The 288358-nt window shown below is 38.9% G+C and overlaps 3 protein-coding genes across 10 annotated transcripts; 1 reads left to right on the top strand and 2 right to left on the bottom strand.

Moving 5' to 3' along the window:
- Positions 1-50921: 50921 nt before the first annotated feature.
- STXBP4 (syntaxin binding protein 4) lies at positions 50922-217928 on the bottom strand. 5 transcript variants are annotated; one of them, XM_059149748.1, is made up of 19 exons: positions 217796-217862; positions 212901-213038; positions 205989-206065; positions 205415-205536; positions 201367-201499; positions 188809-188915; positions 188230-188449; positions 187162-187240; positions 180737-180831; positions 173581-173677; positions 170798-170889; positions 158929-159018; positions 155242-155307; positions 130515-130691; positions 122926-123042; positions 122390-122439; positions 120008-120141; positions 75670-75727; positions 50922-51301 (listed from the first exon to the last, which is right to left on the bottom strand). In XM_059149748.1, the coding sequence occupies exons 4-19, from the start codon at positions 205459-205461 to the stop codon at positions 51154-51156; spliced, it is 1710 nt and encodes a 569-aa protein (XP_059005731.1). In that variant the 5' UTR covers positions 205462-205536; positions 205989-206065; positions 212901-213038; positions 217796-217862; the 3' UTR covers positions 50922-51153. The 5 variants fall into 5 exon arrangements, with proteins under 5 accessions (XP_059005731.1, XP_059005730.1, XP_059005732.1 ...); XM_059149747.1 differs by lacking the exon at positions 212901-213038 and having other exon boundaries at positions 217796-217928; XM_059149749.1 differs by lacking the exons at positions 50922-51301; positions 212901-213038 and adding an exon at positions 51599-57090 and having other exon boundaries at positions 217796-217918.
- Positions 217929-217959: 31 nt separating this feature from the next.
- On the top strand, positions 217960-226048 carry LOC131816775 (cytochrome c oxidase assembly protein COX11, mitochondrial). The gene is made up of 4 exons (XM_059149757.1): positions 217960-218322; positions 221555-221710; positions 223349-223474; positions 224113-226048. The coding sequence occupies exons 1-4, from the start codon at positions 217960-217962 to the stop codon at positions 224293-224295; spliced, it is 828 nt and encodes a 275-aa protein (XP_059005740.1). The 3' UTR covers positions 224296-226048.
- Positions 223819-279466, bottom strand: TOM1L1 (target of myb1 like 1 membrane trafficking protein). Of its 4 annotated transcripts, none has more exons than XM_059149754.1 (16): positions 279215-279465; positions 276737-276821; positions 274885-274963; positions 266780-266929; positions 266036-266161; positions 264551-264655; positions 263226-263342; positions 249600-249733; positions 244216-244276; positions 243722-243839; positions 242738-242834; positions 232648-232699; positions 230656-230758; positions 229905-229986; positions 226318-226382; positions 223819-225689 (listed from the first exon to the last, which is right to left on the bottom strand). In XM_059149754.1, exons 1-15 carry the CDS (start codon positions 279270-279272, stop codon positions 226319-226321), a joined length of 1431 nt encoding a protein of 476 aa, XP_059005737.1. In that variant the 5' UTR covers positions 279273-279465; the 3' UTR covers positions 223819-225689; position 226318. The 4 variants fall into 4 exon arrangements, with proteins under 4 accessions (XP_059005737.1, XP_059005736.1, XP_059005738.1 ...); XM_059149753.1 differs by having other exon boundaries at positions 223819-225744; positions 279215-279464; XM_059149755.1 differs by lacking the exon at positions 264551-264655 and having other exon boundaries at positions 223819-225744; positions 279215-279466.
- Positions 279467-288358: the final 8892 nt, after the last annotated feature.

The raw sequence follows: 288358 nt of genomic DNA, 5'->3' as shown, positions 1-288358 counted from the left end.
TGTGTCCAACCATATCTATATGTCTTACTCATATTAGACAAGTTAAAGATAAATGATTGCCATTGGCTCAACATGACACTGAAGAATGAGGACCAAGAGAAAAAGAGACACATCTTGCTTGAACAAGGTACATGCAATACTCCCTTCACATGGAGTGTTTACCATGTATGTTAATCATCCTGCAGCACAACAAAAACTCGGAACATTAGGACACATGCTTCAGATTAGGTTTGCTGCAAATCTCGTCTGGTGACAGCAGTCAGCAGCGTCTATGCAGACCCAGCCTTTCTGGGTTGCTGCTCTTGCAACATGGCTATCTGCTTAAAAGTTTAAAAGAGAAAGAAAAACTGCTGACAGAGCAAATACAGCAAGAGCAGGTCTCCTAGGGAGGCTTCTCTTGGTCCTCCCGGTCTTGGCTGTGAATTTTTCCTTCACTATGACCTTAGCAGTTACAACCCCATTGGTCTTCTTCTTGCCTGGAATATGTTCAAATTTCCTGGGCATGCTGAGAACAGAATTGGAAGTTGATGGTAATGAGAAATGCTATAATTATAAGGCATCTTAATATTGAAAAAGAAAATGGATCTTTACATTTATTTGCATTAATCACACAAGAGGCTGGCATCCCGGAATGTAGCTCTCCTCCCCTCTCCCCTCCTCTTCCTCTCCCGCCCTTCTTTCCTTGCCCCTCTCCCCTCCTTTTCTTTCCTTCTCTTTCTTAATTTTGATCTTTATTGTTTGAATGGAACACAGTAGTAATACACAATCATAATTTTAAAATGAACAGCCCCGTCATGATGTAGAAATAATAATAATAATAATAATAATAATAATAATAAAGTGTAGTTGCCTTTAAAAATTGCTTTTGTAATTACTGCTTTAAACACCAGTGTGACGGTGGGGGGAAGCTTATTTCTGCAGCCACGGCTTACACGCTGCCATGGTAACATCTGGGCTGTGAGTGAACAGTGAAGCTTGTCATAAAAATCAACTTTGGCATAGGGAAATGACAGTGAATGGAACAGTTTTAACTATGGGGGTACTTCCGTTAGACAAAGTATATGTACAACTGTCTCCAGAGAGGAAAGAAAAAATACCAGAGAGTCTCCTCCCTGGGACCATCCTTAATGAGACGGAGAGCAGTGGACTCTCCATCGACTTAGAGACACAGAGTGTGGCCTCTCTTTACTTAGCCCTTTCCACTATCTTTTAACAATGGTTTTGTTTTTGTTTTTAACATACGCATTATGTTTGTTAATTGCTAAAAGGGTATGCTGAAACTGCTCCTAGAAAATGGACTTTCGCCAGCACGTTAATTTTTAGCTGTACATTCAATCAAATTTGAAATCAAACTATATTTCTCCTTCAGGGTAGATTCCTCTGAAAATCATCTCCAGACTTTGGCAGGAGTAACTTGACTGCAAGACAGAGAGAAGAATGAAGCTGGGAGCGGGGTTGGAGGGAGGGAAGATCAGTAAATTAAGTACCTGTCAACTTCAGTTTGAGTTCTAGTTCTGTCCCTTATTAATTTGTGATCTTGGGCCACTAAGAAGATATATAAGTTCTGTGTTTCATTTTTCTTCTCTACTACAGAGAAGACAATAACGGTAAAAGGATAAGGAAGTGCTCTGTGAGTTACAAAGTGCTGTATAAATGGCAGTTATTACAGGAATTAAGTCCCCTTGAGTTTTAACTTACTCTTCACAGAGAAAGGCTCTTATTTAGGAAGACCTCCTAAGATAGTCTGACTAGCCATGACTGAGGAAAGAAAAATGTCCCTTCCACGGTAAAGCATGCTTTGGTCACATTGTTAATACATCAATTCACATTCATTCATTTATGAATTCAGACATTCACTCATTCATTCTTATAGATGTCTGACATTTATTCAGATTCTAGTAAATAAAAGGCACTGTGCTAGGCAGAGGAGATATGATGAACAAGAGTAACTTAAGCTCTGGCTTTTTGGATCTTTCCTTCCACTGAGAGATAAAGGCAAAAAAATAGTACACAAATAAAAAACTAAATTACAAACTATCATAAGTGCTACAAAGAAACAAAGAAGGAAATTAGAGAGATTTTATAATAGGAGGAGTGTGGGGCTAAATAGATATGATCAAAGGGCTATCACAGGAATTAATGTTATAAAGGACAGAGGTAGGGGAAGTATTCAGGAGAAACAGCACGTGCAAAGGCCCAGGGGTAGTGAAGAATTTGGCTTACTGAGAGAGCGAGAACTGAAATTAGGCCAGTAGGTCTGGGTTATGTACGCCAAGGGGAGACAGAGTCAAAATGAATGTGGAGACACAGCTAAAAGCTAAGTTATGCTGGGCCTTGGTAATTTTATTCTGTATGAGATGGAAAACCATTGAAAATGTTTTAAACAATGGAGGACACAAGTAGCTTCTTGGGCTACTCTACTGTGAGTCTTTTTGAGTTAGAATTCTAGTTATTTTGCCACATACCTTAGCATACTTGAACATACAAGTAAAAAACAAATTCTGGTTATCACCCGTTAAGGGAAATCTGAAGATTAGTCTGAGTTCATTTTCCTATTGCTTTAGACATTTAGGTTGAAAGCAGGAGTTGGTTTTATTAGTGGAAGGTAACTCCATCTTCCATTTGTAGTATGATGGCAAACTTACGATTTTGATGGTCTTTAGAACTGAGGAACAGGAAAGAACAGACTGAGGCTTTTCATCAGGAAGGCATGCATATAATGAACTGAAATTCTTTGAACTTAACTGCATCTAGGGAAAAAACACATCGCTGGAGGACTTTGTTAGCGTCCTATACATTTTTTTTTCCCCTAAGACATTCAAGAATTCACAGAGTACAATTTTCAGCAAGAATATGAATAAAAGTTTCTGTTCTGTTGTGCTTTCTCTTTTAAAATTTTTCTTCTGGGCAGAATCCTGTCACCGAGCAAGAAATGCTAATTGGACATTTGATTCATCTGGACAGCTGTGAATGGAATTTTTGCTAACCAGCAGCAGATGTAGACCTAAAACAGCATGGCAAATGGCCATTGGCATAGATGTGATGTTAGCTGCATGTGCCCATGCTCCAATCCACAAGCATCTCAAAGTCTTTTTTTTTTCCTTGAAAGACGTTTATTAAATATTTCTGTAAATTAATCTTTAGTGATTGTAAAGGGCCAGCCCAATTCATTGGCATGGGAAGAGAGAATCTGTCACAGTCTTTTTTGGTACTCCAAAGAGTGAATCGGTGGAGTTAGATGGGAAATACTTGCTTTCCAGTTGAAAACGCAGAACAGATGCTGGCATTATTAACAGAACATTGCCTACTTGCAGTTCATGTCCTGGATGGAGCTGTCTGCCACTTGGTCTCCAAGTAATACCCTTAAGTTTATTTAGGAATAAAAGTCTTTGGAAATGAACCACTGAAAACAGAAATTCAGTACATTCAAAAGATGATACTGATCTTTCTTTTTCTTTTTCTTTGGATACTGGTCTTTCTTGTTTGCTTTTAAGTCTGATGAACTGGTGAATTGATATTATATCAGACGTTGGTTTATTTAAAGTAGTCACAATTAACCAGGAGTGAATCCTGAAAATCACTCATGGAATTTATGATAAAGGAACAAAAAAACATGGGTTCTAGCTCCAGAGCTTTTGATTTCAAAATCCTCCTTGATGATTTTGATGTGCACTCATCACTGAGACTCTGATCAAAATAAGACTTTAAAAAAATTGCTTAAAATCTCTATCATTAGTTCAATGTAGTGTCGATGGACAGTCATACCACACTCATGTATCATATAGTTCCCATAACTAAAGAATGAGTCCAGAGGAAATCGGAGGGTTTGGCATTCCCAAATCCAGCTGGCCTGTCATCTTCCCTACACTGTCCTAGCTTGAATTTCTAAAAGAAATCAGTCAACTTTTCCAATGTAGGTTCCCTGGGCTTGGTTCCCACTGTGTGAAACTGTGCCCCACTCTCCCTCTCATTCTGTGTAAAATAGAAGATTTTTCATTGGTCACTTTCATTTTGGTGGGAAACCACATTTTCCTATGGCCACTTACATCTTCGGGAGTTTTCCCTCTGTGAAGAACTCCTGATCCTCTCCTAACCTACATGGAAGCACATTGGAAACCGTACAAAACAGGGGAGTTTTGTTTTGTCTCAAATCTTGCTCTTCTCTCCTACCTGCCAAGAGATTCTGGTTTAACTGGTTGGGCCTGAGGTGTTTAACAGTTTTAACATATTAATAGCTTTCCAGATGATTTTAATATGGCCAGATTTAAGAGCCACTGGTCCATAGCATCCTAGTTCAGTATCCACAGGTCTGAGGATCTGCCTCATTATTATGATTAAGAATCACCAATAAGAAAAAAAAAAAAAGAATCACCAATAAAGAAAATCATTGGCTGGATTTATAAACATGCTGGGATGCATGCACATTCTTCATTATAGCCTTATTGTGGCTTGGCTATTTATACATCAACATGCAGATCCAACTGAGTTGTCCAACATTTATAGAATGGGACATGTTGTAGGGAGTGGCACATGGTAGGCAAGGATTGGTCATGATGGGGCTTATCTGCCATCATTAAGGGTATGCATTTTGATCTATAGGCAATGGAGAACGATTGAAGGGGAGAAAGATGTAGACTCGTCATGTATCATCTTAAAAAAATGCAAGTCATCGTGACTGATCATCTGTCCATAAACACCAATCGCATCTCTCCTGAGCCAAACCATACTGAAGGGATTCAGGCAAGAGATAATCTATTTAAGAAAATGCAAACCATCCATTTATCCATTTATTCACTGAATAAACACTTATTGAACACCTACTATGTACTAAGCACTAGGGATACAGAAGGATTTCTCAACGATGGCACTATTGACCTTTTGGACAGACAGGATATTGTGGGCAGGGAGGGGGAAGCTGTCCTGTGCACTGCAGGATGTTTGACAGCATCCTTGTCCTCTATACACCAGATGCCAATAGCACCTTCTACCCTCTACCATGCTTAGCCCAAGCTGTTACAACTGAAATAAGCACTGGCCTACAGAGATGAATAAAGCATAAATCCTGTCCCTAAGGAGTTTATAATCTAATCTGGCAAAGAAAAATATGGGCATAAAAAAGCATAATTAAGGGTAAAAGTATCATGCAAACTGTTAAGAGAGCTAATATAGAAGGAAACAGTATCTCCATTTATGTTAAGCAAGAAAGCCTTCATGGAGCAGAAGAGGCTTTTGAACAGGCCTTTAAAGATGTTCTGGATGCATGAAGGTGAACTGGAAAAGCCGACACTCAGAAGAACCCCTCAGCTCCACAGTCCCATATAAGGCACTCTTTTTGTGTAAGTCACCATATGAGTATAAGCTGCTTTGGATCCCACTAATTGGACCAGGGTGGGCACCTAATCAATGTACAGGTTGACTAGTGAACCATAAGGTGGCTTGCCAGAAATGCTCTGATTGTGGGCTTTCCATAAGATTTTAACTTTTCTCATCCATTTTTCACCCAGCTTGATTTTAAGGTGGTATGCATAAGTATGAGTATTTAATGTTCAGGTCTCGTTTTGATTGGTTGATACTTGGATTGCACAGGTCATTACATATCATGAATATACTCCTGAACTCTCCACCCAAGGACATCATTCAGATTGTATTCTATGGGAATGGTGCCCTTAGAGTTGTGAAAGTCCCCCTGCTTCTACCCCGTCTCTCTCAGCAGCGTGTGAGGTGGATTAGAGGAGTGAAAGCCCGACATTTCTCCACCAGACAAGTCTCTTGTCTCTTGTTCTCTTGACCTCCAACCTGCCTAACCCTGTGATGGGTGCTTGTACCCGCTGTCTCTGTTTGCATCAGTAGAGTGAGTTAGTTCAGAGAGGGTAGTGGGAGAGCCCACAGCATTTCCATGAATAAAATGGACATTTCAATCTCTGCTTCTCCTTGTGTATATTCTTTAAAACCTAGAAGACCAGGGGCAAGTAATTAGATGCTTTGCACTGTGCTCATGTTCAGATTGGGTCTCCATGGAGCCATGTAGCAGCTTTAGAGTCGGCAACGTGGGACAAGGGATAGGTCACATAGGAGGAGCTCCAGATTCCTGACTGTCACTCTGTTCCCTTGACCTGGAATAGTTCAGCTATCTAACTATCTATCCATCATCTATCTGTCTCCTGAGTAAGGTGTAATTTGGAATAAATAAAATAATAATTTCTACTGTTTAAAAAGAGTTTCAAAAGTGCTGATGTAATGGTTTGATTGTATGGCCTCAACTTCTCATTCTGTCATCAAGACTAATCTTCTAAGAGCCAGCCTGCCTGGGCTCTGATCCCAGCTCTGTCACCTCTTGTGATGTGATTTGGGGCAAGTGTAACCTCTCTGTGCCTCATCCTTCATCTCTAGAGTGGAGGTCACAGTGTTAGTCTCATGGGATTTTTGTTAGGGTTCAATGCAGGCGTATGTGTAAGGCATTCAGGAGGGTGCCTGGCACATTGGGAGCATCATGCCGGTGGAAACCCTGATACAGCACCATTTCCCAAGAGCAGGGGGTCTCCCTTTTCTTTTAAATTCCTCCTCTGTTGGCTGCTTATGTCTGGATTTCTCTTTCTGGGAGAACTAAAAAATACCTTTCAATTGTCAATGTTTTTCTTTCTGAGAGTGGTGATGCCTTATTCCTTGCCTGTCATGCACATCTGCTGTAGGGATTCATTAGGCCCTTTCCTGAGATCAAATCTTGGTGGGTGAGGGAGGAGCCCCAGGAAGAAGAGAAGGGGGCTCCAAAGTCAAATTTCTATTTCTCCCACTTTTCCCAAGTGATAATTTCAAGTCCCCCAGCTTAGAAACTTGTTCTTTTCTCTCCATCCTTTTGGTCATTCATATCACCAAATTGCAGATGGCCTTAGTATGGCTCTAATAGCCACCTCTGCCTTCCCATTGGTCTTTCAGCAGCCACGTGCAGGTCCTCATCATCTTCCTTTTGGAGAGAGGTGCTCATCAGGCTCCCCACTGGGTTACTTAAATTTGGGCTTCTCTAAACCATGATGGACACCACTGACAGGTTCTACGGCTGGTGGTTCTCTCAAACTGTGCTCAAGAATCAGACAATCCATACTTTGTTGCCTAGCTTAAAATCCTCACAGTTGGGCTCATTTATTCAACATAATTTCTGACCCCAGACTTATGAATCCTATTCTGTATTCTGACTCCCAGGTGGCTCACATGCACATTATTACAGTTTGAGAAGCACTACCCTGGGGTATTTAGAGATCATTACAGGGAAGACTTAGCTTCTAATACTCCCTTCATTGCTCTCCAGCATGTGACATTATGTGAATAATGACTTATTCCTCCCGAGTCTCAGCTTCCTTACCTGTGTAGTGGGAAGGACATATCTGTACTCATTGTTTTTGACTTCTTGGACATAAAAAATGGAATTTGAATGTGCAGATACTCTGAAAACTGGAAAGGTCCCTGGAAATGGAAGCTCTCCAGTCACTTACTATATGTGGCTGGGGAGGGGACAATGACCTTCCTCCTGGCTATTACTTGTGAGTTTAACTTTACCACTGTATTCTTTTTTTCTAGCTCTGAGTGAACTCTACCGTGTGTGAAGATGTGAACAAGTCAGCAGATGATGCATTTATTTTTGAACACGTTAATTTCTTTATCAGCTCTATTTATTTTCTGAGGGCATCGCTGTATTACATTAATGCTTCAAGTTGTTAACAATACCACCTGGCACTGCAGGCATCACTTATATTCACAGCGCAAAAGCCCAGGGGGTAGCATGGAAATTGCCATCCAAACCCCAATGCTGGATTCCCTCCTTGGCATGCTTTCCACCTACTCTTGGGAGAGCAGGACCACCATTCCCTCCTGTTTTCAAAGCTTTCTATTTATGATAGGGTTTGGCTTCTCTGAAATTTATTTTGTTTTTCTCTAGTGGATTTTGAAGTCTTGGGGGAGCAGAGATCCTTAATAATTTCTTTCTTATCTCTGTTTCCTCAAGGCTTAGCACATAGTAGGAATGCAAGAAATACCTGTGTAATTTGCATGGTGGAGGAAAATACGAAACCTATTATTTTATCCTTATTCACTCATTTGCTCTCAGCATCAGCGGAACTTTCAGGTAAGCCATCGTTGCCAGTTTAGATTAGATCTTGTGCTCCCATAAGCTTTCATAGTACACTTCAAAATACTCATCACTCATATATGCATGCATCTTCAGTGAATGTCTCTCCTGACAGCTCGTGAACTCTCTGATAGCAGGGATTGTCACTTACTCTTCCCCATATCCTCAAAGGCCCAGAACAATATCACATACTAAGTGTTCAATAAATATCTGTAGAATTAATATGAGTGGTTTGACATAGATTCCAATCTCTGAAGATTTCTATTGCAATATTGTGATTTCTAAGACATACATATTTGGGGAGGAGAGGCAAAATAGCAGAGGTGTACCAGACTGAAATGAAATAATGTCACAGGAGTTCAGCTCGATAGTTATCAAACCATTCCAAACACCTACAAACCCAACTGGAAATCAAAGAGAAGAAGAACAGCAATTCTAGGAACAGAAAATCGACCACTTTCTGAAAGGTAGGACGTGTGGAGAAGTGAATCCGAAGCAACGGGGAGATAGACCGTGGGGGAAGGGGCTGGCTCCTGGCAAGCGGCAGTGCACAAAATCAGAACTTTTAGAAGTCTGCTCCACTGAGGGACATAGTTCCAGAGATTAAGCAGGGGTGGAGCCTTTGCAGGGACAGTGTGGTCTCAGAATCTGCGGGGCCACTGAAAGATCAGGGGTGTCTGAGTGTGGCAGAACTCTCAGGTATCAGAGCTGGGAAGCTGACTACAGAGATGGAGCTGAGGAGTGAGCTCTCAGTTCAGGGTTACCTTAAACCATGATCTGTGGCACAGTTGGGGCACTGCTCTTTGAGCAGGGAACCCACAAGGGGCAGATCCAGGAGGCTCACCTTCCTTCTCTGGAGGCAGGAATCTGCTGAGTTTGGAGACTCCAAACAGAGCTGTGCGCCAGAGACAGAAATGCTCTATCACAGGCCGGGTGAGCCCAGAGCATAGCCGGAGACCAGGGAGATGGGAGGGATTGATCCCTTTTCTCTGAGGGTGCACTGAGGAGTGGGGCCCCAGCTCTTGGCTCCTCAGGGCTGGAGACTAGGAGGATGCCATTTTCATTTCCGTCCTCCACAGCTCTACAGAAAGTATTCAGAGAACAAAAGCTACTGAGAGTGAACCCAAGCAGATTACTCAGCCTGGCCCCTGGCAAGGGCAGTGCAATTCTGCCTTGGGCGAAGACATTTGAGAATCACTACAATAGGCCCCTCCCCCAGAAGATCAGCAAGAACATCCAGCCAAGACCAAGCTCACTGATCAAGGAGAAGAGCAGAACTCCAGAGATAGGGGAAAGCAACGCATGGAATTCATGGCTTTCTCCCCATGATCCTTTAGTCTTACAAAGTTAAATTAAATTTTTAAAATTTGGGGTTTTTTCTTATTCTAATTTTTTAAACTTTTCCTCTTTCCTCTTTTAACATTTTTAAACTAGTTTATCTTAACAATACATTTCTTAAAAAAAATCTTTTTAAACCTTCATTATTATAATCATATTTTATCCTTCATTGTATTAACCTTATTTTTTGTATAGATACAGGGTTTCTTTTTTCCCCTAAAAAATTTTGGGATACAATTTCTTCTAATAGATCAAAATATACCCTAAATATAGCACAGGGCTTTGTTCTAGTCTCCAGCTTGAGCACATTCTGCTCTCCCGCCCCACCGTTTTTTTCTTCCTTCTTTTTCCCAACCAACTGATCTTATCAATTCCTTTTGTACAATTAAAAAAAAAAATTTCATCTTTACAGTCATATTCCATCTCTTCATTGTGTTTACCCTTACTTTTGTATATATATATGTTTTCCTTTCTTTAAAAATTTGGGAGGTGGTTTCTTCTAAGAGACCAAAATCAAGTAGGTGGCTCTGTTCTATTCACCAGTCTAAAATATATATATATATATATATATATATATATATATATATATATATAATTTTTTTTCCTTAAAATTTTTTTTTTCCCTTTCTTCTCCCCCCAGTTTGGGGGTCTCTTCTGATTTGGTTAGTGTACATTTTTCTGGGGTCTTTTTGACCCTTTTGGTATTTTATTCTCTCATTCATATATTCTTATCTGGATAAAATGACAAAGCAGAAAAACTCACCACCAAAAAAAAAAAAAAAAAAAAAAGAGAGAGAGAACAAGAGGCAGTCCTGATGGCTAGAGACCTAATACAGACATTGGTAATATGTCAGATCTAGAGTTCAGAATGACGATTCTTAAGGTGCTAGCTGGGCTCGAAAAAGGCATGGATATTAGAGAAATGCTGTCTAGGGAAATAAAAGAACTAAAATCTAACCAAACTGAAATTTTAAAAAAAGGAATTAATGAGGTGCAATCAAGAACGGAGGCTCTTACTGCTAGGATAAATGAGACAGAAGAGACAATTAGTGATATAGAAGACTAAATGACAAGGAATAAGGAAGCTGAGCAATAGAGAGACAAACAACTACTGGACCATGAGGGGAGAATTTGAGAGATAAGTGATACCATAAGATGAAACAATATTAGAATAATTGGGATTCTAGAAGAAGAAAAAAGAGAGAGAGGGGGGCAGAAGGTATATCAGAGCAAATTATAATAGAGAATTTCCCTAACATGGCAAAGGGAACAAGCATCAAAATACAGGAGGGACAGAGAACCCCCCTCAAAAATCAATAAAAATAGGTCCACACCCCAGCATCTAATAGTAACACTTACTAGTCTTAGTGACAAGGAGAAAATCCTGAAAGCAGCTTGGGACAAGAAGTCTGTAACATCCAATGTTATTAGATTGGCAGCAGACTTATCCGCAGAGACCTGGCAGGTCAGAAAGAACTGGCATGATATATTCAGAGCACTAAATGAGAAAAATATGCAGCCAAGAATACTATATCCAGCTAGGCTATCATTGAAAATAGAAGGAGAGATAAAACGCTTCCAGGACAGACAACTATAAACTTCCAAAATTGAACCAGGAAGAAATTGACAACCTGAATAGATCAATATCTAGTAACGAGATTGAAGCAGTGATCAAAAACCTCCCAAAAAACAAGAGCCCAGGACCTGATGGATTCCCTGGGGGATTCTACCAAACTTTCAAAAAGAAGTAATACCTATTCTCCTGAAGCTGTTTCAAAAAAATTGAAGCAGAAGGAAAACTTCCAGACTCTTTTTATGAAGCCAGCATTACCCTGATTCCCAAAACAGGCAAAGACCCCACCAAAAAGGAGAGTTTCAGACCAATATCCCTGATGAAAATGGATGCTAAGATTCTCAACAAGATCCTAGCAAATAGGATCCAATAGCACATTAAAAAGACTTTCCACCAAAGGGGCACCTGGGTGGCTCAGTGGGTTAAAGTCTCTGCCTTCAGCTCGGGTCGTGATCTTGGGGTCCTGAGGTCGAGCCCCACATTGGGCTCTCTGCTCAGCAGGGAGCCTCCTTCCCCATCTCTCTCTCTCTGCCTGGCTCTCTGCCTACTTGTGATGTCTGTATGTCAAATAAATAAATAAAATATTTCTTAAAAAAATTATCCACATAACAAATAGCATGGAGAACATGGGGAGATAGAGAGGAAAAGGGAGTTGGGGGAAATTGGAAGGGGAGGTGAACCATGAGAGACTATGGACTCTGAAAAACAATCTGAGGGTTTTGAAGGGGCGGGGGGTGGGAGGTCTGGGTACCAGGTGGTGGGTATTATAGAGGGCATGGATTGCATGGAGCACTGGGTGTGGTGCAAAAATAATGAATACTGTTATGCTGAAAATAAAAAATAAATTTAAAAAAATTATCCACCATGACCAGGTGGGATTCATCCCTGGGTTTCAAGGATGCTTCAATATTTTCAAACCAATCAATGTGATAGAATAAATCAATAAGAGAAAAGAGAGGAACCACCCGGTCCTCTCAATTGATGCAGAAAAAGCATTTGACAAAATCCAGCATCTGTTCCTGATTAAAATGCTTCAAAGTATAGGCATAGAGGGAACATTCCTGAACTTCATAAAATCTATCCATGAAAAACCCACAGCAAATATCATCCTCAATGGGAAAAAGCTCACAACCTTCCTGTTGAGATCAGGAACACAACAAGGATGCCCACTCTCACCATTCCTGTTCAACATAGTATTAGAAGTCCTAGCAAGAGCAATCAGACAACAAAGAGAAATAAAAGGTATCCAAATTGGCAATGAAGAAGTCAAATTCTCTCTCTTCACAGATGACATGATACTTTATATGTAAAACCCAAAAGATTCCACCCCCAAATTACTAGATCTCATACAGCAATTCAGTAATGTAGCACAATACAAAGTCAATGTACAGAAATCAGTTGCTTTCTTATATACTAACAATGAAAACACAGAAAGGGAAATTAGAGAATCAATTCCATTTACTATAGCACCAAGAACCATAAGATACCTGGGAATAAACCTAACCAAAGAGGTAAAGGATCTGTACTCAAGGAACTATAGAACACTCATGAAAGAAATCAAAGAAGACACAAAAAGATGGAAGACCATTCCATCCTCATGGATTGGAAGAATAAACATTGTTAAAATGTCTATACTACCTAGAGCAATCTATACTTTTAATGCCATCCCTATAAAAACTCCACCAGTATTTTTCAAAGACCTGGAGCAAACAATCCTAAAATTTGTATGGAATCAGAAGAGACCCTGAATTGCTAAGGAAATGTTCAAAAAGAAAAAACAAAACTGGCAGCATCACGTTGCCTGATTTCAAGCTTTACTACAAAGCTGTGATCACCAAGACAGCATGGCACTGGCATAAAAACAGACACATAGACCAGTAGAACAGAGTAGAGAGCCCAGATATGGACCTTCAACTCTATGGTCAAATAATCTTCGATAAAGCAGGAAAAAAATATACATTGGAAAAAAGACAGTCACTTCAATAAATGGTGCTGGGAAAATTGGACAGCTATATGTAGAAGAATGAAACTCGACCATTCTCTTACACCATACACAAAGATAAACTCGAAATGGATAAAAGACCTCAACGTGAGGCACGAATCCATCAGAATCAAAGAAGAGAACATAGGCAGTAACCTCTTTGATATCAGCCACAGCAACTTCTTCCAAGATATGCCTCCAAAGGCAAAGGAAACAAAAACAAATATGAAAAATTTGGGGGACTTCATCAAGACCAAAAGCTTCTGCACAGCAAAGGAAAGTCAACAAACCAAAGAGGCAACTCACGGAATGGGAGAAGCTATTTGCAAATGACAGTACAGACAAAAGGCTGATACCCCAGTCACTGAAATGGACAGATCATCCAAGCAAAAGATCAACAAGGAAATAAAGGCTTCAAATGACACACTGGACAAGATGGACAGCACAGGTACATTCAGAACACTCCATCTGAAAACAAAAGAATATACATTCTTCTCTAATGCATTATCCAGAATAGATCACATCCTGGGTTACAAAACAGGTTTCAACTGGTACCAAAAGATTGGGATCATTCCCTGCATATTTTCAGACCACAATGCTCTGAAGCTAGAACTCAATCAAGAGCAAAGTTGGAAAGAACTCAAATACATGGAGACCAAGGAGCATCCTACTAAAGAATGAATGGGTCAACCAGGAAATTAAAGAAGGTTTGAAAAAAATTCATGGAAACAAATGATAGCGAAAACAAAATTGTTCAAATCTGTGGGGCACAGCAAAGGCAGTCCTGAGAGGAAAGTACATAGCCATACAAGCCTTTCTCAAGAAACAAGAAAGGTCTCAAGTACACAACTTGACCCTATACCTAAAGGAGCTGGAGAAAGAACAGCAAAGAAAGCCTAAACCTAGCAGGAGAAGAGAAGTCCTAAAGATCAGAGCAGAAATCAATGAAATATAAACAAAAACAAACAAACAAACAAAAAAAATGGTAGAACAAATCAATGAAACTAGGAGCTGGCTCTTTGCAAGAATGAATAAGACTGATAAACCCTTGGCCAGACTTATCAAAAGGGAAAGAGAAAGGACCCAAATAAATAAAATCATGAACGATAGAGGAGAGATCACAACCAACACCAAATAAATACAAACAATTATAAGAACATACTATGAGCAACTATACGCCAGCAAATTTGACAATCTGGAAGAAATGAATGTAGTCCTAGAAACATATAAACTACCAAAACTGAACCAGGAAGAAACAGAAAACCTGAATAGACTCATAACCAGTAAGGAGATTGAAGCAATCATCAAAAATCTCCCAACAAACAAGAGCCCAGGGCCAGAGGGCTTCCCAGGGGAATTCTACCAAACATTTAAAGAAGAATTAATACCTATTCTCGTGAAATTGTTCCAAAAATAGAAATGGAAGGAAAACTTCCAAACTCATTTTATGAGGCCAGCATGACCTTGATCCCAAAACCAGACAAAGATCCCATCAAAAAAGACAATTATAGACCATTATCTTTGATGAACACAGATGCAAAAATTCTCACCAAAATACTAGCCAATAGGATTCAACAGTACATTAAAAAGATTATTCACCACGACCAAGTGAGATTTATTCCTGGGCTGCAAGTTTGGTTCAACATCCACAAAACAATCAATGTGATACAATAATTAATAAAATTATTTTTATTAAATTATAATTTAATAAAATTGTAATTTTATAATTATAAAAGGAACAAGAACCATATGATCCTATCAATAGATGCTGAAAAATCATCTGACAAAGTACAGCATCCTTTCTTGATCAAAAGTGTAGGAACAAAGGGTACATTCCTCAATATCATCAAAGCCATCTATGAAAAACCCACAGTGAGTATCATTCTCAATGGGGAAAAACTGAGAGCTTTTCTGCTAAGATCAGGAACACGGCAGGGAAGTCCACCATCATCACTGCTATTCAACTTAGTACTAGAAGTCCTCGGCTCAGCAATCAGACAACAAAAAGAAATTAAAGGCATCCAAATTGGCAAAGTAGAAGTCAAACTCTCATTCTTTGCAGATGATATGATGCTTTATGTGGAAAACCCAAAAGACTCCACTCCAAATCTGCTAGAACTTGTACAGGAATTCAGTAAAGTGTCAGGATATAAAATCAATGCACAGAAATCAGTTGCATTTTTATACACCAACAACAAGACAGAAGAGAGAGAAATTAAGGAGTCAATCCCATTTACAATGCACCCTAAACCATAAGATACCTAGGAATAAACCTAACAAAGAGACAAAGAATCTGTACTAAGAAAACTATAAAGTACTCATGAAAGAAATTGAGGAAGACACAAAGAAATGGAAAAACATTCATGCTCATGGATTGGAAGAACAAATATTGTGGAAATGTCTATGCTACCTAAAGCAATCTACACATTTAATGCAATCCCTATCAATTTTTCTCAAAGAAATGGAACAAATAATCCTAAAATTCATATGGAAACAGAAAAGGCCCCAAATAGCCAGAGGAATGTTGAAAAAGAAAGCTAAAGTTGGTGGTATCCCAATTCCTGACTTCAAGATCTATTATAAAGCCATCATCAAGACAGTATGGGACTGGCACAAAAACAGACAACATAGATCAATGGAACAGAATAGAGAGCCCAGAAACAGACCCTCAACTAATATTTAACAAAGCAGGAGAAAATGTCCAAAGGAAAAAAGTTTCTTCAACAAACAGTGTTGGGAAAATTGGACAGCCACATGCAGAAAAATGAAACTGGACCACTTTCCTTTTGCACCACACACAAAAATAGACTCAAAATGATGGAAAGACCTCAGTGTGATATAGGAATCCATCAAAATCCTTGAGGAGAATATAGGCAGCAACTTCTCAACCTCAGCCACAGCAACTTCTTCCTAGAAACATCACCAAAGGCAAGGGAAGCAAGGGCAAAAATGAACTATTGGGACTTCATCAAGATCAAAAGCTTTTGCACAGCAAAGGAAACAGTCAACAAAACCGAAGACAACCAAGAGAATGGGAGAAGATATTTGCATATGACATATTAGATGAAGGGCTAGCATCCAAAATCTATAAGGAACTTATCAAACTCAACACCCAAAGAACAAATAATCCAGTCAAGAAATGGGCAGAGGACATGAACAGACATTTCTGCAAAGAAGACATCCTGATCGCCAGCAGACACATGAAAAAATGCTCCATATCACTCTACATCAGGGAAATACAAATCAAAACCACAATGTAATACCACCTCACACCCGTCAAAATGGCTAAAATTAACAAGTCAGAAAACAATAGATGTTGGAGAGGATGTTGGTGGGAATGCAAGCTAGTGCAACCACTCTGGAAAACAGCATGGATGTTCCTCAAAAAGTTGAAAATAGAGCTACTCTATGACTCAACAATCACACTACTGTGTATTTACCCTAAAGATACAAATGTAATGATCTGAAGGGGCACGTGCACCCGAGTGTTTATAGCAGCAATGTCCACAATAGCCAAACTATGGCAAGAACCCCAGATGTCCATCCACAGATGAATGGCTAAAGAAGATGTGATATATATAATGGAATACTATGCAACCATCAAAAGAAATGAAATCTTGCCATTTGCAATGATGTGGATGGAACTAGAAGGTATTATGCTGAGGGAAATAAGTCAATCAGAGAAATACAGTTACCATATGATCTCCCTAATATGAGGAATTTGAAAGGCAGAGTGGGGGGCTTTGGGGGCTAGAGAAGGAAAAAATGAAACAAGATGGGATCAGGAGGAAGACAAACCACAAGAGACTCTTAATCTCACAAAACAAACTGAGGGTTGCCTGGGGATGGGAGGGTATCAGATGGGGGTTGGGTTATGGCCACTGGGGAGGGTATGTGGTATGGTGAATGCTCTGTGAAATGTGTAGGCCTGATGACTCACAGACATGTATCCCTGGGGCCAATAATACATTACATATTAATAAATATAATTAATAAAAAATAGATACAAAGTTGGTCATCTGAATAACCAAATATATATCTATTTTCTTGGCTGTTCTAATGTAGTAAGTAAAATGTTTCTCTGAGTTCTATGAGCCGCTCTAGCAAATTAATCAAACCCGAGGAGGGGGTTTTGGGAACATTTGATTTACAGCTAGTTGATCAGAAGCACAGATAATGACCTGAGCAGATGACTGACATCTAGAGTGTGAGGGGGATGTGGGACAGGGGCAGTTTTGTGGGACTGAGCCCTCAACCTGTGGAATCTGGTGCTATTTCTGGGTAGAGAGTGTTAGAATTGAGTTGAATTAGAAAACACCCAAGTGGTTTCCAGAGAACTACTTGGTGCTGTCTGGGAAAGCTTGCCCCACTTTCCACATTGGAATTGCGTCTAGAGCCCTAATTTACCTACATTTGCTGCTCCTTTCCACAACTAATTTCCCAGTTGGAAACTGGGCCAATTTCTTCCCAGTTTAAGAAGTTTTCCTATCAGTCACCCCCCGCCCCCATTGGCCAACTGCCTGGAGAGAAGGAAAGTAACATTAATGAATGTCTATTTGAAAAATATGTGACAAGTGTTAGTATCTCTACTTTTCTAGTGACAAAAAATGATGCCCAGAGGGTAAGTGCCATGACCAGGTCCCAGAGCTACTAAAAGGCAGGATTTCAACCCACATCTAACTGAATTTATAGTCATTCTTTTCACAGAATGACATCTGTCTGTGTAGGGGATGGAAGATTCTTACATATTTTCTCTCTGGCATCTGTTCTTCAAGGCCGCAACTTTGTCTGAATAGGGCCACAGAACTAACTGGTCAAAGTTGGAGAAGAGTGATATTCTGAATTTAACTCCTTGTATAGATTTATTTTAACATGAGTCACTTTGTAACGCAACCAACACTCTTCCACACCAAGCAATCTCTTTCCAACTGGGGCATGTAACTTGACCGTGGTTCATTCCATCTTTCTCAGATCTAGGGCAGTGATGGCCGGCTTGATTCTTGTAGATGCTTGCTGGTGATCCTTTTATTGGTGATAGGAATTGCATTAAGTTCAAAGTAAGTTCTGAGGCAAGTGTGTTTGGATTGTCAAAAAATATGTGTGTCCCTCTCTCCCAGCCTAGAACCTGTTAGGCTTCATAAAGTCTAAGGAAGAAATGGTCATCAGTATAATTATTGTTTGGCTATAGACCCATCAATAACCATTATTTAAACATACATATTCTCATAACTTATACTTCATCTACTACTTAATGTTGTACTTGATTTTTTGAAGCATTCTTTCAATATCCATTCACCAAATCCGTTTTCAATGCCCACCTTGCACCAGGCTCTTTATGAGGTACTGAGAATGACAGGGAGAGAAATCATGGGTCCTGGCCTCAAGTATAATTCATTCCTACAAAGAGTGCTCACATCTGCCTGATGGACTCCAGGGAGGTTTTCCAGAGGAGGAGGCTTTGATGGAGATTGGATAGAGGGCATGAACATGTCTGGAGGCAGTCAGGTGGTAACTGGGAAGAGGATGTTGTATGGTTATGGTAAGGTCACGGTACTTAAGAACAAACATAAAAAAACAACAAATTCTATAGTCCAATCATTTCTGCCCATGAACTACTATTCAATGGCTTTGAGAAAAAAAAAAAAAAGGATCCTTTTTTTTAAAGAAGAGAAAAGGAGCATCTGAAAACATTCAAGGTCACAGTTGTGCTCTGAGCATCTTCTGATTGGTTTTTCCTGTCCTTATGTGGTCATTTTGATGGAAAAGAACTCTGCCTTTCAATTGCCAAAAAAGAGCCATCAGGCTAAGCAAAGAGAGAAGCCCTTCATGGGGTCCTTTAAAATCCGGTGTGGCTGCAGTGCTCTTGATGGAGACAAATGGGACAATCTGGTAACTGACAGTGGAGTGGCAACTGTGATAAAGGGCCCTTCTGTTAATGGCAGTGTCCTCTCCAACCAAGCCACAGGGTGCTCTAGATAAACGCATGTGCTTTCCGGCCCTGTGCAAAATTTTTTCTCTTGAGAGAGAGAAACAATTTCATCATACAGCTAAGGGGACTTGGGTCAAAGTTATACTGGGGGCTCTGGTTAGACTAGATGACTAGATGGGCAGCTTATTTTAAATGGTGCTTCACCATATAACTCATTCATCATTGTCTCATAACCCAGAAAGCATCGAAACTCTTTTTAGAAAAATGCAACCCAGAATGGTTGAGCAATTTACCCAAAGTCACACAGCTGATTAGCACCAGGTCTCTATTAATCCAGCACTGACCTTATAATTAAGTACCGACCAGCCTTATTCAACATAAGTTATTTCATTAGTAATCATATACTGAATGCTTCCGGTATACTAAACACCTCATTAAGTCATGGGTTATTCTCAATGGAGAGGCAGCGTCTAGTTGTGAATCGATGCTCATTGCTTTTGGGTCTTGGGCTAATTCATAATCTCTCTAATCTTTCTAATTTTCTAATTTTCTCATAATAATCTCAATTTTCCCATCAGCAAAATGGAGGAGATAATAGTTCCTGTTGCAAGGACATCGTGAAGGTTAAATGAGGTAATGCATGTAGAGATCAACATGGTGTCTGGGTGACTTAATACTGGGGTCACTGTGATTTAATCCTTCTGGGCTCTTCCGCCAGAGCAAAAAAATCTTTACTCTAATGATTATTTCTGACTGCCCTAAAAGTGGTTATGGAAGGTTTATTTTCTTTGTGCTGCTTCCATTCTAAGCTCCTCTAAATCCCCGACTGACAACTCTGGAGGGCCAAAGCTTATCTCCTTCTCAGCCATCCCCTTCTCTAGATAGCTCCTTCCTCCTCTTCCAGGTTCTTGGCAGCCTCCAGGGGAGGCCACGTTCAGATGCGTTTTCTCAATACATCCTCATACCCTTGGTGGGGAGCTTTGTCAACGGTATGTCCCCATTTCCTGAATCCATTCTGAGAGGAATAGGGGCCAGGCCCCAGTGGCACATCATCCATCTCTGAGCCCAGCCAGGTTTGGGTTGGCTCACATGATATGGGATTTGTCTAGTCTCAGACATTCTACAAAAAGGGTTCCATAGAGCTCTGGACTTAAACAACAACAACAACAACAAAACAAGCTCCACATAATAAGCATTGCTGCCACTCAGCCCTTTGGGCAAGAATCAAGGGCAGAGCACAGTTCAGCACACACTTGTGCATACTCTTAACAACATAACTGAGTTTTCCTGGTTCCTATGGAAGCTCCATCACCTCTAATGTAACCAGTCATCTTCTCAGCAAGGTTTTTGCACGTGCATGAACACCCTGCTTCTCTGGTCTCCTTTTGCAAATCATCCTCCCTGAGAGTGAGCATGTAACCTACTTTCATGCACACCTAGTTGGAGGGAATGCTGGCCATCCCGGTGTGCATTAATGATGGCAATACGTTCCCTAGGGAGGCAGAAGCTTCAGTGGAGGTCTGGAATGGATTTGCAGAACACTCTATCTGCATAAGGCAGTGCTCATCCGTCAGTGAACTCCACTGACGTTGAGAGGCTCATTTCAACGGCTACCTTTTGTGGTTTCTTTGTCCCTTTTAATTTGAGGAATGAGCTTTTAATTTTAGATCTCATAAGGAAATTTTAGAGTATCTTGTCTTACTCTTTTTGTCATCTGGGAAAACGAGGATGTACCTTTCAAGTGGGGCAGGAGGAATGACTGCAGAAAAAGAGACTTTTTTTTGGTTGATGGGGGGACACTTACATCACATTCATTTGCCATTTTAAACTTCGTGACAACTGGTCCTCAGAGAGATTAACTGATCGGCAAAAGATCCCAAGGACCTTGTGTATTTCTCCCCAGGTTAGTCTCCCTCCAAAGACCATGCGCTACAACACAGATAAAATGATTTCATCATTTTATTACCTCTTCTCCAAGTCAGGAGTTCATTTTTTTTTAATCCTCAAATTAACCTTCCTTTCACACTTCTTTGTGTGTCCTTTTGATGTAAACATCATGCATCTTTTAGGATCTGGGACACAGCATATTTTTTCCCATTTGAATTCCAGTAAGGATATATTTTCCTTATATACTTGGCTTTTTTCCAACACTACATGGTTTGATTTACTAAACAAAACCACCCAAGTTCCTTCTAATTTGGTTTGTGTTGTAAGTATTAATATACAGTGGAACAATTAATTCTTAAAATCTCTTTTCCCTGTTGATGTTAGCTTGAAATATAGCTAGAACCTTCCTTTCCACATACTGTTTTTATCCTGAAAACCCCGATGCATGGCATTCAGTATCTAAAGGCATTTGTCCAAAACTACTTCTTTAATTCATATATTTGGTCATAAATTCATTTATGTTTTAGTGTCAGCAATAATTTGAGAGGCGCTTATAAATATGTACTTGTACAATAGCAACAGGACCTCTGTTTCATGGAGAATGTGTGCAATGGGGTTGGCTTATGTAATTTTCAGTTTGGGAAGCTGCAAATTGTTGTCCAGGGCTGGGGCTCAGGATTCATGGGTGGAGACAGCAGATGACAAAGCAGTCTGAAAGATAGGATGTTTCACCCCGAAGTATGATTTTTGCTGTGGAGTTTTTGTATAGGTGCTTTGTAATATTAAGAAAATTCCTTTCTACCTAGGGCTGTTGAGATTTTAAAATCATAGAATGGAGATGACTTCTGTTAAATGCTTTTTCTCCATTAAGATGAAAATGTGATAATTAGCCCTTATTTTGCTAATGTGGTGACTTAATTGTCCAAGCTTTTCAATATCAGACCAATCTTGCTTTCTCAGAATAAATCTTTCTTGCTCATAATACATTAAACCTTTTCAAACATTTCTGTAGTTTATTTCCCATTATGTTTATGATTTTTGCATCTTTGTGACTGAGGTGATCCTGTCCTGTTCACTTCTTGTAATCTCCATGTCAGATTTTGGCATAACGATTTTGTTGGCCTCATAAAGTAAGTTTGGGAGTTTTCCATTTGATGATGTTCTCTGAAACAGTTTGTATATAATTGGCTGTCTTCTTTAAACGTTGGTAAAATACACTAGTGAAGCCATTTGGCACTGAGTTTTCTTTGTGGAAAGTTTAAAATTATGTTTTCAATTTCTTTGATGTTAGAGGATGATTCATATATTCCATTTTTCCCATGTTAGTTTTAATAAATTATATTTTTAATGTTAATTTTTCTACTTTATCAAAGTTTAAAATTTAATGGCCTAAATTGTTTATAATATTCTCTTACCTTTTTTAGTAGCTATAAGATCTGTAATGATTTTTCCTTTTTTCTTACCTAACATGGGTTATTTTTCTTCTGTTTTTCTCTTGATTAGTCTTGCTAGATAGTTACTTTTATTATTAGATAGTCAATTTTATTACTCTTCAAAAGATCAACTTTGGTCTTTGCTGATTTTATTATAAGTTTGTTCTCCCCTTCCTTAATTTCTGCTTCTACTATTCTTCTCCTATTCCATTTTCTTTGGAAATTGCTCTTCTATTTCTAATTTCTTAAGAAGATTGCATGGCTCATCACTTTTTGTCTTTCTATTTTTATAATACATACATTTAAAGGTAGAGATTTCCTGTAAGATGCATCCTATAAGTATTTTTATACACTCTTTTCTTGATCTTTTACTTTAAAATATTTTCTAATTTTGATTTTGGGGCACCTGGGTGGCTCAGATGGCTAAGCATCTGCCTTTGGCTCAGGTCATGATCTCCAGGTCCTGGGATTGAGTCCCGCCTCAGGCTCCCTGCCTCTCCCTTTCCCTCTGCCTCTCTCCCTGCTCATGCTCTCTCTCTGTATCTCTCTGTCTCAAATGAATAAATAAAATCTTTATAAATAAGTAAATACTTAAATATTTATAAATACATATTTCTTTTGAACAATGAGTTATATAGAAGGATACAGAGAAAGAGGAACCCTCTTACACTGTTAGTGGGAATGCAAGTTGGTGCAGCCACTTTGGAAAACAGTGTGGAGATTCCTTAAGAAATTAAAAATAGAGCTTCCCTATGACCCTGCCATTGCACTACTGGGTATTTACCCCAAAGATACAGATGTCGTGAAAAGAAGGGCCATCTGTACCCCAATGTTTATAGCAGCAATGGCCACGGTCGCCAAACTGTGGAAAGAACCAAGATGCCCTTCAACGGATGAATGGATAAGGAAGATGTGGTCCATATATACAATGGAGTATTATGCCTCCATCGGAAAGGATGAATACCCAACTTTTGTAGCAACATGGATGGGACTAGAAGAGATTATGCTCAGTGAAATAAGTCAAGCAGAGAAGAGTCAATTATCATATGGTTTCACTTATTTGTGGAGCATAAGAAATAACATGGAGGACATGGGGAGATGGAGAGGAGAAGGGAGTTGGGGGAAATTGGAAGGGGAGGTGAATCATGAGAGACTATGGACTCTGAAAAACAATCTGAGGGTTTTAAAGGGGCAGAGGATGGGAGGTTGGGTGAGCCTGGTGGCGGGTATTATGGAGGGCACATACTGCATGGAGCACTGGGTGTGGAACATAAACAATAAATTCTGGTACACTGAAAAGAAATTAAAAATAAATAAATAAATAAGCCAGTTTAAAAAAATATATTGATTTCTTCTTTTGAACAATGAGTTATTTAGAAGGGCATCCCTTAATTTTCAAACACATGGGAATTTGTAGTTTTTTTGGTCATTCATTCTTAGCTTAATTGCACTATGGTCTAAAAATATATTCTGTATGATTTCATTTCTCTGACATTGGTTAAGACTTGTTTTATGAACAATGATACAGTTAACTTTTAACCACTTCATATGTATTTGGAAAGAATGTGTATACAACAATATTGAGTAGAATGTCCATAAGCTGTAAGTAGATTATCTTTACCAATGTGTTGTTTAGATGTCCATATCTTCACTGATAGTTTTTGACTACTTATACTGTTACTGAAAGAAGTAAGATTAAAAACTCCTAAGATATTAGACTAGTCTATTTCTCCTTTTAGTTCTATCAGTTGTTGCTTTATATATATATCTGGTCTACATTATCTGGTGCATAGAAATGTGTAACTACCACATCTACCTAGCAAATGAAAGCCTTTTTTTTATTATGAAGTTTATTATTTTATTTTTATTTTTTAAAGATTTTATTTTTATTTATTTGACAGAGAGAGACACAGTGAGAGAGGGAATACAAGCAGAGGGAGTGGGGGAGGGAGAAGCAGGCTTCCTGATGAGCGGAGCGCCAGATGCAGGGCTCAATCCCAGGACCCAATGACTGAGCCGCCCAGGCACCATCAAGTCATGATCTCTATGTGCTGGGATCCAGCCCCATATTATGCTGCTTTGCAGGGAGTCTGCTTCTCCCCCACACTCTCCCTCTGTACTCTCCCTCTCCCTCTCTCAAATAAGTAAAATCTTAAACAACAACAACAACAACAACAACAAAACACTTGGGTGTCTCAGTGGGTTAAGCCTCTGCCTTCCACTCAGGGCATGATCTCACGGTTTTGGGATTGAGCCCCGCACCAGGAATCTGCTTCCCTCTCACTCTCTGCATGCCTCTCGGCCTACTTGTGATCTCTCTTTGTCAAACAAATAAATAAAATCTTTAAAAAAAAAAACACTATTGAGGTACATGTACCCCTTCAAATTAGTATTTTTGTATTCCTTACATAAATAGCTAGCAGTGCAATTGCTGAATTGTAGGGTAGATCTATTTTTAACTTCTTGAGGACTTTCCATATTGTTTTCCAGAGTGGCTGCATCAGTTTGCTTTCCCAGCAGTGCAAGAGGGTTCCCCTTTCTTTGCATCTTCACCTACCCCTGTTGTTTCTTGTGTTGTGGGTTTTATAGTCTGACAGGTGTGAGATGGTATCTCATTGAGGTTTTTGATTTGTATTTCCCTGATGATGAATGATGCTGAGTATCTTTTCATGTGCCTGTTGGCCATCTGTATGTCTTCTTTGGAAAAATGTCCATTCATGTCTTCTGCCCATTTTTAATTGGATTATTTGTTTTTGGGGTGTTTCATAAGTTCTTTATATATTTTAGATACTAACCCTTTATCAGATATGTCATTTGCAAATATCTTCTTCCATTCTGTTGTCATTCTTTTTTTTTTTTTCTTTTAAAGGTTTTATTTATTTATTGGAGACAGACAGAGAGAGAGAGAGAGAGAGAGAGAGAGAACACATGAGATGGGAGAAGGTCAGAGGGAGAAGCGGATTCTCTGGGGAGCTGGGAGCTGGGAGCCTGATGTGGGACTCCATCCCAGGACTCTAGGATTATGACCTGAGTTGAAGGCAGTTGCTTAACCAACTGAGCCACAGGCACCATCTTTTCTTTTTATATCCTTTAACAATATCTCCATGTTTCAGATGACTCTTGAGAACAGTTGATAGTTGAGCTTTGTTTTGTTATAAAGCCTGGAAATCTTTGCTTTTAATTGTAATATTTGGTCCATTAACATTTAATTATCACTGATATCTTTGTTTTGAAGCTCTCATTTTACTGTAAGCTTTCTGTTTATGCTAACTGATATATATTCTTATATCCTATATTTCTTGTCTTCTTATATATTGATTGAGTTTTTTCATTGTTTCATTTTCCCTCTCTTTTACCTTGGTAGTTATATACTTGTACTAATCTTTTTGTGGTATCTTAGTCAGTTTTGGCTACTCTAACAAAATACCATAAACTAGATGGCTTATCTATAATAGAAATTTACTTCTCACAGTTCAGGAGGCAGAAAGACATAGATCATGGTGTCAGCATGGTTGGTTTCTGGTGAGAGACCTCTTCTGGGTTGCAAATGGCCCACTTCTCTCCATATCCATACGTGGTGGAAAGAGAGAGAGAGAAATCAACCTCTCTCATGATCCTTAGAAGGCACTGATCTCATTCATGATGGCGCTACTCGTCACCTCAGTTGATCCTAATTACCTCCTAAGATCCTAATTACCTCCTGATATAATCACATTGGGGAGTAAGGATTCAACATAAGAATTTGGGTGGACACATTTACCCTAGAGATTGGCTGCCCTAAATATTACAACATGCATTATAACCTAGCAAAGGCTAGTGTTATTTAATACTTATTACCTTCTTTCTGCACAGTGCAAGGACCTACAAATATTCAAACTATACCCTTTAATTCATATACTATTGTTGTTGCATATCAATAAGTTTAAAGATATTTTAAATTACCAGACACAATTATTATTGCTTAATGCAGCTAATATCCACTGAACTCTAACCATGTATTTACTCTTTTAATTGATCTGTATTCCTCCCTTCATCTCTCAGCTTCCACCTGGAATAATTTCTTTTCTCCTAAAAAACTTCATTTTTTTTTAATTTTTAAAAGATTTTATTTATTTATTTATTTGACAGAAAGACTGCAAGTAGGCAGAGAGGCAGGCAGAGAGAGAGAGAGGAAGAAGCAGGCTCCCTGCTGAGCAGAGAGCCCGATGTGGGGCTCGATCCCAGGACCCTGGGATCATGACCTGAGCTGAAGGCAGAGGCTTTAACCCACTGAGCCACCCAGGTGCCCAAAACTTCATTTGTTATGGATCTGTTGAATTCTATTTTTGTCTGAAGATATTTTAATTTCACCTTTATTCTCAAAGGCTATTATTGCTGGGTGTTCTAAAGTGGCAAGGTGTTTGTAGAAATAATTCTATTGTGTTCTGTCTTTCATTATTTCTGCTGAGACAGTAATAAGTCTCTCTCTCTCTGTCTTCTTCTTCTTCTTTTTTTTTTTTTTCTGGCTGCTTTTAATGTTTTCTTTTTGTCTTTGGTCATCAGCAATTTTACCATGATGTGTCTAGGTGTGGGTTTCTTTGTGTTTGTCTTGCTTGAAATTTTAAGAATTCTTGAATTTATGACTTAAGTCTTTTGTCAGTTTAAAAAAAAAAATCAACCAATATATCTTCAAATATTTTTTCTTCCACATTCTTTCTATATTCTCACTCAGAGACTCATTATACACATGTTAGCTCTTTTCAGTGTATTTCTTATTTTTTAAGTATTTGTTTATTTGAGAGAGAGAGAGCATAGGGGTGAGAGGAGCAGAGGGAGAGAGAGAGAGAGAAACTCAAGCAGGCTCTACACTGAGCATGAAGCCCAAAGTGTGGCTCATCTCATGACTCTGAGATCACAACCTGAGCCGAAACCAAGAGTTAGATGCTTAACCAACTGTGCCACTCTGGTACCCCTTAAGTGTATTTCATATGCCCTTAAGTCTCCTATATTTTTATCCTATTGTTCCTTCTTGCATAGTTCTGGATATTTTCTTCTATCTACATTGTGTCTAATGCTGTTAAATACACCCATGGAGTTCTTACTTTAAGGTTATTGTGTATATATATATATATATATATATATATATATGTTCTAAAATTTTCATTTGATTATTTTTTGTAGTTTCCAATTATTGGCCAAAATTCTGAATTCCATTTTTAAATTTCCTTTATAAGCATTGTTATCTTAAAGTCTATGACTAATAATTTTATTATCTAGAACTACCTGGATCTTTTTCTGTTTTCTCTGGTTCTTGTGTGTTTTGCCTTGTCTTCTCATAGTGCTTTGTTCCTTTTGATTATGTCCTAGAATTGTATGATGAAAATTAGGGGGAAAAGTCTTCTGATAATGTTTTCTTTGCCCAAAGAGGATGTATGTTTGCTTATGGAAGATAGCTAGGGCCACTATAAATCTGAGGTCATGTTAGTCCAATTTCAGGGACTGAAATGATTTGAATCTTGGCTTCAAGTTCTTTATGGGTTAATCTTCCATCTTATCCTTACTCATACCATGTTGAGCTTTTAGCATTTCAAAAGTTTATCAGTGCTTCTTTGGTGACTCTGTGGTCTAACTTTGGATCTCTCTAATTCTAATTAATCTGTTAAAATTTCTGTTCAGTAACTTGGACTCTCACCAATCCCTTCAGGAATTAGCAGACACTCTAAGAGCAGAGAAGTCCAATTGTTGAATTTATTTCTGTTGATTTCAATCTTTTTTCAAATATCAGTCTCATAATTTCTTATTGCTTTTAAAAAATTATTATGTTATTACTTTACTTTTTAGCTCTCTGGTGACTTTGAGCAGATAAAAATAAAATGTCCAGATTTTCTAGTTGTCCTTAGTAAGAGTGTTGGGTAGACTACTCAGTCTGCGATTTCAAAAGCTATTTAATTATTTTAATACAAAATTGTCCCCTCTCTGTGCTGCCTAAGGGAACCAAGGAGAAGAATTAGATCCCAAGCCTGTGTCCTGAGTTTTAAGGTGAATATAACATTCTTCAGGGTCTGGGCAAGATGGAGGCAAGGATTATTACACCATTCCAAAGGGAAGTAAAATTTAAGTAGGAAAAATTCAAGACCACTGCACTAATTTCTCATTTTATCATAGACACCTCTGTTTTTCCTATAATATAATATAATTCAACTTCAGGCTTTATTAAATATTTTTTCTACCTATAACCACAACTATATTTTAAGATGGGTGGTTATTGATAGCTTGAAGACTTTTTCAAACCCACTGAGCATGTGGATAGATTTGGATACTCAAGAAGGGGAGAAAAATGGAATAGCTCTACAAAATGAGAGGAGAATTTGGCGTTTTATGTGGCAACATTGATGGAAGAGGTGAGGAGAAATAAGGGAAAAGGTTAAGAAAGAGATGCCAGTATGATAGAGATTGTGAGCTCAGTGGTGTGACACTTGCATGCCTGCCCCCACCATCTACACCCCCCCAATCTTCAGTAAAATTGAATAAACTCAACTTTTCTAGCAGAAAACAAAACATGGATTATTTTTTGTCAGTTAACATGAGGTAGGGTGAAGTTCTGGAATAGAAAGAAACCCAGAAGAGAGGTTTGGACTTCCATAGGCTGCACGGCGCACCTTACGTATCCTATCATGATCTCTGGGTTACAAGAACTGCCTGTCCTGTTTGAAGTCTCTTTGTTAGAAACTCCCCTCAGTGTAAGTGTGGGCCAACCCTGTTTCTTTGTGACGATAGAGGCTTTCCTCTCATATCGCATTACCATTCCCACTCCAGCACACTGAGGTGGTACAGCGTAAAATGACAGAAAGCACAAGTGACCTAGGGGGCTCGTGTTCTGTCCCAAAGTGTTGTAGGACTGGTTGCCTTACCTTTGGAGTCTCTGTTTCCTCATCTCTAAAATGGAGTTGTGTTAGATCATGGCTTGCAATCATTCTCTGAGGAATCCTTTGTTAAAATGAAACCTTAATGGAAGCATGTGTACATAAAGTGAACAAAATGAATTCTAGTTGAAGTGGAGGAGTGGGCAGGGGTGGAAATCTCACCTGAACATCTCTTCTTCACTTTACAACCCGTAAAGAAGCTTAGTAAAGTAGGCTTGATGGTTGCTTTAGCTCTAGTTATCTCCTTATACAGAAAAGAAGGAATGCCATCTTTTTTTTTTTTTTTTAATTTTTTATAAACATATATTTTTATCCCCAGGGGTACAGGTCTGTGAATCACCAGGTTTACACACTTCACAGCACTCACCAAATCACATGCCCTCCCCAATGTCCATAATCCCAACCCCTTCTCCCAAACCCCCTCCCCCCGGCAACCCTCAGTTTGTTTTGTGAGATTAAGAGTCACTTATGGTTTGTCTCCCTCCCAATCCCATCTTGTTTCATTTATTCTTCTTCTACCCACTTAAGCCTCCATGTTGCATCACCACTTCCTCATATCAGGGAGATCATATGATAGTTGTCTTTCTCTGCTTGACTTATTTCGCTAAGCATGATACGCTCTAGTTCCATCCATGTTGTTGCAAATGGCAAGATTTCATTTCTTTTGATGGCTGCATAGTATTCCATTGTGTATATATACCACATCTTCTTGATCCATTCATCTGTTGATGGACATCTAGGTTCTTTCCATAGTTTGGCTATTGTGGACATTGCTGCTATAAACATTCGGGTGCATGTGCCCCTTTGGATCACTACATTTGTATCTTTAGGGTAAATACCCAATAGTGCAATTGCTGGGTCATAGGGCAGTTCTATTTTCAACATTTTGAGGAACCTCCATGCTGTTTTCCAGAGTGGCTGCACCAGCTTGCATTCCCACCAACAGTGTAGGAGGGTTCCCCTTTCTCCGCATCCTCGCCAGCATCTGTCATTTCCTGACTTGTTGATTTTAGCCATTCTGACTGGTGTGAGGTGATATCTCATTGTGGTTTTGATTTGTATTTCCCTGATGCCGAGTGATATGGAGCACTTTTTCATGTGTCTGTTCGCCATCTGGATGTCTTCTTTGCAGAAATGTCTGTTCATGTCCTCTGCCCATTTCTTGATTGGATTATTTGTTCTTTGGGTGTTGAGTTCGCTAAGTTCTTTATAGATTCTGGACACTAGTCCTTTATCTGATATGTCGTTTGCAAATATCTTCTCCCATTCTGTCAGTTGTCTTTTGATTTTGTTAACTGTTTCCTTTGCTGTGCAAAAGCTTTTGATCTTGATGAAATCCCAGTAGTTCATTTTTTCCCTTGCTTCCCTTGCCTTTTGCGTTGTTCCTAGGAAGATGTTGCTGCGGCAGAGGTCGAAGAGGTTGCTGCCCGTGTTCTCCTCAAGGATTTTGATGGATTCCTTTCGTACATTGAGGTCCTTCATCCATTTTGAGTCTATTTTTGTGTGTGGTGTAAGGAAATGGTCCAATTTCATTTTTCTGCATGTGGCTGTCCAATTTTCCCAGCACCATTTATTGAAAAGGCTGTCTTTTTTCCATTGGACATTCTTTCCTGCTTTGTCGAAGATTAGTTGACCATAGATTTGAGGGTCTATTTCTGGGCTCTCTATTCTGTTCCATTGATCTATGGGTCTGTTTTTGTGCCAGTACCATGCTGTCTTGATGATGACAGCTTTGTAATAGAGCTTGAAGTCCGGAATTGTGATGCCACCAACGTTGGCTTTCTTTTTCAATATCCCTTTGGCTATTCGAGGTCTTTTCTGGTTCCATATAAATTTTAGCATTATTTGTTCCATTTCTTTGAAAAAGATGGATGGTACTTTGATAGGAATTGCATTAAATGTGTAGATTGCTTTAGGTAGCATAGACATTTTCACAATATTTATTCTTCCAATCCAGGAGCATGGAACATTTTTCCATTTCTTTGTGTCTTCCTCAATTTCTTTCATGAGTACTTTATAGTTTTCTGAGTATAGATTCTGTGTCTCTTTGGTTAGGTTTATTCCTAGGTATCTTATGGTTTTGGATGCAATTGTAAATGGGATTGACTCCTTAATATCTCTTTCTTCTGTCTTGCTGTTGGTGTAGAGAAATGCAACTGATTTCTGTGCATTGATTTTATATCCTGACACTTTACTGAATTCCTGTATAAGTTCTAGCAGTTTTGGAGTGGAGTCTTTTGGGTTTTCCACATATAGTATCATATCATCTGCGAAGAGTGATAATTTGACTTCTTCTTTGCCGATTTGGATGCCTTTAATTTCCTTTTGTTGTCTGATTGCTGAGGCTAGAACCTCTAGTACGATGTTGAATAGCAGTGGTGATAATGGACATCCCTGCCGTGTTCCTGACCTTAGCGGAAAAGCTTTCAGTTTTTCTCCATTGAGAATGATATTTGCGGTGGGTTTTTCATAGATGGCTTTGATGATATTGAGGTATGTGCCCTCTATCCCTACACTTTGAAGAGTTTTGATCAGGAAGGGATGTTGTACTTTGTCAAATGCTTTTTCAGCATCTATTGAGAGTATCATATGGTTCTTGTTCTTTCTTTTATTGATGTGTTGTATCACATTGACTGATTTGCGGATGTTGAACCAACCTTGCAGCCCTGGAATAAATCCCACTTGGTCGTGGTGAATAATCTTTTTAATGTACTGTTGAATCCTATTGGCTAGTATTTTGTTGAGTATTTTCGCATCTGTGTTCATCAAGGATATCGGTCTATAGCTCTCTTTTTTGGTGGGATCCTTGTCTGGTTTTGGGATCAAGGTGATGCTGGCTTCATAAAATGAGTTTGGAAGTTTTCCTTCCATTTCTATTTTTTGGAACAGTTTCAGGAGAATAGGAATTAGTTCTTCTTTAAATGTTTGGTAGAATTCCCCCGGGAAGCCGTCTGGCCCTGGGCTTTTGTTTGTTTGGAGATTTTTAATGACTGTTTCAATCTCCTTACTGGTTATGGGTCTGTTCAGGCTTTCTATTTCTTCCTGGTTCAGTTGTGGTAGTTTATATGTTTCTAGGAATGCATCCATTTCTTCTAGATTGTCAAATTTATTGCCATAGAGTTGCTCATAGTATGTTCTTATAATAGTTTGTATTTCTTTGGTGTTAGTTGTGATCTCTCCTCTTTCATTCATGATTTTATTTATTTGGGTCCTTTCTCTTTTCTTTTTGATAAGTCGGGCCAGGGGTTTATCAATTTTATTAATTCTTTCAAAGAACCAGCTCCTAGTTTCGTTGATTTGTTCTATTGTTTTTTTGGTTTCTATTTCATTGATTTCTGCTCTGATCTTTATGATTTCTCTTCTCCTACTGGGCTTAGGGTTTCTTTCTTGTTCTTTCTCCAGCTCCTTTAGGTGTAGGGTTAGGTTGTGTACCTGAGACCTTTCTTGTTTCTTGAGAAAGGCTTGTACCGCTATATATTTTCCTCTCAGGACTGCCTTTGTTGTGTCCCACAGATTTTGAACCGTTGTATTTTCATTATCATTTGTTTCCATGATTTTTTTCAATTCTTCTTTAATTTCCCGGTTGACCCATTCATTCTTTAGAAGGATACTGTTTAGTCTCCATGTATTTGGGTTCTTTCCAAACTTCCTTTTGTGGTTGAGTTCTAGCTTTAGAGCATTGTGGTCTGAAAATATGCAGGGAATGATCCCAATCTTTTGATACCGGTTGAGTCCTGATTTAGGACCGAGGATGTGATCTATTCTGGAGAATGTTCCATGTGCACTAGAGAAGAATGTGTATTCTGTTGCTTTGGGATGAAATGCTCTGAATATATCTGTGATGTCCATCTGGTCCAGTGTGTCGTTTAAGGCCTTTATTTCCTTGCTGATCTTTTGCTTGGATGACCTGTCCATTTCAGTGAGGGGAGTGTTAAAGTCCCCTACTATTATTGTATTATTGTTGATGTGTTTCTTTGATTTTGTTATTAATTGGTTTATATAGTTGGCTGCTCCCACATTGGGGGCATAGATATTTAAAATTGTTAAATCTTCTTGTTGGACAGACCCTTTGAGTATGATATAGTGTCCTTCCTCATCTCTTATTATAGTCTTTGGCTTAAAATCTAATTGATCTGATATAAGGATTGCCACTCCTGCTTTCTTCTGATGTCCATTAGCATGGTAAATTCTTTTCCACCCCCTCACTTTAAATCTGGAGGTGTCTTCGGGCTTAAAATGTGTTTCTTGGAGGCAACATATAGATGGGTTTTGTTTTTTAATCCATTCTGATACCCTGTGTCTTTTGACAGGGGCATTTAGCCCATTCACATTCAGGGTAAGTATTGAGAGATATGAATTTAGTGCCATTGTATTGCCTGTAAGGTGACTGTTACTGTATATGGTCTCTGTTCCTTTCTGATCTACCACTTGTAGGCTCTCTCTTTGCTTAGAGGACCCCTTTCAATATTTTCTGTAGAGCTGGTTTGGTATTTGCAAATTCTTTCAGTTGTTGTTTGTCCTGGAAGCTTTTAATCTCTCCTTCTATTTTCAATGATAGCCTAGCTGGATATAGTATTCTTGGCTGCATGTTTTTCTCGTTTAGTGCTCTGAAAATATCATGCCAGCTCTTTCTGGCCTGCCAGGTCTCTGTGGATAAGTCAGCTGCCAATCTAATATTTTTACCATTGTATGTTACAGACTTCTTTTCCCGGGCTGCTTTCAGGATTTTCTCTTTGTCACTGAGACTTGTAAATTTTACTATTAGGTGACGGGGTGTGGGCCTATTCTTATTGATTTTGAGGGGCGTTCTCTGAACCTCCTGAATTTTGATGCTCGTTCCCTTTGCCATATTGGGGAAATTCTCCCCAATAATTCTCTCCAGTATACCTTCTGCTCCCCTCTCTCTTTCTTCTTCTTCTGGAATCCCAATTATTCTAATGTTGTTTCGTCTTATGGTGTCACTTATCTCTCGAATTCTCCCCTCGTGGTCCAGTAGCTGTTTGTCCCTCTTTTGCTCAGCTTCTTTATTCTCTGTCATTTGGTCTTCTATATCACTAATTCTTTCTTCTGCCTCATTTATCCTAGCAGTTAGAGCCTCCATTTTTGATTGCACCTCATTAATAGCTTTTTTGATTTCACCTTGGTTAGATTTTAGTTCTTTTATTTCTCCAGAAAGGGCTTTTATATCTCTCGAGAGGGTTTCTCTAATATCTTCCATGCCTTTTTCGAGCCCGGCTAGAACCTTGAGAATTGTCATTCTGAACTCTAGATCTGACATATTACCGATGTCTGTATTGATTAGGTCCCTAGCCTTCGGTACTGCCTCTTGTTCTTTTTTTTGTGTTGAATTTTTATGTCTTGCCATTTTGTCCAGATAAGAGTAAATGAAGGGGCAAGTAAAATGCTAAAAGGGTGGCAACAACCCCAGGAAAATATGCTTTAACCAAATTAGAAGAGATCCAAAATCGTGAGTGGGGAGAAAGGGGATAAAAAGAGGTTCAAAAAGGAAGAAAGAAAAAAAAAAAAACAAAAAGAAAAGAAAAAAAAGAAAAGAAAAGAAAAGAAAAGAATTTTTTAAAAAAGAAAACACCTAAGAAAAATGTAAAAAAGAAAAAATATATATATTAGATAAACTAGTAAAAAATCGTTAAAAAAGAAAAAGGTAACAGTTAAAAAAAAAATTTTACCCGAAGGCGAGAAAAAAAAAAAATGAAAAAGAAAAAATTAAATTAACTGCAAGACTAAAAAAAATCACAGGAAAAAAGCCATGAGTTCCGTGTTTGGCTTTCTCCTCCTCTGGAATTCTGCTGCTCTCCTTGGTATTGAAACCGCACTCCTTGGTAGGTGAACTTGATCTCGGCTGGATTTCTTGTTGATCTTCTGGGGGAGGGGCCTGGTGTAGTGATTCTCAAGTGTATTTGCCCCAGGCGGAATTACACCGCCCTAACCCGGGGCCGGGGTGAGTAATCTGCTCGGGTTTGCTTTCAGGAGCTTTTGTTACCTGAGCGCTTTCCGTAGAGTTCCGGAGGACGGGAATACAAATGGCGGCCTCCTGGTCTCCGGCCCGGAGGAGCCGAGAGCCCAGGGCCCCACTCCTCAGTGCGCCCTCAGAGAACAGCGCCCAGTTACTCCCGTCTGCCTGACCTCCGGCCGCGCTCCGAGCTCACCGAGCCTGCGACCAGTTCAAGGTAACACGGAGCTGCGAGCTTACTGTCGGCTCTGCCTCTGTAGCCGGCTTTCCCGTTCCAATACCCGCAAGCTCTGCGACACTCAGACACCCCCGATCCTTCTGTGACCCTGCGGGACCTGAGGCCACGCTGACCCCGCGTGGGCCCGGTTTAGCCTCTGGAGCGATGTCCCTCAGCGGAACAGACTTTTAAAAGTCCTGATTTTGTGCACGGTTGCTCCGCTGCTTGCCGGGAGCCGGCCCCTCCCCCCGGGGTCTATCTTCCCGTCGCTTTGGATTCACTTCTCCGCCGGTCCTACCTTTCAGAAAGTGGTTGTTTTTCTGTTTCCAGAATTGCTGTTCTTCTTCTCTTCGATCTGCCGATGGATTTTCAGGTGTTTGCAATCTTTAGATAAGCTATCTAGCTGATCTCCGGCTAGCTGAAGCAGTCTCAGCTTGCTACTTCTCCGCCATCTTGACTCAGTACCAGGAATGCCATCTTTTAGACAACTAAAAGCAATAGTAATTTAAGGAGAAATTACTTTTTGAGGTGAGAGATGGAGAATGGAAAGGAAGATCACGTTTATGGAGGCCTTATTAAGTGCCAGACATAAATCTAAGAATTTCCTGGGGCACCTGGGTGGCCCGGTTGGTTAAGCCTCTGTCTTGGCTCAGGTCATGATCTCAGGGTCCTGTATTGGGTTCCAGGGAATCTGCTTCTCCCTCTCCCTCTGCCCCTCTCCCTAGCTTGAGCTCTCAAGCTCTGTTTTCTCCTTCTCTCTCAAATAAATAAATAAAGTCTTCCAAAAACCCAAAACAGAACAAAAAGAACTTTCCTTAACTTTCCCAAGGGCTATGTGGAATTGGTTTTATGCCCAATGGAAGGAGCTCCTGAAGCTCAGAAATGAGTACCAGGCTCAAGGTAACATTGTTAGCACCTGGCAGGACTGCAGTCCAAGCTAAGCTCTTTCTGATCCCACCATCAGACATGAAGGTGGTGGGTGGCAGGCATCTTAGTAAGTGAAATACAGGTTTGAGTCCAGGAGAGTGCCATGGGACATTTTGGATGGATGGAGATAGATCTATCTATCGATTTATCTATATCTTTTTGCTTTCAGATTTGTTTTTCTTTTTTATTTAGTGTGATATGGGAGACTGATAAGATACTTCAGCTGAGGATGTGCTTTTTAATTCATGGTCTAAGCTTTTCCCCTGCTTGGTTACCTACACTCATAGCCCTAGCCTACAGGGCTGGCAAGACACTGATAATGAGGCCCCTCATTTTTTAGTACTCTAGGGATCAATATGTGGCATTGTCCAATTTCTGAATTACTTTCATTCATCCTCATCTTTCCCCAAGAGTTTTAGGGGAAATAGTCCCATTGGTTAGAACACTTAGCGTGAATTAAATGCACAAGATGTTACACAATTTTTGGAGGGAAGAAAAAATTACATGTGGCTTCTGATTTCGTTATCATTATGCTAATGATTGTCTTTGGTTTTGAGGCAATGTGATATAGTGGCTAGACAGACATAGAATGCCAGGTTCACAGCAATAACAATAGAACAATATTGCTAACAAAGCACCATTTAGTAAGTGCTACGGAAAATACCAGATTATATGTGCCAGCTTGACTGGACCATAGAGTGCTCAGCTATTTGGTTAAACATTTCTGGGTGTATCTGCAGGGGGATTTCTGGATGAAATTACCGTTTGAATTGTTAGGCTGAGTAAAACAAACCGACCTCTGCAATGTGGGTGGGTCCCATTCAAACTGTTGAAGACTTGCATAGAAGACAGGGCTGAGTAGGAAAGAAATTCTTCCCCTTTACCTGTTTCCAGCCAGCACGTTGGCTTTCTCTTGCACTTGGACTGAACCTGGCTCTCCTGGTTCTCAGATGTGTGGACTCAGACTGGAATACACGTTCGGCTCCCCTGAGTTTCCAACTTGCAGATGGCAAGACTTCTCAGCCTCCACAACTGCTTGAGCCAGTTTCTTATAATTAATCATATACATGCAAATATGTGATACACATGTATCTCTTATTTGTTTCTCTGGAGAACCCTAATACAGTGAGTGATGATGGCATTGCAGGAACTGCACTAATGTGCTGTGCATAACATCATGTTCAGTACGAGCCTCAGCAATTTTATAAATTTGGTCTGGTTATTTCCGTTCTGCAGATGAGGCTTACAGCAGTTCAGTAACTTCCACAAGGCCATACAGCCGAAGGGGGCGGGCAGTGAATTTATCTGAATTTATGTGTGAAGTGGGGATATTGATGCCCACCTTGAAAGACTGTCAGGGGCATTCAGTGAGGGATAGGTGTGAATTATTTGGAACAGGGTAGAATGCATGGTAGGCACTCAGAAAACAGCAGCTTTAGCTATTTCATTTTTATTGTGTTACACAATTCAGAGGATTTGCAGCTCGTGAAATAGATGTAATTCCTCCGATGTAATATATCAGTAACATCTGAATTTGATCATTTGTTCATCTCCATTAAGCTCCAATGATATTTCATGTTATTCTGGAGAAAGATGTGATTACTGTGACATTTAAAATTCTGCACAGCCCAGGGAGAGGGAGGAGGCACACTCCTGGAAACAAGGGAAAATCCTGGTTAGGCTGTCGTTAGACAACTCCAGGCTGCCCAACTTGAGGAAGCTGAACAGCTGCAAAGGTCACCAGGAGGTGCTTTGTTTCCCAAAAGGTGTTTGGTATTTACTTTCACTCAAGCATGTTCCTTCTGCTCTGATAACCACTGTCATCTTCCATTACAATAAAAGATGTCAGAGGGATTTTTACAGGCATATGGCATTAATTTAGATTTCCCTCTGTGGTCATAAGAGGGTTTGCAAAAATGAAAACAAAACAAAACAAAGCCCCGCGCAGCCATTCATCAATTCCGATTTATTGGGCAGGGATCATGTGCCACACAGCCAGGAGGGCAAGATCCCCATTCCGAAACCCATGGAATGTGCACGCGCTTTTCAGGGTGCTGCTGGCTCCGGTGGCGCTTCATTCTCAATTTCCTCTCTGGTCTTTGGGAAACGGGTCAGAGGACTGCGCAGAATTCCTTGGAAAATGTAACCGTATCACCCACATTTTCTTTTCATCCTAACACTGCTTGGGACTTTGACAGCGCTTTCGAGCTCCCAGAACCTGTTCATGTCCATCCACGGCTTGCCACGATCCAGTGAGGTAGGCTGGGCAGGTTCGACTGTTTCTTTGCCATGAGGGGTGAGGGAAGAGAAGCTCAGAGGTTTGGAGACAGCTGGCCAGAGGCTCAGCCAGAGAAGGGGCCAGTCTGTGAAAACTCCTCCGTTCTTATTCCTTGCCCATCTGTCCTTCACACCTTGGAGAGCCTTAAAACAATCTGATGATGCTGTTACTTTGCTTATAATCTTTCCATTCCTCACCCTTGTTTTTAGGATCATGTCCAAACTTCTTAACATGCTTCTAAGGTCTTTTGAGATCTGGCCAAGCTCACTTCTTTAGACTTATTTCAGGCCATTCCCATTGCCCCTACCTTGGGGCTGCCTACTCCCTTTTGCCCCCTGCAAACTATGCTCTGACTATATTGAACCCCACTATATCACACTCTCTACTCATCTCCCTGCCCTTACTTAGGAAGCTCTCTTCCCTTCCTGCTCACTCACATACCTGGCTAATACTTCCAAATTATCTAAATCTCCTTTTAGACATAACTTCCTCCAAGAAGCCCCCCTTGATCTCTCTTACCTGTGTTAGACGCCTCTGCTATGTATACCTGTCACACCCTCTTCCTTCCTTCTGCTGAGTCTAGTCATCTGCCTCTCCTGCTGGGCTGTAAGCTCTGCGAGAGTGAGGACTGTGCACATCCCATCGATACGCAGTACCTGTGCCCCTAGAAGGCAGGCAGGCAAGGATTCTCCACCAAGGAACAAATGCTTTGTTTACTCATTGTGATGATACTTTCCAGAGAGCAGATCTCCTCTTGCAGACAAATCAGGAATCCCTGGATTACTCCTTATGCTGCTTATCCTCCACCTGCTCCCTCAGTCCCGGGAAGAAGAGGAGCCCAGTGGAATGCCTCCTGGGGCTCTCCAGCTGGGTGTTTTGGGCTGGCTTCCTTCCAGCAATGGGAAGCACCCCCAGTAGAAGGGAGGATGGGGAGAGAGCAGGGTCAGGACAAACCCTCTTCCTTTCTGCCCCTTCTTGCTGTGATACCATGTTCCGACAGTAGCTGCATCCCTGTACAACTACAGCTCCAGCAGGGAGCCTTCTCCCTAGTCCATTTCTCAGTAGTCTCTGGCAATACGTTGTCTGACCTTATCCCTCAGCCCTAACGATGGAAATGGCTTCCAGCTACTGTTGGGTGCTGGGTGCTTCACCATCACGTGCTTGTTTCCTGAACCCTCACCAAACATCTCTGAGAAGTGCCTTCAGGTGGGCTATCTGTGGTGGCTTCTACGTCCTGTCAGGTTTCTGACTGATCAAGAATTCTCCCTGGTACAGGTAAGATTATGATTTTCAAATTCTCTGGGATGGTTTCTGGCAACTTCAGATTTTTGGAGAGAAGTCTCAAGACAGCTCCAAATTACTGTTCTTATTTATACAGACACAGAAAGGAAATTTCCAGAAGGTCTGCAATAAAATTTCCCATCACTGCCAAACTTTCAGCATGTCCTCAATGAGCATCCGCAAGCATCTTTAGATCTCAGAAGTCATATTGTTCCAAGCAAATTTGGTGTCTGTATATCTATACAACTCAGTGATATGGGAAATCTCTCCACTCTGTTAGGAATGGCTCTGCAGTGTTCCCAAAATTCACTGTCACTTCTGGTCGTTTGACTTGGGTAATGCTTCTCTTGTGAAGGCTACATCCAAATTCACACAATGTTGGTTAGACTATAGGGGGACTGGTATGAAAGAGGTTGTAGATGTCATGGTTTAAGCATCAGTGTTTTTCTTTAAGATCCTGTGCTCTCATAACAACCTTTTTTTTTTTTTTTTTTTTTTTTTTTTTTTTTTTTTTAATAGAGCAGAAGTTGTATTCTCTAAGAGGAATGTACGAATGGACTAAATTGTCATTTGGGGATATCTGGGATCTACTGGAAGTAGGAGAAGGCAGAACCGTTTTCGGATATGACTTACCCTGGCTTAGAACACAAAACTAAATCACTCTGTAGTCTAGGCCAACCTTAACAGAAGCTGAGGTGCAGGAAAACTATATGTATACAACTGTTATCTAGGTGAAATGTACAAAACTGGACATAGGCAAGAGAATATTTGAAAATGACATGTCTGATAAAGGACTTGCCTCCAGAATACATAAAGAACTCCCAAAACTCAGTAGCAAGAGAATAAATAACCCAATTTTTAAAATGGGCAAGAGACTTGAACAGACATTTCATCAAAGAGGATATACAGACGGAAGATAAGCACATGAAATATGGTTCAACATTATTTGCCATGAGGGGCATGCAGATTTAAACCATGATAAGATACTACTACACACCCAGGAGAAGGGCTAAAATAAAACAATCATGACAACACCAAGTGCTAATAAGGACACGGAGCAACTGGAACTCTCACACAGCACATGCAAATGTAAAATGGTATAGCCATCCTTGAAAATAGCTTGGAAGTTTCTTAAAAAGACGGGTAGACAGGAAAATGTCGCCCAAAAGGTGCTCATGCCCTATTTCCCAGATCCTATGACAGCACTACTTTCAAAGGCAAAGGGGACTTCGCAATGTGATTAGGGCAGGGACTCTGAAATGGTGATGCTATCCCGGAATATCTGGGTAGGCCCACTCTAATCACAAGTACTTGAAAGCACTGAATTTCTTGCTGGGTCAGAGGGAGGTGCGATGTAGATGGGACACAACTGGCTGTTGCTGGCTTTGGATGTGGAGAAATGGGACCTCAAGCCAAGGAAGGATCTAGGGCTCTCAGTTCTTCAACCACAAGAAACTGAATTCTGACGATAATGGAATGAACAAGGAAAGGGGTTCTTTTTTTCTCTTTTTAAGAAGATTTATCTATTTGGGGGGGGGGAGACGGAGAAGGGGGAGGAGTAGAGGGAGAGAATCGTCAAGCAGATTCCCTGCTGAGCACAGAGTCTGATGTGGGGCTCGATCTCGCGACCCTGAGATCATGACCTGAGCCGAAACCGAGAGTCAGACTTTTAACCCCTGAGCTACCCAGGCCTCCCAAGGAGTTCTTTTCTAGAGCTTCCAGAAAGGAATGCAGCCCTGCTGACAGCTTGGATGTCCCCACTAGATGTGGCCCACTAAGGCCCATATTAGGCTTCTGACCTATAGAATTGTGAGATAATAATACATTATGGTACTGTTTAAGCCATTAAGTTTGTGGTGATTTGTTACGGCAGCAATAGAAAACTAATACATCATATGGTCAAGCAATGCTGCTTTGGGGCATCTCTAGAGAAGTGGACCCTTATATTGACACAAAAAATCCGAGATGCAAATTTTAATATCACGGGTTTTCCTTTTTAACCACAATTGCAAAACAAACACCAATGCATGAGTATTTACAGCAGCTCTATTTGAAATAGAGCTGCTGTAAACAACCCAGATGTCTTTGAATGGGTGGATAAAGAAACAGTGGTATGTCCATATAGCAGAATGCTCCTTGATAATGAAAGTGACCAAACTACTGATGTACACAACAGCTTGGTTGATTGACTCTCAAAGGTATTACGATGAGTGAAAGAAGCCCGTCTCAGAAGGTAACACACTCTGTGGCTCTTTTATGTATTCTTGAAAGAAAAAACTGTGGTTATGGAGAATGGAGCAGTGACTGACCAAATTTGTGGTGTGTCTATGAGAGGATGACAGGAGGGAGTTGTGATAAAAACTTGGTTATTTCGAATTCGACTGAATTTGAAAAAAATTTGGTCATTAGGATGATGCTCAAATGTATATACACGTGTGTTAAAGATTCATAGAATTGCACTCCAGAAAGTCAAATCTCTGCAGGATTATTTTAAAAATATTGAAGAAACCCAAACCATAACAACCTAACAACAACAAAACAGAAGCAAAAACTGAGACAAAACTCAATGGCTGACAAAGCTCTCTGCTCCGTGATACAGGTACTTCCAGTCTGAGGGGATGTACAATGAACTTGGCTTTCTTTATGTCCTGGGCGCTCCTTAACGTCCAAGAATGGAAGGAGTCCCAGTGGGAGTTCTGGAGACCGACCCAAGATTTTCTCCCCTCTACAAAAGGAGGGGTTGGCTTACGAAAGCTTGGCAGTCTTTCAGAGCAGTGGACTCACCTCGGCCCCCTGCTACTGGTACACCTTGACCTACCACCCTGGCTTGCCCAAGACGGAGGAGAGGTTCCCAGTTTGTGGGACCTCCAGTTTTAAAACTGGGAAAGTCCTAGGGTAAATTGGGATAAGTTGGTAATCCTCACATGACTTGGGAAAGTCACTTCATTTATCTGAGCCTCTGTTTGTTCATATGCAAAATAGAAAGAATGAGTACCCTGACTTCTCTACCAGGTTATTGTGAGATGCTAACTTTAAATTGTAACTTCTATATAAATGTGAGTTTGGGGACATTATTATTAACAACGATGATGAGGACGACGAGAAAAGCCAGGTGGTGGGAATTATGGAGGGCACGTATTGCATGCAGCACTGGGTGTGGTACATAAACAATGAATTCTGTTACACTAAAAAGAAATTAAATTTTAAAAATATTTAAAAAATTCGTGAAAAGGCTCAGTGCTATCAAAGGAAATCATGCAGTTGGAGGATGTGTATGTGCGTCTGATTGCACACATTGTTAAGATTGCGGTTTCAATTTTGTGACAATAAAAATATAGGCACCTAAGAATGTAATTTTTGTCTTTGGCAGCCTGTTCCCTGGGAAGTTTTAGTTACCTGGATCCCATGAGAGGCTAGGGGAATGATTCTCAACCTTGTTATACTCTGGAATCACCAGGAGATCTTTAAGACAGAGGTGCCTGGATCCCACTCCCAGAGATCCAGACTTAATGGATGTGGGTTTTGGCTAGGCTTTGTAATTTTAAAAATCTCCCTGAGTGATTCTAATATGCAACTGTGGGCCTTTGTTATATGAGGGCTGGACATCATGCCCATGGGGCAGTGGGAGATTTGTTCATTTGTACTCACAGTCTAATGAGCTCACTCCACAAGGGGAGAATCAGGTATGCCTCCAAGGCAGCTGACTTCTGATCTCCACAGGACAAGAACTCACATCTACAAAGAATGATCAACCAGTCACTCAAGGTAGTTAATACTGTGATTATTACTGTTTTTCTAATTTAAAGGGGTCAATTCTGGATTAGGGCGGGGGGTTGTATTTGTTTGCAAGGACTGCTGGAACCAAGTACCACAAACTGAGTGGCTTAAACAACAGAAACTTACCGGCTCATGGTGATGGTGACTAGAGGCAAGTGACTGAGGTGTTGGCACTAGGGAAGGTTTTGTTCCAGGCCGCTCTCCTAGCTTCAGGTAGCTCCTTGGCTTGTGGTCATATAACTCCAATTTCCACATGGTATTCTCCCTGTGTATGTGTGTCTATCTCCAAATTTCCTCTTAATAAGGATATGAGTGATATTGGATTAAGGCCCACTCTTGTGACCTCATTTTAACTCGATTACCTTTATAAAGAACCTATCTCCAAATAAGGTCACATTCTGAGGACGGGGAGCTTGGAGAAACTAAGAATTTGGGGAGGACACCATTCACCTCCTAACATGAGAGAGAGTCACAGTTTCAATGTGGGTGATGCCATTCACATGGGCTATAAAACTCCATGGTGGGATGTGGTCAAAGGGACAGGTGTCCAGTCTGGTCTGGTGGGAAGGCAGTCCCTGGTGGGGCAAAGGAAATGCATGTAAGGAGGCCTATTCACAGATGATTTCTTATTGATAAATCAGTATCTTGGTCGAACGTTGTAAGAGACGAGATTAAAAAAAAAAAATCTTTAGGCAAAAGAAGAATTTTTAAAAGGAGTTATTAACTTCCTTCTTGATAGGAGTATCCCAGCAAAGCCCTAAATAGGTTTTGGTTAGGAATGCTCTAAAAGGATCCTTTTCTTTGAAAGATGGCTGGACTGGAAGGGTTTGTAAGCTCATATTGACTCTAAGGTTTTGTGCTTCCTGTGAAGTCGCCAGAGGCTCACCTGATGTTTTGGGGCGATGTCCTGCACCAGGCACTAGGTCCAAAGGAAGAATCCTACAGATCTGGCTGTAGGTACAAAGAGTTAATGTGAAAAACCCAATGAGGCATTTGCTCCGCTAGAGTCCCTCGCCATTTTCACTGCACAAATGTTTTCAATGGAGAGAAATGAGACTCAGGATCTTTGACGATGGCACCGTATAGATGGCAAATTCCAGCACCCTGTAGGACGCCTCACTCAACGACACTGTTGGGCAATAATGAAGTTGACATCCAGTATGGCAGTGAAGGCCTCAGGCTGCTCTACCATCCAACCTGACCCTCCCCAGAGGATGGAAAAGGAAATATCCATCTGTGACAACTCTAGTTTTTTGGTAAGACAAAAATCCTGAAAGAGCACCCTGTAGAGTGACTCTGCCCCCATAAGTGGTGGAGACAACAGATACTAAATACGTCCTTTTTGTTGTTGTTGTTTCCACAATAATCAATATAATCATGAGTAGACAGCTCAGTTTTCATTCATACCATAGACCAAGGATTCATTTTTCCGGCCCCGATAACAATCCAAATTTTCACTAGGTTGTATACAGAGTTTTAAAACAAAAATTTCCTAGAAAATGTTAAGGAAAATACATATAATCAAAGCAGATATACTTTTTTCCATACATATATATATACACATAAAATTACTACATTTATTCTTTCTTATAAAAGACATGCTTACTATAGAGAACTTCTGACATGCAAAAAAAATGAATAAAATAAATATCACTAATAATGTCATCTAATATTTTCCTCAGGTTCTTTTATGGTATTTATATATTAAATACCATTGGTATCAGGCTGCATACAGAATTCTGTTTTATTTTCATTTAATGTTATATCGGGATACTTCCTCTGGGTCATCAAATATTATTAAATATTTTCCATCATGTTAGGAACCATATTTTGTTTAGACATTCTTCTAGTTTGAGGCACATAGGCATTTATTACTATTTTAAATAATGCTTCAGGAAACCTTTCAGTGCAGGATTTTTTGTCTAAAATTGTGATCATTTGTATGGATAAATTCACAGTAGTAGAATCACAGGGTCAAAAATATGAATATTTTTAAGGTTTTCAGCGGATATCCAAAAAATGCTTCCCAGGAAGTTTATAGTGATTTGTATAGTGATTGATCGACCCTGAGAATACTTGAGAATATTAATGTCATGTATCCTCACTAACATAGAGTATTATTGTGTATTAAAATACTTTTTTTTTAAAAAAATCATATCTTAGGTGCCTGGGTGGGTCAGTCGTTAAGCGTCTGCCTTCAGCTCAGGTCATGATCCCAGGGTCTTGGGATAGAGCCCCGCATTGGGCTCCCTGCTCAGCAGGCAGCCTGCTTCTCCCTCGCCTACTCCCCCTACTTATATTCCCTCTCTCACTTTGTCTTTCTCTGTCAATTAAGTGAATAAAATCTTTTTAAAAATCCTGTTAAAATTTTTTTAAAAAATCCTATCTTAGATAAGTTCTCAAGTAATCAGTAAATCTAAGGAAGACTTGTATCACAGGTTGGGAAGTTTGTTTCCAATTTCTTTGAAATTGGCAGGAAAGAAAGCACTGGAAAAAATTATTGAAGGAGTCTGGGTTGTCTGCAGCCTTAAAGATTCACTTCACAGAGTGAATAATACAGAATGATCTACCCTGGATCATTTAGACATTTGACTCCCGTTAATGTGGGGGTACAAATAACTTGATCTCCTTCAAGTATTTTCCGTTAGCATTTTTAGGAATAGCTTTTAAAATCATTCTGATTGAACGAAATAATTTTTCCAAAAGGGCATTTTGTTTTAATTTGCTAAGGCATTTCATCTTTAACTCAATTTTTAGGTTGGGATGATCCAGGGACAAGGAAATTTGATCCTTAACTTATGCCATATTTCATTGATTCTAAGACACCCATTTTTCATTTAAATGTCTTTGAAACTGGGATGTGTAACAGACGTTGTCGGTGCTCTCAGATCCCTCTACCACTCTTGTGAACATTAGCCCTGTGGGCTTTCACTCCTGACTCCCAGCACCTGCATCCTTTGTTGGAGATGCAGGAAATGACTTTTTCTACACAAAGCTAGAAGTGCCTGGAAATGTACATCTCCCTCTAGGCTTCCTGTGCTTAACCAATGACTAATGGTGCAGGGGTATAAGTACTGTGCACTCCCTGGCCTCTGGCTTGTACAACTGAGACAGGAGAGCTTCCCTGTGGGGCCGAGCCCAAGGGCCCTCCAAACCCTCATACTGGGTTTTGCTTGACATCACACCCTGACATGGGTTTCCCTCTCTCCTTTTGTGTTCATCCTATTTCTCTATTTCCCTACTGTTTTTTCCCCCCTAATTCACAGAAATCCTCATCTCTGGGGAACCGAACATATTACAAGATGTATCTTATGATTAATGATGTCTTGCAGTTTCGGCTGGCCACACAACCATAATGATATAGTCATCTTTGCCCATGCACGCATGAGCTTGTTTCGCCTACAGCATGGATGAACCACTACACTTTCGCTTTTCAGTGAATAAAGCATTTAAGGACTATTTGAGGAAGGAATGTGCGTCTTAATTGCTGTCTAAAAATCTTCTATTAAATCCTTTTAAAAAGATAAAAAAAGAAAAATGCCAACACCAAAACAGCAGAATAGATGTCAAAGACTAGGGAGAAAAATCCTAGAGACAGAAGTGGACCATTCCTTCAAGAAATGCTTCATTTTGATGGCAGAAGATGTACTGTGAAAACATGTGGATACAAAAAGAGACTCAGAAGAGTTCCATTCTGAATATCCAGAAGTTTTAGGAAAATCACAATTTATTTGTGTTTCATTTTCCTTTTTATGTATATATACTTGATAAAAATCTATGTTCAAACGGCTCTTAGATTTACTTTAAGGGGCCATAAGACAGAAATTCAAAGTACTCTGTCATATTTTAAATGCCTTTTTTCATTTTTAGTGATATATAGTATAATGGAAAGTCTTATAATGGATAGAGATAAGTTGGACGAAATACTCGTGAAGAATATACTACCCAAAGAAACAGAAGGAATATAATCAATGAACAATCTTGACAACATTGAGAAAACAGATTATTTCACAGATGTCTCATCTATAGTTCACAGCAGGAGATCCACTGGTGAGGGAGGACCACCTGTTTGGTCATATTCCTGAAATTTTGCAGACTTTAATCTATTAAGCATTTTATACTCCTCCAAAGTGTGTATATGTGTGTAGATGTGGTACATGTATGCACACACACACACCTTATTTCTTTCAGATTTTCCTTAAATGGAATACTTTTACCATTGAGAGAAGTAATCAATGCATTCATTTAATTTGGTGCCAGCCTTTTACTTACTTTTTGTGAGGATCACAAAACTATGTATAACACATGCGATCCCCCCACAAAAATAAAACAGCTGGCATTTAGATTAAAGGCATTGATTACGTCCCTGAATGGTGAAAGTGTTCAGCGTATAGAAATACGGGGCCCCTGGTTGGCTCAGTCGGTTAAAGCCTCTGCCTTTGGCTCAGGTCATGATCCCAGGGTCGTGGGATCGAGCTCGGCAGGGAGCCTGCTTCCCCCTCTCTCTGCCTACTTGTGATCTCTGTCTGTCAAATTAAAAAAAAAAAAAAAAAAAAAAAAAAAAAAACTAAAGAAATAGGATCTGCGCACCAACATCATTTCATATTCCATTTCAGGGAAATACTTGATCTGGATTGTCTATATGCCAAGGTAATAAGTCTATTATCCACCCAATTTGTTCTGTCTTCCTGTTTTCCCGTCCTATATTTTTGCTGATGAAAGATGGATTTCTCCATTGTGAAACAGCAACAGTCGAGCGATTCCGGTGGGCTTAGTTATAGATGGCATAATTTCTGCACTTTCAGAGTACTGTGGCAACACACAGCTCCCTTGTGCTGAATCAATTCTTCAGCAACATGATTAATTAACCTGTGTTCGAACGCTGTTGCCTTGAAATGCCCTAATCTTGTATTTTGCTTTTAGGCTTTTTCTACCCTTCCATGCCAAAAATCATTTTGTGTTTTTTTTTCAAAACCTTGGGCAAATGAACAATGTTTGAGTACACGCTTTATAATCCTTTCACTGCAATCATACTGTGAGTTTTATGGCCAAATATAGGCAGTATACACTTTCTTCTTCAGCAAAATACATTATGTTGTTCTAACATTAGTAGTACTACCTAGGGTAGACAGGTTTAAACTCCCACCTCATTTTCTTTTTCATTCACTTTTTCTCTACTAGAAGCAGGAAACAGCTAAAACAGTTTTAGAGAGCAATAAACTGCCTTAAAAAAATTTCTTTTTTGTTTATTTTAGAAAAAGAGAGACAATCTCCAGTAGACTCACCACTAAGCATGGAGCCTGACACAATGCTTGATCCCATCCATGATCCTGGGATCATGACCTGGCCAAAATCAAGAGTCAGCCCCTTAACCAACTGAGCCATCCATGTGCCCCAATAGTAAATTACTTTAAAAATGTATTCTGTAATCATTTGTGAATTACCGTACCATGCCTTGTGTGAGGGATAAAAAAAGATATATATATATATATATATGGACTTTGACTTACAGGGCTCCAAGTCTAGTGGAGAGATACATGCTTCTGTTTGCTGGCCAAATTACTTGCCAATACAGTGTAATAAAGGCTTTATTAAAAGGTTCGCAGCTAGAGGGGGATGGTGTGGGATTTTAGAGTGTGACTCCTCCTAGCTAACATTTTCACTCTCCAGGGTTCTATATAAAAACACCCAGTGCACCAGAGAGACAAAGAAGAAATAACAGACTCTTTGAGCCAGTTTTATGTCTTCTCCTTTCCCTCCCAATGATATCCCATTGATCCCCCTAACTGCTGATGTTGGGTGCGATAGCCACAGTGAGAGAGACTAGTTGGCTTTAACCAGACTTTGGATTTTTGTTACCCCATGGAGAGAGGAAGCCCAAGAACGTCGGTAGGACCCGGTTTCAAGCCTTTAAGATGCAGTAACTCAGCACACTGGGTAAAAATAAATTGGTAAATAAATGTAGTAACCCAGTGTGCATCTGGACAGACAGGCCAGCAACTTGTCTTGGGGTGGAAGTTCTAGGTTCAACCCTCCCGAGTGGGAAGAGGGGCCAGATGCACATGGAAAACATGCAGAAGTGGCTTTTGTAGAGCAGCGGTGCTGGGCATGGGTGGGGGCAGAAGGTGAGGAAGAGGTGAAGAGAAAATGCATCTTGAAGGCTAGGAAGGGTTAGATGAGGAAATGAGGCTGGAGAGAAAGTGGAAAGGGTGCTAGGGAACTACTGAAGAGTAGCAAGGGGGCAACAGACTCAAATATGGGCTTCAGAAAGATAATTCTGACCGATGTGTGGTTGGCTTATTAATGGGGACAGGTGTGCCAGAGAGGCAGGAAGGCATGGTGCCTTCATTGCCATTATCCGGGTAATAAATGCGAAAGGCCTGAAAAACAGGCAGTGTTTGCATGGAACACAGGATTTAAGAAATGTCCTAGAAACAGTACCTGCCTTACCCTTTGTTCCAAACTCACCAAGCATAGAAGTCATTGCCCGAGGGGGGCAGAGGCAGAGGAAGGCCAAGAGTGTTACTCTAAAGGAGCTTTCTCCACGTAGGGGTAGGGATTAATGACCTTGAACCACACTAATCTCTGCCAATATGCAGTTCCCTCTGTTCTTTGGAGTCACTGCTATACTCCAGGAGGTTTATCTAGTGCCAAGGCACTCTGGGTTTGGATGGCTGATGTCACTGTCCAAACCGAGTTTCACTGGGAGGCCATGTGGATTGAATGGAAAAAATCCTCACTTACGTCCTGTGGGGTTTCTGTTACTCTTCACAGAAACCAATTTGATCTTCCACACTGGACCACACACACGGGCTGGAGGAAGCTCAACGACGTGGTCCAAGGCCCCATCTGCCTAGACACACAACGCAGTCATTTCCATCCTAGGGACAATGAGGAATGGGTCTCCTCTGCTCTCACAGCTAATATAATTGGAGTTTTGCTGCTCCCGGAAAGTGGCCCAGGATGGGGGGCCCAGGCCTCTTTCTCAAGAGTCCCCACCAACATTTTTGTTCTTTCTTCCCACCCACAGCCACAGGAGTTATTTCCTAGATGGAGAGTAGGAAAGCCTTGCTTTTCCTCCTCAGGAAATACGTGATAAAGAAGCAGGAGAAAGAGGGGTGCCTGGGTGGCTCAGTGGGTTAAGCCTCTGCCTTTGGGCTCAGGTCATGATCTCAGGGTCCTGGAATCGAGTCCCGCATCAGGCTCTCTGCTAGGTGGGGAGCCTGCTTCCCTCCCACCCCACCCCCGCCTCCCTCTCTGCCTACTTGTGATCTCTGTCAAATAAATAAATAAAATCTTAAAAAAAAAAAAAAAAAGAAGAGGGAGAAAGAAAACAAATGAGAAAAGCTTTGGTTAATTTCAGTTGCACTTCCTTTATATAAACCATATTCACGTGGGGGCTAGGATCATGTCTGTTTTGCGTCGCCGTCTCTAGTAGTTAGCCAAGTATCTGGCGTCTAGTAGCACATGTTGGGTGTTTAAGTGAATAAATGAATGCAAATGCATGAGAGTTAAATTGGGGACTGAGCCTTGGTAATGGTTAGTACATTACCCATTCAACTTGGCAAGTATGTATCAAACACCTACTATGTGACAGGCAATGTAGGAGATCCTCCTTGATGGTGCTAGATCCTTCCTGCAGTGTGAACAAGACGAATAAATCCCAGCCTTCGTGGAGCTTACTCCCACTGTTAATAGGGAAGACAATAAACAAACAGATCATTACCAACTGGTAAGTAATGGAAAAGAAACAGCGAAGGAATAGAGAATAATTTAGTGACATGGGAATGGGGGGTAAGGGGGTGCAGTGAGAGCTCGAAATCTGATTGCGCTTTCCCTCAAACTATCCCAACCCCCAAACGTAAAAATGAAACTTAAAAGAAGTTACAAAAGTAGTGTTAGTTAAACATAAAGTCACATGAAGAAAGTGCCTACAGAATTTCATGTAACATTTAGGTGATCACCATTCAGGCACACGTGGATAGTTGTGTTTAAAACAGCTTGAGTATTTTATTTTTATTTATTTTATTTCTCGAGTTAAGTTTCCATGGGCATATTCTGTTAACAGTTCATTTCCTCAAAAGCTACATGCAGTAGAGTATGTAAATTGTTTTAATGGTAGTTCAGTTCTTTCTGTTCTGTAGATGGCAAAATTTGTTTGTGGGCCCCTGAAAAAGTTGCATTTCACTTTAGCAGAGAAAATAAAAATGTCCATTTCCCCCAGAAAAAGGATTATATTTTCTAATTTTGCAAACACTTTATGGAGGTATCATTTGATTCTGTATTTTTACAGCTGCCTAGCATTTATTATTGGAGAGCCCCTTCTCACAGTGTGTTTCTCTTTCATTTCTAGTCAGGGGGTGTTAATATTATTTTGGAATTATTCGAATTTGAGAGAGTGATAAAGGGCCTCTCTTGAGGGGTTCTTACTAAACAAACCCCTGACTTCTTAATCCTTTAAAGAAAAATAAGGAAAAAAAAAAAGGAAAGAAAGGAAAAAAGGTTTTAGATTATGAGTTTCTTGGTTTGGGAATCAGAACTATTTGGTGTGTTAACTTTAACACCTTGCATCTTGTCACATTTGGCAGGTGCTCGGGAAATGGTCGATAAGTTGAACTGATTTGGGAAGATTCAGGGGATTACCCTCCTCCATATACAGATGGGGAAACGGAGGCTCAAAGAATTTGTAGATGTGTTTGCATTGTGTTTTGTACTTTACCAAGGGCTCTCACTCAAGTTAGCTCATTAAGAGTGGGTTTTCACCACCATTATATATAAAGTAAGAAATGACAGTAAAAAGAGGAGAGTAATGATGTGTTCAACAGACAGTAAATTAGTCATTGCCAGACTCCTCTATAGATAGCAAAGCATTCTCTGCTGCTAAGGGACAACTAAAACCTAATGATGAAAAAAATTCAGGTCCTCAGACAATGATAAAAAGAAGATTACTCTTCTAAGGACAAAAACAATCAGAAAAGTTATTGGCAATCTTTGCACTAAAAAAAGTCATATAATACATAGAAAACAAACTCTCCTACACTATTGGTGGTGGTGTAAATTGGTCCTATTTTAATGGAGAATTTTTGAATAGCTACCAAAAACTAAAATGAACAAACCTTTGACAGAGCAATTTGCTTTTATGAATGTATTCCCGCTACAGACCTACTGGCACAAGAGGCCATGCGTATATGAAGAAAAGGATTTAGTGAATGTAAGAATGTTCACTATGACATTGTAACAGAACAATATGTAACAGCTTAAGGGTTCAGGAACAGACTGATGGCTGCCAAAACTATGAGTTATCTGGGTAGTGTTATTTTACATAGACATTTGAAGTAGAACAATCTATATATTGACATCAAAAAGTGACCCCAATAAATTATGTCAAAAGCAAGCTGCTGAACCGTTAACTGTTAATCAACAGTTAACTTTTGATTAACTTTGAGTAAAAAACACTCATCAAGGTATTTGTGATGACTATCTCTGAAAAGTGAGATGAACTATTTTATTCACTTTATACAATTCCATACTACTTGATTTTTCAATGGAAATAAGTTAATTTTCACATCCAGATGTTCAAGAGAAGCTGTTCCAACTCTGGCCACCTGAGATTTTTACTTTTTAGCCAAGAATAAGAGGACGCAGGAAATGGATCCTTTTGTTCTACTTTGCTATAGTGCCTCAAACTGTGTCTGGCACACTGAGGGTGCTCAGTAAGTACCTGGGGAATAAAGAAGTAAGGATGACTAATCCTGGTCACTTTTTCATGAGGTGAGGTGGAAGAACATAAGAACATTTTCTAACCCTAGAATCTGAGCTAGTTGTCAATGGAGAAGCCTATCACATCAATAGGGTTGACTTATGTTAAAGACTGACTGACTAGATAAACGTTTATCAACTCACCAAAAAATTATCTGGGGGTTCTACTTGCATTAGATAAGGATTCTTAATGAGTCTCCACCATGTTTGAGTGTCTCTTGAGGGTATTTGTCTGTTGGGTTTGGAGGTCACAGAATCATAACGAGGAAGAAACCCCAGGCATGCCAATTCACATCCTGAACCTTCTTGGTACCACTCTTATAAGGCATCCAGATTGAGCACTTCTGGAACAGTGCTTTCACCTGCTCTGGGGGAATTCTTTCCTGGTGAGCCCTAAATCCCAGAATGTTCTTGACTGCACAGAACTGGAATCTGTCACTTTGAAAAACTGACCCCCAGACCCAACTCTACCCCCAGAGTCACACACAATGGATCTAAGCAGCTCTGCAGAGTAGTTTGAGAGAACGGGCTGTGCCACACCTGCCCTGAACTCTACCTTCCACGTGTAGGTGACCTGTGACCCTTAGGCAAAGATTAGCAACTCTCTCTAATCCTAAATTTCTTCTTTACAAAATGGGGATGATTATAGTTTCTACCCTATGGGGTTGTTTTAAGAAGATAATAAAGTAACCTATGCAGGCTGCCCATCCCAATGTATGTCACAAAATGACCAACAAAGACTATCACTACAATTTTCATAGGCCTCTTCCATGAGGTATTCCATGAAGCAGGCAGGCAGGAAGAGGCACAAAATAGCAAAGTGAACATATGAGGTGTCTGTTGGTAAAATGCATGCCTGAGGACCTTGATTTCAAGTGACTCTGGCATCTCCTCTGTGTTTTCTTCACTTAGAAACAAATTAGAAAAACACTCCCAGTAGGGAGAGGGAAATTTCAGACCATTAATTTAGCAAAAACAAAAAGTCTGCACTTTCACAATTAGAGACACTAACTTATAAAAGTAACTCCGGATGTTTGAGAATCTCACTCACCTCCGGGGGACACAAGGAAAGAGCTCCCTCAGGGACTTCTCTCAAAAATTGCCTCCCTGAAGCTGGCTAATATTCACGTAGCTGTCAGGAGAGGCACGAGTTTTCTTCAGCCATTCTGAAACTTTTCTCAGGGCTAATGACTGCCTATCAGCCTGGATTTGACTTTATGCTATTATTGAGGATGTAAATTGTAAGTCCTATATATAGTCAGGCGTGAATGGGGGGAACACAACATAGACCTATATTTACGATACAGATCCGTATTACGTGCCATATGAAACTTAACAGACTAGGAGACTTTAGGATTTAGGACTCATTTTTGACCTGGCCGCTAACTCAGTCTGTCATCTCTTAGGATCTCAGCTGACTCATCTATAAAATGGTCACAACTGAGAATTCTTATATTCTAAGGAGCTCTAGGTTTGCACAGCTGTGCTGGGGGCTGCTTTAACTGGGCTCTCAGGTTTCTCTCTCAAGTACAGCAGCAATATTAACAACAACAACAAAAAAAAAACACAAAAAAATCCTGTTACATATATTAGGATTCTACCTAAGAATTCATTTTAAAAATGAGTCTTTTTCTCCAAAAGATGTTTGAACATCACTGAATCCCAAGATCCTCAAGCTTGGGGTCCCTTTTCTTGTCACTGTTTTTCAGAGGTGGGGAGCGAGTGACGAGAACGAGGAGGAGGAGGAGGGAGGGAGTGGTGAGAAGAGACCATGGTGACAAACAGTAACTTCTGGGTCTTACCAGCCATGGTCTGGGAACAGGGTATTCCGATTAAGTAATGATTATTACTCACTTTCTTCCTAAGTATGTTACCTAACAAGATCATAATAGTGGATATGAATAAATCCCTTTATACCATTCAGTGTGTACCTAACTAATGCCCAGGACATGTAAACTGACGTCCTGCCCACTCCACCCCAGTGGCCGACCCCAGGTTTAAATCCTTAACGGAGAGAAAATCTGTAGCCCTCCAAGTCAACGGCTCCTTCCTTCCAGGAACTGTCGAGTGGCATCCTTACAACAAAATAGCTTAAGATGGAAAGTAATCAGTTTGGAGGGTGGTATCAGCAATCACTGAGACCAGTCTTGAACTCACAGCAGGGGAGTTCACGGAGGAGTCCCGACAGCAGAAGAGGTTCCAGATGCTCCTCTTCCCATCAGGGACCCACACATGTTCCTTCTGGCAAGGTCAGTTTATACAGAGCAGACCCCTAACGGGAGCCGGTCCCTTTACTGGAGAAAAATGCGAAGCTGCTCAAGGAAGACTGTTGGAAGGGCATTATGGAGCCGCCCTGACCTGGTGAAGGTTTGGGGGAGGAGGAAGCATTTATAGGAAAACAGTGGGGTTATGTGGGGGCTCTGTCTGAGGGAAGAAGGAGCCTCCTGGATCTCAGCGGCGGCTGGAGAGCACAACTGCGGAGCTCAGCTGTGTCAACAGAACCACGGCGGCCTGCGTGTTGGGCTGCGACCTCCATCTGCAGGGACGTTGGGGAGCAGTGGAAAGGGGGCCGGACGCAGAATCACAAGACAGGTGTGACTTTCAGCCCCGGGACATGGTGCTTCATTTCTCTGAACTACTATTTCCCTAACTGAAAAACAAGAATAAAAATACCCACAGGATTGCCTGTGTTTTAGGCACGTTGTGTGGTTTAAATAAAAGAGGGTCTGAGAAGCTTTTGGTAAATGAGAAAGCCCCATATACATGTAAATTATATTCCATGGCCCATGACACAGTTGCCCAAATGTGATCCTTAAGAAACCTCCCAAAGCTTGCTCAGATCACTTTCCTAAGGTACTAATATAAAAGGCCAGTGACTTATCAAATAAATGAAGTGCTTCACAGTGTTCACATAATTTCCCAGTAAGTCTTCATTACAAAAACTATGGTATCTGATATTCTATAAAGAACTATATATAAAATTATAAATCTAATGGTATATGAAAAAATATACATATTATAAAATCCAATTATATGTGATTTCAAAAAACGCAACTAGATGATTCTTAACTCCTCTAGTGGCAGTTGATCTTATAAAATGCATACACTTGTATCAAAAAGTTTTACCATACCATATGCTCTCACTCATACGTGGAATTTAAGAAACAAACCAAACGAACAAAGAAAAAAAAGAGACAAAACAAAAAAAAACAGACTCTCAAATACGGAGAACAAGAGGGTGGTTGCCAGAAGGGAGGTGGGGGGGTGGACGAAACAGATAAAGGGGATTAAGAGTACGCTTCTGTGATGAGCACTGAGTAGTGTATAGAATTGCTGAATCACGATATTGTACACCTGAAACTAATATGACACTATATGTTGCTGACACTTCGATAAAAGAAAAAAATTCTCATCATAAGCCAAAAAAAAAAAAAAAATTTTTTTTTTTTTAAACAAAAGTAGCTTAAATCCAGAGTCTCTATTTCACAACTTCAGTAAGTAGGGTCTGTTTTGCTCCTGTTTTAGACCGCTGCATGTTGGGGGTCATCCACGTAGAATGAGACGTTAGAAGACCATGGAGCTCAGCTTCCTACAGAAGACCATCAGCTCTTATGATCGGGGAAGTTCTCTGGAACAATCCTCTTCATTCTCCTCTGAGCAGGATAGGTTCAGTGCACTAATCACGGGATGGATCCAGGATGTTGTCTGTGTTACATGACTTGAGAAGAACAAGGAATGCAATTACAATCTCAAAGACTGCCTGTTCTTCCACCCGTCCACGTACGTCCTGATCCCAGGGACACTGCTTCCTCCCTACGACAGCCCCTTGGGACAGGAAGCAACTGGAACGCCATCCACTAGTTTTAAAAATTCTTGGGCTAAGATTTAAGGTTCAACCATGCCCACTTCTTTCTTTCTTCTTTGGTAAAAAGGAATGTGGGAGAATGTGTCATCTTTCACTCCTTCCTTACCCGAAATTCAGTCAGCAAGTTCTGGGACTGTCTTCCTGAAATCTCTGTGGGGTTTTCTGACCTCCTCCCCTCTTCCAGTGCTATAGCCTGGGTCACTCAAATTGCTTGTCTCTCTCTCTGTTCTGGTTCTTTGTGAATTCAATCTCTACTCCAGCCAAGAGAACAAATCATCTATTGTGGCTCACCTGCTAAAAATTCAGTACCAACCCATGCCTTCTGGATCAAATACACACTCCACAGTAGGAAATACCTTGATTTTTTTCTTACCTGCCTCAACAATACTTTCTTCTCAGCCACAGTCTTTTCCTCCCTCCCACTTTGTTTATCTAGTTAACTCCTACTAATTCCAAAGAACCGTCTCCCTCAAAATTCCTCCAATCTGTGCGCCTGACCTTCTCTCTTGCTACACTCCTAATATTATAAGTGCTTGTTTATCTTCAGTAAAGAAGTAAGAAGTTACGGCATAAGAAGCTCCTTGAGGGCAGGAATTGTGTTTCTTGTCTGAATTTATGGGGCTTCCCATGTGTTCAGAATCGATGATGAGGCATTTCGGGGAAGAACAGAAGCAGAGGGAAGGAAGGATACACCACGGGTACAGGGCCTGTTCAGGGAGTGCTGAAACATCACAACCGGGGCCCCTACCTGGTGCACGCTGTTTCTCTGACTTATCCACCCCTCAGTCCAGCTGAATGAATCTCCTCAATCCACCACTATCTGCCCAGCTCCCGACTGTTGGACAGGTGGCTGCCAGAATTAGGATGAGTTGTTTCTTCTTCCTGGATACTCTTTTTTCCCCTGGCTTACCCCACTGCCCTCATCCATTTAGATCAGTTTCCCCCAAGGGTATCTTATCCAAACGCAACCATGGAAAGTAGTATCGTGTCTTAGATTGAGTCTGTCTGAGGGTTGGCACTTAGGAGGATCGAATACGATTGGGGGGGGTGTGTGTCTAAAAGTTTCTCCTAAATCACAGAATATTTACAAAATATGTTTTTAAAGGGTTTTTAGTAACTTTTATGTAAATTAGATAATTCTATGATCAAACAAGTTTGAGATACACTAGGTTAAATAGAGCTAAACGGGTATTTTTACTGCAGGATTCCCCTAAGCCTTAACTGTATTAACATGTTCTATGACTCTCCATGGGTACGCGGTGTTATTCAAACTAACATGCCCCTGGTAGCACACATGGGACTAGCATTCCACAGACCACAATTGGGGAACTATCACAAAATGCACTTACTTTATTGGCTGTTGATGACAATAACTGAAAATGTTGGACTTCGTACAAATGGGCAGTTTTACCGTCAATGGTGATTTGGTTTGTTTTTGACCCTCTATCCCAAATTCAATGCATACTCCCCATACAAATTGTTCAACTCCTGCATTTAAATATTAAAATTTATCTTTCCATGGAAGATCACTGATAGCTTCATACTGGGGTAAACGGATTCAAGGTGTTTTAAGATGGCAAGGCCCAAACATCTTTGTAATTTTAAAAGCACAGAGTGTGGTTAAGTGGTACAAAGAATCATTCTTCTCTTGACAGTAATCCACATTACTATTATCTCTTTAAAATGGTTTATGGTTTAATGGAATTTCTTATTACGGAGGCGAAACTTACGAAAGCACTGGATTCTGCCCAGGTTAACTTCATTTCAAGGTCTTGGGGGCTGGGGGTAGGGAAAGCTGGAAGTCTGCCTAAATTTAAAGTGGTTTTAAAGAAATACTAATGAGTGTACCATAAGAGGGCCAGGAGGCCGCTGCAAGGTGAAATGAGGACACATCGTTCTGCAATGAAGCACCTGCTTAAAACTAAAAGGAAAAACTCGATGAGACGGTTTTGCTAATTTTAAAATCTTGGTACATTTACTTTGATGTTTACCAGCACATTTATAATATCTTAGTCCAAAGAAGAGACTTCAAAACTGTTAAAGTCTCCCTCACCACCCATGTCCCCTAATTAGGAAGTTGGGAAGGAAGGGGAAGGGGAATAACCACCTGAGGGGCAAGTTCAGCTGCACACTTTCCTAGCAGACTTTTTGAAAAACAGTATTCTTATGCTTAAACGAGTGTAACTGCCTCGATATGGACATTCCATTAAATTTATAATGTAAACGAAGCCAAAGCAAAATGTCTAAGGAAAAAAATGTAGTTATTGACTCTGAACAATGACTATGAGAAAGTTCCCCGAGAAGGTTATCCTTGCCAAGAAACTTCATTAGCGCTTTTTTTTTTTTTAATCAACAAATCTACATATGATCTTTTCCCAAATTTAAAAGTAACACCATAAAATATTAATTGATTAAGCTTATGTTCAAAGTATACTTCTTGGTATCTGTTTAAAAAACACACACCCAAACACTAAATGTGCAATTACAACAATTACTTACTAGGAAACAAAATAAACAAACAACAACAACAAAAAACAACTAACAAAGGGAAACTAAACAAAGGTTTTTATGCTTCAAGTACAGATTTCATACTTAGGTCTTTTGTACAAACAAAACCCGAAGCTGCTAAAACTCAGGTGAAGTGCCTGGCAACGAGTACATATTCAGTAAGTGATTATGGCTGTTTTTTTTTTTTTTTTTAATTTAATAATTAGAACTTTGTGATTATTGCAAGAAAAATTTGGAATTCTTCCTTTGATGCTGGAACAGGGCCAGCTGGGTGTATACCACTCAATTTTATGTCCTGGTGAGCATGGTGCCTAAAGAGCTTTGACATAATCGGTATGATGAGATAATCACAGCTTTACTGGCTTGGAGAACATTCTAGTATTAGAGATATTTTCTCTCTGATTTCTGTGCTTGGTAGCTCAACTGAGAAGAGAGAATAAATCAGCCCTGTTGACTCTGTTTAATTAATAAAGACCCATGGTTCATAAAGTGAGATGCTCCTACTTAGTATGAAAAATTCAGAGGTCTGGAGAATAAATGAGGCTGATTATGGAATGTAAAAATCTTCCATCTGAACATATACTACCTCTGGCAAATGTTCCTGCAGAGAGTGCATCTGACCTGATTTGGGCGCAATCAACAGCAGTTCAGAGATATTTGAAAATCTAAAAAGCACAATACTACTTGCCTCTGAGTGTTTGCCAAATCTGTTGTTGGGAAACACTAATATTCGATCTAGGAAGAAGACGGTGTTGTGTTTTCTTTCTTCCATAATATTAGTAAATTGAAAGACATATTTTAGGACCTATAAAAAAAGCCCTAAGAGAACATGCTTTATTTTATTGGCAAAGAAATGTAAGTGAATTATTTAAATCCCATTATAATTACCCTCCTTATGTTTCTTACCCTCCTAGCATGCAAAATGCTTTCTTTCAAAATTAAAATTTAGGACAGCCTTTAAGAGAAAAGTGGTTTAAAGACAAAAAGTACACTAGCTTTGAAGAAATTCATTCTTAATAACTGTCTGTGATGATGAAAGAGGTTCTTCTGTTAAACTCCATTATAAATGTCACTTTATATATCATCATGAATAGAGCAAGGGTGCATATATGATTTTATCATGATGAAGATAAGGTTGCAAAATAATGTGACCAATTAACTTGCAATGTCTTTTTTGGGGGGGGGTGGGAGGTAATCCTATGCATATAATATTCATATGAACAAGAAATTAAAAACAAGTAATATGTGTTAATTCAATCTGTTTCTAGCATCAGTATCTTGGAATTGCTGGAAAATTTTACAGCTGGCCATAAATGGCAAGTAGTAAAGACAATAAAAGTTTTAAACTTAAAAAAGAATCCCAACTGAAAACAAATTGGACAAAAAGAAAAAGAAAACAAATTGGAAGGTAAGAACAGAAAGTGAACCGTGTCAATCAAATTATTAAAAAGTTACCAAACCTTGGGGAGGCAGCACATAATCTTGCCAGACACTGGTTATGAGGCTGACTAGGAATTAGTAATAAGAAGAATTCATTCTAAAACATGCTTAAGAGAAAATCATAAGCTGTTTGTTTCCACTGACATATAAGGAGTTCCCTCTTATATAATTTTGGAAATATATGCCTAAAATCAAAATGGATATTTCTCAGTAATTAACTCTGTAAATATCACAATAATAGTTCCATATTTTGTAATTAAACATTTGGAAATCTAGTGGGACTCTGACCAAATATTAGCAGGATCCCATCCAAACCCTTTATGGTCTTCAAGATAAACTTCTTTTTATTACATATTTATGGCAATTTATATAAAAAATATATATCTTTTGAAAATTAAAAACTCTAATTAAAAAACCTTTGTATCTCAGATATCACATATTATAAGAATCTGAAGTTATCGTAACATGTTACTTATGCATAGTATTGGGAAAAAGTTGCCGTCTCTAGACCTGTAAAAGATGAACACTGAAAAGAAAATTCCTGAGAAAAACATGGAAAATATAAATTATACCCTTTTTTTTAATATCCTTTAAATCACATCCTTTAAATTGCTGTCAATTACTGTACAGAGCGAAAACATCCCAGATCCAGAGCTGATACAAAGAAATTGTTCTACAGTCATAGATTACAGTTTTGGGCAACTCTTAAAAACTGATGCTGTTTTTCACTGTGATAGGATTCCAGAATACAGAAGGCCTCCAAGAACATGTATTTATACATTGGACTATTAGATACTAACGAACACAGAATTTTCAAGTTGTATATTTGTACCTTCTTACATTCCCTCTGGCAGTGCCCACCAAACTTCACATCCTCCCTTCCATCTCACAGCGTTGTTACCGGGAGGTTGCTGTCCAGAAGCAGACTACCTGCCCTGACTAGCCTTATGGGAGCCTGTGTCTAGGTCCTGCTAATCAAGGTGAGAGAACAGATGCTTGTCTTTTGTGGGCAGGGGTTTTTAAGGACCTGGAGTGCCGTCTCTACTCTTATTCCTCATCTGCTAAATGAAGGCAGAGGACTCTGAGGACCAAGGAGATGAGGAGCCATGAGTTAGGAGGAGCTGGGGTACCAAAGTCACCAGCCAAAGCATAGAAAAGCCATTTGTCCACCAGGAAGCTCTGCATTGACTGGTATGTGAGCATTAAGCAAGTGAAAGGTGGCGGTTTGTTACAGCAGTTAATGCCATTCTAAATCATCATCAAGCAAGAAGAGAGTATTTCAAGATCAAGCTGTGACTATCACTCCCTCAGTACAGACAACTTCTCCAAACTAAAGAGGTTGGCTTTCTAGAAAAATACAGAAGATGGGCAATATATATATATATATATATATATATATATATATATATATATTTTTTCATGCTACTTTAAAAAGGTCAATAATCAAAAACTGTCAGAATGTAGATTAATGAAAACTAAATTTAATTAGAAATAACTTTGCAAGACCACTGCTAGTTTCCAGCTTAAATTCTCACTTATGAACAAAAGTGCATGAAATACTAAAGCTACTTCAATCTGTAATGTTCAGCAGTTTCACTTTTTTATCCAATAAAATAAGTTTAATGAACATCTGATTATGTATGTTTTCTTAATTATCAAATTTGAAACTTAAAAAATACTAAAATTATTTGAAAGAAAATTTCAACTAATTTTATACTTATTCTAATTTTCTTTTTCTTTCTTTTTTTAAAAAGATTTATTTATTTATTTATTTGACAGACACAGATCACAAGTAGGCAGAGAGAGAGAGAGAGAGAGAGGAGGAAGCTGAGCAGAAAGCCCAATGAGGGGCTCGATCCCAGCACCCTGGGATCATGACCTCAGCTGAAGGCAGAGGCTTTAACCCACTGAGCCACCCGGGCACCCCCTAATTTTATTTTTCTACCAAAGTTAAGTGAAGTACACTAAAAACATAAGAACATGAATGTGCATATTTTATCAGAGAAGAATTGAACATTCTAAAATGACAAAACTGGATGGGACTTTGAGAAGTTTCCTCCCTCACCATCTCTATAATCTTGACATGTTCTATCCAAATATTACCGACTCCATAATGCATAAGTGCAAAAGCCACTTAACAGTGAGTGCTATAAAGTAGAAACTTTCAATTATAGTAAAAAATTATGGGATAAACACCAAACATACCATCAACCTTTATAGTTCTTTCATCGACTCTACAATACTATTTCTTGTAGTGCCATCTTGGACTTGTTAATCAATGGACTTAACTGACTTAGAGGAACTTAGTTTATTTTGAAGAAGAGAAAAAGTTATACTTATTATCCTCATGCTATATATGAGAAAACTAATACCGAGAGAGGCAAAATAACTTACTTCAGGTCATAAAACTGTGTTAGAGCCTGGCTCTGGACTCAAATCTGACTTCTGAGAGTTTAGCCATTCTGTTAAATTCTTCCCCGAGGCTCTGTTATTTGGGTGGGTTTCAACAATAATGTGTATGGTGAATTCTGGGATGGGCTAAATGACCACCTAAAAGGGCTCTTCAGATTTACCAAAATGAGGTAGTTAAGGGTGGGCTGACTGATCATAGATTACATAGTCTAAAATATTTTTTAAAGCCCTTGCCACAAAACTCATATTTTTATTAAGTGGGAATAAAAAGTACTAGCATGAAGCCTGCTTCCCCAGAAGTTTTACACTTTTCACATCGTGAAAATGAATTCTTACTATGTCTGTCTTCTTGCTCACCAGGCTGTTAACTTCTGGAGGGCAGAGAAGCATTCTTTGCGTCTTTACAATCTCAGTGTCAGGCTCTCAGAAAATGAGGGTCAATAAATGTCTGATGTCTAGATCCACCAGACTTTTCACTGGTATTTTTATTAAACCACAAGTAAAAAAAATGCTCAGAAGTGGTAAACTAGCTTATTTAGGATTGAGGGCCAGATAAAACTGTCTTCAGATGGGATAATGCAGTCACCTCACTCTAAGAGATTCAGAAATATGCATAAAGAGACTCTACTTTATCAGTAAAGCGTTCAATTGAATTAAATATCCTAAATGTCACCAAATAGCCAGGACTACTAACCCTCTTCACCAATATTCTAATATCTAAGTAACTTGAAAAGGTCTATTCATCTATTTGGTGGAAGGTAATAACTGAACCACTATAATACTCCAAACAATTTTGATTAGAGTTTATTTCCTAAATAACCAGAGTTATATGTAAGTTTATTAAAATCCCAGGATTTAAGTTATAGTTGCTTACATTGAACAAATACTATTGTTTTGTTTTGTTCTAAGATTTTATCCATTCATTTGGTAGACAAATATCACAAGTAGGCAGAGAGGCAGGCAGAGAGAGATAGGGGGAACAGGTTCCCCGCTGAGCAGGGAGCCCAACACGGGGCTCGATCCCAGGACCCCAAGACCATGACCCGAGCTGAAGGCAGAGGCTCAACCCACTGAGCCACTCAAGTGCCCCCGAACAAATACTATTGTTAGCTAAACAAATCTTGTGTTAACTGGTAGTATAAAATGTAAACAAAGACAAACAGATGTGATGATAAGGGGTGGCTAAAAGCTTACACTACCCCTCAATTCTCTTACCATTACTGAAGTGATTTTACTAACCTGCAATTTTCAGCCTCTGAAATAACTCAGGATGCAGCCAAAGCCATGTTTCTAGGCAGCCAACACCCAACAATAGGATGCAGATTTTTCCTAAAGAGGCCTAGTTAATGCTGGCACTAAGTAACAAGGTTTAGGTAAGGTCTAAGAAGACCCTCCAGCCCCCTCAATGTCCTAGATCATTCATTTGATATGGATGTTTGGGTGTGTTGACAGCTAGATCAAACTTGACATCGATAAGGATTTTGTACTTTACAATGTTTTTTTTGATAGTGATTTCCCAATTTGCTTTTCGTACAAAGCTCATAAACCTGACTTGTCTCTACAAGTTTTACAACTGAAGAAACCGAGGCTCAGGGTGTTCATGTACCCTTAACTCACACAGTTTACTATTCTTTCAAACAGACTATGCAGACCTGGTTTGAAATCCCAGATGGCCCATGTATTAACTGGGTTACTATATGTCTCTGGGAAAGTTACTTGAACTCCGAGTCTCAGTTTCCTAATCTAGAAAACATGCAACACCTGCCTCAAATAGTGTTAAGAGATAAACATGTATAAATCCTCTAGTTCCATGCCTGATGCATTTTAGGCGCAAGTCATAACCACTACCCTCTCCCCTCCACCTCTGACTCCCTGTATTAGTTTTCTACTAGTGCAGTAACAAATTGCCACATAAAATTTAGTGGCTTTAAACAACACAGATTCACTGGCTTACAGTTCTGTAGCTCGGAAGTCCGACATGGCTCTTGCTGGGCTAAAATCAAGGTGTTGGCAAGGCTATTGTTCCTTTCTGGCAGCTCTAGAGGAGATTTCGTTTCCTTGCTTTCCCAGCTTAACGGCCACCCACATACTGTGGTTCGTGGCCCCCATCTTCAAAGCCAGAAACACCGCCTGTCACTCCCTGCTTCCACTTTCCTATCTCTTTCTCTGAACCTCTTCTTCTGCCTCCCTCTTCCACTGTTAAGGACTCATGTGATTAGACTAGACCCACCTGGTTAATCCAGAATAATCTCCCTATTTTAAGACCAGCTGATTAGCAGCCTTAATTCCATGTGCAAACTTTATGCATGGAACCTAATGTATCCAAATGTTGTGGAGATTAGCACGAGGACATCGTTGTGTGTGTGTGTGTGTGGGGGGGAGGTCATTATTCTCCTGGCCACATTCCCCCTCCCCTTAGCTGCTTCATCTACTAAAGACTAGGGCACAAGGGAAAAACCACTGGTTTGGATTAGTTCTTGCAAATGTGCCTAAAACCTGGTAAGTATATAAGAAAATGATATACTGCTCTGTAATGGAGATTATTAGATAAAGAAAAATAAGGGGCTGGAAAATTGATGGAAAGTAGTTTAAGATAAAGAAGCAACTGTTGTGAACTGAATTGTGCCCTTACCCCTTCCAATTCATATACTGAAGCCCTAACCCATTAGGTGGGCTATATTGAGAAACAGGGCATTTGGGGAGGTAAAGTTAGATGAGGTCATGGAGGTGTGGCCCTGGGTCCAATGGGACTGACGTCCTTGTAAGAAGAGGAAGAGACACCAGAGCTTGATCTCTCTGAGCACACATGGATAAGAAAAGAGGCCATGTGAGGACACAGTGAGAAGGTAATGGTCTATATCCTAGGAAGAAAGGCCTCACCAGAAACCAATCCTAATGGCATGTTGAGCTTGGACTTCCGGCCTCCAGAACTACGAGAAAATAAATTTTTGCTCTTTAAGCCAGTCTTGGCAGTTCTAGCAGATTGATAGAGCAACCGAATTTGGAAGGGAAAGTGTTTGACAAATAAGTTAGTATTTGTTAATTAACTTAAATAAAGGGTCCTGGAGACAGAGATACCTCCTCATTTGGCTAAATAAAAGTATAACCCCAGAAAGGTGATGAATTTCCCAAATACTTCTTGCAATCCCAGAGGATTTGCTTACAGTATCCCAATAAAATGCTAAAAAACATGCCTGATGCCTTCTACCTGTCACTGGTTAAATGGGGGGGGGGGGGAAAGGAGTTTGATGCAGGCTGTCTAGATCTGGATGTTTTATTCATTTCAGTGGGCTCTGCCACTCTGAATAACCCAAGCCAGCTGGCTGGCCTTTCGTTTAAATGACAGTTGCTCATCTAGCACTTCGTACTGCTATACCCCCTTCGTAGATATTTATGGAAAATCTAGAGCGAGCTGTCTCAGGCTCCTGAGCCATGCAACCTCTCGGCTCCTGTCACAGGGCTTCTGTTTTGGCTAGTGGTTTCTATTTGCAGCTGTGCAGATGCTGTCATTTACAGCCCCACCCCTGTCCAATAGCAGTAAAATGCAGGAAGGGAGGGCGAACTAACCTCTGTTCAACACTCACCATGGGCCAGGTATTTTGTCAGGGGCTTACCCCTCCCCACCCCCCCCACCCCCGTATTTTATTCAATTCTCAAAACAAGCCTAGGAGATATAAACCACTATCGTTTTTGAATGAGAAAAGGGAATATAGACACCTGAAAACAGCATCGATTATACCAAGGTCACCCCCGTAAGTCGTGCATCAATACTAGAACCCAGGTGTGTCTGACATTACAGTCTGTATTTTCTTTCTCCCTCATCAATTGCTTCCCCAAATTGGCAATGACCGTATTCAGGCATTTGATAAATGTTTCCTCAGCCCCTATCCATACCAGGCACTGTTCTGGTTAATGGGTATTCTAACAGATGGTTCCATCCAAACCAGTGCGTTGAATACAATTTGTTCATTAGTAAGAAGTGTTTGGGGATTAAGATATGTCCTCCTTCAAGCCATCTTTTGATTTCTTCATTACAGTCTCAGGAGGAACGAAATGCTCCGGCTTCTCAGGCATGTGGACGAGAGTGAGGAGCTAACCTGCCCTGTCCTTATCTATGCTGAAGTCAGGTGCACAGAAACTGCCTCCTTCCTCATCAAGTGAGCCTTAGACTTATAGTCGTCTGTGAATGGGTATTTCTTTTTATTTATTTATTTTATTTTATTTATTTTTTTTTTAAAGATTTTAGTTATTTGAGAGAGAGACAGTGAGAGAGAACATGAGCGAGGAGAAGGTCAGAGAGAGAAGCAGACTCCCCGTGGAGCTGGGAGTCCGACGGGACTCGATCCTAGAACTCTGGGATCATGACCTGAGCCAAAGGCAGTCGTCCAACCAACTGAGCCACCCAGGCATCCCTGTGAATGGGTATTTCTTTACGCACCCAAAATGAACCAAAGCAGCCAAATTAATGAGGTCTTCAGAAGGAGGGCTCCCAAGAGTGTCCACTAAAGTGGAACTAAACTAGTCTGCCAAAGACTTAGGAAAAGTCAAAAGTAGCAGCTTATTATTTCCAATCCAGAAACCATACGTTTCCTCTCCAACCTCCCCTCCAATCACCCGAATTTGTAATTACATTAGGATTACCCAGCATAGGCTATACTTGTAAAATAAAGTTAGGGGGTAAGAAAACATAACCTCCAATTTTTTCTCTTCTGTGTTCTCTATATAATTTATAAATAAGAGGACACAATGTAACTTAAGCCTTTAATTAATACAGTAAGCTGACAATGGCAAAGTCTGATTCAAATATAGGCTAGGATCCACATTCTTTCCTCCCTGGGAACAACCTAATAGGATGTCCTACCTCAAGTCAATGAAGACAATCATCTAGGGTCATTAATTTCTCTGACTGGAGAGAAATGAAGACAGCCATACCTTCCAGAAATCATTTATCTTTTAGAGTCATTAAAGCAAAGCTTTTAAATACTATCTTATAAGAACTTCTTTGGGTGGCTTATCATCATTTATTTCATTATTTCAACCTACCCTCTGTATTATTACTGCTCACCTTGGCAGAGTTTCTGCATTAGCAAAATGCTCTAGAAGACCAAAGATGCAAAGATGAGGCATGTGTCCCCTACACCTCTCCCCGCTACACCCACAGCAGACCCTACTGACAAGACATCACCGAGGATGAACACAGCTTAGAATTCTTCACAAAACCACGTTTGAGACAGTGAGTTGAAATCTATTTGCCTTCCCTGCTCTAGACCGAAACTTGTTTCATTCAGAAATTACAGACTTCCTAGGTTCTACTGATAGACATTTGAATGTTCTAAGTATACTTCTTCCTATGTAATGGACAAAGTTTTTATAAGACGAGGAGAGATCTCACACTGAAGCCATATCAACACAAATAGACACATGGAGAATTATAAGTTTAAGTAACTTTTAAAAACATATGATTAGGGGGTGCCTGGGTGGCTCAGTGGGGTTGGGCCTCTGCCTTTGGCTCAGGTCCTGATCTCAGGGTCCTGGGATTGAGCCCTGCGTTGGGCTCTCTGCTCAGCGGGGAACCTCCTTCCCTCTCTCTCCGCCTGCCTCTCTGCCTACTTGTGATCTCTCTCTCTGTGTCAAATAAATGAACAAAATCTTGAAAAAAACAAAAAACAAAAAACAAAACCCAAATGATTATACCTACTGGAAAACTCACTAATCACTATACATAGCATCATTCCATGTTTGAAGCTAGTGTCTAGTAGTGCCATATCTGTGTTACAGATGTATAGGTTATATAAACACACACACACACACACACATATAAAACATACACATATATAAACATATATGTTTATATACAATATATACAAACTGTGTGTGTGTGTGTGTATTTACATATATTGTGAAATAGCACTGTGGTAGGCATCCTTTAAGACAGGTCCCAATGATGCTCACCTTTTGGCAATCTTACTCTCTATACTGTACGAGGGTTGGTCTGTGTGACCAATTCCGTATGGCAGGAGTGATGGTATACCACTCACTTTTAGGATTGGTTATATAGACATTGTAGCTTTTGTCTTCCTATTTCTCTTGCTCTTACTCTTTCTCTTCTCTCTTGTTTTGGGGGAATCCTGCTGTCTTGTTGTGTGTGGCTCTATGAAGAAAGGCCCATGTTTTGGTGAGGAACTGAAGCCTCCTGCCAACAGCCAGATGTGTGAGCTTGGAATAAATACACCAGCCCCACTAAGGCACTCTTTAATCCCTAGCCTTGGCTAATAGCTTGATCACACCTTCATGAGAAACCCAGAGAGAAAGAGTCAGAATGACCCAGTAAAACCACACCTGGATTCCTGACCCTCTGAAACTGGGTGAGAAAATGTTTACTGTTTTAAGCTGCAAAATTTGGGAGAAATTTATCATGCAGCAATAGAATTCACATGATTATGATCATCAATCACAGTGAATCTGAATTTTTCAAGAGCAAAAGAAAAGAACACAATGAAAGCAATGTAGCAGTAATGTCTGATTTGTAAGAATTAAAGTTAGGTTTTACTGCTAAACATAACTCTCATAGTAATTTTGTTAAATTTTATAACACATTTTAAAGTGGAATCATACCAAAGGACTACTGTAAATCTATTAATAGTATACCATTTTCAAAGGGAAGAAACTGGGTAGGAAAATGGTTAAGTAAATCAGATAATTTCATCATAGCACCATCATGTAACTGACATTTGTTGCTAAATTTAAGAATGCTGCAAATCTCTAAAGAGAAAATATGGAAGTCTTCCCTTGAATGCACTGGTATGTGTGTGTGTGTGTGTGTGTGTGTATTTATATGTACACACAAAAGTGAGGCAATATGCATATCTATGCCTATATGCATATATATACACACACATACATATATACAGACACATGTTTTTTAGTTCTGTGAAATGCTGGCTCTAGCAATGCCAACATTTTCATTAAATTTGTTTATACCAGGAAAAATGCTTTCTTCTCTTGCATGAGAACTTAAGTAGATGACTACAAAGTATTATTGGGTGTGCAATGGACATGTGCAGGAATATTCAATGAGGACTATATTTGTCTGGGCAGTCTTGGGACAGCACTGACAGTTATTCCTTTGCCTGAGGCTTGCCTTCCATCAGATGGAACAATTCAATTTCCGGGAAGACAGTGACAGGTGTCAGTTTTCAGGGAAGAGATTATATGTATACAGACCATTATCTCCTCCAGTGTCCTGGAAGGGCAATTTCAACTCGTTCTTTTTAAGTAAACGTGAGAGAGGCAATGACCCGAGTTCATTACTTGCTATTTCCTGCCTCCAAAGTATATCTACCTGGTAAATGAACTACTCCTACCTCAAAATCTAAGGCCATCCAGGCTCAAAATTTCAGCTGGAGTAAATGGGAGGATGAAGATGAAAAAATAAGACAAAAAAGCTACATGAAGGACATACAATGGATATCTGTGTATGCAGCCATTACGGACGTGGCAACATCATCTATCTGAACCCAGCAGCTAGGAGCAGGAAGTAACCCCCATCAGAATGTTAGGAGTGACAGGAGGGTGTGGGGCGGGCTGAACTTAGCTGAAGTGTGTACTTTGGCTCAGGTGCTATGATAGGCTTTTCACATACATAAGCTCATCCATTCTGGACAAGAACCCTACGAAGTGCTAATATTCTCTCCACTCTGCAAATATGGAAAATTAAAGCTCAGAGAGCTTAAGTAAACATGCCTAAGGTCGTTCAGCTATCCTGTGGAGACACCAGCATTTGGACCCAAGTTCCTCCAAATCCAAAGCTCAGGCTCTTCTTTCCCCTGTATCAGATGGCTTTCCTATAATCAGCTCTACCTGCACTAGAACTCCTGACCTTGACTCACAAACCCCTGCAGGCCCACACCTATTCACAAGCGATTCATGATTCATGTGAGTTTGATGGTCTGGCGTCCTGGCCTCCTCAGATGGGAAACGCCTGGGGAAGAGGGTGAGGTGAGTAAAAGATAAAAAAGGAGAATGAGGATAAGGCGCTGGCCAGGCACACTGAGAGCCGCAGGAGAAAGATAACTGGGTCTCGTTCTGGTTTATATAGTTTACCTTCCCCTGCAGAACTCACTAAAGATTTTGTTCAATGGCCTCATTGTAGGAAGGCAGGTTAGTATCTTATTAAGTAAAACTTTGATCAAGAATAGTGAGGCTATACCACATCTTCTTGATCCATGGTATATATACACAATGGAATACTATGCAGCCATCAAAAGAAATGAAATCTTGCCATTTGCGACAACATGGATGGAACTAGAGCGTATCATGCTTAGCGAAATAAGTCAAGCAGAAAAAGACAACTATCATATGATCTCCCTGATATGAGGAAGTGGTGATGCAACATGGGGGCTTAAGTGGGTAGAAGAATCAATGAAACAAGATGGAATTGGGAGGGAGACAAACCATAAGTGACTCTTAATCTCACAAAACAAACTGAGGGTTGCTGGGGAGAGGGGGGTTGGGAGAAGGGGGTGAGATTATGGACATTGGGGAGGGTATGTGCTTTGGTGAGTGCTGTGAAGTGTGTAAACCTGGTGATTCACAGACCTGTACCCCTGGAGATAAAAATATATGTTTATAAAAAAATAAAAAATTTTAAAAAAAAGAATAGTGAGGCTAAAATAAACACTGGTGCTTGAATGGGGCTAACTTCTAGCAGAAAAACTAACTCAGGCAAGCTACCCGTTCCTCCACGAGGCTAAGGAAATGAAGCACTGTAGAGTATTAGCTTTTCTTATCTTTATTATTTGGCCTTTCTAATCTCCAGGAGATAACTAAGTATTCTTAGAACCAAGTTTCTATTCTGCTATTTAAAAATGGATAAGGTAAAGAAGACAAATGGCCAACAGACACATGAAAAAGTGCTCAACATCACTGTGCATCAGGGAACCACGGTGAGATACCACCTCACACCAGTCAGAATGGCTAAAATTAACAAGTCAGGAAACGACAGGTGTTGGTGAGGATGCAGAGATAGGGGAACCGTCCTACACTGTTGGTGGGAATGCAAGCTGGTGCAGCGACTCTGGAAAACAGTATGGAAGTTCCTCAAAAAGTTGAAAATAGAGCTGCCCTACGAGCCAGCAATTGCACTACTGGGTATTTACCCTAAGGATACAGATCATAGGGGAAGGAAGGGAAAAATGAAACAAGACGAAACCAGAGAGGGAGACAAACCATAAGAGACTCTTAATCTCAGGAAACAAATGGAGGGTTGCTGGAGTGAAGGGGGGGTAAGGAGGGAGAGGGTGGTGGGGAGATGGACATTGGGGAGGGTATGTGCTAAGGTGAGTGCTGTGAATTGTGTACGACTGATCAATCACAGACCTGTAGCCCTGTAACAACACATTAGATGTTAATTTAAAAAATGAATAAGGTATGGAGCTCTCCCTAAACCAAGATTTGTTTAAAAAATCTTTTGTCACATGGAAACATATGACATTAAAATAAGGAGGTGGAGGTGGTAAAGCCTGTGTGTGTGTGTGTGTGTGTGTGTGTGTGTGTTGGTGTTTTCCTACTGTACGGCCTTGACCAAGTTAGCCTCTTTTCCACAGTTTCTCCAACTGTAATGGTGACACAATAAGACACAATGATATCTACCATTGTCCTCTGGGAAACAAATCTATCTTATCATCTCTTTCCTGCTTTCTTTGTAAGTCAAGATTAAGGTCTAGAAAGAGAATTGATGGGCTTCCAAAAGACAGGTTTAAGGAATATATTTAGGTTTAGGTTTGCGGGATGTATTTTCTATGCTGGAGCAGACTACATAAATGTAAGTGTCTCTTTCTGTTCCTTCCACAGGACTTTGAGTTAGACCTCAGGGCAAATGGCTTGTTTTATTCTCTTTTTTCCCCTCCTTGGATGCTATTCTTCCTTGTGGTAGTAGCCCAGCCCAAGACTATTGTTCTAGTCTGCTAGACACAGTTGGCTTAAGCCAGCTGGGTACCAGGCAAGGGGAAACACTCACCATTTGGCTGGCCATCTCTTGCTCCCTCTTTGTCTTTGGTGATCAGTGATTGTGCCCTTGATTTCCTTTCTTCATGTGGCACTAGTTAGGCGCTGACACTCGGCTTTGGGTTCGTATATACTACTGAGAGCTGGCTGGGGCTAAGGAGTCCCCACAGGGTCCAGATTCATTTACTTACATTTTTTTAAAGGCCTTTGAACCAGAACCCCGGTAAATAATTGAATGCTATGTTTGCCTTCCTTTGATCAGGCATTTCCTTTGGGGACTTTCTAGGAGATAGGCGTGGCTGAAGGCAGGATGCAACCCCCCACCACCATAATACCATCCTGATAAAAGCCAACTGGTGTCCATTTTCTGAACTGCTGGGAGAATTAAATAATACAATGCACAGAAATATATACCTAACACTTGCCTGGTTATCAGGTTTTGGTCGATAAACGGTCATTTTCGGGGTACCTGGGTGGCTTGGTTGGTTAAGGGTCTAACTCTAGATTTCAGCTTTGGTCATGAACCTGAGGTCATGAGATCAAGCCCTGTGTGAGGCTCTGCATTCAGTGGAGAGTCTGCTTGAGATGCTTTCCCTTTGCCCCTCCCCTTGCTCACAAGCTCTCTCTCTCTCTCAAAAAATAAATATATCATTACAAAGTTAATATGAGTGAAAAACCCAATGAAAACGTGAATGTGGTTTTTCATTTTCCTGCCACCTCTACAGTACCATGATTCAAATATTCCAGGAAGTCAACAAGGTTAACCCAGTGTATCAGGGCACAACTCTCCTTCCAGAAGAGACATGATTCATGTAATCCGTGCATGGTATTCCTGGGTCCTCTATTCCAAAAGTCCCTTTCTCCATTTCTTATAAACTATGTGTTTGCTTTATTACATTTTGCTAGAAAACACAAGAAAAAAAAATACATCACAAAAACACTCTGCCTGGTTTATCCCTAGTTTTTTCCCCCTCAAATCTTTTAAAATATGAAGCTTTTGAATTCTCACTGTTTTCAATGGTTATATGATTTTTCATGCCCAACCCCCCACCCCTCATTATGGGCTTCTCCATAGGGCAAGTTAATCACAACTACTGGGCATCTACAACGTTCAGAGTTCTATGCTAAGAGCATAGAATAATGTCATAATGTCAATATTGTCATAATGTCAATTCTGGCATGACTGGAGCTCCTCAGAACAGAGTAGAAGTAGATCAGTCTGCTTTGTCCAGGGTAAAACTAATAACCAGTACAGCAGATAGAATATGTATTAATGTTGAGGCTTTCAACATTAGCTTTGAAAGAGTCCAGGACAGAAGAATGCTGGAGTCAAAAGACTCTGATTCTATTCTGGTTTGGTAATTTAATAGCTGTGGATTTTTGGGCAACTCCTGCAAGCTCTTATGTTCTTCATCCATAAAACAGCGAAAATAAAGCACTCATACCTCAAAAGGTGTTCTGAACTGAGATAGGGTTTGTTCACATTATGCCCCATTTATCTTGTTAGTTATTTATGGCCTGCCTTTCCTCCCTAATATATGAACTCCATGACATCAGACAACTAGTCTGTATATTCTACCACTGGATCTCCAAGGCACGGAACATTGCATGGCACAGAGCAAATGCTCAAAATATATTTGCAGAATGAATGAACTTTATAAAGTGTAAAGCATTAAAAATGCTGATTATTATTAGTATTACTGCATTAAATATTAAGAAGTGTTAAGACAATACAAAGTCGATTTTTTTCATTAGATATTAACTCTCATAAGTATTAATACTTTTAGCCAGAAGTGAATTCAGGCAGCCAATATTTAAGTTCAGATTGTGATCTTGTTCCAACTTTTTGCTGTTTCCCTTGAAATAATTACCAGTTTCCCCCCAACCCAACGATATCTGATATTAGCATTTAAATCACATGAAATGAAAATGGTGAGGCTTCATTTCTTGTTACTAATTTTTGTAACCTCCAAGAGGGTTTCTTGGTTTTGCTGATTATTCTGCAACTTCCAGGTTCTCTCCAGATGTGAAGGAAATTGCTTACTTGGTTGAGATGCTTGTACTTACTTGATGAAGTACTTGATTCCATCTGCTGTGTAAGCTTCCTCCCACCCATAAGGTAGATCTAGAGTGAAGGGAAACCAAAAATACACTTAATAAGATGATAAAGATAACTTTATTTCCTGGATGCAAACTTCCCACATCTTTACAATTATTTGAGTACATTTCTTGTACAAAATAATTTTCTCGAAAGGAGGAATTAAAACAATTCAGATGAGCTTTCAGATTCAGCATCTTTAGAACACAATAAATAAGTCTGGAACAGTTAACAATCTGCTTTAGTTGCATTAACTGGATTATGACTTGTCATTTACATGGGGTGAGCATTTTTGTCAGCAGGATTCAAGCAAAAATTTTTGGTGCAGGCGATGGTTTTTGCCTAAAGGCAGAAGGATGGACAAGACAGACCCTGCTTCTCTATTTTGGCTCTACATTTCCTTAATTGGCTCCCTTTACGTGTTTTCGCTCAGCTCTACAGGGTACTGGTGCATGAGTGCCTGATCAGCAGGGGCTTGAAAGTAGCTTCCGGACAAGACCGAATTCCTTGTGAAGTCAAAAAGTTTAGCAAAGTGATTTACAATGGATTGTGGTATTTTATTTTGTTAATTAAAAATTTTGTGTACTAAACACAAATGGCCAAACAATTTGCTAAACTTAGCTTTCATTTCTGTTAATGGGATTGAGAGTAGTTAGTGAGCTATAAAGAAATGCAGATTGAAGTAAGCAAGAAATTATTTGGCCATATTTCTGTAAATGAGTACATTTGTGTCCTCATATCGAGAGAACAGGCCCATGTTGAGCAGCCACATTCTTTTATATTGCAGTTATGGAAGGCACCCCTCTAGAATACAATGGTTTCTTTCTTTTTTTTTTTTTTATAAACATATATTTTTATCCCCAGGGGTACAGGTCTGTGAATCACCAGGTTTACACACTTCACAGCACTCACCAAAGCACATACCCTCCCCAATGTCCATAATCCCACCCCCTTCAATGGTTTCTATCCTTCTGCTATATCCCTGCGTGGTTGCTAAGGATTTTAATTGACCTTTTGGATCTGTCTTTTGATCCTGGCTTGTCATGAATCCACTGATGGGTGTAATCTACATTAATGCACTAGAGAACAGACTCCATGACTCAGGTAGTCGACTTCTTTGGAAAGAAACTGAGCTACCACCATAGACTGACTTCCATTCCCCTAAGTCTCAGCAAAGATGCATAAACTAGGGGCACCTGGGTGGCTCGGTGGGTTAAGGCCTCTGCCTTTGGCTCAGATCATGTTTCTGGGGTCCTGGGATGGAGCCCCACATCGGGCTCTCTGCTCAGTGGGGAGCCTGGTTCCTCCTCTCTCTTTCTGCCTGCCTCTCTGCCTACTTGTGATCTCTGTGTCAAATAAAAAAATAAGGGGCGCCTGGGTGGCTCAGTGGGTTAAAGCCTCTGCCTTCAGCTCAGGTCATGATCCCAGGGTCCTGGGATCGAGCCCTACATCGCGCTCTCTGCTCAGCGGGGGGCCTGATTCCCCCTACCCCCCTACCCCCCTCCACTGCCTGCCTCTCTGCCTACTTGTGATCTCTGTCTGTCAAATAAATAAATAAAATCTTAAAAAAAATAAAAAAAGAACTTTAAAAAAATGCACGAACTATTTGAATGAAATAAAACATCACTCTGTCACCATTCCCTTCTTTAGGAATCTTCCTTGAGAACGGTTCTGAAGTTGCTTTTATAATTAAGGAAAACAAGAACATTTTTATTTTAGATCTATTCCAGTCCATTAACCAGAAGTTGTATAAAAGAAGACTTTGGCTAAAAATTCTGTAACGGTATCCTTTGTCGATGAACACAGGCTACCTAGGAGCTTCTTTGCTCTCTTGGTGAATAAATGTTCCTTTTTTAAGTAAAAAATGAGTGTTTCTGGGAAGGCAGCATAATCGAATGGCTGGCTTCTTAGAAGCCCCCCAAGTGGCACCGTCTCCATCTCTTCCAGCAGCACATGCCTGGACACACGGGCCCCGATAATCTGCTGCTGCACCTGGTCAAGGAGGCTTATTTTCTTTTTTCACACTTTCTGTGTTTTACACTTTCTGCGTGATCATTGATTACGAACAACCACCTTGCCTGCAGGGAGGAATGTCATGAGTGTACAGAAGAATCTTGCTTTCATGATAAAAATGCTCAGAAATAAGACTATCCAGTCAATAAGGCAAAGAGAGAGCTCAAGGTTAAGGAGAAAGTCATTCTAATGGGACTAAGGTTTTTGTCCAAATGATTTGTTTGTCCAACCATTATAGCTATAATAATGGTTGGCAAACAAATCATTTGGACAAAAACCTTCTAAATTTTAAATCACAGATTTTTTTTCATAAAAAGGAGAAAAAAACGTGCACCTTAGCACCTTTTAATCCACAGTGTCCTTTAAAAATTGAGACGGACATTGGAGTACCACACATTCTCTCTGCCATCAGAATAGAATTCCCGCCCTGATTCTTTTCTCTTTCTTTCTTTTCTTTTTTAAAGGACTTTATTTATTCATTTGTCAGAGAGAGAGAGCGAGCACAAGTAGGAGGAGCAGCAGAGGCAGAGGGAGAAGCAGGCTCCTTGCCCAGGACCCTGGGATCATGACCTGAACCAAAGGCAGATACTTAACCAATTGAGCCACTCAGGCATCCCCTGATTATTTTCTTACAATTATTAAACAAGGACTATAACTTCACAACAGACTTATTAAAGGTACTAATCCATATTCATTTTAGTCAATATGATTAATGAATGACTGTAGCCATAAAGATGATTCTTTTGTGTTAAATAGTACAGCACAGCTTATTTTAGGATAAATTCTCTATTCTGAAAAAATGAGCATTTCTTTTTAGAAGACTGAATGGTTTCTTCTTTTTCATGCAGCTACTATAATCTGAAAAACAGAACTGGAGACTAAATTGATAGTAATAATCTCTTAGGGATAGCTTAGTACTAGAAAACACAATCACTTTCCAGTTAAAAACTGAAAAACACAATACTGATAAGCTAAGTAGCTTATTTTATACAAAAAGAGCACTTTTGATTTATACAAGCTTGTATGTTTAAGCTAGACCCCCTTTTCCATTAGTAAATGATTTCATTTCTTCATAGCAAGTGATTTGGGTAAAATTATAACACGATCTAAATACTTTTCAATAATCATTATTATTCCAAGGCATTAAATTTTTTTCTCCATTCCTCATTTGCTTTATTCTTGTAAATATATAATGTTTCTATTTTTCCTTTTCATTTCGTGTCTGTCTTAAAACTATTATTATAACCATAATCACTTGAAATTGTTTCTGATTGGAAGTATTTGTCCATAGACTCTCACATAACATTCTCTCCATCAGAGATCATCTGTTTCCAATCAATCACTTCATGGGGATGGCTCCAAAATCTTCATGAGTATCTTGCCAAAGTAAGAGTATTGTACATATTTAGCTGTCACCTAAAACTCAACATATCCAAAACTAAACTCATCATGTTTTCGTACAAACTAGTTTCCTTCCAATTTTCCAGTCTATTTAGGTAATGAGATTCTCTTTGTCATATCTGACCCATTCATCAGATACATATCGATCACTTAGTATGTGTTCAGTATTTTACTTTGTGTTCAGTATGCAATGATGAACAAATAAACTTGGACTTGGTCTATGGAGACTTAAAACATAATTATAAACAAAGACATCGTTAAAAATAGAAGTACAATGACAGAAAAGTTTTGAATACTGTGAAAGAGTAACTTACAGCACAGACAAAGACTAAATCTCTGAACACACAAAGAACTACACAAATCAGTAAGAACAAGACCAATGATGAATAGGAGTCAGGGGAACATGCTGAACATTCAGGACACAGAAAAGACAAATGCACTTAAACACATGAAAATATGCTTAACTTTACTCCTTATGAGACAAATACAAATTAAACTGTTATGAGATGTCATGCATATCATGTTAGTAAAGATTAAAAAGTTGTTTAATAAGACACTGTGTTGAAAGTGTGAAGAGACAGTCATTCCCATACTGATGGGAGTATAAATTATTAACATATTTATAGGAACTTGTCAATATCTGTGTAAAATCTTTCTTTTTTTCTTTTTTTTTTTTTTTTTAAAGATTTTATTTATTTATTTGACAGAGATCACAAGTAGGTGGGGAGGCAGGCAGAGAGAGAGGAAGAAGCAGGCTCCCTGCTGAGCAGAGCGCCCGATGTGGGGCTCGATCCCAGGACTCTGGGATCATGACCTGAGCCAAAGGCAGAGGCTTTAACCCACTGAGCCACCCAGGTGCCCCTATCTGTGTAAAATCTTAAGTGCTAATAGTAACAGCTGACATATGTTCAGTGGTTATGTGCTAGACTCTGTTCCAAGTACGACACATGTACCAACTCTGTTTGGCCTCACGGCCATTCTAAGAGGTACTGCGATCATCCCCATTTTACAGACGAGGGAACTGAGGCACAGAAAAGTGAAATCATTTGTCCAAGTTACATGGCTGGCGGGTGCCAGCGCCCAGAATCTGAAGCACTATCTTCACTGTCCTCATGTACCATTTAAACCCGCAATTCTTCTAGGAATCTAGCCCACAGGTAAGTCTTCTGTACAAGATTAACTATTAAAACAAACAAGGATTGGCAATAATCTAAATGACCACCAATGGGGACTGACTGGAGACAACATATCCGGATAATGGGATATTGTCCGGCTGTGAGAAAGAACGAGGAAGTAATTTATGTACTAATTTGGAAAGGGGGTGTGGGATAAAGGACCTCTGGAGGAACTGCAGTTAAGGAGGTAAAGACATGGGAAAGAACACTCTAGGCTGAACATACAGCATGTGCAAAGGCTCTGGGGATGGGACAAACTTGGCACATTTGAGGAAGTGAGACATCACTGTTGCTGGAGTATAGTGAATGAAGGAGGGGAGGTTGATACAAGATTTGGCTGGACAGATAAGCAAATATGACTGTGCAAGGTTTTGCAGGGCATGTTAAAACTGTTTGAAAGTTTCTTTAAAAAGAAGCAGGAGATCTGCTTCTCATTAAGATGAGGAAAACTGCAAAGAATTTTGCTCCCACCATATGTGGGGAAAAGCTGTACAACCTAAAAAATATAATAATTTTTTTGAGTCCCTCAGAGACTGAGTTCCTCACCTGAGCTGACCCTGAGGTGAACTGAATTCCAAAGGGTGAGAAGCTCCTCCAAGAAAAGATGTGGCACATGAACTCTTCTCTCTTGGCAGAGTGTAGTAAGAAACGAAGCCATTAAAGTGGGTAAGAAGGAAACATCTAAAATGTTAACAGATTTGTAAGACCTGTTTATGGGCTAGCATGATAGTTTTTAGTATTCCTGGGAGCTCAGCTCCCTGCCCTCCCCAAGGAGAATCTGCTCTCCCTAAACAGCTCCTTGCTTACGAGAAAGATTGGGGATGGGCAAGAGACCTGAGAAAGCCCTCTGGGTGGTGCAAGCTCATGCAAAACCTGCGAAGTTTTGAGAGGGAAGGGGGTGTACCATCCATGTTCTGCGTCCTGCATGAGTACAAGATGGTGGTCAACTACACTATAGGGGGCAAGCATAGAGCTGCAGAGACCTCAACCCTTTCTAATATGAAGGAATAGCTGGCTGTGGCTGGGGAAAGGCAGGAGACACTCCCCATACTGGACAGGACACTGAGTGACATGAAGATAAGTCATCTGTTCCTGGGGGCCAGAAACTGTCTCACCCCCAACCCCTGCCCAAACTCCAGGAAAATCTTGTTTGTCCCAGTGAGGGGCACAGAGCCATTGGAAACCTGATGTCTTCTTCATCCTGCATGAACACTAAGTCACTGTAGGGGCAAGGGCAGGAAACCTTTCAAATCCAGAATCCTACACGGATACAAAGAAGAATCTGACTTCCACAAAGACAGAGGCAGGAAACCCGCTTGAGCACTAAATAGGAAGTAGGGTTGTCTGCCACCGAGGAGAGACAGAAGGCTGAGAAAGTCCTTACCCTGTGACTTGGGCACAAGGTCTGCTAAACCAGAGACTCGAGTAGGAAGACCGAGAGCCTCTCCCCAGCCCTTACTCCCCACATCCAGCTCTAACCTTGCATGGAACAAAAAGAAAGAGCCATCTGCCTGTTGCGGAGGGCAAGGGAACAACATTAAACATCCACATCCACTGTGATGTGTGTACAGCCTGCTGCCTTCCAGCTGAGGACCAAGCAGGACACTGAGAAAAACCCTCCAGTATTCCGGACCTTACATAAGCACAGGGGAAGGGCAGACAACCACTGGACGACTCTAAATTCATTGTGATTCTAGAAACGCAAGTAAACCCAGCTTGCCTACAAATGAGACCGAATGCCCCACCCTCCCCCACTGCATCACCTGCCTTGCTAACGTCCTGACAGAGATGAGACAGGCCCGCTTCTGGGCTTAAATAATATTTACCCCAGTGTCCACGGTTCTGTATATTCAATGTCTGACATTGAATCGAAATTAGGACACAGGAGAAAAAAAAGAGATCATTGTCAAAAGATAAAACTACTAACAACATCAGATTCAGGGATAGATAAAATATTGGACTTTAAAATAACTATGATTATACAACAAAAGATCTAGTGGAATCTAGTGAATTATGGTTGTCTAACCTATGCCAATGCTCGTTACTTATGTATATTGTGCAGAAGGTGGATGATCGAGCTTGTGGAGGCTTCCAGTGCTGTGAAATACCGCGACAGGACAGAGGGCCGAGTGAACGGAAGGGATTTGTGAGAAGGATTGAAACACGGGGCCCCGATGATAAACTGAATGAGAAGACAAGTAAGAACTACAATGGAGGCTGAAGGATAGAGAAAATAGCTAGGAAGTCTGACTGAGGACCATCCAGCATGTAATCAGCTGGGGAAGTGGGAAGTTTGAGCCACTCTCTGTTGATGCCAAGGCTCTTGGTGAGAGTTGAGGACCACAGCTGTCCGTGGGCAAAAGAACAGAAGAGTAAATGTGGTGGGTTCACAGGGACGACGATGGCAGGAGGCGGGATGGGGAGGAAACTGGAGAATGAGACTTCTGAGCATAAGATAAAGACGATACCATCAACCTCAGAATCCCAAGAGAGCCACATTTACTTGAAAAACACTTGCTAGTGTAATTGTTATAAAGGTTCAAATACACCTTACTTCTAGGATCTGTTATCTTGAGAGGAAGAGAGGGAGGGAGAGAAGCAGAGGAGGAGGGAAGTGGGTGGGGGAAGGGAAGGGAAAACCGAGAAGGGGAAAGAGAGACCTTTCTAACTCACAGTAAGGTTTCCCTAAACAATATCACAATCATCACACAGTACAATCTTCACTTGACGTGCAGTCAGAAAATCCAAATCTGTATGTAATATTCTTCAAGTACAAGTCAAAGAACCTCGGAAAAGTAATAATTTATGAAGTCTCAACTTTCTCATCTACAGTATACAGTAGTGATTAATAGCTGTTGTCTCACCTGGGGGGTATCATGAGACTCTCATTAGATAATATAACCTAAACAATGATATACAAAAGGAGACCATTATTAGTCATAGTAATTAAAATAACAGCTCATTCTTCAGAGCTATGGTTCTAGAGGTAATATAGAGTAATGGATGCTTCATATAAAAAATAAGTATTTAAATTATCCGCGGGGGAAATCTCTACTAAGGTGTATATCTTTACACAATCCTCTTCTTAATACAGGAAATGATATAGTCTCTATTTCAACCATGATAACATCTGTTGAGTGGTGTGATGGTAAATATTTGACAACCACCTCTTGCGGGGGTGGGGAGGGTTGGAGAGAGTGCTCATTTGTAGCATTTACTGATTTCTGTAGTATAATTACTCCTACCATGACTGATTTCAAGCTACTAATGTGATGTCACTGGCTACAGGGTCGGGAAGCAATGCCAGGTGGTACACCAATGCATTGTGTTCTCAGGTCTAATAGACTTAGATAAGAACAAAGATGATAGTACAGTGTAGGAAAATGATGAGGAAGAGGTGAGTTCTGAGTATTTTAAAAAATATTTTATTTATTATTTATTTGACAGAGAGAGAGAGATCACAAGTAGGCAGAGAGGCAGGCAGAGAGAGAGAGAGAGCGGGAGGAAGCAGGCTCCCTGTTGAGCAGAGAGCCCGATGCGGGGCTCGATCCCAGCATCCTGGGATCATGACCTGAGCTGAAGGCAGAGGCTTTAACTCACTGAGCCACCCAGGCACCCCAAGTTCTGAGTATTTATTACCTTTTTAAAAAAAATGTACTTTAAATTTACAGTTTAACTATTTTGATTTTTAATAAAGTCCATGTTAGATAGTCAGCACATTAAAAAGTAACTAGCCAGCTCCAATATAATCTCTGTGGAGCCCATCTCTCTTTTAGTATCTTAGTCCTAATAGAAAGTTCCAAAAATCGAAGGAGAGAAATACCATTTTGTCCATTAGGTGATTCATGAAACTGATTATTACCACCCTCGACTGATGATGTGAAGAATCACTGCCCTAATAGTGAATGGTGTATTTAGTAAATGTTTACATAAAGCTTTCTAGGTACCTGGCATTCTTCCAGGCATATCCTAAACATTAGCTCATTGTGTCCTCCTAACAATCCTTTGCGATTGCTACTATTATCGACCTTATTTGACAGGAGAAAACTGAGGGGCACAGAGCTTTACGTAGCTTGCCCATTGTCACACTGCTAATAAACAGAGCAGTCACAGTTTGAACCCAAGCAATCTGGTGCTACAGCCTAGGCGTTTAATCAGCGCTGTGAGGCTTTCGCTTCCCTAATTCCTGGGTGCACTGCCAACGATCCATATTTCAAAACGGTCAAATAACACCTTTGCCTAACTTTTTGTATAACAATAACAAAAACAGAAAACAAAACTCCCATATCTCAATTTCTGCACTATTACCCAGAGAAATGCTCTTTTGAAAGGAACTAAAATAATTTTTAGGCTTGAACACAAAGCAGTCTATTTTAGAGACATTTTATGTTAGATTTACAATTGTACAAGTTAATTTGTAGGTCTGAATCGCAGTTCCAATTTTAAAAGAACTAGCAGCTAATTTTACTATGAAAAAGGAATCTATTATACTCAGAGATGATTGTAATCTAAAAATAGCCAAATAATGCAGTATTTTAAATATAAAAATAATTTCTAAGGAAATAATCTCTTAAAAACTATATAGATTTTCTGAATTTGTTTTAAACACTCCTTGAAATTAGACTTGCATAAACAGACATAATTTTAGACCCAAGGCTTTGAGTTTTTACCACATGGTTACATAAATCATTTAAACAAGCAAAGGAAAAAAAAAAGCAAATGACATATATAATGTAGAAAGATTTTATATGTTTCGATATTTGTACATCTCAAATTCAGAAGTTGAAATGCTAACAGATAGAAGTTCTTTATAGTTAGAAGTCACTCACTGAGCAAGTTAAAAAGCTGTAACATATTAAATGAACAACTTGGTAAAAATATTTCCAGAGGTTATTTGGTGGTTCATAGTCTTCTTTATCTTGTTGTCACCATTTCTGGTCAAATAAATACTACACTAATATCCGCTTAACAGGATGGAAAAAGCTAATACTCATTTTCTATGTTTCTCTTCCTGACAGATGCAAAACAGTATTTTTACAGTTGGAAGTCCTTTATTTCCAGTTAAGATCATGGGGTCCAGATATTTGAGAAGCCAGTTTAAATGTTCTTTCTTAACACTGTTAACACTCATCTCATGACCCAGACTGAGGAAGAGAATGCAGGCTTCTACTGACAATTTTCTCTGGGTGTTTACACAATGCTGGGGCAATGATCTGGTTTAGTTTGGTTTTGCTTAAAATCAATGACATACAATGGACTTCATTCTGTCTACTAACATGACTGAGCACAAAAGTTGCTGAAGCTATCCTCACAAGAGTGTGAGATCTTTATCTGTATAATCAGTCTATAGAGGTGATATATGTGTGTGTTTGTGTGTGAGGGGGTCCTAATTCCTTTTAGTGTACAAAGATAAACAGGATTTCCTTAAAGCACTTATGTTATTAGAGAAATAAACATATTAAGAGGCTAGTGGCTGCTGAACATGAATTAATAGATCAACTAGGAGGGGGAAAAAAAAGAGGAATTTTTTTTTTTTTACACCATTCAGGAAAACAGATTTAGTGACTAGAGGTGGTAAAGTTGCTGTCAAGAAAGCTTGATATTCACTGGTTAAGACTAATGGCAGTATGTTGGGTATTCCAAAATAGACACCACTACTTGCCTCCAATAGCAGGTTGCCTGAGAGTAATAGGAAGACAGACTTCCTAAGAAAACAGGAAGAGCAGTTTGTTAACTAGGTCAAAATGCTAGCTAGATTCAAACCAACAGAGAAATTAACATACCTTTCAAGGTGACTTCATGAGTACATCAATGGACTGTCATTAGCACTCTACTACCATCACATACTTATAAAAGTATCTCATATCAGAATACCAGAATTCTAGAAATTATGTATTTTGGAAGTGAGCTTTCAAGGAAACATATGTTCATGATTGTACATGTTTTCTTACAAACTTAGCAGCCTGAGACAATACCCACTTATTAGCTCATTGTCCTGCAGGTTGGAAGCCGGGCATGGCATGCTTGGGTTCTCTGCTGAGGGTATGCAAACTAAAATCAAGGTGTCAGCTGAGGTGAGTTTTCACCCGAGGTTCTGGGGGAAAATGTGCTTCCAAATTCATTTTGGTTGTTGGCAGAATTCAGTTCCTTTCAAGCTGTAGGATTAAAGTCCCCATTTTCCTGTGGGATGTTAGTTGGGGCTTACACGTCGCTGGCATTCCTTGCCAGGTGACCCCGCCTCCATCTCCAAGCTAGCAATAGCATGGAACATCTTTTCATGCTTTCAATCTGACTTTTCTGTCTTTGACTTCTAGATTCAGATTTAAAGCGCTTGTGTGATTAGGCCTTCTGGGATAATCTTCCTGTTTTACCGTCAACTAAATATATATGCAACATCTCTTCACAGCAGCTCCTAGGTTAGTATTTGGTTGAATAACTGGTAGAAAGTGTGTATATAGGGACGCGTCGGTGGCTCAGTTGGTTAAGCAGCTGCCTTCGGCTCAGGTCATGATCCCAGCGTCCTGGGATCGAGTCCCACATCGGGCTCCCTGCTTCTCCCTGCTTCTCCCTCTGACTCTGCCTGCCACTCTGTGTGCCTGTGCTCGCTCTCTCTCTTTCTCTGACAAATAAGTAAATAAAATCTTTAAAAAACAAAGTGTGTATATATACCAGTGGCCAGGAATCTGAAGGGACATCTTAGAATTCTGTCTACCATAATGTTCATTTTATTTTATTTCATGTCTAAATCAGAGGTGTGACACTTTTTTTGTCCCTAGAAAGGGAAATGTCACTAAGTGGGTTTGGATATGCTGGCCTTAAATCTCTGTATTCCATTTTCAATCTGATTTGGAATCTCATGCAAGCTGGTAAACCAGTTAAAATCTCCCTCAGAACTTGTCCAGCATGGTAACCTTCAAACAACCTTAGCAGGCTATTGGCTCCTTAAATGCCCAGATCGTGGATCTGCCAGGAACTTTGCTCAACACCTTTTCCACTCACATTTGTTGAGTGCTTACTATCCAAGGCCTGGTAGAATGGTGGCCAGATTCAGAACAGTGCTTCACACACATATACACTGGGCACTCAAGAAGTATTTGTTGACTAACTACAGAAATTTGACTCCCATGAAGGCTGATGGTTCAGGGAATCCTGCACATATTTGAAATTCTACTGTTGTTCTGAGGTCTTTGTACTCACCAGGGGAACTTTCTCACAAATATTTGCACAACTGTTATTTGTAGATTTTGACAACAGGATAGTGGAGGACCATCAGATAGGCAATTTTTACAAACATTGACACAGACCAGATGAAATGAAATCAAGATCGTTAAAAAAAAAAAAATCAAGATCATTGATGTTTTCTGTATTGAGGATAACAATACCTCTAACAATACCTCTAAGTATCACTAATTCCCAGTTAGCATTTTGCTGTTAACACTGTCTTTAAGTAAAAAAAAAAAAAAAAAAAAAGAAAGAAAGAAAAAGAAAAGAAAGAAAGAAAAAAGTTTATCTAGAAATTTGTTAAAGATTTCACGTAAAATCTGAACAAATCAGAAAACCAAAACTTTTGGATATTTGTTCTTAAGATTTAACTTTTCATTATATGTATGTTGTAAAAAGATTTAAAGAAAAGCAATAAAAACACCTTTGTAGAGCAAGGGAATATTTCAAATAATAACTTTCATGCAGTCAGATAAACTCAATATGAATGAAAGAGTTATAAACTCAAATAAAAGTGATCTGAACTTTGCCTTTTCTCCTCTACAAAGAATATTAGTTCCCACAGTATAATGATCACCTAAATTTTTTTTTTTAAACAAACCACAGTATAACATTTAGGACCCTTTCAAAACACATATTTATAAAAGGACACGTACTTGAATGTTCATATGAGCTTCTATAAAATCCCCAGTTCAGTTGTCCATCAATTAGTGACTAGATAAACTGTGGAATATTAATCCAATGGGATACCACTCAGCAATATTGACACAGAACACCAAGGATGAATCCTAAAAGCATTATACCATTAAGTAGAAGATGTTACATACTTATAGTTTAATATGAAATTTTAGAAAAAGTAAAACTATAGTGGCAGAAAGCCTGGGACCAGAAGTAATGAAGAAGACTGATTACACAGGGGCACATGATAAAGTTCTGGAGTCATGGTGGTGGTCTATAACTGTACACATGCTCAAAACTCAGTGACTTGTACACTTACATTTTATTGCACATAAATTACACAACTTAATCTAAAAGAGCAGAGGGAAAGATCTCAAAGCAGTGGTATGAACAACCCCAATTTAAACAGAACAAAACAAAACAACGCTGGGGTGCCTGGGTTACTCAGTAGGTTAAGTGTTCAGCTCTTGATTTCGGCTCAGGTTATGAGATCAAGCCCCACATCAGGCTCTGTACTCAGCAGGGAATCTGCTTGAGATTCTTTCTTTCCCTCTCCCTCTGCCCCTCCCTCAAATAAATAAACAAATCTTTAAAAAATTAAAAATTTAAAAAAAAAACTTTAAAATATGGCTCCAGGTTTTTGTTTTGTTTTTTAAGATTTTATTCATTTATTTGACAGAAAGACATCACAAGTAGGCAGAGAGGCAGGCAGAGAGAAAGGGAAGCAGGCTCCCTGCCGAGCAGAAAGCCTGACTTGGGGGTTGATCCTAGGACTCTGGGACCATGACCGGAGCCGAAGGCAGAGGCTTCAAACCACTAAGCCACCCAGGTGCCCCTCCAGTCTTTGTTTTTATCTTCAAGTCCTATTAATCCCACTCATTGTCTAGCCACTGAGCTATTTCCTAGCACATACCATGTCTGTCTTTCTCTCTATGCTTTTCCAGATACTGTTCTTTCTGCCTGGAATGTTCATTATTATGGAATACAGTCACTCAACAATCACTTTTGAAGGAATTTCAAAGACCACAGTCATGTACCAGAGTTTCCTTGTCCAGCTTGTAGGCAGTTCTCTGATTTAGAGATTTTTCAATTGGGAAGTCTATCCAGAATTTTTTCCTTTGGTGGAAAAATCTACCCACAGTGGAATGCACAAATCAGAGTGCACATTTACCGAATTTTGACAAATGCCTACAGCTATGTAACCCCAAATCTTTTCAAGATATAGAATAGTACCATCATCCCAGAAAGATCCCTTTCCAGAGGATTCTTACCACCATCCCCACAGAGGCTAACACTATTCTAATTTTTAAAAATATTATAATTTCTACTTTTTGAATTTCCACTTAGTTTTAAAAAATGATTTCTATTTCTTTGCTTAGATTGCCAATTTTTGCATTGGTTGTGGGTGTATTTTCTCGCACATAGTTATATCAGACACTCTGAAGTCCCTGTACCTATATCCTCATCCTAAAAGTGGAATAAATAAAAAACTTATCCCATGTTGGTTTCTTCTTTCAAGTTTTGAAGAATCCCTGGAACCTGCCTGATTTTATTCACTCTCCAGAGGCTTCAGGTGGTTGTCTTTCATTTTTGTACACGGTTTATAATTGGGTTAGGCAGGATGGTTAGTCTGTCAGGAGCCTACTTGGCCATACTGGAAGCAAAACTAACAGATTTTTTTGATAGAAAGGGATCTTAGGAATCCTCTCTCCAATTGTCTGATGTTAACAATTTGGAGACTGACACCAAAATAGGTTGAAGGGCTTTGTCACAGACTCCGTTACAGAGAAGGACAGTCATGTAACTTTGAATCTGGTGACCAAAGGACAATTTCTGTGCAGGGTGTAAAATGTACTCAGACCTCTTCTGCAAATGTAAATAGTGTATTAGCTCTCAATTATTAACTACTGCCTGCTTAACAGTTTGCTATTGCTATGAACTAAATGTTTGTGTCCCCACAAAATGTGTATGTTGAAGTCCCAGCCCCCAATGCCCAGTCCTGGCACACTGAGGCACTTAAGGAAGTAATTAAAGTGAAACGAAGTCACGGGCGCCTGGGTGGCTCAGTCTGTTAAGCATCTGCCTTCGGCTCAAGTCATGATCCCAGGGGTCCTAGGATTGAGCCTCATGTAGGGGTTCCTGCTCAGTGGGGAGTCTGCCACCCGCTTCTCTCTCTCTTTCTCAAATAAATAAATAAACTCTTAAAGAAACAAGTTAAATGAGGTCATAAGAGTGAGGGCTCTAATCCAACAGGATTACTGTCCTTATAAGAAACACTAGAGAGCACCCCCACCCCTCCTCCTTCCCTATGCGTGCACAAAGGAGAGGTCACGTGAGTACACACGGAGATGGTGACTGCTCGCACGCCAAGAGGTCTCAGAATGAAACCCACAGTCTACTCTGTAAATGCCTTTGTTTTTGGACTTCCCTGCCTCCAGAACTGTGAGCAATAAATCTCTGATATTTAAATCACCCAATCTACAGTATTTTGTTATGGTAGCTTGAGCTAACTGAAAGAGTTATAAAAATGGATCCAAATCTGCACACTGGTAAATCGGCTTACTTGACAGAATTACTTCAGCTTGACTACGCAAAGGTAAATTCATACTCTTTAAAAGAGCCTGAACTCAGAAATACAAAATCTGCCAATCAGTACGATAAAAGTAAAGTTGTTTTGAGGGCTAACTCCAGCACTTTCAGTAAATCTGTTATGAGGCTGGAGGGCAAACAGCATTTCTAGAACAATTTCACCCTATTACTTATTTTTTTTAAATGCTTATATATAAACCTATTAATAAAAATCAGAGTCTAGTCTATAAATTCCTTAAATAGTCATACCTTCCAAAACAGCACATACACAGACACCATGGAAAATGCAGACTCCGCTTCCTGATCTGTAATGGACCTCCTGGCCTCACAGCCTGACTTATCATTTGGACCTCATCTTACTCCTCAGAGTCTCCACGAAAGCGGTTACTTCCATCTCTTCTCATGGTGTCACTGGGGCCCCACTTCCCTTTTTACCCAAACTTTTTTAAAAAAAGATTTTATTTATTTATTTATTTGAGAGAGAGAGAATGAGAGAGAAGGAGAGGGGAAGGTCAGAGGGAGAAGCAGGTCCCTTGCTGAGCAGGGAGCCTAGTGTAGGACTCCATCCCAGGATTCCAGGATCATGACCTGAGCTGAAGGCAGTCGCTGGAACAACTGAGCCACCCAGGTGCCCCCACCCACCCATTCTTGATATTATGTGTCCGTGGTGACCTGTCCTGGCATCCTGTCATATCTTTATGTCAACCCAACCCAGCACCGCCTGGATATGGAGCAGTAACCAATCATTAATAAGTAAACGGCATTTTAGTGAACACAAATTAGGAAACACGGCGTATAATCAGGACCGCATTATCTATTAGGATTTCAAGTCATATTTCTCTTTTTACATTATTCCTTTATTTCTCCCCCCACATTCTCTTTTTGTTCATTGCCACTTGCTGTTGTAATCAGGTGGTCTGTTATGGTAACATTAGGTCACAATATTTCATTTCTTACTCTAACTTTCTTTTATCCTGCCTCTCTGTCTGGCAACACTTAGTAAAGATCATCCATATCATAAGCTATGAAATAGGAAAGTTATTTCTCATTTGATCAGTGATGATTATAATTTCTGATAATTCTGGATGAAAACACATGCAATTAGTTAATTTTTATTTCTATATAGTGACTTGATTCGACTGATATAGACAACCAGTCCAAGTAAGTTAGGTGCCAATTCTGCCAACTTTCCCTTTAACTTTATACTGTTATATTCAGCTGTAGTAAGACCTCAAAGCATTTCTTTTCCTGTTCATTGAATTAGCTTAATAAATTACTGAACAAAAAGAAAAGTTGTTATATTTGGGAATCTTGATAACAAATGTACTTCGGCAAGAGGTTATCAACTATGTTACTGGAATTTGGAGTCCTCTGAACAAGCCAAATTTTGGGACTGGTGTTTTAGCAAACCTCCCATTTCAAAATTGTGTGTCTATTTTAATTAATAATAAAAAAGAAGGATAACAAATGAATACAAGGAATATAAAGTCACACGAATTTGAATAAAATGAAGGGATTAGTGAAATCACTGGAAGAGGTTCACTATTTTAAAAATGGAGTTTCCTACTTTTAAGTGCACCTTGATTTGAGATAATGATCTTTAGGAATATATATCTATATCTATATAGATATATAGGGTTAATTTATTTTCATCGCCCTAAAATTTTTATTATTTATTTTTATTTATATTATTTATTTATTTATGTGGTGGGGGGATGCATAAGAGCCAGGGGAGGGGCAGTGAGGGAAGGAGAAAGAGAATCCCAAGCAGACTCTGTGCTGAGTATGTTGCCCGATGCGGGACTCGGTCCCATGACCTTGAGATCTTGACCTGGGCTGAAATCAAGAGTCCGACACTTGACGAATTGAGCCACCCAGGCACCCCTCTTTCAGGATATATTTCAACAACTGGATAAATACCTGTAACTAAAAACTTTACATATTTATTGTTAAAGAAATGCTTCAAAAGTTTCTTCTTCCAAACTTAATCCCTTTCTATTATTTCCATCTGCTTAGGAAATCAAACCTCAACATACATGCCTAAATATGAAAATTTACAACCTAGAGAGAAACTTCTGATCAGCTCCTGCGATGACTTTTATAAACCCAATTTACTTGGGAGCTTAAATTAACTGACCTCTATGAATGATACGAATTGCTGTGTGGAATAAAATCTTTTTTCATTGTTTAAATATAGTCATGCCTGAAAAAGAAGGAAGTAAAAATGCTCCCACTACTCTGAACTTTGGCTCTTCCCAATGGAGGTCCCATTCCTTCACTCATCTCTGCACGTGTACAGGCTACTAACTGTGCCTAGAGTCACGATTCCTTCTTTTCCTCCCTGACTTTTAAGCTTCTGCTCATCAATCCAGAACCGGCTTAGGTGGTGCTGCCTGAGTGCGCCCTGCCTGGGTTTCCTCGGCAGAACCCAGCTTCCCCTCCTTTATGGCACTTACATGGTTTGCACCAGGTTCTATCACAGCACTAGTTCCTTGAGGGAAAGGAGCATGTTTTATTTATCCTTTTTCACTTTCTGGCATGCAGGATAGTCTCTGGTGCACAATAAATGTTCAGCAATGGGGGGCGCCTGGGTGGCTCAGTGGGTTAAGCCACTGCCTTCAGCTCGGGTCGTGGTCTCAGGGTCCTGGGATCGAGCCCCGCATCAGGCTCTCTGCTCAGCAGGGAGCCTGCTTCCTCCTCTCTCTCTGCCTGCCTCTCTGCTTGCTTGTGATCTCTCTCCGTCAAATAACTAAATAAAATCTTAAAAAAAAAAAAAAAGTTCAGCAATGGTTTGTTGAGTTCTTATACCCCAAGAATTAAATCTTGCTCAGATCTTAAAAAAAAAAAAAAAAAAATTTGCCTGGAGAGACTTAGAAAAAAATTGGCATTTTCATAAGGAATGCTTCCAGGTGAAAGGAACAGGCTATCCAATTAGCTGGGCAAACACACAGGGGTTTACTTTTAAGGAGTTGGGAGGTTTCTCGGCATTAACATCAAGGTCCCATGTTTTTTCTTTCTACTCCAGCATCCTTAGCGTATAAGTGGTTCATCTTCACACCTTTCACCTTCTGGTTGAAAGAGAGTCCCCAAAACTACAGGCATTTCATCCACATCAAAGGCAGAAAGGAAGGAAAAAGAGGTAGTCCAATTCCGGCTGTCCTTATCTGTTAACTGAAAGCTTACCCAGAAATTTCCAAGCAGACTTTTGTCGATACCCCTTTGGCCAGAACTAGGTTGTGGGGCTACCGCCAGATGTGGGAGGCTGAGAAAGCAAGTATCTGATTTTACAGTTTCTGGTGCGATAGACCTCGTCAGGCAAACACTGAACTGGCCATAGGTGATGAAAACAAAAAGATAATAGGAGAGTGGTTTAAGGTTTAGATATTAAGGTATCAGAATGAGTTTGCCTGAGACTTTGGAGGACCCTAAGGTATCAGTGCAAACGTGCATATAGTTAATTATTTTCTCAAGATATTTTCTCAACTGTGGTTGCTTATAATGGTATAAATAATGAGATACCGGTTTCAATCTTGCATCCCATAATTCTTCCAGTGCTTTTAAATTACGACAGGTTTCCTATGTCTCCCATTCACCTCAACCGCCTTTTGGTTCCATTCCTGCCACTCAAAATTTCTCTGAGCCAAATCTTAAATGTTTCCTTCTCTATAAAGGTTTTACGGATTTTGAAATAATTTCCCTCCTTATTCTTCTGAGCTATTGGCACTTTGTATCACTCATCAAATACTTAGCGTCTTCAACTCTGCATTATGATAATTTGCACAGATATTTTGTTTCCCTCCTTCCATAGACTGCTAACTCCTTGAGGGTACTGAGTCTTCTTCCCCAGACATATTTGATTCTCGACATATTATCTTGTGAATTGAATATCTAATTCATTTCCTTTCATTTGCTTATGGTGTTGGAAAGAAGGGAATGGAAGGAAGACCAACATGTGTGAAAACAGGGCCACTGCTAGCCTGTGGCATGGCTAAAAAGTTTCCATTTTGTGTTGAAAATGGCACTCCCTTCCATGGCTGGAATGTAACACCTCCTCTGAGCTGATGTGACTCTGAGGGCATGGAGCTTGCCAGGGTACTGGTCTTTCTGTGAAAATTATAAGATAGTGCCCCTTCCTCAGGAAACGAGGTCCTGTACCAGAACCTCCAGTTGGCTGCACTTCAGCCCCCACATACTCACTTGCTCTTTGTTTGCTCAAAATGCTCAATGCTCTGCAGCAGCCATACGGAAGGGGTTTCAGAAGAAAAGACTCATTTTCACCCAGCGTATCTACAAGTCTTTTGGGATTTCTCCAGGCTCTCAGTGATGGGCAAAACACAGAACTTCCCATTTTTGTATAGATCTAACTGTCCAAGGTTCTTGCTCAGAATTGAACCAAAATCTGTCCTTCTGTTGTTTTTATCTGATGGTCCAAAGACTTTTCCTCTGATGCTATATATAATAACCATGTCTCAGAGCACTGGCATTGAAGCTGTCTCCTGAGCAACACGCAAGTAATAGCACGCAACTATTTATAGGCAGAAACCACGAACACTGTAATTGATTATCAAACATGTGTATGAATGTGTAAACACCTGTAAAATCCACTAGATCAAATCTACTTTAGGAGCCTAATTTATAAACCCTGAAAATCTTAAACTTCCTTGCTTTTTCCCCACTGGATCACCGTCTTCTATTTTCCTCTATTTTATGACCTGCCTACTTTATTTAATCACTTGCCACGCCACATCGATCACTGACCATCTAACAATTAACTATGGAGTTTAATTTGAAAATATGAGTACTGATAAAAAGTTAAATGCTTGCAGGTGAATTTACAGACCAGTAAGAACTGATATTTAAAATGTAGCAGTATTAAAAATTATTCTTTCTCATGTTCTCTAAGTAGCTTTGGAAAGGTCTGAAATTAATTGAAAAGAGAATTCCAGAAAATAAGGGGGGGTGGAGAGGGAATCCTCTTAATGTATATTTTCTACTTGAGGGGCATGCTTTGGTAACCTTAACTGTGGTTATGTGTTAAGAATAAAACTGGTTTGATCTGATGACTAATCAAATACATTCTTAAAAGTTTTCAGTATAACAAAGAAATACAAAGGGTAGGGGCAGAAACACAGTATGCTTAGGAAATTCCACTTACTCAATAATTTATTAGTACATTTTAGTAATGAACATAGGCTGAGTTAAAGTTTATCTTTGTATCATTTGCTAGAACTAAATACAAAGATACTTGGCTAGAGTAGAAGATTAACCATCAATTAAGGTATAACATATACGCAGATATATTTTTATTTTATATGCTTATATTTGTGTATTTTATTTTAAATCAAAACATATAAATATATATTCATTTGTCAATCTTTATTAGGTCAAAGCTTTTTCTTTGTTGATTAGTCCCCTGATTAGTGCTCTGGTTTTTTGTTTTTTCTTTTATTTGCAGAAACCACACTCAAAATGCATCAGCTATCATTTTGACTTTCAGTTTCTTTAAAGTGGATGGAGAACTAAAAAGTTATGAAAAATCTAATGGCAGAATTCTTCTAGACTTTTATAATTTCCCTCCAGTCTTTTACAGATGACTCCATCACATCTAATCAACAGCATTCATTACAAGCTCACCTTTATCAAATCTCTCTAAAGCAACCAACTTAATTTTTGTAAAAATAACTTTTTCTTTTCACATTATTTCATTAAATTACAAATTATGCAATTAATTTAAAAATTTTTTTAAAAAGAATTTATTTATTTATTTGACAGACAGAGATCACAAGTAGGCAGAGAGGCAGGCAGAGGGAGGAGGAAGCAGGCTCCCCGCTGAGCAGAGAGCCCGATTCGGGACTCGATCCCACGACTCTGGGATCACGACCCGAGCCGAAGGCAGTGGCTTAACCCACTGAGCCACCCAGGCGCCCCCAAATTATGCAATTAATTTAGAGTAGCAAGTATACCCGACATTAATCCTTTTGGAAACAAAGACAACCAACTCTGATAAACATTCTTTTTTTTTTTTAAATTTTTTTTAAAAGATTTTATTTATTTATCAGAGAGAGGGAGTGAGCACAGGCAGACAGAATGGCAGGCAGAGGCAGAGGGAGAAGCAGGCTCCCTGCCGAGCAAGGAGCCCAATGTGGGACTCAATCCCAGGATGCTGGGATCATGACCTGAGCCGAAGGCAGCTGCTCAACCAACTGAGCCACCCAGGCGTCCCCTCTGATAAACATTCTAACTGGCAGCAGCTTAAGTTCAGGGTAGCGCTGGAAAGAAGACAGGACAGACACCACCCACCGGCATCAAAGAGTATGCTTTATAGAGAGAAAAGATCAGCTGGTTAACCTGGTTAAGACAGTTTCTACTTTTTTTGGAGCAAGTGGTTCTAAAAACATACATATATACATACACACAGTATTAATGACTGTGGAGTATTTTATAATTTACTGAGATAGTTTTTAAAAAAATTTTAGTATCTAACAGGACAATTACTTAACTATTCAAAAGCATATACTTTAAAACCACTCAGTTTTTCTTGGGGCACCTGGGTGGCTCAGTCAGTTAAGCAGCTGACGCGGTTTTAGCTCAGGTCGTGATCTCAGATTCTGGGAATCAAGCCTGCATTGGGCTCCAGGTTCAACAGGGCATCTCTCCCTCTCCTTCTGCTCTTACCCCAATACACACACATGCACGCCCTCTCTCTCAAACTAAATCTTCAAAAAAAAAAAAAAATTAAAACCAGTCACTTTTTCTTGGTTTTCACAATACTATATTTATCCTAATTTCTATCTTTCTGACCACTACTTTTTTGTCTAGCTTCTTCTTTCTCTATAGACCTTTAAATTTGTTCTTAGGATCTTGAATCCCCTTCTTTTCTTGACTTATATTCTCATCCTCAGTGATCTCACAACATCCCAAACTTAAAAAACTCTACCTGTGCTGCTGACTCTCATATTTGGTGAGCCCAGCCCTTTCCTCTGATTCCAGAGTAGTATAAGCAACTCCCCAAGAACATCTCCACTTAGAAGCCTCATAGGCAGGGGCGCCTGGGTGGCTCAGTGGGTTAAAGCCTCTGCTTTCAGCTCAGGTCATGATTTCAGGGTCCTGGGATCAAGCCCTGCATCAAGCCCCACATCGGGCTCTCTGCTCAGCAGGGAGCCTGCTTTCCTTCCTCTCTCTCTGCCTGCCTCTCTGCCTACTTGTGATCTCTGTCAAAAAAAAAAAAAAAAAAAAACCAAACAAAAAAAACCAGTCTCATAGGCAAATTAGATGTAATTCTTCTAAAATTAAGTAGTATTCCTCAAAAGCAGATCTTCCCTGAAATCTTCCCCATTTCACTAAGTCAATCTATTCTGGCCTTCTTTTCATTTCTTGGAGTAGGCAGCTCTTTGCCTTTGTCTGGGATGCTCTCTGCTTAGTTCACTAGATGGTTGGCTCCTAGTCATCCTTTAAGTCACCACTTGGAAGCTCATCAGGCGAATAGATCATCCCTGCCCACAAGTAGTCAGAGAAGCAGGCAGAGAGAGAGGAAGAGAAGCAGGCTCCCCACTGAGCAGAGAGCCCGATGTGGGGCTTGATCCCAGGACCTTGAGATCATGGCCTGAGCCGAAGGCAGAGGCTTTCACCCACTGAGCCACCCAGGCACCCCTGCATATCTTTTAAAACTTTAATTATATACCTATGAATGTGGTAAGTGTTCTAAAAAAGAATAAGGTGCGGGGCACCTGGGTGGCTCAGTGGGATCAAGCCCCGCATCAGACTCTCTGCTCAGCAGGGAGCCTGCTTCATCCTCTCTCTCTCTGCCTGCCTCTCTGCCTACTTGTGATCTCTCTCTGTGTCACTACTTGTGATTGCTCTCTGTCAAATGAATAAATAAAGTAAAAAAAAATAATAATAAAAAAGATATGCAATTACTCCCTGTCAAATGTATGCTCTAGGGAGGCCATGTCCTAAATTTTATTCTTTCCCTCAACACACAGTGTCTAGTGCTCAATATTTGTTGAAGAAAGGAAGAGAGGTAAAGAAGGAATAGAAGCAGTGAAATGACTCACGGAGGGAACAGACCCTAAAAATGAATGCTTTACAGCAGTTCTTGGAGACTATGGTAACAATTCAAATACAAGCTAAAACCATTCAATCCATCATTCAGTTGTTTTGCTCCTATAATGTCAACATCTGAGGGCATGGAGCTTGCCCCTCCAGCTACTGGAGTCAGCACTTTACTCATAACACAGATGTTTGATGTTATATCTATATAGCTGAAACTATCATTTTATTGTCTATTAGTAAAGCCAATTTGAATAGATCTATGTTTCTTTAAGATACACCCTTCCTGGGCGCCTGCGTGGCTCAGTGGGTTAAGCCGCTGCCTTCGGCTCAGATCATGATCTCAGGGTCCTGGGATCGAGGCCCGAATCCGGCTTTCTGCTCAGCAGGGAGCCTGCTTCCTTCTCTCTCTCTCTGCCTACCTCTCTGCCTGCTTGTGATCTCTCTCTGTCAAATAAATAAATAAATAAATCTTTAAAAAAAAAAAAAAAAAAGATACACCCTTCCTGAATGAGGGCTGTGCTATTCAGGTAAAGCCACAGTGCTTCCCACTGTGGGACATGCATCCCACGTGTGATGAGTGTTCAGCGAAGGAACCTGGAGTTTGTCCAGTTTCTTGACAATAATGTTATGGCATAATGGCTGTCTAAGAACTTTGGTTATCATGAAAATCGGAATGGATCACAAAGGGAATATTTCATTACCCTGTCTTTTTTATAGAATGGGCTGAGACAAGAGGAAAGTTCGTAGCATGGCTGAAATCTGCCCTATCACTTGACATGATAGAGCTGGAGAGTGTTTTGCTTTCCAGAGTGTGTACATCCTCTTAAAAAAAAAAAAAAGCGAGATTATAGTAGTAGATTGTAATAACAGGAAAGATTCTTTGAAGAGAATTGCTCAAAAAATATTTGTTTACTTCAGTGTCAAATTAAAGAGCCAAAGTTTCTGCCCACCAAGAATTCTAAGATGACATCAGACATAAAAATAAGAAATTTCTTTAAGTAGATCCAAAAAAGCACATTAAAAAAACCAAAAACTGGCGCCTTGGTGGCTCAGTGGGTTAAGCCTCTGCCTTCGGCTCAGGTCATGATCTCAGGGTCCTGGGATCGAGCCCCCATCGGGCTCTCTGCTTGGCGGGGAGCCTGCTTCCCTCTCTCTCTCTGCCTGCCTCTCCATCTACTTGTGATTTCTCTCTGTCAAATAAATAAATAAAATCTTTAAAAAAAAACAAAAACAAAAACAAAAAACAACTTAAGAATGAATCTTTAAATATTTACCTCCTGAGAAATTTCCCTCTAGAAAGATTCTTAATTATACTTTGTTTATTAGCTCATCTGCATTATAATAGCACTAGGTACTTGTTTTTCATTAACAAAAGGTTTTGATTAAAAACTTTACACAGATAGTGCCTCTATGTAGCTGACTCATATTTTATGATTAGTGGTAGGTGTGCAGGAAGGGAATACGCTGGTTTTGTACAGGAAATACTACAGAGATTTGGAAATCTAGGTCACATAACCGAGCACTGCTATTAAAGAACACAAAGGCCCATTTTTTTTTTTTTTTGTCTTCCGCTCAAATAAGAAAATTATGTTTAAACGAAAGTTAAAAACTGCTTTGTAATTACATTTGGTTAAGTTCCATGATAATTAGTTATAGCCACAATTATCCTTTTTGACCTCCACACAGTCTTAACATGTTACTTTCATATTCAAGGAGGTTGTGTTCAATGTGTACGAAGAGCAACCACTGCACAGAAAGCCAGATAATAAAATTTGTGCTTCTGTGAAATCTTTATCTGGAAATCTCAAAATTGTTTTAAACACCAGTGAAGTTTCTGCAGCATCATTAGGCGGTAGAGTTAAGATGGGGAAACTTGGCATGTCACAGGGAAAGCCAACAACTATACAGGAAAGAGAGATGCTCACGGCCCTGTACATTCCAAGGGATTTGCTTGCTTTCATGGCTTCTGAATGTGATGTCACAGTAAACACCTATCTGTGTGCTTAATGTAGGGGCTCATGGTCTTTGGAAACAGCACAAGCACCACAAAATATTTTGACGTAAAATATCTAAGCTATATTCTCAAATGCAAATATACTCCACAGCAATGTTTTGCGTGCATTGATGCGTTTTTTGGGAAATGGTACTGTCTCCTTTGAGCATTAAAAAAAAAAAATTTGTGGGACGCCTGGGTGGCTCAGTGGGTTAAAGCCTCTGCCTCCGGCTCAGGTCGTGATCCCAGGGTCCTGGGATCGAGTCCCGCATCGGGCTCTCTGCTCGGCAGGGAGCCTGCTTCCTCCTCTCTCTGCCTGCCTCTCTGCCTCCTTGTGATTTCTGTCTATCAAATAAATAAATAAATATTAAAAAAAAAAAATAAAAAAAAATAAAAAAAAAATTTGTTTACAAATGTGTGTTCCTCACTAAACTTTTTAGTCCTTGAGACATGAGAACACAGCTCACATGTTTTAGTCTAAATATAAACAATCAAACAAGACATTATTTCCTGGAATGTGTCTTTACTCCTCTATTGGGGTGGGAGACCTAACCTATACCATGCCCACACTAATAATTCAGAAAAAGAACTGAAGTCTTTCTCTGTTATTTCCCACCGTGATTAAACCAAGTGCATGAATCATTTCTGATCAGTCAACTTTAGTTCAGATTTGACTCCTGAACTACAAATTTGAAGAATAATCCTAGGTGCTGGGAGATAACATCTCTGTCTCCTAACAGATGTCATTGTTTAGATTGGCTTCCTTTGCAATTGCTTTACAACTCTGAACTTCAGGTTCCTTACTGGCAGAACCCTCTTGAGGAGTTACTATTATAAACTGTGACTGGGCCAGAGCCTCCAATACTCTAGTCAACAACTTATTTAAAAATAACTGTGTTGGGGCGCCTGGGTGGCTCAGTGGGTTAAGCCTCTGCCTTTGGCTAGGGTCATGATCTCAGGGTCCTGGGATCGAGCCCCATGTGGGCTCTCTGCTCAGCAGGAGGCCTGCTGCCCTCCCCTGCTGCCTGCCTCTCTGCCTCGTTGTGACCTCTTTCTCTCCAATAAATAAATTTTAAAAATCTCCAAAAAAAAATTGTGTCACTGCATTTCATTAAAGAGAAAACAAACAACGGTTTCCACTTCAAAGGACAACAACAATAAAAAAAGATGGTGTAGTTAAAAAATGCAGAAAACGAACGGAGTTTGCTCTTCTGTTTGGGAAGAAGTATAGAATTTGTCAGTTTTTAGAGGAAAACTTCAAGGTCTGAACTGAGAGGACACAAGTGACCACACAAACAGGACCTTCCTTCTGGCCCACCTTTAACGAACGAGGACACACCAAGAACCATGAGGCCAACAGCTCGGGGGGGATTCGGCGTATCCGTGCTTTTTGTTGCTCAACGATCTAGGAAGTCATATCACATATCAATATATCTTTCTGCCTTCAGATTAGAAAAAAGAGCTCCATGATTTAAGAACTTTGTTCAAGGTATTTATATTTTTAAAAAGAGCCAATGTGTTTCCTAAGGAAGTCTTTGAAGGTTGATTTACTGCGAGATACTTAGAAAAACCTGCAGCAGTCTGTTTCCTTAAGTTAATGTCAATTCACCATCTTCTTAAGCAATAAAATGGCATTTTGCTGCTCAGAAAAACCCTCCAACCCAAAGCATAGCAACGCACTGGACAGAAGTTTGTCAGTACCTTATCAATAAAGACAGACCCACGTTTGGATCACAACCTACATTACAGGACTAGGACAGTGCAAAGATGTTTTCAAGAAGGCTGAAGTTGACAACAGCCTTGCTCACAAAGAAAGGATATTACAGATACTTCAATCCTTTTTTAATATTTTCTTCCAGAGCCCCAAATCAGGACAGTAATTAAAAGGGTGCCAAAACACTCAAAATCAAGGTTGGCTCTGGAAGATAGACCCATGATTGTAATATCCATGGGATCCACTGAGTTTGATGGGGGAGAACTCAGAGCCTAGTTTTGTTTTCAGTCATGAAACCATGAGAGAGGTGTTGCATCTTTTATGGCCATGTTCTGCCTTGATGGTATTTGACCAATTATCCTGAAGTAAACAGGATAAAGGGTAATTTGACCAATTACCCTTTCTTGAAGTTAAAAAAAAAAAAAGAAGAAGAAGAAGAAGAAAAACTGTTTTCCCTTGGGTTCTCTATTACTTAAATAGTTCACGGTTAGCCTAGTCTCAGAGACATTTCTGTCACAAAGTCTGCACACAGCACCCACAGTTGTGATGTGCTGCCCTAAGGGACATATTATTGTTAACGGCCCATCCAGTCTTTTGATTATCATTGTATGGTTAATGGCTTTTTAGGATAATAACTCTGATACAGACAATCAAATGCTTTAATTAGTTTATTACCCCCCCCCTTTTTTTTTTAAATTTCAGAACAGATCCAGGCTATATTTGACTTGAATGTGAGAGTACAGGGCAATACAACTTTAAGGTCATTACAGACCAGTTTAATCCTCAATGGGGTTCCTCTGTCTCTCACTTTAACTCAGTTTCCAGGAGTTGAGGTGGATTCTAACCCATATTTTATTTGTAAACAATATTGGCATATCAAGACAATATGACAAAAATATAGAACATCAGGGGAAAGATAAGCAAAATAACAGAAGGGATGGGAAGTTTTTCTAAACGACTGGGAGTGGAGGGGAAAACAGAACAAGTGAGACTGGAAAGGTGAAAAGCATATGGGATCAACTGCCTTTTGTACCCAAGATAGTAGAACAAATGAATGTACAAAAGAATTCGTGGTTTGGGCACCTGGGTGGCTCAGGTGGTTGGGCGACTGTCTTCGGCTCAGGTCATGATCCCAGAGTCCTGGGATCGGGTCCCAGATTGGGCTCCCTGCTCAGTGGGGAGGCTGTTTCTTCCTCTGACCCTCTCCCCTCTCAGGCTCTCTCTCACTCACTCTCTCTCTGAAAAAAATAAATAAAATCTTAAAAAAAAAATAAAGAATTGGTGGTTCCCACATTTTACAGGTGAGGAGACCGAGGCACAGGGAGGTTATGAGACACATAAAGGTCTTACTACTCATAAGAGTCAGATATAGGATTTGAACCCAGGATACCTGGTTCTAGAGCCACTGTATGACTTCTCCCATTACATAAAAATAACATGAAAGTGTTAGAAGTTTCAAAAAGCTGGGGGTAAAAAAAAAAAAAAAAAAAGCACCAAAAAGTAAGAAGGCCAAAATGTAAATAATGATAGCCTCTTGGTAGTGGATCATGAGCAGTTTTTCCTGCTTATTCATTCTTTTCAGATCTTTGCAAAATAACAAAAATAAAGTTTAACACATTTTTTATGTCAGCAGACAATAAAATAAAAATATTGCTGGCCTAACTAACATTCTCCCTCTTATCTTAGCACTTCTCAATTTAGAAAAACGAAGCACATACTGAAATGACATGTTGCTGACAGCTATCAGAGCACATGGCATCCCTCCTTAGAGAAAATCACAGAAACCTGGGCCCAGGCAGGGATGCATTCAGATTAAGCAACTTTCAACACATGCTGTAGGACTGGTATAGGTTCAGTTCAGTTTCCTATACCTTTTCTCCCCTACCTCTCCACCTTTTAAACTAGAGTTACATAACTGATATTTGTCATATGACCAGGAGATCCTAAGAGATATTGAAATGCCTCATGAATCACAGAAGATTAAACTGACATTCAAGACAGTGTTGGTGTAAGATGTATTTCTGCCCTCACCAATCTACCAGAGCTTCTCGCCTAAAGGTCACAAATGCTTACACTCACAGCCGGTCCCTTGCCCACATATTGTCTTATTACCAGCATCGAGCGATGCTTTCCACTCCCTCCTTGAAATTCTCTTCTCCTGGGCGTTTTTTTTTTTTTTTTTTTTTAAATCTCCCAGTATTCTACTCTTCGTTTCTACTTCTATCATCCTGACTGTTCCCCATCTGGCCCTTCTCCCTCCTCTGAGCTGTCCCTAAAAGACTTTTCCTTCTTCCTGTTACACCCTTTCTCTGGAGGGCTTCAGTTATCAGAACTACCAGAATCATCCCCAGGGCAACATCTCCATTCCTGTGGTCTCTCCCAATCTCCCTGCTAGATGTCTACCAGCATTTCTAATGTCTAATGCAGAACTCGTCTTTCTTCTATCCCAAAGTTGTCTTCTCTTCTGGGTTACTTGTGACTTTTAATGGTTCTACCACCCTTCAATAATCTGGGCTCAAAAATTCAGGGCCATTTTGACTTCTCTTCCTTGTCTCTCTCTTCAATTATTATTTAGTCCTATACCACCTACCTCCATGATCTTATTTACTTAGTCGATTCACACATGTTGAGTAAGTGCTGTAGGGAGGGATTCTGGGGCGGCAGTGGTGAACAAGACAAGTGAGAACCCTGCCTTCCTGGAGTTTATATTCTAGTAGGGCAGACACAATTTCAGGGGGCAATTAGTACTATTAGAAAAACAAATAACGCAGGGATGCCTGGGTGGCTTGGTCGGTTCAGAATTTGCCTTTGTCTTGATCCCAGGGTCCTGGGATCTAGGACCTGGGATCTAAGACCCTGAGTCAGGGTCCTTGCTCAGCAGGGGGTCTGCTTCTCCCTCTGCCCCTCCGCCCATGCATGTGCGTGCATGCACACTGTCTCATCCTCTTTCTCTCTCTCAAATAAACACAATCTTAAAAAGAAAAAAAAAAGGAAAACAACCTAGAGGGATCATGAGTGATTGATAGTGGTAACAGGGGCTACTATTTTAGATAGATTGGCTACGAAAAGTCTCTTCAGAAGAGGACATTAAAGCTCCCTGAATGTGAAAGTGAGCCTTGTGAAGATCTGAGGAAAGACTGTTCTAAGGAGGTGGAACAGCAAGTACAAAGGCACTGGGGTGGAAATGAATTTGGCATGTTTGAAGAACTACAAAAAAAACAATGTGCCTGGTGTAGTATAAGCAGGGGAAGAGTGGTAGACAAGGAGACCAGATAGGGCAGAAATGAAGGACCTTGCAAACTATGGTAAGGAGTTTGGATCTTATTCTAAGTGTAATGGGAAATGTTTAGGGAGTTTTGACTTAGGGGGTGATGGGGTCTGATTCGTCCATTAAAGACCACTAGAGAGCAGACTATAAGGGAAAGTAATATAGTACTTGTTAAACAAACAAAAAAATCCACACCATATTCTTAGGCAATACACATGGCCATTAAGCCACTTTTTGGATTTTTTTAAAGTAATCTTTACATTCAACATAGGGCTCGAACTCATAACCCGGATATCAAGAGGCACATACTCTAACTGAGCCAGCTGGGTACCCTGAGCCACTTTTTTATAAATGAAAGTTTCAATTCAACAGATATGAAATTTCCTCACTCATAAATAATGATGTTATGAGTTGAAATACTTTCATTTCCTTAGATTAAAATAACACCATGTTTCTGAAATGGACAGTAAGCAATGGAGCATATAGGCTTGCTCATTTTCTACTTATATGTCATGTAAATGAAACCAAATCTTTTGGGCATTTTGCCATCAGTAATGTCCAACAGCACAATTAGGAATGAATTAAGAAAAGTATTTATAAAATTCACAGATTGCGTGTAATGAGGTACAATGGACCAGGCATTCAGTGTGCCAAACAGGAATGAATAATGCTAAAATTATGTTTCCACTAGGGGTCTACAAAGAAGGAAGCTGAAAATAAAATGAATAAAAGATAAAGGCATTTCAATTATTGTCAGGTTATAAAAGGCTTATACTTTTATGTCATGTGAAGCTAGAGAATGGAGGCATAGCAAATGAGTCTATTATGTCAGTATCATTTGGAGTCAGACAATTAAGCTTTTGGCATCTACCAACACTGAATATGTCGCCTATAAAACTGAACACAACGTGGTAGATTGAGACAAAAAAAAAAAAAAAAGACCATTATGAAATAATCAGTATTCCTATTAGGCTTTTAAGGTTCCTTTTATTTACAAAAAGCAATTCACTCATCTCTGTATTCTCTGGGTTTATTCAAAAAGCAATTCACTCATCTCTGTATTCTCTGGGTTTATTCATTTCCTTCCATGTACATAAATAAATGTCATGCTTGCCTTTTCATTCCCAAAAGTCTAAAAAGGGAAGAGCACCACAGTAGGGAATGATGACTTTCTTTCTTACTGGGTTTATGGGTGAGGTAACTTAACATGGAATTCATTCATCAAACAGTCATGGAGAATCAACCATGTGTCAAACACTGTAATAGGTAGCAGGAATACTAAGCCAAAAAAGACAACATCACATGGTGAGAAGGGAGAGCTGCTTCTCTGAGGAAGACTCAAGACAGCATTTCTAACATAACAGCAGCTGTTTCTGAGGCTGGTGTCTTAATTAAGATTGTAAAAAAATATTCTTTCTATTTTTTCTTCCAAATTTCCTTCGGTTGAATAGAAAAGAGTCAAAGAGGTGAAGGAGACAGAGAAGAGTCATCTCTTGAGGGGTGTGAAGATTGACTCGAAGCTCTAAATGTAATTTCTATCTCCTATTCTAATGGAATGGGATGCTGTATTCCAGGGAAAATTCTAGCCATGCCACTCTAAAGGTTGTCTCCTCAACTGAGAAGACAGAAGCAAATGGCAGTAGTTCATGATACTGATTTTCTATTGCTTTGCCAAATGATCAGATATATGGCAGCTTAGAATAACACACATGTATTTTATTACCTCACAGTTTCTGTGGATCAGGATTCTGGGAAAAGCATAACCAAGTCTTCTACCTAGGGTCTCACAAGGCTGCAGTCTCATCTGAGGCTTGACTGGGGAAGGTTATGCTATTGTCAAAAGAATTCAATTCCTTGTGGTTATAGAACTAATAAAGACTTCTGTTCCCCTGGCTATCCACCTGAAGCTGCCTTCAGTTCCTTGCCATATGGGTCTCCCAACATAGCAACTCACTTCTTTGAAGCCAGAAAGGAGTGGGAGACTCCAGCAAAATGGGCACTAAAATCTTGTGCAATGTTAGCATGTATATCTTGTCTTTGCTGTGCTCTACTGGTTAGAAGTAAATCAGATCCTGCCCATCCTCCATGGGACAGGATCACACAAAAGCACGAACACTGAGAAGGATGGATCATAGGGACCCTGACTTAAAGAGGGTCTACCACATTACTTAGACTTGTCCCCTCTATATTAATTTAACATACTGAACCTTCTTTCTTTTTATTATTGCTTCAAATACAGCTCTTCCCATCTTTAAAAATTTTTTAAAGCTGAACGTAATCCTTGCTTTAACATTCATGCCACTATTCTTAAGAGTTCTTGTTAGTACTAGGTTGTTTGTCCAGCTTTTATATATTTGTTTGAACATCTAAGCTTAGCATAGAACTCTAGGAAGTTTTCCTTGATTTATATGTACACTTCTGTCCTTTCCTTCTTGCTGAGACTGTAGGGGAAATTCTGGATGGAATTCATTTTTTTAAGATTTATTACTCCACAAGTCACATTGCTATCCACAGTCTCTAAACATTAAGAACAAACCCATTTAACCCAAGTTTAACATAAAACAAAACTGGAATCTGGAATCTGTGGTATATGTCCAGATATGTACCTAATAAACAATTGCATCCTCTTTAGATTCTCTTAGAACTACAATCCCAGCAGGTGTTACAGCAGTTGAAGTGCTTCCCTATTACAATAGCTTGGCACACACCAGTTAACAATCCACCTTAATGAAAGCATCATCCACACTCTTTTTCTGCCTGGGCTGTTTGAGGTCCACTTTTACAGATTTACTTTGGTGGCTTCTCTCTCTCTCTCTCTCTCTCTCTTTCTTTTTTTCCAGCTCTATTGCTCTTTCTGGAACATCACCCCCTTCACATTCATGGATTTCTGACAGGAAAATGCCTGTAGTCTTGCACCCCTTCTACCAGATCTGAAAAAAAGGTGTGGCCATTCATGGAAATACTTTTTGGTCACAAATCCCCAGCTGATGGTGAGTAGCACCCACCTAGGGTCTGTATGTATGAGAGAGAAGAGTTAATTCTGTTCTTCCACAGGTCTTTCCTACCTCATGACTGAGCTTTAGCTGTTTACTTTCTACTACAGGGGCATCCTCAACACTGGCAGAGTCTGATCTTAGTGTCTCACACATAGGTGTTCAACAAATATTTGTGGGAAGAATTGGCCAGCGTCTACTTCTATGTATAAGTAGATAGTGCTATGTATTAGATTCATTCATATGGATGGGCATTTACTCTATTTAATAAATTCCTAGAAATGAAACTGAGGTTCAAAGAAAATGTACATTTTTGACTCTCAGAGACAGAGACAGACTGTTCTCTACAAGAGCAGAACTGAGTGAAATCTGTCAATGGTATATAAGTGTGTTGGGGTTTCCTTATGTATTCACTAACACTACAGATATGTGGCCCTCTGGTGAATAAAAATGGCCTCATTATTTTAAACTCACTCCTAAGTGACATCAAAACATATATGCTAAACATTTATATATATTAAGTATTAATAAGTATTAAGTATTATTAAATATTAATTAGTTATAAAATAGAAATATCTCATGAACACCTACTATGTGCCATATACTGTTCTAAACATTACCTAAATTGTAATGAAGATGATATTCAAGATCCCTATCCTTAAGGAGCTCATATTTTAATAGAGGAGACAGACAGTAAGTAAGTAAGCAAACAAATAATACTGTGAAGTCCTACGAAGAGAATAAATTATGGGAGTGAAACAGAGATCTGGAGGTAGAGAGGAGGCCAACATTAAATAGACTATTGGGGCTCTTGGCTGACTTAGTAAGAACATGTGACCCCTGAACTCAGAGAGTCCCAGCCCCATGGTGGGTGTAGAGATTAAATAAATAAATAAAACTCTAAAAAAGAAATAGATGGTTATGAAAGTAAACAGGCTGAGGATTGAATGATACCATGAACTGGACCTCTCCATCCATACTGTCCTGTTTTCTCAAGTATCAGGCATTCTCCTGCCTCAGGGCCTTTGTACTTATAATCTGGAACATTCTCCTAGCAGGTATCTATAAGACTTACTCTTCCTTGTATGGGTGAAATGCCTGTGCAAGTCTAGTTTAAGGGTTTGCAGTGAACTGGTGCTAGCTGTACCCATTCTCAGGTAGTATTAGTACTGCTGTCTTCTATACAAGTTCAGCAAGGCTTCCCTCTCCATTAAAAGACTAGGACATCTGGAGAGCCCTTCTCTACTGCTCCTTTAAAGAATGAAATGTTACTTGGCAACTGTTTTTAGAGGCATTTTAGCACTTGGTTTCTCACATGTTCTCAGTGGAGTAATTTAATAATGATAGATTACATAAATTGACATGAGTAGACATCTTTCACCACCTTCTAAGGTTTCCAGCTGTCGAAAAAAAAAAAAAAAAAAAGGAAGGAAGAAGGAAAAGAAAAAAAGATAAAGGTGGGGTAGGGAGAGAATAGTTTATTAGTTTGTATCAGACAGGGTTGCAGGGACAAAGTAAAATACCCTTTTTACACATTGACCATGAATGATGAAGGGATAATGAGGAAGATAATGATGATATATGTATTGAGCACCTACCAGATGGAAGCCACTTTATAAACATCATCTTTAATCAGCTAACCTATTCAGATATATTAGTTTTAATGCTCTAAAAAACCCTATGAGTTAGTGATATCTCCAGTTTCATAGACAAAGAAAATGAGACTCAGGGAGATAACAGAACCCCCAAAGCATAAATCTATTAGGTGGAAGGGCTGATATTTGAACCCTGTAGCATATGGTCTTTTTAATACTATTCTGCCTTTCTACAAGTAACAATGAAACTATCTTTTTGATACAGATATCATTCAGGGTGCAAAGAGCTATTTTTTTTTTTAATGTAAAAACTAAAGTCAATTTCACAAATGATACTTCATTTTATCCTGTGATATAAGGAGCAGTAATGCTCCTTCTTCCCATTTCGTAAATGGAGCAAAAGTGAGGTTGAGGAATTTACCTAAGGTTTAAAAAAATCTTGTCCTAGATGCAGATTTTCTCAATCTCAATGCTCTCTCTCTAGCCTACTTGAACTTTAACTTTCATTAGCATTTGGTGGTTACTATAAAAGAAACGAGAAACACAAATAGCACTGTATAGTCCCAAGACCTAATCGGTTTTTAGTCTAGTTGGTAATGTTGGTAGAATAGTTCATAAAGTCACATACTTTTGAAAAACACTATTAAATATTGAGTTCTTGACTCTGTATCTTTAGTTTCAAGATCTTTATCAACGCACATTTATTATTTCTTCTGTATGCATTATTTTGTAAATGGTTTCAAAGAGAGCTTTTTTACTGTAAGTTTTCTATGATGCTTAAAAATTCTTTTACTTAATTTTTTTTTATTTTTTAAAGATTTTATTTATTTATTTGACAGAAAGAGAGATCACAGGTGGATGGAGAGGCAGGCAGAGAGAGAGGGGGAAGCAGATTCCCTGCTGAGCAGAGAGCCTGACACAGGCTCAATTTCAGGACCCTGAGATCATGACCTGAGCTGAAGGCAGACACTTAACCCACTGAGCAACCCAGGGACCCCTCTTTTAATTTTAAAAAGGATGCTTTGAATTTCAGAATTAACAAATGCTCACTCCAAAAAAAGAGAAAAATTAAACAATATAAAGATTTCTAATAAACCAACAAACAAACCCACAGACAGTTTCCCAATCTGACCTCCTGAGAAAAACATTGCTATCAATGAGTTAGGTTGGAATCTATACCTGTTTAGAAGCTATTAAGGCTCTTTAAGCCTTGTTGTTTTATTCATAATATTTGTAAATCATGAAAATTAGTTAAGCTGAGATAAATTTTGGTCAATGATTCTAATTAAAATAAAAAATGAACTCTAATGAAACCATCTTATATTTATACAGTGCTTTATATTTACAAAGCACTTTTATACTAGTTCACTCAATCCTTGAAACAACCTCATTAGGAAGACTGTATCCCCACCTTCCAGACCGAAAGCCAAGACTCCAAGAGGTCATCGTAACTTATCAAATCTAAGACACTGAGAATACCACACTGTGCCATTTTATATGCTAAAAAACAAAACAAAACAAAACAACAACAAAAACGCCAATTCAGTTGTGACATAATGACCTAACTGGACCCTGTGAGACTCACAGGACTTAATATTAGAAGACCTGAGTCAGGGGTCTGGCATTACCCTTTCCAAGCGTGTGACTGAGGCAAACCTTTTCTTTTCCCCTCCTAAAAATAAACGTTTACTCAGCATCTGAAGTGTGCTTAGGGGAACAAAGCCAAGGAGAACATGAAGTAGTTGGTACACATCAGAAACGGGTAAGGTAAACCATTTAAGTTCTCTGAGCCTTGATCTTTTCATATCTTTTAAATTAAAAAACAATAATGCCTATCTCACAGGGTTGCCCTGAGGACATATGGATGAAAAATTGTACTTTCAAACTACCTATGGCATTATTATCTTTAAATATATTTATTTGTAGTAGTAATATTAATAGTCTACTGTTCATGGCAGGAACTTCTGATCTACACTGGTGTATCATATTAAATCATTATTAAAGCCGTTCCTGCACACGACAGCTACTGCCACTGTCTCCCTTGAGATGAGCTGTTAATACTCTGTCCTCATATGAACTCTGGAGAATACCTTTTCATTAATCCGAAACAATGTATTCCGTTTGGATGAGGACATTTTCAGGCCTTGAGGGAAAAATTTCTTTCTGGCATCATTCGCATTTTGCTTGTTGCGTTATAGGACTGAAACATGAGCCCCACGGTAGACTATCACTGCAGTCAGTTCTAATTGTGAAGGAACCGGAGTTCCATTTTTCTGGAAGAGAGACAGTGTACTACATTCAAACATCATTGCCTTCTGGAAGTTTTGTAGCAGTCCTTTTTTTTTTTTTTTTTTTTTTTAACCTTTGTGTTGGAAATCATTCTATGTTCCCATGTTAGTGCAAGGTATATAGGCTTTTCCCTGAATAAATCCTAGATACTGCATATCCTGCAATCCCCTTGACAACTCTATTCCTGCCTGGTGGGAGGAACTGAGTCTTGTTCATCTGGACATGTCTTCATAGCTTCCAGCTGCTGGCAGTATACGTGATTAAAGTATGTATCTGAAATATTTCCCTGGAAATGGTCTTCTAGGAAGACCATGTGGTAGCTCTGGGATTGATTTACACTAGGTATTTTGTGTCTACGCTAAATACTAGAAATATGGTGGCTTTCTGATTTTTATGACTGGCAAGCTGTATTATATCTGCTTCTTATGGACCAACAGAAAATAGTAGATAGTTACAGATTTGATATTGCTACATAACTTTAGCATTTCAACTCTCAGGAATTTGTTTAATGAAAAAGGCAAATAGCCCAGAATTAATTAATGTGCAGAAGGAGCAACAGGAAAACATGCGATAGTTAGAGATCCAAGATGATAAGAGAACTGCTTTGTGCATCTGGACTTCTGACCCACTCTGCACATGAATATCGAGTTTAAATATGAATACTGAATTCCAGGTGTTCCAAAATGTGATATACAGTGATGAACTACTGAATCTGTTCTTAAAAATGAATATTTGTTCCTTGCTACTCAAACTCGCTATAACCACCAACCAGTCTTCCTGCGTTCTTTACTCTTGCTACTCCTATAGCCCAGTTTCAAACAAATGCCTGGATCATCTTTTAAAATGTAGATCAGATCAGGTTTTTTTCTCCTGCTTAAAGCCATCATGGGCTTTTATGACACTCAAAAGAAAATCCACCCCTGAAGCAAATAATACATTATATTTTAAGTAAAAAAAAAAAAAAAAGAAAAAAAGAAAAAAAAGAACAAGAAAATCCAAACTCCTTAAGTGTTCAAATCCCTGTGTGGTCTTGCTCCGCTCTACATTTCCACCCTTATCTCATGCTTACTTGTCTGTTCCCTCCTACGTATCAGAAACCCAGGCTTTCTTCTGTCCCTCCGATATGTCAAGATTGCTCCTACCTCAAGGCTTTAGGATTTGGCGAAAAAAAAAAAAAAAAATCTCTTCCCATAGATTTTCTCTTGGCTGAATTTTGGCTCAAAAGTCACCTCTTCAAAGAGGCTTAGGATTCCCACTCCTACATCATCTGGTTTTATTGTATGCTCAATAGTCATGGCTGTTTGGAATTATTTACTGACTTGCTAACTTGTTTGTCCAATTCCACCCTTACAATGGACCTAAGCAGCTTAACAGCAAGGACTTTGTAAGCTAGTACCCCACTGCCTAGGTCAGGGTCAGGCTGATTGCAGAGACTCAATATAGTTCATGAAGGAATGAAGTAATAAATCTAAACGGCTACCTTTTCTTACATGAGGTATTTCTCTCTCACTTTTTTTTTTTTAACACCCTGGCAATAAAACTGTACCAGGAAAGAAATTACTTATTTTTATTGAAGCGAACAATAATTTGCTCATGTAAAGCAAAATTAAATAACCCAAGCACAGTTTCCTTTCCAGAGATCACCCGAGATTACATTCAATATATTTTCTTAATGGAACATCACAGCAGTGACCTACTTTCAAATTGCAACAATACAAGAGAATATGTGAGTTCATGGTTTTCCTTGAATGGTGTGACAACACCAGTATTTACAACAGGTATTATCTAGCTCTGAATGATCAAACCACTAGAGAACAGGTTCAACTCACTACAAAAACAGGTGAAATGACATTAGAGTCACATAAACTACCCCCTTATGCTTGGAACAATCTGTCCCAATTCTAGGAGAAAAACGATATATATATAGAGAGAGAGCAATGATAACTTTATGAAGAAGGAAATACTATAATGCCCATTCTAAACAGGATAGCTGACTTTCACAAAAAAATCTATAGCTTTTCCTTTGATAAACTCATGTTAGTTAATAAAAATATGTGTGGGGGGAAATAAGAGAAGCAGTGATGATAGTTTGAGACCTAGACTAAGTACAGTGAGAAATGCTGTATCAAGTCTGACTTCTAAAAGGAAGAAAAAAAAAACTATTATAAAGTCCTTCAAATGTGCAGTACAACATTTCCCCTTTTTCTCATAAAACGTTTTCCCATCTGCCTAAATAACTTCCAATTAGCATCAGAATTTAAAGACAAAAAGCAGCTATTACTGACATTCTTATTTTAAAAGCTAAAATACTGTCAGTTTCAGACAGGAACACCTGAATTGACGGGGGAAGGTTCCACAGACAAATCTATATAATCACCTGGTCATTGTTTGGTAGGGGTAAACTTCACCTTTGTTTTCAACTGGCTGAGTGAAAATTACAGGATTATTCAACCAATTTATAACAGTTGAACATCTTTATTTCTGCCATTAAAAGAAATGGCTGTGATGCAAATAATTATGTATTTTTATGCACATCACTCATTATTTTCTTTGCAAAATACCAACAGGTGGGATTATTGGGTTAAAATACATGACCACTAAAATATTATTTCAACTTTCAAAAACACTTTTCAAATAGATATTTTAAAAGCTCTTGATACATACTGCAAAACTGATTCCCAGGGACGTTGTGCCAAGTTATATTCCCACCTGTAGTGGATGAGAATATTTACTTTCAACTTTAATTAGTGGCAGGTCCAGATGGCTCCTAAATTGGATGGATTTTTTTTTTTTTAATGCCTAATATATAACCTAAGAAAGTGCATTCTCCACAGGAAGATTCCTGCTCCCTGCTTCCTTTGCTCAGGCATCACTTGGGTCCTGGTGGGTGTAGAAACCTTGGCTCCAGCTGCTCATCTCAATCCCGTGAATCTCTGAAGCTTAAGGGCTCACTTATCATTACAGTTTTACCCTCTGTTCTTGGTGCAGAGAGACGCGCATTTCTTGGTTTTCATCTTTTAAATACACAAACATAATTTTAAATGTCATTTCTAAGTGTAGGAGCAGAATGGGGAGGTTTTGGCATGAGATCACTCTGCCATCTTGGTAGATGGTAGTGTCTTCTGAATCCTGACAGCTCTATTTTCTTGCTTTAATACTGTGGACTTTTTCAGGATCATATACTGGTATGCTTATGGATATATATATATATATATATATATTTGTTTAAAAGATCTTGAATGAAAAGTGTATACATATATATATATACACACACACAAAATAAATGCATAAACATAAAAAAACCCACACACATGCATGTGTATATGTGTGTGTGTGATGTATTTCTCTTTATAAAAGCTTGAATTTAGAGGATTCTCTACTCAGAACTGGTTTTTGACCTTTGAAAGAATGTGTGGACCCTGTGGCTGCACTGACCTTCAACCAAGTTGTTGTTGGTGTTACCCTCTCGCAGCTCTGGCAGGGAGCTGGCCAGCGTGCCCTCCTGTTGTGAGTAGAAGGATGATGCAGCAATCTGAGGGGAGTGAGAGGTGAGCCAGGACCAGAGGTGGCTGTCAAGAGCCCTGTGGCATCTGGTACAGAAGCCACTGTGTCGGGCTCCCTTTCCTATGTGCCCCAGTGCATGTCAGATGTCAAGTATGTCTACATTGCCAACGGACTAAGGCCCAGTTGGCCTTCTGCTTGACACAGAATCTGTGAATCGTGAGGATTTCAAAAATGCCACTGACTCACCAAGATAAAAGAAAAACAGCCCAGTTACCGCCTCGCCAGTCGTTGGCTTTATTCATTACCCCTTCAAATCAGAATGCATTAAGGACTGACCTGCCGCAGTGACCTCCAGTTACTCCCACAATCACCACTATTGTTCAGCAGGGGGCTAACAAGTTGGTGGTTCGTGTTTTCACTGTATGTGGTCCTACCTGCCTTATCGAAAACTTTTTGGGATTTGCCTGTATGACTATTGCTTTTGAAGATTTTTATACTATATTTATCATTTCTTTGGGAATTTTGAAGGAACTTAGATGCCTGGGATTGGCTGCCAATTTATCAGGAAGTCAATAAGTTCTGATTAAAGATCTCCTATGGAATATCTGGCCAGGTATTATTTTATTATGCATTTTAAAAACAGACCTGCAGGGGCACCTGTGTGGCTCCATTGCTAAGTGTCTGCTTTCAGCTCAGGTCAGGATCCCAGGGTCCTGGAATAGAGCCCCACACTGGGCTCCCTGCTCTGCAGGCTTCTACTTCTCCCTCTGCTACTCCCCCTGCTTGTTCCCTCTCTGTCAAATAAATAAATAAAATCTTTAAAAAAAAAAAAAAAAAGAACTGCTTCTTCCTGCTTTTGTTACAGGATTATTTTGTCAATCTAGATGTCAGCCGAAGACTGCAGTTCAAAACAAGTAGCTCTTTCAAATAAAGATTACACTAACACATTACAATACTGACTATGTAAATATTGATGGAGGGTTCCAATACCAAATGAAAAATGCCTATTTGTCTATATAACATTTCAGTGGAGGCAGTATAATGGAACACACCTAAGTTTTGTTATAGTTAGCAATAAACAACTGAAAGATAAGCTGCTGATTCAGACACTTAACCACGGTTTCCTGTGATGGTTACATTCTAACTCAAAGTTGAAAGTAACATTAAATGTTATATACTAAGAAAAGCTCTCATCTACTCTATTTTCAAATGGCTCCAAACTAAGAGAAGATTTAGACAATAATTACTGGATGCCTGGGTGGCTCAGTGGGTTAAAGCCTCTGCCTTCGGCTCAGGTCATGATCCCGGGGTCCTGGGATCGAGGCCTGCATCGGGCTCTCTGCTCAGCAGGGAGCCTGCTTCCTTCCTCTCTCTCTGCCTGCCTCTCTGCCTACTTGTGATCTCTGTCTGCCAAACAAATAAATAAAAAATTTAAAAAAAAGATGTAGACAATAATTACTTAATACTCTGCACAGAAGAGAAAGTACATTTAAATGAACCGCTTTAAATAATAGTAAGAATGTGGTGCCAGCATTAGCAGCACCAGCAGCAATGATGTCACTTGTGGAATATCTTCTACTACCGGGTGCTTGTTTAGCCACTTCCCAAGTATCTCACTTGATGCCCCAATCCTGTCACTTCAGATATTGTGAGCTCCACCTTTCACATGGTCAGAGAGAACCAGAGATGAAGTCATTTGCCCAGTGGAGTTGGCTGGCTAACTGGGATGATCCCTGGGGCACCTCTGGGGATCTGCAGGGCTTCTGCAGAGCACTGTTTACGTGGGTTCAGATTGGTCCTCTGGGCTGCCTCCAGGAGCCCCATCCTTCTCCATTGCTAAAGGCACCCTGAAGAGAGCTGAAGGGCCAGGTTTGCAAGGCTATAGGAAGCATTAGTGTTCTCTACATTAAGATCCTACATCTTAAGTCGGGGCTTATGCACACGCCGAAGAAGGATGCAAATGTGTGTGATTGCACATGTCTGGGAACAGGGCTTCTGTGAGATTTCAGTGGAGGCCATCATCCAAAAAAAGGTTCAGAATTATCTCCTACATATTCCCCGGGGACTGGTTTTAAGCTAGAATACCCAAGAAATCTGATTCTCATTTCTGAGGAAATCCCATCGTATAACATCCCAGAGTGTACTTATGCTAAGAAGAAAGTAGAGGTAATTACTCAAGAGAAAATTCCAAATTGTTACTTGAGCTAAGCAGACAGTCACACCAAAGGAAATGAGATTAGAGACTGCAGTTGAATTATCTACCTCATGGTAGTGATTTTCTGCTTTTCATTACATACAGAAAAAACCTACTGCATAAAGAAAAAGAAAAACGAGCTGAGTTTATCTGAATTATCAAACATAAAAAGACAAGTCATAAAAATTATAAAAGGACTGGGAATATATGCCAATATTAGCAATTATATTTCTACATTTCAATGCAGAAACTATTGGCTAGTTTAAACAGCAGACTTGGTACAATCTTATGACAGATAAAAAGTGCAGATGGAATTTTTCACTTTTCTTCCAAAGAAGTTCTGCTGAATTTCAAATATTTTCTTTGAATAATCATGTTTGACAAATGTAAAGGTTAATGTTAGCGAGGTAATTAAAACTGATGATCGCAGTGTCCGCTGGGCTGTGTGTGTGTGTGTGCAGGTGTTTCCCTCCACTGTTCCCACCCTCACTTAAAAATGTCTATTTTTACTATTAGAGGCATGTCTTTCAAACCTCTTTATGTGACATAGTTTTAAAGTTAAAAATTACCCCCAAAGGGTCTTTAAAAAGGAAGCCAAACCATTTGCTACCTAGGACTTTACTCAAAACTTGGATACTTTGTTAACAAAGAATTTCATCTGTGCCTCTCCACACTTATATTTTTATATGTTCCCCAGCATAGGGAAGATTAAGAGTGGCAAACAGGGATCGTGGAATGGGAGAGGCCAACCAGCAGACAGACTGACATCAAGGGAACAGACCTAAGAACCAACAGATAAAAACGGAGACCAAATCCACGAAGAGCCAGAAGCGCTGGGAGGCAGGAGGAGGGAAGGATGGCACCGTCCAATCATGTAAGCTCCCCCCAGGGAACCCCCTGTGTGCTGGGTTGTGGGAAGTTACTTAGCCAGTTGCCCTGCTTCTCTTTCTGGCCCAGTGCTGACTCTGGGGGTGTCCAGTGACAGATCATGCAGTTCTTTTAAGAAAGGTATTCTCTTGGCCCTGGCTTAGGAGTAAATGCCTGAGCCAGCAGCTCTGATGAGGAGGGAACTGGTTCAGCTATTCCACAGCCCTTTAATTAATTAATTACCCTGCCGACTGCCCAAGGGTCTGCTCCTAGTTTTCCCTGCCTGTGATCTGGAAGTTTTTTCATGGTTCTACTTAACTCACTGTTTCAGCAGTTTTGTTGTTCATCTTTATTGTGTTTTGGGGTCTTTTGCTCAGCTGGGCTGTACCTTCAATTTTATACTATCTGTTGCATATTATTCAAAAATTCCTCAATGTGGGTTCTAATCTTTCAGGTTTCCAGTGCTGCCGTGGATTTATTTTTCTGTTCATTCTCCCACTTCAAAAAGACTTTGGATGGAAGTAGAGGTAATCAGCTATCTTCTCTTGGAAGCCATTTTAGGCACTTTAAATAAATATTCTCCCCCTACAATTAGTGTATTAAGATTGTTTTTTTTATCAATTAGCTATTAATTTTACTGTAGGCAAACCAACACATTTAACAAAATTAAACTGTCAAGCTTAAAATTTCGTTTTGTTCTGTTAAATAAATTACTAAAAAAAAAAAAAAGAAAAGAAAGTGAAAAATTGCAGAAAACTTACAATCCATGTCAAGTATGGCCCGAACAGATTTAACGAGTTCCTTAGATTCAAGAGCTAGCATTGCTGGGATGTTACGTCCATTCCTTCCCAGTGGTGTAAGAGAAGTCTGAGAAGCTAACATGGCTCTTCTTTCACTGTGAGGGCAGTAACATAAAGTTGAACTTATCATTCAATAAATAACATCCATTTTGACTTAATCTGAATTCTTATGTATAAAAATATTTGTACTTCTGGGAATAGTGTTATAAAATGAAGTAATCACAAAACATTTGTTTTCAGTTCTTTATTATGTAAGAAAGACATATTTAAAGAATTAGATTGACCTCATAATAAGGAGGAATAAATCATTTGTTGGGCTTATTTTGTGAGTTCTTATGTTACGCTAACATGATGTAGTCTTTAGTTTTGTAAAAATTCAAATGAAGCATTAAACAGAAGATAGAGTATATTAAAAAGACTGAGCCATGGGACGCCTGGGGGTTCAGTTGGTTAGGTTAATCATCTGCCTTTGGCTCAGGTCATGATCTCGGGGTCCTGGGATCGAGACCCACATGGGGCTCCCTGCTCAGCGGGTAGCCTGTTTCTACCTGAGCCCTGTCGCTCCCCCTGTTCGTGCTCTCTCTAAAAGAAATAAATAAAATCTTTAAAAAAAAAAAAAAGAGACTGAATCACATTTTTCTAGAGTTTAAGTTTCCAAGATGTGGTGAAAATTTGCTTAATGTTTTTTAAGGTTACCCTTTTTTCTTGAACCAGTTTAAGGCAAGGGTAGGCTCTAGCTTTTAAAGATTTATTTATTTATTTGACAGAGATCACAAGGAGGCAGAGAGGCAGGCAGAGAGAGAGGAAGGAAGCAGGCTCCCTGCTGAGCAGAGATGCAGGGCTCAGTAACAGGACCCTGGAATCACATGACCTGAGCCGAAGGCAGAGGCTTTAACCCACTGAGCCACCCAGGCGCCCAGGCTTTGGCTTTTAAGTAGTCATTTTTAACCTTCATATTTAATGCCAAAACTTCTGAAATATTATTTAAGGTCATGAGACTTGACGCTTGGGATGGGGGATATACCTAAACACACAAGGGGAATCTGCTTGCTAAGTATTTTAAATTCTTATTGAAAATAATTATCATGAAATTCACATAATTATCTTACATCATTAGCAGCATGGATAGCAATAAAATGTCAGATTTTTCATTAGAATAAGGCATTACAATAAAATGAATTTAAAAATGTACTATTATCGCATAACATATGGAATAATCAAATTATTATGCTGTATACCTGAAACTAATATATATTGTATGTCAACTATATTTCAATAATAAAATATTTTTAAAAGAATACTACCATAGACATTTTTCTAAAGTAAAAAAAAAATGCCATGTGAAACCCTAAAATATAATAAGAATACAATGATTCAACTTTATTTATTTATTTAAAAAAAGATTTTATTTATTTATTTGGCAGACAGAGATCACAAGTAGGCAGAGAGGCAGGCAGAGAGAGAGGAAGGAAGCAGGCTCCCTGCCGAGCAGAGAGTCCGATGCGGGGCTCAGTAACAGGACCCTGGAATCATGACCTGAGCCGAAGGCAGAGGCTTTAACCCATTGAGCCACCCATGTGCCCCATCAACTTCATTTATTAAACTTCTGTTTTTATAGCAAAGGGCAGAGTTTTCCTGTTTCTGCAAGCCTTTATTGCTAGAAGTAGAAATACATTGCTAGTGGCAGCTATTATAAGATGAGGGAAAAACTTGCTTTGAAAATGTATAAACAGGAAACTTTCTTTTGTCTATCTTTCATTATGTATCAAAATGACCATAAACTTGCAGTATGAAATACATAAATCTTATTAGTAAGTTTGTAGCTCTTAGTAAGAAACTTTAAATTGGAAACAAACTGTGAATAATAACAAACCCAAGGTGTATCCTCCAAATGTATTCCTTTTATTTGTGTCTACTGAATGTTGAAAATGAAAGAAACTGACTGTATGAACATGTTTTATAAAATTCTGTTTGCCATAACAACTGATCTGCGGGCTTGAGACTGACCTTTCAAGTAATTTTTATTCATACACAGGATGCTTACAGAACTTCAAGGTAATCCCATTTTTACAGAATTCCTGACAAAAACAATATAGGTGATTCCTACCTCAATTTTCAAGTTCTAGGTTATAATGACTGGCTAAATCCCTCCAGAAATTTTTTTACAGAGATGGGGTCAAAACAACATGTCCTTGTATCTATTTCCACAAAACATGAAAAAAACAGTATCCAGCAGGAGTTATGTTACATCTTAAGATTATTTAAGAGATTTTAGTATTTTAATCACAATTACCAAATGAAAAACGTAATCATACTCTACAGAAAACACTTAAATATTCTTACCTTAAATTTGATAAAGGAGAAGTATTATCAGAAAATAATTCTTGAATAGTCTAGAGACAAACAAGACAGTAAAGGAGATTTTAAGTTTGATATTTTTAGGATGTCTTTTCTTATTTAACTAATATTTATAACCTCCCCCCCTTCCCACTCCCAATTAATTAAAAGGTATTTCTATTACATGTGGGAAAAATCAATTACATTGACATGGATGTGTAATAACTATGGAAACATTTCTTTATAGGGTAAATATTTATCAAATAACATTTACATAGTATTAAGAGTTTTGAGAAAGTGTTCATTAAAACATAGTGTATATTTGGGATCATGCTATCCTATCAATTATTTCTCTTAACAATCTATTGGTTAGCTGGTCTTTTCATTATCTATGCAATTTTAAAACTGACTATAGGTTAGCATCATTATTTTGAGGCAGGGAATGTTTCAATAGCCACCAAACACTAGGACACTTGTCTATATGTCAGTTATCTACAGATATCTTAAAAATGGACATAAAGTAATATAATGGGAAAGTTTACCTCTACAAAATGAAGAAGCTTTTCAGTGGATGCCTCAAAAGTTTTTCGAGCCATTTCTGATTTTCGCAATTGGCAGTCGAGTACTGTAATTCTCTTTTTTAACTCCTGAACACTTTCCTGGACAGAGGTATTAAAAAGAAGGTTTTACTCATTTCTTTTATTTTTACATCAGTGGCTCCTATTTTCAGTTTTTACTAACTGATACCAACATTACCATATTATTTATTTTCTCTCACTGTATTTATCTTCTGATCTGGGGAGACATTTAACTAATTGCATATTTAGAAGTTAAACTGCACAGGGATGCTGCAAATTTTATGAGATAAGCTGTAGATGACTTTGTTGATTCTTACAGTAAAATACATTTAAATTAAGTTTATCAGGTTTTTTTGTTTGTTTTGTTTTTTACAATATGCCTTGCCAACTGCTGACAGAAATTGCTACCAATGTGGTACAACGAAAATCGCTGAAGATATACATATATATTTAACATAATATGTCCAATGTAAAGCTGAGCTGGCAAGGAAGTAAAGGAATCCCAAGGACAGTAAAGGAATTCCATGAAGACAAACAACAACAATGCTGGGTGAACTCAGTCATTAGAGTAAGCATGCAGTGCAGCATAAATTGTTCTGAGGGTACACCTTCAGGCACAGATGGCAAATGAGAGAACTTTAATGGGTAAACTGGAAAGAAACAAACCTTATAGAAGTAAATATATGATTTTGATTTTGCTTCTGGCAAGTGGGTTAAAAAAAGTCTCCCCTATAACTTCTAATCATAAGCCCCCACTCATGAAGGTTTGAGGTCATAATTTGTATTACCCATGTAAACTGTAAATTTGTAAGCTTAAATTTTAGTTTAAATAGTCCCAGACTGGTAGAAGCAAACACAAAACTTCCGTGGAGGGATATTTTCTAAACTCAGATCCCAAAGAATGTGTACATATAATGTGTCAAAAGAACATGACCTCAGGAGATAAGCTACCATGAATAAAAGCCAGCTGAAGGAAATCAGTTACAGACACATAAAGACAACTGATACTGTAATGATCGGATACAGACTAAAATGTTTAATGTCTTAAAAAATATGGAGGAATTTAAAACATAACAAAGGGAAAGGAAATTATAAAAATAGATCGATAGGACATAAAATAATGATTCTTAAAAATAAAAATATAATCAAAATTAAAAGATCATTTATGGGTTTAATATTCAATTAGATATAGTTGAAAAGAGAATGGGTAAACTGGAAGGCAGAGCCAAAGAAGGTTCTCATAATGTACCAGAAAAATAAAAATGGAAAATATAAAAGAAGGAGAAGCAAGGAAAATATAACTAGATGAAGATCTAGCATACACCCCATCTGAATTACACATGAAGGTTCAGAAAGAATGAAGGAGAAACTGCTCAGTATAATTTGGGGTTTTTCAGAAATAACAAAAGACACTGTTCCTCAGTCCAGATTCCTCAGTGAATCTCAAACAACATAAATAAAAATAAGTCAATACATGACTCATAGTCAAACTGCTGAATACTGAAGATAAAAAGATTTGAAAATCATCTAGAAAGAAACAACAGACTGTAAACAAATAACAGATTGACTGCTGATACTGCAACCATGGAATAAAAACACTGAAAGAAATTAAATGCCAACTTACTTTAAATGTAGCAAAAATGTACTTCAAGAGCAAGAGTTCAATAAAGATGTTTTCAGACGACAAAACTGAAGAGAATTTGTTACCAACAGATCCTCATTAAACACAGTTCTAAAACATGTACTTCAGGACGGAAATAATTTTAGCAAGAAGGTCTGAGATGCAAAAAGAATGCTAAACATAAAAAATGGTAAACATGGGCATCTATTTAAATAAAGGGTGACGGCACAAAATGGACTGTAATAGTGTCTAATTTATGGTGTTAAAAGTCAAGAAAGAACTAAAATGCTGACAAAAATAGAAATTAAGTAGGAAGGGATGATAGGATTTATGTTTTAAAGTGCTCATAATATTTAGAAAAAGGTGAAAGCTAGTGATTAGTTTTTATAGTTTATGTTAAAACAGAATGTTAACATTTCTAAGATAATCATTAAAACTTAGAAACGGAGCGCATACCTTCTGGCCTAGTGGAAGGAAATAAATGGAATGGGAATTGGGAAAACAGGAGAAATCTGAACCAATTGAAAAAAAAAATGAACAGGGACGCCTGGGTGGCTCAGTGGGTTAAAGCCTCTGCCTTCGGCTCAGGTCATGGTTCCAGGGTCCTGGGATCGAGCCCTGCATGGGGCTCTCTGCTCAGCAGGGAGCCTGCTTCCTCCTCTCTCTCTGCCTGCCTCTCTGCCTACTTGTGATTTCTGTCTGTCAAATAAATAAATAAATCTTTAAAACAAAACAAAACAAAAAGCGAACAGGTAAAAGATGACAACTAAAAAAATAATCAGAAAAACTCAGGACACATAAAATGCATAACTTAAAAGAGGGTAGAAATGAAGTCAAGTTCATTAGCAAACAAAAGAGTATAAATGGAAAGATTTTTTCAACTAACGGTCAAAAATCAGTAAGATGAGGAAAAAATTCAGATATATGTTGTTTTCCACACACACACAATTGAAACATAAGGACACTGCAAAATTAGAAGTAAAAGAAAGGAAAACACACACAGGTGAATACCAAAAGAAAACTGCTGTAACTATTTTAATATCAATCAAAAATAAATATTGGGGGGAAAAAAATTGCTAAATTGAAGAGTCACAACATTCCATAAAGAATGATAATGTAATTCTAAGCTTGTCTGTTGCTAAAAATATTACTTCAAAATATATAAATTTTTTAAAAATGGAGATTTTAATGCATTTCTCTGACAAGGAAATTAAAATGATTAGAGAAGAACTAAACTCTACAGTTAATGACCCCAATCTAGTAGACTATAGAAAATGATACATCAAAAAACTGCAGAATTCCTTTCAAGCTCACTTTGAAATGTGTTAACACTGGTCACATAGTAAACCGTGAAGCAGCCATCAATAAATTTTAGAGTTAGTATGCTATAGACTAGAGTCTCTGGTCACAATGCAATTAACCTTTCTGTGCCTCACTGTGTTTATTAATAAAGACTCAATCATACATAAATTTCCCCTAATTAATTATATATTTAATGCACTTTCAGTAAAAGTTCCAATAGTTTCTTTTTTTTCCCCTTTTGATTGAATATATAAGCCAAGTGTAAAATACATGTAAGAGATCTAAGGGTCATGTAGCCAACATACTTTTATTTATTTATTTATTTATTTATTTTTAAAGGTTTTATTTATTTATTTGACAGAGATCACAAGTAGAGGCAGGCAGAGACAGAGAGAGGGGGAAACAGGCTCCTTGCTGAGCAGAGAGCCCCAATGCGGGGCTTGATCCCAGAACCCTGGGATCATGACCCCAGCCCAAGGCAGAGGCTTTAACCCACTGAGCCACCCAGGCACCCGACCAACATACTTTTAAAGAAAAAGAACTAGATAGGGTAGTCAGATAATCAAGACTTACTATAAAAGATATCATAACCAACACAGTGTATTATTGGCACAATAACATACAAATAAACCAAAGAAAGACAACAAAGGGCCCTCAGTAAGACAGACACACATGAAATCTTGATATGCGACAGAGCGGATTTGCAGATCAATCAGGAAACAAGAGACTTGAATAAATTCATTCATTTAGAATAAAGTCAGAATAAAATGGATCCCCACCCACACATATGCCACAAAACCAATGACAGAAGGATCAAAACTTTAAAACTTTTATTTTTTAAAAGATTTTCTTTATTTATTTGAGAGAGAGAGAGAGAGACAGAGAGAGCATGTGCATGAGTGGGGGGCTGGGAGGGGCAGAGGGAGGAGCAGACTCCCCACTGAGCAGGGAGCTGACAAAGGGCTCAATCCCGGGACCCTGAGATCACGACCTGAGCTGAAGGCAGACACTTCACTGACTGAGCCACCCAGATGCCCCCCAAACTTTAAAACTTTGAGGGGCAAATATCAAAGGATATCTTTGGGAATGGAAGACGTTCTAAAAAGACAGGAGGGAAAGCACTGATGATAAGTTCAACTATCTGAAAACCAATGTTTATCTTACCATTGGGGGAAAGGCAAGCCATAAATTTGAGAAAAGCCTTCAATAACATATAACTTAATATAGGGTTAGGAACTGGAACATATATGTACAATTACTACATATTAATACAAAAAGAATAACCCAATGGGGGAAAAATGGTTGAAAGTAACAAAGAGGCATTTCACAAAGAAATATAAATGTCTAACAAGTATATAAATATATGCTCAACTGGCTACCTGGGCCAGAGGAAAAGCCCTGGTGTACAGCATCTGGGGGTGTAAATACCTCTTTCCTGGCTGATTTCAAGCTACCAACCTGATAGCGCTCAATATGCCATTAAGAAGAGATACCCACAATCGCAGACCGTGAGCCAGCGCCAGCTGGTCCCAGTATGCCAGTGGCTTCAAGTCATTAGTAACCAGGGAAATCCAAATTAAACCACAATGAGATCTCCTTATCACACCTACCCAGCTTGATACAAATTAAAAGGAAATGAAAACGAAGTGTCGGCAAGGGTATGGGGTGAACGGTATCTCTCATTCACTACGGGTGGCAGTAAAAATTGGTCCGAAGGCTTTTAGACGCAATTAGGCATTACCCAGTAAAGTTCATCGATCATCGTTCAACCTAGCAGTTTCACTCGAAGATATGAACCCAAGACAAACTGTTACGCATGCGGAGCATGATGTTATGTACAAAAATATTTTTAGCAGCATCGTTCATAATAAAGAAAACAGAAACGGACTGTTCATCAAATACAGAAGTATTTCCAATTAAGGGAGTACAAAAATGTGATGAAAAAAAGAAGTGATGAAAATACATGAACTGGCTATAAGTTTCAAATAGATGAATTGCGAAAATAAGAGGTTCAGTGAAAAAAGCAAGTAGGAAGAATACATGTAGAACATTTCTATTTATATAAAGTTGATGAACAGGCAAGACTCAACAACATTAATTGTTAAGAGATATAAAGATACGTGGTAAAATTATTGAGAAAGTTGTTAATACTACATCTAGAAAAGCAGTTACTTCTGAGGGTGCGGGAGGGGAATGCCAACTGGGGAGGGACAATAGATCTTCAAAGGTATTGGCAATGTTTTACTTCCTAAGCTGGAGGTAAACAGAAAAAACAAAAACAAAAAAGGTAATTAAGTAAGTATAAAGATGAGATAAGAGAAAACTTACAGTGAAAAATAAAAACACTGTTACAAAAAGAACCTGTGTCTTAAAAATGAATCTTTGAATCCGAGTTCTATAATATCTTGGTCCATGTCTCTTAAAGCAATCTCAAATAATTAAAAGAAAAAAACCAACCAAAACATGATTCCTTCTCTTTCTCCACTGGCACTGAGTTTGGGAAATGTTGAGATGCTCTCAACTATCATTTTTTCTTTGGAAAATAAACAAACAGAGATGCCTGGGTGGCTTAGTCAAGTATCTGCCTTTGGCTCAGGTCATGATCCCAGGACCATATTTGGTCTCCTGCTCAATGGAAAGCCTACTTCTCCCTCTGACTGCAGTTCTCCCTGCTTGTGTTCTCTTTCTCTCTCTCTCTCTCTCTGACAAATAAATAAATAAAATCTTAAAAAAAAAAAAAAAGAAAAAGAAACAAAAGGTTTTTTTTTCAGAGATAAGTTAAGGGCTTAGCTTAGAATCCTGTTACGAAGAATGGCATGAGATCCCATTATGTTGAAAAAGAGAAAACCTGAATTAATTATATTGCCAGACAACTTAGGACAAAAATGTGTCTCAGCTAGGAGCTGGGACAGAGAATTGCAAATAACCTATGTTAAAAAAAAAAAAAAAGAAGAAATTCATGAGAACTCTTTGAATATTACCTAGAGAGTATTTTTAAAGACTGTTGATTATCCCTCCAAAAGTACATAGAGTTTTATATAACACAGTACTTCTCAAATGTGTTTTTAATCCTTTTTAAAAATTTCATTAATTTAATTAAAAAAACTTTTTAAAGTGTTTAACGATTCATTAGTTATGTATAACACCCAGTACTCGTCCCAATATTGCAGCAACTTCAAGACACATCTCTAAAGGCAAGGGAAACGAAAGCAAAAATGAACTTTTGGGACTTCATGAAGATAAAAAGCTTTAGCACAGCAAAGAAACAGTACTTTTGATATTGTGATAATTCCCAGAATTTTCAGAATCATGTTAAAGTTACTCACATGAAATAAGCATGTATCTCTGATTTCAGAATGTAAACACTGGGCCCAAAATAATAAATATATGTAATATTTTTAAGTATAGCTGCCTTTTCAAGTAATACAATTTTTCCTTGGCCTTGTGTATTATCAAAGAGTGACAAGAACATCAGCTATCTTTTGGAATTGGTTTAAATGGGCAGATGTGAGAAATGTAATAGTGACTCATAGAGCGGACCAAAGAAAATTTCCGATTTTCTCCCGTATTTTACTTTTCTAAAAGTGGCTTCATTTCCACTTGGTATATTTAAGGTATTTACCTGTTTTATATTCATATAAAGAAACATGAAGTATTCAAATTCACTTTAAGTTTTCTTGAAAGTGTACTGGATTAGAGATATAAATACCTACTCTAAGTGAACTTGTTAAAAGTTACAAAACATCTATTTCAGTTTACTTCGTTTTCTATCTCGGTGAAATAAATGTCTATTACAGTTTTTGAAGACCTTTCAATGAATATAGTATGTATTATGTTATAAGAAAATCACAAACTAAAAAAATTCACATTAAAAAGAGATCACATTGCTTTCTGAACAGTATTTGGTATTTTGCTATTGAAATTGGAGCCTATTAAATTCACACTCCGTTTCTTTCTGTTAATTATCTTGGGCCCTGGGGACACCTGGGTGGCTCAATGGGTTAAGCCGCTGCCTTCAGCTCAGGTCGTGATCCCAGGGTCCTGGGATCGAGTCCCACATCAGGCTCCTTGCTTGGCAGGGAGCCTGCTTCTCTCTCTGCCTCTGCCTGCCTCTCTGCCTGCTTGTGCGTGCTCTCTCTCTCTCTGACAAAGAAATAAATAAAATCTTTAAAAAAAAAAAAATTATCTTGGGCCCTGGGCAAAAATTATTTAACATTCACACTTCCTCGAGTGCTCTAATCAAAGAGCAAAACCCATCCCTCGACTCTTCTTCTCTCATCCCCACCAGGCAAATTAGCAAGTTTAGGAACAAAAGGGGAAAACCAATGTCATCAATTAGATGTTAAATAGTTCCAGGACTTTATGCCTGAGCTGTACAATGTTGACCAATGACCCAAATCAGTTTGGGGCACATGCTATTTCAACCCCAAGCTATAGGGATCAAGGGACACTCACAACCTTCGCAGGAGCCCTCCACCCCCATCCCATCAGGACACACCATCCTATCGTTGAATAACAGAAGACAAACACTGACCTAGTTTAGAAGTGCAGATGAAAAGGAAATGAAAACAGGATACATGACAACGGCAAGGAAACCATGGTAACTAAAAGAGAGGACGGTTTTGCTTACTTTATTTTGGTCCGAATAATCAGCAAGCTGAGCCTTTAGATCTGTGACCTCGGCCTCTAACAGACGGATCACTTCTTCGTAGTCCATTTCCATCCCGTGTGCCTGGCGCTGTGCAGCCTCGGCAAGGTGGATTCGACTTCGCAGGGCTCTAGTTTCTTCAACCACAGCTTTGGCTTCCTGAGGATTTCAAAATTCAGACCGTTGGAAAAAAAAATGCCATGTTAAAAAACAGTTTGGCAAAACAGGTGGAACAAAATCTTTTACGTCCTCTGGAAGTTATAATTCCCAAACTCAATCAATAGCTACATGCTCCTTACATCTCAATTTAAAACTTAGTATCCACCTTATCTTATTATGTAGAGCAAATGCTTGATTCACTTTTCCTCTCTCGATTTCTTGGATAGCTTTCAGTATGGAATCCCCAACTTCACACACCTAGCATAACATTTTGGAAATAAGGGAAGTAGAAGAGAATTGGAGAACAGAATTAAGAACAGGTTCAACAGACAAAGAGTAGGCTTCCACAGAACTCCGGTATGTGGTAGTGCTGATGCTCTAGGAAGAGTCTTGCAGCTTCAAAAATAGCTGAGAGATCTGTGGTGTTGTGGACTTCCTTGTGGTCCAAGCCCAGGATCCAAAGCTTATTTCTAGACATCAGTCTGTTTGTTACATCCCCCTTATGATTTACAATGGTAAGGCCTCTGGTATCCTGAGTCTCAACACATGAAAATCCTTTTGAAACCTTTTTCCTTACCTCCCCCAACTCCCAAGTATATTATCAGACACCCCTCACAACCCCAGGGCAGAAGCTCTTTCTGCCCCCGGTTCCTGTCCCCATGCTTTAACAAAACCACCATTTTGCAACCCTTCTCTCTCTCTCAAAACAAACAAACAAAAAGCCAAAACGTGGAATTCAGTAGCAAAACATCTTATTATTTCTATAGGGTGCAATGCTCACAAGACATTTATTAGACATGTTATGTCTTAGATGATTCATGTGTCTTTTCTCATTTAACCTTTAGAATAATATCAGAGAGAGTCATTATTAAAAACCATTTTATACATAATTAAACAGACGCTCAGAGAGGTTACATATCCTGTCTAAGGACACAAAGCAGTGCCAGAGTTTAAATCCAGGTCTGCCAAACTCCAACATTAGTGCTCTTCTCACCATTTTACTTTGCTACTAAATGATGAAACAAATAAAACAAAACTATATACTAGTTACACTCTCCACCTTAGGAAGAAGATGGGGTGACCAAAAACACGTGCTCCTTCAAAATGTGCTTTGGTGTTAGGTCGATAGTCCCCTCCCCATGGACACCAATATAATTTAGCATGGCAGTTATTATACTATAAAACATTTATTTTCCTTTACTTGATGCAGAAATCTCGTTTTTCTACAATGAAACTTTCTGCTCCAATCGCCATGGCTAATATTCAAGTATGGCTATTTTAATTTTCTTGGAGCTATTACAGGATGCCTGCTTTTGAGTCTAAACGCATTTGAAATGAAGGGAGAGTTAGAACATGGACATATTTTTAAGGGTCAGTTTTTCACTCATACATTCAATAAATGTTTATTAAGTACTTGCTATGTGCCAGGTTCTGTTTCAGGTACTGAGGAGAGAGCACCGAACAAAATAGACAAAAAGTCCTCCCTCATGCCCTTTTCAGACCTGAATTTACATTAGAGTTTGGGGAGATATACAGTAAATTAGGGATTATCAGTGAAGATCTCCCTGAGATTATATGTAATCAGAGATGTAATCGGAGACCCGCACGAAGCATGGAGCCATGAAGGTTTCCCAAGGAGCTTTTTTGGGGGGCGGTGGGGGGGGGGACAAAGAGAATAGTTTGTGCAAAGGCCCTGAGATGGAATTGTTTGTTCCATCTTTAGAGAACAGTGAGGAAGCCAGTGTGGCATTAAGTTGAGAGTGATAAGAGACAGGCAGGAGGGACTCGTAGGACACAAGGAGTGAGGTCAGGGATGAGGCTGGGGTGGAAGGGCCGATCATAAGAGACTTTGTAGGCCATCATAAAAACTTTGGTTTTACTCAGGGTGAGATGGGAAGTTACTGGAGGGTTTGGAGCAGAGAAATGATTACGATCTGATTTAAATTATAAGGGGATTAGTTTTGCTCTTGGGTTTGCTCGCAAGAGAGCTGCAGGTGGGCCAAGGTGGAGCAGGGAGAAGGGGACAGGTGTAAAAACTATGGCTTGAACAAGGGGGACAGTGTTGGAGATGGTATCAAGTGGTTAGATTCTAAATGTAGTTTGAAAGTATAGCTAACAGAAGACTTCATCATCACTAACAACATTTACTCAGCAGCTAGTGCATCTAGATCATCATATTATGTGATTAAAAAAAAACATACAAAGGGGATAAAGGATCCTTTCCTCTTCCTGGTTCCGTTCCGAACATGAAGTATGCCTTACGTAAGTGGAAGAACAGAGCAGGGCATGATAGACAAAAAGAACAATGTGAACAAAGGAAGAGAAGACAAGAAGGGATACATTTGAGAAATGGCACTAGGTTGATTTTGACTGGAGTAGGTGCTTCCTGGGAGAACAATTGGGAAAAAAAAGGCGGAGGAGAAGGGAAAGAGCCAGGCTTCGGTAGAAATGGCATGACCGCCAAAAGGGCTTGTATCAGGTAAATCTTAAGAACTTTTGAGCAGAAATTGATTTGAGATCAGAGTGCTTTAGAAAGCTAAACCTGACAGCAGGGCTCAGGACGAAGAGGTATGGCTGACCCACGGCCTCCTACACCTGATTCAAAGGGCTTGATTTCAGTCCCAGGAACAAAAGGTATAGCATGGGGAACAGAATTAATGGTATCACACCAGTGTTGCCTAGTGACAGACAGTAACTATGCTTGTGGTGAGCACGGCATAACTGTAGTTGTTGAATCACTAGGCTGTACACCTGAAACGGAGGTAACATTGCGTGTCAACTCTACTCAGAACAAACAACAGCAAAAAACCCAAAGAACTTGATTTCCTTATCTTTAAACCCAGTGGTCTTCTCATCAAAGGGTACTGTTAGGAAGAAATACCTGGGGAAACAGAAGAATATTTACCAAGCCACATCATTTGGTTCAGGCCAGGTGACCACGTCACGAGTGTCACTGCTTGATCAACCCACATCAGGCTGTGGCTGTGCGTACAGGATGGAAATGGATGCCAGTGCCACTCTGCATGTTTTACACAGACCAGCTCAGCGGATCCATACACTGCTGTGGGAGGCATGTCTATTCTTACACCCATTTAATAGGTGGAAGACTAAAGCATGAAAGGTCAAGGAAGTTGCTTAGAATCACAGACCTAAAAAGTGGCTGGACTGGGTTTTGAACCCAGGCAGTGCGCTCTCAAAGTTCATGCTCTTGGCTACAAAGCCATACTGTCTGTTCAAACTCAGAAAATGATTTAAAAAAAACACACACACACACAAACACTCATAGATGACAATATCAGCCCAACCCTACAGGAGCTTAGGATGTGGACATGACAATACACTAAAATATCTTCGAGGCTGCTTACACCACTCCCCATTTTCCATTCAATCAAGCTAGAAAAAAAATATCCTGCTGCTGAAGAGAAAGAGGAGGGGCAGAGAATGCTCCATAGCTGCAATGAATAATAACTAATTTGATGATTTATCTCCTTCACGCTCACTTCAAGCAGCTTTTATTCCTCTATAAAAACAGCATTTTAATTTTTGTTCAAAGAATGCTAGTTAATTAAATGAAGTATCTGGATGGAATATTTATACAGCCATGATAGTTCACTGATGGTAATACAGTGTGAAATGCGGTTGGGTGGTAAAAGATGCAGAGGTTTTGATGCTGAATAAATTCATGCTATTTCTTTCGTCAATGTATAACTGTCAAGTTGGTAAATGTGACCCCTTAGCAAAGTTCTAGCCCAATTCCCACTGAATGGCTGTTTAAAAGATTAGTGCATTGAAATGATGACTTTTAGAGGAAGCAGTGAAAAAAAGAGATAGCAGCAGTGTGCTGTATTTAGCAATGCAGGATCACATAAATCCATTTTTTTCCTTTTCCTCCTGGGTCGTCTTCTAATAAATTACTGTAAAGCCTCCCATGTCAGTAACAATTGAGCCAGAATTTTCTGAGTACCTCACCATGAGCCCTAAATCCCATCAGGGTAGATGCTGCAGCCAGTTCATTGAATTATTTTGTATTAGGTAGAGATTAATTCAGCTTAGAAAGTTAGGAAATAAAAGAGAAACAAAGAGGCAACAGCAATCAGAAAAATCAACACAAGCAACACAAGCATTACGTTTTTTCATACTGAGCAGAATGGGCATGGAGACTGGAAGGGAATCTTGAGTTATGAAGTCCAATCTCTGACTTGGCTTTTTTTTTTTTTTTTTTTAGGTGACACTGAGGAAATCCCTCCAACTCATACTGTCTCATTGTAAAATGAGGATTTTTCCACCTTACAATTTCACAGTGAATCTTCGGGAAGGATCACACCAAACACTCCTTTGACAAAGGAGACAAAGGGTATTATCAACTCACACAAAGGGCAGTATAAGCTCAGACAAAAGACAATGTGCTGTGTGTTTTTCCACATACAGCATTTCTTCCCCACAAGGAACATGACATAGAAGAGAAAACCTGACTGTTACAATGAGCTGCACCTAGGTCAGAATCTTTGATCTGTGATTTTTTTTTTTTCCTGGCTGTGTAATTCTCTAATGCTCTAAGAAACTCAGTTTGTTCAGTTGTTTAATGGGAAATAACAATGCCTACTTTATAACATCAACTCTCACAGGAAGGTTAAAGAAACAATTACAGTTCTTGGTACGGTTCCTCTTTACTGCTTTTGAAAGATAGACATAATCACCTATGTGATTAGAGAGTTAGACTAGACAATTTATTAAGGGCTTTCCTGAGGCAATCAATTAGTAATACCAGTTATTGAACTTTAGAGAAGTTGTTTGGGAACATAATAACATAATGTGCACAGGTCTTTTTAATGTTAGCAACAATTATGTAAAACCTTCTCTTCTCTAGTTATGAGTCGTAACGGCTCCCTAAAGTAGAAGGAAAAAGCATTAACAGCAGTTGCACGTTTGTAATTAGGCTAGTACATCCATATCAGTAACCTTCGAAATTCTGTAATTTTTAAGCTAATCAGTAAATCTTTCAAAATGTCAATGGCCAACTGGAGAAAAAAAGAGACTGCAAAGAGATATATGTCTTGGTATCATGTAACTTATGCTACCAAGCCTGAAAGAATACTTCTCTTATCAGCTTCCGACATTCACTCACTGGAGAACTCTTGTTGGTCCTGGTCCCACTACAGCTTGTGAGAAAAGATTAAGGGTTATTGCAGGAAGAAGGTTGTTGAAGGAAAAGTGTTTAAAAGCAAGTTATGTAGAGGTTCCTTAACTTGTGTATCAGATTTATTAAAACGTGTATACTATTTCTCCCAATGGATCATCTCAAAGTAATTTGCAGGTATTCACGAATGAATCCCCAACTCATTCTGTAAGCATGGATGCACTTGGGGGAAGAAAATGAATTCATGGAAGTTTCTATGGGCCTCTGAAATGTGCTCTCTCCTCTCTCTTTCCTTGCCCTTCCTCCATGCATACATCCAGCCCACCAGCCCACCTGCAAGCCTAACCACTTACTAAGCACTGTGAAGTCTTCATTTATGATGTATTTGCAGCCACTCCTTGATCTGCATTCTTGCCACTGCATTACTGATTCACGTTCTCATCACCTCAATGTTAGGTACTATGAAAAGTCACATAAATGATCACCCTGCCTACTGTGTTTTTCACTCTCACGTATTCTGCATGCTTCTGAAGGACCAATTTTCCTAAAATACTGCTCAGGTAACCAACCCAAGATAACCTTAGATAACATCCTCAATATCCATACTTCAAGGCTTTCCACTATTTGTTCCAAATCTGTCTTCCTAGCTTTAGTACCCTCTTACATGATTACCATCCAATTACATGACTTGACAAATTTCCTTACACTGAACTCTCCTGCCTTGAGGACACTTTCCAGCACACTTTTTGCTCCACTTTACCCTTTTTTCTTCATTCGGTTCTTGTCTATCATTCAAAGCTACTTCAGATTTTACCTTCTCTGAGCAGCCAGACTACTTCAGCTTACAATGATTTTTTCTTACTTTTATCTTTTATAGTATCTGTTGTCTGTAATTAATCACATGCTTAGTATCTCCTACTCCTATCTTGAGCTGTCATTAAAATGTTAAGTATTTTACTGCCTAGCTTTCTAAAGCCAAAGAATCTTGACTGCCCAAATTAGAACACAAACTGAGAGTAAAACCCTATGTAATATGAACATAGGTGCTCCACTTACCATAAAAATGAGATACAACTGGACTGACGGTAAAAATGACAACTTTGTTTTGCATATATAGTAACCACCTTAGGAAAGAAGCTTTCATAGAAAAGTTCATAAAATGTTTCAATTTTATAAGACTATTAGTAGGACTATATTTCATTTGAATAATTACAATAATAACCATAAACCATGCTATGAAAAGGACTTAATGAAAAGTAAATAATTTCATTATATTCTTTTTATATATAAATTTGAAAATCCTTTCATAGTATTTATCAAGCAAATGAGGTTACATTAAAACTATGTGGGACGAGGGACAGTTACACTTCACTGTGTTTGACAATTATTATTTCTTGGTTTTTTCATTACATAGATAATTATGTACACTAGTTTGTCTTTCCCTACAAAGTACAGTTTTTCATCGCAAGCTAATATACGCTCTCAAGGACTATATAATGCTGAACATCCTTTCCCACCCTCCACATTCCTGCTTCCATGAATTACATAATTCTATGAATTACACACTTCTTTGTAAAGTGTGTAAAATGATAGACATTTGTAAATCCAGGAAATAAAGATTTTCTTCAGTTTGTCTGAAAAAGCAAAATCCTCATTTTGCAAAGGAAGATTTGGTTAAGCTTTCTGGAGGAAAAGCAGGCCAATCAAATTATAATTAGCTCTAATTAACCCTCCCAAGAGCTGTCAGCTTCTCTACCTGCACCTGCCTCTTTCTCCAAAAGGTGCAAAATTGAGCTCTGACTCTGAACATCAAAGAAAACCAAAGAAACAATTTTCAATCTCTGTCTACAAACAGAAGTCCCTAATCAAAGACAGATACACAGGTACACCTATCTGATAAATTTTACCATGCAACTTGTTCACAATATAAATATTAATTAGTTCAAATCCAGTTAAATGTATTTAACCCTAAACAAGCACTTTACTGGTTTAGTGAAGGTTGACATAAAAGAAAAATCTATTTTCCTACTTCTCCAGTTCTGATTACAAAGGTGCTCAAGGAAACATTTACACTACTGCAAACTTCCTTTCCTGATTAGAATGTAAACTCTGCTTACTGTAACTTGGAGTTTAAGAGAGAGATGGCTGCAAACAAATACATTCCTTTCAATTTAATTTTTAGAGTTTTAATTCATTGGAATCACATGACCAAGAATTCTAAGTTCTAATCTAGATAGCATGGTAATAATATCTTAAGTTCATTTGGAAGAAAAAGAATTCAGTGAGAACTGGTATGTAGATTTTGAAAAACAACAGTAATAACAAAGAAACAAACAGGGTGGGACACGGTTCAAAGATTTAAGGCATAAATAAAGTTATTCAATAGTTGGTACTGGCCAAAGGGTTAGATAAAACACTCATACACCCAATAAATATTTATTGACAAAGCAACTGAAAGATAAAATAGCCCTAAAACAATGATCTCAGGTCCTGGGATAGAGCCCAGCATGGGGCTCTCTGCTCAGCGGGGGGCCTGTTTCTCTCTCTCTCTGTGTCTGCCTCTCTGCCTACTTGTGATCTTTCTCTGTCAAATAAACAAATAAAGTCTTTAAAAAAAAAAATACCCCCAACAGACCATAGATTATGCAATAGTTTAATCTATGGTAATGGAGATACCACAACACAATGAGTAGTGGCAACAACAAATTATTTGGGAAAACAAAAAGTATAAAGTGTAGCCCCCCATCTCATACCTTATACCAAACAAAATAATTTCATAAATGGGTTAAAGACAGACACGAGGGCAGGACAGTTGAAAACTAGGTTAATATATATCTGAAATCTGGCAAGGAATGGACTTTTTTATTTTTTTAAAGATTTTATTCATTTATTTGAGAGAGAGAAAGATCACAAGTAGGCAGAGAGGCAGGCAGAGAAAGAGGGGGGAAGCAGGCTCCCTGTTGAGCACAGACCCTGATGCGGGGCTCCATCCCAGGACCCCAAGATCATGACCTGAGCCGAAGGCAGAGGCTCAACCCACTGAGCCACCCAGGCACCCCAAGGAATGGACTTTTAAAAAATTATTAAAAAGGAGAAAGCAGAAAGAAAAAAATCTGACAACACAAAAACACCTGCATTAAAGAAAAATCTTTGAAAAAAATCAGAAAGGCAATTTATATATAGGGGAACATATCTGCAACAGATTTGGTAGAAAGTAGGTTACTAACTACAATGTAAGGAGATCTATTGGGAAAAGGGGATAATTATTAAGACTATATGAGAAGTGAAGAACCAAAGGGGGTAGGAGGGGAGACAGGATAACATGAAGGCCATATCGTCAGGAGTGGCAGAATGTCACCAGCTATCCGATCAGGAAATCAGCTACCTTCAATACTAAAGAATTGTGATGGAATTCACCATTTGATTTGAAACTCATGGTCACAGACAGTCCTTGGTATCTAATATGGATCAGTAAATCAAAGTACAGTATTTTTAAATAGGGTGATTTATTTATGTAGGGTGAGATACAACGAGAGAAGTTTTGTTTTTAATTCTAAAACAGTTTGTGAATAAATCACTTAACCCAATTGTCAGAAGTCCCATATTGAAATAAGACTACCAAGAGCGTTTCTCACATGGTGAACCGCCAAGATAAGAGTTTCAGAGTGTCAACTGCCTTATCACTACTTCCTCCTTGGGCAAAATTTACTAGTTTGTCAGCAAATTAATATATATTGCTCTCACATCAAGAAACAGAAACTCTTTGGCCTCTACATATAGGTTAGAACACACCCTGAAAGTTGCTTTCTTAGCAACTAATGAAATTTTAGAGATTTGTACTTCTTCTTCTTTTTTTTTTTAAGTAAGAAAAATTACAGGGAGAAATGCCTACACGGGCAAACATGCCTCTGACAACTCACCAGTGAAAGGGCACCTATTCTGCAATGCTTTCTAGGAAGTGAGGGTGGTTTTGCTCTATTTTCCTTTCTTCTCATTGGAATGAAAGTTCCTCATCAAGAGTACATCTGGCTTTCCCAGTGCATCCATAGAAAAGAGCATTTAATAAATGTGTCTTAGATTCCTTTGCCAAGTCTCCCTTGTAAGTTGCTACCAGGCATGCGTGGAACAATTGATGACGGAGCGTTGAACCCTGAACAGCCAGAAAATAAGTGGCTCACACCAGGGAACCCAGAACCCCAACATCAGTTCTAACTGAGCCAAAAAGCTACAGAAAATATGGTCATCAAATGAACTGGAAGGTTTCTGTGAAGAATAGCATCACTTCCTTTTTCCAAATTCCCGAGACTTGGAAAATTCTGTGATTCTAGTTGATCTGACACCATTCAAATGGGTTCTGTACTATCAACAGGATAACAGAATTACTGCTCAGATTTTCTTAAAACGGTTAAGGCCTTTTCTACATGAAAGAAGAAAACTATTTGGGAACAGGGATTCTGAAAGAGACCTCTTTGCCAATGCTTGATGAGAATGCCACATTCACGTCCGGTGACTCACTGGAGATGGCTGGTGTCTGAGCAAACAAGGATGCCAACCAGGCTGCTCTCGGGTTCCTTTTCCAAGCAAGCTGTCTTTGACTTAGGCAGTTTCTTGGGCAAAGTCTAATGTTGGAAAATACATGGGTCATGTTTTGATTCACAAAAGGGGAATTAACGTTGAGAAAGAAATTCGACTGAGTTGTTTTCTTTAAAGTAACTTTCTCCACTCGGGAGGGCTGCCTATCATCGTAAGAGATTTTTAATTTCTTTTCTTAAAAAGACTCTTTTTGGGCTTAAAAAAAAATCATTTAAAGATAATTGTAGATTACACACAGTTGTAAGGAATAATACAGAGGGGTTCCCTGTATGCTTCAACAAGCCTCCTTCAGTGGTTGTAATTTGCATGACTATAATAGAATATCACAATCAGGAAACTTCATTGATGCAATCCACAAAACAATCAGACCTTACCAGATTTATTTTTTTAAGATTTTATTTATTTATTTGACAGAAAGAGAGAGAGAGAGAGGGAGAGAGAGAGAAGCCGAGGGAGAGACAGATTCCCCACTGATGCCAGGCTCGATCCCAGGACCCGGGATCATGACCTGAGCTGAAGGCAGATGCTTAACTGACTGAGCCACCCAGGTGCCCCCAGACTTTACCAGTTTTGTAAGCACTTGGCAATAAAAAAGAAAGACCTATAGATGCATGCAACAAGCTGGATATGTCCCAAGGGAATTATGCTGAGTGAAAAAAGCCAATGCCCAAAAGTGACACACTGTACGATTACATTTACATAACATTCTTGAAATGACAAAATTATAGAGATAGAGAACAGATTACTGGTTGCAAGGCGTTAGCGGAGGGAGGACAGAAGGAGGTGGCTGTGGATATAAAAGAGGAGCATGAGGGATGCTTGTAAAGATGGTTTTTAACCGAAAACAAAAGTTGACATTTTGAGGTCACAAGTGACCATCTGAAATGGAAACAGGAATAATTTTACTATAGTACCCTTTTAGAACAGAAAAGACTGACACATCAAATAGATGTATTTTCTCCTTTCCTTTCTAAAGATGAGACAGCATCTTAGAATATCTACTTAGGGCTACACTGAAATACTATAAAAAGTTCAGTCACCAAAAGAAGAATAAAAAGGGTGTGGGGATGGATACCACTTCTAAACATTAGAGGCTTTACGGTTTCTTTAATAAATGCACAAGGAACACAATCTCTCAAAGTGTGAAAACATGAATACCTCTTTAGTAATTGCATAGTATCACTGTTCCCTTTAGAGATATATTTAATCTGTTGTTAGTTTCCTTTGTTGCTTCATCCATCGACCAAGACAGCTCACATGCCAGTGGCACCCACTGTGATTAAGTTCATGTTCAACCTTAACTGTCCAGAGACTCCTGTGCTGAGCTGACCTCACGTGGCTGCCTCAGGACTTCATGCTCTCGTCAAGCATTCAACCCAACCTTTGCACAGGTGAGGCCGACTGCAGCTGAGCTTATCTGAACCTAAAGAAGCTGCCAAATGAGCAATTTCCCATGATTTCTTTAGGGCAAAGGCTTGTTCAGGCAAGCCAAATACTTTGGCTTTGGACCGTTCACCGGTTCACAACGGCCTTAGGTCATAACACACTGCTGAAAGGAACCTGAGACAACTTCGGTGTGAGAGTACATCTTAAAAAGTTGCTGATCAAAGGAAGTTGTTAGAAGAACGGCCCGTGCCTGTTAAAAGTTGTTAGAACTTGAAGAAAAAAATAATGAGAAGTCTAATTTCATGGGAAACTGTGGCTTGTGATTTTAGACAGTAAGGTAGGGTTTATTCTGGAAAGCATGAAAACTCACCAAAAATACTGAGGTTTTAGAGAACAGTGCAACCAATTCCTTACAGAACAGTTAAGTATTCTAGTAGTCAGCCCTGGCTTAAAAAAAGCAATGCACTGGATCCTTCCAGTGAGAAAGGATCTCTGCATAATTTGGTCTTTCCTTTTTACTCATTTTTTTCCTCCCTCTCCCTCTTTTAGTTCTTCACTGCTTTCTTTTTGGGCCACTAAAAAAGGTAAATTAATTTCCATAATTTATAATAGCTAATGGACCTTCAAAAGAGGGAGATTATTCTGTTTTTAGGATCAGGCCACTGTCTCACAATAATTCAATTAAAAGTTTATAAATGAGTGAACAAAGGATATCAAATTGCGTTCTCTCCTCCCTTTGGAAGCAACTGGTAAGCATCATTGTAAAACAAATTGAAAATCAATCTAGCCATGTTTTAATAATCAGGTTACCTATGTATTTAAGGGATTTATATGGTGCAATTATTAGTACTGCGCTGACTTCATGTTAAGGCCTTCAAAAAGTTACGAAGAAAAGGGAAAGAAACTTTACCATCAAGTTTCTGGTTTTTAAAAGTTTTTAAGAGAAGAGTTATACACATTCTCTATTTGGAATTTTTAAAGACTTTTTTTGCTAACTGTGAAAAAAGAAACTAATTCTCGAGAAGTTAGAATTTTAGCAATTTCAACAAAGCACAGGAACTCTTTCATTAACAATTCATCTGTATCACTGAAATCTTCTTAAATGGAATAATATTCTGTATACATAAGAGAAGGTGAATGGTGTTCACAGTCAATATATTTAAATAAAGAAGAGTTTTAGGGCTGACTTTGGGTATTTTTTATTGCAAGTGTGCATTTCTGAAAGGCACAGCCATGCCAGTATGTATGCATGTGTTTGTACAGACAAACACATACATATATTTTAAATTATTTTTACAAAACTGGATGCATTAAATAATATTATAAATACTGTGAATTCATCACAACATGAATAATCACAGCCCCTCAGCCTCAGTACAAAGCCTTGACTGCTCTATTACTATACCTTCTACCATGGTTAAGTCTGGTTGCCTTTACCTTCATGGCATCTTTCATACAGACCTTGTTGGTGGATTTCTATTGCTACTACCGGGTTAACCCCTCCATTGCTTATTTCCTGGACGAATGCTCCTCAAATTTTCAGGTGTACACAAATCACCTGAGGACTTGTTAGATATGGACTATAAAATGACTTGGATTGTTGCACTAAAGAGTCAACTATTTTTAGATCAAGATTGTAATTTCATTTATGACAAAAGACTAGAGGAGATATTTTACCAAAAATGGAAGCTCTTCAAGTATGTCACAAAACAAATGCCTAAAGAATACAAGAACTTTTCTAACAGCATCAATAATCCATTGATTCAAAATTTGGAAAATTACAAGTACCTTTCTTCAGGAGACACTACCCAATTCAAGCATCATGCATGTATTATCTTAAAGGACTTCCAAATTTATGACAAAAACCACCAAGCTTTGGTCTAGATATTTTTAACTTTAACACCTTTCGAAGAAGACTTTCACCTACATAATGAGTAAAATTGTTTATCATAATGGATGGTGCTCCAGCTATGTTGGATCAAAAATTCAAATTTATTGACATTTTCAAACCAAGAGACTGTCTTGTTGCTTCATTCCACTGTACTATACATGTGGAAAATATCTGTGCAAAGCTTTTTAAGATGACTGTGCTAAAAATATCATGGATACAGTTGTTAACTTGTAGTATATATGTGCAAATTCTATGGCTCTTTACTAAGTTTAGAAGACCATGAATTTAATGATCCTGTGTTCTTTGCTAATGCTCCTTGGCTGAGTTGTGGGAAAAAAGAATTTTTTAAATTAAAGACTTTATTTATTTGACAGAGAGAGACATAGCGAGAGAGGGAACACAAGCAAGGGGAGTGGGAGAGGGAGAAGCAGGCCTCCCGCCGGACAGAGAGCCCGTTGTGGGGCTTGATCCCAGGACCCTGGGATCACGACGCAAGAGGAAGGAAGACACCTAATGACTGAGCCACCCAAGCTCCCCAAGTTGTGGGAAGAGTTTTACAAAGATTTACTGCACTTTTAATTTCAAATCAAAATTTTCTTAAAACAGAAGGAATGCCTGCCTAACATTCAATAATCAAAGACAAAAAAAGTCATTATCACACTGCACATGAATGAGCTAAATTTAAAGCTCTAAGAAAAGGGAAACCTTATTGGTGAAGTTGAACAAGTATAACAATTTATACTGATATTTGAACTTTCAATAATATACATCAATAATAATTATTTTACACATTTTTCTACCATAAATCAATATGCAAGTATCAATTATAGTTATATATATTAGTTACAAAAACTATGAAAAACTGGAGGTATGCTAAGTTGATACAGAAATTTAGAGTTGCTTTCAATGTACACACTACTATGAATTGGATAGTAATGGTATTAAAGAATTAGTGATATACTTAATTTGAAAAGATGCACTTTTGAAATGGTTGTGCTTGAAATATGAAGTCTTTTAGAAAAACAAGGAATAGTTTTATCCTTATGGATACAAATATTAAAAGACAAACATTTTGGTATTCAGTTAGTAGAAAATTTTTAAATATGTTTAGAACATTTGGGTACATGAATCTATTTTTTTCAACTGCAAATCTTATTAAATCTAAACACAGATCCACTATTTCCAATGAAAATTTAGTGTACAAAATACGATATGCTAAGTGACTTCAAAGATACAGTATGAAAAAAGAATGTAAAACTATTTTTAATATTGCATGTTCAACAGTATTTTAGATATATTAGATCAAATATATCTAAAATAATTTCACCTATTTCTTTTTATTGTTTTAAACATGTGCTTACTAGAAAATTAACAATACATAGATGGCTTTCATTATATCTCTATTGGACAGTGTTGGTCTACACTATTACAAAAGTCTCTTCTCTGATCTTCAGTTACTTCCCAACCTACTGTTAATATTCTGAAGTATAGATCTTTTGGGGGCACCTGGATGCTTCAACTCAGATCATGATCTCAGGGTGCTGGGATGGAGCTCTCCATTGGACTCCCTGCTCAGCGGGGAGTTTGCCTCTCCTTCTCCCCCTCTACGCCATTCATGCACATGTGCTCTCTCTAAGAAAATAAATAAAATTTTTAAGAAAAGTACAGATAGTCTTCATTCATCCCTTTATTTATTCATTAAATATTGAGTTCCTACTCTGTGTCAGATATTATTCTAATAATCCGTGAACATATCAAAGATGTGAAACTTACCTCTCATTGATAGACATAAGGATAAAGACATGACAAGCGTGTAACATGTAAGAAAGCAATACCACAAAACTTTACACACAGTAAAGGTTGAAGGTCAGTGGAGGGGATGGTATGGGGAGGGGAAGGGGAGAGTTGTAAGAGATGAGGCTGCTGAGGTAAGAGGAGTGTGGGGATGACAGATCAGGTAGGCTCTTGAAGGCTGTCATATTTACTTGTAGGATTTTGGCTTTAAGTCTGAGATGGAAATCCCTAAAGAGTTCTAACTTAAGCTTTGTATTTAAAAAAAAAATAAAGCTTTCTCCTTTTTTTTTTTTTTTTTACATTTGTGTATTATTTGAGAGAGAGAGAGAGAGAGAGAGAGAGAGAGAGCACCAGCATGAGTCAGGGGGCAGAGAAGAAAAGGAAAGAGAGAAAATCTCAAGCAGACTGCACCAAGCATGGAACCTGACACTGGGCTTGATCCTGGGACCCTGAGATCATGACCTGAGCCAAAATCAAGAGTCGGATACTTAACTGAGCCACCTAGGCACCCCCTGTCTCAAGTTCTAAAAGGATACTCTGGCTGCTGTGTTTAGACTAAACCATATGGTGATGGGGAAAGGTTAAAAGGAGGGTGATTTGGTAGGAAGATGTCATTACAACACAGGCAGCAGATGACAGTGGATTAGACTAGTGATGTAAGTGGTGAGAAAGTGGTAAAATTCTGCAGTTTAAAAAAAAAATAGGGCTAAGAAGCTAGATGCAGAGTATGAAGTAAAGGGGTCAGATTGTAGGTTAATAAGCAACTTGATCATCTTTTCCCCTTGTCAAATATCTTCAGAGGCAGTCTGCTGTCTGAAATCTTGGACTAGTATTCAAGCACCTACATGCTTTGGTCCCAAAATACCCACCCAAATATCACTTTCTAACACTTTTCATCAGTCCACAGCTCCCTTATGTTCCTGGGCCTTTGATGATGAGGATGATGAGGAGGATAAAAGAATATAGATCAAAACTATTATTTTTGAGGAACCTACTATATTCCTAACAGTTTTAACTCTGCACTCTTGATTCCTATGAACAAATTATAACACGGATATCATTATACTTTTAGACATGAAGACACAAACATACTAACAAATTAGTGTACAGTTAGTGTGCAAAAGGCCTATTCTGACTCTCAGGACTTTTTTTTTTTTTTTTTTTTTTTTTTAAAGAGAGGGTTGGGAGAGGGGCAGAGGAAGAGGGTGAAGAGAATCTCAAGCAGACTGCACACCCAGTCCAGAGCCCACCATGGGGCTCAATCTCATGACCTTGAGATCATTAACAGAGAGGAAATCAAGAGTTGGGCACTTAACTGACTGAGCCACCCAGGTGCCCCAAGACGAGACTTTTTCTTTGGCGGCATGATTTGCATGCCACGCCCTCTGTCTGGAATACTCTTTCCTTTCTATGTCTGGCCCAGTTCATGTAGGTGTTATCCCCTCCATAAAAAGTCTCATTATCCTTGCAGCCAGAATTAGATTTTCCTCCTCTAAATCAAATGCTTAAAACAAACCATTCTTTTTTCAGCACCTAATATTTCTTTTTCTATTATTTATAATAATGACCATGATAATTTATATTTGTTGAGTGCTTACTATAAACTGTACACATTTATACTATTTATCTTAATGCTGCTGACAGTTTTGTGAGGGATCCTATTATCAAGCTCATTTTAGAAATGACGAAACTGAGGCTTGAAGAGATGAAGTAGCTTGCTCAAGGTCAAGAGCAAAGAGGGAGGCAGAATCTGGATAAACCTGTGTGGTCTAACTCCAAAGCCCATTATCTCCTATCTTACTCCTCATGCTAATTCACCATTCCTCATAAAAGATTCCTCTTCCTGTTTATTTTTTCATAAATGTTGCATCCTTTCCTATTGAATATTCTTAAGTTCTGATACAGATTTGTCTTAGATAATTTATTCATGATGACCTGACCTTCCTTAATAGAAACTAATCCATTCCAAGAAATAAATACAGGAGGGCCTCAAGTGGAAGAAGTAGGTATTGCAAGGAAAAAAAAAAGTAAAACGAAATTTTTCTTTAGGTTCATTTCTTAATCAGTACTTCATGTAATTACTGTGTCAAGCATGCTTCACATTCTAAAGCTTTTAAGCTCTAAGCATTTAGGAGAAAAGAACATTTTAATTAAATGCAGGAAAAAAACACACCCTCTAATTTGTTCTAAATGTAAAAAAAATGTTCTAAATGTAAAACAAAGATGTAAAATGTCTACTTTCAGGATGCAAAGAAACACTAAAAATGTAAAAAAAAAAAAAAAAAAAAATCCTGGCCATATGAACTGATGCAGGTATCAAAGGTACAGAATTAAAATAGCTAACAAGGCAAACCAACCACAGTACAAAAATACTTAATGAGTCTGAAAACTGGCCAAAAAATAGAGGACTTTGAAACACTTTTTATTTGGAAATAATTTCAAATGTATCCAAGAGTTGCAAGAATTAGTTAGGAATAAATAGTACAAAGAACACCCTCACACCCTTCACCCAGATTTACCTCGTTCACCAGATGCATCCTTTCACTAACACGTTCATGAATGAGAAATAAAGTATTCTTTCTTGTAAGGCACTGATACTTGGAGGCTGCTGAAATTCTGCATATTCTGAATCTCTCTCACATGTAAAGAGACACACGTTCACACATACACATGCATACAGATGTGTATACTTAAACACAACCACACATATACACACACACCACTTTTTTCTTAACCTTGGAGTAAGTTACACACATCATGGCTCTTCACCCCTAAAAACCTAAGTATTTTCCTGAGTATATTCTCACATAACCATAGTATAGTTGTCTAATTGAGGAAATTTAACACTGATTCAATACTTTTACTTAATCTGCCATTTGTATTCCAATTTCATCACTCGACCCAATAATACCGCTTAGAACATTTTTCCATTTCAGGGCAGGATCCAAACTACTATAGTTGGGTCTTGTATTTACTTTCCCTGTTTAAACTCTTTGTTGTTGTTGTTGTTGTTTAGGCTCTTTTAATCTGGGACCTTTTATTGCCTTTCCTCCTTCCTTTTTTAATGACAATGATATTTTTGAAGAATACAATCCTTCTTTCTTTCATACTCCTTGGTGTCTGTCTCTTTCTCTCTCTCACAAACACACACACACACACACACGTACACTCGACTTAAAAAAAAAATTAACGTCTCTCTGATCTTGGGTTTGTCTAATGCTGCCTCATGGCTAGATTCAGGTTATGTGTTCTTAGCCAGACTACTACAGAGGTGATGAGTCCTTTTCAAGGTTCCACATTTGGAGTCACATTCTCCATCTATTCTTCACTGGTACTATCAATTTTTAGCACCAGTCAAGGTGTTGTCTTATCTCACTACTGTATAATTATTATTTTCCCCTAGCAATTAATAAGTAGTTTATAGAAAGCTACTTTAAAAATCATGTAAATATGTAAATACTCTGCTCTTCATCAAAATTTCCCCCTAGATTTAGCATCTGATGACTCCAGCCTGATTCAGTCTATACGAACACAGATGCAAAATGCTGATTTCCCAAATCTGGCAGCTTCTCTGCAGTTACATCAGCACTCAAGAGTCTATAATGAGCAAGAGCTCTCCTTTCTCCCCATTAATTAACTAATTAATCCATTTACTAATGGTACGGACTTATGAATTACTATTTTTTCAATGGTCTGCAATTCATTACTGTATTTAATTATTTTGGTACTCAAGTCCTTCCAGATTTGGCCAGCAGAAGCCCCTTTCAAGATTGTTCCTTGTGACAAAACTCCGTCATTTCGAGTACTTCCTTATTTTCTGGCAAAATGAGATGTTCCAAGTTTGTCTTCTACTTACCCTCCACCAATGCTTAAATTAGTCATTTCTTCAAGGAAACTGGGTTCCTTTAGTAGGGAATGATATCTGGGCACTTAGATATGCTATGTGCTCACTGCTACTATGTTGTCTGCTTCTTGGCTCTTACAGCTGACAGAGCCAGAGAATGGGGGGGAAATATATATATATATATATATATATATATATATATATATCCATCCATGCAAACATACAGATAGATACGTGCACATGTACATTCATATGCACATATACATATATATTTTAGAAATGATGATACTTTAGAAATAATACCTCCAAACTGCAGTCCAACCCTCCAGATTCTTTCATGACTTCCTTCATTCTGTTTTGTATATGTAGGCTTTTTCACTGAGATTCTGGCTCTCAATGACAGTCAATACATTTGCTAAAACCTATGCTACAACCAAAACGGTTTCATAATCGCTTTGCCTATGGGTGCCTGGGTGGCTCTGTCGGTTGAGCATCTGCCTTGACCTCAGGTCATGATCCAGGAGCCCCAGGATCAAGTCCCGCATCAGCTCCACTCATGGGGGGCTGCTTCTCCCTCTGACTCCCATCTTGAGCTCTCTCTCTCTCAAATAAATAAATAAAATCTCTTAAAAAAAAACAAAACCTGCTTTGTCTCTACCACTAAAACAACAAAAAATACTACAAAAGGTTTAAGATTTGTTTGTACTTCTTTTCCAACTCAACCCAACCTGTCAAAGACTGAACACAAATACTGTGTTCATAAGTTACTTGAATTGGTTTTCTTTAGCATGGACATGGTACTCATTTGAAATACAAATGGATTCATTTGTTTTGGTCTGCTTGTACCTTTAAGTTCATTTTCCCTTCCTTATCTTTATTGCTTTTCTTATATTTTTTGAATGTGTTGAATATTAACATGCACCTCAAAGTAAAAATTATATAAAAAGTTATTCTCAGACAGGTGTCAGTCTCTCCCACATCTTATCTACCATCTGTCCACCCACATTGTAGATAACCAGTTTCGTCACTGTCTAATTTATCCTTCCTTTGGTGTCTTTTGTAAAAGATAAGCAGATATATAACTGCTCTTGTTTATTAAATATTGCATAGTATTTATATTCTTTTGAAATTTTTTTTTTTTTTTTTTTTACTCAGTAGTATCTCCTGGAAATCAATCCATATTACTCAAGAGAGATTAAAATAGTTTTCAGTATTTTCTAATCACAAATATTACTGTAATACTGTGCATATCTATTTTATTATTATTAGAGGTATACCTTCAGAGTAAATTCATAGACGCGAGATTGTCAGGTAGAAGAGTAAATAATATGTAGATTTGTTAAAACTACTAGTTCTTCATAGGGGTAACATTTTGCAATCCCAATGAGAATGCCTATTTTGAAATACCCTCATTAACAGAGTACTGTCAAGCTTTGGAATTTTTGCTAATGTGATTGATAAGAAATGGTATTTGCATGGTTTTCTTAAAAAAAAAAAAAAAGAAAAGAAAAACAACCACCAGACAAACCTTTGTTGAAGTAGAATTTACCTAAATTTCAATATAGTAAAATTTACTAATTTTAGGTTTAACCCAAGATCACAAAAGTTTTTTTAAGAATTTAATTATTTTAGTTCTTATGTTTAGATCTATAATCCACTCACAGTTTTTAAGTATGACATAAGGGCTGAGATTCATTTTTTCCCCCAAATATTCCCTTATTCTACCCCCATGTATTATAATGAGCATCTTTTCCCCAGTGAATTGTCTGTGAACCTTTTAGAATACCAAGTGGCTTGGAGCGCCTGGCTGGCTCAGTGGGTTAGGCCGCTGCCTTCGGCTCAGGTCATGATCTCAGGGTCCTGGGATCGAGTCCCGCATTGGGCTCTCTGCTCAGCAGGGAGCCTGCTTCCCTCTCTCTCTCTCTGCCTGCCTCTCTGACTACTTGTGATTTCTCTCTGTCAAATAAATAAATAAAATCTTAAAAAAAAAAAAAACAGAATACCAAGTGGCTTGAAGTGTGGGTCCATTTCCACCAGTGTCAGACTCTGTTAGCTCAGGTTTACAGCCAGGAGGAGCAGTCTGTCTGATTATGTTCATTCTCCAATTCTCTGGCAGTTGCCTACTGTATAACGCCCAGCTTTTTAAAAATTGTTTTCTGTTAGAAGATGTCTTCCACCAGTGTTTCCCTCTGTCATTACCAGAAGATGGAAGTTCTATCACAGTGTAGATTTTAACTGGTATTTCTCTTATTATGAGAAAGATTATCTTTTCATATAATTAAGGGACATTTTTATAATGTTTTTTGGGTGTCTGTTCATGTCTTTTGCCAATTTTTCTACATCATTTTTGGCTTCTCAACTGTTAATACTTCTAACAGGTTATTATTTATGTACATGGATGCAACTGAGTTTTGTATATTAATTTTATATCTTGCTAGCTTGTGAATTTCTCACTGAGTTAGTTTTATCACTGATTGTCTATGGGTTTCTGGATTATTATTATGTCATCTGCAAGCAGATGGTTTTATTTATTTTTTCCTAATTCATATGCCCCTAGTTGTTGTTCTAGTCTAATTGTATTTTCCTTTTTTGTGTGGTTTTATAGGTTTAGAAATCAATGTTACACTAGCTTCAAAAAAAAAAAAAGGAAATTTTCTTTCTTTTTTTTTTTTTTTTTTAAATCCCTTCAGAGGATATTTATATGGTTTTGGGATTGTCAAAGGTTTGGTTAAATTTCTCTGTAAAACTTCTGACCTGATCTTTTTCTAGAAGGTAGTTTCTTGATAACTTTATTTCTTTTATGGAAATTGATCTGTTAAACTTTCCATCTCTACTGAGGTCAGTTTTGGTAAACTGTATTTTCCTACAACAACCTTTTAATAGACGAGTTGATCCCATTCATGTTAACTGAGATAACTATACTGTGTGGTCTCAATTTGATCATATTTTGTTGAAATTACTGTGTGGATATATTACATTTATATGGGTTTATTTTGTGTGTTCCTTTTGCTTTTTATTTATTTTTTTTTTTTTTTTATTTTTTATTTTTATTTTTTTTTTTTTTTAGATTTTTTATTTATTTATTTGACAGAGAGAGATCACAAGCAGGCAGAGAGGCAGGCAGAGAGAGAGAGAGGAGGAAGCAGGCTCCCTGCTGAGCAGAGAGCCCGATGCGGGACTCGATCCCAGGACCCTGAGATCATGACCTGAGCCGAAGGCAGCGGCTCAACCCACTGAGCCACCCAGGCGCCCTCCTTTTGCTTTTTAAAAAATTCCTTTTGGTGGGGCACCTGGGTGGCTCAGTGGGTTAAGCCTCTGCCTTCGGCTCAGGTTATGGTCTCAGGGTCCTGGGATAGAGCCCCACATCGGGTTCTCTGCTCAGCAGGGAGCCTGCTTCCCCCTCTCTCTCTGTCTGCCTCTCTGCCTATTTGTGATCTCTGTCAAATAAATAAATAAAATCTTAAAAAAAATTCTTCTGGTATTTAGGAAGATTTGTCTTTTCATTCTATAGGTTACCTTTGCATTACTACTTTTTTATAGTGCCAGAAATCTCCTCTATTTTTACCTAATTTTTTACTATTTGAAATCAGTTTTAAATGATACCTTTACTTATACAGCAAAGCAGTTATATTTTATTTCCCTCTTTTTTCTCCCCCCTTGTTCCTCTGATTTTTTAAAAAATAAATTGCATCTTTTGATTTTTTTTTGTCTGACATATACTGTTAACATGTTATTCTTTTACCTGCAAACTCACTCTTATTTTGGTCTTTGCTATAAAATAACATCTGTGAGATGCTCACTCTCTGGGGAATTCTGGACAAAGTTATTAGAGTAATTTTTTGACTGGATGAAACATCGTCTCCTAAATTCTTCAGGAAAGTATTCCCTGAATACTGGCACATTCCAAATGGTTTTTCTAGGGTCTTGATATGTGAAAGTCAGGTTGGCTGTATACAGTTTGGTTTACATTTTCTTTCCTTTAGTTTCTTGAAAATATTACTCTCCTATGGCCTTACTTTGCTGTGTTGAGAAGGCTGATGCTGTTAAATTCTATAGCCTTTGTAAGTTGTCTGATTTTTTTCACTTGGAGACACTGTTCATTTTCTGTTCTAACTCTGAAGCCTAGTAAGTTTACTGAATATGTCTTAGAGTTTATCTTTTTAGGTCAGATTACCTAGTACTCACTAATAGGTTTAAGTCTTCTTTTATTTCTGGAATGTTTTCATGGATTATAGTTCTAAATATTAGTCTTACTCAGTTGTTTTATTTCCTCAGGAAACTCTTTTATTTCCTTATTTCAATATCATTTTCCTGCTTATGGTGTTTTGTTGTTGTTGTTGTTTTTGATGCTTTTCATTTGTATAATTTCTTGAACAACTTACAAACTTAGTTTTCATTTCTGATATGCTTTTATCTTTTTCTTCTATTTCTTCCCTAAGTTTTACCAACTTTCATTTTATTTCTTCTTGCATTTTAAAAATATTTCTATTCTTAGTTTTTAAAAAATTTCTGTTTGAGGTGTTTTTCTTTAGTGCCAAATGCTTTGTTTGAGGATATTTAATTGAATTTGGAGTGTTGTGTTAGTTTTCTTTAGCTTTGTGGTTGAATTGTTTTGGAGAGTTTTTGTTAGAAGGAAAGCTTTAATTCATATTGCCTGATTATTCAGTTGTTTTATAATAAGGGGGACAGATTTATTTATTTATTTTTTCTTATTCCATATTTTTTCCCTTGCAGAGAAAAAGTTCTTAGTTCAACAGCATGCTCTTCTGTGCAGTGTCTTCATGGATCATGTTGTTGAAGGTCATGGTGAGGGCAGATGGAAAGGAATGGTATGTCTTGTTTCTCTTTCATTTTTGCAAGATCTTTAATTTTCCCCTCTTATTTCCTTATTGCTTCATCTCCAAAGGATGCTACCCTGTTTCTGTTCATTTGGTTATTCCCAGAAGCAATTATTTTCCAAGGCTGCCACTTCTGGTTGTACACTTTCTCAAGTCCTGAGAACCACTCAATACTGATCTGTGCTTAGACTCTGGCATTCATTGTTGCATATTCTTTTTGGAGGTGATTGTGTTTGTACTTCATCTAGTCGCTTTGTTTTTTCCTGATCTTTGAACAGAGTCACTGAAAGTTTACCACCTCTGTTCTTTGTATCCCAACTTCCATTAGCAGGAAGGCTGCAGGACTTTGTTGAAAATTTTTTACTCTATTTATATGTACTTTGAAGGATGTGGCATTTTACATCACAGTCATATTGAAGGTATGAGTCTTATATGATTTTACTTGCCATGTTGACTTTATGTTTTCTGGGGAGATAATGTTTGGGCAATTCAAAATCAGGTGACTGCCACTGCTCTCTAGCTATGTTCTTTTTATCTTTCTACCCTTATCAATATTTTATTTATTTGTATATCTGTTTTATAATGCCATTGTATTTATTTTATTGCAAGTGACCAAAAATCCTGTGAAGAATGATGTAAAAATAAATTACTTTTTAGTATTAAAAAGTAACAGTAACAAATGGTCTGCCTTGGAGGTTTTCTTTTCTTGTTTTATTTTTTCTGTAATATAGTCAGGTATGAGTAACAGAAGAAAAGAGAAAGGAAAAGAAAAAGAGAAAAAAAAATAGAAAAGCAGTGAGATTGATCATTTGCTTCTGATAACCATGGGTATCTGCTTTTGAAAGCAATTTCTTTGAGCAATAGTAGCAAGACTTCAGCACAGATAGCTCTGAAAGTGATTGCTTTTAAGACTTACGCTATTTTATACTGTAGTATTCACATCTGTAAGGTCCGGGACATATACAGCATCATTGCTGTTTACCCACATTAACAAAAGAATGTGTCCACACACGTGCGCACGCGCACACACCCACCCCCACCCCCCCACACACAAAACATGCACTTACTTGTTTCACATTCTGGAGTTCTTCTGCCAATTGTTTCTTTTGCCTTTCTGATTCAAATAACTTTTCCTATATTTAAAAACCAGTGAATTAATAACAAATTATGAAGTATCAATGAGCCTTATTTCAAAATTTATAAATTCTATAAACATCCAATTGTTACAATCTGAAAATGTAGTTCTTAGTCACTTTTCTGGCTTTCCACATACCATTTAAAAATAATTATCTACAGTATGATTGTGATGTAAATGCATTTTCTGTTACTTTGATTAGTCATTTTGTATAATCTCAAAATCTGAGCTCCAAAATAATTCAGTCAGGATGAAAATGTGTAAATACTAACTAAATTTTGGGCAAAAGCAATCATCACCAAAGAGCTTCCAAACTGAAGAGGATGATTATCACAACTTAGAAGTAAAGGTCTCTTAGCACACTAAAGAGGACATATGAAATTGGACTGGCTACTGTTTTTCTAATTTACCTTGTGCTTGGAAGATTATCCATACAAATGAAGATATGACTAATGTAACCAAAATATAAAATAATAATTCCTGTCATAGAATAAATAATTTCACACATGTAAATTAAATGTTATCTTTGAAATTAAAATGTAAGCACATACCCTAAAATATTCAGCTTTTAAAAAATATATCATAAATAAATCCACATTTTATTGATCTAATCAAAAATACTAAGAGTAATATAAGGACAATTTTACTATAAACTTGAGCAGAAGAATTGCTTGAAGATTAAATTGAGTGGTAAATATTCATGGCAATACTGCAATGTTTATAAGAAGCATTCTGTTTCCTGGTATATTTCAGCTCATTCTTATCTAAGATATGAAATGAAGGTATATGAAGATGAATTTAATATAGCAATCTAATGAATCTGCCACAGACCAGGAGCCAAGAAACTGCTGGCTCTCATGCTTTTATGCTCTAGCAAGTCACCTTCACTCTGTGTCCTAGTTTTTTTGCATCTGTAAATGGAAAATACATCTATTTTCATTCAGCTTTGCAAAGCAGTAGCAATCTTGAACTTTGCAGAAAGGCTTTAAGTTAAATAAAGCCCACAGCACTTTTAAAAAAATCACTCTCGTCCAATAAAAATTAGCCACTGGCATCAAATGATATTGGTTTCATTTTTATTTGAGCCTCAAATCAGGCATGAAGAATAGAGATGTTGCAAGTGATGAGAGAACACCTACGCCCTCTATGAACTTCACGGAACAACCTCTGTTATCTGTGTGTGTGTAAGACAAGTAGAAATACTGAAGGTACACATGTTACCTTGAAGAAGTATTTATGGCTGTGTACACTCTTTTACATGGCAAACCAATTGGTTCTCAGCCAACAGACAGGTTTGTGGGTAAAGGAAATTATAAAATACAGAATATGCTGTATCTGGGATTTCAGGTCCTGTCACATTAGAACATGTTTAGTTACGTGACATAGACTTTAAGTGTGAACCCTGATTTATTTAAGAGCTCTTTAAGGGAGCCCTGTTTAAATGTTACATAAATGCAATTTTAAGTTAAAATTCTAATAATACTGATATTTAAATAAAATTACAATGTATCATTAACAATGATATACATTAAGTAAATGAAAAGATCTGAGAGCCTCCAAAGGTTTTTCTTTTTTTTCTTTTGAGAGGGAGAGACAGAGAATCTTAAGAAGGCTCCACACCAAAATCAAAAGTCCAGTGCTTAACCGACTGAGCCACCCAGGCACCTCTGAAAGTTCTGATGAACCATAAAATTTAATGGCTTATGCAGAGACGGACTATATAAAATGCTGTTTTACCAAGACAGCCATCATTGGCGATGCTTTCAAAGAGAATATGAGGAAATTATTGTCAATTTATTCTTAAAACTAAATTTATGTTTTTTCATTTTTATTCTTAAGTATTATAACCAAAAATGTAGAAGTGGTTTCAAAGTTGTAAAAAAAAGCCTATAAAATATTCCTTTAGTAATGGAATGTTCATACACACTTGGAAGGAACATGAATTGGTAAAGCCTTTTGAAGGGTAACTTAGTAATGTGTATAAAATTTTATGTGTCCATATCCTTTGATAAAACAATTCTACGTTCAGAAATGTATTCAGTTTGTACATTTACAATTGTACAAATTGCCCCAAGATACATTTACAAAGCTATCTATAATGAACTTATTTTTAGTAGAGGAAAACTGGAAGTAGCCTAAATATTCATCATTAAGGAACTGGCTAGGGGTGCCTGGGTGGTTCAGCCCAGGTCATGATCCCAGGGTCCTGGGATCAAGCCCTACATCCATTTTGCTGCTCAGCGGGGAGTCTGCTTGAGGATTCGTTCCCTCTACTGTGCCCCCTCCATGCCCCTCCCATGCATGAGTGCGTGCTCTCTCACTCTCTCTTTAATAAATAAATAAAATCTTAAAAGAAAAAAAAGGAGTTGGCTAGATAACCTAGGACGGAAACACTGATGATAGGAGAACCATTAAGAAGACTTTGGCAGGGGACACCTGGGTGGCTCAGTCAGGTAACCATCTGCCTTTGGCTCAGGTCGTGATCCCAGGGTCCTGGGCCTGAGCCCTAAATCGGGCTTTTCTCCCTCTGCCTGCTGCTCACTCTGCTGGCTCGTCTCTCTCTCTCTCCCTCTGACAAATAAATATATAAAATCCTTAAAAAAAAAAAAAGAAAAGGATTTTGGCAGATCTGCACATATTAACTCGAAAAATAGCCCAAGATATAAGGCCAACAAAGAGAAAAAAGAAATAGGAAGCAAGTTGTAAAAAAGTGTTCAATGTAAAGAGATTTACATAAAAGCTAAAATGCATATATACATTTATTTTTAGAAATATAATTGGCTGTAGAGAGAAAAAAGTCTCCGAAAGGCTATAAACAAGGTGTGTTTAACAATGGCTTCCTCTAGGGGTTGGAATTTTAAAACTAAGGCAGGAAGGAAATTTCTTCCTTTTTTGGGGAGGTGTAAAGATTTTGCTTTAATAAAAATTAAGTAAATAAACAGAGAATTTTACTTATTTCAGAAAATAATTTAAAATAATGGAAAAAAGTATTCCTATAGTGAATTAAGGGCAAATCAAGTAGTTTATATAGCTTTTCTTGAAGACTTGAAAAGTACAATGGATTTCTGTGAAAATTGCAGTATAATTTAAATTTAATATCCTATTAAAAACAGAATGAAAATATATAAAAAAAGAACCAAAATCTTAAAGTATATTTGGGGATGCTGAGTATCTTTTTCTCTTAATCATATTACCTTAATTCCAAATATTATTACCAAAACAAGAGGCCTCTGAAACATGCCGACAAACATGAAAAATGTATTTTCCAGTGAACATTTAAGGATTCAAAATTGTCATGGTTTGCTTGGTTGACTCATCTAATCTTTGTTGGTTTCTCATCTTTGCCACCCACATGAGAGCAAAAAGGTGTGTGAAGTAGCCAGATCCTCAGGTATAAGCAAAACCCACTGTCTACACTGAGTCTTACATGGGTATTGGGAAATAAAAGTAAGTAAAGAAACAAACAAACAAAAAAAGGACCCTTTAAAGGCCTGCTGAATAAATGAATTATAAAATATTTGGTATTAATATGAACATAAATAATATTTGATAATTTATAATAATATTTTTCCGTTTCTTTTTTCTCAACAAAACATAAGGAGGCGAAATTGGAGATTACCTTGAGCATATTCACTTCCTCTAAGGCATCATTTCTTTCACGCTTAAGCCTTTCTATTTCATCTGCCTCTAAGGAATCACAGGGAAGAAGCTGTCAATATTAAAACATAAGAAAAAAGTTATGCATTAGATGCTAATTATGAGAACTAGCATAAAAACCCTTTTTGACGAGTGTTAAGCTTTTGCATTTTAATAACCAAATTTATTTTGTTACTTTGGAGTCATCTGATTAGATGAAAGAGAATGTTAAAGCAATCTGGGGTAACTTGATTTAAGCTTGAGTTTGCACTGCTGTTATTTATAACAGAATCTAGATGATTATAAGGTATACATACTGTGTTGTCACCTTTATGTCATCAATTTTAACAATATAATTTCCTTTAAAGGTCCAAATTCTACGCTTGTGTTTATGATGTCAAAAAGACTTCAGGAGATCGAGAGAGAAACAAACCACAAGAGACTCTTAATCTCACAAAACAAACTGAGGGTTGCTGGGGGGAGAGGGGGTGTAGAGTATGGTTGGGTTATGGACATTGGGGGGGTATGTGCTATGGTGAGTGCTATGAAGTGTAAGCCTGACGATTCACAGACCTGTACCCCTGAGGCAAATAATATACTATATGTTAATAAAAATAATTAATTAAAAATTTTTTAAAAATAATAAAAAAAGACTTTGTGAGTTATCAACATAAACTACTCCCCAAAATATCCACCCCATGTACATGGCATCTGAGGCTAGCAAAACACTGGACATTATCAGCCAAGAGAATTTGTGTGAACCCAGTAAAGGTCACTGATTAATTCCACACCTTGTTTTAACTATATGAAATGCAAAGTTAACAGCCGAGCAGCTTACAAAGATTCAAGCACAGAAACTGTAGACTGAAGGTAATATTAATAATTCAGGCCCAAGTGAACAACCACCACCACAAAATAGCAGAGATGGCAATTCCTCTTCTCTTACTGCTAGCATGATCTGACAGTCAATTATAAGGTAAAAAAAACCAATGACAATCTAATCAGAGATAAAAATCCAAGTCCAATTATAGCCATCTTATATGTATAAATTATAACAGAACAAAAAAAAATGTACAGAAAATATAATTTAAAGGATTATGTGGAGAAAATGATTGCTTTACAAGTATGGGCTTAAGGCAGAGCCTTTCAGACAGGAGAGATGAATGCAGAGTGACAAAAGATAATAAAAATAATTAATGATAGGGGTGCCTGGTGGTTAAGCTTCTGCCTTCGGTTCAGATCATGACCCTGGATCACGACGGGCTCCCTGCTCAGCAGAAAACCTACTCCTCCCTCCTTCTCCGCCCTTCCCACTCTCTCTCTCCACCCCTACTTGTACGTACTCTCACTCTCTCTGATATACAAATAAAATCTTAAAAACAAATTAATGGTATCACATTTATTACAAACTTACTATGTACAGACACACTGTTAAGGGCCACATACATTCAATACTATATCCTTCCTATAACCTTGTCTCCATTTAGCAGAGGAGGAAACAGGCTCAGGTTAGCAACTTATGTAAGGTTTCACAGCTAATAAATGGCCACCCCAAGATTCCCACAGAAGTCTGATGTTAGTCAGATTTTTACTAACTGCCCAAGAGAAATCATGACGGAATAGATACAATAAATGTAGGTTTGATTTCTAAATCCTAGCATAACTGAAGTAAGAGCCATTCCTCAATTTTGGGGGGAGAAATATTTTTCCTGCACACTACTGTTTGCTTTGGTCCTGACAGTTACCTTTGAGTATCTATTTGTTTCACAATTTACGTCTTCACATCATCTTCATCTGTCTCTGTTACTCTACCCTTTCTTGAGTACTCAACACCCACTCCTAGAATTCATTCTTATACTGTTTAGGATTAGTTTTTAAGACATTTTCAAATGTGACAATATTTCCCGAAGTATGTTCTAAAGGATATTAACTAGGTTTGCACAAAAGCCAAACTGAGTGATGGGGACGATGGCAGCGGACCCTGTGGTCAGGTAAATTTGAGAAATGTTAGGATTTAGAAAAAAAATGAACTTCTTTCCTGCAAGGCTTCCAAGATCCATAATAATTTGCTAACGAGCATTTTTAATATCCCCAAAGGAAATAAAATTTAATAACTTGTTGCTTTTCCTCAAGTTATTTGGCCATACCCTTGACCACTACACCTTTATTTATTTAAAGATTTTTGTTTATTTATTTGACAGACAGAGATTACAAGTAGGCATAGAGGCAGGCAGAGAGAGAGGGGGAAGCAGGCTCCCAGGACCCTGAGACCATGACCTGAGCCAAAGACAAAGGCTTAATCACTAAGCCACCCAGGTGTCCCACCTTTATTTATTTTGTGGCACCTCACTTGACTAATGTCTGCAAATACAAAGTGTTCTGGGAAACACTGCTACTCAATATTCAGATAAGCCTATTGTTATCTTGCATGCTACCTAAATGTGAAATAACTCAAAAGTTTAAATAAGAATCTAGATAACAGAGCTAATTTTATATATATATATATATATATATATATATATATATATATATAAATAATTTTTTTTTTTTTACTAAGTGAAATTATAGACAGGGATTTTAGGGATGCGATTAAAAACTTTCGAGCTTAAAACATGGTGGCAAATCATACAGAAAATGGCGCATAGTACCATTTTAGGAGGCAAAACACTAGGCTTCAACAATCACAGAACAAACTATAACTTAAAAACAAACAAAACAATATGTGTTATAATTCTATTGCTATTTTGGGCTAAGCAGTGAAAACTTATAGCCAGAGAACCGGTCATAGATGGTACCTGTGAATTCTGTGAAAAGCCTCTCTGTGCTCAGTCATATGTTAATAAGAGTTTGAATATGCTTCAAATAAGCAAGCAGCAGATGAAATGAATTTTTGCTATTTAATCTCAAAGGATTCAGACAGATAATTGTTTTCTAACCTCCTTCCAGTTCTTGGACTGTTCCCTTACCTTTCTCCATTCCTTTCCTGTCTGGTTCTCCCAGTATCATTTGTGACCCTCAGGTCCTCCAACCTCTGAAACACCCCGTAAATAACACTGTAAATCATTTCTACTCTACTCTGGATAGCTACTATTTTACTGTTCTCATTCTGAAACTCAACTCATCTTCAACAGAACAATAAAGTCTGTTTAAGGTCAATTTTTCCCTCCTAGATGAAAGCCTTCTATTAGAAACCCATTCAATTTCCTCCTTTCCTTAAAGTTTCTGTATATTCCCTTATTTTCTCCTTCCTTTCTCTTGCTCCCTCCTTTAACTTCTTATAATTTGCTTAATAAATCTTTCCTCCTGTCCCCACATTTTGAAAATAATTATGTTCAATGTCAGTAGTTAACCTAACATTTGACAAAATAAATGTACCCCTCCATCAACTTTTCTTCTCTGTTTCATGGAACATTGCTTAAGCCATCTGTCTTTGAAATTTTCTCTTCCCTAGGTTTTTGATATCCCACCATCTCCCCTAACCTTCAGAATATTTAGGCTGTTTCTAATGACTTAATTTTATTTCCACTCCTTAAATGGGAGAGGGGAGGTCCTCCAAAGTTTGTTCCTTTCTCCCTTTTTCTCTATAAGCTCTCCCTGAGTGCTCACATTCACTGCCTCACTTCAACCATCACTCTCCAAATCATTCCCAAACCCCCTTTGTGTCCAATTCCTTACTTCCAATGGCTTTTTGATTATTTACACCTGTCAGCATATTGAATTTACTCTTTAAAATCCAACTACCATCGTCTCCACTTACTTCCCTACTTCTACTGATAGCCAACCCATTATTAATCATCCGAATCAAAACTCTCAGTTATCTTTAACTCATTCTCCCTTGGTTCTTACACCCAAATGCAAGTCTCAATGGTAATACACTTATTATTATATTACATATAATTATATATATAATTATATACATTATATATAAAATGTTATATATATTATTATACCTATTATATATATTATATATAATATTATATACCTGTCTCTCTATTCCTTCCCATTATCCTCAACTTCACCATAGTTTAGTTCTTAATATTCTGTATTTGGAAACAAGTGGGAAGACCCTTTGCCCACTATCCAGGCTACCTACCACCAGTTTCATTCCCTTCCAAGATAACCAACACTATTACAAGATTATCATTTCTAATTACTTTGATCATGTCATAAAATTCTCCCTAATGGCTCTTCATTGGTTACTAGTACAGTTTAACCTTCTATGTGTAATATTTGCCCTTTTAGGCCTAACTCCCTTCACTGATCTGCATGTACTCACTTTAAAAAAAAACAAACTAGATACTCTCTACTTACCATCACATTATATATATACATTTTTATTCATGCTAATTCTCTTAGCACGTTCCATCCACTTCTTAAGCAGATAAAATCCTGTATATCATTTAAAACTCATTCAAATGCCAAGTCTGTTAGGAATCTTCTCTAAATATTTTGACCTCTGTTAGTACTACAGCCTTATCTTGCAATGCTACAGTTTTTTAAACTATAATTATTTGTGTATATGCCTTTCTATACGTAATACCCTTAAGTTCCTTGAGGGACAGGCTTGAGTTTTGTTTTAATAATATACTGGAGCAGCTAACACAATGCCACACGCTGGGGTTGTTCAATGTATATATCTAATGTTTTACAGAGGAGTACATACTGCTACATATAGTGAGAGATGCCTTTTCTATCATGACCCCGGTATAAGTGAAACATTACTCATGCACACACAATTCACTATATTTTCCACTTTATTCTCTCACTTGTTAAAATGGGGGTTGCGATCCACCAAACTGATTTAGCAAGAAACCAAACTGTGAAAAGTCTACTTTAGGGAATTTACAGTGTTCTCTCTGTGATTTTAAGATAATCCCTGTATGATATTTAATTAGGATGGTAAACTCACCATATTATTATGATAGACTCAAGTCTGTGGTTGCTAGGTTTAGAATTCTTCTAAATCTAGGCTCCAACCTTGCTTTTCTGTAGGTAACCTTGCCCCAGCCACAGGTATAGCATGGTGTGAATTTTTAATATAGCAATGATGATTATAATCACAGTAGGATAATTACATTTTTAGAATTAAATGCTGTATTATTCCAAAATGAGCTTTTTGTTTTTGGGGTTTTTTTGTCAGCTAAACAAAAGTAGGACTGACTTAGACTGACCCAGCAATTCTTCCTTCTTGAAACATGGCATCTCAGGAAATCTTACGAGTCAGGTGAAATGATGAACAAAAGAAGCTCATCACGAAAGAGTATCTACTGGGTGATTCTATTTATTAAGACGTTCAAGAACAGGCAAAAGTAATCTACACTCATATAAGTCGGAAGAGCGGTTCCATTGTGAAGATGGGAGTGGTGGCTAACTGGGACAAAGGTGATACAATGGAGTCTTTGGAGTGGGGATTATACACAAGATACTAATAGAAATTCATCACGTCATACACTTGAGATTTTTACACTTCACAGGGTGTCCACTATGCTTCAGCAAAAATATTTTTAAAAAAATAAATTAAAGAGAAGACAAGCCAGAAAAAGAAAACACAAGTAAAAAACAGCCATCCCTAACAGATGGATTACAAAGATTTGACTCTGTTGTTTCTGACAAGATGGTTGAAGGGTAACCATAGTGGAATTTCCCTACTTTCACAGACTGTCAGCGTCCTCAACCACAGATCAATTGATACTTCAGATGGGGCACTATGGTGATTTTTTTCAACAACAACAACAGAAAGTTTAGGAATACTAATACAATATTAAGATATTTTTCATTTGTTTCTGATGAGCTACTTGACAAGCAGTGATTTTTATAGTATTTTTCAAACTGTGGTAGATGGCCCATTAGTGAGTTTTAGGTCCAAATATTTAATGAAATAGAACTGAATATTAAATAACAATGCAATGATGTGGAAAATGGAAGTATTACATTGAGACTTTTGCTTCAGTTATATATATAAGTGTGGTAAAGTAAAAGGTATTCTTATTATGGATTCAAGTGGAAAAAGAAGGGTAACATTTTATGGGGATATCTTCTACATGTTGACAAGCAGAACACAACAAAGGAAACCTTATAAACTGATACAATGACAATTGCGCAACATTTTGATCTGAAGCCACAGACAGGAAATTATTGGCATGCAGAAGACCTTGCACAATTACCACTGCCACTTGGCTTTTGTCATCAAAGTATCACAGACTTAATACACTTTTATCTGCCCTAAAATCACTGGCTCGAAAGGAAGTAAGTTACTAATTCAGAGCACCAGTATTTTTTGCAGCTGCTGAGCAACCTTTGCACACTCACCCAAAGTCCTCTAAATTCCCCGTTTCTCTTATGTTAGTAAGCCACCCAACCTCCACTGTTGCCTTTCCTTATCAAAAGTGGGGACAGGGGGCGCCTGGGTGGCTCAGTGGGTTAAGCCGCTGCCTTCGGCTCAGGTCATGATCTCAGAGTCCTGGGATCGAGTCCCACATCGGGCTCTCTGCTGAGCAGAGAGCCTGCTTCCCTCTCTCTCTCTCTGCCTGCCTCTCCATCTACTTGTGATTTCTCTCTGTCAAATAAATAAATAAAATCTTTAAAAAAAAAAAAAAAGTGGGGACAGTAGCTTTGAGAACTGTTTGGCAGTAAGAAAACAATCCTCTGCTGTCAACATCAGCTAGGAAAATATAGAACACCTTAAAGAGCAGAAGAGAAACAGTGCTCTTACAGGGTCAGTTTTCCTACCTTAAATGCTACTAAATCAGTTCTGATAAATCAGTGCCTCAATTCTAGAAGACTGGGTGATCTCCCAAAGGTTTCCAAATCCCTAGATCACGAGAATTCTCATTCTCAATGATATGAACTCTGATTTATTGCTCCTGTGATGGCAAAATGGGATAGCCATTTTGGAAGAAGGTTTGATGGTTTCTTATAAAACTAAACGTCTTCTTACTATATGAAGAAGCAATTGGGCTCCTTGATATCTACCCAAAGGAGTTGAAAACGTACGTTCACACAAAACCTGCAAATGGATGTTTATAGTAGCTTTATTTACAATTTGCCAAAACTTGAAGGCAAACAAACGTCCTTCAATAGGTAAATGGATAAACTGCGGTACATTCAGATAATGAAATATTAATCAGCAAAGAAAAGACATGAAAAGATACAAAGGAACCTTAAATGCATTTTACTAAGTGGAAAGCCAATCTGAAAAGGCTACATACTGTATGACATTATAGAAAGGGCAAACTATGAAGACAGTAAGAGGATCAGTGATTGCCGGGGTGAGGGGTGCAGGTGTGGAGAGATGAACAGGCAGCGCACAGGAGTAAAAATCAGAGTGGTAAAAATACTACCTATGGGGGCGCCTGGGTGGCTCAGTGGATTAAGCCTCTGCCTTTGGCTCAGGTCATGGTCTCAGGGTCCTGGGATCGAGCCCCACTTCGGGATTTCTGCTCAGCAGGGAGCCTGCTTCCCTCTCTCTCTGCCTGCCTCTCTGCCTATTTGTGATCTCTGTCAAATAAATAAATAAAATCTTAAAAAAAAATACTACGTATGATATCATAATGATGGATACATGTCATTTTATATTTGTTCAAACTCACATAGAATGTACAGCACCCAGAGTGAACCATAATCTAAACTATGAACTCCAGGTGATAATGATATGTCAATGCAGGTTCATCAACTGTAACATTGTACCACAATCTGGTGCAGGGTGTTGATAATGAAGGGGGCTATACCTGTGTTGGGGCCGAGGGCAGGTAGGAAATCTCCCTACCTTTCCCTCAGTTTTGCTGTGAACCTAAAAATGCTCTAAAAAATGAAGTCTTAAAAACAAAAAAAAGACACCATTTATTATAAAGGCAAGAAAGTGAAAGGTAACTAGAAACATAACAAAAGATTAATAAAGCTCATATTGGGAAAAATATATCAGATGTATTATTTGCTATTCAAGAAGATAAAATTAAGAAGTCAAAACATGCTTGCAGGTAGGAAGACTTAGATTTATAAAAATGTTGTTTCTTTCCAAAATAATGTAGAAATTTAGTATAGTAAGGTTTTTGCTAGAATTTATTTGGACAAGAAAAAAGATTAGCCAAAGCAATATTTAAAAGGAAGAACAAAGTGGAAGAATGCATTATTAGATATCAATATGTATCTTTTTATTATTTTTTATTATGTTATGTTAGTAACCATATAGTATGTCAGTACAAAAGAATCTAAAAATGCCCATGGAAATATGGAAATCTTGTAAATGGCAGAGCTGGACTGCAATAATTCATCCCCTGAAATATGATTATATTTTAAAAGTTACCTTTATGAAAATAATTGATGAAAATTTATATATTTGTATTTTTGATTGTGTACCAATAAGGCAGAATTACTACTCAATTCAGAAGAAAATTTTAATGTCAGAGCTTATGAATACAGTAAATTAAAACAAATACATTTTAATTATCTAAATTTTTACAACAGAATATGATCAATGACTGATTTTTTTCAATGACTGATTTTTAAGTATACCACATTTTTAAATATTTATTTATATTTATTTATAACTTCAGTATACTATATTCCTGAAATTATATCAAGATAATATTCTAGGGGTAACATAGAATAAAAATAAAAGCAAGAAAAAAGGAAAGATGATAAATTTCTCAGAAGAATTCATGAATGAATTTTCTTTTAAATAAAATGATTATGAGTACCAAAAACTATAGTAGTTAGATTCCATTAGATACATTTAGAGGGTTATATAACAGTTTTTTTTTTTTAAAGAGAAATATTTATAGTCATGGGAAACCAAAACACCAACAAAAAGAGAAGTGGTATCACTTTATGATTAGATTGAGTTGATTTTAAGGCAGGAAACATCCTAGAGATGAAGAGATTCAATGTCCTGTCAGGATATAACAATTCTAAAATCATAATATACCTATAATACAGCCTAGGATATGGAAAGTAAAAAATTAGCAGAACTAAGGGAAACTTTAAAATGAAATGCCTCTTGCTCAATAACTGATAATAAAAGAAGATAAGAAATGAAAAAGGAAATATAAAATTTGGGAGAAAACAAAAAGGGGAACAGAAAATTTGAATGACATGATTAACAACCTTGACCTAATTTATATACAGGGAACACTAACACTATACTCACTTTAGGGCAGAACAGACTGCTTTTCAAAAGATGGGAAATAGTCTATAAAATTGACTATATGCTGAATATATGGTCAAAGGATTAATACCATGGAGAATGTGCTTCTGACTTCAGTGAAGGACACTAGAAATCAGCAACCGGAAGGGAACTATATTACTAGAAAATGTCTAAAACAGTTCAAAATAAGAGTCAAAGAAGCAATGACAATAGAAATATTACATACTGAATGATAATTCAAATATGATCTATAGAAATCTGTGGCTGTGATAACTTTGTAAAAATTGTGTAGTACCGTCTATGAGATAAAAAGGAGTTTCACAAAAATAATCAAACCTAAAAAAATTCCGTTATTTTTTTATCTTCTTATTTCTTTATTTTTTTTTAAAAAGATTTTACTTATTTATTTGAAATACAGAAATCACAAGTAGGCAGAGAGGCAGGCAGAGAGAGAGAGAGGAGGAAGCAGGCTCCTCGCAGAGCAGAGAGCCTGATGCGGGGATCGATCCCAGGACCCTGGGATCACAACCTGAGCTGAAGGCAGAGGCTCCAACCCAGGCAACCCCTGTGTTATTTTTTTAAACAAATTTTAGTATCTTGATGAAAGGGAACATTTTCTAGGAAAATCTCCATTAACAGAATTATTCAGGAAAAGGACAAAAACTTGAATAAAATAATCCTAGAAGACATTTAAAAAATAGGAACTATCTCCTCTTCCAAAAAGACCTAGGCCTAGACCATCTGGCATATGAAACACTTTCAAACCTTAAAGGAAGAGATAAAGTTTCTATTATGTAAGCTCTTGCAGAAAAACAGAAATGGCATAAATTTATTTACAAATTTAAAAATGTTTAAGTAATTTTTAAGTAGATATATTATAAACCTTATTTATTAAATAAGGTAATGCTAGCTTCTTTTAAAAAATTAAAAATATAAAATGGCTCAAATATCATGAAAAAGTTTTTTGGTCACTTTTGTAGCTCCTATTACAACAGTAAATCTGAAAAAAGGTAAAATTTTGTGGGAGAGACAAAAATGTAATTAACTTAAAATGACTACCTAGAAGAGGAGCCTGAGTGGCTCAGTGGGTTAAGCCTCTGTCCCTCTGCCTTCGGCTCAGGTCATGACCCCAGGGTCCTGGGACCAAGCCCCACATTGGGCTCCCGGCTCAGCGGGAAGCCGGCTTCTCCGTCTGCCTTTGCCTGCCTCTCTGCCTGCTTGTGTGCTCTTTCCCTCTCTCTCTCTGACAAATAAATAAATAAAATCTAAAAAAAAAAAAAAAAAAAAAGAAAGAAAGAAAGAAAGAGAGAATATATAATTGCTAAAAAAATCCCATTTCCAATAGCAATAAAACTATAACATACCTATTCAGACTAACAAGAAATATTTAAGACAATATGAAGCAAGATACAATTTTCTCTTTCCAAAATATCAACAAACACCTAAATGAATGGGGAAAATAAACCATGTTAATCTCTCCCGAACTACTCTCTAAATACAATGCAATTCCAATTTTAAAAAGTCCCGATTAAATTTTTATTACCACAGCAAAAATGATTCTAAAGACCAACTAGAAGATCAAAGCCAAGAAGTTAAAAAGAAAAAAATCAAGGACTTAGCCTACCACATAGCAACAAACCTAGAAATAAATGCCTAGAATAATTAAAATAGTAATGTACTGGCAGAGAGAAATCATCAATGGAACAGAGCAGTGAGTCTAGAACAGATCTGTGTAATAGAGATTTAGTATAGGATAAAGTCTATATTTCAAATAAGTGGCAAAAATGAAGAAGGACAGTTACTAAGTAAATGATGGTGGAACAAGGGCTAGTGGTTATGTCTCTGGAGCCCTAACTCATGCACAGACAAGAACAGATTTTGAGTGAACTAAATACATAAATTGGGAAGACCTTCCTGAATGATACAATAACACAGAAACTCCATAATGAAAAGGCCTGAAAAATCTCATATATAAATATAAATGTCATAAATGTCAAAGTTCTTTTTTTAGGATTTATTTATTTTGAGAGACAGAGAGTGGGGGAGAGAATGGATGGGGGAGGGGCGAGGCAGAGGGAGAGAGAGAATCTTCAAGCAGATTCCTCATTGAGTACAGAGTCTAAAGGGGGGCTCAATCCCAGGATCCTGAGAGCATGACCCGAGCCAAAATCAAGAGTCAGACGCTTAATTGACTGAGCCACCCAGGCACCCCTAAATGCCAAAGTTCTGTAGAACAAAGGATGTGTGAAGTCAACACCTTCACAATTATATTTTACTTAAAGCACAGAAAAGGCAAAAGAGGAGGCAAAAGAATACTTAAGATCACGACCTGAGTCAAAACTAGGAGTCGAATGCTTAAGGGACTGAGGCCACGCAGGCACGCCTTCCTTCATGTTAATCTGGAGGCTGATGTATAAGGATGGTTCAGACTGTAAAAATTTCAGAGGGTATACACTTTAGGGTACTTTCTGTGATAAATTTAGGGAGGACTAACATGAGGAAATACTGAAAGAGGAGGGACAGAAGAGACCAAGATGAAATTTTACTTTTGATTTTAAATTAATATGTGTTTGTTATATGAAGAAGTATCTGTTATTTGCATAATTTTTTAAAAGTGAAAAATGAGAAAAAAAGGCTACATATATGACATATAGCAGTCAAGACTTAGGATCCAGGCACAATCAAGACACTTTCATAAGGCATACCCTACCTGTGAATCTAATATGCTGGAAATTTCACGTGCACTGACATTCACTTCATCCAACTGCAAGCAAAACAAGTTTCTGGCAACCTGGACAAAATCTGAAATGGAATGCACTTCAGTAGGAACATGACATTTAACCTCATCTAAATACATCTTACCTTTTTCTAAATGAAGTTGAAGCTATGCGTGATAACTCACACTTTAAACTTAACTTTTCAGTGGATTACCTCAAAGTGGTATTAACTGAAGCGACAGAAATACAGCCTCAAATAAAAAGTGAGAGATACACTGGTTTTAACTAACCTCAGTTAACTTTGCTGAGGTTAACAAATCAGTTAAGATAACAACAAAGCACATACATGTCACAGGCATATCTATTTCTGCAACTCTTTTACCATGAGCAAGAACCTCTCTGAAACATAGGACAATATTGTGACTTACAGCTTTTCTAGCAGGAGCCAGAGGTTTAATAATAATAATAATAATAGCAGGAGCTAATATTTATAGAACAGCGTCTGTGCTCAGCACAGTGCTTTGCTATTTCATCCCCCCAACAATTCTCTGAGGTAGGTCTTCTTATACTCTCCATTCCACACATGGCAGCTAAGACAAGTTAACGGCCAACTTCCCACCGCCACATGGCAAGTTAGTAGCAGACCAGAATTCCATTTAAGGTCTGACTCCAAGGCATATGATATACTCTGAACAACTGTTAATTAAGCCTTCCTAATACTGGGGCGCCTGGGTGGGTCAGCAGGTTAAGAGTTTGCCTTCGGCTCAGGTCATGATCCCAGGGTCCTGGGATGGAGCTCAGCATCTGACTCCCTGCCGAGCAGGGAGCCTGCTTCTCCCTCTTCCTCTACTGCTCCCCCTGCTTGTGCTCTCTTGCTCTGCCAAATAAATAAATAAAATCTAAAAAAAAAAAAAAAAAAACCCAAACCAAAAAGACCCCAAAAACCTGCCTGATGCTGGCTAGCAAACTGTAAGCTTCTTCAAACATGAGTATGACCCATTCATCTATGCATCTTCAAATTTTTTAACTTTAGCTATTACACTTTTAATTTCCAAAGATCCTTTTTTGTATTTTCTGATGGTTCCTATTCTACAACATCCTATTCTTTATTTCCTGGATGCCTTATCTTTGTTTAACCTCTTCAAAGATGTTCACGGTGGTTTGTCTGAAGTTCTCTCCTGATTTTTCATGATTCCTCCTTTTTCAGGGTTCTGTTTTTCTCTTTGTCAGAAAGTTTTGGGCTCTTCTATTTTACGTTGGAGAATTTCTCCAAATGTCTGGTGACCCTTGGCTATGAGTTCACATTTAAGAAGAATCACCACCAAAACACTGATGGAAATTTTGTGTACATAACTTGCTTTGTCATCTGGCCAGTTTCACTACAGAGCAATCGGGGGGCCAACTGACATTTTGGTGCAGCTTCTTCAGCGAGAATCTTACAGTCTCTTGCCTACAGAGGATAAACATAACTGCAAAGTTCACCGAGCAATCTGGGTGTGTGTTGTGATAACTAATCATACATTCCTCCAAATTCCCTGACTGCTGGGAACTATAGGTTCAGAAGCTCTCTGGTTTAATTTCTCAAGAGAACATACTTCTTTTCTTTGTAGGTATAAGGGACTGTTACAACCTGGGCTGCTTGAGAGGGGACAGGTAACAGCTCGACAAAAACTTCTTATGCAGATTTTTAACAACCCTATTTGAAATGCCCTGCCTATTTCTGAAGAGAAATACCTGATACTTTTAATTCCTAAGCATTTTTAGGGGCAAATCAGCTTGTTTCCTATTGTGTTTCCCCCATTGCTTTAGGCTGGGGGAAATATCACTTGGGCTATCTGGCCTCTATTCACCAATTCATTGAATATCCTTATCCACATTCCGTCCTTTCGTATCACGGTTTTGGTTAATATATGCAAATCTGTTTTCTGTTCTCCTCCCTATTTGGGGTAATTTTCAAACAGGAGAGGAAGGCAAATGTTTATTTTTTCTATCACTTTGAAATTAAAAAGTGAATTTCTTTTTAGTAATACAGACACTTTAAAAATGATGCAATGTTGCATCTATTGTATAAAAAAATTAAATACTGAATGTTATCGATATAAAAGACTGTTATATTTAAACATTACTAGTAGCAGAACAAACGCCTACATATAATGTCTCTTGCAAACAACTTATGAATACCTATCAAATTTCTAAACCACTTGTGGGAATTTATCCCAAGAAAAAGAAGGAAAAAAAACTACGATGTTAAATATAGACTTGATAATACTATCAGCTACTGAGAAACCATCAAAATTCCCTAAAGTAGAAAGGCTTTATATTATAGTACATCAACTAAGTATGTCAATATTACTCTAACTTTAATAAGAATAATTATATAGCATCATCAAAATATTTATTCTGTCATATTAGCTGGAAAAAAGTATGAAATCTCATAGCAGTAGAATTAGAAGTTTGATATTTTATATTGTTTCTTCTGTTATTTGTGAGAAATGTTTACATTTCTTTACATTACAGTAAATAAGAAACAAAGAAGGATAGAATGAAGGTATTTTTGAGCTGGAAGATTCTAGGAAAGTCGCCTTTCTGCTGACCCAGCCAGGCCAAGTTAATTCTAGACGACATTTTAGGGTACTGACCAAGGAACCTGAAATAGATGTGGTATTTTTTTTTCCCCTCTTTCCTTCTAAAGAAGAAGCACTCTTAATGAAAACAGGTCACCATAACTCTCCCACCACGCTTCTGTGATGACACAACACGATAAACCTAATATTACCTCCAAAAGACACTGTTCCCTTTGGGTCTACTTGCACTTGCTGTCTCAGGGCTTGATGTTGTTCCTTTGTGGGCTGAATTCCAAGATAATCTAGAGCCTGGAAGGAAAAGGACTCATGTGAAGTAATTTTTCAAATCTCTGAAGAATAAAACTTTTCATTGCAACTTTATTTTACAACCCAATGAAAAGAATCAATATCAGGAACAGGGACCAGAATTACATGCCCAGAGAGAGTCGGTTGACTATTTATGGATTAATTTTCTATAAAATATTAGCTTCCCGATTCTAACACCACCTCAATTTTTCATGGTTTGCTTCTTTTCTTTTTTCTTTCTCTTTTTTTGCAAGACTAGCACTTTGGCTGATGCCAAATTTATAAGCATAGCCCTAAAACCAAAATTCAAATTTCTTAGCTTAAAATATGTGATTATGGCAGAAAAAAAATAGCAAGGAAATTCTATTAAATCAGATAAAACATTAATTTCTATGAGTAGCACTACAAAACATACCTGTTCATGTATAGGTAGCCAGGCACAGTGAGAAGAGACAGGAGAAATGGAGATTAGGAAAGAGTCATAGATTCATTCAAGAGTGATTCTAGAGCTTAGCTAAGTATCATCTTCCTGCTCCGTCTACACGGTCATAAATATTTACCTTGTGTAACATGGAATAATGGTTAACTTTTGGAGATCTTTCCCTTCAGTTACAAAAATGTTCCAAGCACACAGACATACACAGGAAGACAATAATACAAAGAACATCCATGTACTCAAATACTCATTGGTATTTGCATGAAATTATATATATTTTTAAGAAATAAACATTGCAGACTTGGTTGAAAGCTTTCACTGTTGTTCCTTGGCAGGAACAACTATCCTAAGGTGGGTGTAAGCTTTCTGTCCACGATCTGATACCATTACTACATGTATGCCCTAATGTTATGTACTCCTGTGCACTTAAAATTTTATACCAATAGTGTACTATAAACATTATTTATAAATTTATAAATTTGTTCACAAATTATTGTTTTTACCTCCATGTTATGATTCTGTAATTGCTCAATATTCTTATCTGTGAAACTAGTTCACTTAACTTTAAATGGTATGCCACTGTATAAATACAAATTATATATTCTCTGATGGATGGGCTTTTATCATTACTCCAGCTTTAAAATTACAAAACATTATACATATCTCCTTGTATGGCGGTGTGAAAATTTCTCTACAGTATATCCCTAAAAGAGGAAATGCTGAATCATATGTAGTGCGTGTGTGTGTGTGTGTGTACATATATATATTGTCAACTTTAGATATTGTAAAATTATTCTCCAAACTGGCTGCAGCAATTTATACACACCACTGGCAATAAGACCTATTTTTCTACATTCTTAAGAACATTTGTTGTTTTCACACTTTAAATTTTGTCAATATGTTGAATATGATTTGGATGCTGTTGAATTCCTTTAGTTACAAGTGAGATTAAACGTCTTTTACATGTTTATTAGCAAAGTTTTTGACTCGTAAATCAATTAGCAATATGTCTTATATTTTTACACAGTTTTGAGAAGTATTTTTTGCTAGTGATTTCTAATTTGGTGATGTTCTCCCAAATATGGAAACAAAAACTGTCTCTAGACATTGCAAAATGTCCCTGAGGGAAGGGAAAAAAAACAAAAACAAACGCTCCTTAAGAACTACTTCTCCAGAGACAAACACTATTATTAATAGTTTGGTGCATAATTTTCTGAAATTGTTCTATGAATATAGACTCTAAATATTCAATATACATAAATTATGTATTTATTTATAATAATTATGCTACACAGTATTATACATTTTAAAAAATTGTCAATATATCATAGCTTTCTGTTCTGTACATTTTTGCATCTTTTGCATACTTTTCAAAACTGGTGTGATAGTGCCTTAACACTCAAGTACATATACTTCAAATTTTGAATGTAAAAAAACATTACAAATTATGCCTCCATCAGAAAGGACGAATACCCAACTTTTGTAGCAACATGGACGGGACTGGAAGAGATTATGCTGAGTGAAATCAGTCAAGGAGAGAGAGTCAATTATCATACGGTTTCACTTATTTGTGGAGCATAACAAATAGCATGGAGGACATGGGGAGTTAGAGAGGAGAAGGGAGTTGAGGGAAATTGGAAGGGGAGGTGAACCATGAGAGACTATGGACTCTGAAAAACAACCTGAGTGTTTTGAAGGGGTGGGTGAGAGGTTGGGGGAACCAAGTAGTGGGTATTAGGGAGGGCACGGATTGCATGGAGCACTGGGTGTGGTGCAAAAACAATGAATACTGTTATGCTGAAAAGAAATAAAAAATTATTTTTAAAAAAGGTCCCTTTTGAACTTCTCCCTAGAGGTAATACATCTTATACATTTGGTTCAATATTCCTGAGTATTTTATTATATAATATTTGGTATCTACTAAAAACAAATATGTAATAGATATACATGTTTTAAAGCAGAGCAATAAAATAAAAATTCCGTGAGTACATTTAAGAATTATAAAACTGCCAATAGGGCTGAATTCATGTCATACTGCTGTCCTACTACACGAGAGGTAACCACTAGTATTGAACTGTGGGATCATCATCCCCATATGACTTATTTTAAGATGCCTGGTCACATGCATAGGTATCCCTAATGTGTTGTTTTGTTTTGCTATGTTTTAGCTTCATAAAAATGCTGCAGGTAGTCATAATTCTGAAACTTGCTTTTTTCACCCTACACTATGGTTTCATCATTCATCTGTATATGCTATTTTAACATCAGCACATTCATTTTCATTGATAAATACCTGATTAGATGAATATGTCACAATTTACTCACCCACCCTCCAGCACACTGGGGCTTTCTGCTTACCAGGAATGTTAACAAAGAACATTCTTGTACACATCTACTCTAGCACCTAGATACAACTTTCTTTAGGGTATATACTCAGGAGAAGTATTGGTGGGTCTTTTTTGATTGACTGTAGGGCTTTTTTTTTTTTAAAGATTTTATTTATTCATTTGACAGACAGAGATCACAAGTAGGCAGAGACACAGGCAGAGAGAGAGAGAGAAAGCAGGGTCCCCGCTGAGCAGAGAGCCCGATGTGGGGCTCAATCCCAGGACCCCGAGACCAAGACCCGAGCTGAAGGCAGAGGGCTCAACCCACTGAGCCACCCAGCCGCCCCTGAGTGTAGGACTTTTAAAAGTATTTTGGATAGCAATATTTTATATTATGTGTATTACAAGTATTTTCTCCCAGTTTGCAGCACAACTTTTTACTTTTTTATATTTACTTTATGGAGTTCTTTATGGACAGTTCCCAGGCATGTTTGCATACCATTATTTCATGTTTTTATAAACATATATAATAGGGTATCTGGGTGGCTCAATCGGTTAAGCATCCAACTCTTGATTTTGGCTTGGGTCAAGATCTAGGAGAAGTGAGATAGAGCCCTGTGTTGGGCTCCATGCTGGGTGTAGAGTCTACTTAAGATTCTCTTTCTCCTTTTCCCTCTGTCCCTCCCACTCTTCTTCCAAAAAAAAAAAAAAAAAGCATATAAATGATAAACTTGAAATTTAAAACAGATTGTCTCTTGGGGAGAGGGAGAGATATATATGATCAAGAAGAAACACAAAGGCAATGTCAAAAACTCTGATTCTTAGCTGGGTGGTAGGTACAGGTGGGTTTGTTTTATTATTCTTTAAACTGTACATATACAGTATAATCATTCTGTGTATGATTGATGTTTTCATGTAAAGAAATAAAAACAATTTTACAAAAGTAATGCAAACAAAACACCTGCCACAGAAGGTATGAAATATATGATTATTATTATACTAAGTATAATGGAATTTTATCGAAGTACAATGGAACTTTATCTAGAGCCAAACTTTAGAAATTTACTCTAGATGAAAACAGCATATTGGTGAAGTAAGCTCATAAATTTAAATGGAAAATAATCTATTTTTGGTCAAAAAACAAGTTCTAAAAATTTCTTGAATAAGCAATGTCATCTTTTAACCTTAAGCAAAAATGCAAACTGTTTAATGGACAAATAAAAGTCCTTAACTCTTTCTAATATGAGTCCTTAACTCTTTCTAATGTCTGAATGATGAATTTTAAAAATGTCACTTCTTTACAATATTCATCGCACACTTCCCAACCTAATATAAAGAACAACTCATTAACTGTAATCAGACATGGGGTATGCCATTGCTCACTACAGCTTTCTTCAAATGCTACAGAAATGGCAAGAGCTAAAGTAAATATCAGCAAAATGGCATCTGTATCCCAAAGCATCTTTCTCAGGTACAAAAATACACATAGGATGGAAATACAATAATTCTTGGTCTTCAAGCCAACTAATAAACTGTATACCTACTTGCTGTGTTTACCATGCCTACTTGTATGTCTAACATTAGGATTAAATGAGACCCACAGTACTCATAAAAATGCTTTAAAAATATAGCACTGCAAATACCCATGGTGAAATTATTTTAAAATATCTGTATATTAAATCATCCTCAGAGTATTCGTAGGAAGAGGCAATCCATTTTTCAGAAAAGGAATTAATGAATAAGTAGTTTAATATTAGAAATCATTTTCTAGTATATCCTGATACAAAGCTGGTTACTTAGACTGGTGAAACACAGAGAATTTCATGAAGATGATGCCATAAATATATATATATATATATATATATATATATACACACATATATGTTTATATATATGTATATATCTTGATAGGTAATTTCCTTTAGCAAATTCTAACTTCTCCGTTTTTCTTAAGAATTGTACTGAGTAGGCTATTTACTTAATAACCACATGATTAGTCAACACCTTTCCTTATGAAATCTTATTGTAACACAAATTTCCTAGATGCTGTATGTAATATATTTATAGAAGATAAAGGAAAAAGACAATTTTATTTCATTTTAAATATTTGATCACATTGGCCTTATCTGTTACTGAACAGTAAATATGTTAAAAATATAATAGATAATAAAATTGAACCTGTCTACAAAATAACAACTGAAATAGAAGGACCTATTTTAAAAGGAATGATACAGATATTATTACATTATTATGCAACCAAACAAAAAAGGAAGAGTAGCTTAGCAAATATTTGGGTAGATAGGAGCTAATTTGGATTCTGGAAAAAAAAAAATTCTTATTTAGGAAAATGCCGTTTCATACTCTGAAAACACAGAATGCTCTACTAAATAAAGTCACTAAATATACTTTGAATAAGAAGAAACTGAATTAACACAGAATGTGGGTCGCCTTTGCTATAATACTGCCATTTTATTTTTCCAGAAAAATAATTTTTTTAAGCTAATAGGAGGACCAAACCCTGGAAATTCTGATTCAACAGTCAAACGACTCAAATTTCTCAGAATCAATACAGATTTCGATGATTTTCATATCTAAGGCAATTAATTAGATTTTTTAAAAAAATCATGTGCTAGGAAAACTTAAATTGAATAAGAAAACAAAGGCAGCCAAGTCAAGTCATTAGCTGGATAACTTCCTCCTTACCCAGAGAAACCGTATTAAATCTGGATGTTTAGAAACGCATATTAAAGCAACATCATTAAAAACAATAACTTCTTTATTTTTTAGATATTTATAGGTGTTTTTACACCTCAAATATACATTAAAAAAATGTTAATATTAACTGATTATAAACCTTGGCATTAGTCAGAACTTAACATTTAAGTCCCCAATAAAAAGAGAGTACAAGTTAGCAAATGAGATTCAGGATTCTGAAAACCCAAACAAGCTATCTATAAAGTGTCTAATTGGGGCGCCTGGGTGGCTCAGTGGGTTGGGCCGCTGCCTTCGGCTCAGGTCATGATCTCGGGGTCCTGGGATCGAGTCCCGCATCGGGCTCTCTGCTTAGCAGGGAGCCTGCTTCCTCCTCTCTCTCTCTCTGCCTGCCTCTCTGCCTACTTGTGATCTCTCTCTGTCAAATAAATAAATAAATAAATCTTTAAAAAAAAAAAAAAGTATCTAATTAATTGGAAAGTTTAATGAGCACAGACCAGGTGCTTAAACAGTGGTAGGTGTACTAGATATCATCATGAAGAAAGTTAATCTTGTTGTTAAAACAAAATACACAAAAGACTGTACAGCACCAAAAAGTGATGTTGTACTATAGATGTGCAAAATAAGGCAATATTAACCCAAACTATAATAGTTAGCAAAATCTGGACACAGGAGTTGCAATTGAGTTAGCATGTGAACACTGAGCAAGAGTCAAGTTGACTCTGGAAAAGGTATTTGGTACAGGACCATTCAAGCAAAGGTATGAATGTGGGAATAAACGCAATGTGTATTTATTATAGCTGTGCACTTTCAATTCTTCCTAAAATGCATAGGTGTGACTGTGGGAATAAATGCAATGTGTATTTACGGTAGCTGTGCACTTTCATTCTCCCTAAAATGTAAAAAAAAAAAAAAAAAAAAAAAATCATTATTCATGAAAAATGACAGGAAAGTAGAGGCTGTGGACCTACAGAACTATATCCAATTTTATATTTAAAAAAAGACATAGCACATTTTTGCTGTGAGCTCCCAGGTCACCTGACAGGAAAAGCTCTAAAACGCTTTTTTACTTTTTACTTCTTCCTTTTTAATCACCTACATTTCTTTGACATACAGAAGCTCTCAATATTTCACTCTCCCCAGGACTAATTTTTGGTGCCTCTTAGTACATTTCTACCAGCTTCTTTATATTTAGTGAGCATCTATTTTGTTCTTTAGGCTTAGTTTCCCTTTGCTTTTTAAAAAGTTGCACTTACTGCTATTACACATATTTGGGCATAATTCATTCTCTGTTTCCTTTGATTCGACACTGTAAAACATCACATTTGTTTTATTCCTACACAGGAGGAAACTGATTAATTTGGTGTCAATTTAGGTTACAAAAGGTTTTATTTCTATTTGGTACTTGTGAGTGGGCTGCTCAACTCAAACATAAATAATTAAAACTCAAACTGCCATTCATTTAATCGCAAAAAAGTAATTCTTCAAGAAAGTAATGGCTCCAGTCCTTCCTTTATCCTCTCAGAGAATGAGAACACTTCCTTACTTCTATTTTATAGAAGAAAAATGGAAATTTAAAGTATTTACCATTTCCAGTTTCTCTGCCTTGAGGCGAACAGAAGGATTTAGGGAAATCTTCTTTCCTTGTGGTCCATAATTATCAGTCCATGCAGGGGCAATATCTAAGAGACAACAGGGTGCACGTTAATTGGAAACTTAATTGGAATAGAACTTTTCATTTGACAGGATGTGTTCTGGGCTCCTGCTGTTCAAAAATAATTCTGGCTAATCAGTTGGCAGTTTTTACTTTTGTTTTCATTATTTTTTTTTTCTTTAAATCTAAAATGTATCATATAAATCACCCTCACTTGAGCACTAAATGATATAATACAAAAAGAATGGCCAATTATGCCTTAACTCCCATGGAAATATTATTTTAAAAGATAAACATACATCCTACCAGTACCCCATCATCAAAATGCCTTACTAATTGTAAAGTGAAGCCTTTATCTTCCAAAATAAGTAAAATCAAGTTAGGAATTCAAAAATATCATGATATTTCTTTGGCAGAAGTGGTTTTGTTACGGATTCTGAAGGTACTATGGAAAAACTCCTAAGTGCAAACTGTTTCAAGTTTGCACATAAAGTATGATACAGACTAGGAACTTTTGGAACCCCTTACTTTACATTAAGGTTATATTTCAGGAAGCATAGATGGACTTCCAAGAGTTAAGTTTCATACAACTCTCACCCATTCTAATACCTTCTTAATCTATCTACACTGATGATTTAGATGAGCCTTCGTCCTTTTGCATGAATAAGAGATCAGATGCCACAAAGGATTAGACCTTGAAAAATTATTTGTTTTAATATGCCAAAGTATGGAAAAAAAAATTCTTGTAATTCATGTCAATCCTTGTATCTAAATTGTCACTATTCTAAATACACTTCTAAATGGTATTTTACTAGTTCTACATAGAAACAAGAGGAAGAGAAAAAACTTTTTGAAATGTCACATCTTTATGCAGTGTTTTAATTTTTTTTTAATTTCTCAGAGCATCTGTCTCTAAGTACAAAATGATTTGCATTCTCTTTCTTAAGAACATAAGAAGCGCATATGAAAATAAATAGTCTTCCTCTAAACCTTTAACACATCCTTAACATTCTATGTAAAATCTTGAATATAGCTTATAGGTGTCAAGATCATAAAAAAAAAAATGGTTACTGACTTTTAGCTTCAAATGGAATCAAACCTTGAGGAAGACTGATTTTAGTATAATAGAATTTTTACATTTCTGATAAAAGCAGCAAAGTCTCTTTTGTCATCATGATACTTAATTGTTAGCCACTAGACAAAAAATAGTATATATGTATATATATGTATTTTTTTCTTTTTTTCTCTTAAGAGAAATTCTGTGCCAAACCTACAGTGTGGCACAAAAGATCAGCATGGAGTAGAGAGGTATAGAAGACCAAAGAGCAGGGAAGTCAAACTTTATTTTTCATTTTTAATGTTTGGATTTGTGAGGCTTGTCAATGACCTTCAGCTTGACGTCTGACCTGCAATTAAGGAACAGGAGCACTACTAGGTGGACCCAAACTAGCCTAATCATGATTTCAGACCAATAATCCTCCTCCTGGGAGTGAATTACCCTGTGCAAGTGTTAAGTATGTGGAAGGGCTGGGGGATGGGAGGGAGACAGAGCAGAATGGAACAGGGAAGAACAGGGACACACACACAGCAACCACACACACTGAGGCATGCATTCTCACTTATGTATTCCTATACATAAGCATAAAAATTTGCCGTCTGTAACAGTGGAAATGACAGCAAATCAGCTCTTATTTATGCTAACTTTGAGCCAGGCAATGCACTAAGTACTTCATAGAGATGAGCCCATTAAGCTTTACGATAGCCATAATGACATAGGTGTCATTATTGCCATCGCAAAGATGGAGAGATCAAGGCCCCAAAAGGTAAAGAAACCAGCCGATGATCACACAGCTAGGAAGTGACCATGTCAGGATTCTAGTCTCTTGTGACTCCCAAAGCCATTATTCCTAAATGTCGTCAGTATCTTTCATCATGTTTTCTCATCTGTAAAGTAGTTAGAATAAAATAGTGCACCTTACAGAAATTGTAAAGGTAAAATATAGAATCAGAGAAAACTACTACGAACACTAGAGAATATTGTTTGTCTGTGTTTAAGTAGGCTCCATGGCCAGCCTGGAGCCCAACACGGGGCTTGAACTGGTGACTCTGAGATAAAGACCCGAGCTGAGATCGAGAGTCACACGCTTAACAGACTGAGCCACCCATGCACACTTAGAATATTGTTAATATTAACAAACAGACATATAAACAGGAGATTGAAAGTAAAACTACAGTAACTCCCCCCCGCCCCGCATATTTAACAATATGCAGTCATGGCTTAACAAAATCCCACTTTCTTTCGGCCAACCTTCCCCTAAACCTGTACCTTTGAGCCAAAACCTCAGGAGGATTTGTGCATAAATCCGGCATGCTTTGGTGATTCAGAGGAGCTTGACCTGAAAAGCTGCTCATAGACAGACAGCTTTCCCCATTTGCTGGTGACATCTCTCAATTCTGGCCTCAAGCTCTTGATTTGCTCCTCTCAGGGGGAGTGAGGATTTTCAAAGGATAGCTTATTATTCTCTTGGATCTTCTCTTCTATTCCTCTTTTTAGGGGAAGAAAGGGAATGTTTTAAGAGGGCAGGATCAAAACCATTTGGTTTATACCACGAACCCTCTATGAATATTTTCCCCCATCACTATTTTGTTTCAGTTATAAAACCTTAGTGTGGGAGGATTACAGTTTGTGTTCTGTAAAGTTAAAGTAATGATAATATTTCTTCATGCAATAATTCACTCAATTTTTCAGGAATGTCTGTAGTATGCTTTGAGCTCACCAGTTCATGCATTAGTCAGCTTATAGCAATAGTAAATGACTCTGAGTTCTGAAATAAGACATTTATATAATAGTTTTTTAAAAACATATTCAAGTATTATATGGATTTTTAAAATTCTTTTTTTTTTTTTTTTAAAGATTTTATTTATTTATTTGACAGAGAGAAATCACAAGTAGACAGAGAGGCAGGCGGAGAGAGAGAGAGGGAAGCAGGCTCCCTGCTGAGCAGAGAGCCCGATGCGGGACTCGATCCCAGCACTCTGAGATCATGACCTGAGCCGAAGGCAGCGGCTTAACCCACTGAGCCACCCAGGCGCCCTGGATTTTTAAAATTCTAACCAGTTTTACACTTTGGAATAATTTTGAGATGGGAACATGGGTAGATTTGCTTCAATTCAGTTTGTTTTTGTTGAGATTAACATTAAAACTTGTTTATATTTTTTGAATAAATACCAACTGGCTGAAGAAGTTTAGATGTGACAGTTAAGGGTCTAATTTGGGAAAAATCTATAATTAAGTGCTTATAACAGACAAATCACAATGTATGTAAGTTACCTAGAGATAATTTGGAGTTATTTTTTTTCCCTCCTAGAAAGATCTGGGCTACTACACTTACGTGAAAATAAAAAAATAAGACTACCTCAATGCTAATTCTACCCTAGAAAAGTGTTCAATTTTAATTGTATTTTAATATTTACTTTTCAGAAGGAAAAAATGAAACAAGATAGGATTGGGAGGGAGACAAACCATCTCACAAAACAAACAGCATTGGAGGGGAAGGGGGTAGGGAGAGGGGGGTGGGGTTATGGACATCGGGGAGGGTATGTGCTATGGTGAGTGCTGTGAAGAGTGTAAGCCTGATGATTCACAGACCTGTACCCAGGGGCTAATAATGCATTATATGTTAATTGAAAAAAAAGAAAGGAAAAAAAATTTACTTTTCATACAGCTCACTCAAATATATTTTCATTAAATCATTTTTCTATTATAAAATATAGCACTCTTTCTTTTAGTCACTTATGTGAATTTACCTCATTTTATTCATTATTCTGGAATTTCTTCATTCTAATCAGATCTGCCTCCTAGGATGACCTGGTAGCTAGCTCATCCTTTGTTCTGTGATTTTGCTCCCGGTGAGTCCTTCCCTTAGGAAGATCTCCACCCATCGGTCGATGTTTACCACTTCTTGCACGATCTGGATGATGTCTGATTTTTGCTATGAAATTTCTACATGTTGTGACAAATTCTTTACTATGTACTAATTTGGGGGGCGAGGGGAGGATGCAAAACTGAATTAAAGAATGGGAGCTTTTGTTTCCAGTCTAAAAATATCCCCGAAATATTATCTGAGCTACACTATAGTCAGTGGGTTCTGTAATATTAATAATAACAGCAAAATTTACTGAGCATATGCTATGTCCCAATTACAATGCTAAGTGCCTGATATGCATGACCTCATTTAATATTCATAAAGACCCACGAGGCAACTATTTCAAGGTTACACAGCTAATAAGCTGGAAGCGAAGAAATGAATCTCTACATTGCATTCAGAGCCTGTGCCTTCCCGACACCACACTCTGGCCACTTCTTTCCTTCTCTACTTTGTTCACATCTTTGCACTATCTGGACAAGATAGTATATTCCTTTGAATACAGAAACCACCTGTACCCCGCTCTAGTTAACACAGAATACCGCAAATGGTAGTTATTCAATACAATAAACACATACATATATGTTTTCTAATCTGAATAATGAAGGTTTTTTTTTAACCCATGTTTTATTTCACCATAGACTCTTAAGTATCTCATGGAAAACATCCTAATTCCTTCATAATTCCTCCTGAACTATGTTTTCTACATATCTGACCTGCTCGGTAAGTGGTTCTTGAATAAATAAAAGACTGATAGAGGCAATGAGCAGTCCAATGACTTTCAAAATTAAAATCATGTTACATAAATGTATCCTCACCATTGTTCACTTCTTTCATCTATATTTGTTTTCTTCTTCACATATGTTCCCAGTTTAAAATAAAAACAATACATCAAGAGAATGGAAATTAATTCCATAAAAGGGATAATACTGGGGCTCCTGGGTGGCTCAGTGGGTTAAAGCCTCTGCCTTCAGCTCAGGTCATGATCCTGGGGTCCTGGGATGAAGCCCTGCATTGGGTTCTCTGCTCAGCAGGGAGCCTGATTCCTCCTCTCTCTCTGCTTGCGCTTCTGCCTACTTGTGACCTCTGTCTGTCAAATAAATAAATAAAATCTTTAAAAAAAAAAAAAGAATACTAATAAGATTTCTAAGAGTCAAGGAATCCCTCTAAATAGAAGGGCATTTAATTTATGGCTAGAGATTGCTACCAACGCACTGGTAAATACTGGTCTCCAAATCAGAGGAAAAAACTGTGGAATCCGCTATAAATTCCCAATAAGTGTGGTGCCTGTGTGCTGTGGTCTGAAAGTCTGTGTCCTCCTGAAATGCCTATGTCAAAATCCTAACCCCCAAGGTGATGGTATTCGGAGATGGGGCCTTTGGGAGGGGCTGAGGTCATGAGGGTGAAGCTCTCCTGAATGGGATTAGTATTGTGACTGAAGAGACCCCACAGATCTCCATGTGAGGATACAATGGGAAGTCTGCAACCTGAAAAAGGCTCTCACTGGGACCATGCTAGCACCATGATCCTGGATTTCCAGCCACCAGAACTGTTAGAAATACATGTCTGTTGTTTATAAGCTACCCAGTCTGTGGTATTTTGTCACAGCAGCCCAAATGGACGAAGATACCATGTACTTTATGCTAATTTGTCCTTATTTTGCAATTCTGATCTAGACTAATGCTATTAAAAATTAAGATATACAGGTAACAACTTACATTGGAATTTTTAGACATATGTAATTAACTCTTTCTTTCCTTAAGCATTGGTTTTTGATTGTTGTTGTACTTAATTTTTGGACATAATTTAAAGGGAAAGTTTTTTTCTTGATATTGGAGCTACAAATAGATACTTCACAGTTCGATAAAAAGCAATTTTTCTTATGGGTGGCTCACAGAATTAACATTTTATTGTTTTAAAAATTCAGTAAATCATTTCATGGTAATTATAACTAATAATATTCAATTCATAATACTGATGTTCTTATTAATTTACATCTATACAATCTCTTCTTAAAAAAAACCAAAAACATATTTCATTTCTTAAGCTATGCTCCCATCTATAATTTCTCTGAAAGGTGCATTTAATGAACCTCACCAGTATTTCCCTAAAAGGACAAGGCAACCTAATCTTGATTTAAAGAAGAGTTTACATTATTTGATTTCAACAGTTCATTGATTACTACAGCTTCACAGACACCGTTATGATAATGCATCTTAAAATTTCAACCCTTTGTTCAGGAAAATTTCTAATAAAAGATCTAATCTAACAGGGACCATTGCACAATGCATTCATTTTGCTCTTTTATTCACTGAAGGAAAAAAGGCATAATGCACTCTTCTTTAAAGTCTATTAAGTCACATTATGTACTCCTCATTGAGAAAGAGTAATTGAAAGAAATAATAATAAAGAGGAATTAAATGTGCATTTACCTGTATTAGACATATCCGTAGGGCTGTTTCCCGAAGAAGTAATTGGAGTCTGTTCTGTTTTCTTGTATCCAGTTTTCATCTATGAAAGAAAAGGAAGAACATAAAATGTCATTTTCTAAAGTAGGTCAAAGACCAGACTAGAAGCTCACGTTAACATAAAAAGAATGGTTTAAGAGATTAAAGCAGTAATCCAAAAAAATGAGATCTCTAAAATTTTGTTATATTTATCTCCAAGCAAAGCACTTCAGAATTAAAGAACAACTGCTTTCAGCTCTACCATGTCCAAGGACAACAAAATATAAGGCCATGCACCTTATCTTTGAAAAGTTATTATAACCCCAAATAAAAAAGTATAAGGGGCTGACAGAAAATCTTACACTCTGTATCTTAGTAGCAGGTTCCCGAAACTGAAATTGCCTTTGACAAATTTTATTCCATTGACTGAAAGCCTACCTGAGTTTCCTATTTTGTTTTATAGCTCACATATATTTTAAGAGTACATGCTCTATTTTATAACTTTGATTTTTTTAGGGCCCCGTTGCAATTAGTAATCAATTGTTGATTCTGATGTAGAAACTCCCTCTTTTGGGTGAGTCTACTGGGGTGAACTAGGTATTAGCATGCACACGTGAGGGAACCATAGCCACCTACACTGGGTAATTAGGATTAGCCTCATTGTGCAGGAAAAAAAAGCCAAGGAACAAGAAGGAAGACTGACTGTCTTCAGTCAGGCAGGGAACAGAAATAAGAATAAATTAAACCATATTAGAGATTTTCTGAAAATAAATATGACATTCCTAACATAGTTTTGAATGACAACTAGACATATCTCCTCAAGGCCAATCCTGATCATGACTTTCCGGACAAAAGACACACTGACTTGAAAAATTATATTATTGATACAGTATAAAAATATTAAACAGAAAAAAAAAGGAAAGAACTTTCAAGGAAATATAAATCTGTTTAAAACAACTACACTAACAAAATTATAATTCTATTGCATATAACAAACATAAAAACATACAGGGGATTTATGGACTGCATATATACAGAGAAATGTAAGATTACCTGATTTATCCTAAAAGAAGGTAAAATGGTATCTGTAGTTTGGGGAGTAGATGAGGTCTTTGGAATTAGTGTTTCAGGGGGAGATGGAAGAAGGCTAAATGTTGAGACTTGAGGTCCATATTCTCCGGAAGCTTGTAAAAGAGATGTACAAGATGGATTTCCTGGATGACTGCCATCAGATTTTTGTCTTATGAACGTTATCTCCCAAACAGATTCTGACCTAGCATTAAAAAGAAATCACTTTATGGATATTGTGTAGATACAGTACAGCTGAATTTTAAGATAATGCTTCAATTATTATTAAAATATGCTTGTTTTGGGGGTGCCTAGGTGGTCAGTTAAAGTGACCGACTCTTGATTTCAGCTCAGGTCACAATCTCAGAGTTGTGAGATCAAGCCCCATGTTGGGTTTTGCTGCTCAGTGAGGAGTCTGCTTGAGATTCTCTCTCTTCCTCTGCCCTCCCCTACCCGGCTCACATGCATGATCTTTTAGGATCTAAACTATTTAAACCTCTTAAGTTACTGTTTTTGAGAAGACATGCTAACTAACTTATTCTATTTTATGAATAGGATAGTTACCTCAACTTGGCTCTGGTAATTATGCTTTTTGCTTCTTCAAAGGATACACCAATCATAGATTCCTTGTTTATTGAGACAAGTTGATCTCCTGGCTTCAAACGTCCATCCTAACAAAAGTAGTAATAAATATAAAAAAATTAATAATGATGGTGTTTAAAAAAAAATAACTGATGCAACTAAACAAAAAAAAAATTTAGTGAACAGTCTTTTTAAGAAGGAGTAAAAAGAAAATCTTAGACAAAAAAACCTCACTAGCATAAAGTTTTAACTAAAGCCTGGTTTGCTTACATATGGAATGAAATGGAACAGTTCCTGTATATGTGAGCTGAATTTGCACACTAAGGAATCCTGAAGACACACATGAAGACATAGCCAGGTACACCAGGAAAAGACTCATTTTAAAAGGCTGGTACTACAGTGCCTGGGTGGCTCAACTGGTTAAGTGTTTGCCTTTGTCTCAGGTCATAATCTCAGGGTTCTGGGAATGAGCCCCCTGTCAGGCTCCCTGCTCAGTGGGGAGTCTGCTTGTCCCTCTCTTAAGACTTCCCTCTGCCCCTCCCCGCTCTCTTTCTCTCTCCAATAAATAAACAAATCTTAAATAGAAACAAAAACATACTTACTGTTATCTCTCAACACTGAATATGGAGTACACAGGAAGATATATAAATAAATATAAAATATTAATCAAAAAAACTTCATGGAAACATGTTATTTCAAATGCTATGTGTTGGGCTGGCAGAAAGAAAGGGCTACTTAAGATGGCGAAAGTCCCGGCCACAAAACCTGGGCTCAGACAGGAGAACAAAGACCCAAGCAGGAATCTGAAAACCCTCCCAGCCCCAGCTCCCACGGACCAATGGGACCCTGACAAGTGGGAATTTGAGACCCCTCGCCCCGGGCTGCAGTGGACCAATGGGACCCCGACGAGCAGGCGAAATATCCGAATAAGGGAAACTTGCCAAAAGACCCCCGAACTCCCCTCGAGGCCCCTTAAAAGCCCCCTTCTCCCTGCCTTGGGCGCGACCTTCCGCCACTCTGTTTTCCAGAGTCGTAGAACCTCACCCAAAGGTGCCCATCTCCTCCCGGCACAACTTTCCTGGCTCCCCTTCTCCTGAGCCCTGAAACTTTGCCGGAGAGTGTTTTTAATAAATCTTGCCTTGCACCCACTTTGCCTGGTGTTGTGTTTATCTCGCCGGAGAAACTTTACACTATGTAAAAGAAACTATGAACTAAATGCACAATGACTCTATGACCCGTCTAAATTACAAACATTATTTTAAAAATTAAGCTGAAAAAGGAAACGATTTTAAAATACATCAAATTTAGAAATTTGTATTTTATAAATATAACTAGGAAAGTGAGAGAACACAACACAATTGCTATATTCACTATATTTTGCTACATAATAGGCTGTATTTTTTCCCTTCCACTGGTTAATGTATGAGGAGTAAAACGCAATCGTAATGCTGGAAAAGACTAAGCAGTATGGAGAGAGCACCCACCATAAGGATCCTACATGTTCAGTGAAATCAAAGAGCTAATTTTGTAAAATTGTGTAAACACAGTTCTGTACTGCTTAGGCCCAAACCTTAGTACAGAGTTCGGTTACGTATGCATTTAAATCAACTCTACCAAGACATACTTAGACACTCACATACATTAGCTTGCAATTTAATATGTGAAATTTTACCTTCGGGACGGTTAACTCAAGGTTAAGATGAAATGGCAGTAAACAAGAGAAACAACCTGTTTCTTTTGCCACAGGCAAAAGGCTAAGGCTAATAATCAGGAAGAATGAACAAAATCCCAGAGTGCTTATTTCCAGGAGGAAGGGTGGGGAATGCGGGGAATGTGCTCAGGAATGCCTCAGTAGCACTTGAGATTTTCCACTTTTTAAATCAAGCGGTGAACGCTAAGCAGATTCATAGGTGTTCATTCTATTATGATGCTTCATTTACATGTGTCAAGTATCACATTATAAAAATGAAAAGGGGGCACCTGGTTGGCTCAGTTGGTAGAGCACACAACTCTTGATCTCAGGGTTGTGCGTTCAAGTCCTATAGAGGGCATGGAGTATACTTAAAAAAATAAATAAAATAAAATAAAATAAAAAAGAGATTCTCCATCTCCCAAAATAAAAAGAGCTCATAATATCTGCCCGAAATTAATTAGGCTGAATCCTGTTTGGTTCTATATTCCAAAACTGGTCTTGGAAATAAGAGTCAAATGGAGAAATTTTTAATCTAATTTTAAAATAAGTATATTAACAAATGAGTCAAATGAAAAAAAATGCAATTATTAAATCCAGCTCTAGCCTATTTGGAATCTACAAAGGATCCTAACTAGAATCAGTTTAATAAAGTAGATTACAGCTGAAATTTAATACTACTATTGACTTTTATCACAAAGCCTAGGAGAAAATGAAGAAAGCCCTGTTTCACTGGAGCAAAGCATACAAAGGCCATTGACAAGGAAAGAAAGGATTTTTTAGAATCGGGGTGGCAGACAGTAAAAACAGTAAATATTGTCAGGTGACAATTTTTTCAAATGGTAGGAGACTTCAGAAGGCAGTGGACAGATGTGGAAAGAACACAAGGTTTGGCAGCCAGACAGACCCAATACAAACTTGAGCTCTACAACTTGCTAGCTAGATGTTCGTAAACAAACAGAGGAAGAGGAAAGGGGCTGGGGGAGTCACACAGTCTCATCTACAGAACAACATTCAAAACTGTTGGAGGTGGCTCCTGTGTCCATGCCTCTCATACATACCACAGCTGCTATCAGGGTTGCAGAGAAAAAGACTACAGAAAACAGAGGTAGGCAACAGGATTTCGGCAGACCTACTATCTCCTACATCCTCCTTTCAGACGTATTAGCAACACAGCGGGAAAAGCTCTCATGAACACAACATGCATCTTATATTATAGCACACTGATGTCCAGCAGGACAAGGGTCAGAGAAGAAAGGAAGAATAATGCTTTCTGATGGTGGCTTCTGGTGTTCATATATATTTTTTCTTCCTAAAAAGTATTTACAGTGGTGTTTTCTTTTTTTTTTTTTTCTTTGCCTCCTAGAACAAGATCTTAGCTGATCGTGTGAATTTCTGAACCTGTTTAAAAGTCAGAACCTGCAAACTCAAGCAAAGCTATTTCTGTTAGAATCTGGCATTCAAACCAGTGAGCCCTGCCCCAGTTGGATGAATGTATATGTGAAGATACTAACTTTGGGGACACGCTGAGTCTTCTTCCATACTGTCTGGGTTTGGATACAGCAGTTACTGAGCAACTGTACAACTTTCACATGCCCTCCTTCCACAGGTCAGGGCCTGCGTTCTTTCCCATCAACATCTACAAAAGCGTTAAAAAAGTAATAAAGTACTCATGACCACGTCCATGTTTCCGTTGAAAACTACCTGCGCTGTTCACTTATAATGACCATTATATAGTTTTCTAAATAACATGTTACTATAGTACCGTACCATGGACACGGACTGACTCTGATTTAACTAACTCCTTAGTCCTAAATACTAAGGAATGCTCCTGCAAGACTTCTGGTTCCTTTCCCACACTTTCAGAATCTGTCAACTTCTATAGTCTGCCAGTTATTAATCTGCACTTAGGCAAATTGCATAATCTGAGACTTGATTTTCCTAGCTGTAAAGTGGAGATAAATACCTGTCACGCAAGGTTGCTATTAGTAATTAAATAACATACATAAAATCCTAGCACACTGTAGGTGTTAAATAAAAGTGAGTTGAATCAAAACTCCGTGTCTGCTGTAATTCTCACGTTGATAGCAAATTTAGTCCTGTTATTCCTCAAATTAAGAACCTTTAAGGATGCCGAGGTAGATCAGTCAAGTGTCCAGCTCTTGATTTTGACTCAAGTCATGACCTCAGGATCCTGAGATCATGCTCCCTGCTGGGTGTGGAGCCTGCTTAAGATTCTCTCTCTCCCCCTGCCCCTACCTGCCTCCTTCTCTTAAAAAACAGCAAAAACCTTTAATGGCTGTCCATGGGTAAGAAAAGTTGAAATTCCTTAACTTTGCAAACCCTGCACAACAAGCTAGCTGCAACCAACTTTTTCAGCCTTCCTGAAAAAAGCCTCACTTCCCTCCTCAACACATAAATTTTTCATTCGAGTCTCAAAAAATGTTCTTCAAACCAGCCGTGGTCTTTAGAACCTTAATGCTTTTACACATCCTAATTCCTGTCTAGAATGCCACCATCAACCCTGCCATTTCTCTGATAAACTCGCACTTAAACTTCACAGCCAAACACAAACATTTTCTCTGCGTTAAGTTTGCCCCACTGCCTGGAAATACTGAATTGTTCCTCTCTCTCTGTTTCAAAAGCAATTTCAACTTACCTCTATTATTACATTTACTTTGTACTGTCCCTATCTGTTTACCTATCTTTTTTTCTCCCGTTAGAGCACATTAATCCACCCACTTCCAAAATAACAGCACTGATTATTTCAGTTGGCCAGAACCATGTCCTTTTCATGAGTTTTTCCCGTAGCATAGTGCCGGGTCCAGAGTAAGTCCACAATCAGCTGATCAGGGGCAGGAAACAGTCTGAGGAAATTAAGGTGGCTCTGACAGAAGTAATAATGGCAAAGGAGAGAAGAGAGTGACTTGTAAAGTGAATGCTCTTGGCTGCTACTCCTTCTTTCAGCTCCCAACAATGGGACTGGTTTCTTTACACTGTGTCATCCAGAGGCTTCCAGGGATATGCTCAGCATATTCTGAAACCAGACTTCTTCTGAAAGATAAAGATGCCTTACTTCAACCCTTTGTGAACAATGACTAACCATTAGTATCTACAAGCGGTATGATCATTGTCTTTATCTGTAGAGTCTAACCGCCCCCAAAAGTCCTGAATTTATAAAATTTAAAGTGATACTTATAAAATATGCCATTATTTTATGTAGCACTAAAATAAGAAAATGCTAAAAGAAGAAAATGAAACTGATTGTTAAGACTCATCTCATAAAGCTTGTTTGTGTTTTATTATATGTCTTAGAATCAGTTAAATGAAATATAAAATGTAGTATCAGGTTTGAGGAAAAGCTTTTGATTATTGCCTACTTTCCTTACACTAATAGCAGGAAACAAAGAAACAAACAAAAACATTTGAAAACTTCAAAGACATTTCGTGTTCAGAATCTGACACAAAGGGCCAGGGAAGAGAGGTACTTGGTATGGAACCAGATGGTGGCAGTGGAATAGCAAACAAGATTAGTAACTTTCAGAAACATGACCGAATGCCTAAGGGGTCATTAATTCATAAATATTAACTGAGCAATTAGTACGTGCCTGGCATCATACTGGAGATGATCGATATTATGAACAAGACTTTTTGTACTTAGGAAACACACTGCCTTGTCGTTCAGACAGACAATAAAACCACCACAGATATGGATGCATGTTTATAAACTGGGACAGGTGATACAAAGAAAAGGGACAGGATCTAGGAGAAAAGATCTGGAATTAACTGGGGGCACAGGAGTGCCTGGGTGGCCTAGTCATTTAAGCGTTTGTCTTCGGCTCAGGTCATGATTTCAGAGTCCTGGGATCGAACCCTGTGTCTGGCTCCCTGCTCAGAGCGGGATCTGCTTCTCCCTCTCCTGCCTCTCCCCGCCTGCTTGTCCTCTTTCTCTCAAATGAATAAATGAGATCTTAAAAAAAAAAAAAAAAGATAAAATATACTGAAGGGCACAGAGAACACATTCCTTAGGAATTAGTCTTTCAATAGATATTTGGAAATCATAGTAGTGGTGCCATGGGTGTGTTCTCAGTCAGAGGGAACTGCAAATGAAAAAGAGTTTTCAGGAACTGAAAGAATACCATTCTGGAAGCGTAAAGATGGAGAGTCAGAGAATTACAGGGCAGAAGTCACATTATACAGAGCCCTGCAGGCAACTGAGTATTAATATGATAGGCTGGTGGTGGGGAGGGGGATAGGTGTGGTGCACGAGAGCAGGCAAAGCTATTGTGGGGTCTGATAAACTATGTGATGATGGTGGAGGTCGAGGAGACTGATGGGGTTAAGAGATATTTATAGAGTAGAAAAAGGCAAGAGCACATGCTAATCAACTGGGTATGGGTATTAAGGGTGAGGAAGTAGTTAGGCTGCTTTCAGGTTTTCTGACTTTATGCACCTGGTAGGTATCACTCACCAAGACTGGGAACAGAAGAAAAGCTCTGCTTGGGAAAAGATGGGCATACGAGGATGTGGTGTGACTTTTACAAGTCTTGCCTCAGATACAGTGAATTTGAGATGTCTTAAGGAGGTCCAAATGGAAATGCTGACCAAGCAATTGGATATGTGGGAATTAAGCTCAAAGGAGTGTCTCAGCCCAAAGGTTTGGGATTGAACACTGAGGACTTCAGACTGATAAGGGACTGACTGGTGGGTGGAAGTTTTCATAGTTCCTTAACTCAGTATCAGGCATATTTGTTCTCATTCTATAGGCTTCCTCTAACACTAAGCGCTGGAAGAATCTTTCCTTCCATTTCAACTGGAAAAAAACATGTCAAGATGCCCCAAGTTTTAACTCTGAATATGTTTTTCAAAGAAACATGGTGTTTTGGTTACTGAACCAGTATTGTTTTTTGTTTTGTTTTGTTATGTTTCTGCCATTGGGAAACTTTCACATATGTTTATCCTTCTGAGTTCCAACAGCCCCCTTAATATGTGAAGTTTGGGAATATAAATGTTATATAATCCATCAATAAGACTGGGGACTGCATATATTATTAGCTCTGAAACAATATCATATTAAAATAAAATTAAAGCAAGCAAAAGCAGTCACATGCATTTAAAAAATATAAATATAAAAGTATATAATCTAAAAATATAAAAAAGTATAAAATATTTTAAAAAGTATAGTATAAAGTATAAAATATAAAAATATATAAGTTGCTCAGTTTTGCAACTTAATAAAGATAATCTCATGAGCCTGTGTTTCCTATTTTATGAATACATCTATTACTGCAGAAATTTTGTGCAGATTAGAATATTATTAACATGCCTAACAGTATTTAGAAGCATATGTAAAGTAAATGCTATTATAGTATAGTATAGTAAATGCTATATTACTATTATAGTAATAGTAAATGCTATTATTATTAATAACATTTAAAAATAAAATTGGGGCGCCTGGGTGGCTCAGTGGGTTAAGCCGGTGCCTTCGGCTCAGGTCATGATCTCGGAGTCCTGGGATCGAGTCCCACATCGGGCTCTCTGCTGAGAGCCTGCTTCCCTCTCTCTCTCTCTCTGCCTGCCTCTCCATCTACTTGTGATTTCTCTCTGTCAAATAAATAAATAAAATCTTTTAAAATTAAAAAAAAAAAATAAAAATAAAAATAAAATTGCATTTAGAAGTATATGTACAGTAAATGCTATTATTTACTATTATAGTAATAGTAAATGCTATTATTATTAATAAGAACATTTAAAAATAAAGTTGCATCAGTTTGCATTTGCAGAATAATGTGCACATAACTCTCCATCTTGAGGAATTACACAAAAATAAGTGTAAGTCTCCTAGAACTTGTACAGGAATTCAGTAAAGTGTCAGGATATAAAATCAATGCACAGAAGTCAGTTGCATTTCTATACACCAACAACAAGACAGAAAAAAGAGAAATTAAGGAGTCAATCCCATTTACAAATGCACCCCAAACCATAAGATACCTAGGAATAAACCTAACCAAAGAGGCAAAGAATCTGTACTCAGAAAACTATAAAGTACTCATGAAAGAAATTGAGGAAGACACCAAGAAATGGAAAAATGTTCCATGCTCATGGATTGGAAGAACAAATATTGTGGAAATGTCTATGCTACCTAAAGCAATCTACACATTTAATGCAATCCCTATCAAAATACCATCAATTTTCTCAAAGAAATGGAACAAATAATCCTAAAATTTATATAGAAACAGAAAAGACCCCAAATAGCCAGAGGAATGTTGAAAAAGAAAGCCAAAGTTGGTGGCATCGCAATTCCAGACTTCAAGCTCTATTACAAAGCTGTCATCATCAAGACAGTATGGGACTGGCACAAAAATAGACACACAGATCAATGGAACAGAATAGAGAGCCCAGAAATGAATCCTCAACTCTATAGTCAAGTAATCTTTGACAAAGCAGGAAAAAAATCCAATGGAAAAAAGTCTCTTCAACAAATAGTTTTGGGAAAATTGGACAGCCCCATGCAGAAAAATGAAACTGGACCATTTCCTCACACCGCACATGAAAACAAAACTCAAAATGGATGAAGGACCTCAATGTGAAAAAGGAATCCATCAGGGGCACCTGGGTGGCTCAGTGGTTAAGCCGCTGCCTTTGGCTCAGGTCATGATCTCAGGGTCCTGGGATCGAGTCCCGCATCGGGCTCTCTGCTCGGCAGGGAGCCTGCTTCCTCCTCTCTCTCTCTGCCTGCCTCTCTACCTACTTGTGATTTCTCTCTGTCAAATAAATAAATAAAATCTTTAAAAAAAAAAAAAAAAAAGGAATCCATCAAAATCCTTGAGGAGAACACAGGCAGCAAGCTCTTCGACCTCAGCCGCAGCAACTTCTTCGTAGGAACATCATCAAAGGCAAGGGAAGCAAGGGCAAAAAAGAACTACTGGGACTTCATCAAGATCAAAAGCTTTTGCACAGCAAAAGAAACAGTTAACAAAACCAAAAGACAACTGACAGAATGGGAGAATTGCAAATGACATATCAATAAAGGGCTAGTATCCAAAATCTATAAAGAACTTATCAAACTCAACACCCAAAGAACAAATAATCCAATCAAGAAATGGGCAGAGGACATAAACAGGCATTTCTGCAAAGAAGACATCGAGATGACCAACAGACACACGAAAAAATGCTCAACATTGCTCGGCATCAGGGAAATGCAAATCAAAACCACAGTGAGATACCACCTCACACCAGTCAGAATGGCTCAAATTAACAAGTCAGGGAATGATAGATGCTGGAGAGGTTGCGGAGAAAGGGGAACCCTCCCATACTGTTGGTGGGAATGGAAGCTGGTGCAACCACTTTGGAAAACAGCATGGAGGTTCCTCAAAAAGTTGAAAATAGAGCTACCCTACAACCCAGCAATCACACTACTGGGTATTTATGCTAAAGATACGAAGATAGGGGCGCCTGGGTGGCTCAGTGGGTTAAGCCGCTGCCTTCGGCTCAGGTCATGATCTCGGGGTCCTGGGATCGAGTCCCACATTGGGCTCTCTGCTCAGCAGGGAGCCTGCTTCCTCCTCTCTCTCTGCCTGCCTCTCTGCCTACTTGTGATCTCTCTCTATCAAATAAATAAATAAAATCTTTAAAAAAATAAAAAAAAATAAAGATACGAAGATAGTGGGGCATCTGGGTGGCTCAGTGGGTTAAAGCCTCTGCCTTCGGCTCAGGTCATGATCCCAGGGTCCTGGGATCAAGCCCCGCATCAGGCTCTCTGCTCAGCAGGGAGCCTGCTTCCTCCTCTCTTCCTCTCTTCCTCCTCCAAATAAATAAATAAAATCTTAAAAAAAAAAAGATACAAATGTAGTGATCCGAAGGGGCACGAGTTCTTGAATGTTTATACTAGCAATGTTCACAATAGCCAAACTACGGAAAGAACCTAGATGTCCATCAACAGATGAATGGATAAAGAAAAGGTAATAGATATATACAATGGAATACTATGCAGCCATCAAAAGAAAAGAAATCTTGCCATTTGCGACGACGTGGATGGAACTAGAGGGTATTATGCTGAGTGAAGTAAGTCCATCAGAGAAAGACAATTATCATATGATCTCCCTAATATGAGAAAGTTGAGAGACAACGTGGGGGAGCTTGGGGGATAAGAAAGGAATAAATGAAACAAGATGGGATCTGGAGGGAGACAAACCATAAGAGACTCTTAATCTCACAAAACAATCTGAGATTTGCCAGGGGGAGCGAGGGAGGGAGAGGGTGGTTGGGTTATGGACACTGGGGAAGATATGTGCTATGGTGAGTGCTGTGAAGTGTGTAAACCTGGCGATTCACAGACCTGTACCCTTAGGGCTAATAATACATTATATGTTAATAAAACATAAAAAAGTTTTTTTTAAAGAAGTTAAAAAATATAAAAAGATAAAATGTGAATGAGACAGGAAAAAACAGTAAGTGTAAGCATTGCAAGCCTTTTATGTTACCGTCTCCACCTTTCTCTGTTTTAGCTGTTTTCTTCCTTTGAACTTGACCAGATACTGTCAAGGAACATTAATAACTCTGTGCTGCTCTCTAGTGGTAAATACAGAATATAGCTTGTAAGTGACTGCTTTTTGAGACCCTTACAGTGAAATTCTAAGAAAAACCAAGAGAAAGTATTTAAGTGTAATTTTCAGTCTGTTACCACTGATAACAGATGAAGAGTCACTCAGCACCCTACTATCAATTTATTATTTAACTACAAATATTTTTCATGGGAATAAAAAGCACAAACTGACACTTAACATACAGCAAATTTTTAATCATTTATTAGATACCATGATCTGTAACTGCATTATATGAAGTGTGGTTTAGGGACTACCATGGCTACGGTAAACATACACACACACTCACACACACACATCCCTCAACTAAAGTAGTCCTAAATATCTCAATTCTTACAAGACTAATTTCATTTCTTGTTTGATTTTGTTCAAATTTAGTATTTAAGTATACTTTTATTTGGTTAATAATTTAAATTCAATAGCTAAAATTTATATTATAATATCCTAAATTTATTGTATAATACTTACAACATGGTAAGTGTATCCTATTATCTCAACAAACTTGAAACAATTGAAATCATTTCTATTATTTTGCAAATCAATGATGAAGTTAATTTTTTTTCCTAACAAGGAAAAAAAAATGCAGTTGACTAGATAAAATGCTGGCTAAACAAGCATCTAGGATGAGGGTGGGGTAAGCACAAGACTATAAATCTAACTGAAACAAATAAGAGAAAAACAACAATATGAACAAACTTAGAAGGATCCTTTCTCATGCTATATACCTTGACATTAATACAGTATTTTATTAAATTCTTTATATCCTATTTCTCTCTAGAAAGGACTGGAGGCAATTTTCAACAATAGATATATAGAATCACATTAGTAAAACAGAAATGGCAAATAAAATTCAAGAGAAATGAAAATGCAAACATAGTTAACTAGTTTCTTTTTTTTTTTTTAAAGATTTTATTTATTTATTTGACAGAGATCACAAGTAGGTAGAGAGGCAGGCAGAGAGATGGATAGGAAAGCAGGCTCCTCGCTGAGCAGGAAGCCCGATCCGGGGCTCGATCCCAGGACCCTGGGATCATGACCTGAGCCAAAGGCAGAGGCTTTAACCCACTAAGTCACCCAGGTGCCCCTATTAGTTTCTTAAGTTGCTGATATTGTGCTTCAGATTTGGAGCTGAGCTTCCTAGCAATCAGAGCAAAAAAGAACTCACGATTTACATTATTTCTTTTTTTTTTTTATTAAGGTTTGTTTTTTTTTTTTTTTTAATTTTTTTATTTATCAGAGAGAGAGGGGGAGAGAGCGAGCACAGGCAGATAGAATGGCAGGCAGAGGCAGAGGGAGAAGCAGGCTCCCTGCTGAGCAAGGAGCCCGATGTGGGACTCGATCCCAGGACGCTGGGATCATGACCTGAGCCGAAAGCAGCTGCTTAACCAACTGAGCCACTCAGGCGTCCCACGATTTACATTATTTCTTACAGCAAATAGAAGAGTAAGGCTTTTTAATCCCCCACCCCACCCTGAAAAAAAGTATGTTCTGGTCTTAATTCTAAATTTAATTTATCATGTGGGCAACTAACAAGTGATATAATTAACAAACTCAACAAGAATTATTGCAAATTCAGAAATGAGCAGATTTTTATATGCTGAGTTTGCTTGTTTGTTTTGCACTTAGGAGAGGCTAAATGAATGTAGCTCAAGTTTAAACGATCCGACTTAATCCAAACTCTCAGAGCAGTGGAGAGAGAACATGTCTTCAAAAACAATTTCTCTCAACCAGAGAAAGTTAAACAGCCCATAATTAAAAATATGTAACCTTGGGGCATGTCAGTGGCTCAATCAGTTGAACATCTGACTCTTGGTTTCAGCCCAGCTCGTGATTTCAGGGTCCGGAAATGGAGCCCAGGGCTGGGGTCTGTGCTCAGTGCAGCACCAGCTTGTCCCTTTCCCTCTGCGCCTCTCCCTGCTCTTTCTCAAATGAAATCAAATCAAGTCAAATAAATAAGTAAATAAATAAATTCCCTTAATAAATAAAGAAATATATATATATATATATATATCTCCTCTTAAAAGAGCCTGAAATCTATTAGTTTCCTATTTATTTCCTACTCACTCATTAGGTTAAAGCTCTTTGAAGGTAAAGGCCTATTTCCCAGTTCTTGTAGGATCTCTCACTGAGAATTGGTCACAGTGGCGTCCAGTTAATACTAAAAATTTACTGATGTAGTAGGAAACCAAACCTCATCACTGGTGGTCTGGGTTTTTTTGTGAAGTGTTATTCTACTTTCATTTTTACCTTATAACAGTCTCCTCCAGGAATGATTTCCTGAATATATACCAAGGGACCTTCATTCCGGTTAATTCCTCCTAGGATCTTCAGACCAAGGCCTGTTTCCTTGGTAACTGTAATCATCTGAAAGGCAGGATCTCTAAGATAAAGTAAATTAGCATTCACAGGTTAGCCTAGAGATCTGTGCCTACTTTCTCTTTAAACTACGTGCTAAATCACATTCTTAAGATTAGATAACCCGAAATACTCAGTATATACTAGCAATGACATTTAGAAAAGTATGGTGATAGAAAAACAATCAAATGAATTCTGTTACCTCTATTATTTATTTATTTTTCTATAAAAACAAACCATAGAAGAAATCACAACTATAATGCTTATTTCTTTGGAGCAGAACAAAGAAAAATACCTTCAACATTGGACTTAAATAAATGTAAAGATGTATTAAGGTAACTGAAGAGATGTATTTTTAGCTGACTTTTAGACTACACTAAGGGATTCCAAAATTAAAGATTTTAGTGAGTTAGGTTAAGTGACTTTTTAAAAGACATGTCTGTCTTTTAAAGCAAAATAAATCTGACCTCCGCTTGAATCTCAAAGAGAAAAGTTTATCTTTTTAATTTAGGAAGAGTGTTTTCTCATAGAAAGCATGTGCTCCACCCATAATTTCCATCAGACGTAAGAGCAATGCCATCAGAAAAGAAGGAACTGTCAAAAGAATTCTGCAAAAGGTATACCCCCAAGTTGTGCTTCTGAACTCTCTAGTAAGAGGAAACTTGTGCCGGTCTGAGAGAGCTTGAACAGAGTTTGAAATAAGGCTTAGGGCTGCCTGCTTTCCTCTGATGTACTGGGTACTGTGCTAAGAATATACACACATTATGTCATCCAACTTAGTATTTATACAACTCCAAAAATTATTACCCTCATTATTCTAAAAACACCAAAATCGAGGAAGGTTAGCTTGGTGGTCTAAGGTTATGATGCTGGAGAACAGCAATGGAAACCCAGTTTGTCTTACTCCAGAGGGAAAATGTGGTGTTAAGATCTCCTTGGTTGCTGTATTAAAGCCATTGTTGAATTACAGGACTTTCAGCTATCTTCAAACATATCAAAAAACTGAAACTGCTATTAAAAAAGAGTTGCCTCATATCTTACATATGATTATAGCTTTCAGAAAAGACTTTCTTAGCTTCTGCCATAGAAATTCTAACTATATCTTTACAAAAGTGTGTATTTAAAAGTTAAATCATAAAAAAATAGAATGAAAGAAATTAAAATATATTTTTAAAAAACCCAAACCCTTACAAACCTCCCTGCTTTTGAATATTTTGCTCTCTTTGGAGGACAGCCTCCAAGGTTGCATTATACTGAATCAGGCTCTAATGTTGGATGGCCTATCTGGTTACTAGGGCAACAGTCAATTAGCTAGGAAAAGAGGCAGCTGGGATTGGATCCACAATGTTTCACTGTTACAGATTTCAGAAGCTCAGCCCACTCTTGATGGAATATTAAATTGTATGGGCATAACGGAGTGAAACCTATAAATGAGAGAGTGGAACGGGAAAGGGAATTAAAGGACCTTATTCAGTGCCTCCCATAACCTCTTAAACCGTCTAAATGTGGGTTTCCTTCAATGGGAACAGCATATAATCTCCACCATATATTATTGTTTCAGTAAAGGGTCCCTCCTTTTCTAATACCAACAGAGTATCTGTATTTCATACAGCATTTACTTGCTAGGACCTTATTTTAAAACCCCTTATGTTAAGAATTTATATTATTCACTTTTTTTGTCTATTAAAAATAGTTTTGCTGCTCAATGTTAATCACAGAGAACTGCAAGTAAAAACCAGGCAAAGATATTGCTACTCACCTATCAGATCAACATAAACTTAAAACTGAAAATGTACTCAGATGGTAAGGATACAGGAAAGAGTACTCTTGTACACTGCTGATGGGAATGCAAAATGGCATAACTCCTAACGAGATAATTTGGTAATCTCTAAATTTACCTTCTGAACCAGAAATTCCATTTCTAGGAATTCATCCCAAAGATACTCTGGCATAAAATACAAAATAGCTTGTCTACAGGGTTATTTATTTTGACATAATTTGTAATCTCTAAAATTTGCAAACAATGGATGTCCATCAATAAGGTACTGACTGATGGCACCTGGGTGGCTCATTCGGTTAAGTGTCTGCCTTCGGCTCAGGTCATGATCTCACGATCCTGGGATCAAGCCCCTCATTGGGCTCCCTGCTCAGCAGGGAGCCTGTTTCTCCCTCTCTCTCTGCCATTCTCCCTGCTTATACTCTTTCACTCTCTGTCAAATAAATAAATAAAATCTTAAAAAAATATTAAAAAAAAATAAGGTACTGGCTCAATAAATTATGGTACATTCATAGGATAGAATCTACACAGTTATAACAAGGTACAATAAAGACATTTACAGACTGATAAGATCAACAGGATATAATTTAAGTTAAAAAAAAAAAAAGGGCTCTTTGCTCAGCGGGGAGCCTGCTTCTCTCTCTCTCTCTGCCTGACTCTATGCCTACTTGTGATCTCTCTCTGTGTCAAATATATAAATAAAATCTTTAAAAAAAAAAAAAAAAGGCAAGATCAAAAAGTATAGCTATCTTTTTTTAAGAATATGCTGGCATAGGGACCTGGGTGGCTCAGTGGGTTAAGCCTCTGCCTTTGGCTCAGGTCATGATCTCAGGGTCCTGGGATGGAGCCCTGAATCGGGCTCTCTGCTCAGTGGGAAGACTGCTTCTCCACTCTCCCCTCTCTGCCTGCCTGTGATCTCTTTCTCTGTCAAATGAATAAATAAAATCTTAAAAAAAAAAAAAAAAAGAATATGCTGGCAACTGGAACCTAAGAGATGGAACCAAAATATCTGGGGCCATCTTGCCTCAGTCAAAGGATTCTTTCCCATTGGCTCGATTTTGCCTTAGGTAGTTGGACAAAACTTTGTGCTATCCCAGAAAGTCAAACTTTTCAGCACCAGGGCATCGAGCTCTGTGCATGGAGTTCTTTCCATATCACATAGATGGGCCTGGAGACTAGAGTTTTCCAGTGCTCTCAGGAGGGGGTGTCAGAGAAAGACATCCTGAATTTAACTGGCTTGATACTCCTCTCCAGGGAAGACCTGTGAGCCTGAGCTGAAGGACTGGTGTGCACTTGTTTAGTGTTATATACACACATATAATAACATGCATATATATTTATATGTATTTGCTTATATAGAAGAAGCATTGAAAAGGAACTAAGAATAAAAATGGTTATTTATAGGAAGAATGAAGTCACAGAGTGAATGAAGGCTGACTTCTTCATGACTTCTCTGAATATACCTTGTTATATGTGTGTTACATGTTTGCATGTCTGCATGCCCTTTGGAATGTGACTTTACTGTTCCTTCCATTAAAATGTAAAGTCTACATCTCTACCCTTTGAATTTGGACTTGGCTATCTGAATTGCTTCAGTCAGTGGTACACAAGCAAATGTGAGGGAAACAGACATTTGAAAAACACTTGGCTGTGTTGCTTGGAACCATTCTGCCATCATGTGAAAGAGCCTGACCTAGCCTCCTAGAGCATGAGATCAGGTTCAAAGAGACATCAGTCTAGCCTTTCCAGATGAGGCACCAACACATGTGAATGGGGCCATCTTACACTTTGGGTACATACCACAAGAACTGCTCAGCCAAACTCCAAATTATGAGAAAGAATAAATGCTTTTAGGGTGATTTGTTACTCAGCAAAAATTAATCTCTCATTATTTTTATAATGGGATCATAAAATATTTTAGATATTTGAAAAAAATCAGATCAAAAATTTAAAAAAGCATTTTCTACAAAGAATTATAAAAAAGAATGCAGAATTTATCCCATACACTGATTTACATTAGAAGGTAATTATTGATCGACTTCCTTATTATGCTACCTTAAACCACAATTAACTATATAAAATTTTCAATCAGAAGCTCATTAACATTCCACATATTTCAAACTAGGACAGCTCAAAACAAAATAAATTTAATTTAAAAATTACTTTTCAAGTAGATTGGATGATTCCACAGCAGATGTATTTTTATTCATGATTTTACCACAGGAGCCTTGGATTTAACTAGGCAAATGAAGATATTGATGAAGAGTCTAGAAATTCTTCTTTTCCTAAGAATGCAGAAGTAAAAAAGAAATGTTCACATCTTTAGAGTAGTCAAATTCAATGTCAACTTTGCATAGAACATCATATACATGTATATACATGTGAGGTATATTTTATATATTCTGAAGTATGGCACTTCAGTCAATGCTGATAATGTCTGAGAAATACAAAGACAGTTCAAGAAACAGACAGATAGATATAGCTATAGGACCACATCCACATCATTATCTGTATCTATATAAAATCTGCCTTTTCTGGCAGAGGTGAATAACATAGCTAAGCTTCAGGTAACTATTATAGCGTCCACCGTTAATACATTTAAAAATCGCATAATAATAAAAGACTGTGACAAATATCTCTTATAATCACAAGGCTAGAAAGTTTATAGTCAGAATGTGTGTAAAATAATTATACAATATATCCTTGAAGGAAAAAAAAGAAATTCCTATCGTCTTACCAGCTATCTTGAGGGACTTCCTGCAGATCTTATATTACTTTGATGCATATTATGCCATAAGCTTCTTAAATACTTTTCTATGAAAAGAAAAAAAATATATATATGATTTTAATGTCGCATATACAGCTCCACTGTGAACATTAGAGAGAATGGTATAGTTTCACTGCACTAAAAAAGTTGTATTTGAATAGACCTTTACCTCTCTGCATAAAAAATATGAATAAAGTACAGAAACTTTAGAGACATTAAGAACATTTAGCATAACCCTCTTATTAAAGAAATGAATAACTAGATTCAGAAATTGTGTGCTATTCCCCACACAAATGAGAAACAGAGGAAATAGTCAGTGGTTGTTTTTCTAGCTAGCGCTGAGGCTTCAGAGCCTAGAGCATGGACCTTGACATCAGAGACACCTGGACTCCAATTTGAGCTTCTAGGCTTCTCCAAGCCGTGGTTTCTTCATAGGTACTGTAACTACCTTGACTGTAGTGATGGTTTTACAAATGCGTAACCATGTTAAAACTTACCAGATCTTCTAAGGATAAATATGTACTGTTTGCTATAAATCAGTTATATCTTGGGGCACCAGGGTGGCTCAGTTGGATGAGTGTCCAACTCTTGATTTCGGCTCAGGTCATGATCTCAGGGTTGTGATATCAAGCCCTGCATGGGGCTCCATGCTGAGCATGGAACCTGCTTGAGAGTCTTTCCTTCTACTCCTCCCTACTTCCCTTGCAGGTGCACACACTCTCTCTAAAAAAAAAAAAAAAAAAATAATAATAATAATAAAATACACAAAAATAAATCATATCTTAAGAAAGCAAAATTTTTTTAAAAAATGTGATTTTCATTTAAAATTGGCAGAATGGGGGGTGGTGCCCGGGTGGCTCAGTGGGCTAAAGCCTCTGCCTTCAGCTCAGGTCATGATCCCGGGGTCGTGGGATCGAGCCCTCCATTGGGCTCTCTGCTCAGCAGGGAGCCTGATTCCTCCTCTCTCTCTGCCTGCCTCTCTGCCTACTTGTGATCTCTGTCTGTCAAATAAATTAAAAAAATTAAATAAAATCTTTGAAGTTGCCAGAATGGAAAGGGGCTGGGGGGATGGACAAAATAGGTGAAGGGAAGTGGAGGTACAGGCTCGGCTCCCAGTTACAGAATAAGTCATAAAGAGCCCACTTTATAAGTATAAATTCGTAACATTCATGAATAAATGGGAGAACCAGCATGTAAAATGTTTGACAAATTTCTGGAAGACCAAAAAAGGATGATGAGATGGTAACTCATCAAGAAGGACCACAGAAGCTGAAAGCTAGGGGCAAGGCCTCCTAAACACTTTTTTTTTTTTTTTTTAAAGATTCTATTTATTTATTTGACAGATCTCAAGGAGGCAGAGAAGCAGGCAGAGAGAGAGAGGAGGAAGCAGGCTCCCTGCTGAGCAGAAAGCCCGATGCGGGGCTCCATCCCAGGACCCTGAGATCATGACCTGAGCCGAAGGCAGAGGCTTAACCCACTGAGCCACCCAGGCACCCCCTAAACACTTTTTTTTTTCTTTCCTTTTTTTTTTAGAAAAAGAATGTGCATGAGAGCAGGGGAGTGGAGTGGGGAGCAGACAGAGAAGGAGGGAGACGATCTTAAGTAGGTTCCATGCCCCGCACGTAGCCTCATGTCGGGGCTCCCTCTCACAACACTGAGATCATGACCTGAGCCAAAATCAAAAGTCAGACACTTAACCAACTGGGCCACCCAGGTGCCCCGACTTCTTAAACATATGTGAGCTGGAGCCCAGAGAGAGAAAATGGGAATATGTGTACGGTGTACTGGGTAAACAGAGGTGGCATGCCATACCTCTAAGCTACTGCAGGGAAATCAATAACTCACCACACCAGTAACTGATTCAAAGCAAAATTCTGCCTCAAAATGCAGGAAGGAACCTGTCTTGCAGAATTCCAGAGAGGCCGAGGACTAACAAACCCAAAGTTCTAAGGAGAGCAAAACTAAGGCACAGAACTATAATCAAGGCAATCATCCCAGCTCTTCTCTAACTATTAAATGAGGAAGAAATCACAGATTCTGCTGTAAATCATTTGAATGGTCCTCTGGGAACCCAACATAGTGTTGTTCCACTGGCCTGAATGTTAAAATCCTGCTTCAACTTTCCCAGTCTCTGTGGCAGCAAGCAACGGGAACAGGGGAAGCATGCAGATGAAAAGTGGCAGAGAAATGAAGCCAAAGTGAGTAAGATCCCCATCTAGTGGTAATTTTTCCTAACTGGACATAGAGTCCTCAAGTGATGAAACCTAACCTGGGTCTAATAGATATATCGTGGCTAAACTGTACATCAGATTTCATATAAGGTCAAACTTAACAAGGCATTTTAAAATATTACAATGAAATTTAAGTGTTTAAATTACTTCATTCCCTTAACATGCCTGACAGTGTCTTGAGTGCTGGAGGTGAGATTAAAAATCAAAGTCTGTTCCCAGAGAATAGTCAAGTAAACAGACATCAAGAAGGTGCTAAGTGCTCTGACAGTGGTGTGCGCAGAAGCTCTCTGAAAGCACTGATGAAAGCCACTCACCCAGAATGGAATCATCATTAAGCATCAATGCGGCCAGGCACTGTGTTAGAAGATTTTACCCTCCCTCAAAGGAGCCCCACAAGGCAGGTATTATTACATATTTATATTCATATAAATGAAAGGTATTTTCATAAATAAAAACCTCGTCATGGAAAAGCTATGTGACTTGTCCATGACCATAAGGCTAAGCAGTTTTATTTATTTTTCTTATTTTTAATTTTTTTTGAAGATTTTATTTATTTATTTGACACAGAGAGAGACAGCACAAGTAGGCAGAGCATCAGGTTGAGAGAGAGGGAGAAGCGGGCTCTCCAATGTGTAGGGAGCCCAAGGCAGGCCTCTATCCCAGGGCCCTGGGATCATGACCTGAGCCGAAGGCAGCTGCTTAACTGACTTGAGCCACCCAGGCACCCCAACAATTTTAAAGATTTTATTTATTTGACAGACAGAGATCACAAGTAGGCAGAGAGGCAGGCAGAGAGAGAGGAGGAAGCAGGCTCCCTGCTGAGCAGGGGCTCAATCCCAGGACCCTGGGATCACCTGGGATCATAACCTGAACTGAAGGCAGAGGCTTTAACCCACTGAGCCATCCAGGCGCCCCAACCCCAACAATTTTAAAGTGCAATGTGAATCCAGTTCTCTCAAGCTCCAAACCCAACCTTTTTCCACCACAGCATGCTGAGAAACTGATTTATGTGGGAAAACATTCTCTGAAAACATAGGATGAGAGAGTATTAAGTACTAGTAGGCTGTCTGGAGGTGGAGATGATACTGTTGATTAAACTAACAGATATTGGGCACCTGGGTGGCTCAGTGGGTTAAAGCCTCTGCCTTCAGCTCAGGTCATGATCCCAGGGTTCTGGGATTGAGCCCTGCATCTGGGCTCTCAGCTCAGCAGGCTTCCTTTCCTCTCTCTCTGCCTGCCTCTCTGCCTAATAAATAAATAAAATCTAAAAAACAAAAAAACAAAAAACTAACAGAAATGGGCTTAATTTTATCCATCCAAACAGCAGGCTTTTTTTTTTTTTTTTTTTTTTTAAATAAGCCAGGTATTCACTGTTGTATCTTTAAACCTTAAATGAGTAAATAAATAAAATGCCATAAAATGCCTTTCCTTTCCCTCTCTTTTATTTATTCCCTATTCTTTCCTTTACAGAAGCTAGCAAGCCCCTCACCCAAAAGGGGTTCTGTGTTACAAACACACAGACAGACCGACACAAACACACACCAAACTTCACATTATTAATGAATGACACAGAGGGAAAACATCTATTCTTTTACAAGAAATATGCCCATTCAAGGAAAATATACTGTTTTTCTAGTTTAATGACTCATAAGGGGGAAAATGTGAGGTCAGCAAGAACAGAGAAAGTGGAACACTGAAGGAAAAAATTCTTGTTTCATACAATAAATCTATTCCAGAAAACTTAGAGCTTTACTTTGATTAAAAGTTTAAATTCTATATCATTAGAAAGCTCATTAGATAAAAAACCCGCCCATCATGCATATGTTTGAAAAACACTTAATAATTTATATTCCCCAAGAGATGGCATTCAATACTTTCTAAAACTGGTTCTTTTTACCAGACCAAAAATAGAGAAAATAAAAGGAAAGGGATAAAAACATCTGGCAGAAAAGATGGTAAACATTGACTTGATGAAATTACAGTATTGAATGAATAGTCATAATATTGATAGTGAAACAGTATATCTTTTTGGTCTTTTAAAAATAGTTAATACATTCCAATGAGGTATATGTAGTGGATGTATATATCCATTTTAACTATCTCCACACCATTTCCACACACTTAAGTACTCACTGTTTGTGTTTCTTGTGAATACTTTAAGTCCTTTATGCATAAACAAATATGAATACATATTGACTCCTTTGCTTTAGTTTCGACTAAGAAAGTAGGTTAGAGCCAGAACAAAGCATCTAGCTGTTCATGCTGAGCACTGTACAACCCCGAGGGTATGGGTCATATACATGATATAAACAGGTCCTCTGGTATTTTTTTTTTTTAAATTAATGTACAACCTGGAGTTATTTCCGTATTTTTGCATAGCATCCTAATTCTTTTTTATTTTTCTTTCTTAAGAGGGAGAATCTTAAGCAGGCTCCATGCCCAGATGTAGGGCTTTATCTCACAACCCTGAGATCTTGACCTGATCTCAAATCAAGAGTTGAACACTTAACTGACCGAGCCCAGGCAACTCCCCCAATTCTTATTTTTCATAGTGGCATGCATTCCATTTAATGGATGGACCATATTTATTTATTCCCTTATTGATAGATACTTAAATTGTTTCACATTTTTTGCTATTATAAACATGCTGTAATGAAACCCTATATATAGATCATATTGAATGTGTACAAATTGATCTGTGTGACAAATTCACAAAAACAGATTATCAGCATTTACGCACACTTGATATTTTGACTGACATTGCCAAACTGCCCCCAATCATCAAATGCCCTAATTTACCATCCCTCCAATAATAGTGCCTGATACTCCCAATTCTCAGCCACATGGTTTATTACATAATTATTGGATTTTTTTTTTTGACAATCTTAATGATAAAAGCTGGGGCGCCTGGGTGGCTCAGTTGGTTAAGCAACCGCCTTCGGCTCAGGTCATGGTCCCTGAGTCCTGGGATCGAGTCCCGCATCAGGCTCCCAGCTCCATGGGGAGTCTGCTTCTCCCTCTGACCTTCTCGCCTCTCATGCTCTCTCTCACTGTCTCTCAAATAAATAAATAAAAATCTTAAAAAAAAAAAAGAATTTGTTAATGATAAAAGCGGGATCTTAAGGTCTTAAGTCTGATGGGGCTGAACATTTGTTTTTATGTTTTAAGAACCATTTATATTTATACTTTTCTCGTCTAGGTATTTTAATCTTTTGTTGTTTATTTAATGCCTTTAAAACATCTATTATTTACATCAAGGTATCTAACAAGCTGCATAGTTAAGGAACTCTAATGCCATTTAGTTGTTTTTCTAAAGTGAAAATGAACCAGAAGTAAAGGGAAGAAACACAAGGTGTGGCAACAAAGAAGGACAGAAATGTGGACTTACTACTAAACCCAAGCAGTCCCTTCATCATCATCATCATCATCATCACCAGCACCACCACCACCACCCGGGGCATGGAGCCTGCTGAAGATTCTCTCTCTTTCTCTGTCCCTCCCCCACGGTCTCTATCCCCCCTCTCTTGGAGGATGGATGGAAGGAAGGAAGGGAGGGAGGAAGGAAGGAAATTAGTTCTTTCTGGTTCTGTCTCCTTTAATGTCATTTTCTTTTTACGTCATTTTCTTCTTTTATCTCCATTTGCTAAAGTATCAGCAAATTTTGCAAGGTGAAAGAGAAAATACCATAGATCTGGTATGTACCAGAGAAAACTGGCTATGTCCTTTAAATAATTTCTCATAATTATTCCTTTGTAAGCAAACTGGCAAGCAGTAAAAATAAATAAAAGACACTTTTTCCCTGCTATAGTTTAGAAAGAAGTAAGTCTTATAGAAAAGAACTCGCAGTACCAACAGTGTGTAATGTTAATTTCCTCCCTCATTAACCATTTCTAGAATTCTCTTTGCTAGTAGTTGGTTATATATACACAAGGGCATTGCATTAGGAAGAGCTGTAGTTTAGAAGTTAAGATATCCAGATTTGAGTTCTATTTCTGCCGTCCACTAACCAAGGAACTCACTAAACGACCCCGCTCCCCAGTTTCGCTATATGTAGAATGACAAGATCATTCATAAAGTGATCTTTAAAGGTTCTTCTTTGGTTCTATGAATCAAAAATCTGATTCCTGGCTTACTAAACTACAAGCACCTCAATAGTTTTTCAGGGGAGGACTTTCTTTTTAAAATGTGCATGCACCTCTAAGACCAGTCTTATCCGTGAATGGGATAGGGCAGCTGGCAGTCAGGTCATTTGGAAGGAACTGGAGGGAAGGAAAAAAAAAAAGGAGTTGGATAGTAAAATTTTACATTAAGGTAATTTCAAGAGAAGAGGAGAGAATGATGGTGCTGGTTATCTAATAAATATTCTGTTTGGATTCTGGGACAGATAAGTTGGAAATGCTTGTATATATAGATTAACTGTCATTACTATTAAAACAATTGAATAGTTCTTATAAAGTTAGACCTATAGATTCAGCATTATACTTGAAGAGACAAAACAAAGTGTTTAGAAACTGTGGCAACCTTATCACAGCAGAGATTCTTTGAGATAGCGTTAGTATGTAAATAATTCCAGGGCTATATGATCAGGAACAGCTTCCTTTCCTGGGCTAGACTTGATTGATCTTTGAAAAATTTCATGAAAGTGGGGCACCTGGGTGGCTCAGTGGGTTGGGCCTCTGCCTTCAGCTTGGGTCATGGTCTCGGGGTCCTGGGATTGAGCCCCGCATCAGGCTCTCTGCTCAGCGGGGAGCCTGCTTCCCCCTCTCTCTCTGCCTGCTGTGATCTCTCTCTGTGTGACAAAAAAATAAATAAAATCGTTTTTAAAAATTACATGAAAGTTTTAGAAAATCAAGATATAAAAGATCAAAGGCTTATTTTACTATCTCCTTTATTTTGTACCCAAAGACAATATTCTGCTAATGAACTTTTTTTCTTCCAAGAATCTAAGCAAAAAACAAGACAAAACAAAACAAAAAACTAAGCAGTTCAGGAATGCTGCTCATTTGCCCTGGGGGTGGACACACAGCAACAGCCTGTAACACACCCACAGCCCTGTGGGAAACACTGGAAAACTGCTTGAAAGGAGGAGTCCTAAACTCAGGGGCTCTTCATCAGAGCAAGAGCTCACTGTTCTCGGAAGTTTCCCTACACTAGCAAACAACCTTCGGCTTGCTTTCACTGGTGCAGTCGTCCCCCAAACATTTTACTCAGTACAACCATGTGCACTATGCTGAGTGCTCGTGATAATATGGTGTACCAGAAAAGGTCCCTGCTCTTATGGCATCTACATTCTAGTGTTGAGAGAAAAAATACTAAAAAAGGAAACAACAAAACAAGCTGGATTTCAGATACACAAATGTGACTAGACAGAGAAGGGCTGATTTAGGATTGGGTAGTGGTGTCCCAGCTGAGATCCAAATGATAGGTCAGCCAGGAGAAAAACTGAGGAACAAAGTGTCCAAGGAAGAGAAAAGGTCTCAAGGAAGCAAAATAGGTTTTGGGTGTTTACACACAAAAAGAAGTGTGGCTGGAACATGGTGAATGTGGGGAGAGAGAAATAGTAGATAAAATTCAGGAAGCAGGCAGGGTCTAACTGACCTAGGCTCTTATGGGCCATGGTAAGGAGCCTGGATTTTGTTTGATGTTATTTCATATACCCTGACTCAGGACACCTGAGTTTGCCTTTTGCCTTATCTCTTACCTTTCACTTCCTGAGATTCAGCTCTCTGCTTTTGTATTTTCCCTAGTTTTCCGCTTCTGCTGTTTAACTCTGCTCATCTCAGGAAGGCTGACATGGCTTTATCCTGAATTATGTTAAAATCTCATTCTGGGGATGCCTGGGTGGCTCAGTGGGTTAAAGCCTCTGCCTTTGTTTCAGGGTCCTGGGATTGAGCCCCGCATTGGGCTCTCTGCTCAGCGGGGAGGCTACTCCCCCCCCCCCCCCACACCATCTCTGTCTCTGACTGCCTCTCTGCCTACTTGTGATCTCTGTCAAATAAATAAATAAAATATTTTATAAAAAAAATAAAAAATTTTAAAATGTCATTCCCGCTATTTGGGCCAAAGGCCCCTTTTAAAAGGAGGCTCTTATGTGACTGCACAGGTCACCTATCCACAAAGCTGGTCCTCATCTTAATAAATATTTTTTTAAAAATGCCTTCTATGGATGGATGATTTCTGCTCTCATTTCACCTGATCTATCAAATATATAAACTTTTCCAAGATCTTTTAAATAGAGTAGCTCCTCAAACATGTGGCTTAAAGGAAGCTGCCAGGAAATAAGAAACTAGGACATCAAGACTTACTGAGACAACTTCATGATGTCACTGCAATCGCTAAAAACTGTGATGATCCAGCTTATTCTCAAACAAACTATAACTCACTTGTTCTTACTACTTATTGAGAGGCATAATTCTTCCTCTTATAGGTATAAGGACATTATTATATAGAAGCCAAATAAGAGTTGTTAGTACTTTTGGAATAACTGCTAGGTGGTTCACATTGCCAAGTGGATCTAGTTTTATTAGGCAAATAGCTAAGAAATGCAGCTATGTGACTAACACATTAAGATTTAACTAGAAATTTCCTTAGTTTATAATACACATTACAAATACTAAAAAATGTAAATACAAACCACATTTTTAACATGATACATCTTTATAATCTTTAAGTTTTCATAAAGCCTGAGAACCAATAATCAGATAAGAGAATGTGTGACTATCAGGGGGCTTGAGTGGCTCAGCCAGTAAGAATCTACCTTCCGCTCAGGTCATGATTCTGGAGTCTCAGGATGGAGTCCTGCATGGGGCTTCAGCTTAGCAGGGAAACTGCTTCTCCCTCTACCCTCCCCATCTTGTGCTTTCTCGCTCACTCTCTCTCACATAAATAAATAAAATCTTTAAAAATATATTTAAAAAAAAAAGAAGAAAATGTGTGACTATCAAATGGTTTCTCTTTCCCCCCCATTTTTCCCACCTTCACCCATTTTGCTCACCTCCAGCCCCCCAAATGGTTTGTATAACAACCAATTTTACCTATTATGTAAAACTGGACATGATCATAGCTAATTAGGAAGGGTTCACAATGTTTAGTTACTTACTGCTAAAGAATGATATAAATTAAAGGTGCCAAGTCTGAAATGTCAGTCCAGCCTCTCATATTTTAAGTTTGTAATCAACATCTCTACCTGCAGAACAGGGTTGTACTAACCTTGCCCTGAGGTGCTCCTATTCCATTCACGGTAGAACTCATTACTTAGCATTAGTTATCATAATGATTTATGCAATTTCGCAAGCATACTCAGACTCAAGAGAATTATAGCCAATACCATTTTACTGCTATCAAGATTACCTTGGAAACGAATAGTTTCATTTGTAATTACAAAACAAAATAAAGGATGCCAAGACACAGACACTATTACTGATACATTTATACCACTACCTGATGCTACATGGAAGGTGTGCCTGGAGGAAAAAAATGGTTAAGGGAATGTATTGTTGGTTTTAGTGACATTAATGTTTGCATCAGGTCTGAGTCTATGCTGTTAAGAAACTCAATATATGATAGGTCTTGTCCTGAAAAAGCTGACAATCTGGTATAAGAACTAAGGTAAGTATAGATGAAAAGATTTTCAAACATAAAACAATACAAATAAATCTGCAGAATCATAGCATCTTGGTGTTTGTGCCACAGCAGGAATGAGTCAGAAAATACCTGGATCTTAGTGGCTTTGCAATTTTCTGGCCCTGTGACTACAAGTTAATCAATTACTCATACTCACTCAAGGTGACCACCATTACTCACCTTAACTGCCTCCTAACTGCTCTATTTCCATTTTTACCCCCTCCCTTTAATGGATTCTCCACAGCATAACCAAGGTCTTTTTTTAAAAAGTGTGAATCAGGGGCACCTAGGTGGTCCAGTGGGTTAAAGCCTCTGCCTTCGGCTCAGTTCATGATCCCAGTGTCCTGGGATCGAGCCCCACAACGGGCTCTTTGCTGAGCAGGAAGCCTGCTTCCGCTCCTTCTCTCTCTGCCTGCCTCTCTGCCTGCTTGTGATCTCTGTTTGTCAAATAAATAAATAAAAATCTTAAAAAAATGTGAATCAGATCATATCACTTGTATGCTTCAACCTAAACTCTGTAGTAATTCAAACCCTTGGACATGGCTTATAAAAGACTCTGTATTATCTGGCCCCTAATAATACCTTTTTGACCTTATTTCCTACTACTTTCTTCCCAGCTCACTATGCTAGGAACACAGAGGCCTCATTTGTTCTGCAGTGCTACTAGCTCTTACTTGCCTCTGGGCCTCTGCACAGCTTGGAACTGTCATTGTGCAAGTAGGCTCCTTATCATGATTCAGGACTAGGCTCAAATGTCACATTTTCAGAAAGACTTCACTACCTCTTCTCATTATTATTCTCAATCACACTATCCTCTTCTATTGTCTCACTGTACTGATTGTTATCTGAAATTTCCTCATTTATATATCTGTTACTTGATTATCTCCAGCGTCCCCCAGGAGGAAGTACACTTCAGAAGAGAAGTGGCTGTGTTTGCCTTTCTCTGTGCTGTAGTCCCAGCAGCTTGAGCAAGGTCTGGGCCATAGAAAAGTGCAATAAATAAACTGTTTTTTTTTTTTTAATTAAATTAATGTTATTTATGAATGCTTCAGGCTTTGCATCTCCTCACCTGTAAAAAAAGGGGATAATTATACCTGCACCACTCATTAGAAATAGAGTCTAACATTTACTAAATTTTTACTATATCTCAAGGAGAGTGAAAAATCACTTTATATGCATATTCTCATACTATTTCCATTTTACTAATAAGGTCGCCACTTCTTACAGAGGTGAAATAACTGGCCTAAGGACACAAGGTGATAGTGGGACGCGGGCATGACCCCAGAGCTGAACCTCAGAATGTGGGCTTTTCTCCACTCTTTGATAGTTTCTAGAAGGATGTTTCCTTCCATTACAGCAAAAGAGGCTGTGCCGTCTGCTCCCCTGGGGTCCTACTTTGTTTGTCCTGTGCGTCAAGCGGAGAAAGGTATTACATCCCCCAAAGGGTTCTTTCCCAAGATGAATATCCCCATTTCTTTCAATCCTTCCTTAAAGCATCTTCATGCCTTGGTCATTGTCCTCTGGACAAACTCGTTTGACAACGTCTCTCTGCTCCAGAACTGGTTATTTTAACTGAACAAATGGTTAAGGGGCATCAGCGACGAGGCAGCCGATTCCCAGCGGCTGAGATAATGCAGATGTGCGAGTGTAGTTGTGCGCTGTGGTGAACACAGGCAGGCTTCCTGGAGGAGGTGATCCCTGAGCTCAAGTCCAGGGCAGTAAGCCGCTAGCGGTAGGAGGCTGAGGGCCGCTAGGTCGAAACAAAAGATGGTGCAGTGAGTTTAAGACGACCTGGGACACAAGCTCAAAGGATGATGTGTTTGCACCTCGCGGAGCGCATGGCGTTTTCCTAAAAGTAACTTTGAAAAGCACCGGAGGGAAGCAAAGTGGGAGGAACAGTCATGGAGCAAAACGCGAACTTACCCTTAATCTGGTAACCCGGCCTCCGTAGCCCGACTGCCAGCGCCACCACCTGAGGAGTCCTGTAGCCCGAGCAGCGGCAAGCTCCTCCCAGTTGTCGCGAGACTGGCCAGGCATCGCGAGATCTGGCTTCTCGTCTCCGATGCCAGGAGCTCTCTCTGGGCGCTATGGGAGGACTCTGGCGTGGGGCATGGAGGCGCGTTACCTTCTGTGGCTGGCGCTGGAGTCACCCTGGGTCCCCGACCAAGGTTGCCGAGAGCGCAGAATCGTTTCTCAGGCTGGGAAGGAGTGGGACAGGAAGTGCTGAGAGGGGGCTGAGGCGGCTTGGGACATGGAGGCGCCCGAACCCGGGCCCAGACCTGGCCCTGCAGCCGCCACGGCGGCCAAAGAGCACGAACCCTTTCACACGCGCGCAGGAGGAGGACTGGCGGCGTCGGAACAAGACGGTCCTCACGTACGTCGCCGCCGCCGCCGTGGGCATGGTGGGGGCGTCGTACGCCGCCGTGCCCCTTTATCGGCTCTATTGCCAGGTAGGGGGCGGTGCTGCCTCCTGGGTGCTGTCAGAGGCGGGGGGTGCGGAGGTCCCTAGGCAGCGATCGCTCCTCCGTGTCGTGTGGAAGGGCCTGAAGTTGGCCACCAGAGGGGAAACAGGCTTTAAAAAGTACTTTCCCGGGCTTACCGGAAGTGGTTCGTGGTAAAGCTACAAGTAGAACCCAAGCCCCTGTAGCGGTCGTGCTTACCCCAACCCCACTGGAGTGGAATTCCCTATCTCCGAGCTGCGTCCGCAGCTACTGAAGACGTCCGCAGCCTTATACTTGGCTCTCCACCAATCGGCCTTACCCTTTGGCTGCTCACACACGTGTTCTTTTATAAAATGTGAGTTACTGGAGTACCTTCCTTCCGTGCACCATATATGGTTTCTGTGCGATGGTTAACCCTGGAAGTGGGAGTATGCTTGTCAGTCGGGCTTAAGCTGGAAGTACTTTTAATCCCTACAAAGGCATGAGTTGGGCGTTTGGGGCTTCCCTCCAGTGTTGATACAGAAGTGTAATCTCCTTACCCAGGGCCCCCTTTTAGATCAGAAACCCTAATTCAGTTCGTCAGGTGTGGTCCCCCAGAGAACCAGCGTCCCATCATCACCTGGGGGCTTGAGTGCACATTACTAAGTCAAGCTCCAGAGCTACTGCATCAGAAACTCTGCGAGAGGGGCCCGGCAATCTGTGCTTTAAATAAGTCGCCTAGCTGTGTTTGATGCAGACTAGGATTTGAGAACCATAAACAAAGGCAAACTTTACTACGTATTTCACATATATTCTTAAGAATTAAGGGATTAATTAATAGTTTGCTGTTTTGGCTAGGCATAGGTTCACTAGTGGAGCTGCTTTAATAAATGTGTTTTGGGGCTCCCTCACCCCAGAGATTCTGATTAGGTCTGGGAAGGGGCCAGGAATTTCTGTTTAAGAAACAAAAGTGAGAGCTACATTCATGTCATTCACTAAGTGTTTGATAGTGGTTCTCCCAACTTTGTTGGGGGGGGGGGGGGTTCATCCAGAGAACTTTTAAAAATCCTGACACCCAGGTCACGTCCCTAACCGGTTAAATCAGAATGTCTCCCAGAAGGAGTCCGGCATTTGTAACTCTCTAAAGATTCCTCAGGTTTCCCAGTGTGTGGCAGAGTTTGGGAATCACTGCTTAACTGCCTGTATTGTTAATGCCTCGCTTACTTCTCTTCTCCTTTTGGACATGAACGTGCTATTTTCCATAATGACTAAAAACAGCAGAAGTCTAAAGGACTTTTCAGTCTCCTAATATTAGTATTTATGGGGTATGCAGTAGCTTAATTTGGGAGGATGAGTATAGAATGTGAATTAGTTTTAATCAGAGGGCACTCTGGACCTAGCATGGATCCCCAAACTGGCAGTTAGTTAAATCGTAAAACTGAATCCAAAATAGCAAGTATAAATCTCCACAAACCATGAGGGGAGAAAGGGGTCAGTTTTATTTTCAGGGAATATTTAGTAACATCTGAAGACATTTTTGGTTGTCATAACTTGGGAGGTGAGCAGGGAAGGTCCTACTGATGTCCTAGTGCGTAGAGGCTATGGATGCTGCTGAATGTTCAATACTGCACAGAACAGACACTTCCCCCGCCTCCCCCACCAAAAAAACCCAGAAAAACCCAAAGAATTATCCAACCTGAAATGCCCTTAGTGCCAAAGTTGAGAAACCCCGGGTTTCACACTTAAGTGAATGACAGTATTTTGTGCATGTGTGTGCAGATGCAGAGCAGGATAGTAAAAATTGTAATTTGTAATCCTAAACTTAAATCAAGTTGGACTTTACACGGTGACATTTCCTAAAGAGCCTTTTTTTTTTTTTACTTTTGGAGTCACAGAACTTTAGAGCCAAAAATAAGGAGTTATATAAAGTTTAATACAGTGACCACACATTTAATGAATATGGAAGATATAGCCCCCCAAAGTAAGATTTATTCAGTTCTTGGAGCTAGTTAGTAGCAGAAGTAGACTAGAGCCCAGGACATATTTTTCATTGCCCTTTTCTGTTCTTAAGTTATCTAATTACCAAATTTGCAAATTTGAAGAATCTATATGCAAAGACTGTCAGAATACATTAAGGAATCTTTATTCAAGTGACTCAAATTCTTCAGGAGTTACGTCTTAAAACTTAAGCACTATATATATGTTTATAAAAAATAAAAAATTTAAAAAAAAACAAACTTAAGCACTATAGCTCTCTTGGGCAGAAGAATTTACTTATCAAACAGGATAAAGGCTTACCCTATCAGCTTTCAGGTTTATAATGTAATGCAATAATGTTGTAGGGCAGTTGAGTGCAGTTAGTTGACTTGTGTAATACATGGAAGATAGTAATACTATATTTTGCTGGGAGTCTTCCCCTAGCCTCAAATTTGGTATTTTTTTCCTAGTATAGTAACAGATTAATTATCCGGAGACCAGAATTCTGGCAACCTCAAGCATCAGAAGAATGATGACCCTGGAAGTAAGGATTTTTCTTTTTAAACATCTCTGATGATAAGGAGATAATTAATGGCAATGAAGATAGGCAAGAAATGTCAGACACAGATTATTCTGTTGTCTTGTGATTTATTCAGTTGCCAAAGGGATCAGTTTTTCTGATTAACCAATGATATTTATAAAAGCTATACTATACAAAGTACAGAAAAAAATTACAAAAACATTTACCAACATGGAAAAATACTTATGATGCTTGAGAAAAGCAGAATACAAAAGTGAAACTACAAACTAATCTATGTTATTAAAATCATGATATGGAAAAGAATGATAGGACTATGGGTAATAGAATTAGTTTCATTGAAATGATAGGGCCGTGGGTAGTTTTTTACTTCTGTTAATGATTAGTAGTGTATATGAAGCACTAGCAATACGTAGAAGTATGTTTACTGGAAAGTTAAGCTAAAATTCTGAGCTATATATTATTGGTGGGGAGTCTGCTTTCTCTCAAATGACTCATTTTTTTACTATGTCCAATAACCAAGTGATTACTGAAAAAATAAAGTGACTAACAAATAGAGGCCCTTGACACCCCAAAGGTGGTCAAGCCATTGACACATTAACAGGTAGTGGCCAGTGACAGTATATAAACTGGGCTTCTACTAGATTACTAAATTGTTTTTAAAATTTGTTTTTATCCAATAAACATCACCTGAAAGTATTATTTGACATATTACCCTGTAATATTCTTAATATCTTTAATACCTAGACTACTGGTCTTGGAGGATCAGCAGTAGCAGGTCATGCATCAGACCAGATTGAAAACATGGTGCCTGTTAAGGATCGAATTATTAAAGTCACCTTTAATGCAGATGTGCATGCAAGTCTCCAGTGGAATTTTAGACCGCAGCAAACAGAAATATATGTAAGTGACTATAAGTAGTTATTAAGATTATTTTTTTCATTTTAAAATTTATCGTTACTTAAACTGTTTAACAATTTAGGGAACACTTATGTAAACTTAATCTCAAAATACTAAGACTCCATTAATGTAATTGTTTTATTCTCACAGACTACTTTTGACAGTGCCCTATACAATGTAACAGTATACTGTATGATACTGTAGTAAAAGTCAGTTTGGAATGATGGAAAATGTCATTTGTTCTTATTAGAGTCATATTAAGAATTCACTCTCTTTGCTATGTGGTTAACTTTCCCTCAGGTATAGATAAGGGGGAAGGTTGAAAATCATTGATTACTATGAAAAGTAGTTTACTGATTTATATAAAAAATATGCCTGTATCAAAAAAAATTGAGAAACTTTGAAGTAATCATATTAGTCGTGTTCTACTTCAGAAAAGCTATACCTTAAAAGTTTCCTAAAATCTTGACTAACTGGAATCCTAGAGGATTTAACTGAAATTATTTCATGAACTGAGGAATAGTCAGAAATGCTTCATTATGACCCTTACTGGAAAACCTTTATAAATATTGGTGTCTCCCCAGGTTAGTAAACATTACTGAATCTCTTCAATGATTGAAGGTTTTATAGGTTATGATCTTTAATATTCTAATCACATAGTAGTGTTTAAGATATTAGTGGCTGAATTGGTATAAATGACAGAATCTTTTGGAAATCCATTTTTTAAAAGCCTTGCAAGTTTTAAAAATGTGTTCTCTCAAAAAGAGTATTCATGCTTTTTGGTTAAATAAAAGTTCTATTCAGTCAGTTTTATTCTGGTTATAAGCTTAATTTGCTATAGTTGGTAACTTAGTGTATTTGGTATCAGTGTTAAGAAATCAGGTTTGGGGGTCCTGGGTGGCTCAGTGGGTTAAAAAGCCTCTGCCTTTGCTCAGGTCATGACCCCAGGTACCTGGGATCTAGCCCCATATCAGGCTCTCTGCTCAGCAGGGAGCCTGCTTCCTCCTCTCTCTGCCTACTTGTGATCTCTCTCTGTCAAATAAATAAATAAAATCTTTTAAAAAAAAAAAAAAAGAGGGGCACCTGGGTGGCTCAGTGGGTTAAGCCTCTGCCTTTGGCTCAGGTCATGATCTCAGGGTCCTGGGATCGAGCCCCGCATCAGGCTCTCTGCTCAGCAGAGAGCCTGCTTCTCTCTCTCTCTCTCTCTCTCTCTCTCTCTCTGCCTGCCTCTCTGCCTGCTTGTGATCTCTGTCAAATAAATAAATAAAATCTTTAGAAAAAAGAAAGAAAAGAAATCAGGTTTGGGCTGTGATAGGCTTGACTGTCCTTGAACATTTTAAGTAATTTAATTTGCAGATTATTACTTGAAGACCTGAGATATACAAAAGGACAAAGCACAATTAATAATGAATAGGAAACTGGTTCCACTGACATATGCAAGTAAAAATTGAAAACCAGATATTAAAAAAAAGAAAGATATTCATGGGTAGTATTCACAATTTATTTTGCTGATCCTCAATATTAGTTTAGATAAAGTATTGTGGTATGATGGATAGGAAAAATAATATGACTAATTCAATATAAGGGAAAGGAGGAGCTGTGAGATTTGAAATATTGATAATGTGTATTTCCTTAAAACAGGTAGTGCCAGGAGAGACTGCACTGGCGTTTTATAAAGCTAAGAATCCTACAGACAAACCAGTAGTTGGAATTTCTACATACAATGTTGTACCATTTGAAGCTGGACAGTATTTCAATAAAATACAGGTACAGCTTATATATGCAAACTTTAGTATTAAACTTACTGCAGTGTTTAGTAGAAACTAATTTCCGAAAATTCATTTCTTCTAAACGTTAAACTTTTTTCCCATTGCTTAAACAGGTATGCAGAGGTTGAGATGAAACAAATTTTAATTTCTTTAAAATTAGAAGAGGAACAGGGTGCCTGGGTGGCTCAGTCAGTTAAGTGTTGGAGTCTTGATTTTGGTTCAGGTTATGATCTCAGGGTCATGGGATCAAGCCTGGCAGTGGGCTCAGTGCTCAGCTGGGAGTCTGCTCCAGATTCTTCTCCCACTCTCCATTGGCACCCCCAACACCAATTTTGTTGAGTCTCTTTTTTTTTTTTTTTTTTGAAATTTTTAAGATTTTATTTATGAGTGAGAGCGCGTGTGTGCATGCTCAAAAGTCGAGGGGAAGGGCAGAGGGAGAAGTAGACTCCCTGCTGAGCAGGGGGGAGCCCATTGAGTCTCAATTTAAAGCAAAAATCAAAAATACTGTCATTTCGTCTCAGAACTTAGATAATATTTATTTTTCTTATAATATTGCTCACTAAAGCCAAAAAATGGACCATTATTAATATTTCTATTCTAAAAGAAATTAAAGAAATATCTTTCTATAACTTCTAGTGCTTCTGTTTTGAGGAACAAAGGCTTAATCCACAAGAAGAAGTTGATATGCCAGTGTTTTTCTACATTGATCCTGAATTTGCTGAAGATCCAAGAATGGTGAATGTTGATCTCATCACTCTTTCCTACACTTTTTTTGAAGCAAAGGAGGGACAGCAGTTGCCAGTTCCAGGCTATAATTGAAGTCAGCACCTAAGTCCTGCTTCAGATTTGTGATTTTTGAAAAATCATGTATCTACTCTTCTCAGGGGAGAAATATCCTACAGTAATGTGAAGCTATTTTAAATATTATTTAATGCTGTATTTTTTTTTCTCAACTAATTTACTCTACTTAAAATTGAACGGTTTCTATCATAAGGAATCCACATGCCTATTTGAATGTATGACTATTCAAAGCCATAGAGTAATACAAGTAATACTAAAAGTAATATTGATAAGTAATAATAAGAGAAACTCCTGTTTCTTAAATATGTAGGCATGGACTTGATGGTTCAGATTAATTCTATTTGCTCCCCTTACAGATTATTAGCCCTTCATACTTGTAGCAGTGAATATTTTTGTTATTCCTAGGGTTATCTATTTTAGGCTCCAGGTCTTCTGCCCATTTTTATTATTTCTAAAATAGTCGGGTTACTACTTTTTTCTTTTATTGTGAATAGTCACTACTTTAAAAGCTCACGATGGAAGAAGAATCACTGAGCCCTAACAGCTTGCCTAGAGGTAACATACTGACTTCAGATTTGACTGTTTGTCCTTTAGGCCCTAGGGCTATTTTATATTCTGAGATTTTGGCATCATGAAATGAAATAAAATGCACAAATATATTAACTAGGATCATAGCATTTCCTTTGATAGTTCAAGTCCCTGAATGTTATAAGTGTGGAATTGTGAAGACTCATATCAGAAGTTCTATGAATAAACTCTGTTTAAAAAAAAAAAAAGACGTATTGTTTTAATAGGAATCTGTCATTGTAATTTATGACATAAATGAATGCACAATTTATTCTAAATATTTTCTAGTAGTGTTTGTTCCAAATAGAGGTCATCCAGTATTACAAAGAATTGTATTTAAAGGCAACTTCAATAAAGAGTCCAGTGACCTTTTCAAGGTATCTGAAATGTAAACTACAATCATGAAGGCTTTTACAAGTTATAATTCTAAACAAGTATTATTTATAAAAAGTACAAATTGACTTTTACATTCAACTTAGTTAAATGAAGGCACTCAATAGTCTTCATAATTATTTTGTAATAAAATAATCTTCATCTACTCTTATCACAGCTGTGTGAGGATTTCTTTTCTAAAAGTAGGAAGCCCTGTGAAACTGAAGCTGCTGTCATTAAACTAGTTGGCCTCAGTACAATGGATTTTTCTTCTATTGAAGTTTTAAGTGAATATATGATACAACCAAGTTCTTTTGAGATAAAGTTTAAACTGTGGTCTGGAAGCATAAATATTCCTGTGGAATTCTTACTCTTCTGTGAAGCTTCATTACTGCAGAGGAGAAATGTTCCACTAAGCTTCTGATGTACTGGTAGGTCTTGTCTTCTGGGCCTCAAAGTTTCACAGGGTCTACCTTTTAGAGAATTGGCACCTTTAATGTAGTTAGTGAGCTGGTCATCCGCCTTCCCCTAGAATAGAAAGAATATAGCCGCCCTTCAACCTTTCCTTTTCTTTCCCCATTCCTACATAACAAGAGAGTTACAATCTAATGCAGAAAGGTAGGCATGTACTACTTCAATGGGGGTAGGTGTGAAGGGAATAAATAAGGTTAATGGGTTACTGATGGCCATGCATTCATTAGTAAATAAAATAGGATGACTGATATAACAAATAGGAAGAATCCAGGCCTATCTGGATGAGTAATGAGTGGGTTTCACCAGTTAGTAGATACTAACTATGTAAAAAACAAAGGTCTATTTCAGTGCTTAAGAAGTTTCTATTGATCATTATTTTTGTTAGCATTAATATTTCTGTACCATAAACCAACTTCTACATTCCAAAGATTCATTATTTTTAGTAACAAGCTCACAAAAATTGTATTTCATTATAATTTGAGTGATTAGGAGAAACTTTTGTACTAAGATTTCACTCAAAGTGTCAGACTCAGATGGCCTTTATAAAATGTAAATACTGAAGAAAAGGGACAATTACACTGGAATTCTATAGAATGGGGAATGTATGTTGTATAAATTGAAGTCTACCTCAGCAGTCACTTTGACTTTGAGCTCCTTTCTGCTGATGAACATCAATTTCTTCATAAACAGCTCTGAAAAAAACAAACCATCATGGCAAAAGGGTTATTATATTTCAAAGTACTATTTTGGCTTTTAACTACCAACACCTTAACTAAAAATCTGCCATTTAGGTATTCAGGCTGTATCAGTGAATAAAAACAGATCTCTGCCCTTGAAGCTTACATTACATTATAGCTTTCTTAGAGCCTAATGTAATTCCCATGCATCTTACAAATATGTATCTCGTATAACCAATTCATTTTAGTTGTGACTCAGTGAAAAATGTGGCTCAAATTTGGACAGTTTGCTCTCTGCTTTACCAAAAAAAAAAAAAAAAAAACCAAAAAACAAAAAATTCAGTTTTTCCAGGTTTCAAAGCATTTAAAAATACTAACATTCTATCTTCTTAACCTATGTTATTACAGTCGAAACTCCTGAGCCCCCTTCAACTTATAAGTGTCATCTCTATACCTCATTTATAGTAATTTTTCATGGCATCGTTCAGTTCTTTTTATCTGTCTTACATAGGCCTATACCTAAGAAAACATCTAAACCTACAAATACAACATTGATACAGTATAGTAAAACATAGCTGGGGAAAGAAAATCTTATAAAAAAATCATAGTACTGCGAAGCCGTGTTCATCAACGTTACGAGGACCCAAGAGGGTCCAGAAATTTTAATGTATTTCCACAAAGCTATTTCAACTTCTTTCACTCCTCACATCTCTGGTCCCCCTCCTCTTACCACTCTTGGTCAGAAACCTCACTTAAAAGTAAATTAAATGCCGTGGTATGGAAACTTGCTCATCTCCCTATCACCAAATCTTCATCTTCTTCACCTATACCATCTTTCTGGCTACACCTGGCTTCTCAAACATGTTACTCACTCAGTCTTCCCCCTTTTTGAACTTCTGGTCTCCCTGTCTATTAGATCCTACTGGTCAGCATTCACAGATGCTCCATCATCTCCTATTTTCTAAAATAAGGGAGTCCTCAATCCCATGTCTACTTGGAGTGATCATCCCAGTAACCTCTAGCTACCAACCTGTTGGCCACAATCCCTTCATATGGAAGTTTATAGTGTCCTCTACACTAACCATCCCTACTTCCTCCCTTCTGTTAACACACTAAAATCTGGCTTCTCTCCCCACCAATCTAGCAAAACAGCTTACATCAAGGATTTCCTTCTACTTAATTCATTAACTAGTTTTCAGTCATCATATCCTCTTTGATGGTTCATCACAGCTGTATACTCCCTCCTGGTTTCCAAATTGCTCTTCCACATCTGCTAATAATAAGGTCCCTATTGCTCTCTTTGCTCTTGGCGTTAGCTGTTCATTTCCTTGAATGTACCCAAACTCTGTCTACTCACAGTCTTTGTACCTGTTGTTCCCAGGGCCTACAAAACTGATTCCCAAACTTGTCACCTGACTGATACTTGAAGGTCTCAACCTTATTGTCTCTTCCTCAGGCTTTCTCTACCCCTCATTTAAATTAGTTCTACCTGTTACAATCTTTCAAGTCACCATGTTCTTTCATACCATTAACACGATCTGTAAATATATGTTTGCCCGTTTGCTTTCCCTTTTTTTTTTTTTTTTTTTTTTTTTTTTTTGAGTATGTTCCATGGAAACAGGGCTTGAATTAAGGACCCTGAGATCAAGCGTCAAGACACTTAACTGAGCCACCCAGGTTCCCTGATTTCTTCTTCCACAGATTTAACCTGCATGAGGATGGGGAGGACGCCTCTCACTCAACATTATAAATTAGGCATCAGTCATTGTCCTTGGCATATAGTGTTCAAGCATTTGCCAGATGAATCACGTGTACTTGTTTGTATACAACATAAATATTGTACTCCTCCTATCAGAACAGAAATTCTTAACGTAGGGTTCATGGACAACTAGTGATGTGAAAATTCCACAACTTTTTCTACAAGGCTTTGTGGTTTTCCTTAGGGAGAATTTCCTAAGGTGAATTTTAATGGAATGAAACACCCTACCCCTCAGAAAGTAAGAACATCACAATGGTAGAGGATTCCAAAGCTCCACTTCTTCAGCTTTTCTTCTCACTCTCTCTCAAATTTAATATCTGTTGCACTGCCATATCTACTTAAAATTTCCTAATTAACTGGAATATAATAAACTCCACTTCCTCTTTGGATGCTATGTGATTCTGATTCCTTAAGTGACAGATATATTCAGTGATACTTTATCAACCAGAATGACTTAGGGAAATTTTGCAATCCTACATTATGAAAAAAAATATTTAATGAACTTCTAGGGGCACCTGGGTGGCTCAGTGGGTTAAGCCTCTGCCTTTGGCTCAGGTCATGATCTCAGGGTCCTGGGATTGAGCCCCGCATCAGGCTCTCTGCTCGGTGGGGAGCCTGCTTTCCCTTCTCTCTCTGCCTGACTCTCTGCCTACTTATGATTTCTCTCTGGTAAATAAAAAAAATCTTAAAAAAAAAAAGTAATGAACTTCTAAGTCTGTTAAAATTCATAAATTATTCCAAAATGGATCACTGCATTATTGGTTTAAAACCAGAGGTCAGACCCTCAAATGTTTAACACATGCCAGGCTGATCAAATAAATGGACGAAGCGGGCCAGCCGGGGCCTGATCAACTGCAGCACATACCTTGCCTTAATGAGGCAGCTACTACTCAGTCCTAACGTAGTGCTAGCATTTAAAAATGCAGGCCTTGCTTTGCCACAGTACCGAAAGAATCCACAAGACCAGATACATACATACATACATATATATATAGATATAGATATAGATAGATAAATTGATAGATAGATTTTTTTTTTTTTTTTACAATATCCCAGTTTTTAATTTTTGGCAATTAATTTTTAAATGCACGGTTTAAATTCCACATAGGTCAAACAGAACACAGCTGTAAGGAAGATACTGCCTAAAGGCTGTCAGTTTCCTAACAATGGTTTCCATAAATGTGCTTTGATCCTTTTTAAGAATTCTGGGGGTAATCGTCAGTCAAAGTATTAAAGCTCTAATGAGCCTACTTACTGTTGCATAAATATATACACTTGACCAACATGATATCATAAAATAATGCTCTTAAGACCTTCAAGTTAAGAAGACACGTTTACACTAACTAATGCTTTATTAATCCGTTTTAAGTTGACAGAGTGAAAACTAAAAACAATTTTTTTTCTGATTAGTAAAGAACAGTTAAAATAATCCATCAATGTGGTATTACTTATGTCACCAATTAGCGAATATAGTGCCCTTCTCAAGCTGGAGAGAACCTTTCTCCCAAGGCATCTATAAGGAACCCGTTAATGTACACGATGGTTCCGGTTATTTCTTAATGTGCAGCCCCAGCATTTTTATTTTTTAGTCACAAGGCCGAGCACAATAAGACCATTAAGAGCAACAGCCTCCATAAAACCTCTTAAGTCATTTTTAATAAGGTCATCAATTTCTGCCAAGACCTAAACAAAATTAAATGTAAAACCAAGCTCTGTTAGCTCTGTTACCAAAAGGAACCGAGACGAAAAATAAATTAATCATTTTGTAAATGACTTACTCTGTAGTGACAGCAGGAGCTAAGGGATCAAACTCCATTACCTCGTAGTAATTGGGTGGCTGGAGATCATTCTTTGTCAATGCTTTAGGCAAAAAACAAAAACAAAAAAAACACCCAACCAGTAAACACACATTGTATTTTTCAAGAACACTAGCACAATTAATATTCTCTTTATGATTCAGACTTCAAACATTAGGTCCTAAGAAACCCTGACAACCAGAAATAAATGCAACTAGTATTCTGATGCTATTCCCACATGCAACAAATCTCTATATAACAAAAGGTCTTCCAAACTTCAGCTAAAGATCCATTTACCTCAGCATTCCAAATACAACATTCAGCACAACACAAGCATTTTTATAATCTAATGTCGGTCATAATGGTATCTGCCATGTATTTACTTCATGGAGCTTAAAAGGGCATATGAATGGGCGCCTGGGTGGCTCAGTGGGTTAAGCCGCTGCCTTCGGCTCAGGTCATGATCTCAGGGTCCTGGGATCGAGTCCCACATTGGGCTCTCTGCTCAGCGGGGAGCCTGCTTCCTCCTCTCTCTCTGCCTGCCTGCCTCTCTGCCTACTTGTGATCTCTCTCTGTCAAATAAATAAATAAAATCTTTAAAAAAAAAAAAAAGGCATATGAAGTTTTCATTTTTCCTCTCTCTATACCTATTTCCAATCAGAAGTAAATCTCTGACAGACTTCTATATTCTCACCAGTTTTCTTTTTCAATGCAAATAATTGGTCTCAAATACCTGGATGATTGCTGGGCAAGGAAGGCAATCTCTGGCTTGATAGTGTTGCTGGAATGTTCTGCAGACTAACTGGCTGTAGTACTGAATTTGAATATTCTGGAAACTGAAGAAAGCATAGCACAATGTTTAAATAAACATTATACATTAAGCTTTTCTTTTGTTTGTTAGATTCCCAGGCTTCTAAGTGGCACGATTCCAAGAACCATATACTCTCAATTGGACAAGAATTAAAAATTACGAACTATTAATTTTTTAGGTAATAACCATTTAGAACACTTACTACTTTTCTCTCTGGTTCCATGCCCACTGTACCTCATTTCCCATACAAAATGTAAAATTAACATGTTGCTTTAAAAAAAAAACATGTGGCTCAGTTTAGCTTCTGTTGTTTCCCATTGACTAAAAAATCTCACCCTCAAACAGGAAAATAAATCTTAACCCTACAGAAGGGCATAAGGTGATGACATCAAATCAGAACCGATAAAGTCTTAGAAATATCTTTCTTCTTGTAAAGTCCTCATTCATTTCACAAATATGTCCTGGGCACCTACTAGATGCCAGGCACTATAAATAGGCCAAGACCCTGTACCCTTGAAGCAGACAATCAACAAATCTAAATAGATGTCCGATAACAAGTACTCTTAAAAACAAACAAACCAACCAACCCAGCGTAACAGGGAGAATAAAGCCTGGAGTAGATGGGGTGGGCTATGCTGTGATAGTAGTGGTCAGGGAATGCCTCACTGTCGGAGGTGGGTGCTGGGAGTACCTAAAGGGACACAAGGTCATCTCTGAGGCAGAGGAGACCAGTGTGGCTGGAGCAGAGTGAGCCAAGGAAGAGAGGTGAGGTTAGAGAGGTAATGGGAGAGGAGAGATCAGCATTTCAGGTTTTTACACAGTAAAACAGAAGAGGAAAAATCATAGGGGGCTGTAGAGCAGTTAAGTAATACATGACTTTTTTTCCCCCCTTCTCCTAAGACTGCTCTGGTTTGAGAATAGATTGTATGATGGGGATGGGGGTGGAGAGGGAGGTGAAGGCTAAGGCAGAGTAACCTGCCACTGCAATATCCATCTGATGGCCTGGACTGGCATGCAGAAGTGGAGGCAGTGAGAAGTGCCTAGAAAATAGGTCTGCTGTGAAGTGAAAAGGTGAAAAGGTAGAGGTCATGCACTGTTTTCCAAGGTTTTGACTTAAGCAACTGAAAGAGTGGAGGGGTCCTTGACTAAGGTGGGGAAGCCTGAAGGAAGAGCATGTGGAGAGCCAGGACTGGGAAGAACACAAAAAGAGATAACTCAGAAGGCGGATTTGTGAGTTCTGAGTTTAGGGAAGGGGTTTGGGCTGGGGGTACCAGTTGTAAATTGTCAGAGTCTGAATGGTATTTTAAGATACGAGACTAAAAGACTGGAAAAACAAATGTGAAAAGAGAAGTCTGTAGCCTAAGCCCTGGGGTCTGCAACCCTGGAAGGCCAGTAGAGGAGTGGAGGCCAGCAAAGGAGATAGAGAAGTGGAATTAAGAGGACAAAAGTGAGTGGTGTCTGAAAGGCACGTGTGCAAAAAAGGAAGAAGTGAGTGATCCTGTCACCTGCTGCCAATAAATCAGGTAAGATGAGCATCGAAAATTACAGTAGTAGATTAGTAATAATGGAGGTGACTGGAGACCATGAGAAGAGCTATATCAGCACACTGGGAAGAATGAGAGCCTGTATGAAACCCACCAAATAGGATGGAAGGAAAGAAGAAGAGACAGCTACTATAAACACTAAAGGAATTTTGATCTGTAACCATTTTTCTAATAGAAGTAAGATTCAGCCTGCCTATTTCGAAAGGCTAAAAATAAGATAAAGAGAGATCCTAACAAGGACTGTATTAACAGGTTATAGAACATATAACACAACACTGAAAAGAACATGAGATTTAATGACCAGGAATTTCTTCTCAGCCATGATAATCTGCTGCCTGGGGTGCTGCCTGGGAAGGGTTTCAGTACTTACACTTTCATATGTAGGACTTGAGGTGATGTTTTGGCTGGTCCTTTGGGTAAACCTAGGAGAGTATGACAAGACAGCTTGATTACCCTATAGTGAGAGCACAAATGCAAAAAGATGACTTCCTATGAACAAAAGCTAAAATAAACCTTCAGACTGCAATGAAATATTAATTTTATATAACAACGGTCATCTGGTTTCAGTGTCCATCAGCTTTTGATGCCCAAATACCGAAGAGAATAAAGACAAAGCACTATCTCATGGCGGTGGTAGCCCCGAGATCCTGAAGTATACATACTAGTGAGAATAAGCCGTCAGTTTTTCCATCAGAGAAGCTATGACCCTGTCATTTCCTGAAGGATGAGAAGCAATCCAGAGTAGAGGTTAGGAATGAGGCAGGAAGGGCCCTAGTTTAATGTAAGATGCACACACACACACACACTTCAGTTTGTCTTTCCCACTGAGGGCAACTAAAAAACCTGGGAAGGATGCATGGGACAAATATTTGAGGGCTGATAAGTAAATAGTTTATAGGATAACTGGGAAAGAAGACTAGATTTTGAGTATCACCAAATCATTGTGAATTTAACTCCCCCCCCACCTTGTATACCCAAACCTGAATGCAATACAGCCTAAAACCCGAGTGGGCAGTGAGAACAGCCAGTTCCAGGAGAAGCTCTTTTGTTCTCACTCAAGGAGCAGGAGACAGAAATCCTAATGCTCAGAGATAGTGTGGAAATTCCTTTCCCCCTTTTTTTTCTTTCTGTTCTCTCATCCTCTAAACCTGAGGCAATCCCAAAGTGGCTGAAGTGACAGTAGAAGCAAGAGGGACCTGCAGAGGTTTATTCATCAGAGGGGACCCTTCTTCTCTAACAAGTGTAACTGTGGTCCCAAGGACAGCACAAACACTGTCTTGCTGTTTTTTTTCTTTTCTGTCCCACCACTTGGTCCCAGACACATACACAGTCAAGGAAATGCATCACATATAACAGGGCAACTGAATCTCCAGCTTTCTGACTGGAGGAACAAAAAGGCAAATCCTAGAAAAGCAAAAACCAGAGAAATAACAAAGGGAGGAATTCAGAAAAATCTTAAAAAGTTGTTTATGACATCCTGTGCTCACTTCTTGATCTGTGCCTCTGTGGATTTGATCCCAATCAGAATGCCAAAGATTCTGAGAACTAAACACATAGCCATCCAGACCTCAGAGTGGCACACATGAGACAGATCAGAATAGCACAACAAAGCTTTGAAAACATAACTACTTTGGAACCAGCTACCTCCATATTACCAAATCCAGCACAAAGGCAGTAGGCTAAAGCTGAAGCATGAACCCAAGGAGGTTGTTTGCCTTCTAAAATCAAAACAGCCCCATCCTTGACAGGATATAAATAAGAGGAAGTGTATCCTAACATTAAAAATGCCTAGGATACAATCCAAAATTACTAGGCATGTGAAAAACTGGAAAAATTTCAACAGGCAAAAGAAAAGGCAATCAACAGAAGTCGGTATCAAGAGGACACAGATGTTAAAATGATCTCAGATTTTAAAGCAGCTATTATACAAGTGCTTCAACAAGCAACTGTGAACACTCATCATGCAAAAGAGATGGGAATATAGAAAGTTGTTTCAAAGAAAAATAAGATACAAAGAAGAGCCAAATAGTAACTTTAGAATCAAAAATATAATAACTGAAGTTTTTTAAATTTATAGAATGAGCTCCCTAGAAAAACGGGGATGACAGAGGAAACAGGCAGCAGAGAAATCCAAGATGGCAGAGGAGTAGGACACCTTAGTTTTGTTGGGTCCCAGAAATGCAGTTAGATAGCTATCAAATCATTCTGAACACCTGTGAACTCAACCAACAATCTAAGAAAATAATAGCTGCAACTCTACAAATAGAAAAGAGACCACTTTCTTCAAGGTAGGAGGTGTGGAGAAGTGAATCTGAGGTGATATATTGGAAGATAAACCATGGGTGGGGGAGAGCTCTGTAAGCTGACTACCCAAAAGTGATAGAGCAGCAGAGCGCAAAATCAGGACTTTTAGAAGTCTGCTCTGGTGAGGGACATCCCAGCCTTGAAAGGCACTCAGGTGGCAAAGCAGGGCAGAATCTTAGGTGGGACAGTGTATGGTCTCAGAATCAAGGTGCTAAATGAAGAAGATATGTAGCCATGAATACTTTATTCAGCAAGGCTATCATTCAGAATAGAAGGAGAGATAAAGAGCTTCCAAAAAAAACAGAAATTGAAAGAATTTTTTATTACTAAACAGACCTGCAAGAAATATTAAAGAGTAGGGCACCTGGGTGGCTCAGTTGGTTAAGCATCTGCCTTTGGCTAGCACTGGGATCCTGGGGTCCTGGGCTCAAGTCCCACATTGGGCACCCTGCTTAATGGGGAGTCTGCTTCTCTCTTCTACTGTCCCTTCTCCCTGCTCATGCTATCTCTCAAATAAATGAATAAAATCTTTTTTAAAGGTGGCGCTTGGGTGGCTCAGTGGGTTAAGCCGCTGCCTTCGGCTCAGGTCATGATCTCAGGGTCCTGGGATTGAGCCCCGCATCGGGCTTTCTGCTCAGCAGGGAGCCTGCTTCCTCCTCTCTCTCTGCCTGCCTCTCTGCCTGCTTGTGATTTCTGTCAAATAAATAAATAAAATCTTTTTTAAAAATCTTTTTAAAAAATCTAAAGAAATATAAAAGAGGATTCTTTAAGCAAAGAAAGCACCCAAAAGTAACACAGACCAGAGACAATATAAAGAAACAGTGACTTTACAGGTAATACAATGGCACTAAATGTGTATCTTTCAATAGTTACTCAGTGTAAATGGGCTAAGTGCCCCAATCAAAACAAAACAAAAACAAAAACAAAACCCATTTATATGCTGTCTACAAGAGACTCATTTTAGACCCAAAGACACCTTCAGATTGAAACTGAGGGGGTGGAAAATAATTTATCATGCTAATGGACATCAAAAGAAAACTGGGGTGGCAATCCTTATATCAGACAAATTAGACTTTAAACCAAAGACTATAATAAGAGATGACGAAGGAAACTATATCATACTTAAAGAGTCTATTCAACCAGAAGATCTAACAATTTTAAATACTTATGCCCTTAACATGGGAGCAGCCCATTCTATAAACCAATTAATGACAAAACTAAAGAAACACATAATAAAATAATAGTAGGGGACTTTAACACCCCAATAGCTGCAATGGACAGATCATCTAAACAGCAGAACAAGAAGCAAGAACTTTATTATTATTATTATTATTTTTAACTTATTTTTAAATTAACATATAATGTATTATTTGTTTCAGGGCAGAGGTCTGTGTTTCATCAGTCTTATACCCAGAGCTCATTACACCACATATGCTTCTCAATGTCCATCACCCATTTACCCTTTTCCTCTAACCCCCTCCCCTCCAGCAACCCTCAGTTTGTTTCCTATGATTAACAGTGTCTTATGGTTTGTCTCCCTCTCTGGTTTTGTCTTGAAACAAGAGCTTTAAATGACACACTGCACCAGATGGACTTCACATATATATTTAAAGCATTCCATCCTAAAACAACAGGATACACATTCTTCTTGAGTGAACATGGAATATTCTTCAGAATAGATAACATACTAGGGTCACAAGTCAGGTCTCAACTAGTACCAAAAGACTGGGATCATTCCCTGCATATTTTTGGACCACAATGCTTTGAAACTGGAACTCAATCACATGAAGAAATTTGGAAAGAACTCAAATACATGCAGGCTAAAGAACATCCTACTAAAGAATGAATGGGTCAACCAGGAAATTAAAGAATTAAAAAAATTCATGAAGACAAATGAAAATGAAAACACAACTGTTTAAAACCTTTGGGATGCATTGGGGTGCCTGGGTGGCTCAGTGGGTTAAGCCACTGCCTTTGGCTCGGGTCATGATCTCAGGGTCCTGGGATCGAGTCCCACATCGGGCTCTCTGCTCAGCAGGGGGCCTGCTTCCCTTCCTCTCTCTCTGCCTGCCTCTCTGCCTACTTGTGATCTCTCTCTGTCAAATAAATAAATAAAATCTTAAAAAAAGAAAAAAAAAAAACCTTTGGGATGCATCAAAGGCAGTCCTAAGAGGGAAATACATAGCAATACAAGCCTTTCTTGAGAAATAAGAAAGTTCTCAAATACACAACCTAACCTTTCACCTAAAGTTGCTGGAGAAAGATCAGCAAGAAAAGCCTAAACCCAGCAGGAGACTAGACATAACAAAAATCAGAGCAGAAATCAATGAAATAGAAACCCAAAGAACAGTAGAACAGATCAATAAAACTAGGAGCTGGTTCTTTGAAAGAATTAATACAATTGATAAACTCCTAGCCAGACTCATCAAAAAGAAAAAAAGGAGGACCCAAATGAATAAAAATCATGAGTGAAAAAGGAGAAATCATGACCAACACCAAGGAAATATAAACAATTCTAAGAATATTTTATGAACAACTATATGTCAAAGAATTAGGCACTCTAGAAGAAATGGATGCATTCTTAGAGACATATAAACACCAAAACTGAAACAGGAAGGAACAGAAAACCTGAAAAGACCCAGAAGCAGCAAGGATCCTGAAAAAGTGATTAAAAAATCTCCAAGAAAAGGGGGCCAGGGCCAGATGGCTTCCCAGGGGGAATTCTACCAAACATTTATTTAATTTATTGAAGATTTTATTTATTTACTTGACAGACAGAGATCTCAAGTAAATCTCAGACGGAGAGGCAGGCAGAGAGAGAGAGAGAGAGGAGGAAGCAGGCCTCCTGCTGAGCAGCGAACCTGATGTGGGGCTCAAACCCAGGACCCTGGGACCATGACCTGAGCGAAAGGCAGAGGCTTTAACCCACTGAGCCACCCAGGCGCCCTCTACCAAACATTTAAAGAATTAATACCTATTCTTCTGAAGCTGTTCCAAAAAATAGAAATGGAAGGAAAACTTCCAAAGTCTTTTTATGAAGCCAGAATTATCTCGATCCCAAAACCAGACAAAGACCCCACCAAAAAGGAGAATTATAGACCAATATCCCTGATGAAGATGGATGCAAAGATTCTCATCAAATACTAGCCAATAGGATCAAACAGTACATTAAAAGGATTATTTACCACGACCAAGCGGGATTTATTCCTGGGATGCAAGGGTGGTTCAACATTTGCAAATCAATCAATGTGATACACTACATTAATAAAGGAAAGGACGGGAACCATATGATCCTCTCTGTAGATGCAGAAAAAGCATTTGACAAAGTACAGTATCCTTTCTTGATTAAAACTTCACAGTGTAGGGACAGAGGGAACATACCTCAGTATGTTCATAAAAACCATCTACCAAAAGCCCACAGTAAATACCATTCTTAATGGGGAAAAACTGAGAGCTTTTCCGCTAAGGTCAGAAACAAGGGAGGGATGTCTACTATCACCACTGTTGTTCAATATGGTACTGGAAGTCCTAGCCTCAGCTATCAGACCACAAAAAGAAATAAAAGTCATCCAAATCGGCATAGAGGAAGTCAAACTCTCACTCTTCGCAGATGACATGATACTCCATGTGGAAAACCCAAAAGACTCCATCCCCAAATTGCTAGAACAGGAATTCTGAAAATGGCAGGATACAAAACCAATACACAGAAATCAGTCACATTCTATATGTTAACAATGAGAGGAAAGAGAAATTAAGTAGTTGATCCTAATTACAATTGTAGCACCAAAAACTGTAAGATGCCTGGGAATAAACCTAACCAAAGTAGCAAAGAATCTGTATTCAGAAAACTATAGAACACTCGTGAAAGAAACTGAGGAAGATAAAAAGAAATGGAAAGATGTTCCATGCTCACAGATTGGAAGAACAAATATTGTTAAAATGTCTGCTACATTTATAATCTATACATTCATGGTGATCCTTACCATAATACCATCAACTTTTTTTCACAGAGCTGGAACAAATAATCCTAAAATTTGGAACCAGAAAAGACCACATGAATAGCCAAAGGGATATTGAAAAAGAAAACCAAAGCTGGTGGCATCACAATTCCAAACTTCAAGCTCTATTACAAAACTGTAATCATCAATACAATATGGTACTCACATAAAACCAGACATACAGATCACTGGAACAGAAGAGAACCCAGAAATGGACCTCTATGTTCAGCTAATCTTTGAGAAAGCAGGAAAGAATATCCAATGGGAAAAAATACAGTCTTTTCAACAAACGGTGTTGGGAAATTTGGACAGCCACGTGAAGAATGAAACTGGACCATTTTCTTACACCAAACACAAAAATAGATGCAAAATGGATTAAAGACCTCAATGTGAGACAGGAATCCATCAAAATCCTAGAGGAGAACACAGGCAGCCGTAACTTCTGTCTAGACCTGTCTCCAAAGGCAAGGGAAACAAAGGCAAAAATGAACTACTGGGACTTCATCAAGATAAAATGCTTTTGCACAGCAAAGGAAACACTTGACAAAACCAAAAGACAACCGACAGAATGCGAGAAGGTATTTGCAAATGTCTTACCAGATTAAGGGCTAGTATCCAAATATCTATAAAGAACATATCAAACTCAACACCCAAAGAACAAATAATCCAATCAAGAAATGGGCAGAAGACATAAACAGACATTGCTCCAAAGAAGACATAAAAATGGCCATCAGACATATGAAAAATATTCCACATCACTCAGCATCAGGGAAATACAAATCAAAACCACAATGAAACACCACCTCACAAACCAGTTGGAATGGCTAAAATCAACAAGTCAGAAAATGACAGATGTTGGTGAGGATGCAGAGAAAGGGGAACCCTCCTACAATGTTGGTGGGAATGCAAGCCGGTGCAGCCATTCTGGAAAGCAGTTTGGAGGTTCTTCAAAAAGTTGAAAGTAGAGCTACCCTACAACCCAGCAATTGCACTACTGGGTATTTACACCAAAGATACAGGTGTAGTGAAAAGAAGGGGCACATGCACCCCCATGTTTATAGCAGCAGTTTCCACAACAGTCAAAGTATGGAAAGAGCCCAGATGTCCATCAACAGATGAATGGATAAAGAAAATGTGACACATATGTAAAATGGAATAGTACTCAGCCACCAAAAAATTGAAATCTTGCCATTTGCCAAGGACATAGTGGAACTAGAGGGTATTACACTAAGCGAAATAAATCAGTCAGAGAAAGATGATTATCATATGATCTCACTCATAAGTAGAATTTAAAAAAGAAAATAGGATCATCGGGAAAGGGAGGGAAAAATAAAACAAGATGAAATCAGAGAGGGAGACAAACCACAAGAGGCTCTTAAACATAGAAAACAAATGCTGGAGAGGGGGCTGCATGGGGGTGACTGGGTGATGGACATTAAGGAGGGCATAATGAGCAACTAATAATACATTATAAGTTAATTAATTGAACTTAAATAAAAGATTTATTTATGTTAAAAAAAAAGAAAAAGGCAGCAGAATTGAACTTAAATCAATAGAAATTATCCTATCTTAAGGAAAAAAACAAAACAGAAAAAGAGTGAAAAAAGTAAGGAACAGAACTCTAGGCATTTACCAGACAATGATATCAGATCTAATAGTTGTGTCATCAAGAGTCCCAGAGGAACAGTAGAACATGTAGTTTTGAGCAAATATTTGAACTATAAGGCTGAAAACTTCACAAATCCGGTGAAAGACATAGACCCACAGATTCAACAAATGCAGTATAGTAGGTTGAATGGTGCCCTACCTGCAAAAGATATCTCCTTGTCCTAATTCCTGGAACTTGTGAATGTGACTTGATTTGGAAATGGATCTTTTCAGATATTTTTAAGCTAAGGATCTTGAGATTATATTATTATATTAATTGAATTATATTAATTGAATGAGCCTTAAATCCAATGACAAGTGATCTTAAAGAAAAAAGCAGAGGGAGATTTGAAACACACAGATCAGACAACATGAAGGTAGAGGCAGAAAGTGGAGTGATGTGGGCCAAGCCAAGGAAGCAAACAAACAAACAAACAAAAAAAAACTGCTAACAGTCACCAGAAGCTAGAAGAATGAAGAATGCTGCTAGTCTCTAAGAGTCCTGCAGAGAGTGTGGCCCTGCAGATTTCAGGTTTCTAGCCTTCAGAAGTATGGGATATTTATAAGCTTTATAGAGACATTTTTATAATTGGATTTCATCTATATAGTCACTTCTTATTACACAACACGATTTGCAGGATAAAGGAAAACAGAATCAGTTACTTTGCATCACATTATTTACTAAGCAACTTCCTGGAAATCTGCCTACAGCATTGCAGCATTGCTTGCATCACAGTTATGTGATGGTACCGACCGACTAGTTGTTTACAACACAGCCACCGACACTATTCGTTATCAACACGTGAAGCTGTCCTCAGTCCTCTCCTTCCCTTTTGTTTCTTTCTTCCCATTTTGATTCTTCTTTCTCATTTCCCTTCTCTGCCTCTGCCCCACCCTCACTCCTTTTAAGTAGAAAAGTAATTCAGTGCTTGAGCACAAACACTGGGTAACTCTAAAAACATGTCTAAATCCACTGATGTGAAAACCCATGTATTTTTATCAAGATATGCCAAGCTATGTTGAATGAAAAACAAATGTGAGGTTCATAGGGGTATGTAGAGTATGAGTATGCTATATTTAATAAAGGAGGAAAAAATCGTATTCATTATTTACTCAAAGACACTTTGGAAGGACAAGTAAGAAAATGGCTATCAGGGTAGAAGCAAGATTTGACATAAGGGGAAGCAATGGGGTAGGGTGAGATCAAGTACTGTCCTTGCAGATCTTTTTATATCATTTTGATACCTGAATCATGGAAATCCACTATTACCTAAAATACTACATTTAAAAGGAAAACAAAACCCCAGCCTTTCATACAGAAAATCCAACTTCTGTTTATTTTTTGCTATATCTAGTGTATCCAGCTTCTCCTTGACCTTAAGGCAATTGTGCCTTTTTCAGTTTCTTCTGCATCCTTCTTGTGTTTCTTAACACAAAGAGGCAAATGTTTATATTATTTCTTACTTTCTTATGCAAACATACATTACTTTGCACACTTTTTCACTTCATCATAATATATTGGTGATTGTTCCTCAGAGAGAGTCTACTTTTGTCCCCTGGTTGTGTAATAATACATTGTGTAGATATTTAGGCCACAGCTGATGCATAGTTGAGTCATTTCCAATTATTAGCTACGCCCAAATGTTGTCAAGAATAATCTTGTGAACACCTCATTTTGCATAAGCAAGTATGAGTTCCTAGAAATGAGATGGTGGGTTCAAAGACAAATGCATTTATAATTGTAACAGATATTACCACTTGCCCCTCAAAAGAACTGCATAATTTTATGATAGTAGCTGTTTTCCACCGCCAGTAAAGTCCATTAACAAACATTCAGACTCTTACCAATCTGTGAGGTGAAAAATAAAAAGTCACTGTAGTTTTATACTTCCATAATTTTAAGTAAGGTTGAGCATCACTGCATCTGTTTATGGACCATCCATCTCTCTTTTCTGGTGACCTATCAATTCATCTGACCTGCTTCTTCATAGCTTATGAACTTGGGCCGTTTCAATTCCCTAAATCTCAGCCTCTTCTCCTGTAAAATCGGCATAATGACAACAGCATAGATGCAAGAGTTTTTGCAAAGATTAAATGGAATAAACAAACACAGCTTAGCAAAGTGCCTGGCACATGGCAAGTGCTCCATAATTCGTGTGGCCATTTTTTTGTTTTACCTCCCTTGTCATTCAATTCCCCTTGTTCTTCCCCCACTGTTACCACTGAAAAATAAATAATTTTTGGAAGGCTTACCACCTAGACTGCTGTATTAGGGGTTACATATAGCATCTCAAGGAATACCCTAGAAGTATTCTCAGAAGAAAAATGAAGGTTCACCCTGGTGAAGTTTCTCATCCAGGGTCACGCAGCTGGTAGGAAGCAGAGCTGAGAGTCTATCGCAAGACTGTCTGATTCTCAAGTCTCTACATTTCCTCTTACGTCATGCTTTCTTAAATATAAGGAATCAGAAGAAGATGGTATTACCTCTGTGGTATTACTGGACATACTTACAAGGGTGTTTCCATATTTTCCAAGGCTAGCAAATCCACCTGTGGACGAAGACTGGGGTTCAAGTTGTTTGTTACGGCAGGACTTGGAGAGCTAAAATCTAGAACAAAAAAATGGACTTGTTTCGCTTTAAAAAACATTTTTTCATTCAGTTATTCTGGCTCAATTTTACACATTAAAAACAAAACAAAACAAAACAAAACAGATATTTCTGCCACCGTAAAATCGTTTCCTCAAACAAAAATTAAAGGACATTATTAAATGGTAACTGGGAAGAGAAATGCTGCCACAAAAAAGGATGTTGTGAAGGTAACAAATGTTATTATATTGGGTCTTCTGAAATCCCAAACTGATCTAGAATAGAAAGAATTTTGTGTGTCTTGTTCTCTCAGGCACAAAAGTAAAAAGCCAGGGCACATATGGAGCTCTACCCTCTTCTCCCCAAGCTCTCAACTTCCTATAATCCTGAGACACCCCGAAGTAGAAAAGTCTCACAGGTTGGATGGCTATAAGGTGGCAGACAGAGGATTTCCACTTGGACTTCTACCTCAAAAACCTGTGTTTTTTTTTCCTCCACATTTCACCACCATGTAGGTCAGTCCTCCTAATTCCTGACTTTCTCGATCAGCATCAAAAATATTCCCTTACCTAATGCTGTAGCCCAGCAGAGAAACCCAAAGGTCATAGTGTGTGGTACAGAGTGGTTTTAAGTGTGGCCATGATGTTGAACCACCTCTATAAAAGTAGACCAGGTGAATTTGATGCGATTCTAAGCCAGAGGATGAGTTTCAGGGATCCCCCTCCCATATATCCCACTTCTGGGTTTGACCCAACCATTTGCCAAGGAATAATTACATCTCCTGATACAGTTCTCTGACATTCAAACGGACTTCAATCCTTCCCAGGTTGCATTTAATCATGAAACCAAGCAGAACTGTTTCACATAAAGCTCTTCTGCTGGTCTGAAAGGCCCATGTGCTTATTTACTTAAGTCTGAAAGCTGAGCATTCATGGTGTTGATTTCTCCCAGAGTGGCCCTAGGCATTGGAGGACTAAGCCTAAGGTCCAAGAGATCACAGGATGGGGCAGAAGGTTCACTGGTAGTCTGAAAACAAACAAAAACACAATTCAGAAAAAAAATCTCAGTTTATCATGGCTTTCTCCCCAGGGACTTTTTTTTTTTTTTTTTTTTTAAAGGAAAATCCTATTTGGATGCATCTCGAAGAACTCTATTCAACAGGCAACACTCGTACTAATCGCATCTCACCATCTACGTGAGTTGCTGCTTAATCAAACAATCTTTTTAAGACCTCTCACTAGTAGCTTAATAATATCGAGTTGTTAAGGCAAATACCACCACCAAAACCACTCCAAATTGTTAAGGAATATCTCCTCTGTTTTAAGACTTGTTTTAGGTAAGTCTCATTCCCTACAATTTGTAAAATGTTCAATTGTTTTTTATAACATTTCTGTTCACTTACATTGGCATCTTCCCTCTGGTTCCTATTCTGCTCCAAAATCCTTTGTTGGTTCCGAGTGAATCTGTTTGAGTTAGAAAAATTTAAGTATTTGAAAGAAAAAATAGGTGAAATGCTATAATCCTTAACAAATTATTAACACACAAATATTCAGGAACAAAGATAATCAGCCTCATCCCCACTGACTCCTAATAAAGTATGTTAATAACTTTAAAAAAATTTCTTTCCATTTTATAAGGGTAGTAATGCCTTTAGAGAAAACTATGATAAAATGAATGTATATTAAAAACTAGTAATAGGGATGGCTTAGATGGCTCGGTTGGTTGAGCATCTGACTCTTGATAACTGGCTTAGGTTGTAATCTCTGGGTCATGAGATCAAGCCCCACATCAGGTTCCGTGTTGGACGTGAAGTCTGCTTGAGGTTCTCTCTCTCTCCTCTGCCCTTCCCCACTCCCACCCCTGGCTTGCTCATGCGCTCACTCTCTCTCTTTCTCAAATAAATAAATGAAATCTTAAAAAAAAAAAAAAAAAACTAGTTGTAATTCCATCACCTAGAAATGGTCCCTATTAATATCACAATGTATTTCCTTTTGGTATCTTTTTCTGTAAGTTAATCTATTTTTAAACTTATTTGCGATTATATTTCACATAGTTCTGTATCTTAATTCAGTTGTGTTGTGAGCATTTTCCAGTTATTCAGAAATGCAATTTTTAGTGGCTGCATATTTTACCTTATGAACATAGCACACATTTAACTACCTTTTTTTTTTGAAACAAACAACCAACCAACCAGATTTTATCTATCCATTGGAGAGAGAAAGAAAGAGAGTGCACATGAGCAGAAGAGGCAGAGGGAGAGAGGGAGAGGAAGAAACAGACACCCCACTGAGTGTAGAGTCCGACACAGGGCTCAACCCCAGAACCCCGAGATCATGACCTGAGATGAAGTCAGATGCTTAACCCACCTAGCATCCCCACACTTAACTACTCTTAAATATTTCACTTGTTTCCAATCCCATTATAAATACTATTCCATAAAAATTCAAATACATTCAACCTATTTTCATTGTTTCTCTTGATTTTTATGATGCCTGATATCTACTAAAAATATTGAACTTTACAATTTTACATTGCTCATACATTGGGAATAAAGAGAGCAGATAAATAAATGAACAATAGTTTTGAAGGAATAGTGAAGTTGAAGGCAGTAGTCCAAGGATCAAGTGTCAGCTTTATTATCACAAAACTGTAGGATCGTGGATATAACTTCTGATCCTCAGTTCTCTACCTGCTAAAAGAGGATAGCAGCATTTGAAGCATTTCCTCAGAAAGTTATTTTCAGGGGTGACCCCTAGAAAGATAATACAGGTGGATTAATGCAGAAATGCTTTGCAAACTAAGAGTTGCCTTAGCAACATACTAAATTAGAACATGCACTTAGGTTTAAGGATTTTTCCCCTTCTAAAACACATTTTTTCCTCCACCTCCTTATGGCACTAGCTTCTTCTACATTAGTTATGTGCTGGGTATGAACCACCCTCACAGATCAACCCTCGAGCAACAAACTTGTTTTCTTATTTGCACAACTCTTCTCTAGATGTAATGAGCAGACACTTTAGGGGATGTTGGAATAGGGCAAATGTATTTTGCACATAGATGGATGAGAATCTTTGGGGGAACAGAGGGCAGACTGTGATGAACAGAATGGAGATTCCCCCCTTCCGAGATACCCATATCCTATCACTGGAACAGTGAATGTGTTAGCTTGGAAGGCATATGGAAGGTTGCCTTAATAGGAAGAACTTAATAGGGAGATTAGCCAGGACTGTACAGATGAGCAATGTAACCACAAAGGCCCTTAAATGTGAAGAGACATGCAGAAGAGGAAGCAAGAATGATACAATATTAAAAAACTCAACGAGACGATGTTGGCTTTGAAGATGGTGGAAAGGAATCATGAGCCAAGGAGAGTGGGCAGCCTTGAGAAGCTGCAAAAGTTAAGCAAATGGATTCTCCTCTAGAGCCTCCAAAAACGAATGTAACCCTATCGACACCATGATGTTAGCCTGGCAAGACCTATTTTTGGACTCTTACCAAACTAGGTAATATGTTTATAATGTTTTGAACCACTAAATTTGTGATGATTTGTTATAGCAGCTATAGGAAACTAATACACCAAGACTATGATCTTTTCCAGGGGCAAAATATATTTCTCAGAAGCTTCAGACTTAAGTGTTTCTGTCCCACAGTTGACTGCAGTTGCTTTTGGCACACATGGTTCAGAGCTGAACCGGAAGGAGCCATTCACAGAAGGAACCCAATCTCTTGATATCTAGGCATTCCCCTTCAGAAGTTATGAGTCCATGGTCTTCATGGTTTGTAATAGAATTCGCCAAAATGAAAACCAGAAGGCAGCACTCTGCTGACAGCCATGTGGTCTTCCTGAGCTATCTTCCCACTTAACCAAGATTTATATCACACAAAACAAAAGGCAAGAAGTTGAGTTTGTTCAGTGCTCAGACAACACTGGTTGCAGGGCTCACATGCTCAATCAATGCCCAGTCATCTTTTCACATGAAGGGCCTGTGGTCTCTGATAAGGTAGTACATAAGAGACAATGAAGGAAAAAACTCCATTTCACAGCTACTGGTTTTATGTCACTGATTCTCTTGGTTCATTCATGGATCAACAGAAAAATCTAATCAGTAAGTTAAATGGCCCAGTGGGATACTAATGGGGAGGAGGGAGAAATTAATATTTAATGAGTGTCAACATGCTAGCACTCCCCAAGATGCTTTTATGTACATTAATTCATTTAGTTCTCAAAACAAAAATGAAACCTTGAAAAGAGGTAATACTATCCTCTTTAATAGACAGGAACAAACTTAAGTCTTAAAAAGGTAAGCAGTTTTCCCAGAAATCCTCAAGATTTGATTCATAAAAATTTTTTTTGAATCCAGCCCTGTTCCCCTATTTCCATTATGAACCACTAAGTAGGGTCCACACAAGGGAAAAGTGTCTCACCCACAACACCAACATCATTCCTATTGAGAGATGAGGATCTAGAAAAAGTGTGGGGAGCTCAGATGCTCTGGAATTACTAAGACAGGAAGTCCTAGGGATAGTTTTAGAAAGAGACCAGGACCAGGAGACTTGTCTGGGGCTATGGGGCTTTTTTCCCCTCCTTCTTTTTTCAGGTTCCTAATAATGGATCTTTGGGTGTATTTATGTACACTGCTTTACACAATATTTTAAAAGCACTGAAATAAGTTGTTTTATATAGGTAATATTGTTAATTCAGAAAAAAACACACAAAAAAACCCTCAAAAAAACAAACAAAAAAAGATTTTAATTGTTAACTCAGATTCATTTGTTTTAACTTTTTATTAGGAAACTTTCAAACCTATAGGAAAGTAAAGAGAACAATATACTGAACACCCCTGTATTCCTCAGCTAAGTTTAATAACTGTGTATCTTTTGCCGTATTTGCTTTATGTATTTTTTGCTGAAGTATTTAAAATTATGTTATATAACTTTATTACATTTATATTAAATATATTATTTATTTAATATAAATATATTAAAATATATAACCATGACATTTCATCCCTAGATATTTTAGAAGGCATTCTCCAAAAATAAAGACATTTTTCAGCTTAACCACTGACTTAACCATTGTATTTTCCTCCTTAAGCTCTTAATATTAATTAATATTCAATCCAGGGGCGCCTGGGTGGCTCAGTGGGTTAAACCGCTGCCTTCAGCTCAGGTCATGATCTCAGGGTCCTGGGATCAAGTCCCACATCGGGCTCCTTGCTCAGCAGGGAGCCTGCTTTTCTTTCTGCCTCTCCCTGCCACTCTGCCTGCTTGTGTGCTCTCTCTCTGACAAATAAATAAATAAAATCTAAAAAAAAAATTAATATTCCATCCATATTCAAATTTCTCCCATTAGCAACTAAATGATTTTTAATGTTAGCGTGCTCAAAGTAGGATCCAGGCAAAGCCCACACACCACATTCGGTTGTTGTTCCTTTATTTTTTAAATTTAAATTTTTTTTTTAACCTTTTGACTCCCTTCTCCCCATTCCTCTCACCTCCCACCTCCTGTGTCTCTAGCAAGCACCACTGCATTCCTCTGCACCTACGAACGTGGTTGGTTTTGTGTTGTTTTTGCTTTTCTTGTTGGATTTTTTTTGTTTGTTTGTTAGATTCCACAGGAAGCTATATTTTTATACATTAAGACAGAGGAAAAAGTCACCTGTCAGTGTAGGCATGCCCTAGCTCCTGGTGGGGGGCAGGGAGTTTGGATCCTAGCTGCTCACTCTCTTCCCAGGCCTGTGTGCTTTTCTGTAGCTTCACAAACCCTCCGAGCTCCTGCTCTGCATCGTGCCCCATCGATGCCCCCTCATTTTGCAGTACTCACCACACCTGCACTTCCTCATCAACACTGCCCTCCCTCCTCTGCACTTGGATTACATCTGGCTGATACGCTTACTGAGCAGACCCCCTGCACTTTGTTTCACTGCACTTATTTCAATTTCCAAGTGTGTCTACTTGTACTTAAAGGCGTTTTCCTGACTTAGAGCCTTGTCTATTCCGATAGATTATAAGACTCTTATTTTGATGAATGAAGGAATTAGAAACAACTAAAACACCTAATAAGTGAACCGGGAAAGACATAGACTATTATGGAGCGCTTAAACATAACAGCTTATCAAAAGGAATTCAAAGCACAGACCACAGAGATACTTGTTACACGGTGAATAAAATCGAGAAAAACAGAAGCATATGTTTTTTTCCATGATCACAACTATAAAAATGCAGAAAAAAGGCGAAAACATTATTGACAAAGTGGTGAGTATTTAAAATTTTTGCCTTCATCGTTTTCTGAATGGAAATGAAAAAAGAACAACTCTGCTCATATACAAAATGTCCCCAACTACTGCTCTGGTGTAGTACAGACTGTTTTCTTCATATACAATGTCGTCCCCTCTCCTCTGCACTGTTCTTTGTTCTTGTCCATCATGAACTTAGGATAAACCTTACTCTTACTGTGATGCTCTGTTTATACTGTTCATCTGTTTGCGTCTACAATGTGCTCATTGCAGATGTTATCAGGTGAATAAGATCCAGGCCCTGCTGTGGTCAGATGTTTGTGCTGCACAAGAATGCCCAAGAATGCTCCCGGCACTGCGTAGACGTGCCTTACTCTTGCAAGCCATATCACAACCTCCCAGAAGGCCAGGCTCACATTCCCTCTCTTGGAAGGAAGGCAGCCTTGATCTTAACCTAGTATTCACCCAGCAGGTACTCTTACAAGAATGCTGAGTCACTCTGGAAGAAATTACAAGTGGGAGAGAGTGGAGAGGATGCACATCAGCTCACCTCTCACATCCAAGGAGGGCGTTATTCAAATCCTCATTCACTTGAATTAGCTCAATGGTAACGTCTTCATTCTCCACCACTATGAGCAGGTCCATGATCCTCTCCTGCATCTCCCGACCTGTCTTGTAAAGTTTCTGCCAAAGAAAGGAAAAACATTTCATTTTCCACGCTAGGGAAGTCCTATTAAGAACTGATGCACCAATGCGTGTATGTCGGTTGATCACGTCCCCCATGAGTCACCTATGGGAGATTACCAAAGTATTTAATTATGTAACACTTGTCCTTCTTATCAGAAGGCGATGAGTTACACATGATCATATTTTCCTCTAAAAACCAAAATAGGTACCATAAGAATAGGTACACTGCACAGAACATTAGACTAGAAATTAGAACTGGTATATGGGAATTCTAGAGGTACTGCTTACAACCACAGAATACAGAAATCACCTGTTTTCTAAATCTCAGTTTCCTCATTTGATAAGTGAAAGTTATACTGGTTGCCACATCTACCTCAAGGGGTGACATAAAAAGCAAATGAGATATGAAATGAGGAACTCTAGGACTATAAAGCACTACATAAAACACAAAATGCTTACTGTCGCTATTAGTGATAGTAGAAGAAAGTAGTAGTTAAAATACATTTATAGTGGCACAATTTTCCTATTATATTTCACTCAAATAAATATTTAAAGTTTACAATTAACAGTATCAGATTCCAAGGTAAACTGAACCAAAATTAAAAAAAAAAAAAAAAAAGGTCAGGGATACTATTCTTGTTTGGAGTCACTACATTAAGCCAGGACTGCATTCCCCAAACTAGCTTTTCCTCATAAGCATCATGGCACCTACAGCTGACACACTGATTCAGAATCTTCAGAGCTGAAAAGGGTCTGGGAATCTTTTTTTTTTTTTTTTTTTTAAGTAAGCATCTTGAAGTGTCTCTTATGTACCCTGACAATTTGAAAACTGCTGCCTTACAACTTATATCCTTATAGGCAAGCCTGAGGAGCATATAACTAATACTCATATTTCTTCAAAGCCACCCCAACTAGAATTTGTAAACATTAACAGTCCATTAAGGTGAGGGAAGAACACCTTCAAAATGAGAGTGACAGAACTTGCTAGATCATCAGACTATTCCATTATCTGACTCGTTTCCCCTCAAGAAAGACAGTCAAAACCATTTAGAATCTCTAACCATCTATTACAAGAGTCCTGACAGGAAATCTCTAAATAAACCCATCAGCGCATAGTCACTGACATTTGGACTCAGAAGTAAAAGCCACTACCCTCTATAGAATCCTAACAAAAAACATTTAGAAGACAAAGGGAAATGAAAAGCAAAAAAGCAATAAAGACAGAGAAAGGATAGACTCTGGTTTTTGTAACCCCCATCTGCTGCTGGAAAAACTGTCTTATTTGCTAATGACGTGGCCACTATCAGCAGAAGTTGGCAAACTTTTTTTTTTTTTTTGGCCAACTTTTTTCTTAAAGGCCCAGATAATATTAAATATATTCTGTTTTGTGGACCATATATTCTCTGTCAGAGAACACAACTACCGGACTCAGCCATTATAACATGAAAGCAGCCTTGGGTAATATGCAAATAAGTAGGTTTGGCCATATCCGAATGAAACAAAGACAGGTGGTAAGCTAAATTTGGCTTTCGTATGGTCTCCTGGAATAGTGCAGAGAGCAGACTTTAGACTCAGTACAACAAAGACCACTCCCGTATGCATACCTGACATGGGATTTTTCTAGTTAAATTTAAGATTCGGTTTTGTTTTGCTTTTTACACATCTATAAAACAAGGATAACAAGTATCTTGCAGGGTTGTTTTAAAAATAGGAAACGAGTGGAGGGGCACCTGGGTGGCTCAGTGGGTTAAAGCTTCTGCCTTCAGCTCAGGTCATGATCCCAGGGTCCTGGGATTGAGCCCCACATCGGGCTCTCTGCTTAGCAGGGAGCCTGCTTCCTCCTCTCTCTCTGCCTGCCTCTCTGCCTACTTGTGATCTCTGTCAAATAAATAAATAAAATCTAAAAAATAAATAAATAAAATATAGGAAACAGTAGGGGCGCCTGGGTGGCTCAGTGGGTTAAAGCCTCTCCCTTCAGCTCCAGTCGTGATCCCAGGGTCCTGGGATGGAACCCCACATTGGGCTCTCTGCTCAGAGGGGAGCCTGCTTACCCCTCTCTCTCTCTCTGTCTGCCTCTGTGTCTACTTGTGATCTCTGTCTGTCAAATAAATAAAAAAAGAATCTTTACAAAAAAAAAAAAAAAAAAAAAAAGGAAACGGTAAAGTTGAAACCCCAGGGTGTCCGGCACGTAGTGGGTAGTCAATGTATTAATGATTGCACAAGGAAGTATCACTGGAAAGTTAACTAGATAGCTAATACAACCCTGTAATACACATTTACTCAGGACCCAATATTATTCCAAGGAGAGAAAAAAGAACAGCATTTAACATAACCCCCGTGATGAAGGGGAACTTTCCCATTACCGAGTATAATGAAATTGTTCTTGCTCATTGGCAGCCTTTCTAGAGCAATGTCAAGATCAAGGAAATACAAGGGCTGTTAGATGCCCGTGACAAAAATGTAGAAATTAATTTGAAATGAATTTGCAGCCAACATCAATAGCCCCCGGTCACAAGAAGACCCTCTCTTTGCCCTCTCAAAAGACAGATGGAATGGAAACATGAAAGGAACACCACATTTCTCAGCAGGTTTGCAGAGCAGAATTTGAAAAACCTCTTCAAAAGCCAGCCCACTCTGATCTCTGCAATTGATGTCTGTCTCAGAGGAGGGCCACGCCACCTGGAAAGAGCCTAGATCAAGCACCATGAACCCAGAGGATGGGTCAGAAGATCCCCCACTGGCAGGCACCTGCAGGGCTGTGGAAGTGGGGAACCAGAGGGGGAGAGAGTCAAAACAGAGTAACAGCTGCTGGTGCATATGTCCCTCACAGAGCCCCTGGAATTGCCCCCCTTAAATACCATATCAAAGCAAAGGTAGGCTTCTCAGTTCAAGGGAATTTAACAATCAATTCAAAAGTCTTTGGAGCAAAACAAAAGAGCTCATTAAGGGCTTCTCCTCCTGACATCCAGATGGCTCTAAGTCTTCCAGGGAGGACTCAGGAATTAAGGAAGGAGGTTCTTTTGCACTTTCAACTCCAACTGTAAGCAGCCCACTTTCAGCAACACAGTGCAACTCGATAAAAAGAAAAACTGAAGTGCCTGACCATCTTCCCTGAAAAAGAAAACGGGAAGAAATGTGTTTCTTGCAAGCCTTCTCTCGAAATAATATCTGCATGGCGATACTCTTATTATCAGCCCATAACATATTTCCTCCCTCTCTGTTCTCCCCATCCAGACTGCAGGAGCTCCAGAGAACATCTTTATCTGCAAAAAATTAAAAACTACCCCTCCCAACCTAAAGCTGAACAGTTCTCAGCAACACTTGCTTATAGTCCTTTCCCTTACAGATATCAGCTGAATAAATTAACGGTCAAGGTTATACTCAAGGGGCGCCAGGGTGGCCCAGTGGGTTAAGCCTCTGCCTTCGGCTCTGTTCATGATCTCAGGCTCTCTGCTCAGCTGGGAGCCTGCTTCCCCTCTCTCTCTGCCTGCCTCTGCCTACTTGTGATCCCTCTCTGTCAAATAAGTAAATAAAGTCTTAGAAAAAAAAAATTATACTCAAAAAGATCATTAACTCAGTAGAATCCTGATCCTTTTTCCTAACCAAATATTATCAAAACTTTGTTTCCCCAAAAGCCTTAGTCTTCAATAGCTCCTTAGCTCCTTTGTCCTAAAATTATTAATTCTTCAACAAAGAGCATCAATCCATTCAATTCAACAGAAATGTAATGAACTCGGGACACCTGGGTGGCTCAGCTGATTAAGTGTCTCTGCCTTCAGCTCAGGTCATTATATCCAGGTCTTGGGATCGAACCCCACGGTTGGGCTCCCAGCTCAGCAGAAGTCGGTTTCTCCCTCCCTCTCTGCCTCTGCCACTGCTTGTGCTCTATCTCTCTCTCAAATGGATAAATAAAATCTTAAAAAAAGAAATTTAATGAACTCATTCAGTGTACAAAGTATGTGCTATAAATAAACATGCATAGTTGTATGGATTTAAAAGCATACAACTTGGTTACTGCCTTTAAGTTGCTTCCAACCTAGCTAGAGAGCTAGGAAAAAACAGGTGAGCCACCTATACTAGAAAGTTAATTCTGGACTCAAAATGAGAAGCAAGTTGGTATAATGGATAGAACACTGGTTCAGGAGAACAAGGTTCTCCCTTCAGCTCTATGACTTGCCACCATAAAGGAAGGAAGATAGTCTCAGAGACACTGCAAGTCCCTTCCCCAAGTTTCTGAATGGTAGAGGCAGTAAATGTCCAGTGGAGGGCTTTTTATTTTACTGTTTTTACCCCCCTCCTCCAAACTGATAACAAATTATCCTTATAGGATGAAATTTTAGATTGACTTGATTTTAAATTTCTCTACTAAGTTAGACTAAGGATTTCTCCAGTTGCACTTTTTTTTTTTTTTTTTAAGATTTTATTTCTTTTCTTGACACAGAGAGAGAAAGATGTCAAGAGAGAGCACAAGCAGGGGGAGCTGCAGGCAGAGGGAGAGGGAGAAGCAGGCTCCCTGCTGAGCAAGGAACCTGATGAGAAGTGAGGCTCCATCCCATGACCCTGGGATCATGACCTGAGCTGAAGGCAGACGCTTAACCAACTAAGCCACCCAGGTGCCCCATCTCCTGTTATACCCCAGAGCTTGCTTTCTCCTACAGAAGACTAAGACAAAAACAGAAGACTGAAACAAGAGGTATGGAAGAGTAAAGTAGCCCAAAGCCAAGTGTAAAATGCTAAGGAGGCAAGGAAGACTCGCTCCACGACGTTTCAACCCTGTGACCAGAGCTGACACTCTTCATGCATCACAACACTCAGATGGGACACCGCTCAGAATCTTTGTACCCCATCTTGGGGCCACCCCCAATGAAGGTCAAAGCCCACGAGCTACATGGCCGCAGGGAAAGGTATGTACTACACAAAATAGTTTCCCCGCCTATGAGTTTCACAAAGAGCAGGAGCCCGGCTAGGTAATGGGGCTTCAGGATCTAATTGTTTGGCCTGAAAGAACCAAGAAGGGAGTTCAGACATACCAGATCTCAGATGGGGGGACACAGACAGAAAACGGGCTCCAACAAACAGAAGAGCTAGTAGCAGGTAAGCACCCACAGACAAAAACAGGAGAGATTCCAAGTACAGAGGCTGGTTTTAACATTAATAAATTGCATCATAAGACTGTGACCACAGAAAAGCCATGAAAAGCTAATGAAATTCAGAGTTTTCCTACGCGTTGAATGCTTCTCGTGCTCCAGATGCACCAACCACACAGTCTGGCCTGTTCCATGCCCTGGGGCCTGGCTGATAGGGATCACCTCACCAAGTCCCCTGCCTAGCAAGCAGTACCACTGGTAGGAAGTTGAAGGAAGTCAGGAGAGTGACATCTGGACATATTTCCCTCTACTCCTTCCACCAAAAGCACCTCCATTATTCTTTCCTTTGGGTTCTGGCAAAACTTCCCTCTTGTCTATTTAGGCCTCGGGATATTAGTTAATAGCAGAGGATAGTGAACTAGCTCCTGTAGTTTCCCTAAACCCTGCAATATCTTGCTGAATAAATAGTACCTTGATTAAACTCTCCTCAAATTATCTAAATTGAGCATGCCATCTGTTTCACTGACCAACCCTACAAAGGCATGAAAATACCTACTGAGGATCATTAAAATAGTAGGATGCCTGCACAGAGCTGAATAAACAGATCAAACAAAACAAAACAGCCTCCAGAAGGATGTCCCTGTATTAGAATGCAGAATATGATGAAGGAGTGTTCGAAATTAATGGAGATGGTATGAATTGTTAGTAAATGTTATTTGGACAACCAGCCATTGAAATGGAAAAAAAAAAAAAAAGGATTCAGTCTCTCTCATAGCAAGGATAAAGATTTTTTTTTTAAAGATTTTATTTATTTTGAGGGAGAGAGAGAATGAACAAGTGGGAGAGGGAAAGAGAGTGTGAAGCAGTCTCGGCACTGAGCACAGAGCCCGATGCGGGGATCAATCCCACAGTGTTGAGATCGTGACCTGAGCTGATATCAAGAGTCTGACTCTTAACCAACTGAGCCACTCAGGTGCCCCAAAGATTATTTTTTATCTTTTTTTTTTTTTTTTTTTTTTTTTGAGAGAGGCAGTGAGCAAGTGCAAAGTGGGGGGTGGGGCAGAGGGAGAAAGAGGCTCCCCACTGAGCAAGGAGCCAAATGCAGGGCTCCATCCCAGGACCCTGAGATCATGACCTGAGCTGAAGGAAGACAGTTAGCTTAACTGATGGAGCCACCCAAGAGCCCAAGATTTTTATTTTAAATTACACAAAATCTGGGGAAAGAAAACATTAATTTATCAAAGGTATTTTTGAGTGACTATATCATATCCAGGCACTGCTCTGGGAGTCAGAAGCTGAGCTCTAGGTCTGATGACTTTTGTGGAGCTTCCATTCTGGAAGGCAGAGGCAAATGAATATTCAAGAAAAGCATCTGAGAGTTAGGGGGAGGATGAAATGGTGATGGGGCAGGAGACAAATCAAGAGTCCAGTGCCCGGGGACTCAGGACAGACTTCTCAGAGGAGGTGACATACTCAGCTCAGAGTCACGAGAAAAAGTTGGCCTTTAGAAGAGAGGGGGATCATGACGGTCGAGCACAAAATCCTCCCCAGTAAGAACAAACTTGGTGTGTCCACAGAACATGGTCAGTGTAATGGACCAAGGAGAAGGGCTGTGTGGGCTGTAGAAAGAGAGGTCGCAGGAGCTGCTCAGGGAGGGCTTTGTGGCCAGGATAAGGAGGCAGGGTTTTTATTCCAAGTGTGACGGGAAGCCACTGGATGGTTCCAAGCAAGGATGACATGAGGTATTCTACCTTTTCAAAAGCTATATAGTGATGCTTGGTATCATCAGTCATTAGCAAACACAAATCAGAATCATAGTAAGATACCGTGTCGCACCTGCTAGACAGCTATTTATTTAAAAAACAAAACAAAACAAAAAACCCAGAGAAAAACAAGTGTTGGCAAGGAAGCAGAGAAACTGGAACTTTTGTACGTTGTTGGTGGGAATGTAAAATGGTACAGCCACCGGAAGCAGTTTGATACTCCCTTAAAAAGTTAAACCCAGAGTCATAATTACCATACAACCCAGCAGTGCTACTCCTAGGAATACTCTCAAAAGAAATGAACACAGGAATACAAAATAAAACTGGTGGATGAATGTTCATAGTAGCATTCATTGCCAAAAGGTGAATGCAGCCCAAATGTCCATCAAGTAATAAATGCATAAATAAGAGGCAGCATATCCACACAATGGAATATTATCCACTAAAGGAATGCAACTCTGACAGGTGCTACATGAGTGAACCTTGAAAACAAGGTTAGTGATGCAGAAGTGAAAGAAACCAAACACGACAGCCACGCAGTCAATGGTTATACTTACATAAAATATCCAGGATAGGTAAACTCACAGAAACAGTGAGCAGGTAGGTAGAACTGGGCAAAGACAGGAAGGGGGAGAGACTGCTCAGTGGGTATAGCGTTTGCTTTTTGGAACTAGTTCCAAAAGTTCTGGCTCCATTGTGCACGTACTAGATGCCACTATAGCATATACTTTAAGATGGTTAATTCTTTTTATTTCTTCAAAAAGATTCGTGAGTGAGAGAGAGAGCGCATGCACATGTGTACACACAAGCAGGTGTATAGGCAGAGGGAGAGGGAGAAGTAGGTTCCCCGCTGAGCAGGGAGCCCAATGTAGCTGGATCCCAAGACTCCCAGATCATGACCTGAGCTGAAAGCAGACACTTAACCAACTGAGTCACCCAGGTGCCCTAGTTAATTCTTTATTGTGCGAATTTTACTTAAATTTTTAGAAAAAGTGAGCTGTATAGTTTTTGGTTTCCAGCACAGTATTCTACTCAGGAGCCTGAATACCTTCCTGATAACAAAATACCTAAAAAAAAAAAAAAATGCTGGATATAATATCATGCTATTTTAACATACATGCCTAAGCATTCAAGAAAAAAATGAGAAACCCTCAAAGGCTGAAAAACCATATAGGACCCCAAGGATAGGAGAGGCAATAAAGGTACAGGGCTTGAAAAGCACCCATCTATCAAGATACACTAACTTTGAGAAGCTGGAGGCTATCAAGATGGGATGATGGATCAAAAAAGCCCATACACAGGGGCGCCTGGGTGGCTCAGTGGTTAAGCCGCTGCCTTCGGCTCAGGTCATGATCTCAGGGTCCTGGGATCGAGTCCCGCATCGGGCTCTCTGCTCAGCAAGGAGTCTGCTTCTCCCTCTCTCTCTGCCTGCTGCTCTGCCTACTTGTGATCTCTATCAAATAAATAAATAAAATCTTAAAAAAAATAAATAAAAATACAAACCTTTAAAAAATGTATTATCCGTAAAAACTTCAGTGGAGGATTTTTTTTTTAAATTTTAAAGATTTTTTAGTTATTCGATAGAGAGAGACACAGTGAGAGAGGGAACACAGCAGGAGGAGTGGGTGAGGGAGAAGCAGGCTTCCCGTGGAGTAGGGAGCCTGATGCGGGGCTCGATCCCAGAACCCTGGGATCATGACCTGAGCCACCCAGGTGCCCCAGCGGAAGATTTTTTTAAAAAGGATTAATACATAGGAACTGTATTTAATGATTAATTTTCCTTTTAGTCTCCTAATTGGATATATTAATACTACCTTTGTTAAGTATCCTCTTAGCTCTTTATTTTATACATATAGAAACAAAGTCCAAAGATGATAAATGATCTGTCCAAAGTCAAGAAACCTAAGATTCCTTAGCAAAATGAGGTGAGGTTCCATTGTAAAATACTCTAAAAGTAATACACTTACAGCTTCTGATCTAAAATATTGATTTGTTTCTCAAGGCATATTATGCTGATGTTCTATAGGACGCCAACATGCTCAGCAATGTAGAGTCTCTGGTCAAATACATTTGTAAAAAAGACTCTGAGGGACCTTTACTATACTAAGAAGCTTTATGAACCTCCAGGAGGAGAAATATAATAGGTAGTTTTGCAAACTTATTTGACCACAGAGGTCATTTCCCACACACAGAATGTAATATAAGATAAGTGGTAAATGATGTCTTCAACTGTTTCCTAGAATTTTGTATTACTTCTTTAGAACTTATCTCAACATCACCACATGAATCTTTTAAAAATCTTATCAAGTTACTTTTTTTTTTATTTAAAAAAAATTTTTTTAGGGCGCCTGGGTGGCTCAGTGGGTTAAGCCGCTGCCTTCGGCTCAGGTCATGATCTCAGGGTCCTGGGATCGAGTCCCGCATCGGGCTTTCTGCTCAGCAGGGAGTCTGCTTCCCTCTCTATCTCTCTGCCTGCCTCTCAGTCTACTTGTGATTTCTCTCTGTCAAATAAATAAATAAAATCTTTAAAAAAAATTTTTTTTTAAAAGATTTTATTTATTTGAGATAGAATGAGTGAGAGAGAGCATGAGAGAGGAGAAGGTGAGAGGGAGAAGCAGACTCCCCAAGGAGCTGGGAGCCCGATGCAGGACGAGATCCTGGAAGTCTGGGATCATGACCTGAGCTGAAGGCAGTCGCTCAACCAACTGAGCCTCCCAGGCGCCCTCTTATTGAGTTATAGTGTCCTTCAGCTTCTACCCCTTTAGGGTTCCCTTCTGCCATTGCAGTGAGTAGAAAGTCCTCAATTACCTGTACAGACCAGATCTGACCACTCCTCACTTGGGGCTTTATGTTCTCAAGCTGTGGTTTTAAATCCTCTTCTTATCTCTGGGTACCTGAGAGGTATCACAAACTCGAATCCATTAATAGTGCATAGGGGGTGGTGCAGGTTCCTTAAGAGGTTTATCTGACTCCCTAGGAATCTCTGGAAGTGAACCTGCACAGATATAGCTTAAGACACGAACTTTTAAAAATTTTTTAAAGATTTAATTAATTTATTTTTATTTATTTTTATTTTTTTTTAGGATTTTTTAAAAATTTATTTGACAGAGAGAGATCACAAGTAGGCAGAGAGGCAGGCAGAGAGAGACAGAGAAGCAGGCTCCCTGCGGAGCAGAGAGTCTGATGCGGGGCTTGATCCCAGGACTCCGAGATCATGACCTGAGCCGATGGCAGAGGCTTAACACACTGAGCCACCCAGGTGCCCCAAATGAATAAAATCTTTAAAAAAAAGAAGAAGAAGAAGAAGAAGAAGAAGAAGAAGAAGAAGAAGAAGAAGCAGCTCTTGCAGGGACCCCGATGGGAGACTCAATCTGCCCAGGATCATGACCTGAGCTGCAGACAGTTGTTTAACTGACTGAGCCACCCAGGTGCCCAAAATGAATTTTTTATAAAAGATTTTATTTATTTGCAAGAGAAACAGAGAGAGAAAGACAAACAAAGCACAAGTGGCGGCGGTGGTGGGGGTGGGGGCAAGGGACTGAGGGAGAAGCAGGCTCCCTGCTGCCAATCCCAGGACACTGAGATCATGACCCGACGCAAAGGCAAACCCTTAGCCGATTGAGCCACCCAGACACCCATGAACTTTTTTTTTTTTTTTTACAAAAACATTTTAAAAATTTAAAAACCTTCTGAGTTCATAGGTGGCATAAAAACAGACCAAGGCCTGCATGTGGCCCACTGGCCACAGTTTGCTAACTCCTGGATGAGGGGAAAGCACAACCCATGACATTGAAGACTGCCCACAAGGAGTGCTGCGGCAGAAATCATAGAAAAATGAAGGATGGATGCGCCATGCCCAGAGACTAGAGAGGCTAGAACAAAATCGCACAAGGGGCAGCTAAGAGAGAGCTGAGGGACGGCTGTGAAACAACCAGGCAGGACAAGCAGGCCCATGCATCTCTCCACATCTGAGACCAGAGAGCTGAGACAGGAGTATCTCTTGCCAGGTGGGAGTCATGTTTGGGTCAGAGACATGGGGTATTACTTCCAGTTACTGGTAGCATGAACGAAAGATAGGAAGTATATAACTCAGAAGACCAGCTACCAACATGTCCCATCCAGCATGATCCCCAGCCAATCCCGCACACTCTGAAAATGGTACCAAGCACAGGCCGCTGCGAGTGTCCTCCCCACGGGCACAGGTGAGCTGTGTCACACAGAATGCAGGCTGATGCCAGGGAATTGCACCCACAAATGAGTTCACTATCAGCAATCCAGCACATACCTAAGGAACGTAACTGAAAGAAGTGATTAAGAATTTGCAATCGGGATGCCTGAGTGGCTCAGTGGGTTAAGCCTCTGCCTTCAGATCAGGTCATGATCTCAGGGTCCTGGGATCGAGTCCCGCATCGGGCTCTCTGCTCGGAAGCAGGGAGCCTGCTTTCCCCTCTGTCTCTCTGCCTGCCTCTCTGCCTACTTGTTATCCCTCTCTCTCTCTGTCAAATAAATAAGTAAAAAAATCTTTAAAAAAAAAAAAAGAATTTGCAATCAAGAAATGAGAATCTATATAGCAAATGGAAAAAGCAACTTAAAAATAATTACTATCCTTAGAAAGACAGAAGAAGAGGGCATATCCATGAAAAAAAAGTTACAAAAATCCAAACTTTAAGAAAACAATTTTTTAAAAGATTTACTTATTTGAAAGAGAGAGAAAAAGAGTGGGAGGAGGGGCAGAGGGAGAGAATCTCAAGCAGACTTCCCTCGGAGCGAGGAGCCCCATGCAGGGCTGGATCTCACCACCTCAAGATTATGACCTGGGCCAAAATCAAGAGTTGGATGCTTACCTGACTGATCTACTCCAGTGCCCTGAGAAAACATAGTTTTTGAAATAAAATGTTCATGGGAAGGGCTGAAGAGACAAACTGATGTGAAAACTTCAGAGAAATGCATGAAATGGAGAAAATTGCCTAGAACTACAACACAAAATAATGAAGAGAAAAAGTATTTAAAAAATGTTTGAGAGAGAAGAAAAATACAACTGGAAGCTTTGTCATCTAAGAAAAGTTGCATATTAAGGGACCACATGGTAGAAAAGAAATACTTGGAAAACTGAGAATTTCCCAGAATAAAAATACCCAGACAGGAATAGGGTAAAAAGGCCTATCATGTTCTAAGCAGGATCAATAAAGGGAACACACACAGGCACATATAAACAGATATCCCTAGACATATAGTGAAATTTCAGAAATATTAAGGTAAACAAAACTCATAAATGCCATAAGAAAAAAAAACCTTTTTATAAAATACTTTTTATAGAATCAGATTAACTCACACTTCTCATCAGCACCATTGGGTGTAAGAGAACAATGGAGCAGTATTTGGAGGGACTGAAGAATTTTGTCCTGAGAATTTTGTGTCTAGCCAAACTATTAGCACTTGATATGGCAGCAAAAAGACACTTTTGGACATGCAAATGCTCCAAGTTTACCACTAGTAGTGATTCAATGACATAGCAGGAATATTCAAGTAGTAATGTTGAAAGACGAAATTTTTACCATTTATTTCTCAAGTAAGCAGTGATTAAGAACAATGTTACCTATTAATAGTCTTAGAAGTTAAAGGAACGGGAACAGCAGCATGAGCAGTGGGGAGTGGGAGTCAAAGAAATGTAAAAATAAGATAAAATTCTGTAACGTGGTCTGGAGAAAAAGACTTAGAAACTGATTTTCCCCCCTCTAAGTTAATGTGTTAAAGTGTGTTCTGAAATTTAAAATTGGAGGGGGGGTGGTGCCTGGGTGGCTCAGTCGCTAAACATCTGCCTTTGGCTCAGGTCACGATCCCAGAGTCCTGGGATCCAGCTCCCTGCTCAGCAGGAGACCTGCTTCTCCCTCTCCCACTCCTCCTGCTTGTGTTCCCTCTCTCGTTATCTCTCTCTCTCTCTGTCAAATAAATAAATAAATAATCTTTAAGAAAAAAGAAAGAAAAAAATTTAAATTGGGAATTAGAATTATTAGAGGGATATACAGACACAGAGAAACGTCTAGGAGGGCATGGTTTCAGCAATAATGAACTACCAGTGGTTTTCCTCACATGCACATACAGGTACAAATGCACTGTTCATATCTTCTTCCACAGAGTGAGTACTGCCTTCATCTAACCTCTCCAAAATCCTTCACCACTCTCTTTGTACCCCCACCACCTGATCCCAATGCATGATAAACAAATTTCTATGTCAGCATCTACAATACTTAATTTAAACTGGCTGTTGACAAAACTATCTTGCTCACTAGACATAAGTTCCTTGGGGACTAGTTCAGCCTCCTCACTTCTATATCTTAGCACCATTGTTGTTACTCATTATGTTTGTTGAGTGGATGGATATAAAGACAACTTGTGCATATTTAAAACAGCGACTAACAGAGATTATATATGACCAAGACATTGTTAAATCATTTATTGGGAGAGATTAAGAACTATGCCTAAGTAACAATTACATTTGTGATGAAGACCTCCTCACATCTCCTTGTTAAGTTTAGAAATCACCGAAGATTAACTAGACAATATTAAAGTTATTCTCAGAGCCTTGAGATAGAAGACACCTAAAAAGACTGTGTGACTGTTCTTGAAATCATACCACACCTGTAGAAGCTTTATGTCTTCACGGTTTTCAGACCCAGGAACATTCTCCATCAATATGGCGGACATCACGCTCACATTCATTTTCACCATATCCAATTCACTGTGCAACTTTCCAATCTGTGGGGAGCAACACAATCACAAGTGTGACATGAAGAATGGTTACCTTGTTTTCTGCTACCAAGGAGATATTTTCTAATAGAAAAAAGACTTTTCCGAATTTAATATTTCAAATTTATTTAAGTATCTAATTGTTTAATAAACGTACAATTTGTTACCTTCTGAAAGGATTTGAGATCTTACATAACAAATCTCTAGATTCATGCTAGAAATATGCGCTAAGAAAGTTAAAAGTGAAAGGGAAAAAAGTCAGATTAGAATCAATATGGAGAAGGGAAAAGGTGACTATAGTCGGAACCTGGACAAAATGGCAAATATTAGTGGCAAAACCAAGGGGGGAAAAATGAGCATTTTCTACTTCCCATGGTGTTAGAAAAGAAGAAAAAAAATTAAGAGAAAAACACGTTTTTTCTTCTTGCATTAAATTCTAAGAGGAATCAATCACATGAATTTTTATAGAATATGAACAATAATACAAAGTCTTAAATGGCAGTTCCTTCAGAGCAGAACATAAATAAGCATCAGTAATAACTGATTAGCTGGACCTCTGATAAACAGTTATAAACAAAAAAAGTAAATGTAAGTCAGTTGGCACAATTAATGCCAGTAATAAGGCTACCACTTACTGAGCTCCCTGAAATGAGATACAGACAGTCCTATGGAAAGCAACAGGAATCAGCTGGTTGACACAAGATCCATTCCACAGCCCAGTCTCCACAAAGACAAAGCCACTAGCCAAGGACAATGGCTAAGAGCTTGGGCTTTAGAATCAGACAGAATCCAAAGGATTCATTTGACTTTGAACTGAATGATGATTAAGTCAGATACTAAGCTTCAATCTTCTCCTCTATAAAGTGAAAGTAATAATGTGCCCCTACCTCCTAACGTTGTTAAGAATAAACAAACTGTAGGGGCAGTTGGGTGGCTCAGCTGGTTAAGCATCCAGCTCCTGGTTTAGGCTCAGGTCATGATCTCAGGGTTGTGAGACTAAGCTCAGGGTTGTGAGATCGGGCTCTGCGCTCAGCATGGGAGTCTGCTTGGGATTCTCCCTGTTCCTCCTCCTCTGCCCTTCCCCCTACACGCATGCTTGCTTGTGCTCTCTCTTGAATAAATCAATCAATAAATAAAAAGAAGAAGAAATAAACTGTATATGTGGTGCTGGTAAGTTAGAAAGGGTCGTCAATATATATAATTGTCACCGTTGTTACCTGTTCTGGGACCAGTGTGAGAGTAGAGCTCTTGGGAACAATAACAGAAGAAAGAGCTGGCGCCGTAGGAATAGACGTTGATGGGTTCGAGGAGATCTGAGTGGCCTATTAATGTGAAATGGAAGTATTACTACTGGAATGAACACAGCCACCCCAAGCCCAGTTTTTCCATTCAGATGGCTCAATCACTTCTCTCAACCCAAGGTCTTGGGTAGAGGGTGTCAGCCCAGGGTCAAGTGTGCAAACTGCCCAGAATTTTTTGAGAAGAGTGCTATTAATGTGCCCATAATATGTAAGTGTTCAATAAAAGGTGGCTGTTAGAATTAGTAACTAAATTATAATTTAATAAAGTGCTCTTAGCTTCGAACAAAGATCTATAAATAAACTGCCATGTGAGATTATTGCTGCCCTTTCTTTGGGTTTTTAAAAAGAAATGCTAAGTCAATTCATGTCAAGTCTTTTTAGGCCACAACTGGAAAGACACCTCCTTCTCCCCTAATGAGTGCTTCTCAAAGTCAATGCCTCATTGACAATATTGAGCAGAGAACCTGAAGCACAGGGCTCAGGCCAAGGTTTTGACATTATGTCCACAGAAGTCACCTAGAAGTCTTGTAAAAATGAGAAGTTCAATTACCCCAAATCACATAACAAGGTCCTAGACCACTCCTATATTTTGTCTTGAAAGAAAGACTAAAAGGGGCATTGTGAACAGATTCATGGAAGTTACGAGGTTGGGGCAGGTGCCTAGGGGCCAGGGAAGAGACTGCACAAGTAGAAGTGTGAGCCTTCTGGACAAGGCCTCCACAAAGATCAAGACTTCTGGTACACACCTGAACTGCTTTTCCATCAAGGCAGGATTCACTGATCTACACAAGGGAAGAATCACTGTTTTCACATTTTGGAAATAAATTACAGAGTTAAGAGCCGAATGACAAACAGTACTCAACGTATTATAAATTCAGAACTTTATTTGCAAAAATTATTATTTAATACACGACTCCCCATGGTAGAGATCCCTGTCTGTCTAGCATGAGTTCTTTCCTTTGAAAATTGTCCCCTCCTTGGCTCTTACAAATGATTTCCACCTGGAGCCATCATGTTCTTATATGACCTCAGTTAATTTGTTCAGAAGTAGGAAACCAACCTAGGTTGGTCCCTTTTCCAAGATTTTTGAGCTTGGAATCTGAAAAAGCTAGAGATTTTACATGACAATTTAAGATCTATGTTATCTACTATGTGGAGCAAGCTGGTCTGTAATGAGAGACAAATCGTAAGACATTTGAGTGGTTGGTTCTCTGTTGTTTCAAAGATCCAGCTAACACCAACCTTCTTGTGGCTTGGTTATTTTAGAAGATATGGCAATGGCCTTCTCATAAATTCACCTTTTTGCCTAGAATGGACAGAGGTAGGATTGTCCCTTTCAAAGAGAGAAGACTCACAGCATATACTATCTGATTCAGTATGAGCCCAAGAAAGGTGTCCTACCTCTTGTCTCGCTGTTTCAGCCTCTGCCTCTGAGGGAGGAAACTGAACACCTTTCTTGAGAAGGTCAAGATACACTTCTTTCACTTCGCTGACATCCACACCTCCTGGGAAACCTTGAGACCAAGTCTGAATTCAAGAGATGGTTCCAGAGTTAAAATAGTAACAAATCAAAACAGAATTTTTAAGCTGGTGACAGAAAATGAGAAACTGACAATTATGTATCTTACTCAGAAAGAGAAAGCTGGTTTTGAATGCCAAGGACAAAAATGTACATTTTCAGAGACTAGAAAAACAATATATTTTAAATCATCAAATTCCCATGCCTTAGAATTTCAAAGAAAGCCTGGAATAGGTACTTATTATTTTCTTCACTGTACTGAATCCACAATTAATAGACAGATTCTAAAATAGCATCAGTATTTCCTTTACCAAATAAATTGAAAAGCAGTCCGTTGTGTACTCTAGAACACAGTTTCCATGTATGTCAAATAAATGTACACAATACTCTCTTACCTGACATGAACAAGATAAAAACTGAGAGAAAGTAGGGAGATAACTACAAATTCCTCATAAAAAGGGCACTATGCCATACCAAGAAATTATCATGACTTGGAAAATGAAAGAGTAAAATGCTCCCTGGTTTGATCCTAGGTTTGTAGAGGATCACCAAACCGATTGCAAGGTACATAATTAGGGCTCTAATCTTAGAGTTCTACCAACCCATAAGGCATACAATAGACTTACCTTAATGAAATTCAAGATTCTATTCTGAATGTCTAATGGCAAGTTGTATCTGGGGTTGAGCAGCTTAACGAGACTATCTTTAATGAATTCCTTCTTCACAATCAGAGATTGGAAACTTGGACCACAGTTCTGCATACACATGTCAATAAGCTAAATTAGACAGAAAAATTAAAATTTAATTATATCTCTGGCAAAACCACCTCCCAAATAGAAGATAAAAATGGCTAAGTAATGATTTCTACCAGCATTACAACTAAACAGGATTTAGTGTCTACTAAAATTGACGGCAAAGCTTTAGGTTCTGGGAATGTGAGGAAATACGTAAGGCATGAAGGAAGAGCTTTGAGGACAGACTTCTTGGGGAGTTAGGACACCATCATTAGAGCATGAACAACAATACAAGGTAGTAAGTGCCAAGGACCAAATGGGAAACGGTAAAGACACATGGGCTATAGGGTAGGTGACAGTGTCCTTGCTTTTCCAGAGAGGTTCTGGTACATTCCTGTTGTGGTGGCTTTATTAATGATGATACTCCTTCCACTGTCTACCATGTCCTGGTCTGGATGATAAATTGCCCAGTCACCCTCATTATAGACCTTTATGGGTAGACAATTAACCAAGGGATAATTTAGGGCCAGATGGTCTTAAGACTTTTGGAGAAAGCTGGTCCTGAGTTGGGTTTTTAAAAAATAGTTAAGTACAAAGGTGTGCAGAGCTATATTCTAGGCAGGTAAGTGGTATCTAAATGAATGAGTCAATGAATGCATGGAAGCATTTAAGCTATCAGGAGGACAATGAGTACTCTGGTTTGCAGGGGCTTCTTCATGGAGGCAGACTAGACACACTGGGAATTGTCTTTATCCAGCATGGATGAAGTGTGGAGGGACATTATACAGACTTTAGAGAAATGTGTGGCAGTGAATGGGAAGGGTCTGGCCATTGCACAAGAAGCCAGTGAAGGGTTCTTGTTAAGTTTGTTGTTGCGCTCTCCCTGCCTGCAGAGATGATGCAACACCAACACACACACAGTTCGATGCACAAGCTCTTGTTTATTCCCTGGTCGATCTTTCTCCTCCCTTTCTTTCTCCTTCCCCTGTGGGGAAGTTCCCTTGCCTTATATAGGGCATAACAGTCAATCACAGAGGTGTTCACGTGAACAGGAGGTATCTGGGGCTCCTAGGCAGTGGTGGCATGCGGTGTTCATGTGACGAGCACCAGGTCACGTGTGGCCAGGGCGGATGTTTTTCAGGCTGTCCGTGCTGCTCGGGCTATGTAGCCTGCGCCATCTTAGGGGCGCGACCCTGACAGTTTGTCACCATTATACCTCATTCTGAACTTGAGAGAAAGGTTCATAAGTGCAAAGTAATACTCTGGGAAGGTTTTCAAGCAGCGCTCTACGAAGGGGACCTGGAAGGATGGAGAATCCAATAGGGACCCACTAGTCCTAGACCCACTAGAACCAAGGCAGAAAGGCCTAAACCAGGGTGGTATGGGTACGAGGAAAGTAAAGACAGGAGCGATTCATGAAGGCAGAGCTTTACGATGGACATGTGTTGGAAAAAGGATGGTTAAGCCACTGTTATTCTGTAGGACACTAATGGCACCTTGGATGAAAATTTGGAAGCGGATCGGGTTGCAGGCTTGGTCTGGGGTAAAAATGATGAGATAAATTTTATTATTTATTATTATTAATTTTTTTCTTTTGGGAGAGAGAGCGAGCATGCGAGTGGGGCAGCGTAGGAGCACAGGGAGAGGCAGAGAGAGAATCTTAAGCAGGCTCCATGCTCAGCTCAGGGCTCAGATCTCATGACTCTGAGATCATGACTTGAGCTACAATCAAGATTCAGACACTTAACCTACTAAGCTACCCAGGTATCCCAATGAAGTGAATTTTAGATATTTTGAGTTTCATAGTACTTCAGATTAAGCGTCTGTATCCCTCCCAAATTCGTACATTGACATTCCTAATCCCTAATGTGAGCGTATTTGGAACTGGGTCTTTTGAGAAATAATTAGATTGGGAGCGTGTAGAGACCTGAGGCAAGAGATTAGTGCCCAAATAAAGAGGAAAGATGAACTCTCCTGGCTGTGTGATGATGCAATGACAAGATGGCCATCTACAAACCAGAAAGTGGGCTGTCACCAGGCACGAGATTTGCTGGCACCTTTGCACACTTTATAGCCTCCAGAACTGTGAGAAGTTAATGTTTCATTTACACCCAGTAGTAGGTGGTGTTTTTATTATAGCAGCCCAAGATGATGAAGGCAAAACAGATGGTGGGACATTCATGTAGAGCTGTTTAATAGAGCTATCTATGAACAGCTCCAGCTTAGGAGGGAGGGAGCCTAACATGAGAAACCAAGGCTGCATGGGAACAGCAGGGAAGAATGGCTGGCACACTAGGGCTCACCTACCACACAGGCCAGAAGAAAATTATGAAGGCAACCAAAGAGCAACCAATGGAAACTAAAGCATAAAATATAGAGAACATAACTTTGGGAAAGTCAAAAGAGGGTAGTTTCTCCAAGGATTGTGTCAAAACAGCTAAGGATGTGCAGGGAGAAAAAAACTCAGCTAGGTCAGTTATTGGGGTCATGAGTCCCACTAGTGGGGCTGAGGGGACATTTTTTCAGTCAAGCAACATAAGCAGAAGTCAGGCTAAGAAGAAGTAAGTTGGTATTGAAGAAATGCATGCAGAATGTGGACTTCTACAAGTGATCTAAAAAACAGAGTTAAATCTATCTCCTGTGCTGCCCACTTCTCCAATTAGAGAGGTCACAGAAACCATAATGCAACCAGGATAGGCACGATCATCTCTGCAGAAAAGCCTCCCTGAAAATGGACTCTCCACCCTGCTCTGTGCTGTATCCCTAGAATAGCAATACAAAAAGGTATGAGAGCTGTAGTTTTAAGGGCAATATGGCTAGAAGGCAATCAGAAAATACAGAAATGGAACACATGGGGCTAGTTATCCAAAGCACAGAAAATATTTATTGATTTTTAACAAGTGTAGTACTTGTTCTTACCAGTTTAAAGATTATTTGAGTGATAGAGACAGAGAGTACGTGCATGAGCTCGTGCACAAGTAGGGGGAAGAGGCAAAGGGAGAAGGATTCACAAGCAGACTCTGCACTCTAAGTGCAGAGCCCTATGCTGGGCTCGATCTCAAGACCTTGTGATCACGACCTGAGCTAAAACCAAGAGAGGGATGCTCAACTGACTGCACCACTGAGCAACCCTGAAATACAGAAAATATTTAAAGTGAAGGAAAATAAAAACAAAATACGAAACCTGTTGAGATGAGTATTTGAAGGCAAGTTGTTTAGAGAAAGTTAAGTTGAAAAGTTGAATAACAAATGACTTTTTGCTGGATGCATTGTGATGAGTTATTAGCTGAAATGCAGAGAGGAAAATAATCCCTAGTTCAATGGGAATTTATGGAAATACTTCATCCACTCCATCAGGCAGCCTCATCAGAGAGCCCCCATGTCTCACTTTCCCTAATGGTAAAACGAATGGGGAGTTTCTTGCCAAATATTTCACAAACCGATTTTTATCTTTGGATCACTGAGATTTTATGGCAATAGGTATCATTCCCAGGAGGTTACATGCATAAAATCAGAGAGTCAACATGAAACGCTGAGGAAGTTAACATCTGGAGATCACAAATCACGGCGCTTTGTGTTTTCCCACTGGAATCTAGAATTTCAGGACTCATTACTTCTAGCTCACCTCTTTCATTATGTCACTGGTACCTCTTTCACCCCACAACCCACAGAGATAAGCACTAAAATCTATTGTGGCAAATTGGAAAAATTAATACATTGCTTTTATACATTTTAAAATTGGGCTTTGGTAGATTTAGGTGTTCAGATAACCTATCTTTGGAAATAGGACAACCAAGACACCACAATCTCAGGCGGGATAGGGAACCCAGAAACCAAGGGACCATGATAGACTAAAGAGAGTAAGACTTTACAGTCAAAGAAAGGCAATTATCATTTGATCTCCCTGATATGAGGAAGTTGAGAGGCAACGTAGGGGGTGGCTGGGTTATGTACACTGGGGAAGGTATGTGCTATGGTGAGTGCTGTGAAGTGTGTAAACATGGCAATTCACAGACCTGTACCCCTGGAGCTAATACATTATATGTTAATAAAATGATAAAAAATTTTATTTATTATTATTTTTTAAAATATTTTATTTATTTATTACAGAAAGGGAGAGAGAGCGCGCGCACAAGCATAGGCAGGCAGACTGGTAGGCAGAGGCAGAGGGAGAAGCAGGCTCCCCGCCGAGCAAGGAGCCCAGTGTGGGACTCCATCCCAGGACGCTGGGATCATGACCTGAGCCACAGGCAGCTGCTTAACCAACTGAGCCACCCAGGTGTCGCGATAAAAAATTAAAAAAAAAGAGAGTAAGACTTTAGGCCTCACAAATCTCCTCACTCAGAGGTTGCTTATTGTTCTAAGCCTTGGTATTCTTATCTGCAAAATGGGCCATGATACCTCCCTCTAGAGACTTCTTTTAAGGCCTAAATGAAATATAATATATATGAAGAGCCAGACATCCATCAGGACTTAATGGTAACTGTTTTTTTTGTTTTTTTTTTTTTAGGATTTTATTTATTTACTTGACAGACACAGATCACAAGTAGGCAGAGAGGCAGGCAGAGAGAGAGAGAGAGGAAGAAGCAGACTCCCTGCTGAGCAGAGCGCCCAATGTGGGGCTCAATCTCAGGACCCTGGGATCATGACCTGAGCTGAAGCTTTAACCCACTGAGCCACCCAGGCGCCCCTAATGGTAACTATTTTGATCATCCATTTCCAGATAATTTCCTATCAGGAGAGAATCTGTTGATTAGCTGATATATGTATTCTTCTTAGAAAGACTGGAAAATGAGCTACTTGGTAGTTTCAGTTCTTATAATAAATTTCTTTTTTTTTTAAATTTTTTTTTTGAAGATTTTATTTGTTTGACAGAGATCACAAGTAGGCAGAGAGAGAGGGGGAAGCAGGCTCCCCAGTGAGCAGAGAGCCCGATGCAGGACTTGACCCCAGGAGCCAAAGGCAGCCTGAGCCAAAGGCAGAGGCTTAACCCGCAGAGCCACCCAGGCGCCCCTATAATAAATTTCTAAACCAAGCGCAGTAAACAAGGCTTTGGGGCCATCCAGAGTGGAAGACCCCACACCAAGTTATGGTCACACTAGAGGATGAACTCTCTCTACTTGTGGAGGAATGGACACACTTTACACATATTCTGAAGCCCCCACAGCTCACCACCTCAGTGCTGTTCCACAAAGGCCCATTAATTAATTGATTTCCGGGAACCTGTTCAACAGCTTCCCACTTTACAATTCTAGTGTCTTGCTGAGACTTATCACAATTGCCTCATTCAAAGGGTTAGCTTCTGGCTAAGACTTACAAAGCTTGGTAACAAATTGCTTTCTAAAAAATAAAACTATTGGCTTCTTGACAAAACTTCACCAACTGATGGTAGGAAGTCACAGTGTAGTCCAGTCCCGTCAAAGACCTAATCAAAGCTAACAAGTCCATGGAGAAACCAAATGACATATAATTCAAAGAACATTTATAACTGACTTTGACAGAATCTCATCACTTCAGAGTAATAAAATGTCATATTTGGGGATTCAATTTTAAAGAATTGATTGGTAAACATTTAATTGCTTTGAGAGACATTAGATGATTCTTTCTGTGACCAACTTCCCTCATAATTAAGTCTGGCTTAAGTTAATATTAAAAGTCCATTCTGAAGCCATAAACACCTCTGCCATGCAATGAGTAGTCAGAGGTGAGACGACAGGCAGGTATGCAGGAGGCCATCAAGAGTAAAAGGGCTATTTAAAGAAAACCCAAGGGGCACCTGGGTGGCTCAGTGGATTAAAGCCTCTGCCTTCGGCTCAGGTCATGATCCCAGGGTCCTGGGATTGAGCCCCACATCGGGCTTTCTGCTCAGCGGGGAGCCTGCTTCCTCCTGTCTGCCTACTTCTCTGCCTACTTGTGATCTCTGTCAAATAAGTAAATAAAATCTTAAAAAAAAAAAAAAAAAAAAGAAAACCCAAGAAGTAGGTACCTTAATGAACTCTGACCCTAAAACTGAGGAGCTAATCTGATCCCCAACCCATGACTCTCCCCCTTATTTTCGTATAGGTTTTAGATTCGTTTTTTCTCATGTTCTGGTGTGTAAAACACAAGGTGGAAGACATACAGTTAACTGAGGGGATAGGTAATGGGAATGGGTCACTAGTAAGGCTTCGGAGATCAGACTACCTGAAGGGAAGAAAGAATGGGAACCCAAAGAGAAATGGAGGGCCAGAAGAGACAACACTCTAAAATAACCCTGCTTTCCTCAGGGAAGGGTCCCAGCTAAGTATCAGAAGAAGGAACCAGGATGGAGAAAGACAGGGAGACAGGATTAGAAGCAAGCACAGAAATGCTAAGAAGGCTGGGTACCACAAGAAAGACACACCCAGTATACAGAATAAACAACTGTAAGAAGGCAAAATACCACAGGCTTTTAAAACATGGGTAGTATAAATTCATCTTCTGCCCTTATCTCCTTCAGTTAATACTCCAAACCTTCAGCAACTTTGAGATTGCCCAGATCCCCTCCATTTTAGGGCACAGCTACATCGCTTTCTACCCCAGTTCTACAGCGTATTCCATTAGCCCTGGAGTCTTCCTGGATACCAGGAGAGTGGGACAGGGGCTGAAGGACAATCATTAGCTCAGTCCCGGATACACGGATGTACCAGGTCTTGTACCAGGTACTAAGGAGGTGAAGATACGGATGAAACACAGCAGTCATTCTTCAGAGAAGGATGATCCATTCTGAGAAGCAAAGTGGTATGACATAAGGGCCTGGGATTGACCATCGGAGGACCAAGTGGATACCTTGCCTATGCCTCTTAAATAATGGAGGAAGAGAAAACCCCGCAACCTCATGGAGTCTCAGTTTCTTCATCTGTGAGTTAAGAACAGAACGACTCCAAAGGGTTGGCAAGAGCATCCATGAGGAACCAAAGGCTTTCCCCCATTATCCACCCACAGTTCCAGTAGTTCTACTTTAGCGCTTACTCATCTCTCAAGTTCTTCCATTCTGGGACCTCCCTGAGGTGGTTGCTATGAGTAAAGGACAAGGGAGAGGTTAAAATTAAAAAAGAAAAAAAAAAAAAAAAAAAAAAGGAAAAGGTCTCTAAAACTATGTTCACATCCTAACTTGAAGGGTTTCTTCAGAGTTAGCATGAAGACCATTCAATTTATTTTATTTCTTCTCATTCTGTTACTCTCCCAGCAAGATGTGAATGTTCTTCCCCTATGAAACTCAAACACTAGAGCTGTGCGCACCTCAGCACCACCTCAGTCCTCTTGAAACACTCACCCAGAGCCCCTAAGGGAGGATGATCCTGGCTAGTTGGGGTCCTAACCTTGTGGCCTGGGGCCTGGCTGAGGTAAACAAAGGCATGCGGGAGCAAGGAGAAAGCCATACAGCTCACTCTCAGGCGGCAGGCAGGGTTGGCAAAACATACCATAGTAAAAACGGCAATTCAGCGAAGTGACTGAAGAGGTCATATGGTCGAAGATGGGGGAAAAACAAGAATGGATCCGTTAAGTGCCCACACCCAAGTCATAAACAATAAGGTGTACAGCACTGTTTAAATCAACAAAGAACGCTCTCTGAATTATATTGTGCAGGAGAGACTGGTTGAAACTTAATGAGCTCCCAGTACCTCAGAATTCCACAAAGCTGTTCAAGTGAGGTAAAAAGCTAACAGGGAAGCATTTTCAAGACTTCAGTTCTCCTCATGGGTAACACATACACAGACTTCTTGACTGGCTCAGTTTTGAATGACCAGTTCCCATCTCCTGATCAGGAAAAGGCTGATTTTCTAGGAACACCCTCTTTCCAAGAAATTAAATGCTGTGACAATCAGCAAAACTCTCTCAATTCTGTAATTCTCAAGTTTTAATTCATGCTCTAAATAGCTTTTTGCTGATATATGTATTTTTTTAATCTAAAACTAAAAATGTGCCTATGGCTTGGGAAATCCTAGAGTCTTGATTATAACGTTAAAAGTACTTACTGACAAGGTGAGTTGGATTTCTTTATGATTATAATTTTTGGAAATCCTTTTCTTCAAAGCTTTTATGGCATCTTTTGGCCTACAGCAATAAATACAGTGAAATCATCAATTAGGCATTGCTGAAAATAAGCACTCTTTGAAAAGTAATGTGCATTGTGGAAAGAGGAGTAGCTAAGGAGAAGACCAAGGCCCTGATTCTGCAACACCTACCACCTTGAGAGAATCAAACAGAATATTTACATAATAGTATTACCTAGAAAGCACTACATGTGAAATGCACTCATATCCCTATCCCTCTATCAATGCACAAAACTGGTTTACAGGAAATGTAATTCCCAAAACAATGAAGGTTACCATTTTCGAGTAAGACTATATGCTGAGCACCCCCCAAGGTAGGTGATATGGGAGGAGTTATGACTAATTAGGTCAACTACCATTTTACAATATAAAACAAAGGATTATGTAAAAGTAGAGGATCAAAGTTTACTTTGAGGTGGTAGAAAGGTACAAGCTTCCAGTTATAAGATCCATAACTCCTGGGGATATAAGGTATAATATGATGACCATAGTTAACACTGCCGTATGGTATATTTGAAAGTTGCTAAGAGTAGACATAAAAGCTCTCATCACAAGGAAAAAAAAATTTTTTGTAACTATATGAGGTGACAGATGTTAACTTATTGTGGTAATCATTTTATAATACATGTAGGTCAAATCATTATGCTATACACTTTACATGCTAATTATATCTCAATAAAACTGAAGAAAGAATACAAATCCTTTTTACATATCACCTTCCAATTTGTCTGTATGGGTAGAATTTCTATTATGTGACAATTACACATGCTTACATAGAATTACAACTATTATAGATATATAGATATTATCTACATTTCTAAAGAATTGCATACAGAACCTAATATTAAACTCTTAGAAAAGTTTAGAATAAAGATACTTTTTTGAAAGGAAAAGTTTTATTTTGAGATTCTGTTTTTGCATTATCAACAAAGAAATTAGTATTACCCATGAAGAAAAGTTTCAGAGGAACCAAATATGGTAAACAACATTACAGGGAAAACAACATAACCGCCTCAAAGAACTAACCTTAATACACTCAATTAATATAGTCAATAATTAAATGGAATGCTTTCTTCATCAACAATCAACATAAACTAGACCAAACCTTTTTGCTATCAGTTATCACTTGAATGTGCTCAGGAAAATTAACAGAATTGTATCCCTTACAACAACTTGTAATTAGACTAAAATCACAAATAGTTGGCCTTAATGATTTTTAAAAAATCTTTAATTCCTTGAAGTTTAAGAAGTGTAACAAAAGATAGCACATTATTTAAGAACACAGCATGAAGGTGGGTGAGTGAACATTAAGAAAAAATTGTCTTATAATGAGGAAAAAAAAAGATTGCTAGATTATTTCCTGTTAATAATGACAACTGCGCAGGAAAGGTCACCACCAGGAGTTCACTAGCTTCTGGATAGTATTTTTTAGTTACAGTAGCATAAAATACTGGCAATCAGAGTAGGGAGAATTTCTAAAGAAAGAAACAATTCTGCTTTCTTTAAAGAAAAAGAAATTGAAGCTTCACAAAGACAAAACTTATAACTATTAAAGAAAAGGCAAAGAGAAAAATTATAATGGATTCTCAGATATTCCACATGCTGAAATAAGCAGCTGTCTTTATGTTTTCACCAGACAGGTCTTTAAAAGATAGTGATGCCCTAGGGGGGAATGAAACACTCAACAAGAAAACCAAAAAGCTTAAGAGAAAAAGTGCTGTGGTTCTGATGTTTCTTATCAGAGACAAATGCGTGTACCACACACTGTACTCACCCATCGTGGGCAGTGTTAATAATGTCACAGATGTGCATAAACTGGCCCCAATCTTCAGTCTGAACTCCAGCAAATGTAGCCTTTTCTGCAAAGAAAAAGCTCTTGTGTTGAGTCTGAGCTACAACAGAATGAAAAATGTCTGGGCTTCCTGAAATAATCTGCCAGGGGTTCACTAACAAGTACCATTAAGTTTATATTACCAAAAGGCAAAGAGGGTTGTTTTTTTTGGTTTGTTTGTTTTGTTTTTTTCCTGAGCAATTCCCAGTAATTCGGGAATCAATCAGAACTCAAGTTCAGAGTGCTACCATTACTGCAGTAATGAATGACCAATTAATAAAAGCTGCAGACACAACACCCGGCGATAGGGCCAGGACCGGTTGGCTAAATGTCCATTTGCTGGCCTTTCTGAAGACAAGCCCCTATCGAGCAGCTACCTACAAAGTCAAGTGCATAGTGCAAAGTATTTTATCTTATGCAACTTCATTTAACCCACTGTGATAGATGGTGAAACAGAAGTTCAGAGAAGTTAAGGAAATTACCCAAGGTTACACAGCTAATACAAGGTAGAACTAGCATTCTAATTCAAATTATTTAACTTAAAAAAAAAAAAAAGTCATGGTGGGGAGGGGGGCATGTTGAAAAAGAAAGAGATCAGAACTGAAATTGTCTGTGTCCTTGAGAATTAGAGCAAGGTCACTCCTAGCACCTGAACTAACCAAAGCTACCCCGGGCAGACGTGAATGCTTCTGAAACCCAAACCATCAGATATTTTCCCCCCTCCACACATTCTCCTTAAGAACACAAAATGCCACCTGGAAAGAGTAATAGAACATAACCTAAATGAACTTAATATATTCCCTTCATCACAGGAGAAGATCCTCAGCACAAAATCATCAGTTCTCGTAGGGAATGGAGAGAAAGTTAAAAAGGATAATGAAGAAAGAATAAGACTCAACAGAAGAAAGAATAAGAAAGGATAATGAAAGAATAGGGTTAGGCTGGAAGAACCCCAAAGCTTAGCCTGCTTCCGATCTAGGAAAAGATCTATTTGAATTTGGCATTCCAAAGACAAATCTGACTAACTTTGTGTTGTATAGACACACCTTGTTCCTTCTGCCAGATTCCCTGTTCTCCATTCCTCACACTTCCTCCCACCTTCCCATCTTCCTAGAAAACTCCTATTCATCCTTCAAAAGCCATGACAAAATTTCTCCCTTTTCTAAAGTTTTGAGTGTTTTGCAGTTTTCTTGCATTGCAAAGGTACCATACTGTAGTTACTACATAACTGTGTCCGTCTTCCCTACGAGATTGCACATTCCCTTAGGGTTGAGACCACATCTCATCTTTGCTTCATCCAGGGCCAGGCATATAGCTGACAGTGGGCAAATATTTACAGTATTAGATAATTCATCAGCCTATGAAGATGCGGTCTAAATCTATTTCTGCTCAAAATTCATTTTAATATCCATAGGAATACAGCCGGCCACAGTTTAGAAAGCATTTTGCCCCTCAGTGATAGTCACTCTCCCCATCTTCCAAAGATGGGAGAACCTTATGAGGTTCAGGTTGAGTGGTGTGCTCCCTGTTAACTGAACTGCAGGCAAAACTGTCCAGACCTAAGTCTCCCTACTGTAATCGCCAGGTTCTCAGTTCTTAGGATTTCATCACCCCAAGTTCCTGACAATATCACGCTTTGCTTGGCACCCACAGGCACTGTGCCACACCCGGTTCCCAAGGCAGGATTGGAGGAGAGCAGAAGGAAGGCAGCTCCCTGCTGGTCAAAACAGTCCAGTCCCTGGTTATTCAGAGCCACAGAAGACAGGACACAGGCAAATACATGCGTGGTCCCCCCACCCCACCCCCCAGCGGCCTCTTGTGACCCCCCCATGACTGCTCCCCGACTCCCCGCTTGCTTCCTTCACCCCAGGACTGGGCATTTTCATTCTCTTTGTTTACCCAGAAAAAGTAACTCAGGTTAAGAGAGCACTGGTTGAAAGGGACCTGCCGCTCCCAGTGAAGTCCCATCACGCAACCTCCCTGCAACCTTCCCTGAACCCCGTCTTTCCTTCCCTCCCCCGTAAAACAGACAGGGCCACACTCGGCCCTCCAGGGAGTAGCGAACTTGACCGACAACTTTCTTCTGGCTCAGAAGTTGACCCCTTCTCCTCGCACAGGCCGGAACACTCCACACCTGAAGCCCGTGCGTGCTTCACCTGTTCGGTCCCACGCCCCAGGAAGCACCAAAAAGGCAGGCAGATTTTAAGGAGGGGTTCCAGCGGGGGGGGGGGGGCGTCAGCCATAAAGAAATGCCTCAAAGGGGCCAGCGATTGGGTGGGTGGGATTCCGGTGCCCCGGGAAAGTTGCAGGGGGAGGGGAAGGATTTCCTCAAACTTGGACGAGGCCGAGAATGGAGTCAAGCGGGAAGGGGACCCCGGGTCCCCCAAGCCTGCCCCGGCGGCTCCCTCTCCCGCTCTTTACCTATGAGGTGGCCCACGGAGGTCGCATAGGGATCCCGGTGACTCTTCCCAAACGCCATAGTAGCCCCCACCGAGCCGGGCCCAGGAAATCCGCCTCCACCGCTCTCGGGCTCCCGACTCCACCCGCTCGGTGCCCCTGGCTCCTCCTCTTCGGCCGGGCGCTTCCCGGGCTCTGCAGAGGCTGCGCGACCTGCCCGACCGCTGCGGGGCGCCGGGCACCCGGCGTGGGGTACGGGGGCGGGGACACCGGGGACGCCCGCGCACCTGCCACGTGCCCCGCGGGAGCGGCGAGGAGGCGGCGCTCCGGGCCGCCGGGGGGTGTGGGCGGGCGGGGGAAACAGCGGGGCTCGCACGAGGTCGGTGGCGGGGGTGGGGGGGACCCGGGTGCGGTTGTGGTCCCCGCGGAACCGGCCGCAGCTGGGGGGGGGGTCACAGCTTGGGGATGAGACACCCGTGCTCTGACACCGCCGTCTACTGGTCAAGTTACTGCTCTTCTCTGCGCCTCCTGCTCCCCTTTGTAGAGAAGGAAATGCGGGGTTACTAACACATAATCTCAGGATTATGGTGAGAATTAAGGATGTAAACCGCTTAGGTCGGTGTCTGGGACCCACAACATAAATATTTAACCACGGAATGAATCGAGTGACTAGAACTACTTCCTACCCCCTCCCTCACCCCCAGATATCTTGAGGTGTGTTCCTTGTCCTTTAGAGGAGGTGACACAGGGGAAGAGGGATTGGCTTCGAATGTAGGGACGCCCCAGGAGCCGGCGTCCTTTGTCTCGCCTCTATTTCCCCGAGGGACCACAGGGCGCCGCCCAGGAGGCTGTGGGTTCCTAACCCTCCCTCCCTCCTGGGAGCTGTGTTTTCCAGTAAAGCCGAGGAGAGGAGAGGGGCTTTCCTCCAGCTCTGGCAGGGAGTGTGTTTGGCTGCAGAACTGCTTTGGAATGTAAATCTGAGCCTGAGCAGTCCAAGGCCTTTCCAGCTGCCTTTCAGAAGCGGAATTTCTTTCCTTCTCCTGTGCATTCGATTAACATCTGATTAGCCATGTTAACCATCTCCAGTGATGCCAAAGACTGCTCAAGTGTCACAGGTGATGGGCTTCCTGTCCGTCCGGACATTGCTTTTTGCAGTCAGCTTGGGCCAGTGCTACAAGGCCTTCTTTGGCCTTGGAAATAGTGACTAAAGAGATCAAAGAGGGCTTGTTTTGACTTAAGCCCTTAGTCTTAAATTTTAAAATAGATGTCAAAACCAATTGTAGTGGTGCCAAGGGGTTAACCAACTGTTTTTTTTCTTATTTCTGTTATTGCAAATTTTTCTTGACCTAAGTGAGCCAATACCTGGGATTCTAAAATCTAGAATGAAATCTCTTTATTGTGATGGCTTTCCTTTTGATGGGTTTGGTCCTACCTGTAACCGATCTTCTTCACCTGCTTACCCAGGGTGAGTGGCTGTTTCAGATGGTGCCAGTTAGCCACTTCCTTAGTCGTAACTACAGCCTGCTGACACGGTTGAAAATCTCTTCTGTGACATCACCCCACCTAATCTCCAATCCATGTTTTAGATTCCAGAAAGATACTTTACCTTCTCTGAACCCTCAATCAAACAATCTTAAAGAGAAAGTCAGTTTTCGTGTAGGCTGCTGGTGGTGTCAGTGGCCTTCCAACACGGATTGAGAACTAGGACGGAACCAACCATCTGGACAAATTTTTAACATAATTCCGCTACTTCTTATGGGAGAGATTTTTTTTTTTTTTTAAATTTTCTTGTGTTACAGAATTGAGGCACTGAGAACAGGAGAAGTTACACCAAGAAGTATGTTCAGGATGTTATGGCTAGGTAAATGGAACCAGGATCTCAGCTATGCCTGGGGAGAAGTGTTTCTCTCCCCATATAAGGATGTTATGGTGGCTGCAGTCTCCTTTCTCTGTGCTCCGCCACCTTCTGCAAGATCCCCCTATGTCCTAGGGGTGCAAATTAACTGAGGCAATATTAATATGGTCTGGGAGCAGGACAGTAGGATTCACAACCAAGCTAAGGTCAGAGAAAGGGGCAGAATCCCAGAAAGAAACAATGGTAAAATTTCTGGATACCAGAAGCAAAACTCTCACCAAAATTTCTATTCCAAAGAACACTTTTATTTTATTTATTTTTTTAAAGACGTATTTATTTACTTATTTGAGAGAGAGAAAGAGAGAGCGAGCATGAGAGGAGAGAGAGCAGCGGGAGAAGCGGACTCCCTGCCGAGCAGGGAGTCTGATGTGGGACTCGATCCCAGGACTCCAGGACCATGACCTGAGCCGAAGGCAGTTGCTTAACCAACTGAGCCACCCAGGTGCCCCAAGAAGTAAATTTTTTAAAAAGATTTTGTTTATTTATTTGACACAGAGAGAGAGGGAACACAAGCAAAGGGGAATGGGGGAGGGAGAAGCAGGTGCCTCGCTGAGTAGGCAGCCCGATTCGGGGCTCGATCCCGGGACTCTGGGATTATGACCTGAGATGAAGGCAGACACTTAACAACTGAGCCACCCAGGTGCCCCCAAAGAACACTTAAAAAAAAAAAAAAAGATTTGTTTCTTCATTTGAGAGAGATTGAGTGGGTAGAGGAGCAGAGGGATGGAATCTTTCAAGCAGATTCCCTTGCGGCTTGATCTCCAGACCCATGAGATCATGACCTGAGCTGAAAACCAAGAATCGGCACTTAACCAACAAAGCCACCCAGGCGCCCCTCCAAAGAACATTTTCTAAACATGTATTTAGGGGCACCTGGGTGGCTCAGTGGGTTAAAGCCTCTGTCTTTGGCTCAGGGTCCTGGGATCGAGCGCTGCTTTGGGCTCTCTGCTCAGCTGGGAGCCTGCTTCCTCCTCTTTCTCTGCTTGCTTGTTATCTCTGTCAAATAAATAAATAAAACTAAAAGTAAGTAAATAAATAAAACTTAAAAACAAAAACCCATGCGTTTATATGTTTAAGTTAGAATGCGAAGTGGAAGTGAAGAAAATAACCTTTATTTAAAGTATGTGAAGTACCTGGAATTAGAAATCTATCTGAATGTAGTCTCCACATTGCTGAAGGCAAGTGGAATTCACTTTATTTTTACAAAAATGTAATCAGAAATTAAGAAAAATAAAGCTAATACCTAGCTTGGCTAGAGCCTGAATAATGAGTGCCTGATTCTAAAGCTCATACTGCCACTAGGTAAATCTGCTCAATGAATATGACACCCCCCTCCACCCCAAAAGAATCTGTTTGATTCTAAGAGAAACCTCTCGAAGAAGATAGGAATAGGGGCCATCATAGACTTCGCTGGTACAGAGTCCTGTTGTTCTTTCTGGACTTGTTCAAGAATGCTATGTCTTCTGTACTAGAACTATATGCTAGCTATGCTCTAAATACAAGCATTATCACTTAATCCTATCATAAGCTCTACGAAACCAGTAACATTATTACTGTTTTACAGATTATAAAAACCAAAGTCCACAAATTTTTCACATAGTCACTTTGCTAGTGAGGGGACTCTCTGATACGCTTCCCATTAGCCATCCTTCTTCCCCCTACCCCTCACTTTCAGGGCACTTCTCTATCCTGCACTCTTTTTTCTGACTGATTTCTCATGATCTCCACTGGGATTCGTTTTCCTCTTTAGCCTTGCACAGTTCCATGGTCTGCCTTTTCCTCTTTCTCTGTTTTTAACTTCTCCTGGTCACTTCTCTAGTCTTTTCTGAACATGCCAAGGGAATTGAGTTTTTCTTTCTTTCTTTCTTTTTTTTTTTTTTAAGATTTTATTTATTTACTTGACAGACAGATCACAAGTAGGCAGAGAGGCAGGCAGAGAGAGAGGAGGAAGCAGGCTCCCTGCTGAGCAGAGAGCCCGATGTGGGGCTCGATCCCAGGACCCTGACATCATGACCTGAGCCGAAAGCAGAGGCTTTAACCCACCGAGCCACCCAGACACCCCGAGTTTTTCTTTTCTTTTCTACACATCGATTTGTGTCTTCTAGCCCACAACACTTTATATGACTTCTTTGTTTAGGATTCTGTTCCCTGCCTCTGAGATGTAAGTCCCCCTTGGAATAGGACCCTGTTGATAGGACTTGCTATTCAGGCACTTAACAGGCCCTAAGGAATGTTGATGGAATACATAAATGGCTCTCTTAAATCTTGAACTTCTCTATTCTTTCCGAGATCCAGTCCTTAATTACCTCCTGGATGCCTTGTCAGAGCCCTAGCCTTAATATATCTAGAATTATACTCCTCTGCTTCCTCTATCATCTCAATACCCTATCTGACATTTTTGAGGAAGGGAGGAAGGCAGTTATTGATGCATTAGAGTCACATGGATTGCTGTAGCAAGTACTGATGTGTCTCAGTACTGTGTCTCAGCCTCAGAGACCCTGATCTCACAAGCCTGGGATGCATCAGGGGCACCAAGACGTTTAAACATCCCCATATAGGCTAATGGTACCATTACTCCACAAATAAATTATCTTCAAGTTGTCCCCAACTTTTCCCTTTCTGCCAGTTATTTCCTTTCAATACCTCCCCTCTCCCTGACCATGTGTTCTTTATATCTCTATCTCCTTGTTTTTTTCCTTTTACGGACACCGATCAATCTGGCAGTTCTTAAATGCCATAAGCCTTAATACTGTTTAGGGATGAAATTGGACTGAAGCCTGAGTTTTCCCAAACATGGCCAAGAACCTGAGCATCTACAGATGTATTGTTTAGCTTTAAAATTTACTGAGGCACCTGAGTGGCTCAGTCAGTTAAGTGTCTGCCTTCAGCTCAGGTCATGATCCCAGGCACCTGGGATAGAGTCCTACACTGGTCTCCCTGTTCTGCAGGGAGCCTGCTTCGCCCTCTGCCTCTGCCAGTTTCTCTCTCTCTCTCTGTCTCTCACGAATAAATAAAATCTTTAAATGAAATAAAATTTACTGTCTTTTTTTTTTTTTAAAGATTTTATTTATTTATTTGCCAGAGAGAGAGAGGAAGAGAGCGAGCGAGCACAGGCAGACAGAATGGCAGTGGAGGCAGAGGGAGAAGCAGGCTCCCCGCCAAGCAAGGAGCCCCATGTGGGACTTGATCCCAGGACGCTGGGATCATGACCTGAGCCGAAGGCAGCTGCTTAACTGACTGAGCCACCCGGGCGTCCCAAAATTTACTGTCTTTTACACAAGAATTTACCTATTATTTTTGAAAACCAAATATACTAACATATATGTTGACTTTATATCCACAGTTATTTTTAATATGCTCAGTCTTGGCCACTCCTGTTCTGGAAATTACCTTCAAAGCTCAGCTCTCTTCCAGCTCTTGGGATCACTTGTATTAGCTTCCCATGAGAGGGCTTCTTTCCCCAAGCCCCATGCCAAGCACTTCTTTATTCTATGTCTGTGGGCTTTCAGCCAAACTCAGAGACCCAAGGTGAGAGTGGACAAAGCACACAAGAGTGGTGGAAGCTAACCCTTGTTACTTTTTCCTGGGTCAGCCACTCTACAAAGTGCTTTGGTATCTCCAGTAAGCCTCGTAATAATCTTATAGATTAAGAATCATTCCTGTTCTACTCACTTCCCTAAAGTTACTCAGAATCAGGGGATGCATTTGGGCTTGTCTCATTCCAAAGCTTAGACCCTTTTCCGGTTTCATCTCACCGCCCCCAGAGAAAGGATCACGTCCTGGATCTCAAGGAGGACCTGCAGCATCTAGCCCAGTGGTCCTCATCCAGCAGTGACAAGTAGGAGTGTGTTGACTTTAAACATTTACCCTTGCTCCGAAATTGAACTTTAAATCACCCAAGTGCTTTCATTAGCTTCCCTCATCATACTTACAATTAAGGATCTTCCTTGAGATCCGGGACAAAAGGGAATCTGTTGGCTGAATTCTGGTGAACCTTAAGATCCATTTTATTTGGAAAATAAACTAAGGGAACCAGTATTTTCATAACCCAAGCCAACTGTCTTTCTGTGGATTTCATGATCTCATCAGTTCACACTTAACTCATTTGGGGTTTGTAATTTAATTCCTGTGTGTTCTTTTGAAAATCCAGCTCAGATGTGCAAGTCAGCTCGCCTGGTTCAAATCCCAGCTCTCAGATGATAAAAATAATTTCAACTCCATAGGGTTGTTTCAAAAAATAATGAGATGATGAACGCACGCACTTAAAATGGTGCTTAGCATGTAACAAAGCTAAATAAATATTAACTAGTTATCTTTTCTTTTCCCCTTCATCCAGCCTACCAGGTGGCCTGAAATAGTGAGGCTTGGCAATATCTCCCTAAACGTCCTGTTTAAATATGTAGGTGTTACCTGTCTGGGAAAAGAGGGTCCTATTAACACTCACTAACATTATGCCAGTCATCACACATTGAGTTTTTATTAGCACATTATGAATAAAGTGTAATCTGTTGAACAATTTACTTGAAGAAAGGTGTTGTGGGAATGGAGTTCTGAACAACCCAGAGACTCAGAAATGGGATTTCCAGGTGGAGTCAGGAAGGGAAGGCCCAGGGGGCTGCTACTGGGAGCTTTATTCCACAGGAGAGCCTTGAAAGAGGAGATAGACAGCAAGGGGATAGAACAGAGGCATTTCATTTAGATGCCAAAATTGGTTCAAATTCCATTGCCACTACTCATCCACTATGGCCTTGGACCAGCAAATCATTCCTTCAGAACCTGTTTCCTTATCTAGAACAATGGAGCTAATTCCACGTTTCTCAAAAAAGCAGATTAAATGACAACATTTGAACACCGTTAACAAACGCCTTGGCATATCACTGGGGTGCACTCATTGTTGAAAGTAGGCTCCTATTCCCTACTTTCTACCATGTCATTGTGGTTATGCCCTTTATGACACTGATTGTGATCTGAAATTGTCTTGTGCAAGTATTTACTTGTCTCCTGTTTGCAAGACTTACTGTTGCCTCCCTGGTGCTGCAAAACACACCCTCTAGCGCTCTGCATTGTCTGTGAGCAAGACCTGCCCCTGAGAGCAGACCCACCCCAAAAGATGAATATTTACTCCTACATCCACGCTCCCCATTCATAAGGTCCCTTTCAAATGCAAATACTAAGGGCAGACTGCTCTAGGTTCATCTTGCTTTCCCCCTAATACCACTTGTCACCGCTAACTGTGCCTGTTTCTTGAACACACTTCCTCTCTTACCTCTTATAATGGGATGGTGCACTTTCCTGGACTTCTCCCTCTAGCAGTGCTATCTAACGCCTTCCTCTCCATGCTGGCCACTCTTTACTCTATTCCTCTGTGTCACTGTCTTCACAGCACTTAGGAGTATTGGAAATGGTCTCATTTCTTTATTTGCATGTTTATCGTTGTCTTCCCCTCATCTGGCTCCGTGAGGGCAGAGAAAGGTCTGTTCTGTCCATCATTGCATGACTCAGTACTTTCCATAGTTCACTGAACCTAAAACGCCTTCTGTTGTAAGATGCCTTGTATTTTAGCGACTACTAAAAGATAAAAAGTTCTGAATTAAATGATGACTTCCTGCTTCCTTATCACTTAGAATGTTTATATTTACTCAAATAACCCCTTGAGACTTATTAGAACTAGATTTTTTTTTTTAACCACAGGACCTCTGCTTACATAAGAAATGGAAAATGTAAGCAAAATAAATTTAAGAAAGATTTCTTTTTCTTCCCATACAGGATCAAACTCTCCCGACTCACTCTTTGACTTCGAGATGTCAGTGTGTCAATGCGTTTTCTAGCACCATGTCATCCTCTGGGCCATTAAGAGCACTGGGAACACAGCATTTCTTAGGAGTGCCCCTTACACTCTCTTACTATTTTTTCTTAAGCTGTTGACACCTATTTTGCAAGTTTCAATGGTGGTGCTTTCTTTTCTTTTTATTTATTTATTTATTTACTATTTTTTTTTTAATTATTTTTTTTTCCAGTGTTGCAAGATTCATTGTTTATGTACCACACCCAGTGCTCCATGCAATACGTGCCCTCCTTAATACCCACCACCAGGCTCACCCATCCCCTCACCACCCCCCACAAAACCCTCAGTTTGTTTGTCAGAGTCCACAGTCTCTCATGGTTCATCTCCCCGTCTAATTTCCCTCATTTCACTTCTCCTTTCCTTCTCCTAATGTCCATGTTATTCCTTATGCTCCACAAGTAAGTGAAACCATATGATAATTGACTCTCTCTGCTTGACTTGTTTCACTCACTATAATCTCCCCCAGGCCTGTCCATGTTGATACAAAAGTTGGGTAGTCATCCTTTCTGATGGCTACATAATATTCCATTGTGTGTGTGTGTGTATATATATATATATACACACAGATAGGGGGTCTACAGGAGGTGGTTGTTTGGGAAAATTGACATGTATCAGGGATCAGGTGGCTGCAGGAGGAGAGGAATTAATAAAAGCCACGTACAGGATATATATATATATATACACACACAAACATACTATACACACACACACGCACACACACACGCACCATTTCTTCTTTATCCATTCGTCTGTTGAAGGGCATCTTGGCTCTTTCCACAATTTGACATTTGTGGCCATTGCTGCTATGAACATTGGGATACATATAGCCCTTCTTTTCACTACATGTGTATCTTTGGGGTAAATACCCAATAGTACAATTGCAGGGTCATAGGGTAGCTCTATTTTTAGTTTTTTGAGGAATTTCCATGCTTTCTTAATCTTACCAGAAACTGTCGGGGTACCTGGATGGCTCAGTTGTTAAGCTTCTGTCTTTGGCTCAGGTCATGATCCCAGGGTTCTGGGATCGAGCCCCATATCAAGATCAGTGGGAAGCCTGCTTCTCCCTCTCCCATTCTGCCTGCTTGTGTTCCCTCTCTCGCTGTGAAATAAATAAATAAAATCTTTAAAAAAAAAAATCTTACCAGGAAGTGTCAATGTAACTTTTTTTTCAGACAAGAAGCAGGACTTGCTCTCTCCCCAAATGGTCCTTAAATAGATTTGGGACCAAAACATCAAGGTGTTGCAGTGGTTTTGTGAGTCCTCAGCAGTAAGAAGCAGAGTGCACATGCCCAGGCAATGGCACATCTGCTGCCTGGTGAGAAATGATAACACTCCATTGTTGTAAAAATGCATCAGAAATGTTAAAATATAAGAGGCAAAAAAAGAGAATATCTTAGAATTGTTGAAA

The sequence above is a fragment of the Mustela lutreola genome, chromosome 15, assembly GCF_030435805.1.
Source record: "Mustela lutreola isolate mMusLut2 chromosome 15, mMusLut2.pri, whole genome shotgun sequence".
In the NCBI taxonomy this organism is placed as follows: Eukaryota; Metazoa; Chordata; class Mammalia; order Carnivora; family Mustelidae; genus Mustela; species Mustela lutreola.
The sequence above is the reverse complement of the archived record's forward strand: the minus strand, read 5'-3'. Positions and strand labels throughout refer to the sequence as shown.

What these genes read in the sequence shown, in the direction of transcription:
- STXBP4 (XM_059149747.1), bottom strand. Translation starts at nt 205,461, where the DNA reads ATGAATAAAAATACATCTGCTGTGGAATCATCCAATCTACTTGAAAA. An exon ending in AACTCCAGAATGTGAAACAA is followed by an intron (nt 130,692 to 155,241) that starts GTAAGTGCATGT and finishes TGAAATCCTCAG; the next exon opens with GAAGCCAAAGCTGTGGTTGA. An exon ending in ATTATTCGGACCAAAATAAA is followed by an intron (nt 123,043 to 130,514) that starts GTAAGCAAAACC and finishes ACCTCTGTCCAG; the next exon opens with GAAAGTGTTCAGGAGTTAAA.
- LOC131816775 (XM_059149757.1), top strand. Translation starts at nt 217,960, where the DNA reads ATGGGAGGACTCTGGCGTGGGGCATGGAGGCGCGTTACCTTCTGTGGC. An exon ending in TTTATCGGCTCTATTGCCAG is followed by an intron (nt 218,323 to 221,554) that starts GTAGGGGGCGGT and finishes TTTAATACCTAG; the next exon opens with ACTACTGGTCTTGGAGGATC. An exon ending in CGCAGCAAACAGAAATATAT is followed by an intron (nt 221,711 to 223,348) that starts GTAAGTGACTAT and finishes TCCTTAAAACAG; the next exon opens with GTAGTGCCAGGAGAGACTGC.
- TOM1L1 (XM_059149754.1), bottom strand. Translation starts at nt 279,272, where the DNA reads ATGGCGTTTGGGAAGAGTCACCGGGATCCCTATGCGACCTCCGTGGGC. An exon ending in GAAAATATGGAAACACCCTT is followed by an intron (nt 232,700 to 242,737) that starts GTAAGTATGTCC and finishes ATACTCTCCTAG; the next exon opens with GTTTACCCAAAGGACCAGCC. An exon ending in CTTGCCCAGCAATCATCCAG is followed by an intron (nt 229,987 to 230,655) that starts GTATTTGAGACC and finishes TTTTGCCTAAAG; the next exon opens with CATTGACAAAGAATGATCTC.